Source organism: Dromiciops gliroides, chromosome 2, assembly GCF_019393635.1.
Source record: "Dromiciops gliroides isolate mDroGli1 chromosome 2, mDroGli1.pri, whole genome shotgun sequence".
Lineage (NCBI taxonomy): Eukaryota > Metazoa > Chordata > Mammalia > Microbiotheria > Microbiotheriidae > Dromiciops > Dromiciops gliroides.
In genome coordinates, this window is record NC_057862.1 from 153,802,531 (window position 1) to 154,048,053 (window position 245,523).

Genomic DNA, 245,523 nt, shown 5'->3' on the forward strand with positions numbered 1-245,523 from the left:
CCAACCTGTTTTTATGGCTTTAAAATCCCCTGATCCCTTATGTGAACAACTTACTCTACCCAAACTGGCCTACTGATGGCTCCCAAGTATTCTTTCTTTCTTTCTTTCTTTCTTTCTTTCTTTCTTTCTTTCTTTCTTTCTTTCTTTCTTTCTTTCTTTCTTTCTTTCTCTTTCTTTCTTTCTTTCTTTCTTTCTTTCTTTCTTTCTTTCTTTCTTCCTTCCTTCCTTTGTCTTTCTTTCTTTCTTTCTTTCTTTCTTTCTTTCTTTCTTTCTTTCTTTCTTTCTTTCTTTCTTCCTTTGTCTTTCTTTCTTTCTTTCTTTCTTTCTTCCTTTGTCTTTCTTTCTTTCTTTCTTCCTTCCTTTTTCTTTCTTTCTTTCCTTCTTTCTTTCTTTCTAGACTAGGTCTAAACCATCTTGCTCAGAGTGGAAATTCAGGGGTATATTTTAATGAGGCTTCTTTTGGGTATATGAGTTAGCCACTGAGGTCTCTTCTAAGATTCTATGATTCTGTGAGATATTGTGACTTGTCCTCTTTGCTGTATCCCTTGGTTTGCTTGCTCTCCTTTGGCCTCTTCCATAGGTTTCCTGGTAGAATTGTACTCTACAAATACTCCCACCTCATCCTTCACCTTGCCCTGGGCACCGAATTCCTAGTTATAGCTCCCCTTCTTCTTTCCTCTTTTACATCGTTCTTGACCTTTTTATAACAACGTGTCTTGTGTTCTCATTTGGTCCACTGAGAACAGCCTTCTCTGTGTTCGTCACTGCGCATGGTACAGGAAAAGTAGCACGTGTTCAATAAATCCTAGATGCCAGCTTAGTTGATGGTGCCTATGAGAGGTAGAAGGGGCTTGGTGATTATCTATCTCAATCCCTTCCTTTTACACATGAGAGAAGAAGCAGCCTACACACTAATAACTAGTATTTCTAGACATGCTCTGACCTTCTTGGGGGTGGTGCCTTGCGCTCTCCATGTTGTCTAAAAGTGAATGATAGACACTAGAGAGAGAAGTTAGGGAGAACTGTTCCCTGGGAACTGTGTGGGTGGCTGACTTAATGGAGGTTTCTATCTCATATTTACCTCTCAGGTGAAGGCTCACTCAGTAACCACAATATATTGACAAGGCCCTTTCACTTTAAAGAAAAGGGGGCAGGGCTTGTCAGTAGTGCCTGAGATATTCTGGGCTCTAGACCACATCTCAGGCTATCACAAATAACCTCATTATTACAAATGGACCTCATTATCACCCTGGACTTCCCAAGCCAGGAGGCCTAGGAAGGGGGCTTTGAGAGGCCTCCAGAGGGATTTCAGCCACAGGTCCATCACTGTGAAGAGCTGTGGAGAACAAATAACATTTAAATATTAAACCTTCATCCCTAGAGGGCTTCTATGGTTGCTGAGTCCTGGCAATTAGCCTGGGACCTGCTGCTACCATCTTAGTTTGCAAGGTGCAAAGTGTGTTTGCCAGTGACCCCCAGAGACTTTAACTAGGGATTCTTCCTTGGAGAAATTCTATTTTTGAGTTTGGGTATATAAAGGATAGCCTCTCTCACTATCTAACCAGCAGAAAGAACATTGGAATGTAACTGACTACTAGGCTTCCAGGGAGATGGAAGATAACCAGGATTTATCATATACCCTGCCATTGCATCCTAAAGTCTTGAGGGCCTTGCCATCGACCCTACCACTATGCCCTCCCAAAACCTGGTCACCCTAAGGAATCTTGGGCCTTCACAAATACCTTGCAATTGAATGCTTTGATATGTGTTGTCTTCCACAACAAGAGTGTGAGCTCCTTAAGAACAGAGAGTGTGTGTGTGGCTGTGTGTGTGAGTGTGTGTGAGTGTGTGTGTGTGTGTGTGTGTATGTGTGTGTTTTAAATTTATGTCCTTAGCACTTAGCACATATAGTGCTTGGCATATATAGCAAGCTCTTATAAATGCTTCTTCATGTGTACATTCATCCCCCAAGTCGAATCTCCTTTATTTCAGCCCTCATACTCTCGAGCTGTCTTTCTCTTCTATCTGTTGAGTAGCCCATAAAAAGCTACCAAACCCAGAAATCCCTCCTAGATTACCTAACCATGGGATTCTCTTCCACTCATTATTTGCCACCTTTTTCACATAGGTAATATAAATAAATAGGGCAGCTAGGTGGCACAGTAAATAGAATGCTGGGCCCAAAGTCAGGAAGACTCATCTTTCTGAGTACAAATCTGGCCTCAGACAACTTATTAGCTATGTGAACCTGGGCAAGTCACTTTATCCTGTTTGCTTCAGTTTCCTCATTTGTAAAATGAACTAGAGAAGGAAATGGCAAACCACTCTATTATCTTTGCCAAGAAAACTTCCCAACATGGGGTCACGAAGAGTCAGACATGACTGAAAATAAGTGAATAAAATATAAATAAATTCATAAAAGTTAGACTCCCTGAAGAGAGGAGAATTGTTTGTTTAAGTATAGACCAAGGTTCACGTTTGTTCTTATTTGTCAAATTAAGTGTGACCTGTCCTGTGTTTAATGTTCTGCTAGTTTGAGTGCTTGCGTAGGAGCATAAGGTCCTTTTCTTTTTTTTTTGTGGATACCTAAACATGAGCCTAATTCTTATGTTCTCATGGAAAACTCTGGGTAGGAACAAACAGATATTTTTCTGAAGGGGAATCCAGAGTGGGTGCATGAGACAAAATAGTTACTAAGACATCCCCAAGATTGAGTCCCATTCATGTAAAATCAGAGCTTTGGTCCTGGGATTCCTGACTATTAGTATTTAATCTTATCTTTCAGATCTTTATTTCAAATACCATTTCTTTCAAACCATTTTATTTGTTCACCTATTTGCCTACATTGGCATTGTCCACTTCCCCACAGCTAGCCAGGTCCATACCTAAGATTCTATATAGCTAGATGTTTCAGTGGATCAAGTTGTTGGACCAGGAGTCAAAAACACCTGAGTTTGAATTCAGCCTCAGTCACTTAATATCTGTGTCACCTTGGATGATTCAATTAACCTCTGTCTTAGTTTCTTCATCTGTAAAATGGGGATAATAATAGCACCTATCTCCCAGGGTTGTTGTGAGGATCAAATGAGATAATATTTATAAAGCTCTTTATAGACCTAAACGTGCTATAGAAATGCTTTGTTGTCATTAGTCATTTTTCAGTTGTGTTTGACTCTCTGTGACCCCATTTGGGGTTTTCTCAGCAAAGATACTGGAGTGGTTTGCCATTTCCTTCTCCAGCTCATTTGACAGATAAGGAAACTGAGGCAAATGGGGTAAAGTGACTTTCCCAGGGTCACACAGCTAGTAAGTGTCTAAGGCCAGATTTAAATTCAAGGATGAGTCTTCTTAACTTCAGGCCTGGCACTCTCTCCACTGTGTCACTTAGCTGCCCTGTAGAAATGTTAGCTGTTAGTATTCTAAACCATGAAGCAGGGATTTCACACAGAGGGCTCAATCCACTGAGGAAGAAGGAATTTCCATGTGGGGAGCCTGATATACTTTTAGGGGTCTGAACCCCAACACAGTTTGCTAAAGGCTTCAAATACATGATTTCATTTGATCATCACAATTATCCAGTTTGCCCGTGAGTTCGTTGCTATTATTATCGTTGCTTTCCAGATGATTGAACTGGGTCTCCGAGGGCTTAAATTATATTCCTAGGAAGTCAATATCTGAGGCAGGTGTCTCTCTTCATTCAAAGGGAGTAGCTTCTCTTCCTCAGCACCTGAATTTCACATCTTTGAAAATGCTCTTGAAATGTCTGAAATGTCTGAAGTACTGGGAAGCCAGTCTTTCCTGATCATTTTTTTCCCTTAAGTGATGGTTAGGTACCTTTCTGGGGTGAGTGGCCCTGATGCATTATTTAACCTACTCACCACCTTCTGGTGGTAATGGGTAAGTGGGTGGAGCTGCCTCCCAGCCCATCCATCATTTATGGGCTGTCTGGCAGCTCAGTGGGCTCCCTGCCAGAGATGGCAGGCGGATGTCAAAGGGATTCCAGGGCTTTGAAAGGTTTTGCCACAGGCCTCTTTATCTGAAGTGGTGAGTGCAGCATCTGCTGCTGATTTTGCCCGCCTCATGTTTCCTGATCGGCTGCGGCCCTTGCAAAGCTGGGGAAGCTGGGGAAAGTTTGTCTTTGGCTCAGTGACGCTTTCTTTCCTGTTTCCCTGCCCTGCTTCTCTCATCCTTATCCTTCCACGCGTTTCAGAGTTGCCAAGTCCTAGTGCTCTTTCCTCGTAGAGAGAGCTGCTCTCAGGGAAGGCCTCAGTAACGGATGGAAAGCTCCTTGAGATCAGGGCCTGGATGATGATGGTGGTGGTGGTGGTGGTGATGGTTACTCTTTTCCCATGACTGGTACCTTCCTCTAAGATGACCTCCCAACTATACTAGGGAAATCTTATTTGTACATAGTTGTTTGCTTGTTTTTTCTTTCATTTGAGTGTGAAGTCTTTGAGGGCTGGGGCAGCGCTGTTGCCTCGCTTTATATCCCCAGTTCTTAGCCAACTTCCTGATGTGTAGTAGGTGCTTTTGTTGTTGTTGAGTCATCTCAGTCGTATCCAACTCTTCATGACTCCATTTGGGGTTTTCTTGGCAAAGATATTGGAGTGGTTTGCCATTTCCTTCTCCAGCTTATTTTACAGAAGGGGAAACTGAGGCGAGCAGGGTTAAGTGACTTGCCCAGGGACACACAGCCAGATTTGAACTCAGGAAGATGAGCCTGCCTGACTCCAGGGCCAGTGTTCTATCTATTGAGTCACCTAGCCGACTTCATAGCAGGTGCTCAATAAATAAATGCTTATTGACTGACACTCTGCATTGCTTAGTGAATTGCAGACACTAAATATTTCCCTGAATGAATAATAACAATCGATAACTTTTATATAGCAATGTGCCTGGCACTGTGCTAAGCCTTTTATAACTATTATCTCCTTTGATCCTCACAACAATCTTGAGAAGTAGGTGCTATTATTATCCCTGTTTTACAGACAAGAAAACTGAGACAGACAGAGGTTAAGTGACTTGGCTCAAGATCACACAGCTGGAAAGTGTCTGAGGTCGGACTTGAATTCCAGTCTTCCTGACTCCAGGTCCAGTGCATCACCTAGTTGAATGAATCAAGATTGTAAGTCCCTGGGGGCAGCTAGGTGGTGCAGTGGATAAAGCACCAGCCCTGGATTCAGGAGGACCTGAGTTCAAATCTGACTTCAGACACTTGACACTTACTAGCTATGTGACCCTGGGCAAGTTACTTAACCCTCATTGCCCCGCAAAAAAAAAAAAGAAAAAGAAAAAGAAATAGATTGTAAGTCTCTGAATTCATATTATCATTGATCTAAAAAGGACCCTAAAGATCATCCAGTCGAACTTATTCATTTTACAGACAAGAAAATGGAAGCAGGAAGCAAAAAGCATTGTTCAGCTACTCTGATTCTCAATTCATCACTTGTTTGAGGTGCATCACATTTCTTCTTTGTCCCCAGGGGCATTTGCACTTTAAATCTCATCCCTTATTGGGGAAGGAAGGAAGGAATTTTAGACACCAGAGAAGCGTGGGTGGGGGAGGTACATACTTGAGAGCAGAGGGCACCTCCCTCCCTCCCTGACACCTGAAAAATCAGATTGAGTAGCAGGGAGTGCTCTTGGGCTGTGACTACTGGGGCCTGTGTATTGTGTCCAGTCCAGGCACCTCAGGTTTCCTGGGTTTCTGGAACCTTCCAAATGCCACGATTTTTGTTTCCTTTCTTTTTTTTTTTGGTGGGGCAATTGGGGTTAAGTGACTTGCCCGGGGTCACACAGCTAGTAAGTGTTAAGTGTCTGAGGCTGGATTTGAACTCAGGTCCCCCTGAATCCAGGGCTGGTGCTCTATCCACTGCACCACCTAGCTGCCCCTTCCTTTCTAAGCATAGACAGGGGAAGTTTGCTTGGTAACCAAAAACTGAGTTCCATTGTTTCCAAAGAAATCAGCTGTTTTGAAAATAAGCATGGTATTTAATATTGTTGATAAACATATTCTTCATAATTATATTTAGTGCAAATAAGCTCTGCCTGGCAGGGGTGGGAAGAGTGGAGCGAGGAAAGAGATTCTGAAAACTGACTCTGCCTCACATTGTAGCAGTTACTGACCCTGGATGTCCCATGTACCGGATGATCTGCCCCAGTTAGGTATGGTTAGTTGATGGGATGGAATCTGGAGGTGGTAGGGAAAGGGGAGACGACAAGGGGTTGCAGAGCCCCAGTTCACCCTGAGGCTGGCCCACCACTGATACCAGCTCTGACTTTGGGCCCCTGGCCTCTTAGCCAGGCAGTGGACGGGTGGTCTGCTGGAGTGAGGAATGTTATTTAGGGGAGGGGAGGGTGGGCCTAGGCAGAGATGTGTGCCTTTGTGTAATAATAACATAATTGGCACCCAAGCTGAGAGTGCTTACTCCCTCTCCTGCTCTAGACCCTCCCCTCCATATGGGGTTGACATGGATGGGCTAGCAAATATTTCCCATCAGGCTGGAGAGGGGGTGGAGTCAAGAATGTAGCCAGACACATTTTTAAAGTTTCATCTCTGTTATTAATGCATTCTCCCCAATTTGTGGAATTTGCCTGCTTCTCAGGGGTCAATGCTTATTCTGGAAATTTAAGTCTATAGTTGTTTTGTTTGTTGTTGTTGTGGTTCAGTTGTGTCCAACTCTTTGTGACCCCATTTGGGGTTTTCTTGGCAAAGATACTGGAGTGGTTTGCTATTTCCTTCTCCAGCTTGTTTGACAGAAGAGGAAACTGAGGCAAACAGGGTGAAGTGACTTGCCCAGGGTCACACAGCTAATAAATGTCTGAGGCCAGATTTGAACTTGGGAGGAGGAGTCTTCCTGACTCCAGGCCTGGCACTCTATGTACTGCACCACTTCTCTGCCCCAGGAGTCTATAGAGCCGGTAAGAAAAGGCTCCAGCACACCTCTGCCTGTATGCTCTCTCCTTCTATCCATCCTCCACACCATAGGGCAATGCCCCATTTGCTCTGTGCTGTAACAGTTTGTTCAGAGTCACTGGGAATATCCCTTTGTTCCTTCTCTCACCAAAATAAAGATCACCCCTATTGCACTGAAATTCTACCATTACAGAGTCACTCCTTTGGGTTAAAATGCTGAGAATTCTGTTAAAAGGTAAAAATCTACTTGGTAGGAGCAACCCATTCATACACAAGCTCAGATTTGTTCCTTAGATTAGCTTCATGGAGTGTTGAATAGATGCATAGGCTGGCCGAGCTGGATGGGGCCTTAGAGCACATTTGGTCTTGTCCTGTTGGTTTACAAATGGAAGCACTTGGGCCTAGAGTGGTGACTCGCCCAAGGTCACCCAAGTAGTTAGCAGGAACAAGAACCCAGGTCTCCCAACCCCCAGCCCAGTCTCTTTCCCTTATAATTAGCTAGCACTTATATGGGGCTTTACAAATAGTATCTCATTTGTTCTTCATGACAAACTCTTCCTCTCTTAACATGGACCTTCTACTCATCACTGGACCTAGAGACCCAAGCAACTCTTACCTGCGCATCAATGGTGGGATCAGCAGGGATGGCTGTGAGCACTGACCTTCCAATCCCATCCAATAAACATTTACTAAGCACCTACTATGTGCTGGGCACTGTGCTAAATGCCTGAGGATACAATTAGTAAAAAGAAAGATAGTTCCTGCCCTCAAGGAGCTTACACTCTAATAGAAGAAGACAACACATGAAAGTTGTCAGGAAAGTGGAGGGGAGGGGAACAGGACACCAAGGTACATCTTGTTCCATGGTATTGAAACCAGGGGTAGCAGCATATGCAGAGTGGAATGAGTTGAAAAATCCAGTTTCTGTCCTCTATAAAGGAAGGCATTGGGAGGAGTTTGGTGTTCTGGATCGCCAGCCCTTCAATCAGAGGAGAGAGGTCGAGGGAAATAATGTCAGTTAAGACTTGAGTTAGCAACATGGTGATAAGATTAGTAGGGCAGCTAGGTGATAAAGTGGATATATCTGGAGTCAGGAAGACCTGAGTTCAAATTTGGACACTGATATTTACTTAGCTGTGTGATTCTGGACAAGTCATTTAACCCTGCTTTCCTCAGTTCCTTCATCTGTAAAATGAATGGGAGAAGGAAATGACAAATATCCACAGTATCTTTGCCAAGAAAACCCCAAATTGGGTCACAAAGAGTCTGATAGGACTGAACAACAATGATAAAATTAGAGATGAACAGTTTAAACTGGAGAGGGGGCATCTTGAACAGAGGAATGGAAACCAGGCAAAGCAGCAGATGCAGAGAAGAATGCAAGGGACTAGAGATCTCTGAACCCTCTTTCCACCCCCTGCCCCACTGTCAGTCCACTGAAATTATCCCTGGTACTGAAACTCTTAGCTATAGTTTTGCTACTTCCACACTAGGACCACTGAACTATTTGCTGTCCCCTTGAAAATGCCTGATGCTTCCCCACTTCCTTACGTACCCACACACCATTTCTCCGTCATCTTTTGAAGACTGGCTCCAAAGCCACCTCCCCCATAAAGCCTATCTTGATCCTTCCCCCATTCCTGGCCCACAGGATTCATTCCTCAGTTGATCTCAAAGGACTTTGCCCATCTCTTTTACACTTTTTATATTATTTTTTTCCATTATGGTTATTTGCATATATGTCTGATTTATATATTTGTATATATGTCTTATCACGTCTATTAGGTGGCAAGCATTTTGAGAGCAAAGACCATAGCTCTTTGATGTTTGTATTATCCCCGGAACAGTCCATTACACACAGTCACCACCTAATACATGTGTGCTGAAATGAACCATCAGTCATTTATATCTCAATGGGAATGAAAGATCTCAGAGCAGGATTTGATAGTAGGAGCAAGCAAGAGAGCCAAAGGATTCTGGGTAGAGAGGGACAATGATTTCATAGCCTTTGGGGCTTGTCCTAAGCTCCAGTATCCCTTTATTATTATCAACCAGGCAAGTCATCCCTCTTACTTACTTGGGGTTTTTTGGCTAACAAGTACGTGGATTTAAAGAACACAGATGTTTTATGATATTACTTTTTTTCTTTTCCTATTTGCTGTAAACATTCTCTTCCCACATATGGGGGAGTGCTTTGAAAAGGGTAAAATATCATAAATAGATACATATGCAAGGAATCAAAGGACATAGCCTGGTCTAATAGAAAGGGCCCTAGGCTAGAAGCCAGGAGATCTGGGTTCTGGTCTGGCTTCTGCTGCATATTAGTTATGTGGCCTTGGGCAAGCTGGAGTATCTCTGAACGTTAGAGCTGGAAGGGTCCCTGGGTATCATTTAGTACAATTCTTTCATTTTTTCCAGAGGAGAATTGTTATTGTTGTTCAGTGATTTCAGTTGTGCCTGAGTCTCTATGACCCCATTTGGGGCTTTCTTGGCAAAGATACTGGAGTGGTTTGCTATTTCCTTCTCCAGCTCATTTTACAGATGATGAAATTGAGGCAACCAGGATTAAGTGACTTGCCCAAGGTCACACAGCTAGTAAGTGTCTGAAGGCAGATTTGAACTCAGGTCTTTCTCTCTCCAGTCTGGGTGTTTTATCCATTGTGCCACGTAACCTTGGCAGAGGAGGAGAAAGAGGTCTAGAAAAGTGACTTGGCCAGGGTCTCACAGCTAGTTAACAGCAATGCAGAATGAAAACTATAGGTGTCCCACATCCAAATCCAATTCCTTTTGTACTATACTCACACTGCTTTTTACTGGGCCTTTGAACCTCAGTGGGAACAATCATTCCTTCCTTCCTCTATGTCAGAGGGTTTTCTTTATAGTCAAATGAGATAATAGAGAGCAAAGACTTTGAAAAAATATGAATGTGGAAGAAAGAGACAGACAGAAAAAGAAAGAGATAATAGAGAGGCAGAAAGACAGAAAGAAGAAGAGAGACAGGGAGACAAAGAGACAGAAAGAGAGACAGAAAAAGAGACAGAGACAGAGAAAAGAATAGGGACTATTTCTATAATTTCATTAGTATTCTGCATAAGTAGTGTAGTGTGAATGGAGTGCAGGACTTAGAGTCAAGAAGACCTGAGTTCTGATCTTGATCCTGCCTCATTCATTGAGTTGTACAACTGTCTACCTTAGTTTTCTTACCTGTAAAATGGGGATAATAATCTCACCTACATCTCAGGATCATGATAAGGATAAAATGAGATGAGATCTGGAAAAGTTCTTTGTAAGCCTTAAAGCACCATATAAGCATCAGTTATTATCATCTCCCAGAATAACCAGGAGGGATGCTTGGAGCCTCCAGCTGTGGGAGCAGGACTGGCTCCATTGGATCAGAAGAACATGCTCTATGATGGGAAAGCTGGCAACAGGGAAAAGTTACATTAACAACCATTTACTGATGCCTGCTGGGCAGTTCCTGTCCCTGAACTAAGGTGGATCCTGTCGTTGATAATGTCATGAGATTCCTGGGAAGAAAAAGGAAGGGAAAGGATAGATGGGGCAGAACTAATGGAACATTTGGTGGATTCCAGGCAAGCAAATGTCCTTGAGCAATGGAGTTACAAACTGCTCATCTGGAAGCCAAAGGGCCCTGAAATACTGCAGACCTCAGCTCTTAATGCCGTCTGAACTTGGCATTCATTGAATCCAGGGTTTAGTGTCCTAATGAATAGCCAAGAGGGAAGAAACTGACTGCGGCAAGTGTGAAATTGCCATTTTCTTCCAGCCAGGGCGTCTCATTGGGAGGAGAGTGGTAACGGTCATGGACTCATGAGAGAGCGGGAGGGTGGGTGGGGGGTTTCAGTTCTAAACAGCCATTCACTGGAGGATGGGGTTCCCAGGCTGACTAAGGCTCTATGTGGCTCCCTTTCAATGCAGTTATACATAGGAATTCTGGCACCTGGAGTTAATTCAGTTGGGGCAGGCTGTATAGAGAACAGTGAGCCCTCATTTCATTAAATTTGGGGAGTGTTCGGCCTTTTCCTAAGAAAATAGATCCCTAGCCTGGCAATGACCTCTGACCTCCAACCCCAGGAGGAGGTGAAGAGGGAGAGGCAGTAGAATCCAGGGGAAACTGTTCTCTGGGAAGGGGTAAGGGCTCTAGGTATGGAACTTTATATACACACATATATACCTGTGTGTGCATATACATATGTGTGTATATACATATATGCATGTGTATCTGTGTGTATAGAAAGGTAGACAGATAAATAGATTAGATGATAGATAGACAGACAGACATAGTCCCTCTCTTGAGGGAGGGGGCAGGCTCCTTGCCTTCAAGAAGGACATATATACAGTCAATATGCAACATATAGAGAAACTGTATTTATTTATGTGTGTATGTACTTTATATAGGTAGCATATGTGTATTATATATATGTTCTGAGTATACATAGTATATGTAGCCATATATGCTATTATATATAAATATATGCATATATATAGGAATTGTACATATACATTGCATATACAGAATATGAATAGGAATTGTTTATACATATACACACACTTGGACATATACAATGTCTATACCATATATACACACATATAACTATATATGGAGGAATTGTATATATAATGGATATGTGTCGTATATACCACATATACAATTATGTGTGTATATAGGAACTGTATTATATATGCAATTGTGTATATATACACATACACACATATATGCATATACATATACACATACAAACATATCTATATAAAAAGTGACTTGACCAGGGTCTCACAACTAGTTAACAGCAGATGCAGAATGAAAACTATTGGTGTCCCACATCCAAATCCAATTACTTTTGTGCTACACTCACACAGCTTTTTACTGAACCTTTTAACCTCAGTGGTCTCGCCTGGCAAGTGGGAAAAATCATTGCTTCCTTCCTCTATGTAAAGGGAATTCACACACAGTACATATAACTATATCTACAATTGTGTATATATAGGAATTATATATGTAAATATACTATTTAAATATATATATATATATATATATATATATATATACACACACACAAACACATACATACACACACACCCATGAGTGTATGTACAGGAATTTTGTGCTACCCTAGCAATAACAAGAGAATATATAGAGTGCAAATACCTCTCTGAGGGGGGAGTGCAAAGTGAGAAACCTCCCCAGTGGCACGTGAGATCTTGCCTGGTATTTCTAAGTGCTAGTATCTTCTTCCTAAACAATTTTCTGTATTGATTTTGTATGTAGTTTGTATATACTTATTTATGTCCATTTTGTCTCCTTCATGGCATGTAAGTTCCTTGAGGGCAGGGACTATCTTTTTTTTTTTACTTTGTAGGTATAATGCCTAGCATATAATAGGCATTTAATAATATTTATGGATGAATTGATCTGGAATCCCCAAATAGAACAGTGTCTTAAATAAGTGGCTATGGTGCTGAATCCTAAACTTTTCCTTGTCAAGTTAACAAGCAAAAGAGCAAGGGCATTCCTGCCTTCAAGAAGCTTACATTTGAATGAGGGAAGATAGCATATAAAAGGAAGATGAAAAGGTGGAGAGGTGGGAAGAAGGTAGCCACATAGGGGCATAGTGAAGAAAGAAGCCTGAAGAGTTAGGAGTGGAGAGCATAGAGGAATGGTGCAAATCCAGCTGGCCTGGGCACTTTCCTTAAAATAGAGGTTTCAAGAGGAACTGACCAATCAGAAAAGGGACTTCAGGATGGGCATGATCTCCTAGGGTGAGAAGACTGCTGGGTTCTGGTAGAGAAAAAAGTTCAGATATTCACTAGCAAAGTACAGAGAGCCCTGATTTTTTCACTTCTGCTCCTCCTCTTCTTTGTCCCTCCCTTCATCCTCCATTCCTTCCCCCATCCTCTTGCTGCCTTATCCTTATTCCTCTATCTTCCTTTTCCCTTCTGTTCTTCTCCCCCTGCTTCTCCCTCTTCTTCCTCCTGCTTCTTCTTTCATCCTTTCTCTTTCTCATTCTCCTTCCTTCTTTCTCTCCTTTCTTTCCCCCTCCCTTCTCTTCTTCCTCTGCCTTCCTTCTCTCTTCCTTCCTCATCTGCTTTCTTCTTTCCCTCTCCCCTTCTCCTTTTTCTTCTCCCCTTTTCCTTTTTCTTCTTTTTTTTTTCTCCTCCCCACTCATTATTCCTCATCCTCCTTCCTTCACCCCCTTTCCAGCACACCAAATTGTCCAAGAATATGTCAGTAGGTGTTCAGTTTGCACTCAGCATCTCCATGTGTCAGTAAACAGATCTCTAAGCTTTGGAGGGCTTCTAGAGAGGAGCGGGGCTTGTCTTTCTTCAGATGAATGAAGCTCTAAGTGACTTAGTCTGGATACAGTGTTAAGCAGGGTTTTGTCAGTGACATTATTAATTTAAAGGCCTCCTTTCTTCCTACTCCCCCCTCCCCCAGCACATTGGGATGGTGTGGGAGGGAGAGCAGAGGAGAAATATAGTGAGAGGTATGCTGGGATAGAGAATTTACTTCCTCTCCTAATCTCCGGATGTGGGAATAGGTCGGCAGGCCACCATTCTGAATCATCTGTTGTGTAATAACTCAGCTGTCAGTGGTACTACTTTGCTATATTCTGCAGGGTGGAGCATTCTCCATGTCACTGTTTCCTATTGTCTCCCAGATATAATTCACCAGCCTGGTGAGCTTTCTATTAGTCAGACTAGGAAATCTTGACTTTCTCAGGCTTTGAGAGCTGGTAAATTAGGGGCAGCTAGGTGACGCAGTGGATAAAGTACCCACCCTGAATTCAGGAGGACCTAAGTTCAAATCTGGCTTCAGACACTTGACACTTACTAGCTATGGGACCCTAGGCAAGTCACTTAACCCTCATTGCCCCACCAAAAAAAAAAAAAAAAGAGCTGCTAAGTTGCTGAAAGAGGGAGAGGAAAGCTTTTTTTTGGAGTCCCTGGATAGTCAAGTATTTGGGGGGGGGGTGCTTTCTAATGCCTGTGGGGAGAGGAGAACCCCATGCTCATTAGCACCCCCTAGAATCAAAGAATTAGAGAACGTTAGTGCCAGTGGTTAGTGCATCTATTTCTATTCTCCCCACCTTCCAACCTTCACGCACTGGGGACCTAGTTCTCCCTCGAGATTAAGCTTTTTTACCCAGAGTCGCAAAACTAATGAGCAGCAGACTCATAACGAAGAGAACCAACCGTATAATTTTAGTGACAGAGCTGGAAAGTATCTTAGAGACCTTCTTATTCACCCTCTTACAGATGAGGAAACTGAGACAGAAAGTTAAATGACTCCCCTAAGGCTACAAAGGAAATAAAAAGGCAGAATCAGGACTTCAACCCAGTTCTTCTGGCTTCAGTTGAAGGGTTCTTCCACCTGTCAAACCCCTCCCTAGGTGGGCATGCACAGTACCCTGAAAATCAACCCTGGGATGCTGTAGGGGGACATGACTTCAGAGCGATAGAAAGACCAAGTACAGGGATAAGCACAGTGAATAGGAGAGAGAAAAACAAAGTACAAGGTGAGAACTTTGAATGGCAAATGGGGAACCACCCACAAAGCTACAGGACTCTAAGGAAAATCGTCCTCTCCCATCCAAGTGTCCCTAGATTTCCAACAGCTAAACCCCAGAGACTGCTAGGAATGGGATTCTTGGGTGAGATCCTTCTCTCCTTACTTGGGCTGAGATGCCCATGCCATCTCATTTGTGACTTGAAGCATTGATCATCTACATTAATCTGTAGAATTTGTCCCTTGGTTTATTTTTTTCCACTCCTTTGATGAATATATTTGCCCCTATCGGTGATTGTCTTTTATCTAACAAGTATTTTGTGAGAGGTAAATAAACTGGCCAAGAATAAGCTAACTATTACCCTCTAGGTCTGGAGTGAGACTATTTCCCACCCAGAGCAACCAGGGAGAGTGGCTTTTATCCTTGAACCTTAAATGAATGTTGTACCCCTGGACCTATATATAGTAGATAGCTTTCATTCTAGCCCAATACCCCTCTTGAGATAAGAGAGTAGAAGAGTAAGCTCCGAGCCATGGTCCTCCAACTCTGCCAAAGAGGAGAATCATAGTCTTCCATATGTGATAAAATAATGGGATTTTCTAATTTAGGGTGACTACACATTAGATTTTAAACATCACACGTAGAGACATTGAGTGGGGGCTTTCAGACCTTTTCTTTCCAAATATATCCCTGCCATAGAGAATTCCATGTATATAAATTTTCTCTATCAGTGCAGTGGGCTGCCTGGGCCACTGACAGAGTAAGTGACCTGCCCAGGGTCACCCACCCCCAGTATGTGCTCAGAGGTGGCCTTGAAACAAGGTCTTCCTGACTCCAAGGGAGGTTCTTTGTCATTATGCCTCTTATATTCTGCCGATCTGGCTCTCTAAAATGTTTCATGTGTTTCCTAGCAGGCTGTAAGCTCATTCAAAGGTGGAACAGTATTCCCCTCTCTTATGTGCCCTGCTAGTGCTTAACAGAGACCTGGGTACAGAGTAAATACTCAACAAATATATGTTAATTGGCAGTTTGGTTAAAAGAGAAAACCCTAGGGGCAGCTAGGTGGTGCAGTGGATAAAGCACTGGCCCTGGATTCAGGAGGACCTGAGTTCAAATCCAGCCTCAGACACTTGACACTTACTAGCTGTGTGACCCTGGGCAAGTAACTTAACCCTCATTGCTCCACAAAAAAACCAAAAAAGGAAACCCCTAGCCAGATTTCTGCTGGTCCTGTCTTTGTCCTCCAGTTAATCACCCCTAACACCCCAGGATATGCCTCCCTCTTTCTACACAAGGTCGATCTGGGTCCTTTCCATCAATGGTAATCTTTCCACTCCTATTTTGCCTCACAAATTTACTTTGTAAATATCCGGTATTTACTTATCGGTATACCCTTATTCTTCCCAATAAAATAGAGGCACTTTGAGAAGGTGGGATTTTTTTTTTTCGATCTTTATATGTCTAGCACCTAACACAACGCTGGCACAAAGTGATGGGGTAGATGCTGAATGAATGAATAAATGAATGAATGAAACATTTTATCTCATGCCCATCTGGGCATCTCAACAACACAACATCCAGAGTTCATTCCGTTATATGCTCTCATCCAGCTTTGCTGCTGCCCTGAATGTTTTATAGTGGCAGGGGATCAAACAGGGAGGCCCCAAAGTCTGGGGTTTTGCTGGTAAGTCTTCACATGAATTTAACTTGTTCCACAGGGTCCCCTGGGGAGGGATTGTGGAGAGAGCTGCTATGAAATCTTCCTTTAAACCTGCCTGATGAATGGCCGGCCATTCTCCAAACCACTCTCGTGGAACCCTTTGCGGCAGGATTTCCTAGGTTTAATTCTCTACCTTCCAGGCCTGTCTGCCTTCTCGCCCTCTATCTCCTTCTTCTCCTTGGCTTCTTTCATGATAATCTCATCTTTGGTTATTCCCTCAACGTAGATTTTCTGATGACTCTCCCAGTCCTCATATATAGCTCCCTTTGTAGCATCCCCACAATCTACTCCTTATACCTAAGATATGATGTCCAGCTCCCCTTCTCAACGAACCCATATCTCTCCCTTTCTTCAGTTCATATCAACGTTTATTATGCATCTGCTCTGCGGACCAATTGGTTCAGTCCCTGTCCTCAGGAGCCTACAGTCCAGTACTTAGTATAGTCTAGTGGTTAAAGATTCCTTTTTCCAGGAATTTTCTCTTCATTAAGCCCCTCTACTCTCACTATGTCCAGCTAGGTGAACAGTGGATAGAGTCCTGGCCCTGGAGTCAGGAAGACTCATCTTCCTGAATTTAAATCCAGCCTCAGACATTTACTAGCTGTGTGACCCTGGGCAAATAACCTAACCTTGTTTGCCTCAGTTTCCTCATTTGTAAAATGAGACTAGAGAAGGAAATGGCAAACTACTCCAGTATCTTCACCAAGAAAATCCCAAATGGGGTCATGAAGAGTCAGACTTGACTGAAAAACAACTAAACAATAACAAACTCTCACTATTCCTTTGTCCTTAGGCATCTAAGTACTTACTCAGATAGCACTGTATTAATTTGCTCTTTGTTAGATAACCTTGTGAACATCAATTCTCATGTATATTCCATATACCCTAAAGTTGTGGGTTTTTCTTTAATTGGACTGGATTCACACCCGAGTGTTACCATTCCAAAAAGAATGAGGGATCTTGGGGTTAAAGGAATGCATTTTCTAATTCCTTAGGCAAATGTCCTTTTCCTATATACACAGAGGCAGCAAGCACAGTGCTCAGATTTCCACACTCTGAGAATGTTCAACAAATTGTGTGACTGACTGGCTGACTGATCTTAATAAGGGTTGACATTTGGGCCGGGGAGGACGGACTCCCACCTGCTACCATCTGCCTTGGCTCCTGCAGTGGTTAGAAATGTAATTTCAAATCAGACAGAATGTACATAACAGAAAGCCACCTACATGATATCATTTGGAGGCTCCCAAATCCACCTGCCCCTGAATTTCTTTTCCACCAGTCTGAAATGATCACCAGTTAGAGTCACTAATGAGTTAGTTATCAAATACAGTCACAATTGTCCTGAGTCTAGCCCAAACCAGATTAAAAGTCCATAAGTTTATACCTTCATGTGGCAGCAGCAATGTTGATATCAATGATGACAAAGTTCCTGAAGAATTTTCTTTCTCTGAAGTGCCAGAGCATAGTGGGACCTCAACTTTTTTTTGAGTAATTGACGAATGTCAACAAAATAAATAAAATTACAATACAACCTAGATAACGTTAATTTGTGATTTTCTAAGTCCATATGGTACCCAAGGATCCATTTCTATTTGAGTTCGACATCACTGAATTATAGTTTATCCAGAGTGTCTCATAGCATCACCCCCTGTCAAATCCCTTCCTTTTTCTCCAGGACCCAGCTCAGATGGACCTTTCTCCATAAAGTCTTCCCTAATTCCACCAGCAACAAGCAATTTCTCCCTCTCAAATTCTATTTGTTGTCTCATATTCACTTGTCATTATAATTGGTTTTAGAGTTATTTTGTGTTACTGTTATTTTTCTGATCTTATTAGCCATACTGTGGTTCTCTTAAGGATTAGGTCTCTGGGTCTCATGGAATTCAGATTCCTCCCCCTGGAATCCTGGAGCCAGGCTGCCATGCTATTTCTCAGCCATCTCCAAGACAAGCTGCTATGGCCACTACCCAAACTGTCCCCCTCCCCCAACCAACACACACCTCCCCTTCCCAACTGTAACTCCCTCCGCACATGTATTGTCTGTCTTTTGAGGCAAGGAGTACTTTTTGTATTTGTGACCTGGCTGCTTAGTGCAATACTTGGAACAATGTTCGGTTGTTTACAGTTGCCGTCCAACTCTTGTGACCTCATTTGAGGTTTTCTTAACAAAGATACTGGAGTGGTTTGCCATTTCTTCTCCAGCTCTTTTGACAGAAGAGGAAACAGAGGCAAAGTGACTTGCCCAGGATCACACTGCTAGTAAGTGTCTGGGGTCAAATTTGAACTCAGGTCCTCCTAACTCCAGGGACAGTGCTCTACCCACTGAACCACCTAGCTGCCCACTTGGACCACTGTAAGTATTTAATAAATACTTTTTCATTCATTTCATTCATGTTGTTCATTCATAATTCATTCATTCATACATCGGCAGCATCTAACCACAGTTGCCATGTACATTTTAAATGCGAGTTGAAATGAATTAAAAATGGAAGATGGTGTTACTCCAGAAGCTTTGGGGCTTTCATTTCCCCCCCCAAAATTAATCTAACCTGGCTTTGATCAGGCCTAGGGGATTAACATGGACAATTCACTAAAAAGGTAGTTAATATTAAAATAAAAAGGTAGTTAATAGATCAACCAAGAAGAATTTCTTGAGTACCTACCATGTTTTCATTCCTATGCTAGCTTCTACTTTTAAAAAATCCTACCTTTCTCAAGGCTTTTAGACTTTAACTGACAGCTAATATGCTATATAAATGCTAGCTTTTAGAGGAAATTGGCACAGGCAAAGTGTAGGAGCCAGGGAAAAATGAAAGGGCATATAGTTGGGAATCATGGATTCTAGCAAGGGGGAAGGGTTCAATGGAAGGAGTAGCATGTAATGAGGCTGGGAAAAAAAGAGCTTAGGACCAAACTGTACAGGGTCTTGAATGACAAGATCAAGAATTTAGGAGGCAGCTAGATGGCACAGTGGATAGAGCACTGACCCTGAAGTCAGGAGTACCTGACTTCAAATCTGGCCTCAGACACTTAACACTTACTGGCAATGTGACCCTGGGCAAGTCCACTTAACCCCAATTGCCTCACAAAAAAACAAAAACAAAAAACAATAATTATAGAGTTTTGTCTATAGCCAAGAAGGGGGCAAGTGTTGAGTAGAAAGTGATAATGAAAGCAGAGTGTTAGGGAAAACTATGTCAGCTGTGTGAGAAACAGATTGAAGAGCATTGAGACTGAGCAAGGTACTCCTTGGGAAATTATTGCATTAGTACATGCATGAGACAATAAAAGCCTAGAATCAGGGTGATGGCAATGGGACTAGAAAGAGAGGGAAAGATTGACAGAGGTGGAGGAGAGAAAAAGAGGGTAGAGAAAGAGAAAAGAGGGAGAGGGAAGAGGAAGGGGGAGAGGGAGGGGAGAGAGAGTGAGGGGGAGGAGAGAAAGGGACAGGAGAGAGGGAGAGGGGAGGAGAAGAGAAAAAAGAGGAAAAGAGAGAGGGAGAAGGAGGAGAAAGATACAGAGGGGGAGAGTGGGAGGGAGGAATCAAGGAAGGAAGGAAAGAGGGAAGAAGGGAGGGAAGGAGGAGAAAAGAAGGAAGGGGAGGAAAGGGGAGAGACAGAGACAGAGAGAAACAGAAAGAGACAAGACAGAGAGAAACATAGAGACAGTGAGAAACCGAGGATGAGACAGAGAGAGGGAGACAGAGAGACAGAGGAGATGGGGGGAAGGAGGGAGAGAGAGAGGAAAGGAAGGAAAAGGTACAGTGAGAGGGAGGTGGAGAAAAGAATAGAGAAGAGGGAGATTGTGATTGAAAAACTGTCAAGATTTAGTGACAATGGGTATAGTGTATGTATGATGGAAAGGAAGAGAAAAAAAAAATGAATAAAATATTTAGTGCTAGGAGAATGGTGATACCATTGACAGAACAAAGATGTTCCTGTTTAGTGAGAAGATGATGACTTTTAAAAAGGAAATGTTAAAAAAAATAAAAAGGAAAATGTTGAATTTTGGAAGATGTCAAGGCATCGAGCAGGCAGTTGAAAGTGCAAGAAGGGAGCTTGGAAGCTACTTTGGGCCTCATCCTGTAGCCATCTCTCTGCCCTGGGAACAAACATGAGGGATTACAGATGAGTCGATTTTTCCCCAGCTATGTTATTCTTTGGTCCTTGGGCAAGAATACATGAATTCAAAACCACATTAATTTATGTCTTTCTTTTTCTTTTGGCTAATATTAAAAGCAGGATGGCTTAGCTCAAGCCACTGTGACCAAAAAAGGGATATCTCACATCTATCAAATCAATTAATGAATTTCCTTCAACAAAGAAGAGACAAACAGCTCTGCCTGTGTTAGGGACTTCTACAGGGTGGGCTAAAAGTCATGTTGTTTTAGTAACTTTCTGAAAATTATTTTTTCTTTGTTTTTCACCATTTACAAGATTTGATTTTTCACACATAATGTCAAATCATTTCCTATATATACTTAATATGATGCTAGGGTATTGTACATTAAAGCAAAAAGAAAGGGTTATTCAAAATTGAAACCCCTTCATGACTTCTGGCTCATGCTGTATTTCTGGAAAAGCAATCCTTTCTGCCATCCTCATTCCTTTGATGTGGCAGAAGCAGTGGTGATGGGCCGAGGTAGCAAGACACCACATGAATGACTGATGGAAAGAATCACACCAATCCTTTTTCCACACAGTCACCAAAATAATCTCCTAAATCACAAGTCTAAACATAGCCACCAGGTTTTCCACCCTGTGCTCAATAGATCTGTATTGTCTTTTAGATAAAATAAAAAGTCCAGCTTGGCATGTTAAGCCTTTCTCAACTTCACTCTAGCCTGGACTTTCTGGACCTGTTATGTCCCAGTCAAATTGCTGTACTTGTTGCTCACTGAACCCAGCATCCTTCCTCCCACCTCCAAACTTTTGCTTATATTGTCCCCATGAATGTGCTCCTTCGTCACCTGCCTCTTGCAATACCTGACTTCCTTCAGTGCTTAACTCATGCGCCAAGTTCTAAATGAAGTCTTTCCTAATTTCCCTAGTTCTTAATACTTTTTCCTTCTCAAATAATGATATACAATATTTATTTACATGGTTGTATCTCCCCCACCCAGTAGAATGTAAATTCCTTTATGTCAGGGACTGTTTTTTTGTTTGGTTTGGTATTTATATCACCAGAGCCTTGCATGTAGTAGGCAGTTAATAAGTGCATGTTGAATTGGATTAGAACGCTGGGATTTAGGAAATGTGAGTTCTAGTTCCAGTTCATTGCCTTTGTGAGACCTTGAGTAAGTCCTTTACCTGTTTGGGCTTCAGTTTCGCCATCTATGAAATGAGTAAAAGGCTGGACTAGTTCATCTTTAGGTTCTCTTTTTAGCTTCAACAATCTACTATTTATTACCTTTGAAGTTTTGGTTCTTATCCTGATTTTTGTATCTCTGGCAGCTATCATAGCACCTGGAACAGAGTAAACTCTAAATAAATGCTGATGGGCTGACTGATGGGCATGGATACTAAACTTCAGCATCCCACCCTATCCCCCCAGCCTGAGCAAGTATAAGTTGGTTGTTGTTGTTTTTGTTATTCATCCTTCCTTCTTTTTTTTGTGAGGTAATTGGGACTAAGTGACTTGCCTAAGGTCATTTTTCATCTGTCATTCTTGAAAAGGATCAATGACATCAGGAGAGTGATGTCTTGACTTGTAAGTGACTTGGATTTAAGTGACACAGGGTTGGGCAAAGTCATCAGCCCCACTATCTTCTTAGAGTTATTGGAGTCCAGTGGCAAAACATAGGTCAAGACAAACGGTCAGCGACCTCAAGATTCACTGGGATACCTTGGCCTTTTTAAGCTAAGGTCTTTCCCAGCTCTCAGTTTATCTGAGGCAACACCCATTCAACAATTAAAGGCTAGGTAAGAATTGAAACAAAAGAAGGCTTGGTGTGCCTTCATAAAAGAGTCAGTCCGGGAGGGGGAAGACCCTCAAGTGTTTCTGGGCACAACAGACACAATTGCTATCTACACTCACTCTGAGCCATCAAAACCCAAACAATGAGCAATGGGCTTGGGCTGGGACCTATTATTATTGGCCAATCAGTGAGAACCAGAGTGATTTGGGTTTAAAGGCATAGTCCTAGTAGCTCCATCTGAATCCCAATGGGCTTTATCAAGCCTGGTTTACCAGAGCTATATTTCAAAAAATCATAAATGAAAACTACATGAGGCAGAACAACATGAAATTTAACTACATCAAGAATTGTCTTAATTTTTGGGGAAAAAAGAAAAAATAAATAGGGAAGAAAAAAATCTAAGCCCCCAAATCCCAAGATACCTTGCAAAGTATAAGCAATCAAAGTTTCTATTCCTTTGGACAGTTGAGTTGGTAGGGCAGATGAGAGTCCCCTTTCTCCATCCCCAAGTTTATCACTGCCCTACTGTCATCATTTGCGTTCTTGCTTCTTGGCAGAGATAGTAAGGCTGAGCCTCCCCCTGGACCTGTTAGAGCCACCTCTTGTTGCTCCGTGGAGGGTGTTTTGTGTACAGTAAGCAGAGGGTAAGGAAAATGTACAAGATGGTGTGCCTGCCCACTCCTTGCTCCAAAAGGCCTGAGGACATCGTTCACTGCACTGCCAACTCAATGCTGGTTACCTTCCTTCTCTGTCACCAGCTTGCCAACCCCCACAGCCCAGCTGATCAGCCAAATGGTCCTTCTAGTACATGCAGGCTATGATCGGGTTTTTCCCTAGCTCATATTTCCTTTTTTTTCTGGTTGACCTTTTAATGGTACTTCTTTTTCCCATTGAAAGTGAGGTGTAGGGGGCAGTAAGAGTGGCACAGTGAATAAAGCAGTGGCCCTGGATTCAGGAGGACCTGAGTTCAAATCCAGCCTTAGACACTTGACACGTACAAGGTGTGTGACCTTGGGCAAGTTACTTAACCTCATGCCACACCAAACCCCCCCCCCCAAAACACAAAGAAAGTGAGGTGTACAGTCATTATGATCATCATTGAACACTGTGTGTTCATTTAGCCTCTGTACCTCAGTTTCTCTCGTTTGTAAAATGAGAATTGGTTTGTCATGAGGTTCAAATAATATAATACATATAAAGCGCTCTATAAATGTCAGTTATTGTTATTATTTACAATGGAATATAACTTCCTTGAGGTCATGAACTGTCTCATTTGTGTCATTGTGTCCCCTGCACCTATCATAGTGCCTAGAACATAGTTAAGCACTTAATTATAAATGCTTGTTGAATGAATGAGTTCTTCTTCATAGTTTGGTGTTACCAAAGTAACCACAGAGCCTTTTTTTTCCACATCTCCAAGACCTTGAAAGACTTGTTTACTTGGGAGTGGAGAGGAAACTTTAAAAACCTGCTCATGACTTTCCCCCTCTAAAACTACCAGATTCAAGGTCAACTGGAACTTGAGACGACTTTTAGGAATCAAATCTGAAGAGAAGCAATGAGGTGTGGTGGAAAGACCACTGGAATGGAAGACCCAAGGTTTTAATCTTTTTAAAAAAATTAATAAAGTATTTTTTCCCCATTACATGTAAAGATAGTTCTCAACTTTTGTTTATTACAAGCTTTCAATTTCAGATTTTTCTCCCTCCCTACCCCTCCCTCCCCCCTCCCCTAGACAGAGGTAATCTGATATAGGTTATTTATATATATATGTATGTATATATGTATATATATGTATATATACACACACATAATAAAATTAAACATATTTCTGCAGTTAGTCATGTTATAAGAGAAAAATCAGAGCAATGATGAAAAACCTCAAATAGAAAAACATCAGCACCAAAAACAAAGAAAAATGTATGGTTCCATTCAGCATCTACTCCACAGTTCTTTTTTTTTTCCCTGGATTTGGAGATCCTCTTCTATCATGAGTTCCCTGGAACTCTTCTGTACCATTGCTTTGGTGAGAAGAATATAGTCCATCACAGTAGATCAACACTCAATGTTGATGATACTGTGTACAATGTTCTTCTGGTTCTGCTCATCTCACTCATCATCAGCTCACGTAAGACCCTCCAGGTTTCTCTGAACTCCTCCTGCTCATCGTTTCTTACAGCACAATAGTATTCCTTGTCTTCATATACCACAACTTGTCCAGCCAATTCCCCAATTGATGGGCATCCCCTCACCTTCCAATTCCTTGCCACCACATAAAGAGCAGCTATAAATATTTTTGTACATGTGGGTCCCTTTCCCCCTTCCATGATTTCTTTGGGCAAAAGACCCAAAAGTGGTATTGCTGGGTCAAAGGGTATGCACAGCTTTATCACCCCTTTGGGGTAATTCCAAATTGCTTTCCAGAATGGTTGGACCAGTTCACAGCTCTACAACAATGCATTAGTGTTCCAATTTGTCCACAGCTTCTCCAACATTTATTATTTTCCTTTTTTTGTCATTTTAGCCAATTTGATAGGTGTCAGGTGGTAACTTCAGAGTTGTTTTGATTTGCATCTCTCTAATCATTAGAGATTTAGAGCATTTTTTCATATGGGAATAGATAGCTTTGGTTTCTTCATCAGAAAACTGCCTGTTCATATCTTTAACCATTTCTCAATTAGAGATGACTTGGATTCTTATAAATTTGATTTAATTCCCTATCTATTTAGAAATGAGGCCTTTATCAGAAGTACTGGCCATAAAAATGTTTCCCAGCTTTCTGGCTCTCCTTCCAATTTTTGGATGCATTGTTTCTGTTTGTACAAAAATTTTTAATTTAATGTAATCAAAATCATCCATTTTACATTTTATAATATACTCTGTCTCTTGTTTGGTTCATAACTGTTTTCCCTTTCCAAAGATCTGATAGGTAGACTATTCCTTTCTCTCCTAAGTTACCTATGGTATCACCTCTTATGTCTAAATCATTTATCCATTTTGACCTTATTTTAGTATAAGTGTAAGATGTTGGTCTCTGCCTAATTTCTCTGCCATACTATCTTCAGTTTCCCAGCAGTTTTTGTCAAATACGGAGTTCCTGTCCAGAGCTGGAGTCTTTGGTTTATCAAACACTACCTTACTAGTGTCATTTACTACTGCATTTCTGTGCCTAGCCTATTCCTTTTGATCCTCCACTCTATTTCTTAGCCAGTACCAGATAGTTTTGATGACTGCCGCTTTATAGTAAAGCTCCAGGTTTGGTACCGCTAACCCACCCAAGTTTTAATCTTGACCCTATCATTGAGAATACTGTGTGATCTTGGGAAGCCACTGTCTCCTCTATTGACTTCAGTATTATCATCTTCTATAAAATGAGGGAGTTGTCCTAGGCTAAGATCTCGAAAGTCTCTTCCAGCTCTATCATTCTGTGATTCCTCTGCTTAGTGGGTGACCTATCCTCACATTGGATAGTACCATGCCACCAAGAGGTACCTTGAATGCCTTCCTTTCTTTATTATGCCTAATTGTCATTGTTATGGAACAAAGCTGAGTTCAATTATGTATTGTCGGCTACTGTTCTTTAATGATTTTATGTCTTGGTTCTGTAGTTAATTGAAACCTCCTTGATAGAGCAGGAGTATCTTCCCCTTCTTCCCCCTCAACCTATTCCTGGCACCCAGCATAGGGCTAAGCATTCAGAACATCCTTGTTGATTGATTGGAGAATAGTGGGGTAATGATTACTTTGTGTACCAGGATTGTGGGGAGGGGAAAGAGGAGAACTAACTGATGACTGTCCTTGAAATGTATGTGTGGATGTAGGGAGGTTCTATTGGGGGAAGAGGTGGGGGGTAAGAAAGTGAGAGTACTTTGTTTGTATCATTCCTCTGCCTCAGGCAATGGCTAAAGAGGGAAAGGACATTGGATTGACTTAGGGTTTGAATCCCTGCTCTGCAAGTCTCTTCATATCATCTAGCCTGAGTTTTCCTCATCTGTTAAATGAGGATCAATAATATTTACGCTGCTTTGTCCATAGTAGGTACTTGATAAATGTTTTGTTGAATTGAATTGATAGACATATAACACTGTGTCCGAGACATCTTTCTGAAACAAGGAGCCCAGGTACCCATGGGAGGCGTACTTGTTTCTCTGGCTTCTTGTCCTCCACTCAGGTGGAATGTTAGGAACTTCAGAGTTGGGCAATCCTCCAGGATCATGGCCATTTTCCTTTTCAAACACAGGGCTTTGTGAGCTCAAAACCCAGAACACTAAGCCTCTATGCTTTCCTCACCTGTCTCACGCTTCCTCCAAGAGAGACTTATGAACCATCTGGTTTTGTGAGGGGGGTCAGTCCACAGAATATCTTGAATCTGAGTAGCTTTAGGGGAGGCTACACTTGGGTACCCTGGAGCTGCACAAAGCAGATGGAACAGGAGGATCGGAAGTACAACGGAGAGAAGATTGGTTTGGAGTCAGTACAACGGTGTTGCTCACCACTGGTCTGAGCTGACTTCACCATTGGGCCTCGATGAATTCATCTGGAATATGAGGAAATTGTCCTTGATCTCCAAGGCACCCATTTCCCGCTCTGATTCCAATTCTATGGTCTTCCAGTCTTCCTCCCTGACTTCCTTTGTGACCTTGGAATTCTTTGTGTCTCTCAGAACCTCCTTGTTGGTCATGGAATGACTTGGTCCACCTCACTTGAGAAATCTAAAGGGAAACGGAGAGAAAGAGAGAGAGTAAGTTGGTTTGTTTTGTTTTGTTTTGTTTTTAGTGAGGCAATTGGGGTTAAGTGACTTGCCCAGGGTCACACAGCTAGTAAGTGTTAAGTGTGAGGCCGGATTTTGAACTCAGGTACTCCTGACTCCAGGGCCAGGCTCTATCCACTGCACCACCTAGCTGCCCCAAGAGTAACGATTTTATTGTCTACCATGGGCCAGGCCCTGCACACTAAATGCTTTAAAAAAGATCTCATTTGATCGTTTGCTTGGGAGATTTGCTCTCACAAGAGAATCCTAAAGATGACTAGAATGATATGAGTTGAAAGCATCTTCTTCCCTGAGTTGAAATATGAATGATTGTTTGTTTTTTGGTTTTGGTTTTATTTTGGTGGGAATGTTGGTTAAGGGACAGACTTTGAGTTCATTGGTTAGGAAGCTTCTGTTATAGACATTCTCTCTCCCAATGCTGATCAGCAGATATTCTCCACCTTTTATGATTGTTGAGAGTTGCTGGGGCACTGAGGAGTTAAGAGCCTTGCCAGAGTCAAGACTCAGGGCTTAGGTCATGCTCATTCTGAGGTTGGTCCACCTGACCATTCTACCAAACTATCTTTCAATTCTACTTTAGCAAATCAAAATCAGATCCTCTACCCCAGTCTGAATACAACAAAAAAGATGTTGGGGCAGCTAGGTGGTACAGTGGATAGAGCACCACCCTGGAGTCAGGAGTACATGAGTTCCAAATCCGACCTCAGACACTTAACACTTACTGCTGTGTGACCCTGGACAAGTCACTTAACCCCAATTGCCTCACTAAAAAAAAAAAAAAAAGATGTTACTGGTTTCCATGAACCACTGAGTGACTCAATATCTTTCCCTTGCAATGGCAGTGAAGAGACTATGACATTACTGTGGTGGTACATCACCCTTGAAAAGACAGGGACTTTACACTGGAGCAAACGCAACTCTAGACACTTTGAAGCAACTGGAGTCAAACAGCTAGTAGAACTGAGCAACCACTGTGGGCAAAGCCTGTTACTGTTGTTGTTTAGTCATTTTTCAGTCATGTCTCATTCTCCATTACCCCATTTGGGGTTTTCTTGGCAAAGATACTGGAGTGGTTTACCATATCCCTCTCCAGGTCATTTTACAGATAAGGAAACTGAAGTAAACAGTGTTTAGTGATTTGCCCGGGGTCACACAGTTTTGTTGTGTTCAGTCTTTTTAGTCATGTGCAACTCTTTGTAACACCATTTGGGTTTTCTTTGTTCTTTTATTTCAATTTTTTTTAACATTTTTATTTAAAGTTTGAGTTGCAAATTTAACCTTCCATCCCCTCCCCCTCCCTGAGATGGTAAGCAATCAGATATAGGTTATACATATGCAATTATGTAAAACACTTCCATATTAGTCATTTTGTACAAAAAGACAAGAAGAAAAAAATGAAAGAAGTGAAAATAGCATACTTCCATCTGTATTCAATCATATCAGTTCTGTTCTTGGAGGTGGATAGTATGCTTTATCATTAGTCTTTTGGGATTGTCTTGGATCATTGTATTACTGAGAAAGCTAAATCATTCATAGTTCTTCATCAAACAATATTGATGTTACTATGTACAATGTTCTTCTGGTTCTGTTCACTATGTTAAGGGCTAAAATTCTAGCTAAACTGTCTAAAATCTAATGAGTGTTGCGCAATAAATTATAAGCTTTAGCAAGAGTTAGACTTTTAAGCATTTATTAAGGAGAATAAGAATTTGGTAAAGAGAGAGAGAAAGGCCTAGATTTCTATCTATTAAAGGGAGAGAGCATTTCTAGCTCTACTCTCCACCAGCGTCCTCAGGAAAGAGAACGAGACTGAGCACCAGTCTCTTCCTTCCTCCTCCCACTAGCCCGCGTCACTTCCTTTTCCAAAGAAAAGACTCCTGGTCTTGCCCTCAAAGACCTTCGCTTCATGGGTGGAACTCTTCTACAGTAAGTCTCCAGCAGGTGGCGTCATTCTAATCGTTACACTATGCATTAGTTCATATAAGTCTTTCTAGGTTTTTCTGAAATCATCCCGCGTGTCATTTCTTTCTTTCTTTCTTTCTTTCTTTCTTTCTTTCTTTCTTTCTTTCTTTCTTTCTGGGCAATGAGGGTTAAGTGACAGCCAGTAAGTGTCAAGTGTCTGAGGCCAAATTTGAACTCAGGTCCTCCTGAATCTAGGGCCAGTGCTTTAACCACTGTGCCACCTAGCTGCCCCCCCCCACTTGTCATTTCTTATAGCACAATATTACATTGCATTCATGTACCACAGTTTGTTTAGCCATTCCCCAATTGATGGACCCCTTTGATTTCTAATTCAGCCACCACGAAAAGAGCTGCTATAAATCTTTTGTACAAATAGACCCTTTTCCCTTTCTGTATGTCTTTGGGCATAAACCTAGCATAGAACCTATTGCTGGGTGTGTACAGTTTTATAGCTCTTTGGGCATAGTTCCAATTGCTCTCCAGAAAGGTTGGATCAGTTCACAACTCCACCAACAGTACATTAGTGTCTATTGGGGTTTGCTTGGCAGAGATACTGAGTGGTTTTGCCATTTTCTTCTCCAGTTTATTTTTACAGAGGAGAAAACTGAGACAAACAGGGTTAAATGACTTGCCCAGAGTCATGAGGCTAGTGAGTGTCTGAGGCCAGATTTGAACCTCAGAAAGTTGAGTCTTCCTGACCTCCAGTCCAAGCACTCTATTATACCACCTAGCTGCTCCAGAGCCTTGTACTAGGCCATCATGAAAAAAACCACAAAAACCCCTGCTCTCCTGAATCAACCCACTTCAGAAAATTTAATTCTCTTGTAATCATTTCTCTATAGTGAATTTGTATACTAACAGCCCACCCCCGTCTCCTCCATACATGATTTCAGCTTCCATTCCTTACTCCCAGCTCCCATCTGTGTTGTCCATGCCTTTGCCTTAATCTCTCTGCCACCCTCCTCCAACCTGCTAACCTGTCAAAGACCCACTGTGATCAGCAGCAATCTTGGCACTAAAGTAAAGATGACAGAGTCCCTATTTATGCTAAGAGAGATTCTGATCCTAAATCTGAGCAAGCCAAGCAAAGGTGGTCTATGAAACAAGGCACAGTAGAAATCAAAATGGACTCCAATATCCCCAGCTAAATATGCTGTGTAGCTTTGGAAAGGTCTGTTAACCTCTCTGGATCTTTGTCTCTTTTATAGATACTTAGACCAAGAATTTGTGGTTTCGCCAAGCAAGTAGCTCTTTCAATCAAGATAGATTGAAGCTGATAGCCCTTCTATGACTAGAGGTAAGGGATAAAGCACTGCCCTTAGAGTCAGAAAGACCTGAGTTCAAATATAGCCTCGGATACCTACTGTTTGGCCCTGGGCAATTCACTTCATTTCTTCCTGACTCAATTTTTTCATCCGTAAAATGGAAAAACAGGGCAGCTAGGTGGCACAGTGCATAGAGAGCTGGGCCTAGAGTCAGGAAGACTCATCTTCCTGAGTTCAAACCTGATCTCAGACACTTACTAGCTGTGTGACCCTGGGCAAGTCACCTAACCCTATTTACCTCAGTTTCCTCATCTGTATGAGTTAGAGAAAGAAATGGTAAACCACTTCAGTATCTCTGCCAAGAAAAATCCAAGTGGAGTCACCAAAAGTTGGACACAACTGAAAAGACAAGGAATGACAAAATGCCTCCTAGATAATATTTGTTGGTTTGGTTTGGTTTTTTGCAGGGCAATGAGGGTTAAGTAACTTGCCCAGGGTCACACAGCTAGTTAAGTGTCAAGTGTCTGAGGCCGGATTTGAATTCAGTTCCTCCTGAATCCAGGGCCAGTGCTTTATCCACTATACCACCTAGCTGCCCCCTAGATAATATTTGTAAAGAGCTTTGCAAACCTTCCTATGTAAATGCTAACTATTAGATAGCTTTTATCATTCAGTAGATAAATCCTAGAGAGATGCCTGAGGCATCTAGTTTATTTGACTTGCCTAGAGTCAAGCAGATAGTTTAGTCAGAGGTTGGATTTGAACTTCAGGCCTAGCATTCCCTCCACTAAAACCTGATGACTCTTTTGTCCAAGGGAACAGAACCATGTGTTAGCTGCCTGAAGGTCAGGTTCTAGACCAGAGGTTTTCTAAGGTCTATTTGGGCTCCACATTCTAGGATTCGATGACTCTTCTCTCCAAAGAGCTTCAGGAACAGCCAGCCCCTGGCTGACTATTTAGGGTCCTCCAGTTTACTATCAAAATTTGACTAGCCCTTAAGCTGTGCAATCAGATTTCAAGGTGCCATTAAATTGATCGGAAATAGAGCTGTCTATTACATTTTATTATATTTTAATGATCTTATGATGATACTTGCAATGAGCCAGAGGGAAAATTGTAGGGTTTCGTGCTCATCTGTAAAGGATGGAGTGTAGCTAACAGTGGAAGAGTGACCTCACCTGCTGTGCTCGACTCAGTCCTGGGGAAAAGCAAGTTCCACCCTCTGGAATGTCATTCCAAATGGGGCAGAGAGCCTGCTGTGATGCTTCTGGAAACTGTTGGGGAATACATGCATCTAAAATAGATTAAGATCCCTTCTAATAAGCCTCTCAATGGAATGGTACCATGGGGTAGAACTAACCCTGATTCTGGAGCTGTCAAGTGAGGGACACTCAGAAACATAATCCCAGGATTTAGATATGGAGAAGATTTTAGAGTTCATTCGGTCCATCCCCCTCAGGTGGCCATATTGGGGTGCAATATAGAGAGGTTAGGTGACTTTTAGAATGTAAAATCTTTAGAGGTCATCTATTCCAATTCGCCCATTTTTACAGTCAAGGAAACTCAGGTAGATGGAGGTCAGGTGGAGTTAGGTTCACACAGCAAGTGTCTGAGACTAAATTTGAACCACATCTTCCTGATTCTAGGTCTCAAACTCTATCCACTCTAACACAATGCCTTCTCAAGTTCATATAAGTAGTTAATGGCAGAAGCAGGATTCAAATGCAGGTCCCTGGACTCCCCAGAGCATGTTCTGCTGCCCCATGTTGTCTGTACATGTTAAATCATCTTGAAGATGAGGAAACTGAAGCCCAGAAAAGGGGGTGTAGACTTGCCCAGGGTCACACAAGTAATCAATGTCAGAGCAAAGATTGGGACCTAAGTGCCCTATATTAAAATCCAAGGCTCTTTCCCCTTCACCAGGATACATTCATTGCTTCCTTTAAGCCTTATAATCACCATGGTAACTGCCAACACCATCATCATTATCAGAACTGACATCATGACCACTGGAGGGGGCAGCTAGGTGGCACAGTGGATAAAGCACTGGCCCTGGATTCAGGAGGACCTGAGTTCAAATCCAGCCTCAGACACTTGACACTTAACTAGCTGTGTGACCCTGGTCAGGTCACTTAACCCTAATTGCCCTGCAAAAAACCAAAAACCAAAGCAAAACAAACAAACAACAATAACTCTCTCTCTCTCTCTCTCTCTCTGTCTCTCTGTCTGTCTGTCTGTCTGTCTGTCTGTCTGTCTCTCTCTCTCTCTCTCTCTCTCTCTCTCTATATATATATATATATATATATAAAATGACCACTGGAAAATACTATTGGTGACCAGCCAAACATGGTGCTGTGTTTTAGCTATATAGGGAGTAGACCTGGGGGCAGCTAGGTGGTGCAGTGGATAAAGCACTGGCCCTGGATTCAGGAGGACCTGAGTTCAAATCCAGCCTCAGACACTTGACACTTACTAGCTATGTGATCCTGGACAAGTTGCTTAACCCTTGTTGCCCTGAAAACAAACAAACACAAAATAAAATTAAAAAAAATTAGAGAGCAGGCCCAATTTTCTTGGTCTCTGCTCTCAAGAGACTCAGTAATCAATGGTAGATAACTATACTATTTCCCCTTGCCCCATTCCTGGGCAGGTCCTGGGTCTTATTGGACCACAGCTGTGGCTAAGTGGAGTTCCTATTGTTGACTAACCCTTCTCCTGAATGGAGAAGATCCAGATCAAGAACTCAATGCCATGAGCCAAAGTCAGGAACTGGGGAGATGAGTTGAGAACTGAAAGGGCTAGAGGCAAGAGTCTGGGTTATAACCTCCATTCTCTGGGCTTGCTTTCCTCATCAGTAAAATAAGGGGCTTGGACTGGATGGGGGGAGTTAATCTTTTTAATGACATAGACCCCCCCCCCTTTGTTAGTCTGGTAAAGCCTAGGGACCCCTTCTCAGAATGATGTTTTAAATGCATAAAATAAAATACATAAGAGTAAAAAGGAAACAAATTATATTGGAAATACAGTTGTCAAAATATTTTTTAAATCGTGATTTAGTAATACTTAGCAACAGTACTGAGAAGTAGTAATCATGTTTGCCTTGGTTGCCTCATCTGTAAAATGAGTTGGAGAATGAAATGGCAAACCACTCCAGTATCTTCACCAAGAAAATCCCAAATGGGGTCATGAAGAATTGGACATGACTGAAAAACAACTGAACAACAAAATGTCAAAGTAGTCATTTATGTAGATAATATTTCAAGATTTCCACAATTATTATATGAAAATATCTGTGATTTCTATTGATGACAAAGTCACCAATACTGTGAACAAAACTGTGCTGAAATGAAAGAAAATGCTAGATTTCAATTTGATATTAGTGAAAATAAAGATGAAAAATCTTGCCAAGTTCACAGATCTCCTGAAATGTATCCACAGACCTTTTGTTAAGAACCCCTGGCTTAGAGACCAGATGGGGAGTGAGATGAGTATACATTATAAAGTATTCATTACCAAAACCATTTGGTACTGGTTAAAAAAGAGAAAAATAGTTTTGTTGAACAGACTTGATAAGCAAGAATTAGAAGAGTCAAGCACAATAGTTCAGTGATTGATAAACCCAAGGACAGAAACCACCTGGGGAAGCTTACATTTAATAAGAATTTCCTGGAAAACTAGAAATTTGACAGAAAATATCAGGATCTTCTGATATATACCACAGTAAGCTCCAAATGGATATACCACTTCAACATAAAAGGTCACTGTGATAAATAAATAAAGGCAAGTGGAAAGAGATAACTTTTATACCTATGACTAGAGGAAAAATGTTTTAACCAAGCAAGGGATAGAGGTGATTTTTTTAAATAGACAATTTTTTTCTTGTTAAATTTTTAAAAAATTCTCAACTTAACAAATACAAATAAAATCAACATTCCTGTATACAAAGTAGAACAAAAGGTGGCACAGTGGATAAAGCACCAGCCCTGGATTCAGGAGGACCTGAGTTCAAATCTGACCTCAGACACTTGACACTTACTAGCTGTGTGACCCTGGGCAAGTCACTTAACCCTCATTGCCCTGAAAAATAAAAAAAGTTAAAAATGAAGTTATACGTGTATATTCATGCAAAACATTTCCACATTATTCAGGATGTGAAATAAAACAGACAAAAAAAACTTCAAAGTAGAACAAAAAAGGATTATAGGTGAAACTGTAAATTTCTATAAAGTATGGTTTGCTTTTCTTTTTTTTATAATAAATTTAACATGTAACTTTCAAAACTGTCTTGCTTATCTATGTTTCCTTCTGGCCACTTCTGTGTACTTTTAAAAGACGTTTCAATGATCTTTTCCTTTTTTTGGGCAACTGTTCCTTCATTCTTTTTTTCCCCAAGCCCATTTAAAAAAAAAAAAAGAAGTTAAAAACAAATCTCTAGTAACAAACATGCTTAGTCAAGCAAAACAAATTCCACATGGGTTGTATCCAAAAATGTAAGTCAGATTCTACACCTTGAGTCCATCACCTCATCGTCAGGAGGTGGATAGTATACTTCATCCTATATCCTCTGGAACAGTGGCTGGTCATTGTTTTGATCAGAGTTCTTAAGTATTTCAAAGTCGTTTGTTTATACAATGTTGCTGTTGTATAAATCATTCTCCTGGTTCTGCTCACTCTGCATCACTTTATACAAATCTTCTCAGGTTTTTCTAAAACTGCTTACTTTCATCACTTCTAGGACACAATAGAATTCCATTGCATTCATATGCTGTAATCCAGTTCAACCTTGTGTGATTTTAAAGCTCCACAGGAAACCTGACCTAGAAAACCCTTTTTCTACTGTGAAATATATCATAAGTCCTTTCCTCAGTGGTCTAAGTGGCTGTTCTCTCCTAAACTGATTCTAACTCCTGCTGTTTGCCCTCAGCTTTGCAAGCCTAAGCTCTGGAGTATTAATTTTAAAAATTACACTGCTTTTATATAATTTAGGGGAAAACATGTCATAGAAAGCCATGGGGTAGAGTGGGCCAGGAATAACTAACTACCTGGACCTAGATTATAGTTCTGGCAGCAGTGATGACTAAGTGACCTCTAACAATTTATTTTATCCCTGAACCCTGGCTTCTTAATCTGCAAATTGAAGTGACCCATCTATTTCAATAAAATCCAAGTGAGGCAATAGATGTGAAAGTGCTTGATAGTATACAATTCAAGAGAGATACAAGTTGTTATTATTATTTAAATACTCTGCCTCTTCCACTCCCATCAATTCCCTAAAGTGTAAACAATGGTATTTGGTCCAAATCCATTAGGTCATGGAGCCATTTTTTAAAATGCCAAATGTCTATGTACTCTGGTCCAAAGCAATCATGCCCTTTCACTGTCTCTGAGTCATAATGTGGGACCTGGGGAGCTCCCAGGATGTGCCCTTTAGACTTTATCGTGAACTTGCAGAAATCAGTTCTGAGAGCTGAACAACATAAGCCTTCTAATGCCATGGCGACTCAGCTGGCCTCTGGGCAGCTGCCAGGGATAACCACAGTGTGCTAAATAATGCTACATGTGAATTATTTATTGAGGAGACAAATGACTCATTATAGCTAAGTCTATCTCTCATGAAGTACAAAGGTAGGGAGGGGGACGAGAATGTAGTCAGGATCCTGAGCTAGTTAGCGGCAGCAATCATCAGGGCCTGGGATGACTTTAGAACCTAAAGATGGTTACTGAATCTTGGAATCAAACTCTAAGGAACTGGGAATGGACCTTAGAGATCATCTAGCCTAACCCTTTTGTTTTATTTTTTAAAATGTTTTATTGATCCTTTTTGCTTTTTCTATGAGTGCTTTTCCATTGTAGCTCACTCTCATTCCCCACCCCCTGAACCATTGAACCCAAACTTGTAACACAGAAAAACAATTAAGCAAAACTAAAATGGTAGTTGTATTGGAATAGCTGTGAAGAAGTAGGGAGGGCAAAGCAGGGAAATGGGAGGAACCAAAATGTGGCAGAAGGAAATGTAAGCAACCATAGCAGAGTGGGACCAAGTCAAGCTTGGAAGGTTTATAAATTGTACCTCCTATGTCTTACTGTTCATTGTAGTGTCTGAGCCTTTGTTGTAGCAGTAGTAGTAATAGTAATAGTAGTAGTAGTAGTAGTAGTAGTAGCAGTAGTAGCAGCAGCAGCAGCAGGGGTAGTAGTGGTAGTAGTAGTGGTGGTGGTGGTGGTGGTGGTGGTGGTGGCAGTGGTAGTGGTAGTAGTAGTAGTAGTAGTAGCAGCAGCAGCAGTAGCAGCCACAGTAGTGGTGGTGGTGGTGGTGGTGGTAGTAGTGGTTATTGCTGTTGTAATAGAGATAGTAGTAGTGGTAGCAGCAGTAGTAGTACTATTAGTAGTAGTGGTAGTAGGATGACTAATAGTAGTAATAGTGCTAGTAGTAGTATATAGTAGTGGTGGGAGGAGGAGGAAGAGATGTAGTTATAGCCATATTTGCCATCATAATAATGGTACTTTCTTTTCTTTTTCTTTTTTCTGGGGGCGAGGCAATGAGGGTTAAGTGACTTGCCCAGGGTCACACAGCCAGTAAGTATCAAGTGTCTGAGGCCAGTTTTGAACTTAGGTCCTGAATCCAGGGCCAGTGCTTTATCCACTGCACCACCTAGCTGCCCCCAAGATAGCACTTTAAATAGCACCTTAAAGTTTCCTTTTTTAATTTTTAATTTTTATTTTTTCCAATTACATATGAAAATAATTTTTAACATTCATTTTAAAATTTTTTGAGTTCCTATGCCCAAAAGGCTATGAGACTGTGCATATCCTTTGACCCAGTAATACCACTACTAGGTCTGTATCCCAAAGAGATCATAAAAAAGGGGAAAAGACCCACATGTACAAAAATATTTATAGTAGCACTCTTTGTGGTGGCAAAGAAATGGAAATTGAGGGGATGCCCATCAATGGGGGAATGGCTGAACAAGCTGGTATATGAATGTAATGGAATACTATTGTGCTGTAAGAAACAATGAGCAGTCAGATTTCAGAGAAACCTGGAAAGATTTAAGTGGACTGATGAAGTGAGCAGAACCAGGAGAACATTGCACACAGTAACAGCAACATTGTGTGAAGATTAACTGTGGATGGAGGGAATCAGTTATGATGGTTGATTAATGATTTATTGATGATAATGGCAAAATGTATTACCCTCCATTCTATTCCCTCCTTCTTGATATTTACTCTGTTTTCTATCTTCCTTCACCCTATCCCTCCTCAAAAGTGTTTTGCTTTTTACTGCCCCCTCCCCTAATCTGCCCTCCCTTCCTTTGCCTCTCCCCCCTTATCCCCTTCCCTTCCCACTTTCCCCCAGGGCAAAATATATTACTAAACTGTGAGATTTAAAATTGGATACAAGAGCATTAAACTCCCCTTTAACCTTTCCCTTATATATCTCCCAGACCAGTAGGTGAAAGAAGCCTCTGAGCTTTAGTTAGAGCTTTTATTGTTTGGGAATTAATTAGCCAACAAAACAAGGTGATGTTGTTTAGAGGGATAGGATCTAAGCTTAGGCTATATTCCGTATAGAACTCACCAAATTCCAAAACCACCTCTGAGGCTGAGAACTGCATCAAGCATGTGCTGCGTCTGTGTGTGCAGAGCAAGCCAGTGGGCGAGGAGAGAAAAAGACATCACTTCCGTTCTCTCCTTGCCTTTAAGCTCGCACCCCAGAAGTGGAGTGCTTAGCAGACGCACGGGCGGTTCATCACAGTCTCCTCCCCAAAAGGGTGGTCCTTCAAAAACTGGCATCCATCAGTTATTCTAACCGACTGTTAAAAACTTTCACTTTTTACCACAATACCCACTTGAGTGTGCATGTTATTCCCTCTTTGAGCCAGTTTTGATGAGAATAAGGCTCACTCACTCCCTCACTCCTTTCCCATCTTCCCCACCACTTCATTAACTTTTACTTGTTTCTTTTATGTGAGTTACTTTACCACATTCCACCTCTCCCTTTCCTTTTCTTCCAGTGCATTCCTCTTAACCTTTAACTTTATGTTAAAGATGTCATCATGGGTCAGCTAGGTGACACAGTGGACAAAGTGCTAGCCCTGGACCCAGGAGGCCTTGAGCCCAAGTCTGGACTCAGATATAAGCCACCTCAACCTGCTTGCCCCACAAAAGATAAGAATAAGCAAAAAAGAAATGCTTTACAGATATCATCCCTTCATATTCACTTCAGACCTGTGCCCTCTAAATATATTCCTTCCAGCTGCCCTAATACTGAGAAAGTTCTTATGAGTTAGAAGTATTGTCTTCTGATGTAGGAATGTAAACAGTTTAACCTTTTAATGTCCCTCATAGTTTCTTTTTCCTGTTTACCTTTTTATGCTTCTCTAGGGTCTTGTATTTGAAAGTCAAATTTTCTATTCCAGTTCAGGTATTTTCATCACAAATGCCTGAAAGTCCTCTTTTTCATTGAAGTCCCATTTTTTCCCCTGAAAGATAATACTCAGTTTTGCTGGGTAGGTGATTTTTGGTTGTAATCCCAGTTCCTTTGCTTTCTGGGATATCATAGTCCATGCTCTCCATTTCTTGAATGTAGAAGCTACTAGATCTTGTTTTATCCTGACTATAGCTCCACAATATTTGAATGCCTTTTTTCTAGCTGCTTGCAATATTTTCTCCTTGACCTGGGAGCTCTGGAATTTGGCTATAATATTCCTGGAAGTTTTCCTTTTGGGATCTCTTTCTGGAGGTGATAGGTATATTCTTTCAATTTCTATTTTACCTTCTGCTTCTAGAATATTAGGGCAATTTTCCCTCACAATTTCTTAGAAGATGATGTCTAAGCTCTTTTTTTGGTCATGGTTTTCAGGTAGTCCAATGATTTTCAAATTATCTCTCCTGAATCTATTTCCCAGGTCAGCTGTTTTTCCAAGGTGATATTTCATATTGCCCTCTATTTTTTATTCATTTGGATTTGCTTTATTGTGTCTTGGTTTTTCATAAAGTCATTAGCTTCCATTTATTTACTCCTAATTCTTAGGCAATTATTTTCCTCAGAGAGCTTTTGTATCTCCTTTTCCATTTGGCTTTTCAAGCTATTGACTTTTTCTATGACTTTCCTCCATTGTTCTCATTTCTCTTTCCTTTTTTTCCCTCTACCTCTCTAAATCTTCCCTCTATCTCTCTTACTTTCTCTTCAAAGTCCATTTTGAGTATTTCCATGGCCTGAGACCAATTCATATTTTTCTTGGAAGCTTTGCATGCAGGAGCTTTAACTTTGTTATTATCTTCTTCTGAGGGTGTATTCTGGTGTACCTTTCCCCTAAAGAAGCTTTCTATGGTCTGCTGTTTTCTCTGCCTATCATCTTGACTGCCTATTTCTTGGCTTTTAACTCCTTCTTAATGTGTGGCGCTACTTCCAAGAGGCACTGTCCTGAGCTACAGCGTGGCTTGGGGGTGATTGGGCTCATTCTCAGTCCATCTGGCCTGTAAGTAACCACGGCCCACTTTCTCTTTGACCCAGAAACAGATGTCTGATGGAAATCTGATTCTCTATGGTGTGAACCTTCACATGCCTGTGCCCTTCCCCCACCGGGTGACTGCCTCTCGAGTTTGCTTGATTGTTCAGAATGTGGGTGCCCCACTCCAGTTCCAGCAGTGACTGCAGCTATTTCCCCAACTGCTGGACCCCCTCACTGGTCCATGAGTCAGGCTTCAGAAGAAGCAGCTAAAGATTCTGAGGTTCTGGAGGTGCAGCCTACCCAGGGCTGGTTCTGTGCCTTGAACTATGCTCCTCTCTCAGCCAGACAGCAGGTGATCTCAGTCACCTTATTAAGCTGTCTTTGGCTGGAAAATAGTCTCACTCTGTTCTTTTGTGGGTATATGCTGATCCAGGAGTTGTCTTATGGCATTATTTTTGGAGTTATGTAGACAGGTTTTTTGGGAGCAGGGAGAGTCACTGCCTTTCTTCACCATCTTGTTGAGCCTCTACTTTATCATCTGTAAAATGGGAATGACAATAGCACCTATCTCACAGGATTGCTGTGCAACAAATGAAATCATTTTTGTAAAGTGCTTTGCAAACCCTAAAATATTAGCACGAATGTAATTTATTGTCAGTTTCATTTAAACTTTGTATCTCCCTCAGCAAACCTCTGCAACAAAGAGAGCACTTATAAGTAGTTTGTTGAACTTAATGAGTGTAGTGAATGAATGAATAAAATGAGGATTGGTTTAAATCTGAGTTCTTAATCTGAGTTCATAGGAAGAGGTCCATGGATAGACTTCATGGATCTTTATTTCCACTCACTTATAACAGAAATTTGGCATTTCTTTTAATTATTTAAAACTATTCTGAGGGGTGGCTAGGTGGGCACAGTGGATTGGAGCACCAGCTCTGGAGTCCAGGAGAAACCTGAGTTCAAATCCAGCCTCAGATACTTGACACTTACTAGATGTTTGACCCTGGGGCAAGTCACGTAACCCTAACTGCCTCAAAAAACCAACCAACCAAACAAACAAACCCAACACCCTATTCTGAGAAGGACTTCTTAGGCCAAATGGGTCCATGATAAAAAAAGGATAAGAACCACTGGTCTTAATCCAAGAGCCAATGAATGAATGAATGAATAAGTGAATGAATGAATGAATAAGTGAATGAATAAAGATTCCCAGACAAAGAGTAAAGAGTCAGATATACAGTACAGCATATATGGCTAACTGTAGAGGTGGAGATCAGAAACTATGATTGAAAAAAATTTGTTAAAGAAAAAGAAAATAAAAAAAAAGTCCTCCCAATTCTGTCATGAAATACTATAAGAAACAGCCTGACCTGTGTTTGGGGAATCTCTTTCACCCTTACCTAAGACATCCTAAACCTCAAACATTCTAACCAAAAGGTTATTCTGCTAATGATTTTGGAATCATACAGAAAAGAGAGCTTCCTCAGTTCATTTGCAGGGGATCCAACTCAATGGCCTCCAGTAGTTAGGACAACAATAAAAGTTACCCTTAATAATGGATGCTATAACCACTTAGATAAATTGTTTCATTGTAACCATCAATTCAGAATGGAAATAACACCCTCCTTTTTCAGGGAACTGACAGTAAGGATACTTTGAAATCCTGTGATTTATGGCTCAGTTATCTCCAAGATGGCAAGAGTCTTTATTTCTGTAGAAGATGCATGGTGTATTGGAAATAGCCATTACTTAGAGTCAGAACACCTGGGTCCAAGTCCAGATTCTAAGGCTTACTAGCTATGTAACACTGGGAAAGTCACTGTACTTCTCTGAGACTTAGCTGTAAAATGGGGGTAATTCTATACTTCCCAAGGAGAGGACAGGGCTTGGGAAACCTTAAAATACTTTGTAAATATGAGCTTTTATTATTTGTTTCCTGGGAGCTGTCCCAGGAGGCGTACCACAACACATTAAACAAAAAAGCATTAGCAAACTCAGGTTAAAATACAGTGAAAAGAACACCAATTCTGGTGTCCAAATCCCAGCTCATACACTTCCTGTCAGCACAAACCTTGAACAAGCTGCTTAACCTTTCTAGGCCCTCAGTTTCCTCATTTGTAAGATATGGTAGTTGAACCAGATGATCGCTAAGGTTCCTTCTGAATCTATGTCCATGTTCCCTTTAATTTGGTTTGAATGAGCTTGTTTGAGGGAGGTCCATGGCTGGGAAATATTTGTTTTCAGCTAAATCGCTAGGTTGTCATTCAAGCAAAAGAGGCAGTGCATTAAATATAACTCAGTCAGAATTGCCATCTGCCTTTGCCCTTGTTGCTGGAGGTGCAACATAAAGGTTAATCACAGAGAGAACCCAGGGCATTTACCCACAGTACAGCTCCTCATCACCAAGTGACAATTAGAAACTCCCTATGAATACCAATGTCCATGATGAAGCAGTGCTTTTACCAAAGCAGAAGGCCCTTTACGTGATCTCTGCCCTCCATTCATCACTGGGCTGACAGCCTACAAAGCTTTATATTGAACATTAGGATTACTCAGTGTAGTGGAAAGAGGACTGAGCGTGGAGTTAAGGGAGACCTCTGTTTGCATCCTAGCTCTGACACTTACTGACCTTGGTCAGCATCCTCATCCATAAAGCAGGGATAATCAAGCCTCAACTAGGAAATCTGGCATGCAGGGAAAATTAAGAAAGTGAGTGTGTTGAGGGACATAGAATGGAAGCAAGGCAGGAAGTTTATCAGTGCAGAGTAGTCTAACAATCCTTGTAGCAGGTGAAGGCTAGCAGAGAGATAATTGGGGGCGTAGGGAAAGGATGCTCAAAGGAAAGTCTTCCCTGGTCCTGCAATTAAATGGGCGATTCCTAGGAGAAGGTGTGATGGTACATGGCAGTAGGACCAGAGGCAGAGAGGACACTTTTGTCATAACAAGTAACACCCAGGAGGAAGCAAAGGGAAGACAGGTGTCAGCAGGGGTCTCATACCTAACAGTCCTTCTCAAGTACCTGAAGTCCCATTTGGAAACTGCTGGGAAAGAGGAAGAAAAGGAGGAAGATGGAGCACAGTAAAAGGGGCTGGAGGAGAGAGACCCTTATGGGCAAAGATAATCTCCAGAAGAGAGACAAGATCTCCCAGGGCCTCACAACACAGAACCCACAGAGAGCCATAAAATGTTTATTCCTTGAATGTGGTACCCTGATGAAAAACCACCAGTTGCTCTGTCTTCATATGCTTTGGGAATAATTGAATGAGCATTACATACTGTCGCTGACATTTACTAGCTGTGTGGAAGTAGTCAGGATCTTTTTGTCCCTCAGCCAACTCTTTAAGATTGTAAGGAGGAGATAGGACACATACGTGTAGGTGGAGAGCCTTGCTATAGCAATAATCAATGAAATCTCCAGGCTACACTCTGGACTTTCTCTACTCTGCCCCAGAAACCCCTTTAGCCTGGAAGCTCACTCCAGCCCTGATTCACACACTGAAGTACCACCCCCCACCGCCGCCGCCACCGCCCCCCCCCATACTATAAGCTCACCTCTGATAGGACGGTTCCTCTTAGAACCTGCATAGAAGGAAGGCATGATGCCAGTCATATCTTCTTTCCTCTCCAATCTATACTTAGGCTTTCTCTACCCTGCCCAACATTCGGTACTTTCCTGTCCTTTCTGATTCCTTTTATCTGTTATCTTCCCCCATTAGAATATAAGCTGTTCGGGGCAGCTAGGTGGCACAGTGGATAGAGCACCAGCCCTGGAGTCAGGAGTACCTGAGTTCAATCTGGCCTCAGGACACTTAACACTTACTAGGCCCTGGGCAAGTCACTAACCCCAATTGCCTCACTAAAATAATAATAATAATAATAATATAATAAAATAATAAATATAAGCTGTTTGAGGGAAGGGACTGTATTCATATTCATCATACTGTGCCACAGCACCTGGCCCATAGAAAACTTCATAAATTCTTGTTGAGTGAGTGAGTGGCTGTGGTCCTGGCTGTGCTGACATTAACTATTTGCCTCCTAGGGTTTACTAACATGAAAGCTTTTTCTAAACTCTTAAATTTTATGGAATTGTTACAGCTTTTTTTTTTTTTTTTAACTAGGCACTAAGCCTATGGAGGTGAAGGATGAAACAGACTTTTCTTTCGGCATACTTGGGGAGTGGCTTGAAAAATCTTTTGGGGACATGGGAAAGAAATCCACCTTGATGTAGAGACAGTGCTGGCTTACTTTTATTTCAGTAATTCTCAGAATGTGCAAGGTGGTAAATCCCAACATACACACAAGACAGATGAGGTGTAGGTAGTCAAGAGATGGGCACACACCTAATGGAGGAATAGGAAATCAAGGAGATCCTGATTTTTCAGACTCAAACTCCAAGCCCTAATGTCTCTTTAATTATTTTGTCTTGTTTAATGTTTACATTTCATTTCCGGGATTGGTGTCAGAGATCTAGGTTACTGAGGCAAAATGGTTCATTGAAAAGGTCTGTATTTGGAGTCTGAAGTTCTCTCTACCTGTGTGACCCTTGGTCAAGTCATTCACCAGTTGGGGCTTCACTTTTCTCATATGTAAAATGAAGGGACTGAACCAGATTAGGAGTTTTTAACTCTGTGTGTGTGTGTGTGTGTGTGGTGTGTATGTGTGTTCTGGACCCTTTGACAGTCTGAGAAATCCTATGTATCCCTTCTCAGAATAATGTTCTCAAGTGTATAAAATAAAATTCTAAGATTACAAAGGAAATCAAGGTTAGTGAAAATAAAGATTTTTTTTCCATCTAAACTCACAGACTGCCTGAAATCTCTTTACAGATCCATTACAGGGTACCATGGACCCCAGGATAAGAGTCCCTGAACCAAATGACCTTTCATTCTAAACTTTAGGTTTCTATACAGAGGAGTCCCATGATGTATAATTGACCTTTTATAGCCCCCAATTTTGTCCCCTGCTTCAAGTCTCTCCCCTCTATCACACATCCTCCATACCAGTGATGTTATCCTTAAGTAGAACAGAGGCCACTCAATCCATACAAAATGATCTCTGTGGGCCCCTTATTGACTAAGTTCTAGATCTAATGTTATCTGTGTTTTATTGTATTTTTATTTATTTTGTTAACTATTTCCCAATTGCGTTTTCATCTGCTTCCAGGTCTGGCTGCATGGGACCAGTGGGTGAGTATTCAATACCTCTACTCCCTCCACACAGCTGCCAAAGTGATATCCCCCAAAGCTGGGATCTGACCATTGTCATTTTGGCAATTCAACAAATTCCTCATTATCTGTCAGGTCAAATTCAAACTTCTTTCTTAGGTATTTGAATGTCTTGATAGCCTTCACTACCTTTCTAACCTTATTAACAGCTAGTTTTTATTTTTTTATTTTGTGCAGGGCAATGGGGGTTAAGTGACTTGCCCAGGGTCACACAGCTACTACGTGTCAAGTGTCTGAGGCTGGATTTGAACTCAGGTACTCCTGAATCCAGGGCCGGTGCTTTTCCACTGTGCTACCTAGCTGCCCTCCAGCTAGTTTTTATATATGTATAGCACCATAAGACTTTGCTGAATGCTTTACATATGTTATCTCATTCGATCCTCATAGCAATCCTGTGAGGAAAATGCTATTATTATCCCATTTTACAAGTGAAAGAACTGAGGCCAGGAGAGGTTAAGTGACTTACGTCAAAGTCACACAACTAATAAGTGACTCAGGTCTTTTTGACTCCAAGTCTAGCACTCTTTCCTCTGTGGTACTCAGCAGCCTCATATATACTGCCCGTCATGAATTCTTACAGTCTAGTCAAACTGGCCTTCCAATACTCTTTACATGTGATCATCCATCTCTGAACTCCAGGCCTTTGCACAAACTGTGCTCATGCCTGGAATGCATTCCCTCCTCACCTGCAGCTCAGATAGACACTTCCAGATCCCCCTTTATCAAATTACGTTGTACATATTGTTTAGTTTTGTAGAAACTCACTTGTGTAAATGTTATCTCTCTTCATAAAATGTAATGTAGGGGGGCAGCTAGGTGGCGCAGTGGATAAAGCAGGAGGACCTAAGTTCAAATTTGACTTCAGACACTTGACATTTACTAGCTGTGTGACCCTGGGCAAGTCACTTAATCCTCATTGCCTGCAAAAAAAAAAAAATGTTATGTACTTGAGTGCAAAGATGGTATTACTTGTGTCTTTATTTCCCCTGTGCCTAGCACAAGCCTGAATCATAGTAGGCATTGAATAAATGCTTATTGAATTGATTGTTTGATATATGAAGGCTTGGCTGGCCCTGGTCAAAATTGCAAAGTATGTGAATTTGTCTTTAAGCACCTAATATCCCCTTATGAACTTTCTTCTTCCCCATATGATGTCCCCCTCCTTCATAATCGAGTGCCCTTTTCCACTCCCTTATCCAGCCAGATCTGCTCTCAGGAAAGGTTCTGGCATCAGACGCCTACCATGGATGTGAAGTACAAATGATTATATTTCCGTCTCAAATATAATAAGCCAAAATCATGGTGGAATGAATGATTCCTATCTTCTAGTAAAAAGCATTTTAGGCATTGATGAACAGATAGAGGACAGATAAGGGTAGCTAGGGGGCACAGTGGATAGAGTGCCGGGCCTGGAATCAGATTCATCTTTGGGAGTTCAAATCTGGCCTCAGACACTTACTGGCTGTGTGACCCTGGGCAAGTCACTTAACCCTGTTTGCCTTAGTTCTTCATCTGTGAAATGAGCTGGAGAAGGAAATGGCAAACCACTCAGTATCTCTGCCAAGAAAACTCCCAAATGGGGTCATGGAGAGTCAGACACGACTGAATACAACTGAACAATGAACAGATAGAAGACTTTTCAGTACAAAGCAGATTCGTACACTGCAGACAGCCACTTATGAGGCTTACGTGTAAGGAGACCCCCACATTTTCCCTCAGTGCCCTCACAAAAGAAGGGATCCTGGCTATTGTGACTCACGTCTCCTGACCCAACTTGGCATTTCTGAGGTCTATACAATCCCTAGTTCATTTGGGGCTTTCTTGTTCCTGAGTGCGATGCTTAATTAAAATCAGAGCTGCTCACAATCTCTTCTAATAAAATATAGTATGCCCCATAATGATCAACCTGCAAACCATTATCCTTCACCCATAGGAAGCCAATATCTATGTATAGGGTAGAATGTAAATTTTAACAACCTCACAGCTCGTCACCTATAAAAACTCTTTTATGGATGTTTATGTAATAGGAGATTGTCTAGGGCTGAAGACTAGCATTTTAACTCTATTTCCTAGTTGTGGAGGCAAGATTCTCTTGTAGAAGGGCAGCTAGGTGGTGCAGTGGATAGAGCACCAGCTCTTGGAGTCAGAAGAACTGACTTCAAATCCGCCTCAGACACTTAACACTTACTAGCTGTGTGACCCCTGGGCAAGTCACTTAATCCCAATAGCTTCACCAAAAAAAAAAAAAAGATTCTCTTTGTATATGTTTTGTAAATGGGCTAAAAAACAGCACTTGCCTGCTGCCTCTTTCATTACAGTAGAAGTGGAATAGTTGAGGGCTGTTTGCATTTTTCTTTGTTTCATGGTTGCCATGACCAAACAAGAATTTGACAAGATAGGCAGAATTAAAGGATATTGTAGAGATTTAAAATGATAGAATCATAGATTTGGAATTGGAAGAAATTTCAGAGGCCATGTAGTCCAGTATCTTCATTTTATAGCTGAGGAAAGTTAGGTCCGGAGAGATGAAGTGATTTGCCTAAGGACACACAGGAAGAATATGGCAGAGCTAGGATTTGAACCCATGTCTTCTGATTCTAAATTGGGCTGGTCACAGGGCAAGAGGGAAAATAGCTGATGGACCACTACTCCAAAGATATCAGTGTTGTTGTTGCTGTTGAGTCATGTTTGACTCTTCATGACCCTGTGGACCATACTGTCCATGGGATTTTTCTTGGCAAAATCCTGGAGTGGTTTGTCATTTTCTTCTCCAATAGAATTAAGGCAACAGAGATAAGTGACTTGCCTAGGGTCACACAGCTAGTAAGTGTCTGAGGCTGGATTTGTAACTCAGGTTTTCCTGACTCCAGGCCCATCACTCTATCCACTGAAACCATCAAACTGCCCTATAGATATCAGTACAATTGTCAAAAGGACTGGAGATAGTATCCCAGAACACTGGGTGGTCCCCCTCTGGGAGACATAAAAGAATATGGAAAAGAGCAACCCAGGATGAAGGGACATAGATGGGTATGATCTGCATTGGAGGGTAGCACCCACTATGATGATATCACAAACCCATCAATTACCAAACTCTCCTGAGTTCCAGGGAAGGGAGATGGGAGTTAGAGCTATAACTAGGAATATTTTCACTTGGGGGGAAAGAGGGGAAGGGAGAGATGGTGGTATTAAGAACAGTATAACTGTGAAAGGGTACAGACATATCCTAATTCCTATAGGGTTGGAGAGAAAAAGTGAGTCCTATGAGAATGTTATCAAAATATAGATGACACCCTGAGGATCCGGTGGTGACCAGGGTATATTTGTCCTGAATAGCAGTTTAGACCACCGCAGAAGGCTATGCAGAGCTAGGATGGTAGAAAACAGCAATCCCCACCTTATGCTGACATCCTGGGACAAAGCCCTATTTGCCTTGTGCTACTTATGGCTCTTATGGGTAGGGGCATATGCGGAGAACACTAATGTTCCCAGGAGCCCAACTTCACAAAATGCCTTATCATAATCATTCCTCCTCAGCTCTGCCTACTGACTTTCTCTGGTTTCCTTTTGTTATTGGTATTCAGTCCCAATCCTATCTTTTACTGGAAGCCTTCCCAAGTCTTCTCATTCTGATGCCTTCCCTCGTCAATTATTTCCTATTTTTCCTATATATAGCTAGCTTTGTATATATTTGTTTGTATGTTGTCTCCCCCATTAGATTCCTGAGGCCAGGGACTATCTTCTGCCTCTTTGAATCCCTAGTGTTAGTATAGTGCCTGGCACATAGGTAGGGATTTAATAAATGTTTATTGGTTGATGATTCCTGAAGCCCTTGCTTTATGAATACAACAAACATTTAATATGCACCAGTTGTCTGTCTACAGAGAATTGCATTATATCAAGAGTTCTAACCTTGTTTGTGTCATGGAGCCCTCTAGCAGTCTAGGGATGCATATGACCCCTTTCTCAGAATAATGTTTGTTTTAAGTCATCATTGAGAAAAATGATGAATTTTGAGTTAGTTAAAATAAAGATCTACTTTTTTCCCATTCAAGTTCATGACCCTCTGAAATCATCCACATGTACGTGCAGGGAGGGGGGAGCAGTCCATTGTGTTAAAACCCTTGCACTACGTAATGAAAACTATAAAGATATAGTCTTTAGGAACAGATTAGTAGGGAGACAACAGAGATAGAACTAATATACAGTATCATATGAGAAGTATATTAGAGTATTACAATACAAAGCACTCTATAATGGCTGAGGTGGGAACATCATTACTAACATATGTTGAAAAATGCTTTACTTATGTATCATTTATTAATATTGTTTGAACCTAGCTTCATTTGGCTAGAAATTATCTAACCCAAAAGTTTTACTGTGGCAGGTTAAGTGGACCTCAGACGTCCCAGGGAAAGACAGGTGGCTTCACAGAATGCTTGGATCCCACCCAAGGTCCTGGTTCACCCAAAGCTTGTGTTTTGGGTTCCCCAATTTGAATGTCTGTGCTTACTGATAGAATTTCCATAGACCTTGCCTGGACTGTCTTCTCTACCAAATAGCTTAACTGCTGCGGTTGGTATTCTTCTCTGACACCAGTATAACATAAAACTCACAGAGACTGGGAAGAGGAGCCTTATTCTGACTTTCCTCCACTACCAAATGACCAAATAAATTGCTTTCTAAAACTATTTCAGATTGTGGGGTAGAGTTCTCATGACTAACACAGGGGAGATCAGGAAAGGCATCCCTGTAGGGATATTTGAATTAGGCCTCTAAAGGATGGCTAGGAATTCAACCTGGCCAAGATTAGGAAGAAGTCTCTCATCTTAAGGGAAGTGTAAGCTAAGTCACTAGGAGATGAAGAGCACACAGGATGTTTGTGGGTGAGAGATTAATTCAATAGTCTAACATTTCTCCCTGCATTTGCCTCTCCCCTCCAATCGACCTTCACACAGCTGCCAAAATGATATTCTAAAAGCAAACGTATGGTGATGTCAAGCCCCTGTTCAAGAAATGTCAGCATTTTTATTCCCTTAGAGATAAAATACAAACTACTTTGTTTGGCATTAAACCCTTCACAATGATCTGGTTCCAACTTATCTCTCTCCTGTGATTTCACACTACTCCTCCTCACACATTCTACATTCCAGCCAAATTGGTCCAGTGGCTGCTTGCCTTGGGCAGGACTTCTCTCCGGTCTCTGTGCCCGGCTCTCCTCCACACCTGGAATATTTTCCCTCCTCACTTTCACCTCAGAAACTCTGAGATTCCTTCAAGTACTCATTTTAGACTTTTTTTTTCTTTTCTTTTAAAAAAAATTTTTTAGTGAGGCAATTGGGTTAAATGACTTGCCCAGGGTCACACAGTAGTAATGTTAAGTGTCTGAGGCCAGATTTGACTCAGGTACTCCTGAATCCAGGCTGGTGCTCTATCCACTGTGCCACCTAGCTGCCCTCAAGTACTCATTTTAAATGCCGCCTCTCTGCCAAAAAAACCTTCCTAATCCTTCAGTCGTTAGTGATTCCTGCCCCCAAATGACTTTCATTACTTTGGTATATACTTTTTGTGTACGTGTTTCTTCTCATAGAAACGTAAGCCCCCTTATATGCTAGGATGGGGATTGCTTTTGGCATGGGTTGGACCAGACAGCCACCGAGGTCCCTTCTAACCTCTCAGTTCTATGATTCTGGGGACAGAAAGAGGTTTAATTTTGTCTTGGTCTCCCCACTTCCTAGCAATGTGCCTTGCACATAGTAAACAATTTGAAAATAGTAAAGTAAATAAGTAGTGGTAAAAATTAAAATAAAACATTGTAAAAGTTGTAAAATGTTTGTTGGATTGAACAGAATTGTTCCTCTAATTGATGCATAGTGTGTGTGGAGGGAAGTAACCTAAAGCTAGAAAGGTAGAGGAAAAGGCGTTGGATTTCAAGAAGAAGAGATTGAACTTACTCAGCAGACAACAGGGAGCCACGGAAGATTTTTAAAGAGACGTGATATGACCAGATGTTTTCATAAGAAAGATTGTTCTGGCAGCAGCATGAAAGATGGATTAGAATGGGAAAGAGAAAGGAGACAGGAAGATCTGTTTTTAAAAGGATAATTGAAACAGTTCAGCAGATGGTAATGAACACCTTTTTGGGAGGAGGGGGTAGAAATTGAAGTAGTTAGAAGGGGATAGGAAAAGTTTCACCAAAGTAGATTTAACAGGACTTGACGATGGACCTAATGGGAGAAGTGAGGGGGAAGGAAAGGGGAATAAGCTTCATCCAAGCATGATGCTCATCATAATTTACAAATAGTATCTCATTTGATCCTCATAACCCTTAAAGATAAGTGCTAGACTATCCCCATTTTATAGTTGAGGAATCTGAGGCAAGTAGAGGTAAAGTGACCTTGTCCACAGTCACACAGAGTCAGTCTGAGGCTGGATTTGAAAGTCAGGTCTTACAAACTCCAAGGACCCAGTGTTCTAACCATGGGCTCCCAGCTGCCTCTAAACAAGGTATGTGTCAAAGTTTTTTTTTTCTTTTTTCTTTCTTTCTTTCCTTTCTTTCTTTCTTCCTTTCTTTCTTTCTTTCTTTCTTTCTTTCTTTCTTTCTTTCTTCTTTCTTTCTTTCATTCTTTCTTTCTTTCTTTCTTCTTTCTTTCTTTCTTTCCTTTTTGGTGAGGCAATTGGGGTTAAGTGACTTGCCCAGGGTCACACAGCTAGTAAGTGTTAAGTGTCTGAGGCCAGATTTGAACTCAGGTCCTTCTGAATCCAGGGCCGGTACTCTATCCACTGTGCCACCTAGCTGCCCTTGCCAAAGATTTCAAACATGAGAAACTTGTCAGTGGTGGTGCCACAAACAGAAACAATGAAATAAAAAAGAGGGGGAAATCAGTTTGGGTTATGTTGAGTTCAAGATAGAGAAATTCATCCACTAAAGTCCTACTGTCATGTCTTGTTACTTCATGGAAGTAAATAGGTTCTCAAAGATTTGGTGAGAATACAGCTAGCTTTGTTAGATCCCATCAAGTGACAAAGGCTCCAAGCTTGGGCCAGGTAACAAATTATATGTCTATTCTCTGAGGACCAGTCAGGCTAAGTTCAGAGAGACTCAGCACCATGGTGGATGCGTGGTCACAAAGATGATATTCAAACATCATCTGCAATCCACACTTTTGATGAAAGTCAATACAGAAACAAAGTCAGACATCCTTAAAGTTTGGAAGAGTTTGTGGTCCTGTTGGGGAAATATTGGGTCCAGAGTTCAAAAGATAAAGCAGGCCTAGAGGCATAAATATGTGAGTTGTCTGCTTTGGAAGGCAGTATGATACAATGGGAAGAGCAATGAATTTAGAGTCCAAGGGCCTGGATTCAAATCCCAACTCTTCTACTTCCTTTTTTTTGGGGGGAAGGGGAGGCAGAACGGACGGACAAATTCTTTCATCTCTCTGGGCTTTGGTTTCTTCATCCATGAAATAAAGTTGCTTAAACTAGATGGACTTCTAAGCGTCCCTTCCTGCCCTGAATCTACAAAAATGTGTCTGTCATGATCCTACCTAGAGTTTGTAGTTGAAATAGTGAAAGTGAATGAGAACAGCCAAGTTTCTTTAGAGAAAGAAGAGAAGAGGGACAATGTCAGAGCCTTGGCGAACATACCACCTTGTAGGTTCAGAGAAAGGATAAGGAGTCAGTGAAGAAGATCACTCTGGAGGGGCAGCTAGGTGGCACAGTGGATAGAGCACCAGCCCTGAAGTCAGGAGGACCTGAGTTCAAATCCAGATTCAGACACTTGACACTTACCAGCTGTGTGAACTTGGGCAAATCACTTAACCCTCATTGCCCAACCCCCAAAAAAAGAAGAAGAAGAAGAGGAAGAAGAAGAAGAAGATCAATGGAGCAATTAAAGAGGTAAGAAAAGAGCTAGGAGACTGTGCTGTCTCTGAAACCAAGGAGATGGTAGATAATATTATAACCCTAGTGTCAGAGTATATTTCTGGACTCAGAGGACCCAGGTATAATCACCCCGTTATAGTGGAACCCAGGAACTTGAGTATCTGGCATCTGCCCAATGGTAACATCAGCTCCTCTTAATAGTCCTCAGGCTCACAAGCTTCTAACATGTACAGGTTTTGGCAATTAGGTGGCACAACAGATTTAATGTTGGACTAGGAGTGAGGAAACTGCTGTAGTTGTTGGTCATTTCAATCATGTCTGACTCTTCGTGATACCATTTTGGGTTTTCTTGGCAGAGTTACTGGAGTGGTTTGCCATTTGCTTCTCTAGCTCATTGTATAGATGAGGAAACTGAGGCAAACAGGGTGAAGTGACTTGCCCAGGGTCACATAACTGGTAAGTATCTGATGCAGATTTAAACTCAGAAAGATGAGTCTTCCTGACCCCAGGCCTTAAACCTTGGTTCTCTGACTCCAAATTCAGTGTCTTTTCCATTATTCCAGTGTTACCTTTACCTAACCTCTCTAGATCTGTTTTCTCATCTAAAAATGAAGTTTAACTAGAAGAGCTTTCTTCCAATTTTAATAGGCTAGGATTATTTAAAAGCTAGCATGTTATCCAGTCATTGCAGTTATATCTGATTCTTCATGACCCCATTTTGGGTTTTCTTGGCAAAGATACCAGAGTGGTTTGCCATTTATTTCTCTAGTTCATGATAAACTGAAGCCAAACAGGGTTAAGTGACTTGCCCAGCATCACACAGCTAGTAAGTATCTGAAGACAGATTAAGATTTACATTCAAGTTCAAATCATAACCAAGATGTGACCCTGGCCAAGTCACTTAACACTTCTCAGGCTCAGTTTCTTCATTGTAAAACAGGGATAATAACTTAACTCACAGGGTTGTTGTAAGGATAAAATGGAATAATACATGAATTTGCTTTGTAAACCTTGAAGTGATATGGAAATATTATTATTTAATGAAGGACATAGAAAGGACTCCTATCTTTGTCTAGGTATTGTAGAGAATCCCTCCTCCTTCCAGTGAGTCAGCTCTTCCTTCCCAGGGTCCTATGTAGTTCCTAGGATTTATAGTGGTTGTTATGAGGTCCTAGAAAAACAACATAATGCATATATTCAAGGAGTATACTATCTACTATCCACATAGGATATGCAGTTACCTCACTCTATATGTGGGTAAAGCTAACTCTGGGTTTATAATTAGATCTTTTACCAGAATTCATGATGGAGAGTGGCATATTTTAGATAATTGAGGGTTGAATATTTGGTGATTGATTCTGTATTATATGATCTCCCCATTTATAAAATGTATTCACTTCATTTGATTAAGAGCTTTTGGGTGGGCATTTCCACTGGAATTGGTCCTGGACCTGTTACCCTGAACCTGGTATACTTATTCTCCAGGGCCTAGCAATTGCCCTGTTTGCTCTTTCATTTTTACCACCAGATATTTCTTTTGGGGAATGACTTCCCTCAATTCAATTGTGGATCCTGAAAGTAGCCCCGATATTTACTCCATTTTTTACTACGTCCAAACAAGCACTGCTCCATCTGGCTTTCTAAAGATTTTTATTTCTATCTACAACAGTATAAAAGACATGGGGATGAACAGATGGGGAAAAATCCAAATATATATAGTATGGTTTTAACATTTCAGTTCAATTCCACAAACACTTATTAGATTCCTACTCTGAGCAAGCCACTGCCCTAAGCAATGAGGATCTCAAGACAAAAATGAAAAGGTTTCTGTCCCTAAGGAGTTTACCTTCTACTGGTTTGGGGTGGGGGGGAGGGGGAAATAGAAAATTTACAAAGAAAATATGAAGAGCAATTAGCTAAGGACTGGACTCAGAAATGGCTTTGTTTTGTTTACCTATTCCTTTTTCCATATAAGTCAAAGTTATTCTTGGGTTTTGTAGAAAATAATTGAAGAGGAGTATTGATTAGATTCTCCTATTCACATTAGTTTCTACATCTGGGCAACATTTACATTCTAAAGGAGTGATTTGTGATCAAATAACCACCACACCCAAGGGAAAAAGGAAACAGGCTATACAGACACAACTTACACATCTAAGAGGTTTATTGAAGGATATTCTTTGTAGCCTAGATAGGTCTCAGAGCTTCTGGAGATAAAATGAGATGTTCCTCAGGATTGTGTCTGAATTAGTTCAAATTTATCTTGTATAAATCTCAGTTGTACATAGATTTTTGTATGTTGTCTCCCTTTTTAGACTGTGAGCTCCTTGAGGGCAGGGACATCTTTAACCTTTCTTTTTTTCTTTCTTTTTTTTTTTTTTTAGTGAGGCAATTGGGGTTAAGTGATTTGCCCAGAGTCACACAGCTAGTTAAGTATTAAGTGTCTGAGGCCTGATTTGAACTCAGGTACTCCTGACTCCAGGGCTGGTGCTCTATCCACTGCGCCACCTAGCTGCCCCTTTAACCTTTCTTTGTACCTCCTGGTCTTAGCACAGTGACTGCCATATCATTGATATTTAATAATTATTTGTTGACTGACTCACTTTTTTTCTTTCTTTTTCTTTTTTTAAAAAGTATTTTATTATTTTCCAGTTACGTATTATATATAAGGATAGTTTTCAACATTTATTTTCACAGGATTTTTAGTTCCAATTTTTTTTCTCCCCCCCCTTCCCTCCTTCCTCCTCAAGACAGAAAACAGTGTGATATAGGTTGTATATGTACAATCACACTAAACATATTTCCACAATAGTCATCCTGTGAAAGAAGAATCAGAGCACAAAGGAAAAACCTCAAACAAGAAAGAAAAAAAAAACCAGTCCAAAAGTAGAAACTGTATGGTTCAGTCTGCATTCATAATTCACAGTTCTTTTTTCTGGATTTTGAGAACATTTTCTATCATGAGTTCTTTGAAACTGTTTTGGATCCTTGCACCACTGAGAAGAGCCAAGTCTATCCTCATTGTTCATCACACAATGTTGTTGTTACTGTGTACAGTGTTCTCCTGGTTCTGTTCCTCTCACTCAGTTCATGTCTTTCCAGGTTTCTCTGAACTCCTCCTTAATAGTATTCCATTACATTCATATACCACAATTTATTTAGCCATTCCCCTATCGATGTGTGTTCCCGACTGACTTGCTTTCATTTTCAGACTGGCTAGTGGAAGAAAAGGGGAAGGGATGGGGAAGGAAAGGGAGAATAGTGAGAGCCCCTCAATTGATTTGGGAAAGGGGTGGATGGTAACCAAGAGGAGTCTTAGGGAGGGTCATGGCACTAAAACGGCCTTGCATTAGCTATGTGGGCACAAAAAAGCCTGCCATCTTAGATCAGTTATTGGGAGAACTCAACTCAAAACCCCACCCCACCCCACCCCACTGATAGTTTATAAACTTTTCTTTTCTTATACGAAAAAGGTCTTATCTCTGATGCATATAAGAGATATCAGGGTCCCCCCCAAAAAAATTCCCAGAACTTCTAGAATAGAGACTGGCTGAAGAGAAGGGTGAGCATCTCTCCTCTGATGGATGGGGTCTCATTTATAAGAACTTGGCTACTCCAAAAACACTACTTCACTTGGGTTGAGCAAAGCAGATTACAGTTTCAGAAAGAGAAAGATCATCCCAACAATTTAAGGGTGTCAGATAAAGTACTGAAATTGCCAAGGTAAGTAAGGTTTTTGTTCTCCTCTAAATAGCTTGACCATGGCCAATAGGAGTAGCCTTGTGGTTTGCTCCTCAATGCAAAAGAAGGATTGCTTTAAGGAATTACAACTTTCTTCTACAAATGAATGCTGGCTTAGATAAAGTTGGGGTGGGGGAAGGGTGGAATGGAACTTCATCTTCATAAGGATTTAATGCTAAAGAATGAAAGGCCTCAATTTATCAATATGCATATGTTCACTGACAAACAGTAGCAATTCATTTGCATTTCATGGAAGAAGGTTGGCATTTGTTACAAAAATCCTCAGCAGCACAGACATATTTCTATACATTCTTTTTTTTTTTTTTGGTTGGGCAATGAGGGTTAAGTGACTTGTCCAGGGTCACACAGCTAGTAAGTGTTAGTGTCTGAGGCCGGATTTGAACTCAGGTACTCCTGACTCCAGGGCCGGTGCTCTATCCACTGCGCCACCTAGCTGCCCCCCTATACATCCTTAATAAGGGAATAGAACTAGAAAGGATGGACAGTATGACAAGCATTGCAGTTATTAAAGTTCTTTTGGCCCTGTCACAGACTTCCTGTAACTGAGCTGAGCCTTGAAGCTAAGGAGAGACTAAGAGGTTGAGGAGAAAAAAGAGTATATTCCAGGTACAGGTAAGCACAGAGAGTGGGGGACAGGTTGTTAAGTTCTGAGAACAACCAGTTGGCCAGTTTAGCAGGAATGGAAAGTGTTTGGAGAGCAGAAAAATTAATTGTTAGGAAATTTAAGTGGGGGGCCAGATTAAAGCCAGGCTTCAAATGCTAGACCAGGGGGGCCCAGAGGCAACAGGTAACCCTGATGTATTTATAACAGGGGATGATTTGGTCAAACTTCCATTCCAAGAATATTAATTTGGTAGTTAGGAGGAGGATAGATTGGAGAGGGAGGAGTCTAAATGGATAGAGATCAATTAGAGAAGCTATTGCAATATGCTAAAGGAGAAGTGACAAGGGCCTAAATTAAGGTGGTGGCCATGTAAGCAGAGAAAAAAAAAGATAGATATGACAACAGTTATGAAGGGAGAATCAAGGCTTACCAGCTGTTTTTTTTCTTTTGGTTTGTTTTTGAGGGTTTTGCAGGCAATGGGGGTTAAGTGACTTGCCCAGGGTCACACAGCTAGTAAGTATCAAGTGTCTGAGGTCGGATTTGAACTCAGGTACTCCTGAATTCAGGGCCAGTGCTTTAACCACTGCACCATCTAGCTGCCCCCATTACCAGCTGTTTTGATATGGGATGTGAATGAGGACAAAGAGTAAGGGATGACTGAGATTTTCAACCTATGTAACTGAAAGGGTGGAGTTCAGGAGAGAGATGAGCTCGATATATTGATTTTAGGATTCATCTGCATAGAGATGATGGATGAACACTTGGGATCTGATGAAAGCGCTAAAAGAGAAAGTAAAGAGAAGAGGCTCAAAACAAGTAAGAGTTGAGCAGTTCTGTCTCCATTATACAATTTCCACTTCCCTAATATCTCTCACATCCCTTCTCTGCTCACAAACACAGAGCCATCTCAGCTCAGGCCCTCATCTACTCTCTACCAGATTACTATCATAAGAGCCTCCTAATTGGTCTCCCTGTTTATAGTTTCTCCCCTCTCCAATCCATTCTCCCACATGGCTGCCAAAATGGTAGCAGAGGTCTAATGATAACTCAGAAATCTTCCATGACTCTTTATTGTATTTGTAACAAAAGATAAAGCCCTCTCTCTGTCCTTTGCAACCTGGTTATAGCCTATCTTTCCAAACATTTCCCATTTCTCTATCTCAAACACTATATTCTACCCAAAGTGGTGTGGACCATTCTTTTCTCTCTGTGCTATCAGGAAGCCTTCACCAAACCCTCTTACTTCTTGAGCCTTGTCACTGTTGATTATTTCCTATTTATCCTGTTAAATAGTTTGTATGCACACAGTTGTTTGCAAATGGTCTCCCTTATTAGATTTGAGATCCTCAAGGACAAGAACTATACCTGGCACATAGTAGGTGCTTATTGACTGACCAATTTTGCACAGATTATCTGTTTCTAATGACTGGAATGCTCTCCCTCCTCATGTATACTTCTTTCAATCCCAACTTCCTTCAAAACTCAGATCAACTGAAAATAATAAAATACTTTTATAATTTAAAAAACCCTCAAATCAACTGCTGTTTGCTACACAAAGCATTTCCCATTCCCCCAAATCCTAGTCCCCTCTCCTACTTCCAACTACTTAAATTACTTTGTGCTTACTTTGAATGAATTTCATATTAAATTACCTGATTACAAATCACTTCCTTCAATAGAATGGAGCCTACTTGAGTACAAAATTGTTTTCCCCTTTACAATCCCTTATATAGAAGGGTTGTACATAGTAGATACTCAGTAATTCTTTGTTGAATGAATACATGAATGCACAAGAAACACTTCTATAATAAACTAAACAAGTGGTCACACAGGCTTTCCTCAAATGTCTACAACGAGGGAAAACCCACTACCTCTCATTATTAGTGAGATTTATATCAAAAATAAATCCATCCTTCTGCAACATCTACCCTAGCTGCAATGTTTCCCTTTAAGAAATGAGCAGAACAACCTCTTTTCCTCATGAAAGCCCTTCAGATATTTGAAGACCACTATAAGATGGAAGATCACTGCAGATGGTGACTGCAGCCATGAAATTAAAAGATGTTTGCTCCTTGGAAGGAAAGCTATGGCAAATCTGGACAGCACGCTAAAAAGCAGAGACATCACCTTGCCAAGAAAGGTCCACATAGTTGAAGCTATGGTTTTCCCGGTAATAGTATATGGCTGTGAGACTTAGACTATAAGGAAAGATGAGCAATGCAGAATTTATACATTCAAATTGCGGTGCTGGAGAAGACTTTTGAGAATCCCTTAGACAGCAAGGAGATCAAATTGTTCAATAATTAAATAAATTAATTCAGGCTATTTACTGGAAGATCAAATACTGAAGCTGAAACTTAAATACTTTGTCTATATAATGAGATGAGACTCATTGGAAAAGACCCTGATGTTGGGAAAGATTGAAGGCCAAAAGAAAAGGGGACAGCAGAAGATGAGAAGGACAGATCGTGTCATGGGAACAATGAACATGAAACTGGACAGACTTTGAGAGATAGTGGAGGATAGAAGGGCCTGGTGTACTATGGTCCATGGGGTCACAAAGATTCAGACACAACAACAACAACAGATCCTTCTGTGAAACTCTTTTATGTCTTCTCTAAACTAAATATCAGTTGCCTTTCATATAACATTTTTCTAGACCTTTCACCATCCTAGATACCTTCCTCTGGATGTTCTCCAGTTTATCAGCTTGCTTCCTAAACTGAATAAAATTCTAAAGATGTATATCATCAGAGTACCAGGGATTCTCTGTTCCCTAGTTCTTAGTGCCTTTCAATGAAGCCTAAATTAGCATTACCTTTTTCTTTTTTTTTTGCTGCCTTATCACATTGTTGATATACTATGGTTGTTCACTTCCTCCTTCTCCAAGTGATTACAAAAAATACATTTAATAATCTATTCTAGGGGCAGCTAGGTGGCTCAGCGGATAGAGCACCGGCCCTGGATTCAGGAAGACCTGAGTTCAAATCCAGCCTCAGACACTTGACACTTACTAGCTGTGTGACCCTGGGCAAGTCACTTAACCCTCATTGCCCCAGAAACAAAAAAGCAAAAAAGAAATCTATTGTAGAACTTTGCTTGGGAACTCCTCAAGAAAAGTAGAAGAGTGACCTAGACTAGGCAGACAAATGAATCATGATCTAGATCAGGTGATACAAATGGATGGGGTGAATCTCAAAGAGGGTGAAGTTGCTGAGTGGTGGTGGCCAAGTGGTAGATTGAAAGTGGTAGTGAGAGGCAAAGACCGTGGCTTCTCTTCTTTAAGACCAGTTGGGGATTGGCAGGAGTGTAGCGTCTTTTGGAAACAGCCATATTTCTATTAGAACCAGAAGATGGAAGGAATATAAGGAATGGAGATCTAGGATAAAAGGGAGTTTGTTAACAATAAAATGGAACTTCTAGAGGGTACAATAAGATACAAAGTATAGTGGAAACAGTACTTATTTTATATTTCTCTTTAAAGAGGCAAGGAAGGGGGCAACTAGGTGGTACAGTGGATAAAGCACTAGCACTGGATTCAGGAAGACCTCAGTTCAAATCCAGCCTCAGACCTTTGACACTTATTAGCTGTGTGACCCCTGGCAAGTCATTTAATCCCCATTTCCCTGAAAACAAAACAAAACAAAACAAAACAAAAAGAGGCAAGGAAGCCATTTTCATTACTATATTGTCCAAGGGAATAGGGATATAAAAAGCTCAGGACATAATGGAGGCATGCTCTGGACATTTAGTAGAATTCCCACTGCCTTGCTGGTATGCTTTTCTGATCTGCATTGCCATTACTATGGCTAATTCAGAGGCAGAGAAGAGTATGGTATTATTTTATCAACTAGGAATTGTACCTTTTTAAAAAAACCTTATTTTAAGCAAAACTGGTTTTATTTCATTTTATGATCCACTAGTATTGCATTGCATTTGCATTTGAGTTCCAAAGCCAAAATACAGGACTGGTCTGAGCTCAGCTGGACCCAGAAAAGGTCAGAAGTGGATAGAGCAAGATATGGACTGTAGAAAGGTAAGGTTGACAGTTTAATGTAAACTTCCCTAGGTGCTCAGTGGGTTGCAAAGATAACTCAATTCTCCCATGGCTTACAATCAAACAACAATCTTTCCCTAAACTGATGCCCTAAAGAAAAAAGCACAAAAGAATTCTGATTGATTATGAGGCCTTCAGACTTGAGTAAAAAGGCTTGCAAAGAAAACTACAACAGGTGGTCTGTAGCAAAAATGATAATTGCCTGCCACGAAAATTTCTCTGTATAGCTTTGGCATCCTTAAATAGAGAAGAGTATTGAAGTGTATTTGCATACTCACCCAGCTATTGTATTTGAAAACCCTCTATTCTAGCAGTCCAGAAAATCTGCTTTAGAAGAAGCAAACTTAATTATCACCCCCACTAAAAAAATTCAGTGTCACTCCATTGTGGTAAAGAAAGCTCCAGATAAGGACCATCTCTGGGAAAGAGTTAAAGGTCACACCAAGTGATTCCAAATTCCTGATGAATGAAAAGGAAAAAAAAAGGGTGGGGTGGAGGGTGTGGGTAGATTTCATGTCTTCCTTTTTCTGGGCCTTGCCTTCCTCTTGGCTTGATCTTTTCTGAATTATCCATGAAGCAGTAAGCATATTATTCAAAGTAAAATTAAATGAACTACATAGTGAATGGCAACATGATCTAGGACAGTGAAACTTACAAAAGGCAAGAGACTCTTGGTTTCCAGTCTGAACTCTGACACTAACTAGCTATGCAACCCGGTGCACATATGTTCCTTAGAGTTGTGAGGGTGGTTTTATTTTGTTGCATTGTATTTTTTTCAGGATCTGTGATTTTTATCAGAGTAGAGAGCTCCTAGTGAGAAATTTTCTCTCTCAATTATGGGGGGAGAAGGGAAGTACAGACGAGGAAGGATTAAATAAGCAATTATTGAGCACCTACTATGTGCCAGGTACTGTGCTAAGCACTTTCAAGTATTATCTCATTTGATCCTCACAACAACCTTGGGAGTTAGGTGCTATCGTTATCCTTATTTTATTGTTGAGAAAACTGAGGCAGACAGAGGTTAAGTAACTTGCCCAGAGTCACACAGTTAGTAAATGCTTAAAACTGTATTTAAACTCAGGTCTTCCTGACTCCAGGTCTAGCATTCCATCCATTGTACCATTTAACAGTCCCAGAAGATTGGCACCTTCTCTGCAATGTATGCCCTTAGGGAGCTGCTTGGGGCAATGAGAAGTCAAATGACCACTTAACTTGCCCAAATCTCACAATAAAACCCAAATTTATCTTAGAAGATGAGAAGGCACCAGAAGAGGTCTCTAATGAAATATTATATTGTAATTTTTTGAAAATAAATAATCTAAGTGAAGTGTCCCTGTTCCTCTCATCTGGAAGTAAATACCAAGAAAGTTTTACCTTTACATCCTCCCTTTTGAAGATTTTAAAAGAAGCATCTTGGGATAATTGGCATAACAGGGGACAGCAGTCCCAGAGGAAGGCAGGAGATCTGAAAACCAAAAACCAAAACAAGCAAGCAAACAAACAAACAAAATGGAAAGAGAATAGGATTGCCTCTCTGAATTCTAAATGACTCAGTAGGAGGTTTGACATGAATGGAAGGCACATTGTCCTGACACTAGGGTACAGAGAAGGTAAATTGCTACAAGTTCAGTGTGGATCAACCCAGAGTCAAAAATAGAGATCCATTTAAGAGGACTGAGAAAGACGTGTTCCCACAGCCATCTGAGCAGATCCTTTGTGAGGAAAGCAGGGCTGTGGGACATGGGTGTTAAGCAGCAGCAGGTTTCAATGGGTTTGGGGCTCTTGATGTCTCAGAGGCAGGAAGGAGCTGTTAAAACATCAGCTGAGATAGCAGGGAATCAAAGGGGCAGAGGGCAGCAAAGTAAAGAAGTACAGTAGCATGGAGAGAACCCGTGATCCCCGAAGGGAAGAGAGGACAACAGTAGCTGAGTTGAAGAGAACTGAAGGGAGGAGAATTTCTGGTGAAAGAACAAGGAGAGGCAGAGAAACAAAGTGACTCACCATCCCATTGGCTGAAGTGAGAACTCCCTGAGGGCAAAGGTGATCCCAGGGAAGGGTCTGTTTTTGACTCTATGAGCTGAGATTCAAATTCTTTCTGTAATTTTTGTAGTGTAAATAAAGCAGCTCTATATTTAGAAGCCTTGTGAAACTTAGTGCTTACTAGGAAAGCTGGTGATTACCCTTGGGAGAGAGATTGCCCCTGAGTTGGGGCAAAGAGGCAGATGAGTGAGAATTGCATTCCCAAAGCCCACCTATGACCCTCATGTCGACTCAAGGGTTGTACAGGAAAGATATACATAATTCTCTATTACCTGGAATAGTCTTAACCAGAACCCCCACTCACCAACCACACTGAATAAGAGAATTTACAAATTTTAGGCAATACTTTTATCTTTCATATAACTATTCCTTTTTCTAATTCAGAAATTCTCCAAGCTTGGTGATCTCCATTTCTCATCTCATAAATGACTCTTTAGTGATATGACTGGGTATTTGTACAATGCTGGCTATGATTTGTAGCTTTAACATCGAAACCAAAGAAGTAAAAACTCCTGGGATGACTGGCTATAATGCAATACTTGGGAGCTTTTATTTCAGGGAACAAATCATATCCTAGGCATTACTAAGAAACACTTTTAGGACTTTGGGCTGTAAGTAATTGATCTTTGACTCCTTCCCCCATTAGTAATTTTTGTTTGTGCCTTTTTATATCAAAGTCATTTACAATATGTTCCTTCTTCCCACTGAACCCACATATGTGACAAAAATCTAATAAAACCCAAACAACAAAGTAAATGGTACTGAAAATACATGCATTATTCCACACCCATCATTGCCCAACTCTCCACCGTGAATATGGATGTATGCTTCTTCCCCTTTTCTCTGAGACCAGTATTGGTCATTTCAATATATTTGATTTCAGTCGTGATATGGTGGGAAATGGGGTATGGGTTGGGGTAGGAGTTGGGGTTCTTAGGAATTCCTCTTTAAAGAATTACACCCTCTTGCGCACAAAACGTAGTTAGAATAAGGTGATAGTTTATTTAGGAGCAAGAGAAGGGAAGGGTGGGGGGAGGGAAACCATGAAAGAAATCCTTAGACTTTTCATGGGGAGATTTGGCACAAAGCACATGGCTCAGAGGTACCAAATCTCTCGGAACAGGAGACTGGAAGGTACTTTTATAGAGGACTGATGGGGGTGGACCATCTGCCCGAGAAAAGTTCCTTTAGTGAGAGAGTACCATCCCCCACTGGTGGTAGCTGGGGGAATTGGGTGAGGGGTGGCTATGGATCCCTCTTCAGAACACAAAGGCCAAAGCCACACCCAAATTTATCTCCCCAGAGTAAGGGAGACCAGAATGAAGGGTAGGAATCCGAAGCTAGCTCAGTCCGGTTTGGTTCAGCTTATCTCTCTAGGTGTTATCTGTCCTCTGGTTTAGTTTCTCAAGGGGAAGATTCCTTGGTGTGCCCCAGAGAACTTCTGGGGTGCTCTGCACCCCATGACAGTCGCATTTTAAAATGATTTGTGTCTACATTATTGTAGTTACTCTACATATTTTTCTCTTTGTTCTACTTTCCTTGCTCTGTAGCATTTAACATAATTCTTCCCAAGTTTCTCTGAATTCCTCATGTTCAGCATGTCTTATAGCTTAAAAATATTCTATATTCTAATATTCTTCACATACCACAATTTTTTCTACTGCTCCTTAAGTGATAGGCACTCAATCGGTTTTCAGTTTTTTGCTACCACAAAAAGCACTGCTATATATTTAGTTATGCATGGGACTTTTATTTATGTCATTAAACAGCTTGGCATATATGCCCATTTCTGGGATGACTTAGTCAAAGGATATAAATAATCAATTAATTTTTTAACATAATTCTAAATGGCATTCCAAAAAAGTTGGTCCAATTCTCAAATCCACAGTAAATTACTAGTGTGCTTATTTCCTCGAATTACCTCTAGCATCAACTTTTGATGTCCCTTTTGTCTCTGTCAATTTAATAAGAATGAAGGAAAATTTCAGGGTTGTCTTCATTTGTATTTTTCATATTAATGATTTAGAGGAATTTTGGCAAGAAGGGCCGACTCCTTATCACAGACTGGGAGAAAGCATAAGAAAGGAGGAGGGTGTGAAGGGGTTTTGAAGTAAAAAGAAGAGAAGAAGGAACTCACCATAAAAGGTCTCCATTATCTCAAATTTTTTTTGGGGGGGGGTAATGAGGGTTAAGTGACTTGACCAGGATCACACAGCTGGTAAGTGTCAAGTGTCTGAGGCTGGATTTGAACTCAGGTCCTTTTGAATTCAGGGCCAGTGTTCTGCATACTGCACCACCTAGCTGCCTCCATTATCTCAATTTTTAAAAAGGCAAAGTTGTCAACTGAGAGAGTCAAGGGAGGGGAGTATGGCTTGAAGAGAGAACTATTTGCTATAGCTTCTATGGAGATTGAGATAACCAACTTGGTGGGAGAGGAAGGACAGATATTTACATTTTTCATGTAACTACTTAAAAATGGGACTGTTTGCTATGTCTTTTGGCCTATCAGCACCATGAAAAAGTTACTGAGACACTAAGGGACCAGTGAACTGAGAATATTTGCGAACTTCTGGCTTAGTATAAGGGAAGGTGTTGGGGAAGAGACTAATAGAATGAACCAGATGTGAATGCCTTGTGAAAGAAGGATAATAATCTAGGGACAAGTATACAACAGCTACCAGGAGCTAATTTGGAAAGAGTGAAAAATTCATTCTGTAATACTTCATAGAAGTTTTTCCATGTTTCTCTGGATTCTTCACATTTGTCATTCTTTACAATGCAATAATGTTCCATAATAGTCATATGCCATAGTTTGCTCAGTCATTCCTTAATCATTGGGTGCATGTTGAATTTCCAGTTTTTTCTTATTGCAAATAGTGTTACTATGGATATTTTTGTACATATGGGTCTTTTCTTGATGTGGTATAAACCTCCTTGTGGTATATAAACCCTGTTTGAGATCTCTGGGTCAAAAGGTATAAACAATTTTATACCTTTTTTTACATAATTACAAATTGTTTGCCAAAGCAACTTGTCAAATTATCAGTACCACCAACAGAGAATTAGTGTGATTGTCTTTCTACAGCTCCTTTTATATTGAATTTTCCTATCTTTTCCCATCTTTGATAAATTGATGGGGATGGGATGCTATGTCAGATTTGTTTAAATTTTCATTTCTCTGATTATTAGCGACTTTGAGCAATTTGCTGGGTAGTCCATAATTGTAAGGTCTTTTGAAAACTGTTCATATGTTTTGACCACATGTCTATGGAATAAAGCCCTTAGTTTTATGGGCATATCAATCATTTTGATTGCTTTTCTTGCCTAAAGTAGGCAGTCATTGAGAACAGGATACTACCTGATGATTCTCAGTGCTCTCAGATGCTTGATAATTAGTGTTTGGTTTGAATCAGAGAAATTGAAGCCAAAACCTTTAGCCAAAATAGTATAATGGAGTAGCAAAATGAGCTGGTCTAAGAGACATGCGTTCAAATCATAGCCCTAGTACTTATCAGCTGGGTGACCAGGAGACAGTCATTTAATTTCTCTAAATCTCAGTTTTCTTATCTGTTAAATGGAGATAGTTATGTTTGTATTAGCTACTTTACAAAGTAGTTGCAAGGAAAATGTATTGTAGATTGTAAAAGTGCTCTAGAAATAGGAATCATTATAATTATTATTAAGAAACAGCAAGAAATTATCCTTTTGTGGAAAATTCCTGATGACCTATTTAAAGATGTTGTTGATCTGTTTAGGAAAAGAGGAAAATGCAGTAAATAACAAATAAGACTAATAATTCTCATCAGATGAATTTAAATTAATTCCCCTCAATCACAGTTTTCTCAAAAATAGGATCAAAAATAAGTGAGGTTTTAAGGGAAGGGTGAATAATTACCCCAAGCTTTGGGCTTGGGAGATTGGATCCAGAATTTCATTAGGGAAAGGGTTCTTAATCTGAGATTCCCCATAGACCCCATCCATTTCAAAGGGACCATGAACTTGAAAAGGGGAATAATTTTTATTTTATTTTCAACAATCTCTTATTGAAATGTAGCATTTCGTTCCATTTTGAATGTAGTCATCAAATATTATTCTGAGAAGGGGTCCATAAGCTTCACGAGACTGCCCAAAGGGTCCATGACATAAAAAAAAAATAAAAACATTTAAGAACCCCTGCAGTAGGTCTTTGGTCTGGTATAATTGCAGTGACTCAGGGTCACAGTCCTCGGGAGGCTGTGAAAGGAGTGGCTCCATCACCTGATGTTAAAAGAGACCTTAGGCTCATAGTCATATTAACACCTCCTCCCCTTTCCCCATCTCCAAGGCAACAAGGACTGGAGCTTGCTGCCTGGCAACTGTGACCCCTCCTCCCTATTATACTCCTTTTCTACTCAAACCCTCCACTCTCTCCTCCACCTCTGTCCCACGGTGCTCTTTGAGGACTTATTGTCCCCTTCAAGGCTGCTCTTTGCTAATTTCACCTGTATCTAAATGCAGAGAGGCATGGGAGGGGTTGTATCTGGAGAAGAGGAATGCAGATACAATGAGATTGTCCCTAGCTGGGGATCCATACTCTCTAGGGATGACTCTAGGAGAGAAAGCCCAGAAAGGAATCTCTTAGTTCCTCTATGAGACTCTTGCCTACAGTGAAATGGCCCACCTATGAGGAAACTGTAATATGACATGTAACTCTGGGCCTAGGACTTTATGGGCTATTCCCAATAAGAAACTAATCCCTGGGAGTGAAAGTGATACCTATATGAGATTCTCTGACCTCACCAAAAGCATTGAAAATCAGACACCTCTACAGTCCCTCCACCCTAACTCTCCATCATCCAACACATCCCTTCTGAATAGGTATCCTTTTTCTTCTCCAGGGGACTTGTTCAGAGAAGAGATACTCTCGTGATAGCTGCTTTGCAAATATCTAGATGAGGGAGGAAAAATTGCATGAGGAATAATTTAGACAAAACAATGTGGATCACCATGGAAACAATCTTGAGAAGACACCAGGGAAAAGAAATCCTTGTTAACATTGTTCATGTTTTGCAGAAGTATCCAATCGCCAAATTCAATTTCGGACTTTTCAATCACATCCCCTTGAAAATTCTAGAGTTAATATAGCCATGGGGCACAACAGTTTACAATAAGCAAGTCTCTTTACCCATCTAATAATCTTTAATTAAGATAATGCTTTAATTTATGCAATTTGCTGTTTTCCCCTTTCCCTCAGTTTGAAATCAGTGAAAGGTCAAGCTACCATTAGCAGTGGGAGTTTACTGAACTATTATTATAGGAGTATTTTAAGCTGACTGGGGAAACAAAGAAATAAACAAATATTTAACTGAAACATGCAATAAGGAAAACACAACTTACTCTTTTTTACCTTATAGAAACTTTCTGGGCCTCAGTTTCCTCATATGTGAAATGTGTGAGTTGGTCTAGAAGCCTGCAGAGAGGGTCTCTTCTGCAGCTGACACTATGATTCTATCAAATTTTAAGAGAGAGAGAGAGAGAGAGAGAGAGAGAGAGAGAGAGAGAGAGGAGGGGGAGGGGGGGAGAAAATTAATCAGCTTTACTAACAATACAGTTTAATGCTTGATGAGCTCTTTGGTGCTACCTTGATTTTTTTATATAACGTATAGATTGGAATCTTCCCTAAGCAACACAGGGAGCCCAATTTTCTCAACACTCTTTTCGATTTGTCCCTGTATAGGTCATTTGTTAACTACATGTCTTGTCACCTAAGCCCAAAGACAGGTATGCTGTACAGTAAGCTGATCCTAAGTACATATTCAGGGAACAATAAATCATAGGAGGCATTAACACATGGTGCCCCTCCCAATAATTTCTGGGGGACAGTTCCCTGCTTCCTTGTTTCTCCTTTATACTGCTTTCTCCCCTCTTCCCCAACACACATAAATACTTTCAATGGGCTTGAAGGACTGGGAGCCAGATCTCAGGAGCTCTGCCCACCCCTTTTTTAATCACTTTCCTCTCCAACCCATAATGCCACATTGAGAAAATTTTGTTTGAACAGAGGACAAAGCAAATGACTTTTCTGCCAGCCCGTTTTGATGATGAGGGAAAGTAAAGAAGGAAAAAGGAAAACTGCTTCTGAAGTAGGATATCACAGGATGGAGGCAAAGAATGCAGAGAAAGGAGACCAGGGACTCCAAAGGTACCATTTATACCTCTATGAATGAATATGAAATCTGGAAGGGACCTCATCATTTAGTTTAACTATCTCATTTTATAGAAAAGGGGAAAGGAGGCACAGAGAGATTAAGCAATTTTCTTCTCAAAAGCAAGATAATAGTAGATCCAGAGCTAGAACCTAAGTCTCTTTGCTGCTAGGCCTGTGTTTTCTCCTTTTGTCAAATGCCTAGGGAGACATGGGTGTTCTGTGATGCACATTAGCAAGGAAATAATGGCATTTTGGAATTGCATGGGTAAGGTAGCATCACCAGGAGAATATTAGCATTTTTAAATGGCCTTTTAAGGCAGAACAAAGCTTGGGATCACTGAAAACTATCTACTTACTAATTGTGCTCAAAATCTCTTAGAGACAAGTCTTTGAGATATCGTGAAACTCATTCCTGTATCTTTTTTTAAATGATATGATTTCAGGAATTGATTTCTTCTGCATGTTTTTGGTCAGATCCAACCACTTTCTCCAACCTCATCTTTTTAATTGCCATTTCCACTTCCTCAACACATCAGCCAGGGGTGGAGGAATCCCATTACCATGGTTCTACCACCATCAATGATGAAGATAGATCATTATGGAAACAGTGACATATCTCCATCCTTTCATGTTTATTTGTTGCCTCTGTACCAAATATAAAATTCAAAGAAAAAGGAACACAGGGAAGTGGGCTAGAGGGTGATAAGAAGTAAGAAGTTTGGAAACCATTTATAAACAATTTTAGTTTTTAGCATTTTAAATGTAAGAATCTTGCCCAGTGAAATACTATCAGAAGTACTGGAGCACATTAACCTTAATAGCTTTGCTACATGAAACCAGAAGGTAGAAGAAAATTGTAAGTATTCAATTCAATTCAATCTAATAAATATTTATTAAGCACATACTTTGTACCAGACACAGTGCTAAGTGGTAAGGATACAAAAAGAGACAAAAGACAGTTCCTTTTCTCAAGGAGCTTATAATCTAATGGGGCAGACAATATGCAAACAAATATAAACAAAGCAAGCTATATAAAGGACAAATGGGAAATAATTACCAAAGGGAAGGCACTGGAATTAAGAGGAGTTGGGGAAGGTTTCTTGTATGAGGTAGGAAGTCAAGGAGATCAGAAGTTGGAGTGGAAGAAGGAGAGCACTCCAGGCTTTGAAGTCAGAGGACCAGTTTTCAAATTCTATGCCCTTGTCTACTTTTGGGGCTGCAGTTTCCTCATGTGTAAAATGAGGGAAGGGGTAGACAAAGTGAACTCTAAGGTCCCTTCCAGCTCTAAATATATGAAAATGTAACCTCCTTAAAGGCATAGGTTGTTGTGTTTTTGTCTTTCGAACCCTAGCACCTAGTATAGTACTTTACAAGTGTGCTTAATAAACGTTTAATTTTTTAAAAATTTAATTTAATTTTTTTATTTTTGTGGGGAAATGAGGGTTAAGTGACTTGTCCAAGGTCACACAGCTAGTAAGTGTCAAGTGTCTGAGACCAAATTTGAACTCAGGTCCTCCTGACTCCAGGGCTGGGGCTTTATCTACTGCACCACCCAGCTGCCCCAATAAATGTTTGTTTAATTGAAAAAAGCTGGCAGTCACTCCATTGAAGAAAAAACCTTGACGAAATACTGTTTTTTACCCCAAATATTAATTAGAATATTACTTTCACATAACTATAAAAAACGTGATCAGAAGAAAAAGGGAGAAGTAGAAAAGAAAAGGGCAGTATAGGGAATAATTACTTCATTGGACTTAGACTCAATAGCTGAAGTAATGTCACATTTGACCCCATGTATTTGTCACTAGTTGGTGATTAGTGTACATACAAGGCTACAGAATCATCAATTAGATCTTCCTGTGAGACTTTCCTTCAAGCTTAGAGCAAAATGTTGCCTACCTCCTCATGAATGCTAACCTTTCCATCTGTACTCAATCTCATTCCCATTCATTTCTCTACCATCTCTTCTGGGACCTTGCTTCATTAATTATCCCTTATCCTAGAGCTTTTTATAAAATAATATTGTATTGCCATATTTTGTTTATACATTACCTACATTTAAGAATGCATGCTTCCCCATTCCCCCTCTTAGAGAGTCATGCCATACAAAAACAAACAAATAAATAAATCAGGAAAACTAACCAATACAAGTCTGACATCATCCACCATGTTTCACATCCATAGTTTCTTGTCTCTGCAAAGAAGAAAAGAATATGTCTTTTCATATCTCTTCTTGGGGTCAGCCTTGTTCATTATCATTTCAGATTAACTTTCCATTATTTTGTTCTTTCTGTTTATATTCTTATAAGCATTGTATAAATTGTTTCCCCACTTCTGCTTATTTCACTTTACACTGGTTCATATAAATCTTCTCATACTTCTCTCCCTCAAGTAGTATGGATATTTTAGTAATTTTCTTTGCATAATTTCAAAATCTTTTCCAGAATGGTTGGACCACATCATAGTTCTACCAAGAATGCATTATCATGCCATTGTTGAATTGAGAAAATTCAATGCAGCACCTCCAGTTTTCACTATTGGCATCTTTTGTCAACTTTGCTAATTTGCTGGGTGTGACTTGAATGCTCAGAGTTGTTTTCATTTACATTTCTCTTATTATTAGTGATTCAGAGCATTTTTTCATATGGCTGTGAATCTAATGGGGAATGTCCTTATACTTCCTCCTGTGTCTTAAATCTATTCCTTTCCACTGATTGATTCCCCAGGCTTGAAATCAATCCCATTCCTCTGTGTTCTCCCTCCAAATCTCACCTCCAGTGCCATTCTTTTCACTAAATCTTTTTTGAATCCCCATGGGAAAGTGATCACTCTTTCTGTTTCCAGATTTTCCATTTTATTCTTTTTGGACCTCTCCTTTGTATTTCTCTCATTGCCCCTTATATTGCATTTATTAGTGTACCTCTCTTCCCTCCCTATTAGACTGCAAGCATCTTGAAGCAGGGCCTATCACATCTATTTTTGTATTGTCTGTACTAAAATTAGTACTTGCACTAGTAGGCAGTTAATATTAATATTTTAACTGAAATTTAAAACTTTTTTAGATGTTACATATGTTCCCTTTTGTCTTTTGGATGACTTAAGATTTCTTTATTTACTAAAGTCAATAGTAGTTCCTGGGTAGGTATTAAAGTCCACAAGAATGAAATCAGAACCAAGGTCAAAGAATCCTAATCATTCATGAGGTGGTGCCAATAAGAAAAGTCAGAGTGTAAATGATGTCTCAGGGGAAATGCCAGAAAGAAAGCCTGTGTAAGTCTAAAGGTCATTAATGAAAGGCTTTGAGATGAGGGTGCTTATTCCAGGTGAATAAATGGGTTTAGTGTATTAGAATCTTCTAACCAGGCTTAAGGAGAGGAACAATGAGCTTGCACTGTGCTGCTAAGGGTGAGAAGGAGGAGGGGGTGGTGGTGGTTCAGGGCCTGCTTCAGATCTTGTACTCACTTTTATCTGTATTCCCAACACACTCTCCTTTCAGCATTGCCACCTGGGCTTTGGTGCCTGCAACAGTGACAGGCACATCAGCATAAAATGTTCAGGTTGGCTGCAGAATGAAAATAAAGTATTTCAGTAGAGCATACCATGGAAAGTTTCTGCTGTTTTCTGCTTTGCTTCTGCTAACCTTGGGGGCCTCTGCTTATCTGAGGCTCCTGGGCATGTCACCTGTGTATATCTATTGGGTAATCTGACTCTGGAGTTGAGGTTAGGACTTTTTATTCTTTGGCTAAATTAACAAAGGTGGATGATGTTAGGGATGGTGTCAAGGTGGAGGATGATATTTAAGTCTGAATAATCTGGTTTCTAATTTTTTTTCAGATAGAGAACAGTACGGCAATATTGCTAACCAGAATAAAAAATGGATGCTAAAATATGACCAAAAGGCTACGAAACTGTGCATACCCTTTGGCCCAGCAATACCACTACTAGGTCTATACCCCAAAGAGATCATAAAAAAGGGGAAAAGATCCACATGTACAAAAACTTTCATAGCTGCTCTTTCTGTGGTAGCAAAGAATTGGAAATTGAGGGGATGATCATCAATTGGGGAATAGCTAAACAAGTTGTGGTATATGAATGCAATGGAATACTATTGTGCTGTAAGAAATGAGAAGCAGATGGATTTCAGAAAAACCTGGAAAGACTTGCATGAATTGACACTGAGTGGAATGAGCAGAACCAAGAGAACATTGTACACAGCATCAACAACATTAGACTTAACTCTTCTCAGCAATGCAATGATCTAAGACAATGCCAAATGGTTGAAAATGCTCTCTACATTCAGAAAAAGAACTATGGAGTCTGAATGTAGATTGAAGTATACTATTTTCACTTTTGGTTTTTTGCGTTTTTTGTTATTGTTATTGTTTATTCTTTCTCACATTTTTTCCTTTTGTTCTGATTCTTCTCTTACAACATGACTTATGTGGAAATAAGTTTAACGTGATTGTAATGTATAACCTATATCAAATTGCTTACTATCCTCAGGAAGAGGGAGGGAAGGTAGGGTGGGAGAAAAATTTGGAACTCAAAAAAAATATCTTTACATGTAATTGGAATTTTTTTTAATTACATTTAAAAAAATTTTTAAAATAAAATAAAATAATGGATATTAGCAGAATCTGTATCTATATATAGTATAAAGAATGGAAGAGGCAGCTAGGTGGCGCAGTGGATAGAGCACCGGCCCTGGAGTCAGGAGTACCTGAGTTCAAATCAGGCCTCAGACACTTAACACACACTTAGTAGCTGTATGACCCTGGGCAAGTCACTTAACCCCAATTGCCTCACTAAAAAAAAAAAAAAGGAGTTATCTTTTGTTAATGTTAGAGTTGACCTGTTTATTAGTTTGAGTTTTGATCTTTTTGAAGTATTGGAAACACATCTTGATACAATGGGGAAAGCCCTGAATCTCAAGTCAATCGATATGGGATTGAATATTGGCTCTGCAATTTAATACCTAAGTGACCTTGAGCAAATAGCTTCCCCCCCCCCAGCCCCGCCACTTCAATTTCCTCACCTGTAAAATAAGAATGTTGGATTATAAGATTTCTAGGATCCTTTCTCATTTAGAAACCTATGATCAGGGCATCTAGGTGGCACAGTGGATAGAGCACTGGCCCTGGAGTCAGGAGTACCTGAGTCCAAATCTGGCCTCAGACCCTTGACACTTACTAGCTGTGTGACCCTGGGCAAGTCACTTAACCTCAATTGCCTCACAAAACAAAAACAAAAACAAAAAACCCAAACCTATGATCCTGTGAGTAGACTTGTTTGGTATTTCCTTTATTTTTCCTTGGTGGAGAAAGGAAACTAGCTCAGTTGTTGTTGTTTGTCCTTTATTTTAGAAGAGGACCAATGATGTCATGGAGTGATGTCTTGACTCATGGGTGAACTGGATTTAAGTGAAGCAGAGTTACACAGTTGTCAAGTTCACTCTCTCTTCCAGAGTCATTAAAGTTCAGTGGCAAGACAAAAGTCAAGATGACTGGTGATGGCCTGGGATGCAGTGGATGACCTTGGCATCTTTGATGTCTGACCAAGCTCTATGTCCACAGTGCCCGCTTCAAGCCAATGGAGCATATTATTCACATCTACCCATTCTTCCTGGGAAAGTCATGTCATCCATCAGGAGGCTTCCTGATTGACTAGGAAGAACATAGTTTTAGAGGATGAACCAATTAATTCCTTCAGAAGATTGAGCTTTAAGATTTGCAGACGGTTTTACATATTAACAAATTTCACAATCACCTTGTGAATTAGGCATTTCTGTTAAGTTCAATAGTTCCCTATTACCTCCAGGATCAAATATAAAATCTCTGGCTTTTAAAGCCCCTTACAACCTATCCCCTTCCTTTCTTTCCAGTCTTTTTTATACACCCATATGACATGCCATCCCTCTGTAACCTGAGTTTCAAAGCTTATTGGTATAGGACTCTTTCCTTATTGATGGAGATCAATGCCCTCTGCCTGCATGAAGGACAGGACAGAGTTGGTGAGAGAAGAAAAGAAGGGAAGTTTGCTAACTTCAAGTTCCTAAAATCTTCCAATCCTCTTTGACTTTATGGGCTCTGAAGCTGCTTTGAGAGCTTCTGGCTTCTAGCTTCTAGCTTTGAGAGAGGAGACGGATGATGCCAGCTCTACTTCAGGTTGCTCAAAGGAAAACAAGACTATAGGAAACTGATGAGCAAGGAGTTGGCAATTATCATAATGCTGCTAACCCCAACTTGCTCTACTAGAGACTTTGGAAAACTGTCCCTTGAGTAAAATCTAGCAATCTCTCTTGATTGAGCTGAGTTATGTCATTCCCAAAGGGAGAGTTCCTTTACTCTGTATTGTCCGGTATATATTCTCCTATGAATACTTTATTTTATTTCTGTTTTTTATTGACTTGGATAAATGAGATTCTTTGCTAATTGCTATATGTGTTTATTGTGGAACTGGTGGGAAGGCAGTCAAGCCTTGAATATGAAGCTTGGGGCATTGTTTCCTCCAGTAACGAAACAGCAATCAAAAGTTGGCTTGAACCTGAAAAGCACTTCCTTTAGACTAGGAATATTTAAGGGAGCAGAGATATAAGTCTATCCCAGTACCTTCTCTCTCTAAGAGCAGAGTGGCCAAGCTACTGGTCCCGACCTCCTGCTTACCCTCCTGGCAGGAATTAAAGCTTCCGTTGGAGAAGATTGGAGGAGAAGAGACTAGAGATATTTACTGTCTCCTTTTGAGCAACACAGTGACACTCCTATGCCACATATTGGCAGACAGCCCTTGCTACGTCTCTACTCTGTGCCTTTCCCATGACTATCATCCATGTCTGAAATCCTCTATTTCCTCACTTCTGCCTCTGGGTTTCCCCAGATTACTTCAGGATAGCTCAAATCCTACCTTCTGAAGGAGGCTTTTCTTCCTTTTCCACCTTCCTTCCCCTCACTCCCCCCTACCCCATCTCTCACTAGTGTTTTCCTTCTGAGATTGCCTTCCATTTACATCATATATTAACCTTTCCTCATTGGCAGAAGTTAATGTTCCATTCTTGAGAGAGGGACAGAATTGGTGACAGGTTGGGAGAAGAGATCCTGGTCTTCTGACTTTCAGATTCTTTTCAGGTTCCTAAAGGGAAAGAAAGACTTTTCAGGAGAAGCTAGCGTGTAGAGGAGCTGGTGCCTCCATCACATTCCTATCTCTTACTGCATTAAAGTCGAGGAATTTCCCCTTTGGGAGAAATGAGAACTGGGATTCTTTCTCTCGGCTGAACTGATGTCTCTCATTCTCAGTGGGAGAGTTCATTCATTCTGTGTTTTATCTGGCATATATTCTCATCTATATGTCTTTTCTGATTTCCATTAGCTATTGACTTGGATAAATGGATTTATTTGCCACATGTGTCCTTTGCAAAAGGCATTTTGTTGAAACGAAGTAAGCCTTGTATATATAGCTTTGGGTATTCCTTCTCCATTAAGGGATAGGGATATAAGTCTAGACTGGTACCCTTTTTCTGAGGAGAACAAAGTAGTCAGCTTCTGACCTTGATCTCTTACTTCTCCTCCTGGTAGGAATCAAAGTCTTCCTTGAAAAGGGTGAATTGAAGAGCCTCTAGAGATATCTGTTCATACCTCCTTATGAGCTGTATCTAGACACATAACCTACTTAGGCAAAATACAGCATACACCACCCTTTAAACTTATAAATAGATGTGTGTGTGTGTGTGTGTGTGTGTGTGTGTGTGTGTGTGTGAGATCTCTTTCATTAGAATCTAAAGACTCGGTCTTTTGTCTTTCTTTGCAGGTAGCACAGTTCCTAACCCATAATAAGTGCTTAATAAATGTTTGTGGTCTGACTGACTGATTCTACATATTTTACCTCTCCAGGCTTCAATTTCGTCCTTTATAAAGTGAGAGGATTGAGCAAGGTAATCTCTAGGGTTCTTTTTAGCTCTAACATTCTTTATATTTCCATATCCGCTCACCTAACCTCTCTGGTGTCACCTATTTACAAAGCCGTAAGCAAGGAGTAGAGTAAAAATAACTGATTCAAACTCATAATCTAGTTTGGTTTAGCATTAATTTTGAAAACCTGAACCACTCAGCTATGTAATTTTCTGGGATCTCATAGGGGTGGAATGGGAGTGGGATTCTCCTTCAAGGTGAAACCTTCTTCCATGAAAATTATCGAGTCAGATTTGGGAGGTGACTCTTGAGAGCATTGCCTTTAGAAAAGCATACTGTAGGATGGAAAATGAATCAAGAGATGGGTATTCAAAGCTCTCACACAGAATGTGGTTGGTCAGCACACGGAACAGGCAGCAGATGGGCAAACCAGAATGCAGAGCTTGCTGATTCTGTTGGGCTCTGGGTTGGCAGAGAATAGCTACAGATGGTGAGATTGAGGCTTCGTGTAGTACCATCCCTGTGACGGGCCTCACTCCAAAGTCTCATGCTGTAACAACTAGCACCGAGTGTGAGTCAGTTGCAGTTGAGAGACGCTCAAGCTTCCCTGGCAAGGTCTCAAGACTGGGGCTTCTGTAGAGAGCCCACAGGTACCCCTAGCTCCTAGGGAGCTTTTAGAGAATGACAGCGAGGAATGAAGCTCTGTGGACCAGATGGAAAGGCTGAGAGAACTAAACTATCTTCTGGTGGGCCAGGAAATGTAACGGCATTACACAAAGGCAGATGGCACGAGGATTGGCTAAACAATGTGATCCCTTATAGCAGAACTGTCAACCTTTACTATGGATGGCAGCACCCTTTAACAGTGTTGTTTTCAAATTTTCACAACAACTTCAACATAAGGGTATGTCACACTGTCAAGCAATTATTTGACTCAGTTGTATTTAGAAGTCACATGTGGAAGTTCTGTACTTTATTACCAAGCTGAGACCTAGACGCAGATTTTTATATTTTCTCTGAAATTCAGCAAAACCTAAGTTAATGATGGGCTGATTAGTTCTTGAATTCAAAAGATGTTATAAGTTACAAAATTGGATTTTTGCTAACTCGTATTTTTAGTTCTGCCCCTACCCTGCCATGAAAAGTGAGGGCAGAGCTAAGATTATAGTATTGTTTTTAGAACATATTAGCAAACACCTCAGCATTCTGCAAAGAAACATTAAGTACCCATTGTGGGCAAAACCCCAGTTCTTTATTCATTCATCAACTACTGATTGTATATTACTAAAGGGAATATGACAATTTGGTCTATGTCACTTCCCATTTAAAATCCTTTAATGCCTCTCCATTGCCTGCAAAATAGGGAACAAATTCACCTTGGCATTCTAGGCCCCCTGCAATTAGACTCCAATCATATTTTCCCTTATTTCCTAGTGCAAACCTTTTGCTAGACTGATTTATGCATTGGCCCTGGACACAACTTGAGCATTCAAATTCTCTGTTGTTGGCCCTAGTAGGAATGCCTTTCTCCTTCTTCTACAATTGCGTATGCCCTGACGACTATCATTCAAGAGTTTGATTACTTTACATTTGAGTTGTGCTTTTACGCTCTTCAAAGTGCTTTGACATTATTCATTTGTTCCTTGGTTTACTGATTTTTCTGTTTGTGCCCTGCTTCACTTTACCATCCTTTCCTCCAATGCCTAAACCTAAATGTCCCCCAAATGTAAAAAAAAAATTAATAATAATTAGCTAATCTAACCTGGAAAAATTATATAACCAGATTTATGAACAATTATGATTATATGAAAAATTATAAGTTTAGAAAAATGATAATTGGGCCGTAAATCCCTTCGTGGTTGCCATTCAAATGTAGAAATATTTTTTGATGATTCAGGCTAATTTGGGGCCTAAACTGACTGGAGGACTAATCTGGGGACTTTTGACTGTTTGGCTATCAGACTGCTGTTAATTTAATGTGGGCCGTTTATAAAGTTCCACCACACTGCTCCACTCCCAAATTGATAAGCAAAATATTAAGAAGCCTCTTAACTAAATAATCAAAGCAGAGTTTATTTATGAGATACTATTTAAAATTAAGAATACAGGGAAATAAAATGTACAACCTGACTGCATTGTGGTGCGTTTCTTTCCACTGCATCTCTTTCCCACCTGCTGCGCCTGGACCTTCTTTAATACAATAAGGGCCTTAGCCACCTCTTGCCTTAGGGCACTCAGGTCCTTTATTCTAACTCCTAGTCACTTTCACTTTGTAAATCCTGCCCCCCCCCTTCTAACTTTCCTCTAATTACTACCACCGCTGAACCCCTGTGTTTCTCTCTCACCGACCTTCTGTCTGTCTGCTCCATCAATCTGCCCTTTGGTCTCTCTTTTGCCGCCCCTCTAATCTTGTCTGCCAGCCTTTCCTCCTTGCTCCTAGTCCTTTAGCTTTCTCCTGCATCCTTGTAGCCCCTGTCTCTTTTCTCTCTTCTCCAACCCTTCTAATCTGGTCAGCAGCCCCCAGTCCTCCCTAATCTCGTCAGCAGCCTCCTTGAGTCTAACCCCCAGATCTATATGTATCTTTTCTTCTCTCCACTCAAATCTAGGGGCTTCCTGCGCCCCCACAGACCAAGCTAATCCTCCAGCCAGGGCTGCAGCTGGTGTGTGTGGGGGGGTGCGCTCCAGCCTCATGTGCCTCAGCACAGGCTATGCCAGAGCCCGACCTGGACAAGTCCAGGATCTCTCGGATAGCTCCACTCAGGGCGGAGGGAGCTGGGGGCTTTTTCCCTCCAACTGTCTGACTTGGCATATTGTACAGCCCATGGGGTTTTTTGGCTCAGCTGAAACGGAAGGGGAGGGGCACCAGCACCTCCCACACAGAAGAGACCCTGAGGGCCTAAGGCTTTCTGATCTCAGCCTAAAGGTAGGGTCCCCAAATCAAAATAAATTTCCACACAAAGATTTGTCTTTACCCCCTTGGTTTTATGCCCTCTTCCCTGGCAATCTTATATTCTTCCATAATTTCAAATATCTCCTTGATGCACATGATTCCCAAATCTTTGTATCTAACAAAATTTTTGCTCTCACACTTCCAATAGACTGCTATATACTCTCATCTGGATTTACCTGGTACCTCAAGTTACATACTGAACTGAACTCATCACTTTGCTTCAAAAACCTGCCCCTCCACCTCAACTTATTCTTTTAATAGCATTACTGTGGTGGAGCCAAGATGGCGGAGAGGAAGCAGCAAGCTGCCTGAGCTCTCCTTCTGTTCCCTCAAAACGAACATTAAATCAAGCCTCTGGACGGATTCTGAAACTACAGAACCTGCAAAGAGACAGAGAGACACAGTCCTCCAACCAGAGATAATTTAGAAGACTTCAGGAAAAGGTCGGTCTGACTCGGGCAAAAGGGAGGCCCAGCGCAGGGCAGCAACCCAGCGCCGAGGGGGTCGGGGCAAATCAGCAGGAGCTGCGGGCCACAGCCGAACAACTGAGGCTCCCAGAACCTGGTTCAAAAATCTGGTGGCCAAGAAGGACAGTGGAAAAACTTACCTGCACCGGCCGAGAGGGCCACGAACGGCGGGATCAGACGCTGGGGTCTGGCGCCTGGCTGGCCAAGCACAATCATACAGGAAGTGCAGGGCGGGGCATCTCCACACACCATAAAGGCCTCAGAGTAAAAGCCCGGTCACACAGCACCTATACACCTGCACAAGAAGCCCAAAACAGGGACCCTGGTGCCCCCAGAGCAGACCTCAACTTAAAGAATAAATAAATAAGCTGCAATAATGAGTAAGAAGCAAAAAAGAGCCCTCTCCATTGAGAGCTTCTGTATCAATAGGGAAGAAGCCAACACAAACTCAGATGAGGACAATAGCCTCAAATTGTCTACATCTGAAGCCTCACAAGGGAAGGTGAATTGGTCGCAAGAACAAAAAGCCTTCCTGGAAGAGCTCAAAAAGGATTTTAAAAATCAATTGCAAGAGGTAGAAGAAAAAATGGGGAGAGAAATGAAAGCAAAACAAAAAAACTATGAAAAAAGAATCAGCAGCTTGGAAAAGGAAGCTGAAGAAAACAAAGCCTTAAAAAATTCACTTAGCCAAATGGAAAAAAAGGTACATAATCTCACTGAAGAAAACAATGCCTTAAAAATTAAAGTGGGACAGTTGGAAGATAAGGAATCCATGAGACACCAAGAATCAGTCAAGCAGAATAAAAAAAATGAAAAAATAGAAGAAAATGTGAAATACCTCATTGGAAAGACAACTGATCTGGAAAACAGATTGAGGAGAGACAATTTGAGAATCATTGGACTGCCTGAAAGCCATGACCAGAAAAAGAATCTAGATACCATATTCCAGGAAATTATTAAGGAGAACTGCCCTGATATCATAGAATCAGAGGATAAAATCATCATTGAAAGAATCCACCGATCACCTCCTGAAAGAGACCCCAAAAGGAAAACTCCAAGGAATATTGTAGCCAAATTCCAGAATTATCAGGTGAAGGAGAAAATACTCCAAGCAGCCAGAAAGAAGCAATTTAAATATCATGGAGCCACAGTCAGGATTGCTCAGGACCTGGCAGCTTCAACATTAAAGGACCGCAAGGCTTGGAATATGATATTCTGGAAGGCAAAGGAGATTGGATTGCAGCCGAGAATCTATTACCCAGCAAAAATGTGCATTTTCTTTCAGGGGAAAAGATGGACATTTAATGACATTGGGGACTTTCAATCTTTCCTGGTGAAAAGACCAGAACTGAATAGAAAATTTGATCTCAACATACAAGACTCAAGAGAAGTTTAAAAAGGTAAACAGAGGGGAAAAAAAAAAGTTACCCTATTAGGTTAAACTGTTTATATCCCTACACAGGAAGATAATACTCATAACTCTTAAGAACTGTAAATGTATTTGGGCAGAGAGAAGGACTTTATATAGAGGGTATAAATATAAATTGTCTTTGATGTGATGATACAAAAGAATTAAGGGGATAAAAAGGGAGTCTATGGGGAGGAGAGGAAAGGGGAGGTGGAATGGGATGAATTATATCATATGAAGAGGTGGAAAAAAACCTATTATAATAGAGGGAAAGAAAGGAGGGGGGAACATGGTTTCAACCCTATTCTCAATAGATTTGACTCAAAGAGGGAATAACATATACGTTCATTGGGATAAAGAAACTTAACTCATTCTTTAGGGAAACAAAAGGGGAAGGGAAAGGGGGGGACTGATAGAAGGGAGGACAAAAGCAAGGGAGAAAAGGGTAAAGAAAAGAGAGGGGGGGGTGATAAAAAGGGAGGGCAGATTGGGGGAGGCAGGGGTAAGAAGTAAAACGTCGGTGAGGAGGAATAGGGTGAAAGAAGGGGGGAAAAGTACAAAGGGGGTAAATAGAATGGAGGGGAATAGACAGTCAGTAATAATAACTGTGAATGTGAATGGGATGAACTCTGCTATAAAACGGAAGCGAATTGCAGAGTGGATTAAAAACCAGAACCCTACAATATGCTGTTTACAAGAAACACATTTGAAGCAGAGAGATACACACAGAGTAAAGGTAAAAGGCTGGAGCAGAATATATTATGCCTCAGCTAAAGTAAAAAAGGCAGGGGTAGCAATCCTTATCTCAGACAAAGTGCAGGCAAAAATAGATCTCATTAAAAGAGATAAGGAAGGAAATTACATCTTACTTAAAGGTACTATAGATAATGAAGTAATATCAATATTGAATATGTATGCGCCAAGTGGTATAGCATCCAAGTTCTTAGAGGAGAAGTTAAATGAGTTACAAGAGGAATTAGATAGTAATAATATACTAGTGGGGGATCTGAATCTCCCCCTCTCAGAATTAGATAAATCTAGCCAAAAAATAAATAAGAAAGAAGTGAAAGAGGTGAATAGATTACTAGAAAAGTTAGACATGATAGATGTCTGGAGAAAATTGAATGGGGATAGAAAGGAATATACCTTTTTCTCAGCAGTACATGGCACATTTTCAAAAATTGACCATGTATTAGGGCACAAAAACATAATAGTCAAATGTAGAAAGGCAGAAATAGTAAATGCATCCTTCTCAGATCATGATGCAATAAAAATTACATGTAAGAAAGAGCCAGGGAAAAGTAGAATGAAAATCAATTGGAAACTAAATAATTTCATTCTAAAGAATGAATGGGCCAAACAAGAAATCATAGAAACAATCAATAACTTTATCCAAGAGAATGACAATAATGAGACAACATACCAAAATCTATGGGATGCAGCCAAAGCAGTGCTTAGGGGAAAATTTATAGCTCTAAATGCTTACATGAATAAGAAAGAGAAAGAGGAGATTAATGAATTGGGCATGCAACTTAAAAAGCTAGAAAAAGAACAAATTAGAAATCCCCAATTAGACACTAAATTAGAGATCCTGAAAATTAAAGGAGAAATCAATAAGATTGAAAGCAAAAAAGCTATAGAATTAATCAATAAAACTAAGAGCTGGTTTTATGAAAAAACCAATAAAATAGATAAAATACTGGTTAATTTGATTAAAAAAAAGAAAGAAGAAAACCAAATTACCAGTATCAAAAATGAAAAGGGTGATGTTACCACCAATGAAGTGGAAATTAAAGCAATAATTAGGAAATATTTTGCCCAACTGTATGCCAATAAATTTGACAATCTAAATGAAATGGATGAATATTTAGAAAAATACAAACTGCCCAGGTTAACTGAAGAGGAAATAAAATCCTTAAATAAACCCATATTAGAAAAAGAAATTGAACAAGCTATTAATGAACTCCCTAAGAAAAAATCCCCAGGGCCAGATGGGTTTACGGGTGAATTTTACCAAACATTTAAAGAACAATTAATTCCAATATTATACAAATTTGGAAAAATAGGTGAAGAAGGAGTTCTACCAAATTCGTTTTATGACACAAATATGGTGGTGATACCAAAACCAGGCAAAGCAAAAACAGAGAAAGAAAATTATAGACCAATTTCCCTAATGAATATTGATGCTAAAATCTTAAATAAGATATTAGCAAGGAGATTACAGCAAGTGATCACCAGGATAATACACTATGACCAGGTGGGATTTATACCAGGAATGCAGGGCTGGTTCAACATTAGGAAAACTATTAACATAATCAACCACATCAATAAGAAAACCAACCAAAATCATATGATTATCTCAATAGATGCAGAGAAAGCTTTTGACAAAGTACAGCACCCATTCCTAATAAAAACACTAGAGAGTTTAGGAATAGGGGGAGCTTTCCTTAGAATAATAAACAGTATCTACCTAAAGCCATCAGCAAGTATTATATGCAATGGAGATAAATTAGAGGCCTTCCCAATAAGATCAGGGGTGAAACAGGGATGTCCATTATCACCCCTATTATTTAATATTGTCCTAGAAATGTTAGCTTTAGCTATCAGAGAAGAGAAAGGAATTAAATGAATTAGAATAGGCAAGGAGGAAACAAAACTATCACTCTTTGCAGATGATATGATGGTATACTTAAGGAATCCTCGAGAATCAAGTCAAAAATTACTTGAAACAATTAACAACTTTAGCAAAGTAGCAGGATATAAAATAAATCCACATAAATCATCAGCATTTCTATACATGACCAACAAAGTCCAGCAGCAAGAGATAGAAAGAGAAATTCCATTTAAAGTAACGGTAGGTAATATAAAATACTTGGGAGTCTACTTGCCAAGACAAACCCAGGAACTCTATGAACACAACTACCAAACACTCTTCACACAAATCAAATCAGATCTAAATAATTGGAAAGATATCAATTGCTCATGGATAGGCAGAGCTAATATAGTAAAAATGACAATACTGCCTAAATTAATTTACTTATTCAGTGCCATACCAATCAGGCTACCTAAAAATTATTTTATACAGCTAGAAAAAATAATAACAAAATTCATCTGGAAAAACAAAAAATCAAGAATATCCAGGGAAATAATGAAAAAAAATTCACAGGAAGGTGGGTTAGCGGTACCAAACCTGGAGCTTTACTATAAAGCGGCAGTCATCAAAACTATCTGGTACTGGCTAAAAAATAGAGTGGTAGATCAATGGAATAGGCTAGGCTCAGGAAAGGCAGTAGTAAATGACACTAGTAATGTAGTGTTTGATAAACCCAAAGACTCCAGCTTCTGGGACAGGAACTCCGTATTTGACAAAAACTGCTGGGAAAACTGGAAGATAGTATGGCAGAAATTAGGCTTAGACCAACATCTTACACCTTATACTAAAATAAGGTCAAAATGGATACATGATTTAGACATAAGAGGTGATACCATAGGTAAATTAGGAGAGAAAGGAATAGTGTACCTATCAGATCTTTGGAAAGGAGAACAGTTTTTGACCAAACATGAGATAGAGTATATTATAAAATGCAAAGTGGATGATTTTGATTATATTAAATTAAAAAATTTTTGTACAAACAGAAGCAATGCATCCAAAATTGGAAGGGAGGCAGAAAGCTGGGAAACAATTTTTGAGGCCAGTGCTTCTGATAAAGGCCTCATCTCTAAAATATATGGGGAATTAAATCAAATTTATAAGAATCCAAGTCATTCCCCAATTGAGAAATGGTCAAAGGATATGAACAGGCAGTTTTCTGATGAAGAAACCAAAGCTATCTATTCCCATATGAAAAAATGCTCTAAATCTCTAATGATTAGAGAGATGCAAATTAAAACAACTCTGAGGTACCACCTGACACCTATCAGATTGGCTAAAATGACAAAAAAGGAAGATAATAAATGTTGGAGAGGCTGTGGGAAAATTGGAACACTAATGCATTATTGGTGGAGCTGTGAGCTGATCCAACCATTCTGGAGGGCAATTTGGAATTATGCCCAAAGGGCGATAAAGCTGTACATACCCTTTGACCCAGCAATCCCACTTTTAGGTCTTTTGCCCAAAGAAATCATGGAAGGGGGAAAGGGACCCACATGTACAAAAATATTTATAGCTGCTCTTTATGTGGTAGCAAGGAATTGGAAGTTGAGGGGGTGCCCATCAATTGGGGAATGGCTGGACAAATTGTGGTATATGAATACAATGGAATACTATTGTGCTGTAAGAAATGATGAGCAGGAAGAGTTCAGAGAAACCTGGAGGGTCTTACGTGAGCTGATGATGAGTGAGATGAGCAGAACCAGAAGAACACTGTACACAGTATCATCAACATTGAGTGTTGACCTACTGTGATGGACTATATTCTTCTCACCAATGCAATGGTACAGAAAAGTTCCAGGGAACTCATGATAGAAGAGGATCTCCAAATCCAAGAAAAAAAAAGAAAGAAAGAACTGTGGAGTATAGATGCTGATTGAACCATATTATTTCTTTTGTTTTGGGTGCTGTTGTTTTTTTTTTTCTATTTTGAGGTTTTGCATCACTGCTCTGATTCTTTCTCTTGTAACAGGATTAATGCAGAAATAGGATTGATGTTATTATGTGTATATATATGTGTGTGTATATATATATCTATATGTATATGTATAGAGATATATAGATATAACCTATATCAGATTACCTGCTGTCTAGGGGAGGGGGGAGGGAGGGGAGGGAGGGAGAAAAATCTGAAATTGTAAAGCATGTATAAACAAAAGTTGAGAACTATCTTTACATGTAACGGAAAAAATAAAATATCTCATAAAAAAAATAGCATTACTGTACTTCCTATTGCGTAGTCTCAAAACATCAGTGTTTTCCTTTATTATTCCCTTCCTTCCCTTTCATCTGGTTACATGACCCCTTGTTATCTTGTCTTATCTTTATACATATTGTATCTCCCAGGATAATAGAAATTTCTTGAGGGCACATATTATTTTTCATTATTTATCTTTGTATATCTAATTTCAAGCCAAAGATTTTGTACATGGTAGGTGCTAGAAAACAATATTGTTGACTTAAATTGAATTTCCCTAAACAATCAGTTTCCAAGCTTGAATTATTCTTCTTTCACAATATTTTTCCCTTTATCCCTAATTTACAGTCTCATGGACACTCCCCCAGCTCAGAATCCTCCTTACCTCTTGCCCAAACTACTATAATAGGCTTATGATTAGTTTCCCTGACTCCAGTTTCTGCCCTCTTCAATCTCACATAGCTTCCAAAATAATCTTCATAATGTTTAGGTCTGATCACATGAATCCCCTGCTCAGAATCAGTGCCTTTGTACTGTTTGAATAATACAAGCTCCTTTTTTTTTTTTTTAGTGAGGCAATTGGGGTTAAGTGAATTGCCCACGGTCATACAGCTAGTAAGTGTTAAGTGTCTGAGGCCGCATTTGAACTCAGGTCCTCCTGACTCCAGGGCTGGTGATCTATCCACTGCGCCACCTAGCTGCCCCTAATATAAGTTCCTTAACCTGACATTTGAGACTTTACCCAGTCTGGCTCCAACCTATCTTTCTACCTTTGCTTCATGGCTTTCTTTCTTTCTTTCTTTCTTTCTTTCTTTCTTTCTTTCTTTCTTTCTTTCTTTCTTTCTTTCTTTCTTTCTTTCTTTCTTTCTTTCTTTCCTTCCTTCCTTCCTTCCTTCCTTCCTTCCTTCCTTCCTTCCTTCCTTCCTTCCTTCCTTCCTTCTTCCTTCTTTCCTTCTTCCTTTCTTCCTTTCTTTCCTTCCTTTCTTTCCTTCCTTTCCTTCCTTCCTTTCTTTCCTTCCTTTCCTTCCTTCCTTTCTTTCCTTCCTTTCTTTCCTTCCTTTCTTTCCTTCCTTTCTTTCCTTCCATTCTTTCCTTCCTTTCTTTCTTTCCTTCCTTTCTTTTCTTTCTTTCTTTCTTTTTCTTTCTTTCTTTCTCTCTCTCTCTTTCTTTCTTTTGCAAGGGCAATAAGGGTTAAGTGACTTGCCCAGGGTCACACAGCTAGTAAGTGTCGAGTGTCTAAGGTCACATTTGAACTCAGGTCCTCCTGAATCCAGGGCCGGTGCTTTATCTACTGCGCCACCTAGCTGCCCCTCTACTTTCTTTTATATACACTACCTTCCAGTCAAACTGGACTACTGTGTTGTACTCTCTTCTCATTTACCTATTTCCTGCCAATGTTTCTTTGTGCATCTTCCATATCTGGAATGAACTCATCTTCTGTGTCCCATTTGTGCCTATTAATGCCTTCTTATTCAAGTCCAACTCCCTGTGTAACATTATTTCAATGAAGCTTGTATTAACTAAAACATTTTTAGTATTAAAGGTCTCTTCCAGTTTTAACATTCTCACAGTCAATGATTTAGGAGATTTCCTTCAGAATTTTTGGTACATTATTTTGAATATCTTTTGTTATTGTTGTTGTTCAGTTGTTTTGGTCAAGTCTGATTCCTTGTGGCCCGATTTGGGGTTTTTTGGCAAAGATACTGGAGTGGTTTGCCATTTCCTTCTCTGACTCATTTTATAGATAAGGAACTGAGGCAGAGTTAAGTCACTTGCCCAGAGTTGCACAACTAATAAGTATCTGAGTACAGATTTGAACTCAGGAAGATAAATCTTCCTGACTCATTCCTGCTTCTCTACCTATTTCACCATCTAGCTGTCCTTATACCCTTTGAATATCTTCCATTTGAGTAAATTTCTGTGTTTTGAGTCTAGGTATGACTTTTTGGAAATAGCCAAAGTTGAATTACCAAATTTGATGAGTAAGGTAGGCAACCAAATTGGGGAATATCAGTTTAGCTAAACACACACACACACACACACACACACACACACACACCCCAAACAAATAGAAAATGTGTACCTAAAAAGTCCAAGGGGTAAAATTTCTTTTATGGTTCATAAACCACCTGTGAAGCCCAAAGGAGTTCTAAAAATGTTTTCAGAAATCATAGCTTCTTAAGATGAATGCTTCGAAGGGCATTTGTATATGTAAATTCTGGTCATATTTTTAGCCTCATTTTATTGGCAAGTTTTGGATAGTTCTCCTTCTTCCACTGCAGATTTTAGGCAGTTTTTCCAGATGGACGGGGCTCTGTGGCCCTAACTCCCTCAGTGTGGAAGGATAGCTGTATATTGAACAGATATCTGCAAAGGCACCATTACAACATTCTCCACCAGTGGTTTGTTTGAAGATCTCACATGAGGCTTGAAAGCTGTTTTTCACTTTTGAGTAACTAATTTCAAGGGCCTAAATTGACTTCTCTGCAATCTGTAGCTATTGCCCAGCTTCCAGTTTTGCCTTCTGGGGCCCAGTAGAACAAGTGGAATTCCCCTTCCACCTGACAATCCTTCAAAAAAATGTTTTTCAAGTATCATGTACCCTGTAGTCTTCTCGAAATTTTAACAGTTCTGTCATTCAGTTCTTACATTGTGTAGTTCCAAGCCCCTTCAACTAGCTGATGGGTTTTGCTAGGATGGATGCTGTAGCTTGTTATTGGGAGTGGAGAGGGTCTTGAGATATCATCTAGTCTAATCCTTTTATTTTGTTGATGAGGTCCAGAAAGGCACAATGAATTGCCTAAGAGTGTTCCATAAGTTTTAGAGTCAGAATTAGAATACACAGCCTCTGCCTTCCAATTCTAAGATTTTTCCATTGCAGTTATCAAAGATCTATTCAATTGAGAGAGAGTTGTAGTAAGTAGGGTAGACTGAATAAAATTTGCCTGAGGGCACCAAAATTGTGCTGAAAGTACTTATATTCCAACAGTATAGAAACAATTGAATTTAAGTCCTAGTTCATGAGAAGTGGACAAAACTTGTGTGCTGTGAATTTAGGGGAACTATCTTTTCTTCCTCTTCCGACATTTAAACTAACCTTACAGGTCAAAGACTTGGAGCTTGCAGGGTTGTTTAAATAAAGACAAACTCTTGGTCTGTATATTATTCTGATTCTATCTCAAACTGAGGCCTCTGTTATCTTACACCTCCAGTCCTACCTAGACATTCAGACGTTCTGATAAAATTAACTACTGGAAAATGCCTTTACTCAGGACAGACCTAATCTTGGGAACAGTTTTGATTTGGGCAACACCAACAACAAAGGTTTTCTCAAAGTTAAGATAGTTTCCTCCCCCACTCCCATCACCTTACATCCTGTCCCTATTACTCAATAACTCAAATAAAGTAGCGGAGCAGCCTCTCCTGATAGGTTCCTTTTGTCACCTTCTCTAAGGCTGGGTAAATGTGTGTATTTCCCTTTGTTCTGTGGAGCTGGTAGCCACCTGACAACTTCCCATCAGCTGGGACGTAAAGAAGCCATGGATACTGGTAGAAAGGAAAAAAGAGAGCTTTCCAAGCATGGGGGACAGCCAAAGAAAATGCCAGGAGCCAGAGCTAAGAGATGGAGTGTTTTGTTTGTGGAACAGCCAAGAGGCCAAAGTCATTGGAGGGAAGAAAGCCTGTAGGAGAATAAGTAGACTAGAAAGGTTGGGGGGTGGGGTGGGGTGCGGCTTGGTTAGGAAGGGCTTTGAATACCAAAGAGAGCATTGGGTATTTGATCCTGGAGGAAATAGGGAATCAATGCTCCCCCCCCACCCCGTTTTGGAATGTTTTCCCTCCCCCTCTCCCTTATGGACATCTGTGGCTTCCTTTAAGTCCCAATTAAAATCCTATCTTTTACTAAAAGCCTTCCTCAACCCATCTTCATTCTTGTGCCTTCCCTCTGTTATTTATTTCCTATTTATCCTGTCCATAGCTTGCTTTGTATATATTTGCATCTTGTCTCCCCCATTAGGTTAGAAGCTCCTTGAGGGAAAGAGCTGAATTTTGGTTCTTGTATCCCCAGTGCCTAGCATAGTGCCGAGCGCATAGTAGGCATTTCATTGTCTACTGATTAAGAGAAGATCAGCGTTTCCTAACTCCGGGGTCTGTGAACTTGTTTTTATAATAATAGCTAGCATATATAGCACTTTAAAGTTTGCAAAATACGTCTCATTTGATTCTCACAACAACCCAGTGAAATAGGTAATCCCATTTTCAGCTGAGGAAACTGAGGCCAAGAGCCATTAAGTCGCTTTTCCAAAGTCACATAGCTCTGGTGAATGTCTGTGGCAGGATTCGAGCTCAGGGCTTCCTGACTCCAAGTCTAACACACCAGCTGGTGGTGGCGGTGGTGGTGGTGATGATAGCTAACATTTATACAGCACTCACTAAATCCCAGGCGCTGTGTTAAGTGCTTTACAATGATCCTCACAACAACCCTTGGAAGGAAGTGCTCTTATTATCCTCATTTTTGCAGATAAGGAAACTGATGTAAACAGAGGTGAAGTTACTTGCCTAGGTTCATAAGTGGCAGAGACTGTATTTGAACTCATATCTTCCTGCCTCGATGTTCAGCACTCAATCAACTGCCTATTGATAATTTTATTCAATACGATCGGTTTCCTTTACAATCCTGTGTATTTTATTTCATTCATTTAAAATAATTGTTCTAAGGAGTTCATAGGCTTCACCAGATTACCAAAGGGATCCTTCACACACACACACACACACACACACACACACACACACACACACGCAAAAGGGTTAAGAACTCCTGGGGAAGATGAAAATGTAGGGTTAGAAAAAACCAGGCATCCGTTTCCTCCTCTGTCAAGTCATGGTCCTTTTCAGCTCTGACATTCCCTGATGCTGCAATCTCATCTCAAGGAAGCTCAGGGTGCAAGAAGAAGCAGAGGGGACTGACAGGGGTGGTCACGGTCTCGTAACGAAGAGCCCCAAAGGACCAAGAACGTAGAGTGAGGAGAACACGGAGAGTCATCCGAGAGCCAACCCGGGGCCGGGCTCCCCTGGGAGGCGCCCGGGCAGGGCTATGCAGGCACCCGGGTTGGGGCCAGGGAGGAGCAGAAGCCCGGCAGGTGAGGAGGAGTCTTAGAAGGGGAAGGCGGATAGACAAAGAGCGGGTCGTAGGCCGGGCGGGAAAGAACAATGGCCCCGCTTATTGGCTCCGGGATGGGGCGGGGGTCGGGGATGGGGTGTCCGGGGTAGCGCTTTGTAGAGGGAAGACGGGGGGGTGGAGGGCTGGGGGGGAGAGCAATATCTCATTTTAAGACGCAGAGAAGGCAGCTGTCAGGCTACCCTAGGACGCAGCATACCAGGAGCCTCAGGTGTGTCTACGGCGGCCGAGAAGCTCCAAACCCAAGTTCAACTACCTGACGGGTTTACCCAGCTACAATGGGGTACCTCTCTCCCGCCTCGTATTGTCAACCACCTATCCCCACCCCCTTCCATTTCACCTTCTCGCGAAACCCTATTGGAAGGCGCTGGCACCGCCTCTCCTCTTTTCCAATTGGCGGGAGGAGGTTCCGAGTCCCACCTCCCCTCGCCTCGCCCCCGGTTGGTGAACAAGCCTGTCGTTCCAATTTCCCCGCCTACTCCCGCCGTCTCTGCCCCTTCCCCAGGCCGGGATCTCGCGGGAAGAGCGGCGGCCGCGGTGGTGGCGACTGCTGGGTGGTAGGGCTCGGTCTCTAGGCTGCAGGCGGAACGGGGGAATTTTTGCTCAGCCGGGCGCTTCCTCCCGGAGAAGCCGGAGCGAGCTGCGGCAGCCGCAGGCCTGGGCCGCCCCCTCCTCCTCGCCGGGGCTCCTCGCTGTTCTCGCTCGCTCTCTGAAGAGTCTCAGGTATAGGAGGAGCGGGGGAAGCCGGGGCCGGGGGCGGGCGGAGAAAGGGAGCTGCCGGGGTGAAGGACCGCTCTGTCGCTGACAGCCCTCGAGCCTGCCCGGGCACCCGGGGGCGTGCAGCAGCGCGGGCTCCAGGCTCCGGGCTCCGGGGGCGGTTTAATGGGTCTCAGCTCGGGCTGAAGGCTCCGGGGGTTCCCGCCTGGGCTGTGGGGGAGGCGGGTGCGGAGGGTGCCTGGGCTGCTCGGGGCTGGCTCCCGGGGAAGGAGGTCGGAGGGTCGTGCGGAGCTCCGGGACTTAGGGGCATCCCGTTCCTCGTCCCGGACGGGGGCCACCCCCGCCCCAGGTAAGGGGGACTCGGGGGTCCGGTTGTCGAGGTGTTCTTTCCTCTGCCACCCCCGGGCCGGCGGGGATCCCTGTGAGAGACCCCGGGAGCAGCAGCACTTTGCAGGGGTGCACCCTCGAGGGGTTGGAGCTGAGCCTCCAGCGGGCTCCCGAGGCCAGGTGGTTGAGGCGTGGGGCGCAGCGTCCGGGGCCAAGCTAGCGAGCGCTCTGCAGGGACGGACGCGCACCCGGGCTAGCCTTTAAAATAAATGTCTGGAGGAGGGGTTAGAGAGGAAAAGTCCTGTTCTGCTGGATGATGCTGTTGCATCCCGCAGGTTAAGAGATTTTAAAAGATTTAGAGCCGGCGATCAAAAAAAATAAAGAAAGGGAAAAAAGAGGGAAAGCGTGTTTGGGGAACTTTAAGGATGACTAGAAAGCCATCACTTAAACAGGGAGATTTTCTTTCGAGGTTTTTCTTGACTAATTTAAATGGAAGGCACTCTCGGGAAATTTGCAAAGTGTTCTTTGTGGTGGCTATTCTGACTTAATGTGGAACTAAATAAAACGATTCCTTGATGTTTTCTTTTCTTTTGTTTTTGTTTATTTGGCTCGGTTTAAAGAAGAAATTGCACAGGAGGAAAAATAAGCCCCAGGGTGAAGTATGGCACAACAGAGAATAAATAAAGCATACCCCGCCTCTAATTGGGGCAAAGCTGATGTGAGACCTGCCAAGTCTTACCTGCTTTAGCATTTTTTTTTCCCCTTCGTGGCAGTCGTAAGTGTCACAATTCTGTAGCTCTGGATTTTAGGAAAACTTGAAACGACATCCCAGCTGATTCTAGTCCTTGGAAATTACTTGGTAAGATGAAAGAAATGTGGGAAATGTTTTTAAAAGTGGTCAACAGCAAAAAGCTTGCAGTAATATTCATTACTTTTAAGCCTTATATTCAGCTTTTCCTTGTTATAACCCAGCAATGTCTGAATAGTTTTTATAACTAATATTTAATACCTTTGAGCCTTATATTCAGTTTTCCATTGTTATAACCCAGCAATATCTGAATTTTTTTATAACTATGAAATAGTTATAGGCCATTTCTGCAAATGCTGGGATAACTGAATATGAAGTCAAATTACTGCTTATTCCTAATCCAAACAATGAGAGAGCCTTACTAGAATTTTTAAAAATAAAATCTGCTTTTATGAAAGCAGGAGGAATGTCCGGTAAATAAACTCAAGTAATAGAGTTGCTCAACAAAGTAACTCATGCAGCTTTCAGGTTATTATAAAGTAAACAGATTTAGCTCTTCTGTATCTACAGTACTGCATAATTAATTAATGCTTGTAAGATGCTTGAAAGCCATTAAACTCATCAAAGAAAGGTTGGACTATGTTGAGTGGAATTTATGGGGGCTGGGTTTTGTTTTTTTTTAAGAAGCAAAGTTTTAATTCTTTGAAAAATGGTCATCATAGTGTTATATGTGTGATACTTCAGTTAATGAGAACAACTTATTCCCCCAACATTTGAGAGTAATTTGGAACTTAGTGTACTGTCTTTCCACATGGTGTTGATTTTTGTTTAGTCCCATTGTTGGAATAATAGAAATCCATTAAGGCAGGAATTTAAGTTTTGGGTCTGAGGGCCTCTTAACACTCTTATAAATTATTGAGAACTTCAAAGAACTTTTGCTTTTGTGGAACATGTCTATCAATATTTACCATGTTAAAAATTAAAACATTTCAATGTTATCAGAAAAAGAGTTTTGATCTCAGGTACCCCAGAAATGGTCTTGTGAATTGTCTAAGACTGAGAACTGCTGCTTTAAGGTATCCTATAAATAGTATGAATGATTTCCAATCCATTTTGCATTGTTTTGGGGATTGGTATGTTTTCTGTAGCAACAAAAAGTGTTGTTTTAAAGCCATAAACAAACAGAAAGCTGTACGTTTAGGATCTGAATTTAACCTGAAAATTTATTGTACTGAATGTATATTTCACATTTAAGGAGAAAAATTTTAATGGCTAATTCAATGAATGCCCAATCAAGATTTTGAAATAAACTTTTTAGTTGTAAAACTAATGAGATGAGCAATATTTTAAAGTCTTAGTTAAACCCTGTTACTCCCACTTCGAGGAAAAATTGTGTTTAAAAAGTTTTCTTAAGGGGGGAAATTTCAGTTTCCCTGTTAGAGAATTAATCTTTTAAATATATACATGTGCATTTGATTACTTAGATAAATCTTAGGCCTTCCTTATTTTCTTGGATATTTTAAATTGTTAATTAACAATATTTGGGCTTGAAATGACACTCTTCCAAGAGAAAATTAGGACTTGCATCTCTATTATCTTAATAAAGCAAAGTTTACATGAATAAAATTTGTTCAGTTAAACAATATATGAATCTAACAGTTTTTTAATCTATAAATAAGATATGAAGGGTTTTTTGTTTGTTTGTTTTACTCCAGTTACTAAAGCCTAAAGAAATACCAATATCCTCTGACTCAAAAATAAATAAATAAACAGAAGTGGAGATGAGTGTGGGCTAAGATCAGACTTGAGATTTTCTTGGTAAGGGAAGCCTCATGAGGAAGCACCTTCTTCCAATGGACCTTCTCAGCAACTTAGTCCTAGAGTTGCTTGGTGGGACTGAGCTTTGCTTGGGACCCACAACTGGCATTATCAGAAATTGGGGCTTTAGCCTTAGTCTTCCATTCTTCTAAATGAAGCCTCTACACTGAGCTGCCTTTACAGTTGAACATCATAAGGTAATTCTCATGTTATAAATAGTATGCGGTCTTTATGGGTAGAAAGGTAAACATATGGCAGATGAATAACATTCCCACTTCCTTTTCGACTTGCAGCTTTTTCTTAAGATGAAATTGATTTTGTGTAATTCACTATGACTTAGTGGGAAGGGTGTTGAATTTGCCTTCAGGAAAGTCCTGAATTTGAACCCTGTCTCTGACAATTTCCCAGTTAAACAAACATGGATAAGTTAGTAGAGCCTAGGTTTCCTTATTTATAAAATGAAAATAAAACCTATAGTACTTGTCCTGGTAGGGTTGTTTTGAAGATCAGATAATAGTTTGTATGTAAAATACTTGTCTTGTAAATGTCTACTGCTCTTGTATCCCTTTAAGATTCATCAGGTACTTTCTTTCTGAGGCTAAGTGTGCAGGATTTGAGACTTGGGTGAAAAGAGGCTTGGCCCCTTAGGACCTGGGTGACCTTGGGCAAGTCCCTTCAGCTCTTTGGGCCTTACTGTCTTCATCTGTAAAGGAGGGGCATAGACTAGAGGATTGCTAAGGTCCCCTCCAGCTTTTAGTCATTGATCCTGTGACCAACCCTGGGAAGTAAATGTGATACAGGGATTTTCCCCCATTATCTATAGAACAAGAAGAAAAGACTAAGTGAATTGCTCATAGTAGCACAATTAGTAATTGTTAGACTTGTGATTTGAATCTAAATCTTTCTAACTTCAAGTTGAGTAGTATTTCCCCCCACTATACCCTGCTAACACAAAAAATTCAGTGAGGGGGTAATCTTGGAGGAAGTATGTTGAGTTTGTACTTTGAAGAGCTGTTGGGACATCTGAGTGGAAATCTGAAGGAAGTAGAGATAGGATACTGGATCTTAGAGAGGAGTATGGGGCTGGTGAGGTAGATGTGGAGTGAACTTGATAAGGGAAAGAATATAACTGGAGAGGGGAATTTAGGGGCATACCTATAATTACTGTTATTGTTAATAACATTTGTAGGATACTTTAAGGTTTATTTTTTGTTGTTGAGTCATGTCCAACTCTTAGTGACCCCTTTTTTGAGTTTTCTCGGCAGAGATACTGGAGTGGTTTGCCATTTCCTTCTCCAGCTCATTTTCGACAGATAAGGATACTGAGGCAAACCAGGGTTAAGTGACAAACAGGTCACACAGCTAGTAAGTTTCTGAGACTTCTTTTCAGTCTTCCCATCAGTTTTTGTTAAATAGTGAGTTCTTAACCCAGTATCTGGGGGGTTTGATTTGGTCAAATACTAACTAGGCTACTATGTTCTTTTGTTTCATTGCTTAACTTCTCTATTTTTTCACCATTGCAAAATCATTTTGATGATGATTGACTATCTCATAGTGAAGTTTGGTCTGCGGTACTGCTAGACTTCTTGCTCTTCCAGGTGAATTGTCATTTTTTTTAGATCTATAAAATAATCCTTCAGTAATATGATTAAGAGCAAATTAATTTAGATAGCATTGTCTTTTTTATTTACTTGGCCTATCTGTGGTCTTTTAGCCTTCTTCCAGTTACTTTTGGTCTGGATTTCCTTAAGAGAAGTTTGTACATCTTCCCTAAGTGTTGTCACAGTTAATAAGTTTGTTATCTAATTCGTTTCAGTAGTTTTAAATGCTTCATCTGTTTTGCCATGTTGTAAACTTTTCAAGTCATTGGTTAATAAAAATTAAATGAAGATGATTTTTAAAAGCCATTTGAAAGAAGTAAAGTGTATTTATGCTGTCCTAAAGTGAAAGTCACAAGGAAGAACTCCTTTCACTGGAACAAAGGTCATGTTATAGATTTAAAATGTCCAAAACATTAGCTGAGTTGTGGTAGAAAGTTCACTAACCTGCTGTGTGGGGAGAGCTGTCTCTGATATGGTATTGGACATTAGATTACAGGGCCAAAAATTAAAAAGGACCTAAAAATGATTGGTATCTGGCCAATGGCCCAGAAAGAAGAAAAGCAGGGTCTGGCAGCATTGGCAGTAATTTTCTATAAGACAAGTGGCCTTAGCTCTTTTTATTATTGAATCGATTCTTTGACAATTGCACTTCTGTTTATAATACTGATTCAACAGTGCTGCTTCAATAAGAAAAGCCAAATTTTTGAAAATGAGTACTATTTTGTGGAAACATCTGAAATATCAGAGAATGTTTAACAGCAACAGGGAGTAGGGGGTTGGGAGGTTGGGAGGGAAGAAAGTTTAAGGAAAAAGATAAAAGGTGAAAATCAAATTTTTTTTGTGCTATGTCCAAATGGCTTCAACCATCAGCTTATAGCTTCTCAGTGAAGTCATGGAAATCATACCAAAATCATTAACACAATGAAAATCTGTGCTTGAACAATCGAAAATAAAATTAAAGGGGCTTCTCCTGTCTTTCATCCTCTCCCAAATAAAAATGTGACAGTATAAGAGATGAAAACGTGACTCTTTTATGTACTGTGCCTTTGTAAAATAAATTTGTTTTTCTTTAAGGTATGGTAGATATTCAGTTCTTTTTCTTTTATATAGCCTGTTACAAAGATCTGGGTTTTTCTTTTTTCCTTCTTTTTCTGTTTTTCCCCCTTTAATAAAGGTCTTTTAGAACATGACTTGAACAGCGCTGGAATATGATGTAGATTTGAGCAACAAGGATCAGAGATTATTTATATGCTTTGGATCTTTAATACTTTTAGAAAAGTATTTTGAGTTTTCTCTTAAGCCTTTATATCATCAGAAACACCATTTTGAGGTTGCCGTAGGTTTCTTTCATCCTATTTAATATTCTTTTTCAGAATATTTTCTTGAGAGTATTGCTTATTCAGATTCATCATATGTTACTAACTTGAATATTTTTACTGCCAACAGAGATTAGGTTTTTTTGTTGTTTTTGTTATTAACCAAATTATCTGGAATATCTAGAGAAGTATTGTGACATAGTAGACAGAGCCTACCTCAAAGCCAAGAACCTTGGGCCTGTCACTTGACTACTTAGTGCTCTGGGCAGCAATCTGAGACTACTCAGAGAAGGTTGCAGAGATAGTTCTAGTCTGCGTTGGTGAGGAGAATTTCCTCACCTGGGAGTTCCCATACCAGTGAAAATCACAGATCCAAGCTTTATCCTGTTGGCAGTACAAAAACATACTGTCAGACGTCTCCATGTTTTAAGAACCATTTGGATTTCCTGAAGCTGAGAACCCTTGTCAGACTTAGATTCTCAGAGTAATTCACCAGTGGCCATTCTTTTAACCTTACTACACGTCCCTGGTGTTTGGACCTCTGACCTGGGCTCTGGCTCTTTGATTGTGGTGTGAGTCCATATTTTGATCTCAGTCTCCTTGATCAGTTTTCAGTATTAGGCTTTATCCTCATCTCACCTCTTTTTGTGTCCAGCGGCATGCTTCTGGATTTTATCAATAGTCTTTTCTTTGGCTTATCATTCCGCAGTGTTTGCAGTTGTGGCATCCTCCTGACCAGCAGCCCACCCAGAAGTCATTCTCTGCCTGGGCTCTGCTTTGATTCCCCATCCTTGGCATCACAGTGGGATCCCTAAAACCTTCACTTGAATGTTACATAGCTCATTAGCTCCCTGTATCTTTTCTTGTTTTTCAGCTGCCCTCTAGTGGCTCCATCTATCACTGCCCCACATACCACTAATGTTTAATTTAAATCACTAAAGTAACCAATTAACTCAGTATAATAGCAGCAATCCACATTTATTTAATATTTTAAATGTTGCTTGTGGGCCAGTAGCACTTGCTCCTCAGAGACTTTGGTTCCTTTTTTGTGGGGAGGGAATTTTTTTTTTTTTTTTTTGGTAAGTGTACACCTTGTGGTTTGAAACTCCGACTATGATAGTCGGAACTTTAAAATTCAACTGGGGGTCCAGATATTCAGTTACTATTTAACTAACAGAAACCTAGGTGTATAATATAATCAGAAAAAGCATTATGTGGAACAGAAATGGAATTCCCCGCCGGCCCCCCCCTCCTTCCCCGCCATTCTGAGCCACCATTCCTCCATATTAATCTATTTCCATTTTCTTCTTGTTGGGAAGAAAACATCCCCCCTGGGTCCCCCGCTCTCCAGGTTCCCACCTAGAAACTGGTATCCCAGCCATGAGCCCTGTCACTTAGAACTCTTGAAAGTCAGCCTGGTGTGTTTGCAGTTGTGGCATCCTTCTGACCACCAACCCACCCAGAAGTCATTCTGTATCTGTGTTCTACTTTTCTATCCATCCTTGCCCTGCCATCCCCTCTGTTGTGGTCCTAGGCCACTCCATGGACCTCTTGTCATTTCTGCCCTGTGGCCTTCACTATCATGGTATCCGTTCACTGATGGCATAGTATCCTGTGGGAACTTGAAGTTTTGGCCCCCTGCTTTTAGGGGAGTGGTGCCTCAAGGAAGATAAGAGTATTATCCTTGCTTGCTGTCCCATTTCTTGGGAAATAGGGGCTTCTCCTTAGACCTGGAGGTGCCCCTTTAGAGTGTGAGCTCCTTGTAGTCAGGGACTTTTTCCTTTCCTTGTACCCCCAGCCTTTAAAGGCACAGTACCTGGTACATAGTAGGCCTTTAATAACATTGACTGACCCTTTTATGTCAAGTCTACAAAAGTTTGTTGTGTTCTGGCAACAATCCATAGCAACATTCTTTTGCTGTAACTTTTTTTGTTTCTATTTCTTAGAATGTTAGAACTAGGAAGGTAACTGGGGATCTTGCTATAGTGTGGTTCTCCCTGTTTTTGCAGGTGAGGAAACTGAGGCTAAGAGAGAAAAAAGGAGTTGACTAAGGTTTCACCAACTAATAAGTAGTTTTTGAATTGGCATTAGAACTCAAACTTCCTAATATTTCCATGTTCTTTCCACCATATAATGCTGCTTTATTGGAGCTGGCCAATATAATATGTATTGTATATAGTGCAGTCCCTTGACACGAGTGGAGGTTAAAAGTGCAGAACCCCTGCGAATGTGAAAAACTGAATAACTCTAGGCCCCACTCCAAACCTTTATTTTTAATAATTCTGATCATATTTATTTAGCACACAAACCAAGTAAAACAACATACTGTACCCATCAAAAAGTTGCAGTTTCGGGGCGGCTAGGTGGCGCAGTGGATTAAGCACCGGCCCTGGATTCAGGAGGACCTGAGTTCAAATCCGGCCTCAGACACTTGACACTTACTACCTGTGTGACCCTGGGCAAGTCACTTAACCCCCATTGCCCCGCAAAACAAAACAAAACAAAAAGTTGCAGTTTTTGTGGAAGAGAGATTAATATCTCCCACACTGTGCAGAGTCTTTGCAGCCACAGGTGTAGCTGTAGCAAATGCTTCATGGATTTTGTCTCCCATGAAAAGCACAAGATACAAGGATCTCTATGGGAGAAAATCATGAGACTGAGTGGATAGTAGAGAGAAGAGGAGCCAAACCCAAAGAGAGTGCCGAGCTCATAGCTCTTTGTACACTGAAACTTTTATTTAGCAAAATTTAACTATTTATGATCTTTATGTATACTTAAGTAAATGTTAAAATAGATTAATAACATACAGTATTTATGTATTTATCACTTGCTGAATTTTGTTTACTTTACAGCTGTCCAAAAATTCCCATTTGGTTATTGATGGCCAAGCCATGAATGTGAAACCGGCAAATGTTGAAGGATGACGATAATACAGACATATGACCTGCATTATATATCCAGGAACTGAAAGGAACCTCAGAGGCCTTTTAGTTCAGCTGCCACATTTTACAAATGAGGAAGCTGAGGCCAAACAAGATGAAGGGATTTGTTCAAGGTCACATAGCAAACAGTGGAGGTAGATTTTGAACCCAGATCCTCTGACTCCAGAGTCTGTGCTTTATTCGAACCAACAAAAAACCAAGTTCACTTCTCCAAAGGAAACAGGAATTTAATTAGTTCTTGTTTTGGAAATGCCACAGACTGTATTTGGAGTCCTTCTGAAATATGATGGCATAAGTATCCTCCTTAAAGTAAAATGTTTTCCTTTCATGTGGTAGTCTCCCCCACATCTTCTAAAAAAAAAACAGTCAGTATAAAAAGATGAAACTTAAGAGGTTATTGGCTTCCAAGTGACTCGAGTGTTTAAGAATGATCAGACTGTTCTCTTCACAAAAGGATTTCAAAAGGGAGAACTGAGTACGTTCTCTGTGTGAGGGATGTCCAGTGTAGATGGACTTGGGAAAATGAAGGATGGGGACCGGCTTGGTGGTCCAGTTTCACTGAAGTATGCAAAAGTGGAATGTGAAATAAGTCTAGAAAGGTAGTTGGAGCAAGGTAGTATAGGGCCTTATATTTAAGTCAGAATAAAATGTTTGCATTTTCCCCCTAAAGGCAAATAGGGATATCTAAAGGGTTTTGAACTGAGAACTAGTCAGACCTGTGCTTTGGGAAGATGATTTTGGAAGTCATCAGAGAGGACAAATTAGAAAGTGGGAGAGACCCTACAGAGAAAATAAATTAACGTGGGCCTTAGAGGGATACTCAGACTTATATGGTGGGTGAAGGATAGTGAGCCATTTTAGGTTTCTGGGTTTAGAAAGATGATGGAAAGGAACATTAAAAAGGGGGGGAGGGAACTAATGAAATTTGCCTTAAGGAGCTTTCAGTTTTTCCATAATCTGGCATTCACCTTTCCAGAATTTTCTCATGCTAGCTTCCTATAATGCTGTTGCCATCTCTTTGTCTTGTAATCTTATACTTCACTTACCTTTCTGTTGTCTTTTTCTCAGAAAATTTCCTGTGCCTGGTATTCTTTTCCTCCTCACCTCTGCAGACTGTTACTCATCCTTAAAGAAAAAAGACCCCAAACCAAAACCTACTTCACTTATCACTTCTTCCTTGTTTTCCTGTCAGAGTTGGTAGGGACCTTAGTTACCTTGTCCAAATCCCTTGTTTTACAAACAAGAGAAGTGAGATTGAGAGACAAGGGATTTTGTCTGAAGTCCTACATCTGGGTGGTAGCAGAGTTGGGACCACAATTCAGATGTCTACCTCAGTGACTGTGGGTAAGTCACCTCACCCCCTGAGGATTAGTTTCTTCATCTGTGAAATGAACGGGTGGAACTAGATGAATTTTAAGGCCTTTTCCAGCTCTAAACCCTTATTCTCATACCCAGTCTAGTTGTTTTCTTCTTACACAGTAAGAAATCATTGTAAAGTTCCGAATAATAGAATGATGTGGTAAATGGGCACAGAAGTATCATTTTAAAAATCTACATTAAAATTTTAAATTAATTTTTTATATCATTTGCAAAGTATGACATTGAAAGTTTAGTGTATAAACAATATTGAATTTTATTTTCTTTAGCCCATGAACTATAGAGATCAATTAAACTAAATGACTTTTCAGCTATCAGAGTAATGTGGATGTGGCAAAAAGCTGTTCTTTATAGAACTCATTTAAGATTGAAGCAAACACATTTTATTACATCAAAGGCGGCCTATAGGTTTTCTAATTACATAAACTCATCTAACTTATGTGAAGACATGCCTTGAGGCAGGAGGGGGATGTATTAGATGTATTATGCTATGTACGGATGTATTACCATAATATTTAAGGATGTATCATATTATATAAGGTAACTTTAGACATTTGAATTTGATCCTATAAAGGCAAAAATATATAATATTATAGTCTTTGCCTCTACTCTTCTGTTCTTTCCTTTTTTCATCTTCACTATCGTACATTCCCCCATTAAGAATAAGGGAAACCGGGGGCGGCTAGATAGCACAATGGATAAAGCACCGGCCCTGGATTCAGGAGTACCTGAGTTCAAATCCGGCCTCAGACACTTGACACTTACTAGCTGTGTGACCCTGGGCAAATCACTTAATCCCCATTGCCCCGCAAAAACAAACAAACAAACAAACAAAAAGAATAAGGGAAACCCCCCTTCCCCCCCCCCAAAAAAAAAAGTTTTCCTTAAAACATCCTATGTCCTGCTTCATGGTATATATAGGCAATAATAGAGTTTGGGCGGTCATGGAATTTAGAGATAGAAAGCACCTTAGAAATTGTCTCATCACACCTTCTCATTTTATAGGTGCCCAGAAAAAGATCAAAGTGATATGCCAAAGGTCACCCCAGTAGTGGGGCTGAGAACAAACATGCTTCTTCTACAATATATGCTACATCCTCCCTGCCCAGCCCCTTAATTCAGGCCCCCATCCCCTCTTGCCCGGCCCATTGCAATAGCCTCCTCCCAGTTGGTCTCCTTTCCTGCCATCTTTCTCTCTAATCTGTCTTCCATCCAACTGCCAAGTTAACATTCCTGAAGAACTGACCATGTTACTCTCCTGCTCGAGAAACTCCTGTGGTTCCTCATTGCAATTTATCCAAAGATTCTAGAAAACTTTAGAATTTTGCTAAGTGACCAAGTGACCAAGATAGCCATTCCTTTGATCTAATAATCCTACTGCTAAGTAGGTTAGGTGGTCAGGGTGTGGGTGTGTGTGTGTGTGTGTGTGTGTGTGTGTGTGTGTGTGTAGATTCTCTACCCCCTTTCCCTCCTCTCTTCCCTAGCCCCTTCTCTCTCCATCCCTCTTTTCTTCCCTCCCTTCCATAACTGAAAACAACACGAGTGTTCATCAGTTGAGTAATGGCTAAACATATTGTGGTATATAAATGTTATGAACTACGAACCATTGCTGTTCTAGAAGTCTACTAGAATTGTAGGTAGAGTTATCAAAAGAAGTGCAGCAGAGCTCTCACCCATAGCTCTTCCACACAAATCTAAAAAAATGCACCAGGCTAAGTACTGATTGGAAATCTAAGAGAACATCATGATGAGTCATTTTTTCCAACCTAGAGCACCATAGGGAGACAGATAGGTCTCTGGGACCCTGGGAACCAGGTCAGCCCTAGGATTACCTGATTTAGCAACCACCTTCTTAAAGGAGCAGAGAGCTTGAAATAAAATATTACAGAAGTCAAGGCATATAGACTAACAACCAAGACTAATTTGCCCAGCCAAATTTAGTATAATCTATTGCTGGGTGAGGAGGTACTCTTTACTGAAATAGAGAATTTTAAAATAGTCTTGATGAAGAGCAGAACTGTGTAGAAACTTTGAAATTCAAACACAGGAGTCAAGAGAAACAACAAAATTAAGATGACCAAGTAATTAGGGACTAAGCAAGGATAAGCTGTTTACATTTTAATATGGGGAAATGATACAAGTGTCCCCTTAGAATTCTGCATCAGAGATCACAGGGGAGTCTAATTAACAGGACCCTGTAGGGGTTCTGCTGGTTTGATGATTTTATTGGAATGGAAAGCCAATATCTCCCACTGCATCTGGGGCCATCTCCAGTCATCCTGATCTTGCCACTGGACCCTGGACCCAGATGACTCCAGAGTTGAGAGTAAGGCTGATGACTTTGCACAGCCCTCCCTCACTTAAATCTAATTCACTGCAAGTTATGACATCTCTTGTGGTCCTCTTCAAGAATGGAGGACAAACAACAAGAAGAAGAATGGAAAGAGACAGGAAGAGGGATGCATTAGAAGGAAGGAAGGGACATGAAGGATGGGGAAAATTATCTCATAAATTATTTCATATAATTGCGGTGGGAAGTAGAAGACTAAAGGAGGAAGGGATGAAAGGAACTTTCATTCTTATCTGAATGAAGCCTTAATTGAAGAGGGAAGAATACACACAAACAGACACACACAGAGTTTGGTATAGGTGGGAAAGGGGAAAAGGGACATGTGTTAGAGGAAGGTAGATTAAGGGAAGCATTAGGGGGCAGTTAGGTGGCACAGTGGATAAAACACCAGCCCTGGATTCAGGAGAACCTGAGTTCAAATCCGGCCTCAGACACTTGATATTTGTTAACTGTGTGACCTTGGGCAAGTCACTTAACCCTTATTTCCCTGCAAAAAACCCCCAAAAAACAAAAAAAAGGGAAGCATTAGTTCTATGCAAAGCAAACTAAGGAGGGCAGGTCTTGGGGGGGGGTGAGGATTTGACCAATGTTTTTTGCTTGACTATACATTTTTGCATTAAGGAATTTTTCTTTTTTTCTCAAGTGACAAGGTGGGAGGAGAAAAGAAAAATGGCTTTTTGTTAATTGGAAAAAAAAAAAGAGCATTAATCTAGCTATAACACAGAAATCCAAAGAAGAAAGTCTTATATGTACAAAAATAAGGGTTTTTTGTGGTGACAACTGGAAATTGAAGGAATACCTATCACTTGGGGAATGATCAAACAAATTGTGATTTATGAATGTAATGAAATATAATTGTGCTGTTAAGAAATCAGGAAAAAAAGATAATTTCAAAGTGGCATGGAAAGAGTTGTATGAACTGATTCATAGCGAAGTGAGCAGAATGAGAACAATTTATACTATAACTTCAATATTATAAAAACAATTTTGAAAGCTGTAAGAACCCTGATGGCAATGACTATCCATAATTCCAGAGGATTAGTGGTGAAACATGCTATTCCCTCCAGACAGAGAGGTGATGGACTTAGAGTGAAGAATGAGATATATTTTTGGACACAGCCAATGAAGAAATTTATTTTATTTTACTATACATATTACAATAATTTGTTTTCATTTTTCTTTTTGAAATGAGATAGAGGTGGGGTAAATAAGTCAAATTTTTATTCATTTTTTAAAACTAAAATTTAATTTTAAAACTCTTGAAACTTATTTTTTAGTTATTAATATTCTCTTAAGAACCAAAATTAAAAAAAAATATTAACTGTTCCTTGATTTCCCTATACCCTTTGAACACTGTTGACTACCTTCTTTCTTGATATTTTCTCTCCCTCAACTTTCTTGACTTTGACTTTCTTCTAGTGTTCTCCCTATCTCATTGATTGCTGCTTCTTTTGTTCATCTTCTTCCCCTTCAATGTGGGCGGCCTTCCAGGCTGTCCTTGGTCTCTCTTATTTTTATGCTCCCTCCTTTGGCATATTCATCCATTCCCAAACTTTCAGTTGTAAACTCTTTACAAATGATTCTCAGATAGCATCTTCATAGCACTTTCAGGTGATGTACTTTATAAGTATATGGATAGATATAGATTAGCCATTTAATTCTCACAGCAATCTTGGTATGTGTATATGTATGTATGTATGTGCATGTGTGTCCAGCCAGCCCCTCTTCCCTCTCCAGAGCCCAGTTGTTTGCTTTATCTCTTCACTTAGCAATACTTCAGCTGTAATCTAATCCAGACTGAACTCAGTACCCTCTCCCTAATTTTCCTGAACCTGTTCATCTTCCCACCCTTCTCATCAGCCAGGCTCCAAGGCCCTGTTTGTTTCTTATCCCTATCAGCCCTGTCTCCACAGTATTGTAAAAATAGCTTCCTTGTAGTTATCTCTGCCACTCCTATTGCTACCACTCTGGGTCAGGTCATTATTACTTCTCACCTGGACTGTTATAATAGATCTTTAGTCTCCCTACTTGAAGTGTCTTTGCTCTCAGATCCATTCTTCACACTGCTACCAATTCAGTCTTCATAAAGCTCCTCACAATTTGATTCACAAACATTTATTAAACATTTGGGGGCAAAGCATTGTTCTAGCTACAGGCAGAGATACAGATTTTAGATAAGACAGACTTAGTGCATTTTGGCTACATACACAAATACTATTTTCACAAAAATGTGTTTTAAATGCCAAGTGAGGATAGAGGAAAATAAAATCATTCTCAGTTGTGGGGCTTAGGGAAGGTTTCCTGGAGAAGTGGCATTTGAGTTTGCTCTTAAAAGATAGGTCAAAATTTAACAGTGAAGGGAGAAAAATGGCATGAGCGTATTTGAGTAACAACATAAAGGGCATAGAAGAAAACATTAAATAAGGTTGGAGAGGTAGGTAGAGTAATGCCAGAAAGTGCAGGGCCTTGAATGCCAAGCAAATGAGTTTGAACTTCAATTGATGAGTAGAAAATTCATTGAATGATTTTTATCAGATAATGGACAGGGCCTGATTTGTGCATAAAGAGTATGTCTGGCAGCAGTCTAGAAGAGGGAGACAGATAGACCTTGGGCTATTTGAGTAGGACAGATAGGAACTAGGGTGGTGGTAGTAGAGTTGGAAAAGATAGCACACAGCTTACTAGAGGTTTTTTTAAAGCTTTTTGTGGGATGAAACTATGAAAGAGTTGTTTGTGGGGAAGTGATTATGTCAAAGTGAAATGTATCAAGAAAAGGCAGAAAGAGATTGCAGGAAGATCAAAAGGACTTTGGTAACTGGATATGAGAGGTGAATGAGAGAAGAATTCAGGATAATACAGTTTCAGACATGAGAGGCTAGTGCCATTGACAGATATACATACTGCAGTCCGAATGAGAAGCAGGAGTTTGGGGAAGTAGATGCATATGAAAAAGATCTGTCTCTTTTGCAATCTCACATACCACTTGGTTTGACTCTCCTCTTCACTTTATTTTATTTCAACTTGTATGATGTTTATTTATAGATTTGTTTTATCCCCACTATTGGGTTGTAAATACTTTTGTAATAGGAAACATCTTATTTTGTGTTTTTACCATAAACACTTAACACAGTACATTGTGCTAAGGAGCTGCTAGGTGCACTGGACCTGGAGTCAGGAACACCTGAGTTCAAATCAGACACATACTAGCTTTGTGACTCAGGGCAAGTCATTCCTCTATTTTCTGCTTCAGTTCCCTTATTTGTAAAATGGAGATAATAATAACACCTGATGTCCCAGGACTGTTGTGCACTTAAAATGAGTTAATTTTTCTAAAGCAGTTGGCAAACCTTAAAGCATTATACAAAAGCTCATATTATTAACTAATCATACATATACGCTTAGTGTTTGGTGCGTCAGCAATCATTTATTAAATACAGTATGTTTGGATTGAATCAAACAGCCCCTGTCCCCTTTAAGAGCCTGTACAATTGTTATGGTTTCCTAAGCAAGACATTCTTGGAAATTATATAATTTTTTTTTGGTGGGGCAATGAGGGTTAAGTGACTTGCCCAGGGTCACACAGTTAGTAAGTGTCAAGCATCTGAGGCTGGATTTGAACTCAGGTCCTCCTGAATCCAGGGCCAGTGCTTTATCCACTGCACCACCTAGCTGCCCCTGGAAATTATCTTTTAAAATAATATTTATACCACTTCCCATTCTTACAAGGCCCTTTAGGAAGCTCTTAATGCAACTGAATCTCTGTTACCCCCTGAAAAATGGAGAGAATTTAAGTACTATAATTTATTTAAAACTTTACACTTAATGAATTAGTAAAGTAGGGAATAAATAGGATTCACATAAGAAATGGGTTTAGAATCTCTGGCTGTCCATACCCATCAAGAAAAGTATTGTACTTAGACCACTTCCCAAGGGGTCTAACCTTTATCTAATCAGGCTGGTATGCTGAAAGAGAGCCAGACTTGCAGTTTGCAATAATGCTTTAGAAGAGATTTGAGAGGTTGCATTTCAACCCTTATGAAATACCTGGTCGATAAATGAAGTCCCGTTGTCACTTAGGAACTTTCCCTCATAAGACTGGTTCTTGCATCTACAAAAGGCAATGTTCCGCCATCATATTATTTATTTATTTATTGCTTTAGCAAAGTCTAAAAGATATGATGGGCCTATTTATTGCGCAGTACTTCTGGTTGCTGCTAAGAAACACATCATAATAGTCACTGTAATTTGGTTGGTATAACAGTTGATAAATGACAAATTCCTATTATAGGAAGGAGGTCAATTATTTTTAAAAGTTACGATTACTTTATATGGGCCATTATATAGAAATAAACCGGTCTTGGTTAGTATACTAAAGTGGCATTGCCCATATGGTTATAAAATGAACAAGAATTGTGAGGAACTGATGTACTTTTTAACTTTTTGTGACAAAACACTCAGAATATACTATACATGTAGTTAGTGTTTTAAGATTGATACTTGCATAAGTTGGGAAAAATTAAAAGATTTAACATTTTATATTCTATTTCTCTGGGGAATATATATAAACATTCTTGTATTTTAGAAGAAGCTTTTAGGACTATATCAGATTTATGGCATAAGTTTTTCTATTACTATTTTTAGTGTTCAAATTGTTAACATTTCAGTTTAAGTTCAAAATTTTAAAGGGATATTAGTACTATTAAAGTAGGAAGCCAGCAATAATATTATATCACTAAAGTACTGTGAAGAGTATCTGGTAATATTTTTCACCAATGCAATTAGCCCTGCGGTGTGATTAAAACAGTGGCCTTGGTAGCTACGTATAATTACTTGAGATATGCATGATAGAGAATTGCTTCATAGGATTTTAGAGTTCTGAGGGACATTAGAGATTATCTGGTCCATATCACTTTGAACTTTGGACTTCTGTAGTAATTAGAGTATATCAGTGCAATAGTCCATTTGGGTCTAAGGAGGAAAGATGGCTCACTTAGTGGAACTTATTAATTATAATGTTTTGAGGTTAAAACAAATGATACATTGAGGACATGTGCTATTTTGAAAAACATAAGGCTCCTTCAGTCAACATTGGGAATGAAAACAGCACTGTGAGATGCCTAATTAGGACCTGGTCAGACTGTAGATTAACTTGACTGGTTTCTGAACTTTGGGAATTAAAATGTATATAAAACCATAAGGTAAACAAAGGAAGCTGACATCCTTTAAAAATTCACCAATCTAGAGAAAAGAGATCCTTAGGTACTGATTGAGTAGACTAAAGATACACAGGAAATGATACAATTCTTCTGGGGCTTCATGTTTCCATCTATGGATTCATCATTTTCTCTAGTTGTTTTTATTTCTTCCCGTCCTCCATCTTCCTCTGCAGCTATAGTCTAACACACTCTAAACCTGTTATGACTTGAATCAAACACTGCTTTATAAGACACGGAGTGCTCTCCTATTAGATCGTAAACTCCTTGAAGACAGAAACAGCCTAATATTTCTTTGTATAGCTCCTTAATTTGTTAAATGAATTTAACTTTAAGTAGAATTATAGATAGTGGCATAATTCAAACTTTAAAACTAGATTTTTATTGATAATTTTTGTTTCAACGTGGTTTAAATTTCCTGCTTTATCTGTCTCCCATCCCCCACCATGCCATCCCTTATAACAAAGAATTTTGAAATAAAAGAAACAGCCAAAAAAAAGAAAAGAAAAAAAAAATTGAGTAAAACCGACAAGTACATTGAAAAAAAACCTGAAAATATATGCAATTTGTCTGTCTGTTAGGTTCCACAAATATATTGAGTTCTACTGAAGGGCACTCTCATGGGGGAAGAAATATTTCCTGTAATGGGAGATGGAGACCTTACCTTACAATGGGTCTAGACTTTAGGGAGTTGATAAAAGACCACTATCTTTTATCAATGCTGGGCCTCCATGGACAACATTATGCCTCAGGAGAAGGGACATTTGAGTTCCTGGGAGCTAGAAAACTTCTAGCAAAATGGGAAAGTATGGACCCAGAGAGATTATATGGGAAATGGAAAATAGCATAATCATGAGGATGGCACAGGGTAAAACTGGAAATATAACTGGATACCACAAAGTAGAATTGGGCTATACAATTTGGGACGTGGAAATTTCCATCATGGGGCAATTCTTCTACTTCTTAATATGGTTGTGTGCATATTAACAAGGACAGAGTATGCCAATTAAATTTATTGACTTGATATAGTTATTTTATGACTTGATAATTCAAAATTTTAAAATATATAATATGTTTTTTTACTATAACTATTTTGTTTTATATGATTTGGCATTGAATTTACAAGATCCATGTAACATATCCTCTAATTCTTCATCATGAAATGACATCGTATTAGCTATTAATTGTACCTTTATACATTATATTTTCCAAGTCTAGCCTTGATTATAGCTCATAGGTTTTCAGTCAAGGAGGCTGTCAGGTCACTACAGCTTGTTGTTGGTGTTGTTTTTAATGTTTTAGGATGTATTAAGTTACAGGGTGTGTTGTATTTGAGAATTTTTGCAATTCCAGAACAATTCTGCTTCTCAGTATATCAGTATAGTTATCAGAGTTCATCATTCTTACGATGGAGACAAGATTTCCAGACCCACTAAAAGAAAAAAAAAATCTCCAAAATGTATTTTAGGTTAGATGTTTTACGGTCTGAAGAGGCTATAATTTTACAGTCTTACCTGGATTTCTGACAATAGTTTTGGTATAACCTTGAAGGAAAATAAGTTTTATCAGTGAAAGTTACCTTTTCCTAGCCCTTTAATGTTCCAGTCTTTATATTATGTTGACAATAACAAATGTTTTTTTCTTCATAGCAATGGTTTAAAGCTCTTTTTAAAAACTAATCTTCTTGATGGTCTAACTTTTAAGAAGAAAAATGAAACTTGGATGAAATATGATAATATTAAAGGTGCCAAGGCAGTTTGTTTCACTATAGAGGAACCAATAATGAAGCTTCCATTTGATGTGACCCTTTAAGAGGGCTTATTTTCTGAGGATTAATTAGAATTTTTTCAGCAAGAGTTTGCTAGTTTTTTATGTTGGTGTTTTTTTTTTTTTTCTTGACAGCAGTTTTCTCCGTTCTTTAGGGTGACTGGTCCTTTTTCATTGTGGGCTTGAGTGATTTCATGAAACCGTTTTATTTTGCCACATCCACAGTGGCTACGATATTGTTAGGAGGCATTTAAGCATGCTTTTTCAAGAGCTACAATTTTTGCACATTTACCTGGGATAATAACCAATCTTTAAAACTGCAGAATTAAAAACACAAAAACAAAGAATATTGAAACATGTGTATATGACATGAAGTCTAGGACTCAGGTCACCGAGAACTAAAGATGCAGAAAGTAGTTCAACAGCATCATATGGTGGAGAGTGCTGGTTGTAGGACCTCAGTGGAATCCTGGCATTGCCACTTATTGTCTGTGTAACATTGGCCAAGTCATTTCATCTCTCTGGGACTCAGTTTCCTCATCTGTCAAATGCATAATATTTTTTTCCATCTCCTTAGTTTTATTTTGTGTATGTCTTTGTTTTTCAGATGTATTTCTTTTAAGCAATGGATTATGGAATTGTATTTCCTAATCTACTCTGTCATTCCTTTTTTGTTTGTTTGTTTTATTAGATTGTTTAACCTATTCACATTTAAAGTGATGAAAATATTGGACTTTTAAAAGTTATCTTGGTGCAGCTAGGTGGCGCAGTGGATAAGGCACTGGCCATGGATTCAGGAGTACCTGAGTTCAAATCTGGCCTCAGATCCTTGATACATACTAGCTGTGTGAAACACAGTACTATGTTCCTTCATTTACTTTAGCGTAATGTTTTTTAAGTTGGCTTTATATTTTTAAGGTGGTATTCGCAGTTTCTCTCCCTTCATCCCTGATCCTTCATCTCCCATTTGTTGCTCTTTTCTCTTTGGAGTTTTGCTTATTAACTAATAAGCATTTTTCTTCACTGTTTTTTTCTGCTTTTTAAATTTTTCCTCTCTTTTTTCCCTTCTCAGTAGATTTTCCTTTCCTCTTCTTCCCCTCACCTAATCCTGTCCATTACTTTTTTGGGGGGGGGGTAGGCAATGAGGGTTAAGTGACTTGCCTAGTCACAGCTAGTAAATGTCAAGTGTCCGAGGCTGGATTTGAACTTAGGTCCTCCTGAATCCAGGACTTGTGCTTTATCCACTGTGCCACCTAGCTGCTCCCCTGTCCATTACTTGTGTTGTTTGTTTGTTTTGGTTAGGCAATTGGGGTTAAGTGACTTGCCCATTGGTCACACAGCTAGTAAGTGTCAAGTGTCTGAGACTGGATTTGAACTCAGGTCCTCCTGACTCCAGAGCTGGTGCTTTATCCATTGTGCCACCTAGCTGCCCCTCCATTACTTTTTAAAACTTCATTTTTGTGTCCCTTTTCAGAGGATTTCTTCTCCTCATTCTCTTTGCTATTCATCCTCCTTTTCTCCCTACATTTAAACCCTCATTTTTCTGGCCCCTGTACTTATCTGGTCCTTCTCTATTCTTTGCATTCCTCATGGAGTCAGAACTTCCAGGGTACCCAGTCAGGGCTCTCCTCTCTAAACAGTTTCTGCCATCACCTTGTAGAACTTGCCTGCCAGCTCCCCTTTTTCCATTGTGCCTCACTCCCAGAAAAACGTCAATTCCTACAGGTGACAGAGAGAAGACTGCCCAATGGTAGCAGGATGCTCTCCTCCCCCAACACATGTCCCTAATTATGCAGTCAGCCACTGACTTATACCCTCTCCATAGTCATTTTCCTTTCCCATTTACCTCAAAATCTTAATGGATTCATGGCCCTCTTGCTGCTCCAGGCTTCCATGGCCCAGGAGCTTCAATTCTTCCCATCCCAAGATCATCTCCTTACGTGGTCTCTTCGGGCCCCAAGTCACTATGCCCAGCACAAGGTCCCTATTTCTTTTTGCATAAAACATCTCTCCACTCATGGGAACATTCATCAGTGGCACCCCTCCTACCATCAAAAACAAGGCTTCCCCCTTCTTCAAGTCTCCCCTATTCCTCCATGCCCATTCTCTTGCAGGTTCTTTTTTTGCTGAGAGACCACAGGAGTCACTTTCATCCAATTCTGTCTCTCAACTTGATCCAGCTACACTACACATACACTCTTACCTCTGTGCTCCTCCATTCTGAGCTTCCATAATACTCCCATTTAGTAATTTAGTCCATCCGAAAGAAAAAAGATTCACTTGTAGGCAAAGTGCCATTATAATAAGCCAGGCCTGCCAATGTACCATCACCTGCACCTGATTTCCCCCTTTACTCCCTGCCTCTGTGTACATTTAGAAAGAAGTCTCTTACTGGTCTTCCTGCTGTCACTCTGTAGCTTTCCTTGTCTGTTGGATTCATTCATCCCCTCTTGTATTTTTGTTGTCTGGGGTGTTTGAGAAACAATCTCTTCAGTTTTGGTTTTCTTTCTAAGAATATTTCTAACATCTTTATTATTGAACATCCATCTTTTTTCATTTATTGTCAAGCTCCTGTTTGCAAGCTCCTTGGGCTTCATTTTGAGCTCCATTGTTGTTTAAAACACATTCTCTTCTTCCTTTTCTGGTGTTTACAGAATAGTATTGTGTTATTTGAAATTTCCCTTTCCTTTAGGTATTTGAAGATCTTTCCTTTGGTCACTTGCAGAATTTATTGTTTATGAATGGAGTTGTTAAATTTAACCCACTCTTGGAATTTGTCTCTTTTTTGTGGAGATCTATGGATACTTTCAGTTGGCACTTTGTTTTCTATATTCAGAAGTTCTGGGTATTTTTCTTGTAGTCTTACATTATGGTGTTCAGGTATTTTAAGTTGTGTTCTTCTCAGAGACCCATAATACTTTAGTTATCTCTGCACCCTGTCTTCAAGATCAATATGTTTTGCTTATAGACAGAGCATGTTTTCTTAAATGTTATTGCTTTTTTACTTCTCTTCTTCCAGACTGTCTTTTGTTCTCTTTTTTACTTATTTGGTGAGACTTGCCACCATGGATTCAAGTTTTTTCTATTCTGCCAATTATTTCTGCTATTCAGGTTATAAATCCTATCCTTACAAGTCTCTTTTCTCTTTTGAACCACTCAGGAATGTGTTGTGTAGTTAAATGTTCTCAAAATCCACAGGGTCCTCTGTCTCATAAAGTGTTGAATTGTTTTCCTTTGTTTTCCAATATATATATTCATAGATGCTTGAACTTGTTTCTGGATTCAGATACCATATTTCCTTTGTCTGTTAATGTCTTCCCTGTGGGTATGCCTATGCCAGGATCTTTGAGTTTTCTTTTACCTGAGCTTTTTCTCCAGTAATGTCAGTTTTTCTCCCCCCTTTTTTCCTCTAATACTCACTTTCTGACTCTCTCCCCTCTGTTGGTGGTTTCCCCAGGGATTAAATCTCATAGTGTCTCAGCCTTCTCTCAGATTGTTCAATTCAGTTCATCAGCCTAGGTCTCAGCCCTAAGTGACTTTTGTGGGGACAGAACTCACCCCAGTTGGATGCTGAACTATTTCTCTCAAGCTTAATGGAGTGCCACACAGCCCCTTACACATAGTATCTTGTCCCATTCCTTCTGCTCTAGCGGTACAGAGTGCTACTGTGCTTGTACTTCCATAATCTCTGATGATTTCTGTCAAGGGACTAGGAGGAGAGGGGTCAGGGCAGGAACTCGAGTTCTATTACAAGTCCAGATGTGTCCTGTCCTGTTCTTTCTGTTTCTCTGTTATCCTGTAGAACTTTGTTGTAGCACAGAATTCTGCTATGGCATTGGCTACCAAAGCCTCAGCAATTTTCTGCAGTTTGGAACTTAAATCTTTTTGGTACTGGAAAGGAGGGAAGGGAAGGCTCAGAGTTTTTGTCAGCAACAAAATATGAGTTGAGTGGTTAGTGCAATCTTGTTGCTGGGAACATGGTGGGTAATAGGGAAGGAAGGACGTACTGAATAAGCACGAATTTGCCTCATGGAGTTTTTACCTTCTTTTGGAGTTTTGGTGACCTAGACCCTTCTTACACTGTGGATTGCGACCCCATATGGGATCACGTAACTGAATATGGGAGTCATGAAAAATTTGACAACAGTAAAAGGTTATGTATACCTGTTTTATACCTTGATTATATGACTGGAAATCCTTCATCTATAATATGATTGTGCTGGAATAGATAGCCTTTTAAATTCCTTCTAATTCTAGAACTATGATCCTATAATTACCTGATCAAGGTCAGATGTTCTGAGTCAGCCCGAGTCTCAATAGAAATATACACGCTTGATCGTTGCCACGACAAAATAAAATCATGTAAGATTATTGCTTTCCCCACCTGATTTGTGCACCTCTGTAGAAAATAGTGTCTTAAGTGACTTTTCCAAAATTAACTTATTGGGGGCAGCTAGGTGGCCCAGTGGATAAAGCACTGGCCCTGGACTCAGGAGGACTTGAGTTCAAATCAAGCCTCAAACACTCGACACTTACTAGCCGTTCGACCATGGGCAAGTCACTTAACTCTCATTGCCCCACAAAAAAAAACCAAAAACCAAAATTAACTTTTTGTTGATTTTTAACACATGATTGTATTAGAGTTCCATGGTATCTTCTTAATATATTTCCAAGGGTTTGGGATTTATAGCAAGATTATTTTTCACATATTTTGTGTTAAGGAGCAACTCTCCAAGACGTTATGTAGAAAAGATTATAAATTACAGTGTTTTGTATGTTTTTGAGGTGTAACAGATCATTCATTGAGATATTTTAATATTTATTGTGTTATCTCATCTATATTGCAATTTTGCCATCATGCAACGTGAATCTTTTAACTAATCCAAGTACTTTATTGAAATGTGTGCCCATGCAACATGCAAATGGAATTTTAAAATATACATGTGAGGTCAAGTGTGTAGGCTTTATTTTTTAAAATAGCAATGGGAATATTAAATTTTACTGCTGAAAACTTTGTAAAGTAAAAATCTGCATTCAGTTATTTGGAATCTAAAGAAATTGAAGGACCCTCAAAGAGTTTTATTTTTGTATTTTTAATGGATGTTTTTCATATCTTCATTCTAGTATTTGTGTTGAAGCATTCTAATTATTCTTTAATATACTATAATGGGTATTTAAAAATTGAGACCTTTTTAAGCAACCTATCCAGTGTCAGTGAAACTAGGCAAAAAGTATTTGCTATTTAAATTGATATAAAGAAAGATAACAATTTATTGCAGCAAGAATCTTTTTTCAAAGTTGGGAGTTGGATTTGGTAAGGCTGCTTAGTATAGAGGAAGGATACTAGACTGGGACTCTGGAGACCTCAGATTTTAGTCTTTGCTCTATGACTATCTACATGTGTTGTCTTAGGCAAGTCAATTAATTCTTTTGAATGTCATAGTTCAATAATAGAATGAAGACATTAGAGTGTTGTTGTTCTTCAGTCTTTTCAGTCATGTCTGACTCATCATGACCCCATTTGGGGTTTTCTTAGCAAAGATGCTTGGAGTGGTTTGCCATTTCCTTCTCTAGCTCATTTGACAGTTGAGGAAACTGAGGCAAATAGGGTTAAGTGACTTGCCCAGGGTTTCACAGCCAGCAAGTATCTGAGGCCAGATTTGAACTCAGGAAGATGAATCTTTCTGACTCCAGCTTGGCACTCTATCCACTTGGCATTCTTATCTATAGCTGCCACTATGCGTTCATATACATTCACATACATATTATTTGTATGTGTATTTGTGTATGTGTGTGCATACATATACACTACACATAATGACTGAAATTTATATTTGCAATGGCAGTTAATCAGTCGTTATTTCCTTATATTTAATTTGAATTTTGAGTTATAGTTACACCTATTGGCATCAATATCCTGAGAATACCCTAAGATAATTTGCTTTAACAGATATATTATTAAAGTACTTGCTTATTCCATTGAGAAAAATGCATATGGAATGTTTCATATAATCACAGAATTATCAGCAAGATAGCCTGAACTTTCATTGATCATCTGAAAGGAAATAAAGTTCATTATTTGGTGCTGTTCGTTCTTTCGTTAAGATGTTGATCTTGTGCTGCACCCTGCTATTTCAGGGTATTGCAATGATCCAAGAATTAAACTATCGTATTTGATGAAATTGACCAAGTAGGTTGTGTTCATTGTAAGTAAAAACATATTTTACTCTGGCATATTATACTGGGGAGGAAATTCTGAATTAAATTCTCTGTCACTTTTTGAAGCATTTTAACAGATAAGAAAAGGTAAAAGCATTTATTATAACTGTAAAAATGTTTTTAAATTACATCCCAGATGGAAACTATGCAGGCCAAGTAATGAATTCAAAGCCATAGTATTTGCCAAATTCTGGCTACTCTGTGTATTCATTTTGTAAATTGTCTTTGAATATTGCATGCTATTTTTGAGACTTTCTATGAATCCTTTAAAGCGTTTGTTTATCAGAGGCCAGTGCAGGTGGCAGCAGAAAGGCTTGCATACTTGCTGTTCTACTCTCTGACCTTCATCTATTCCAAAGGAGCCTCCAGGGATCCTGTACAACCTCCATCCCAGTCCATAACTGCCACTCAGCCCATAGGAAACAGTGGTAGACCAACAAACTGTCACCCCCCTCCCCTCCCCTCCTATGTACTTCCCTGGCCTTACTTCAGTTCTTTCCAGTACAAGGTCTGTGTGTTACCAAGGCTCAGTGCCCCTGGTCTTTGCTCTGCAACACCACCGTCTGGAGATTGTTAACACAGTTCATTTTACAATTCTGGCAAAGATGGCAGTGTGTTAATTTGTGAAAGATCCCAGCTGTTTCCTCACAAACCCAGTAAATAGCTCAAGAGAATACCAAATGAAAAAATGAAGAAAACCAAAGAGAAGCAGAAATAAGCTCCTTCACCCAGACCAGAATTGTATTAAAAAGGAGATGGGGACATAGGAAGCTTATAGGGAGAATGTTAAAGAAATCTGCTAAGGAAAATATGAGTAAACAAAAGAAAATTCTGCGATAGATAGATAGATACTATGAGTTAAGAGAAGCCCAAGCAGTAAACCTAGTCTGGAAGAGTAATTCTCAGCAAGTACAAGCAGAGATTTAAAAACAAAAGTACTTTGGTCACAAAGACTATAAGAAAACCAGAATTAAATAAATCAGCACATTAAAAAAAAAGAACTCATTAGGATTGAGATGAATGCCCTTGAGGAAAAATTTAAAACCTTAGAAATTGGAAAATGACCTTATTTATGGAGTCCCTGAAAATTTAAATTAAATTAAATTTAAATTTAAAAGACTCTCTTCTAACTCTCAGTCTTTGATTTTCTCCTGCTGTCTCATGGGATTGTGGAGGCAGCCAGGTGGCGCAGTGAATAGAGTGCTGGCCCTGAAGTTGGGAGGATCTGAGTTCAAATGCGACCTCAGACACTTACTAGCTATGTGACCCTGGGCACATCACTTAACTGCAATTGCCTTAAACATCCAGGGCCATCTTCAGTTGTCCTGATGTATATCTTGCCACTGGACCCAGATGGCTTTGGAGGAGAGAGTGAAGTTGGTGACCTTGTACAACCCTCTCTCACTTAAATTCAATTAAATCCAAAGTCATGACATCCCCTGATATCACGGTCCTCTTCAAGAAAGGACAAACAGCAACAATGACAACAATGGACTGTAGTTTGATAACTGGAGGGGACCTCAAATAATCTAGTAGTTCCATGTCCTCATTTTTTACATAAGAAAACTGAGGTCCAAAGAGGTCAGGCATCTTACCTAGAATCAAACAAGGAGATGGCAGCTGACGGAGGACTAAAAACCAGATTTCCTGACTCTCCATCTTATATATTTCTTTTGCACAACACTGCCAACAGAAGACTAAGTATCTTTCCTGTAGCAGCTGTCTGAAAGGCAAAGGCCTTGCCAGAGGGAAAATGGTCTCAAAGAATTGGAACCAAAGTCAGATCAATAGGATATCCATCCCTTTTTCTGATTCCATAATCACAAAGCTGGCTTGTGTATTAGGTTTTATTTTAGTAATAGATTAAAAAAAAATTTTCTACAGTTAAAAAAAAATCTGAAAAATTGCTGCTATTTTGTGCTGAACAAAGGCAATTTTAATCAGGCCGTGTAGCACATAGAATTTCATTAGTTTGGATTTTGTAAATGAAAGAGCCCACAGCAGCATTTCTCCCCCCTTAGCTATAAAATAGAATAAAAAATTTTTGACATTGATAATCAGGCCAGAAGAAAGTCCTCTGCAATCTATTGTAGCCTGCTCAGCTGTTGCTTTGAGTGGATAAAATTCTAATTACTGTTGAACGAACTGTATGTTAAGGTTATTTTAATATTTTAGGAAACATATTTAAATATAAAGAGACTAAGAAATAGTTCTGGGTTTAAAAAGAAAAAGCCCCTACCCTGAAAGTGAGTTAATTAGTAGCTTGGAGAGATAGTCGTTTCATAACATTCGGGGGGGGGGGGGTTTGTTCATGTTGTTACTGACTCTGTATTGCATAGAATGTGTAAAGTTACTGTTATTGGGACAGTAGGCATTCCATGATGCAAAGTTCTCATAGCATAGTATTATAATTTTTTTTTTTAATGAGGCAGTTGGGGTTAAGTGACTTGCCCAGGGTCACACAGCTAGTAAGTGTTAAGTGTCTGAGGTCAGATTTGAACTCAGGTACTCCTGAGTCCAGGGCCGGTGCTCTATCCACTGCGCCACCTAGCTGCCCCTCATAGTATTATAATTTAAAATGTTGAGCAGTTGATTGTGCGTGGATAAATGAAATATTACTTAAAGTTTTTGGTAAGATCTTCCTTGTAATGAATCTGCTTAGTTTGCCTGACATACATAGGTAAGAATTACTTTGTGTTTATATATTTATGTAAACCCTTTGAAACTCATATAGCCCTTCAAGGTCGTCTGCCCCTTCTCAAAGTCCATTTATTCTGTATCTAGTGACCAGTTTGACTCCTTTGCCTCTTTATTTCTATTTGACTTTTTCATATATACTTATAAGATTGCCTTTAAGTAAGCTCACTCTCTTCACCTTGCTGATTGATTGTAATCTACAAAGCCTAACCTTGTTTTTGATTTGTGAGCAGAATCCCCATTATTTTTTTTAAAGTCTAGGGTTCTAAAGATGATTATGTATAACTGATAGAATATTTTTAACATTGGTAATGCAGAAGTCAAGTTGAATCCATTTTTATGCCAATTTAGTTCGGTTAGATTTCAAATCATTTAGAATTTAAACTGTTAGCCCCCCAATAGTCACTAAATGTTTCAATGAGTGTATAATGTCTGTTTGGTCTCTTACTGAATTATTATTGTAAGTCATCATATTATTGTTTTCCAGTGAAACTAAAGACACACAATGCCAACTATAATAAATTTTTTTAAAATGTAGCCTATTTCATTGATTCATAGTTCTTATATCAAATGTTGGTCTGAACAAATAAAAACTGGTTTTCTTTTGAGAAGACACTCCATGGATTTTTAGCTTTAATGCTGCTTGCTCAGAGAACTTGGAGCCCTAATGTCAAGTTGGAGTGTGCTTCCTAAATATTTAATATAATTCTTGATATCCATTTAACACATTTCTTAAGAAGTCTCAGCCATTTTTACTTTTGACAAGGCCACTTTTCCTTTATATAATTGGGAGCACATTAAAAAGATATGACTCATCTGGCAGAAAATTTAAATGATGCACTTCTCAGATGAGGCTTTTCCCCTGATCATTTTGTATTCCACTCACTTCAGTTTTACAGTCATTTTTATACTTACTGGTATTTCTGTAGGTCCATCAGTTCACTGATGCGAATGCTTCCTCTACTGATGGAGATTGCAGCCCATCTGTGCAACTTTTGACCATGACCTTCCAAAAATCCCCCTTGGAGTACCTACTCTGCCTACCAGGCACCTTCCTCTCTTCCAGGAGATCTTAACCTTTTATGTCATGGAGCCCTTTGGTAGTTCAGTGAAACCTATGGACCCTTCTCAGAAAAATGTTTTAAATGCATAAAATGCAATTCAAAAGAAACCATTTATACTGAAATCCAGCTATAAAAATATTTTTTAAAAAATAAATTTACAGCCCCCCCACCCAGGTTAAGGTTAAGATCACCTGCTCTGTCTTTTTTTATATATATACTATTTTTATATATAATATACTATTTTATATATAATATACTATTTTTATATATTTTATATATATACTATTTTTTTTTTTTTTTTGGTGAGGCAGTTGGGGTTAAGTCACTTGCCCAGGGTCACACAGCTAGTAAGTGTTAAGTGTCTGAGGCCGCATTTGAACTCAGGTCCTCCTGACTCCGGGGCCAGTGTTCTATCCACTGTGCCACCTAGCTGTCCCCTGCTCTAAGTCTTTTAATATTTCAAGGGTGTCAGTGCAGTACTTACTCATCTTTTATATTTCACTCTCACTACATGATTGACTCACCTCCTTTTCTGGTCCTTGATTTTATGTATGTGTGCAAGTAATCATTATTAATATACTTCAACCTACTTATACACACCATATATGTCTGTCCATTGCCCTACCTATTCCTTTATATTTTAAATATTTGTTGATTATGTTCTTCTCCGACTTATCACCATTAACCATGAGTTATTGGTATTCAGATGTTGTACTTCAGAGACAGTGACCACCCGCAATTCCAGAGGACTCATGATGAAGGATGCACCTCCAAATAGAGAAGCGATGGACTCAGTGCAGATTGAGACATAGAGTGTTTTCTTTGGATGTGGCCAACGCAGGAATTTGTCGTTGTTGACGTTTACTATAAATGTGCCTAATGGGTTTTCTTTTTCTTGCTTTCTCAATAGGGGAAGGTGATGAGGGGAGAGATTGTGAATCCCAAAATAAAATTGATTTTTCAAAAATGTTTTGTTGCAGGAAGCAGCTTGAAATTGTTGAATGAGCTGCTAAGTTTTCTTAATGTGAAACCCACTCTTATTGACCTGTTCAGTTCTGGCCTTACTTCATCGTCCAGCTGTATGCCTAAGATTAATGGACTGATAGATTAAGTCACAAAGTTGCCCATCCATAGATCATGGTAGATTTCATTCACTTGCTTTTTTCTGTATGGATTATTTTGGCAGTCTCTCGTTTCCTTCAAGACTCAGCTGAAACACCACCTTCTACATATAGAAGAACTTATCCTCTTCAAATTGCCTTCTTGTATACATTATGAATAGACTTGTTTTTCTTCATTTTTGATTTTTGTATTCTCAGCACCTAGCAACAATGCTTGGGATGTAACAGGTCCTTAATAAATGCTTCTTAATCAGAGAACTTTCAGAATAATTTCCCATCTATTGGGAAACCAGACTCCATTTGACCTTTGCAGAGGGTACCTGTCATGACAGTGACAAACACCTTTGAATAGTGTATGCTCTCCTTATTTTATGCCTCTCTATTGATAATTGGTTGCTTTCCTTGATAAATGTTAAACAGCTACAGAAAACTTTGTTTAACAGTATAATGATGCATGCATGGAAGACATCTTGTTGGATTTTGCTCTGAGCAAATTTTAATGCACAGAAAACAAAGCAGAATCTTGTATTATCTAAGCCTTTCAGTCAGTTTTATGGTGATGAAAATTTTGCTCCAGAAAGTAATATGGCAAAACTTGCTTCCTTTTCATATGTTCATTAAGGATATCCTCATTACTTATGAGAATATTTTGATGTGGTTAATTTCTCCAACAATCTGAACATTGGGCTTCATTCTCAGATTTAGAGTATCAACAGTGATAATCTTCTATAAAAGGTTCTTTTAAACTGCATATGTAATAGCACCTTCTGCTCTCTTTTCCACCTTCACTAATTCATTGGGTTTTAGCAGATGTCACCTTTCTTGATTTCTGTTGACCACCTTCTCTTCCCAGATGCTCTCTCCTCTCTGGGCTTTTGTGATACAACTTGCTCTTATTTGTCTTCCAGCCTGTTTTTGTTAGTTTCTTTGGCCGAGTTGTCCTCTGTGTTCTGCCTTGTAACTGCATATGTATCCCAAAGCTCAATTCTGGGCCCTCTTAGTTTACAATCTCTTTCTGGGTGATCTTATCAGCTCCCATGGATTTACTTAGCTCTAGGCAGATGACTACCAGATGATTTTTTTTTTTTTTTTAGTGAGGCAATTGGGGTTAAGTGACTTGCCCAGGGTCACACAGCTAGTAAGTGTTAAGTGTCTGAGGCCGGATTTGAACACAGGTACTCCTGACTCCAGGGCCGGTGCTTTATCCACTGCGCCACCTAGCTGCCCCACTATCAGATGATTAATATTTGGCTTTTTATTTGTTGAGCTTCAATTTGACATTACAAACTGTCTTTTGGACATTTCCAGTTACGTGATCCATAGGCATTGTCTTTTCTTAAGTTCCTATCTTGCTTCCTTCTTAAATTCTTATTTCTCTCAAGGGTATCACCATTCCTCCAGTCACCCAGTTGTGTTACCTAATTATCCTTCTCCATTCCTCACTCACCTCTACCCTGCATATAAAATTAACTGTTGTCTTGTCAATTCTAGTTTTCATTACATATCTCTCATTCTTTTTGCTCACATCACTAACACTTTAACCCTAACCCTCATCTCCTCTCACCTGTACGCTTATAATAAATAGTCTCTTTGTCTCCAGTCTGATTACCCAAGCATGTGTCTGACTTAATTCACACCCCTACTCAGGAACCTCCACTGGATCACTATTTCCACTAGAATCAAATCCAAATTCTTCTCTTTGGAAGGTAGTACAGTTTGGTTCCAACCCACATTTCCAGACTTTTTGCACATTCTATAGTCCAAACTCACTTATTTGCTATTCCTCATACACAGTGTTTCTTCTTCCTTATTTGCATAGGCTATCCCCCGCTTGCCAAAGATGTATTTCTTCCTCATCTCCATATTTTAGAATTACTGATTTCCTACAAATTTCAGCCCAAGTGCTACCTGCTATGAGGCCTGTCCTAATTCCCTCATCTACTGGTACTTCTTCCACTGAAATTAACTTGTATTTACCATTCACTTACTCTGTGCATAGATGTAATTTTACTTAAATAGGTGTATGTTCCTTATCTAAAAAGAATATCAGTTTCCTGAGAGCATAGACTATTTCTTTTTTGTCTTTGTATTCCTGGTTTCTAGCAAAATGCCTGGTGCATAGTAGGCACTTAAATACTTGGTGATGGGATCCTGCCACCATCCCTGTGTAAATGATAGATGACCATATACGACTGAGGGCCATTTTGCATTTTTGTTAAATAGGTTACAAGAACCCAAAGTTTCATTTCCACTTGGGCAGTCTACCAGTAATGAGCCTATTCATATTAGTAATGATAGTTTTCATTTGTGAGACACATTTGTCACCAAGATTGAACTGTAAATCTTTGCAGCTTGCTTGAACCAATTAAAATTTTTCTCCCTGGGGGTGGTTTGGGGTTGAGAACCAAGGGTCAACACTTACATAACAGTGAGGCATCAGAGTAGGACTTATCCAGAAGAATAATTGTTATTATTCCCCTAAATTACTACATTCTATGACAAATAGTCTCAAAAACCTTCTTTAAATCACTTGATTTTTTGTTGTCAGTTTATAACATTGTTCCTGTGGAAATTCTTTAAAATTCATTTTATTTTATTTTCAGTTCTGAATTCTTCATCCTACCCCTCTTCCCTACCCATTGAAAAGGCAAGAAAAACGAACCCCATTACAAATATATACAGTCATGTGAAACAAATTCCTGCTTTATGCATGTCAAAAAGAAGAAATTATGCTACAATTTGTACTCTTGAGTCCATCAGTTTTCTTTCTTTTTTTTTTAGGGATAAATTTTTAAAAAATGTTTTTGATATTAATCGTTTCCCCTCAGATACATGTTAAAACAATTTTTAACATTTAAAAAATGTTTGAGTTCCAAATTCTATTCTTCCCTCCCTGAGATGGTACACAGTCTGATATAGGCTATGTGTGTGCAATCGTGTAAAACATTTCCATATTAATAATTTTGTACAAGAAGTCTCAAACAAAAAAAAAAAGAAAAGTGGAAAAATGGTATGCTTTAGTCTATATTCAGAAAATATTGATTCTTTCTCTGGAAGCAGATAGCATGTTTCATCATGAGTCCTTTGGAATTGTCTTGGATCATTGTATTGCTGAGAATAAGTTATTCACAGTTCTTTGTACACTAGGGATGTTACTGTGTATAGTGTTCTCCCGGTTCTGCTCTCTCACTTTGTTTCAGTTCATGTAAGTCTTTCCAGATTTTTTTGAAATCATCTTGCTTGTCATTTCTTACAGCACAACAATATTCCATCATAATCATATACTACAACTTGTTCATCCATTCCCCAGTGGATGGGCATCCCCTCAATTTCCAATTCTTAACCACTACAAAAAGAGCTGCAATAAATATTTTTGAACAAATAGGCCCTTTTCCCTTTAAAAAAAAAAATCTCTTTGCGTTGCAGACCTAGTAGTGGTACTGCTGAATCAAAGGGTATGCACAGTTTTATAGCCTTTTGGACATGGTTTCAGATTGCTTTCCAGAATGGTTGGATCAGTTTTCAACTCCACTATGTGCATTAGTGTCCCAGTTTCCCCACGTCCCCTCCAACATTTATAATTTTCCTTTTTTTTTTTTTTTAAATCCTATTAGCTGCCCCCCATGCTTGCGCATGCGCTCGCTTGCGCTCTCTCTCTCTCTCTCTCTCTCTCTCTCTCTCTCTCTCTCGACAGGGCAGTGAGGGTTAAGTGACTTGCCCAGGGTCACAGAGCTAGTGTCAAGTGTCTGAGGCCGGATTTGAACTCAAGTCCTCCTGACTCCAGGGCCAGTGCTCTATCCACTGCACCACCTAGCTGCCCCACCATAGTATCTCTTAATAATTTTTTCTATCTGGAAATGTTTCATTGTGAGTCCTTGTGATTGGTCATTGTGTTGATCAGATTTATTAACTCTTTCAAAGTTGATTATTTTTACAATTTTGCTGTTATTGTATTAGTTGTTTTCCTGGTTCTACTCACTTCACTTTGTATCACTTCATACAAGTCATCCTAGTTTTTAATAAAACCATCCTCTTTATAATTTTTTTAACAGCAAATGGTATTCTATTGCATTACTATGCCAAAACTTGTTCAACTATTCCCTGATTGATGGACTCCCCCTTAGTTTCTAATTCTTTGCCTCTATGAAAAGAGCTGCTATATATATATTTTTGTATATATGGGTCTTTTACCTCTTTCTTTAATGTCTTTGAGATATAGACCAAGTAACAATATTGCTGAATCAAAGAATGTGCACTGTTTAATAGCTTTTCAGGCATAATTCCAAATTTCTTTCCAGAATGGTTGGACTGGTTCACAGCTCCAACAATAGCGCATTAGTGTACCTCTTTTTCCACAGCCCCGCCAACATGTCCTTTTTTTTATCATCTTAGCCAATCTGATGAGTATGAGATACCTCAGAGTTGTTTTAATTTGCATTTCTCTATTAGTGATATAGCATTTCTGCTACAGTTCTTGATTGCTTTGACTTTCTGAAAACAGCTTAGTTATATCCTTTGACCATTTATCTACTGAAGAATGGCTTTTTCTTGCAAATTTGACTCAGTTCTCTATATTTCATAGAAATGAAACCTTTATCAGAGAAATTTGCTGTGAAGATTTTTCCCATTTTTACGCTCTTCTAATTTTAGCTGCATTGGTTTTGTTGGTGCAGAAACTATTTTAATTTTATAGAAACTTTGCCTCCTGTGAACTTCTCTATCTCTTATTTGATCATGAACTCTTCCCCTATCCATAAGACCTAACAGGTAATTTCTTCCATGTTCAACTGATTTGTTTATGTTGTTACTCTTTATGTCTAAATCACTTACCCATTTTGAGCTTATCTTGATGTATGGTATGAGATCTTAGTCTTTACCTTGTTTCTGACAGACTACTTTGCACTTTTCCCAAGAGTATTTGTTGCATACTGAGTTCTTGCCCCACTAGCTGGGATTGTTAATTTCTTCATATACCAGGTCACTTTGCTATCCCATATCCCTTTACCACAAATAATTAAGCATTGTTCCATATTGCTCTGTGTAGGTGCCTTTGGGAAACTATGAAGGACCTAGTACTATTCATGGAGAATAAGCTTTGTGAGAATGAGCAACTGAGGGGCAGCTAGGTGGCGCAGTGGATAGAGCACCAGCCCTGGAGTCAGGAGTACCTGAGTTCAAATCCGGCCTCAGACACTTAACACTTACTAGCTGTGTGACCCTGGGCAAGTCACTTAACCCCAATTACCTCAAAAAAAAAAAAGAAAAAGAAAATACCTTGAAATTATTATCAGGATCAAGATCCCTAATATTTATCTCAGTATTCATCACCACTTTTGGAAAATAATACAGTGTTGAGGGAAAGTGCTGGGGAAGGAAATATGAAGACAGAGTTGGTAAGGAAAGCAATTCAGGGCATACAAAAATGACTTGGAGATATTTTACTCTCCCTGGCAACTGAACCATGTTACAATGAAAATACATATTGCAGAGTGTGGAGGGAGAGGAAGAATCTACAATTGCTTTCCATTAGGAAGCTTATAATTTAGTTGTATCAGTGTATACACGGTCAAATCAAACTATGGCTACATTTTAGTGTAAAGAGAAAAGAGAGAAAAACCAAAACATAAAAGAAATCTTGCTTTCATGAAAGTGAGATACTAAAGCCAAATGGTGACAGTAAGTCTCAGATGAACCGCAGTGAACCAAAGTTAGAACAAGGTTTTTAGAAATTGCAAAGTAATACTATTTCTATCATCAGAATATTCTATTTGGCTCAATTTTAAGCTGAATTACCTGAACCAAGTAGCCAGCAAAATAAAAATTCTGTTGATAAAAGACTGCATTACTTGTAAGGGGCAAGCAGAATTTTTTTTTTTTTTAAACAAAATACAAAACCCATTCCATTAAAAAATACTAGAGGGGCAGCTAGGTGGCGCAGTGGATAGAGTTCCAGCCCTGGATTCAGGAGGACCTGAGTTCAAATCCAGCCTCAGACACTTGACACTTACTAGCTGTGTGGCCCTGGGCAAGTCACTTAACCCCAATTGTCTTACAAAAAAAAATACTAGAAAGTTTAAGAATAAATGGGTCTAGGGGGCAGCTAGGTGGCGCAGTGGATAAAGCATCAGTCCTGGATTCAGGACTCCCTGAGTTCAAATCTGGCCTCAGACATTTGACACTTAACTAGCTGTGTGACCCTGGGCAAGTCACTTAATCCTCATTGCCCTGCAAAAAAAAAAAAAAAAGAATAAATGAGTCTTTCTTAAAATAAGCAGTAACTCTCTAAAACTAAAAACAAGCATTATCTGTAATGAGGATAAGCTAGAAGCTATTCCAGTGAGATCAGAGATTAAGCAAGGATGTCTATTATCACTATTTTATTTTATTAGAAATATAATACAGCAAAATGCTTAATTATTTGTGGTGATGGGGGATGGAGTAGCATGGATAATTGAAATTTATAGATTATCAAAAATCTTATTGAATCATTAGTTTCAACCTTTTAGAGTTATCAGCAGTATCTTAATGTACTGATTTTTGCTGCCTATTTATCCAGTTGTTATTTTTAAGTTTGTTGCTTTTTTCTATGACTGACTCTTTGTGACCCTATTTGGGGGTTTTTTTTGGCAAAGTTACTGGAGTGCTTTGCCATTTCCTTCTCCAGCTCATTTTACAGACGAGAAAACTGAGGCAAATAGGGTTAAATGACTTACCCAGGGTCACACAGTAAGTTTCTGAGGCCAGATTTGAACGCTTGAAGAGGACCAAGCACTCTCTCCACTGTACTGCTGTCCAGCTAGCTGCCACCCAGTGGTAAAGAATCTAAAAAATAGTGAGATGGCCAAAGTACAGATCATGAGAAGGAAAAGAAAGGTAAGAAGCAAGTTGTCTAAAAAATCTACAGTAGAAATTATTCTCAGAACCTTGTCATGTGGCCAACAAAATGTTTGTTCCAGATCCCACTAATTCTCCAAATAAATCCTAACACCCCAAAAGAAAAATTAGGTGCCAGAGGCATATCACTTACAACTTCCCACTTCACAGGAAAGCACATATCCCAGCTAAACAGTCTTATTAATAACAGTGCAGGACAGTAATCTCTAACAAGCTCAACACCCACTAGCCTCTTCATCCCGAGAGAACCAACTGATGGGCTTGTACTTTGAGACTCAGGGATTTTCCTACAGTTATAATCCTGCCCCTGCCCTTCTCCAGCATACTGTTGCAACAAGTGGAGGACCTCAGTGCTGCTAAATCACCTAGGAGGGAAAGCTGGAAGGTGGAGGGAGGGGTGTTTCTTCCTAGATTAGGGGACCTTATAGAGGCAGAAGCTCTGACCAGAAAACTGATTTCATCCTCCCCCAACCCTGCAAAAAGGGTTAAATATTGTCTGAGCCAATTCAGAGAATTAAGAAAGGGAAAGAACTTGGGCAGGAGCCTTTGTGTGGGGCTGTATGAGGCCTGAAGGAAAGGGATTAACATCTACCTTGGCCCATTATTTGCCCCCCTAGAAATTAACTTCAGGAAGGGACAAGGATTAAAGTTGGTGAAGAGTAAATTCTTTGATGTGGGAGGATGCTGAAACAGCTTTGAGGTACAGGCCTGGGGATTAATCCCAACATCAAAATGAGGAGGAGCCAGAAAGTAAGCTGGAATAATTTTTTTAAAAAGACTAAAACAATGTAAGGTCCTAGGAATAAGAAAATTCAGGTTAAAAACCAAGAAGACAAGCAGACAAATCAACAAAGATGCAAAAATTAGGAAAATGAATAACAAAATACTCAAAAGATTACAGGTTATTCTAAATAAACATTACTTAGTTTTCATTTTTTTTCCTTATTTAAAGTAAGTTTGCAAGACAGACAGAGCCAGTTGAACTAACACCTGATAAAACAGAACTCTGTGGATTCCCAGGAGAATATAGAACTGCAGGAGGATGGTTCACAATGGTTCAGAGGAGCAATCAGTCCTGAAGGTTAGATGGGAACAAAAGGGAGAATATGCACCCTTAACAACAGAGAGCATTTAAAAGTAGAAAAATGAATCCATTGACATGAGTCTCTTTAAGGAAGCCAAAGAAAGAACAATAAAATGGGAAAACATATGTGGTCATGTGAACAACATTTTTTCCAATCCTCACAACCTCTCAAAACTCTCCAAAACAAGAATTACATGCAAGTGGTAAATTAATGGTAGCTATTTCCATAGGCCAAGAAACCAAGAAGTCTAACTAACAAGCTAATAACCTGATGAATTAAAAGTAGAGGAGGCAAATCCCTAATGCTATCACTCAGCACCCCTGGCTCACTAGCTCCCATACTATGACTGGGCAGCACAACAAGTGCTCCAGTATCTTCTTAGCAATTTCCTTGCTTCTCTTGCAATCTCAGCTCAGCCTGTTCCTGTGCTCACCCCACCATTCTGTGGTGGGAACTCAAATCAGAAATCAATCAAGAATAGAAAATCTTGAATCTGTGATGGCAAGTCTCCTTGACAAAGAGAGAATAGTTGATTGGAAATACAAATAACTTGGAAGAAGCAAAAAGTGATATTGTTAAAACATTTCAAAATGTAGTGATTTTGTAGGAGGGATGAATAGAGACAACTTAAGGATCATAGGCCTCTCAGAAGAGCACAAGTGAAAAACCGGAGCACCACAATGCGAGAAATAATACAAGAAAATTGCTAGAACCTGTGAACACAGTAAAACAGATTGCCAGGGGGCAGCTAGGTGGCGCAGTGGATAAAGCACCGGCCCTGGATTCAGGAGGACCTGAGTTCAAATCTGACCTCAGACACTTGACACTAGCTGTGTGACCCTGGGCAAGTCACTTAACCCCCATTGCCCTGCAAAACAAACAAACAAACAAACAAAAAAACAGATTGCCAGTCAAAAGAATCCTTAGATCTCCAGGGAAAAAACAAACAAACAAAAGAAACCAATCAACCAAAAAAAAATTCCATAAAACTCTGAGGTATATTAAAAATACAATTAAATTTAACAGTTGCAAATATGAAATGCTGGAAGCCAGCAGAAGAAAGACCTTCAAATGTAAAGGAAAGAAAATTCAAATAACAGAGGTTATTTTACACCCACAAAAACCAAAGAAAGGAATGGGATTATGTGTTTCAAAGAGTAAAGGAGCTCAATATACAACCTAAAGTAGCATTTGAAAGCCTAAGCCTAATCATCAGTAAAAAATGTTTGTTCATAAGGAAAGTATTTGAACCATTCCAAGGGAGTTTAAAAAAAAAAAGGAATATGAGTTGATTATTCCCAGGCAACAGAAACACAAGCAAGCTGAATATATACAGCAATAAAGGAAGGCACTGGTAATGAATTAGCCCAGAAGCAAAAAAAAAAAAAAAAGGGGCAGAAGAAATAGAGAAAAAGAAACACACATAGGGATTAATAAATATAAAATAACAGTAGAGGAACTGTTAAGAAATTTCTTTCTAAAAGTACACAAGGAGAGAAAGATGAACATGGAATTCAAATAGAAATGAAGGTGAAGGAACAGGCCCCAAACACCATGTACTAAACCCCTCAACACCCTGCCTGTGGGTGAATCAATATTTTCCATAAAACTAAGCTACAGAATGGGCAAGCTGATTTAAAAAAAAAAAAAAAGAAGGGGAAGGAAGAAAATAGGAAGATTTAATGTGCCCTATTCATCAGCAATAAACAATGAAGGGAAAATAACTGCTACAACTAATCGAGAAGGAAGAATGTATGAAGTGGCAAAGGAGACTGAAAGAAGCAGAGGGAAATATCAAGCTAGTGGTGGAAAGAGATCCCAATCAAGAATGTTTCCATGGTGGGGAGTGGGGAGAAGAGAGATCCTATAATGGGAAATGGGAATATCACATTGTATCTGTAGGGATTTGTTGGTCTGTGGGACCTTCCATACATGAATCAAAGAAAAGAAAGAGAATGAAGGAAAGAAATCCATTTTAGAAAAATATTCAGAGAATTGGGGGGTTGTGGGGGAGGAAACCCTAAGTTGATGAGAAGGAAATGAAAGCTTTTATTTGATTAACTAAAAGAAAAAAGGGAAAAAATAAATATTTAGATAAAAGGAGGAAAGAAATTAAGTAAAACTCAATTTGATTGATAGGGAAAGGCCTTAAGGATAAAGGGAAGAGAGCTTATAGAGTGACTTGCCCAGGTTCACACAGCTAGTAAGTATCTGAAACCAGATTTGACCTAATGAAGAGGAATCTTAATGATGCCAGGCCTAGCATTCTATCCACAGTGCCTCCTAGCCGCCCTTGCTTTAAAGTAGATTAAGCAAAAACTACTGAAAGAATAGAAACAACAAAAAATTCTAACTCAGAAAAATACAACTTAGGAATGGAAGAAAATATAAATCTAACTTCTAACTTGAAATATGAATGGATTAAACTCCCCCCACCAAATGAGGGAGTGACAAATTTGATCATAGTTCTTCCAAAGAACATGACAACTTTTTAAAAAGAATACTCTAATACAAGAAAACTGCTCAGAATGTCAGAATAGAAATAAAACGTTAATCAAAAGAATCCACAAATTCCCTCCTGGAAAATAAAGTCTGTGTTCCAAGTTATGTAGTGGTTAAATTTTACAATTCCAATCACAATGAACAAATTTGGAAAGCTCCCAGGAGAAAGATTTTCATATGTAAAAGATATTCAAGTACTACAAAACTACTTAGTGCCCACCAAAAATCACATAGAGAAAAGCAGTAACAGATCCTAAAAAACAAAGTTACTCAGGATACCACCTAAAATTATTTGCTCTATAAACTTAACTGAATTATGAATGAAAAAGATAGTCATTTAGTGAAACTTTTGAAGCATTACTAGAAAAGACTATCTGTGAGCAGATTATTCATCTCACAAATCCCCTTAACAACAGAAATACAAGAAAGGTAAAGAAATTCAATTACCAACAAAAACCCAAGTACTGAAATAAAACGCCCAATTTATTTAAAAGAAAAAAAAATAGAAAAGTTTTTTCTGCTCTTTAAAAAAAAAAAGAAAGAAAGAAGAGGGAACAGTAAACTATTCTTAGTAAAAGAATACCTGGGCATAAAGATGAAAGTGGAAATAAAGGAAATAGAAGTGAAGGAAAAGGTTTGAAGAATATTCCCCAGGGCTGTAGGAAGGTATAATTTGTAATGGGAAGTGAGCATCTCATAATATGTCCAGTGGGAAGAGAATTAATGAAAAGAACAAACTAAAGAAATTTTCTTAGTAGAAAAAGTATAGAAGAAACAAAAATATTTGGAAGGGATGAATGGAGGATTTTGAATTGACCATATAACAGAGGAGGGGAAAGAGGGGAAGAATTATACAGCTATATAAAGGAGAGAAAGAAAAAGAAATGGCTAAAACTCCAAAACTAAAGAAAGGAGTTAACAAACAGAATGTGGGTAGGGAGAGAATATAAAATTGAATAAATTGCTGGAGAAATTAGAGATGAAAGCATTTATGGAGTCTGTCAAATAGGGATCACTAAAGAATATATTTCTCAAAACAACATGGAAGTTTAATAAAATTTGTCTATGTCTTAGGGCATAGGGATATTGCAGATGAATGTGAAAAAGTATAAGTATTAAGCACATCCAGATTTTAACACAATAAAAAATAACAGTCTTAATCCTAAATAACATGAGTCGAAGAACAAATCATAGAAACAGTTATGGGAAAGGCAAAGAAAGTGGCAAAACAGCATACCAACATTTCTGGGATGCATCTAAAGCAATACTTGAAGAACATTGCTTCCCTAAACACATACATTGTTAAAACAGAAAAAAGATTAGATTAATTGAATATGCATTAAAAATTAGACACCCAACAAATAAAACAAAGTCAGAATAAGCACAAACATCTTCAAAATTAGAGGAAAAATAGAAAAATTGGAAAGATTGTAGAACTGAAAAAATAAAACTAAATGTTGGTTCTTTTAACACCAACAAAATTCATAAACCTTTTTTGTCAAACAATAAATAAAAAGAGGGCCAAAAAATCAGTAAAATAAAAAATGAATAAGATCAAATTGCCGAAAAAGCCCAAGACAAAACAAAAAAATCAAAGCTATCAGAACCTACCATATGCAATTATAGGCCAAGAAAACAGGAAACCCAAAAGAGGTAGAGGGTTGCCTTCACATTTGTAAACTACCCAAACTAATAGACACAACACCAAATAGATCTCTTGAGTAATCCAATTTTAGAAAAGGGAAATAAAACTAGTTGTAAAGTGACTACCAAAGTCAGGGTGGGGGTGCTCCTGATGGATTTATGAGAGAATTCTTTCCAACTTTTAAAGAATTAGTACAATATTTTAATTACATATAAGAAAAACAAAGTATAGGCATAGAGGGATCTCTTTTTAAATCATAAAAAGTATATCTCTTGATGGGGGTGAAAGAGGAGAGTTATAAAAGCTGGCTTGAAGTTTAGCATCAAAAAACCCCTAAGGTCTTGGCAAATGGTCTTATCACTTCCTGGCAAATAGAGGTATAAGAAATGGAAGCAGTGTCAGATTTTATATTCTTGAGCTCAAAGATCACTGTAGATGGTGACTGTAGCCATAAAGTTAAAAGACACTTGCTCCTTGGAAGGAAAGCTATGGTAAATTTGGACAACATACTAAAAAGCAGAGACATCACCTTGCCAACAAAGGTCCACATAGTCAAAGCTATGGTTTTTCTAGTACCAGTGTATGGCTGTGAGAGTTGGACCATAAGGAGGGTTGAGTGCCATAGAATTGATGCTTTTGAAATGTGGTTTTAGAGAAGACTTTTTAGAGTTCTTTTGGACAGCAAGGAGGTCAAATCAGTCAATGCTTGAAGAAATTAATTCAGGCTGTTCACTGGAAGGTCATATACTGAAGGTGAAGCTTAAATACTTTGGCCAGATAATGAGAAGATGAAACTCATTGGAAAAAACCCTGACGTTGGGAAAGATTGAAGGCCAAAGGAAAAGGGGACAACAGAGGATGAGATGAGTAGTGTCTTAGAAACAACAGACATGAACTTGGACAGACTTAGAGAGGTAGTGGAGGATAGAGGGGGGTTGGTGTGCTATGAATCATGAGGTCACAGAGAGTTGTACATGAATGAATGACTAACAAAAAATCTAAAACAGAGCAAGCATATGTAATTGGGATACATTAGCTTTCCCAATAAACGAGTAAAACAAGAGTATCATCCCTGCTATTACTTAATATAGTCCTTGAAACTAGCAATAGGATGAGAAAGAACTTACACCCTAATATAAAGGGAGACAAGGTTATCCCTATTTGTTGATGATATAATGATTTACTTAGAAAATCTTAGGAAATCAGTGAAGAAACGAATTGACAAAATTAATAGTTAGGGAAGCTTCTGGTTACAAAATAAACCCACAAAACCCAGCATTTCTAAATAATAGTAGCAAGATCCAAGAGACAATAACAAAAAGGGAAATCCTATTCAAAAGAACTACAAAATGCATAAAATATTTGGGAATTATCCTACTAATGAGCACTCAATTCTTGTATAGATTCAGTTACAAAATGTATCTTAAAGCGCAACTTAAAGAGCTTTGAGGAATATTTAGTACTCATATTTGGGCTAAGCCAACATAATAAAAATGACAATTCTGCCCAAGTAACTTACAAATTTAAAGCTATACTAATTAAAACACTAAGGGGTGTAAGGATACAAGATTTTGTAGAGGTCCAGACAATCCTGCCAACTGCACCAGTTGTAAGGAGACTTATCTGTTCTGCCCTGATATGCTAATTGTAGGAACACAGACCCTTCAAAGCAATATTGAAGAAAGAAGGGCCCATGCCAGCTTGGTACTAAATAGGTTCTATTAGGGTTAATTGAGCAAGCTTATTCATGAAACCCAGTCCTTCGTGTCAGGAGGACAGTGGTAGATCTGTGCATCAACCTCAAGACAGGTGAGATATTATATAGAAACAGAACAAAGAAGGCATAGACCCAGGGATGGCCCAGCATCATGTGCAAGTCAAATAGGGCTTCTTTTGCTTTTCATATTCTTCTGTGGAGTCATACATAGGTCACATTTCCACAATGACTATCATCATATAAGGGAATACTTTATGGAACTTGGGAAAATAATGACAAAATTCATTTGGAAGAACAAAAGATTTATATCAGGGGAAATAATGAAATAGGTAGGAATTAAGGGGGAATAGCACTTTCAGACCTCACATTTTTCCAGAGCTGTAATCATCAAAACTATTTGGTATTTGATTTAAAAACAAACAGAAGGGCAGTTAGATGGCGCAGTGGATAAAGCACCGGCCCTGGACTCAAGAGTACCTGAGTTCAAATCTGGCCTCAGACACATGACACTTACTAGCTGTGTGACTCTGGGCAAGTCACTTAACCCTCATTGCCCAGCAAAAAAACAAAAAAAAACCCAGAAAAGTAGCTTAGTGGAATTAGAATGGATAAGACAAGGGATAGTCTAAGATAATGGAACTCTACTGACCTAGTATTTAGATATTTTAGTGTTTTAATTTTTTCCAGTTATATATATCATACATACATACATACATAGTTTTCAACATTTGTTTTTATAAGATTGACTTCCAAATTTTTCTCCCTTCCCTCCCCTCTCCCCAAGACAGCAAGCAATCTGATATAGGTTATATATGTACAATCACATTAAGTATATTTCCACATTAGTCATGTTGTGAAAGAAGAATCAGAACAAAAGAGAAAAACCTCTAGAAAGAAAAAGAAAAGAAAAAAGTAAAAATAGTATTGTTCAATCTGCATTGAGATCCCACAGTTCTTTTCAGGATGTGGAAAGCATTTTCCATCATGAGTCCTTTGGAATTATCTTGGATCATTGTATTGATGAGAAGAGCTAAGTCTATCACAACTGATCATCACACAACCTAACATAGTATTTAATAAACCTCTAAACACAAATAACTTAGGAAAGAACTCCCTATTTCTTGACAATGTTGGGAAAACTGCAAAGCAGTGCAATAGAAATTGGCTTCAGATGAACGTTCCACAGTAAATTCTAAGTGGATATGTCATACAATAAGAAAAGCTGATCATATGCTTTTCATAGCCATGAATTGTTGAGTTCTTAACCAAAGAGTAAAGTAGAAAGCTTAGATAAAATTTGAAAAACTTTTGGACAAAATTAATGTATCTAGGATTAGAAGGGAAAGAGTAACTGGGGAAAATATTCCTATCAAATTTCTCACAAAAGAGTTTGATATTCAAGATATATAGACAACTAACAAATATATTAGACAAAAAGCCATTCCTTGATAGGTTATAAACAAGCAGTTCACAAAAGCAGGATTGCAAGGCATTAACAACATAGGAAAGAATTCTCCTAATCACTAATAACAAGAGAAAGACAAATTAGAACAAGCTTTCACATCATTCCCAGTTAATTAGCAGAGAGGACAAAAGATAGAAATAGTCAAATGTTGAAGGAATTATGGAAAGACAGGCACACTAATACATTGTTGGTGGAACTGTGAATTAGTACAACCATTTAGAAGTAACTTGGAATTAGTCAAATAAAGTGACTAACATGCTCATTCCCATTGCCCCAGAGATGCCACTGCTAGACATATACCCACAGAGTCCATTGACAAAAAGGTTTCATTTACACCAGCATTTTTGTGGCTTCAAAGAACTGGAAATAAAGTAGATACCTTTGATTGAGAAATAACTAACCAAATTGTGATATTGCACGTTACTATGCTGTAAAAAAACAATGAAGCAAATGTTAGAAGCATGGAAAGACTTTCATGAATCAATGTATAATGAAGCAATTAGAGCCAAGAAAATAGTATACATGATGACCAGAACAATGTAAATAGTAAGAAGAGGAAGCACAAAACAAAAATGATTGTTGCAGAATTACAAAAAATGAGCTTTGGCCCAAGGAACACACGTTAGAATGCAGATTTAACTGCATTACATTTAGCAAACTTTTTTGGGGGGGGGGCGGGGCAATGAGAGTTAAGCGACTTGCCCAGGGTCACACAGCTAGTAAGTGTCAAGTGTCTGAGACCAGATTTGAACTCAGGTCCTCCTGAATACAGGGCCGGTGCTTTATCCACTGTACCACCTAGCTGCCCCCAAACATTTTGTTTTTTAAAATTACAGCAAGCATGGCTTTCAAAATGTTCTTTGTAGAATTTACATTGTTTTAATGGGTCATTCATTCATGTTTAGCGTATGCATTATCTTGCATTTACTACCTTTGCAACCTTTGGCATGTTACTAAACCACTCTATTTCCATTCCTTCCCACCATAATGAGATTGTAAGGTTTGTGATGCAAATATGCCACAGATTCAAGTAAGGAAACAGACATCTATTGAGTGCCTACTATATGCCAGGCACCATGTTAAGCACTTTTATAAATATCATCTCATTTAATTGTCACAATCCTCATAGGTGCTTAGAACTATTATCTCCATTTTAAAGTTGAAGAAATTGAACCAGACAGAGGTTGTGACTTGCCAGACAGCTAGTGAGTGAGGTTAGATTTGAACTCAGTCTTCTCGACTGCAGGCTTAGCACTCTACATACTGTGCCACCTAGTTACCTCCACATTGAAAAGAATATCAGGTGAATTCTCCTGCTCTGCAGAGCCATTATGGGGGAGTAAAGGCAGAAACTTTCTGAGCTTTCCCATATTCCCCTCCAAAGAACTTTAAAATAATGCTGCAAAATGAATGCTGGAGCTGCAGAACCAGCAAAAAAACAAAAACAAAACAAACAAACAAAAAACCCAAAACAAAACAAAAGAACAGTTTTTCGGCCCAGTACAATTTAGAAAGTTGGTAGGAAAGGTCTGTTTCACTGGGGTGAGAGTGTAGCACAGGCCTTACCCCAAGCCAGCCTTGGGGGTAGCTGAATCAGTGACGGTGGTTTCTGGAAATCTTGGCCCACAGATGGTAAGGGAGTTAGAGGATCAGAAGGAAATTACAGGAGACTCTTTGCAGGATTCTGTTTCATTGCCCTTATGTGGTTCCCACTCAGTTCTAGGGCAAGAAGGAGCACGAGTATACTAGAGAGTGTGGCTACAGGGGAGCAGGGACCCTGGTCACAGTTCCAGAATGGGAAAGAGTGCTTGTGGCCACTCATAGACTAGAACATAGGCCGGGAAAGCAGTGACTTTGCCTTTCCTTAGATCATACCACCTTGAAAGAAATAAAAATGTACAGGCCCCAGAACTAGCTCAAAAAACAGTAGCATGAAAAATCTGAAACCTGGAAAAGTACCCCTCCACCTGAAAGTAGAGCTCTACTTTAACGTAAAATTAAAAGTCAAGAAATAGGCTGGAAAAAAAGCAAACAAAAACAACAACAAAAAAACAAACCTGACCATAGAAAGTTACTGTGGTGACAGGGAAGGTCAAAACACAAACTCAAAAGAAGACAACAAAGTAAAAACAGCTACTTGCAAAGCCTCAAAGAAAAAATGTGAATAATCTGCCCCTCCTCCTAGAAGAGCTCAAAAAAGAATTTAAAAATCAAATAAGAGGTAGAGTAAAATTGGTGGGGGGAATGAGTATGAAACAAGAAAATAATGAAAAAAAACCAACGGCTTGGTAAATGAGGCACAAAAAATTATTAAAGAAAAATAACACTTTAAAAAAATAGAATAGACCAAATGATAAAAGATGTATAAAAATTCACTGAAGGGAACTAATTAAAAAGCAAGTTTGACCACAAATAGGTACAAAAATTTACTGAAGAAAAGAACTCCTTAAAAAAATAAAATTGGCCGAATGAAAAAGTAGGTACAAAAGCTCAGTGAAGAAAATAATTCCTTAAAAATTAGAATTGGGCAAGTGAAAGCTAACGACTCCTTATAAACACCTCATTTTTCAAATACATAGAGAACTGAGTCAGATTTATAAGACTGTAAGTCATTTCCCAGTTGATAAATGGTCAAAGTATATGAACAGGTAGTTTTCTGATGAAATCAAAACTATGTACAGTCATATGAAAAAAAAGTTCTCACATATTGATTAGAGAAATGCAAATTAAGATACTCTGAGGTACCACCTCAGTAACTATCAGATTGAATAATATAAGAGGAAAATGGTAAATATTGGAAGAGATGTGGGAGAATTGGAACTCTAAAGCACTATTGGTGAAGTTGTGAACTGATCCAACCATTCTGGAGAGCAATTTGGAACTATGTCCAGAAGGCTATAAAACTGTGCCTTCGACTTAGCAATACCACTACTTGGTCTGTACCCCAAAGAGATAAAAGGAGAAGAACCTATATGTACAAAAATATCAATCATAGCTCCTTTATGGTGGCAAAGAATTGGACATTGAGGGGATGCATATCCATTGGGGAATGGCTGAATAAATTGTGAAATATGATTGTGATGGATTTCTGTTGTGTTAAAGAAACCACAGGCAGAATGATTTCAGAAAAACCTGGACTTAAATGAACTGATGCAAAGTGAAGTGAACAGAACCAGGAGAGCAGTATACACAGTAACAGCAATTTTGTGTGATGATCAATTATGAATCATTTAGCTATTCTCAGTAATACAGTGATCTAAGACAATTCCAAAAGACTAGTGATGGAAAATGCTATTCACATACAGAGAAAGAACTGTTGGAGTCTGAATGCAGATTGAAGCATACTTTTTTAACAGTATTGTTCTTGTTTTTTTAAAAAAATTTTGGTATGCATTTCATTTTACAACATGACGGATGTGAAAATATGTTTTGTATGACTGCACATGTATAACATCAAATTGCTTGCCTTCTCAATGAAAGGGGAGGGAAGGAAGAGTGGGAGAAATTTGGAAATCAAAATGTTTAATGAATTTAAGAATTGTTTTTACATGTAATTGGGAAAATATACCTTTAAAAAGTTATCACATGTTTTGGTTATAAATGAATTTGTAATTAGTGATATGTTGGGGAATGTGACAAAAGACAGGTATTGTATATCCGCTAAATTCCTAGTTCTGTGCTCATCTGTACAGTGAATCATACACATTTTGAGACCTGTCCCTTTCTTTGTGGAGTTTATAATATGAATGAGAATAAGCATTGGAAAACAAATTGTGTGGTATAAACCCAGGTCCCTAAAACTTTGAGAAATTAAGAAACAGAAGGCTAAAAACTTGCCTCAAGCCACATATGTGATCTAAACTTAGTTTAGCCTTCAAGTCACTCCATGTTTTGACTCCTAACAATATTTCTCACTTCCCTGCCTTCACTCTATGCTGTAGCCAAATTGGACTAATTGAGAAGGCAGCATGACGAAGTAGAGAAGGTGATTGTAGAACTTGATGTCAGGAAGACCCACGTTCAAATTCTGCTTCTGACAGTAACCGTCTGACCTTGTGCAAGCCTCAATTTCTTTAGTCTGTAAAATTAGGAGATTTAGATTGGATGGCTCCTAAAGGCCCTTCCAGCTCTAAATCTTTTGTCTTCGTTGCTGTTCTCTGAACACACGCCCTGTGACTACCCAACGTCGCTCTTGCTCTTTCTGCCTGAAGTGTGTTCTCAAACCCTGTAAACTCTTGCCTTTCTAGTACCTGCTGAAATGTGTAATGTCTGTCCTTCTTTCCTCACAAATAGCATTTCTTGTATGAGCTTCCTTACTGCCTCTCAGCCTGTATCTTATCAAATACTGTGGCAAGGTAAAGGCATTGGATTTTAAATCAGTGGCTTGTGTTTGAATCTCAGCTCTGTAAGTGTTTGTGAAAAGGAACATCTTTTTGTCTTTCCAAACTTCATTTTCCTCATTTGTAAAGTGCGGTGATAGGACTTGATCTTCAAAGGTTCTGAATTTGCTGTTCTTCTGCTACATCAGGGACCATTTCCTATTTGTCTAGGACCTAACACTGTTATGTACATAGGAAGTGCTTAAGATATAATGAATGAGGGGCAGCTAGATGGCACAGTGGATAAAGCACTGGCCCTGGAGTCAGGAGTACCTGAGTTCAAATCTGGCCTCATACACTTGACACTTACTAGCTGTGTGATCCTGGGCAAGTCACTTAACCCCAATTGCCTCACTAAAAAAAAAAAAAAAAAGATATAATGAATGAGCATAGATCTTCAGAGAACATAGGTTCAAATAGTTGGGAGTGGCTTAATGGAAGAGGAAGTGACAGGATGAAAGCTGGTCTTCTGGGATGAGTTGGATTTGATGTTAGTCACCATTCATCAAGTCCCTACTATGAGGCAGACTCTGTGCTAGGCACAGATTTGCTATATAGAAGTAAAGAAGGGGGGCAGCTAGGTGGCGCAGTGGATAAAGCACCGGCCCTGGATTCAGGAGGACCTGAGTTCAAATCCGGCCTCAGACACTTGACACTTACTAGCTGTATGGCCCTGGGCAAGTCACTTAACCCCCATTGCCCCGCAAAAAACAAACAAAAAAAACCCAAAACCAGAAGTAAAGAAGGCACACATTATAAATGGAAAAGATGGTGTCTTCAAAAGTATAGAAGCTAAAATGAGCTTGAAATAACTTTAAATGGACTTCAAAATAAGATGAAGAGTAGAAGGTTCACATTAGAGGGTAGCATGACCAAGTAATAGAGTTATGGAAGCATTTGATGATGAAACAGAATGAGTCTTGATGTGATAAGGCAAGGAGGAAGTTCTGTAATCAAATGCCTGTTATGCACAAGTCTCTGTGAGATTTTGGGAATATAAAGACAACAGTGTTTCGTTTTTGATTTGAAAGAGCTTATGTTTTATTGGAAAGAGTAACACACACAGATAAGCAAATGCCAAATATGTAGAAAACAGATATGAAATAATGTATCTTTGGATGGGGAAGGACTAGCAGGTAAGTGAAATCAGGCAAGGCCACTAGCAGGGGACCCTGGAGCAGAGCCTGGAAAGGAACCTAGGGGAAGGTGAAGAGGGGAGCACATTTCAACCAGAAGGCTGAAAAACCACAGAAAGAGGAGCTAAAATGTAGTATGTGAGGGATACCACGTAGGCCAATTTGGTTAGAACATGTTCTGTCAAGATGAAAAGTTAAGGGGGCAGCTAGGTGGTGCAGTGGATAGAGCACTAGCCCTGGATTCAGGAGGACCTGAGTTCAAATCTGACCTCAGACACTTACCACTTACTAGCTGTGTGACTCTGGGCAAGTCACTTAATTCCAATTGCCCTGCAAAAAAAAAAAAAAAAGATGAAAAGTTAGGAAATATCTATTTTGACACTCTTTGGAGGATGAATTAGAATGGGAAGAGACCACATACAGGAAAACTAGGTGGGAGGTTATTATAATAATTCAGGTATGAAGTCATGGGGGTGATTGTGTTGAGTGGAGAGAAGATAAGCGGATGCAAGGCATCTTGTGAAGGTAGAATGGACAAGGCAGAGCAACTGATTAGATATGGGGAGTGAGAGGAAAGAGTTGAGTGTGACTCTTAGCTACGGGTAACTGGAAAGGAATGATGGTGTCCTTAACATAAAAAAAGAAGTTAGAATGAGGTAGGATAAGGGGGAGTGAGTTCTGTATTAGACATGTTGATTTTTGAAATGCCTGTAGGACATCATTGTGTGTTGATTTCAGTATCATTTTCATGTTTGAAAAGCTAGTAACTGAGAAAACATCCTGTTTGTATTTAATAAATAAAATTGATTATACAGATCGGCTGGGAGGCTATTTTTAAAATCATGGAATAAAATCCTGTTGGCCACTTAATGTTGCATGATGTACTAAGAAAAACACCTTTGGCTTGCTTAATCCTTTCAAAGGTAGAAAAGAAGCTGTGGTTATTGACATTGAAAAAGCAGGAGACAGACATAAATGTATGCAAAGCTGTGGAAATACTGAAGAAATTTACTTACTATATTGCCAAAAACTTCTGACAGGCACATCACATCTTTGAAAGAAAGATTTGAATTATTAAAGCTGCCTTTGTATTTATTAAGTTGAACATCTACTGAGAGGATTATAAGGAGAAGAAATAAGCATGTAGATTTGCATGGGCATTATTTTTAATAAGTGCCCAAACTTAGCTGGCTGTAGTGAACTACCTACAAATAAATGGTTTCAATACCAGACATAGGTCATACTTTTCAAATATGTTTTTTGGGAAAATAAACACATATTCTTGGAGGTCATTTTGTTAGAAATTTGAAGTGTAATCCAAGGGGAAAAAATTGCAAAGATAAACCGTATTCCTAACAGAAGGTTCTTTGTTTTCATCTTATGTCAAGGAGCAAACATAAAATGGCAGGAAATTGTTGAGTTTGCTAATGTGCTATAAAAATCCTTTAAACTATTAAATAGATGGTAAAATAAAAATCGATTTAAAATTTTACATAGAATCGGTTTATTAATGTATTAAGTTTATATTTTATATGTAAGCAAATGAATAATAGTGTTGATTTTCATACAGAATAAATACTTAGCTCTTAGTCTTAATATTAAATATGTCTTAGTAGCTATATGACTGTAATCTACTTTGACTCACTATATATGTAAATGTACAAATTTTAAAAACTCATTTAAGATTCTCGGAACTATATATTAAATCAGTAGAGACAATGTGAGTTAAACCCAGTAGAGAAATACACAGAATTGGATTAAATTCTGAAATACTCTATTATTAGATATGTTGACCTTCCCTTCTCATCCGCCTTATTTAAATAAGGCAAATCAAGTTTTCCTCAATAATAAATATAGAAAGCAATTATTATCTTTTAGGTCATTTTCAAAATATTCCTTTATGCAGTGTGAAGTAGAGCTAATAACTTTTTACCCCATTCCCTGAAATTCTCTACTGATTTTAAATCGTAATTCTTCAGAAATGTTTTTAACGAAAGCTTTGGTGCCACTACCCACCCGTAAGGATTTACTCTTCAATTATGTGGGATTGTGGTAGATAGCAGATTATGCTTCTTTGCAGTTGATGCACTGCCTTAAAGGAACTGACATTTATGCTATTGATCCTCCAGTGATTTTGCATGTCAAGAATAGAGTAGAGAAATTTGTCATTTACTCTGTCTTAAAAGCACACAGAATTTGAATAAGAGGATTTTTTTGCAAACTATAAAATGCAGACTATAAATCTTGAGAAAAAACCTTGATGTCCTAAATGTTTTTCATTTATTTTTCTTACTCTAGGTGCTTGAAAAGGGACTGAAGATTTGATTCAAATACATTTTGAAAGTTTGAAACCAGAGATGCACTAGAATTTAGAGTGTTTCATTTGGTTAAGGTAAAATTATTTAATAAAATTTTACATGTCATACTGCATGTTTTCAAGTTTATATTTGCTGCTTATTTTAGGGGCACGGTTTAATGTTTTGGTTTAGCTTGGCATTTGCTGGTTTTGACTTATAATAATTTAAGGAATATCTTCACTTTTTAAATAGTGTTCTGTTCAACAACTTCTACCTTCAAAAGGGCATAAGACAGGATACTGAATGTGTTCTTTTTATAAACTCTACACTCAGAGAACTAAAATAGGAGCCTGTATTTCAACAGGACTAATGCCAGGTGATAAAAATGTGTGCAGTGATGGAAATATGAGGTCTGATTCTAGTTTATGCTCTATCACACATAAACCCTCATACATACGAATATGCTTGCATATCAGAAAGAGGGCTTGGTAACATCTAGGAGTAAAGGATCTTTCATTTTTGAACTAAAGAATTTGTTTTCTGAAATATTAGAAGACAAATCAGGCCAGGAAAATAAAAGTAATATTCATAATTACATGAGGGCTAAGTTTGTTCATAAAAGTTTTCAAAGTAAGACTATCAGTGGACTTGTTGCTTTTTAAAAAACCTTATTTTTCAGGTGTGATTTTTTTCATCTAATAGGTGAATAATTTGTTTATCGCATAATAATGAGGCTTTTAAAACATCTGTCATGGCAACATAAAAGGCTGAGAAAATGAGATTTTTTTAAGAGAAATCTTTTTAATGCAAAGTGTTTTGATTGTTTTATTGTTTATTGTTTCAGTCCTTGAAGTTTAAATTGAATAAATTTTTCTGTTTGTGGTAAGTGTTTGATACAAGTTTAGAGAATAATATTAAAGAAGAAATTAAAATTAGAGGCTAAAAATATTGTGCAAAATCTTAGACTCAATCTCTAGGCTGAAGAGCCTGTTTTATAATCAAGCCACATAGGGGATTTAAAAGGAATATTTTTTAAACATGATCTACATTTTTAGACATGATTTCAAAATGCTCTTTGCTTACTACCAGAGAATAATATTAATAAAACATTTAACATAGACTTTCTTGAAATTTGACTCAAATGAAGAATCCATTTGATTAAGAAAACAACCTCTTTTATCTTTAGCATACGAAATAACTTGAGGCATGGCATATTGGATTTCATAATTGACTTGTATGGTCTATTCCTTTATTTGTTTGCTTTCACATAAAGTCCATTTAAAGGAGTCCTTTCTTTGATTTAAGAAGGGGGAACCTAAAGAAATTTAACAAAAAGAAAAATAAACCAGTTTGCTTTCCAGAATGGAATATCAGGCTAGGAACTCAAATTAATCATATTGGCAACAGTAAGAAAGGGGATTAAAAAAAACCACAACGATTTTAAAGAGATCTATTTCATTACTCCCTATATTTCAGTATTCCCCATTTGTAATTTTCATGTTTGAATTCCTTAGCTTATTGATTAAAGTTTATAATATTGTATGGTTTAATTTGTCATTTCTAAAACAAGCCCAGTAGTGTTACTGACCCTTTACAAATAACAGACTGACATTTAAATTAATCATTTTCTTAAAGGTTTAGGGAAGATTAATTAAAAGACCTTTTGAGGGGAGTTTTATGCAAGATAATATAGACTAGGGCAGGAACTCTGATTTGTGTAGCTTTGTAGAATCTAATTCCTTACTTATAGTGAACATTTAATAAATATTTCAAAGAGAATGATGAATGAATGAATGAGTGAATGAATGAATGAATAAATGAATGAAGGTTGGGGGAGGTAGGGACTGAAAGGAGTTACCATAACTTGAGTAATGCAGTCGAAGAAGGTGCCCTTTGTGCCAGAAAGTTTTGCCTCTTCTTTGTGAGTAAATAATAATAGATTCATAATCTTAAGTATATTTCCTTGTTGGTGTATACTGGCATCATGAGCTTTATATTTAAATTAGAATAATCTTAGAATAAAAATGCCTGTAGATTTGAGTTGTGAGGGATAAATGAAATTAAACTACTGAAAAACTGATGGGAATCTTGAAAGCTTAACTCTATGAATGGAGTCTTGGCATCATAGCTACTGAGAAGTAACCTAGATTGGATCCCTGAGAAAAAAGTGGCGTTATTCATAGACTGATGCCTTGAAATTTATCTTTTAAGTAATGAACTATATAAAACAGTAACAGGAAGGAGCTGGTAATGATTTTTATTACTCCTAAAATCATGCCTCCAACATCGATTAAGTAGTTCTCTAAATAGCTATTTTTGTCTGTTTTTTATTTTATCATGAGTTATTAATCATTTCAAGGTTAGTATATGTTGTTGCATTTTTTTAAAAACCAGACACTGAGTCACAAGCAGTTTGAGAGAGTCATTGAAAGAATGTTGGGCATGCTTTCTTTATTTTTACTTGAACGTCCTTTCTGTCTTCTAAAGGTTCAGTTTAAATTTTTTTTTTAAGTGAGGCAATTGGGGTTAAGTGACTTGCCCAGGGTCACACAGCTAGTAAGTGTTAAGTGTCTGAGGCTGGATTTGAACTCGGGTACTCCTAACTCCAGGGCCGATGCTCTATCCACTGCACCACCTAGCTGCCCTTAAAGGTTCAGTTTAAGCCTTTAAATGTCTGGTTGGGTAAAATCATGCTCCCTACATGGGTTTATTTTTTTTCTTTTTCTTTTTTCTTTTTTTTGCTGGGCAATGAGGGTTAAATGACTTGCCCAGGGTCACACAGCTAGTAAGTGTCAAGTGTCTGAGGCTGGACCTGAACTCAGATCCTCCTGAATCCAGGGTCAGTGCTCTATCCACTGTGCCACCCATGGGTTTATTTTTAAATTCCCTTTGCTCATGACTGAAAGGTATCAGGTAAATTTCAGCCTTTTCTCGTTATGGACCCTGACCCATAGCAAAATATGTACCTCAGGCCATTAAGATCATCAGTTTGTAAGGTCCTGAATCTCCCAGTGGTTATCAACCAAGAAGATGATATTTAAAAATCCCTTTCTTTGATTCAACCATAGGAAATTTTGTTAAAAGATACACACTAGGGGCAGCTAGATGGCGCAGTGGATAGAGCACCGGCCCTGGAGTCAGGAGTAGCTGAGTTCAAATCCGGCCTCAGACACTTAACACTTACTAGCTGTGTGACCCTGGGCAAGTCACTTAACCCCGATTGCCTCACTAAAAACAAACAAACAAACAAACAAAAAGATACACACTATACCATGTATGTATTTCAGAACACATCCTGCTACTTGCTAGCAAGATTTTAGGAAGTCTGTGGCAATGTACCATCCTTTTGTGGTTGTTGAGTTGTTTCAATCGTGTACAACTTTCTATGACCCCATTTGGGGTTTTCTTGGCAAAGATAGTGGAGTGATTTGCCATTTCCTTCCCCAGCTCATTTTACAGGTGAGGAAATTGAGGCAAACAGGGTAAAGTGATTTGCCCAGAGTCATATAGCCAGTAAGTATCTGAGGCTGGATTTTGAATTCAGGTCCTCCTGACTCCAGAGCCAGAGCTCTATCCACTAGGCCACCTAGCTGATCTACCATCCTTCCTTTCTCCAAAAATAGATTTCTGGGAAGGACTTTTTTTTTAAAATGAATTTGCCTTCAAGAGAAGATATATTCATGTTAAATGTGAAATCAGGGCTCTTTTTAAAGAGTGAGAAATTGGGGTATAGAACTTATAAATATCAGGCTGCTATAACTAAATTTTAATTTTAAGGTTCCCTAGAGTAGTCTAAATGAGAACCAAAAGTAGCTTCGTGTGGAAAATTAATTCTACTCCCATTATCACCATTCTTTCCACTTTAAAACTATAAAAAGAGTCTTCTTGGAGGATAGAATATTCTGGAAGTACCCTTAGAAATCATCTAATTAGGATCACTTAATTTGAGAGTTAGGAGGGATGTCAGTGGCCATCTCATCTAAAACATACATGGGACGATGCCTTTCTACATCTTAATCAACAGTGGATAATCTACCTGGGCTGTTCATTCTCCTTTTGGACAACTTCACTTGTTATGAAGTTTGTCCTAATATTGAGCCTAAGCTCGTTTCTGCCGCTTACACCTCTTGTCCTGATTCTGCCCTCTGAGGTCAAACAGAACAAGTCTAATTTCCCTCCAGGAAGGTTAACCATCCTCACTTCCTTCACAAGTGAACCTCATATGACATGGACCTAAGTAAGGCCCTTAGCATCTGGACACACACTGGTTTATTATCAATGTCTTTCGTAAACTGTATGTCCAGAACTGAACATTCCAGTGTTCAACATTTGAACCGAACAGTGCAGATGAGTTCCTACCTGAGCAAGTGATGCAGTAGGACTATCACCTCTTTATTTCTTGGAACTATGCTTCCCAAAGCCTTTACCCTTTTCTACTTGCCTAGAAATGAGGAAAGTCTGATGCAAGAGAAATGACTTGTCCTAGGTCACATAGATAAGTAGTGACAGAATTGAGACTAAAATTTAGGGCTCCTTTTCTTCCCCAGTCAGGTATTCTTTCTATTATAATTTGCTCTATTTTTCTTATCCTCACCTTAGCTGATGGTTCAGGTTGAAAATCTTCCCCAAGTAAGAGTAATCAAGACTATTTTCAGGAGGAACAGCTCCTATTTGGACATTTTTACACATACATAGACTCATTTAATTTTGTTTGCTGATTGAATATTTCCCATTGACTTCCTCAGTGTCAAAGGCAACATCCCAGCAAACATTTCTGCAGTGACTGTAAAAGTGCCACATGACTATATTCCAGGCCTCTATGCAGGGAGCAGAGCTTTCTTTACTATAGAATTTTGTAACAGATGCTATGAAACAGACTATTGTACAGGCAACTAAAAGTTATTATATATTTGACAATGCAGTATACGTTCTGACCAAAACCATTTTGCATTGAGTGTTACGAAACAAATCAGCAGACGGAACAGAAAAGCCACATAGAAACAGCCGCAAAGGGAATTGTGGTTTTGAATTAATTTTGAAAAATAAAGGTAATTTAATTCACAGAATCACAAAAATGAAAGGGATCCCAGCACTCATCTAGTGCAATCTACACCTTAAAAAAAACCCACATTCCTAGGGGCAGCTAGGTGGCGCTGCAGTGAATAAAACACCAGCCCTGGAGTCAGGAGGACCTGAATTCAAATGTAGCCTTAGACATTTGACACTAGCTGTGTGACCCTGGGCAAGTCACTTAACCCTCATTGCACTACCCCCATGCCCCCCAAATAAATAAATAACCAAATCCCCTCGGCTCAGTGCTAACTAGTTGTCATCCAGCCTCTGCCTGAAGGCCACCAGTGAGTTACTTCCTGAGGGATCCTACTGTTTTTATATAATAGCACTAATTATTAGGAATTCTTTATATCTGCCCTTTCATTGCCTTTTGTTTGTTTGTCTTTGAGGGAAATGAGGGTTAAGTGACTTGCCCAGGGTCACATAGCTAGTAAGTGTCAAGTATCTGAGGCCAAATTTGAACTCGGGTCCTCCTGAATCCAGGGCCCATGCTTTATCCACTTCCATTGCCTTTTGGCAACTCCCACCCATTGTTTGTGGTTCTCCTGTCAGCCAGCACTTCAGGTATTTGAAGAAAGCTATCATCTCCCTTTCCAAGTGTTCCCAGCAAATACCTCCATGTCCTTTAACCATTCTTCATGTAGCCTGAACTCAGGACCCCTTTCCGTTTTGGTTGCCATCCTCTAGACACTTGCCAATTTGTGCTCTTCCTAAAATGTTTCTGGAACCAAAAAGGATCCTCCAGAGGTCTGAACTGGACTGAGTCAGTGGAACTATCATCACCTTATTCCTGGTCCCTTTGCATCTCAAGTCGTTACAAATGCTTAGATAATAGAGAGCACTGAAGGGTACTTCACAAAACATGATAATAAAATGCTAACCTGATGTTTGCTAACTTGTGACTTAATAGGTACTGTGGAACAGTTTTTCTCCCCTTTGAAAATTAGGTGGGGGAAGAAAAGGAAAATAGACCGCCAAAAATCTCTCTTTTATGAGATTTGGGGAGCTCTCATAAATGCCATATCTACATTTGAGGCTAAGAATATGACAAATATGCGGCAGCTAGGTAGTACGGTGAATAAAGCACCAGCCCTGGATTCAAGAAGACCTGAGTTCAAATCTGGCCTTAGACACTTGACACTTTCTAGCTGTGTGACCCTGGGCAAGTCACTTAACCCCTCATTGCCCCCACAAAAAAAACCAAACGAATAAAAACCCAAAGTGTTGTTTTGTTTTGTTTTTCTCTTTTATCCAAGCCTGTGATTTTATTGTTGTGTACAGATCCCTGCATCTGTAACTTCATCAAAATCATCTCTATACTCCCATCAGAATAAAACAACTGAACATCTTTGATTAATCCAAGCTTTGCTTCAGAGTCCACCAGATAAAGTACTGACCCCAAGATTCTTCTCCATTTGCTCAGTTACTGTTCAACTAGTCATGGAAATAATCATTGACCCACATACCCAGGTCCTAAAAGGAAGTTAAATGAGTTCATAGAGAGAGGGCAGCAGGTCCAAAAGAAATACAATGTGTTCTGCGTTTTTTAATCATCTTTTTGTTTTTAATTTCATGGGAATTTGTATTTCTAGGAGACTGTTATCTCTGTTTACCACAGTTTTATTATATTAGCCTACTGAAATGGGATATCGTTAAAGAAATAGAAATAGGAGGCATAAAGTGTGGTATTGATAAATGAAGAGGAGCCACTTCAGCCAGAATAGAATTTTGAAAAAAACAAAAACATTTCAAAACCAGCTGTCCTCATCCTGTACTCTTACCTTCCACCTCTACTGATTCAGGCTGGCCAAACCTTCTTGTCATTCTCTACATAGGGTTTTTCCTTGGATTTCTGACTCTTTATCCCCATATCCACAAAGGCCTTCCCGTGACACCATATCACGTCTCTCTCTTTAGTATTCTCTCCTAGTACGGGTTCTCATTACCTCTCACTTGGACTACTGCGATTGCCTCCTAATTGGCCTCTTCTGGTTCATGTCTCTCTCCAATCCAATCCATCCTCCACACAGCTGCTGACATGATTTCTATGAAGTGCAGATTTTACCATGTTATTCTCCTTCTCCATAAACACGGGGAGCTCCCCCATTAACCTCTAAGATCAAATAGAAATTCTTCAGTTTGGCCTTTATAAAGCCCATCACAACCTGGCAACCTTTATTACACATTACTTCCCTTTATATACCCTTCAATCCAATAAGAATGACCTTCTTTATATTCCTTACGTGTAGTGCTTCATTTCCAATTTCTGTCCCCCAAAGCACATCTTAGGCCCTGGAATGCACATCCCATGCTTCTGAAGCCTCTTTGAATCCCTGGTCTCTCAATACTTAGCTTATCTACCACTTTCTTTCTATATGAGACCTTTCCTGATTTTCCCCTAAAATGTGGGTGTCCCCTAAGCTTCTCTCCTGGACCATTTTCTCTTTTCTCTCCAATATCTTCGTGATTTTCCTTGGCTTTCATTATCATCTCTATGCTGATGACTCACAAATCTACATCTCTATTCCAGTATCAACAACTTACTGTGCATTTAAAAATCTTTCTTCAATTAACAATTTTCTCTTTCAATTTCCCCCTCCACACACCCACTGGAAAAAGAAAAAGTAAGCTTTTGTAACAAATATACATAGTCAAGCAAAACAGTCAGCCATGTCTAAAAACTATTTGCTTTAGTCTACACCCTGAGTCCATCACCTCTCTGGTATTGGACATTCCAAATTAGACGTCCCAGGTACATCTTAAACTTAATATGCTCATTACCCCTCCCTTTCCCTTTTGTCCAATCTATTTGGTTTTATTGGGTCTTCCACCATTCTTTCACTCTCCCAGGTATGTTACCTTGGTGTTATCCTCCGCTCTTCGCTTTCTCTTACCCAGCATAATCAATTGTCAAATCTCCTCCATGACATCTTTCATATCTGCCCTTTTCTCATTTCTCCATCACCTCTTGCCTGAACTGTTGTAATTTGTCTCCCTGCTTCAAGTCCCTTTTCTTTCCAGTCAATTCTCCACATAACTGTCAAAGTGACTTTTTAAAAAGACTTTTTTCCAATTACATGTAAAAACACTTTTTAACATTTGGAGTGTTTTTTTTTCAATTCCAAATTTTTCCCTCCTTTCCTTTTCTCTCCCCTCATTGAGAAGGCAAGCAATTTGATATAGGTTATACATGATATAGATTATATAGTCATGCAGAATATATTTCCATATTAGTCTTATTGTAATAGAAACACAGACCAAAAAAAAAAAGAAAGAAAAGAAAGAAAAAAATATGCTTTGATCTGTATTCATACTCCCATTTCTTTCTCTGGAGGTGGCTGGCATTTTTCATTATAAGCCCTTCAGAATTGTCTTGGATCCTTGTATTGCTGAGAATAGTTAAGTCATTCATGGTTGATCATTGTACAATATTGCTGTTACTGTGTACAGTGTTCTCCTGGTTCTGTTCATTTCACAAAGTAACTTTGCTTTCGTTCAGAAATGACTTTGTCATTCATTCAACTCAGTAACTTTCCATCTGAGATCAACTATGACCTCCTGATTGAAGAAGATCCTTCACAGGTTAGCACCCCCCCCCCCTGCCCCGGCCCCGCCCCCTGCACTGGTTCAGCCCTGTTATGTCTCAGACTACAGTCTAGCCAAATTGACCTTCTTGCTTTCTTTCTTTACACACTAACTCTTCCCTCCCATCACTCTGCCCTTGTACTAGCCATAGACTTCCTGCCTGGGTTCACTCCCTATGTACATATCTTCCTTGATAGAGTATACGAGAAGAGATATTTTTTTATCATTGCCTCTCCAGAACATAGACTAGTGCCTAGTACATAGTGAAAATTATTGTTTATTTATTGGAAACTAATTCTAGCAAAGTAGATTGGCACTTGTCTATAGAACCCAATTGACTTCCACATGGTTAAATAGCTAGTATGTGTCAGAGACAGGACTTGAACCCATCCCTTCCTGCCTGTCTCACTCACTCAAAACCCATAAAATCTAGTCATTATATTGGATATGTAAGGGGAAAGAAACCTCACCTGGTTGCAAGCTTGAAAAAGAAGTCCCTGAATAAGGTAACACATTTATGAAAGGTTTTAAAAGGTGACCTGGGCTTTGAGATTTTGGGGGAGAGCAATTCTATATCGAGAAAAGCACAGGAGTAAAGATTCAGAGGCAAGAGAGCATAGCTAATTAGCCAGTAGAGTTTGACTGGAATAGTGGAAAATGAGGCCATAAAGTTAGATTTAGGCTGCAGTGTGTGTTTCTGTTACAGGGGTTTTAGGGTAGTCATAGAATCTTAAATTAGGAACTCAGAGAAAACCTTGGATTAATTTGCTTTGGTTTAATGGCCAGAAGTATTTCCAGAGGGAACCATCAAAGAGAGTGTCTTTCCTGCTGTATGTGACCACAAGACAGGGTTGAGGTATAAGAAGGTCAGAGTTGGGTTGGTATGACTAGACATGTTCAGATTCAGAAGGAACCAGAATACAAGATGTCTCTGAAGAAGACCCAGACTCTATGAAGGGGAAGGAGGAGGATGTGTATTTTCTTTTGGGGCAGTAATAAATGTTAAATCTTTATTTTGATTGAATTTCAAAAGCAGGTTCACAGGCTCTTTGGAAGCTGATGTTCTAGGAATTAGGGAACTTAACATTTAAAAGAAGATTCTGGGTCACTGCTTTCAGAGAAAATAGAACTAGTTAATTGGGAAAGTCCTTTCAGTAGAATTTCTTCCATAGAAGATGTAGTAAGAGCATTTAATATCTTTTGCTTTGGGAGCTAAAATTAAAAGGTCAAAACTAGAATTTCTAATCTATTCTCCATGTGAGTCCCTACATAGTACATTTAAAAAAAAAATCATGGTTATGAGTCACTTCCTATAAACACACCTACATGAAACCTTTTCTGATTCCCTCTGCTCCCTGCCACTAGCTGCTAGTGCCTTCCTTCCCTAACCACCTATTTTGTATATAGTTTAAATACTTGTGTACCTTTTGTCTCACCTCTAAGCACAATGTAAGCACCTTGGGTAGGAACTGTTTCATTTGTGGTCTTTATTCCAACTTATCCAGTGCAGCGCCTTATGGGTTGGTTATGAGTTCAGGAATATACAGTGGATAACTAGAATAGCTTTCTAATTAGTGTTCCTTCCTCAGGGTTCTCTCCTTCAATCAATTCATCACATAACTACCAAAGTGATTTTCCTGAAGACCATGTATGATCATGTCATTTCCTTACTCAGTCAACTATACTGATTCCCTTTTATCACCAAGATCAAATATGAGCTTCTCTGTTGGCATTTAAAGCTCTTCAGTCTGACCCCAATCTACTTTGCATCTTTTCACATTACTGCCCAGTCAGACCGTCATACTTGCTTTTCCTTTTGCACAGTACCCATCTCCTACCTCTATACCTTTACTGGGTGTCCTCCTTCCTGGGAATGTAATTCTTTCTAAGTTCCCAGCTCTCAGAATACCTAGCTTCCCTGAGAACTTAGCTCACATGCCACCTACCACAGGAGGCTTTTCCTCATGCCTGTCGCTACTAACTATCCCTCAAAATTATCTTGTATCTATTTTGTATATACTAAGATATTTTCTCCCCAGCTAGATTGTAAACTCCTTGAGGGCAGGGAATGATTTTGCTTTGAATCGTTGGGAACTGACAAATAATAGGCACTTTAAAAATTCTTAATGATTTAAAATTTTTTAATGATTAATTGATAGTAGCAAAACTTTAAAAAATGTTTCAGAGCTTGTAAATCTAAAGTATTGTAGTTTCCTTTAAAATTGGTAGGAGTTCAGGGGCAGCTAGGTGGCGCAGTGGATAGAGCACCGGCCCTGGAGTCAGGAGTACCTGAGTTCAAATCCGGCCTCAGACACTTAACACTTACTAGCTGTGTGACCCTGGGCAAGTCACTTAACCCCAATCGCCTCACTAAAAAAAAAAAAAAAAATTGGTAGGAGTTCAAAGGTCCATCTTGGGAAGCTATATAAACTCGGTTTTTTTCATTGCTTAAAGCACTTTTTGGAACTTTTCTTTTGATAAATTCTCATGGTAACAGATTTTTTTTCTTTTGGGAGTAGAGAGACTTTGTATTCAAGTGAAAAGAGTAGAGTTATAAGGCCTGATTGCTGTGATCTTGGTCAGGTCAACCTTTCTTGGCTTCAGTTCTTTTATCCGTAACATAAAGCTATTGGACTAGATAATCATGAATGCCTGCATCTTGTAGAAATTGAGTCATAAGTAGAGCCTTACACTGGGAATCAGGAAACGTGAATTTAAATTCTTATTGAAGTATTACTTTGGATAAGTAAGTCTCTTGTGGCCTTAATTTCCCCATCTGTGAAATGAGCGATTAAATTACTGTTTCTCATGTCTCCTACCTTAAAAAATTAGATGGTAAATTAGACAGATAAAGCATTTTAAAGTTTGCAAAGCCCTGTATGTATGTTATTGTACTTCATCCTCACAACAACCCTGTGAAGTAGGGTCTATTATTATCCCCTCCCCGCTTTTTTTTTTTTTTTTAGTGAGGCAATTGGGGTTAAGTGACTTGCCCAGGGTCACACAGCTAGTAAGTGTTAAGTGTCTGAGGCCGGATTTGAACTCAGGTACTCCTGACTCCAGGGCCAGTGCTCTATCCACTGCGCCACCTAGCTGCCCCCCCTCCCCGCTTTTTAACAAATGAGGAAAACAAGACTGACACATGGAATGCTTTGTACGGGGACCACACAAATACTGTATGACGCAGTATTCAAAGTTAGGTCACCCTTTTTCTCCCTACTACACTCCCTAGCTACAGATTTGTGTTCTATGAGGTAAGGCCTTTCTGGACCACCCTTCAGAATGCACAGTGGAGGTCTTTGAACCTTTGTCATGTTCTCTCCTTTATTGTTTCATTGAATAAGAAATAACACTATTAATACCATTCTCTGCTTTTAGGTAGCAATCTGCCAGAAACATTTTTATTTAACATATAATGAACCTACATCCAGTCCATTTCTAGTTTAGAGGAAGTTGTTCAAACCGGCACAATCCCCTGCCCCACAACATGATTTTCTGCCCCAGGAATATGTCAGGAGACATTTATAGGAATCTCAAACAGGGAAAAGGTATCTCAAAATGTAGCCTTGGTTAATATTCCAGAACTGAGCCATCATTTTTCTTTCGCTTTCCTCAAGGAGTCAGTGAAGTTCCTTCCACAGATCTATATTGAAAATCCAAATTCAATGTGGAAGCATTTTGTATGGACGGTGAACTTGTTTCAGAATTGTATAGGAGAAGGAGAAGGGAGTTAAAGTTCATTTTTTAAAAGTTCAGGGTGCTTTTCATTATCCCAGTCTTCTCTCTGAAAGGTCCATTGTATTTTGTACTGTATAGTGACAAGTCATAAAACACTCCCATCTCAGAAGAGCAGAAGTTGTAGGTCATACAAAGAACAATGGCTCGGGGCATAGTGGGCTTGGGTAGACGACAGTGTAAAGAAAGGCAGAGGACAAATAGTGTGAAGGATAGCACATTGAAACAGAAGATTTGCTGGTCATATGGCTAAAGTAAGGGGTAACCGTTAGTGGACAGTTCTTACACTTCATTGGTGTCTACTTAGTGTCAGGATATCTAGAGGAATGCATCTCCCTCCCCCTCAGATATTTGGGTGGGACCCTCAGTGGGGAATTTATGGCCATATATAGTCTATACATGGTCATATATAGGCTAAAAAAGTGGGAATGGGTTTCAGTCTGCATGTTGGAGATAGAATCCATATTAATGAGATCACAGATCCTTTGAAGTATTATTTTTACTCATGAGAAGTCAGAGAAAGCTATCAAGTGACATTTGAGTTGAATTTTAAAGGACTGGTAGAAATAAAACTGGCAAAGTGAGGTAAGATATTACAGACAGAGGGGACAGCTTGAGCAAAAGCATGGAAGTCTGAGATAATAAGATTTATTCCATGGTCAGATAATAGTCCAGTCTGTCTACAGCATAGAATGAATGCTCAGAATAACATGGGATACAGCCAAAAAAAAAAAAAAAAGGCAAGATGATACAGTCAAAGTTGTGGAAGGCCAAGAATGCCAGTGAAAGACTGAAATGTACTTGGAATTTTTGAACAGAGGAGTGAGATAATCAGCTATAGCATAAGTAAGATTATTGTGGCAGTGATGTGAAGGATGAATTGCAGTACAGAGAGAATGGAGGCAGGTAGTCAAGGATAGTAACAAGGGCTTGTATTCATGTTTAAGAATATGAAGGAAAGAATGGAAGTGAGGTGTTGCAAAGTGGAATAGATAGGACTTGGTAACTGGCTGGATATAAGAGATCAAGAGTAAAAAAAATAATAATAATAATAACACCAAGGTGGTGCACATGGGAGATCAGTGAGTCGTTGTATCATAAATAGAAATAGTCTGAAGTTTGGAAGCAGGAGCAGATTATGCAGTGGTGTGCTGAAGACCCAAGGGCCAGTTCTTCATTTTTATTTTGTGCCATTAGACCTTGAAATTAGCAAACACTATAGATCAGGACTTGATTTGTCAGTTTGTTGATTGATTGTCTGGACTTAAAAAAGTGATGGAGAAAATGTTAATAATGCAGATTAAAGGGGCAGCTACGTGGTGCAGTGGATAGAGTACCAGCCCTGGATTCAGGAGGACCTGAGTTCAAACCTAGCCTCAGACACTTAACACTCACTAGCTGTGGGACCCTGGGCAAGTCTCTTAACCCCAATTGTCTCACCAAAATAAATAAATAAATAAATAAAATAATGCAGATTAAACTGAAAAGTGTGTTGTGCCTTCTTTTCTTCTGCCTTACCCTCCCCCCCAACCCCCATTATCCTAGCTGGATGGATGGATGGATGGATAGATAGATAGGCATTGACATTGATATGTATCTTTGTCTTAAAGGTATTTGTATAGTTACACAGTAATTCTGATGTTGGGTAAAAATATTTCCTCCTTTATGTTGTTGTTGTTTGTCCTTAATTTTGAAGAGGACCAATGACATCATGACTTGTAGTAAATTGGATTTAAGTGAGGGAGGGCTGTGCGAAGTCACCAGCCTCACTCCATCCTCTGGAGCCATCTATGTCCAGTAGCAAGATATACATCAGGATGACTGGAGATGGCCCTAGATGCAGTGGGAGACCTTGGCCTTTTTAAGCTAAGGTCTTTCCCAGGTGTCAATTTGCCTGAAGCAACACCCATTCAGTGATTGAGGCTAGGTAAGAAGTGAGGCAAAAAATGGCCTCTTTTACCTAGTTCCTCCCCTTCCCCCCAAAAAGAATCGGAGAGGGGAAGACCCTCAGGGGTTCTGGCCAAAACAGAAACAGTTGCTATTTATAGTCACTCTTGAGCCATCAAAACCCACCTCTCCCCTCTACTACCTTGGTTCCCTCTGAGAGTAGGCTCAAACATCAAGTGGTTGCTACATAGCTTTCAACTCACCAAGGTCACTTTCTCGTGCAGCATAATCAAGAAAAAAGTCATTCCCTTACTTGCGGAACAGTTTTTTGGTTGTAGATTTTTCTGTTTCTGGGCTGAGCAAACAGGTTGCTTCCTCCTCAGGGGTGTGGTGTTCAGGGCTGCTTGTTTTTCTGATCATTTAAAAATCTACGTTTAGGGCGGCTAGGTGGCGCAGTGGATAAAGCACCGGCCCTGGATTCAGGAGTGCCTGAGTTCAAATCCAGCCTCAGACACTTGACACTTACCAGCTGTATGACCCTGGGCAAGTCACTTAACCCCCATTGCCCCGCAAAAAAAAAAAATCTACGTTTAAATACATAACCTAGAACTTTCTGTCAAGTGAATGAGATCATCCTGAGTGAAATGTGATAGAAATGAATGTCGTCGTTGTTGTTGTTGAAGTGGGGTTTCTTCATGTAAATATAAGTTGACTGACAACTTTTGGTTTACTTTTTTAAAAAACCTGTAATATATTACTTCATTGGCCAAATTAATTAAACTATGGGAAATGCTTATCACCTTCATTTTTACAGCTCAAAGCCTGGTGCTAAATAATCTGTGACTTAGAAGTTAATTGAATTTTTTACCTTATCAAAATAGAGTGAAAAAATATTTAGATGTTAGTAGTTGAATTTATTCGAATCTTTTTTTTTTTAGGTTTTTGCTTACTAGGGAACTTATCTATTTTGTAAAAATGTTGGAAGATTTGAAGCTCAGGCCATTGTTCTGACCCTTCACTAGGTAACTGCCAGCAAATCACCCTGTAACTCTTGATTGTGCTCATTTGCAAAATAGGAATGATACATGTTTTACCTACTTCATAGGGTTTCTGTGAAGAAAATAATCCCGTTTTTACAAAGCATCATACAAATGTGAGATTATGGTTGTTCTTTATCTTTGTTTTAAAAAAATGTGATAGATTCTGTTTATGGTGATTCTAAGGAACCAAACGGAATACATTAAAAGGAGAGGCAAATATGAGTAAGACTTAGTGAAGGGTCGGTGTTGTTTATTTTCATAGCTTTTATTTTGTATCATGATGGTCAGTATTTTTACAAATGAAGGTCTAGGTGGAGTGATTGCCTTATTTGTTGCTAACACAAAACTGGGAGGGAAAGCTAGCATGTTGAATAAAGACAAGATTCAGAAACATTCAAGTCATGTATGATGTGCTGAATCGAATAACATTAAATTTAGTGGCAATAATGGTAAAACCCTTCACTTGAATTTTAAAAAATCAGCTTCACATGAGTAAAGTATAGCCAAACACTTCTTCTGAAGAAGATATGGGGACTTTAGTGACCTTGAAATCTCATCCATTTCCTTTCTGCAGCATTTGACCTTCTCATCTTAGGCACTGCATCCTCTCTGGGTTTTCATAACACTGTTCTCTTTGCATTCACTTCCTGCCTCTCTGGCCACACTTTTTCAGTCAGTTTTGCTGAATCATCATCCACAGAGTTCTTCCATGTACATGTACAACAAGGTTTTATACTGAGCTCTTTCTTCTCTCAGTAGATAGATAGATTGACAGAGAGAGACAGACAGGCAGACTCACTTGATAACACCGGCTCAATTTTCACGCCTATGTAGATGAGTCTCAGATCTATGTATTTTACTTGAGTCTCTGTTCTCAACTCTAGTACCATATCCACCAGGAGGACATCCAATCTCAAACTCAATATGTTCCCGATAGAACTGATCCTTCCCCTAAAACTTTTCCCGCGTCTTAACTTTCCTACTTCTTCTGAGGACATCACTATCCCTCTACTCACCCAAGTTCACAACTTCATGTGAGTCATCTCAGACTGTTCCCTCTCACTAATCCCAGTATCCTATCAGTTGTGAAGTTTTGTCAATTCTACCTCGAGATTAAATCTCCCATCTGTCCTTTTTTCTCCATCAGCCAGTCAACAAACATTTGTCAAGCATTCACTATATGCCAGGCACTGTGCTAAGAGCTAAGGATACAGTGAAAGGCAAAAATATCGCCCCTGCTCTTAGAGAGGCCACAGGAGCTGATGGAGTTAGGAATACACATAGCTATGTACATAAAGATAGACACAGTGTAAATGGGAAGTCATTATTTGTCCTCTGTTCTGGAAGAGGACCATGACATTGGGGTGATGTCATGACTTGCACTAAATCGGATTTAAGTGAGAAAGGGCTACACAAAATCACCAGCCTCACTCTCTCCTCCAGAGCCATCTGGCTCTAGTGGCAAGATATATATCAGGATGTAGGGAGATAGCCCTGGATGTCTAAAACAATTGGGGTTAAGTGACCCCGGGGTCACACAGCTAGTAAGTGTCAGAGGTGAGATTTGAACTCAGGTGCTCCAAACTTCAGGGCCAGTGTTCTATCCACTGTGCCACCTAGCTGCCAAATGAGAGGTATTCTCAGAGAGAAGGCACTTAGCAACTAGGAAGGCCTGGGTGTGGCCTCTGAAAGAAAGTGGTATTTGACAGAGTCAAAGTAAGCCAGGGGAAGGCCGAAAGGGAAACCATTAGACATGGGGGACTACCAGTAAAAGGCATGGAGCCGGGACATGGAGTGTCCTACATATGGGAGGCCAGTGCCACAGAACTAGGGAGGATGTGCAAGGGAACGGAGAGTATGAAGCCTGGGGCAAGCTGTGAAGGTCTTTAAAGGGGAGTCGTATTTAACCCCTGGAGTAATTAGGAGCCACTGGAGGGAGGATGGCTTGAGGCAGGGAGAACCCCCCACCCCCACCCCCAGGAGTAGGGCTGTGGGTCAGGCCTTCACCCTCCTCCTCCCCCTTCTCCACCTAGACTGGCCTCTTCATGATGTCCTTGCGTCTGGCCCTTTCTTTCTCTAGACTGTCCTCCACACAACGACCGGCTGATATTACTAAAGCATAGCTATGCCTGTCCCTCTACAGTTCAGGAGGCTCCGTGGATTCCCCTGTCTTTAGGACCAACTGTAACTACCTTTATTGGGCTTATAAAGCTCTTTACAATCTGACTAAAGCCTACTTTCCTAGGCTTTATTGTACATTCCTTTTTGAAATTCTATCTTCTGGCTAAACTCCCCTTTAACATACTGTCTCCTTTATTCATGCTTTTCCACAACTCTGCCTCCCCAGTCCCTCCCAGCCTTTAAAGGCACTCCCTTTTCACTTCTGCCCCCAGAATCCCTAGCTTGGATCAAAGCTCAACTCAGGTGATGCTTCTTAGAGGAAGTTTTTCCTGCTCTACACCTCCCTTCCTCCCTCCCCTAACCCCACTAGCACCACCCCTACTAGTGGCCTCTCACAAATGATTTTTATTTTATATTTAATTGTCTATGCCATGCCTAATGGAATATTTTTGTTGTTGTTCAGTCTTTTCAGTTGCGTCCAATTCTTCATGACTGCGTTTGGGGTTTTCTTGGCAGAGATACTGGAGTAGTTTGCCATTTCTTTCTCCAGCTCATTTGACAGATGAGGAACTGAGGCAAACCGGGTAAAGTGACTTGCCCAGGGTCACACAGCTAGTAAGTGTCAAGTGTCTGAGGCCAGATTTGAACTCAGGTCCTCCTGAATCCAGGGCCGGTACTCTATCCATTGTGCCACCTAGCTGCCCCAAGAGCTTACATTCTAATGGGGGAGACAACACCCAGAGCAGAGTGGTAGATGGAGAAGGGATTTGAGAGCTGGAATGTCATAGGGGGAGCCAGTTCTTTGCCAAGTAATGATCATATTGATTGCATTACTGTATTCAAAGGGGGAGTAGGAGGAGAGGGAGGTATTACACCATGATAGGATGGACAGATAATATATGAAGCAAGGTCTGGTCTGGGGGCACCTACTTACATTTGGCTAAGCGTTCCATCATTTACCAAGTAAGACAACAGAGGCCCAAGGGGTTCTCTAAGGCTGGAGCAGTTTAGTTTTTATCATTTTGTATCCCTACTACCTATAATAATGCCTGACATTTAATGCATGAATGACTCTCAACATGAGACATAAGTATCATGTCTTTATTCTCAGTGGTCCTTGAAGACAGACCTAGGAAAAAAAATCAATAAAAGTGACAGAAAGGCAGGTTTGGGCTTAGAGGTAAAGAAAAACTAATTAATATTTAGGGTTGTGGAATAGGCTGCCTTTGGCCATAGTGAACTTCCCTCACTAAAGATGTTCAAGCAAAGATCAAATAACCACATATTGGGATCTTGTAGTGGGAGATTCCTATTCAGAAATGGGTTGAACTAGTTGGTTTTTTTGTTTTTTGTTTTTGTTTTTTGTGGGGGTTTTTTGCAGGGCAATGGGGGTTAAGTGACTTGCCCAAGGTCACAGGGCTAGTAAGTGTCAAGTGTCTGAGGCCTGATTTGAACTCAGGTACTCCTGAATCCAGGGCCGGTGCTTTATCCATTGCGCCACCTAGCCGCCCCTGAACTAGTTGGTTTTTTGTAGTCCAAAACTTTTTTCTTTTTCTTTTTCTGTTTTTTGTATCATAAAAGTATTTTATTATTTTCCATTTACATGTAAAGATAGTTTTCAACATTTGTTTTCATATGATTTTTAGTTCTAAATTTTTCTCCCTCCCTCCTTTCCTTCCCCCCTCCCCAAGACAGAAAACAATCTGATATAGGTTATATATGTACAGTCACATTAAACATATTTCTGCATTGATCATGTTGTGAAAGAAGAATCAGAACACAAGGGGAAAAATCTCAAAAAAGAAAACAAAAACCACAACCAAAAAGTAGAAACAGTATGGTTTAATCTTCATTCAGAATCCACAGTTCTTTTTTCTGGATGTGGAGAACATTTTCCATCATGAGTTCTTTGGAATTGTCTTGGATCATTGCACTGCTGAGAAGAGCCAAGTCTATCACAGCTGATCATCACACAATGTTGCTGTTACTGTGTTCACTGTTCTGGTTTTGCTCACTTCACTCAGCATCAGTTCACTTAAGTCTTTCCAGATTTTTCTGAAATCCACCTGTTCATCATTTCTAACAGCACCATTACATTCATATACCACGACTTGTTCAGCCATTCCCCAATTGATGGGCATTCCCTTGATTTCTAGTTCTTTGCCACCACAAAGAGAGCTGCTATAAATATTTTTGTACATGTGGGTCTTTTTCCCTTTTCTATGATCTCTTTGGGATACAGACCTAGTAGTGGTATTACTGGGTCACAGTCCCATACCCTTTTGGGTAGTTCCAAATTGCTCTCCAGAATGGTTGGATCAGTTCACAACTCTACCAACAAAGCATTAGTGTTCCAATTTTTCTACAGCTTCTCCAACATTTATTATTTTCCTTTTATGATATATTAGCCAATCTGATAAGTGTGAGGTGGTACCTCAGAGTTGTATTAATTTGAATTTTCTAATCAATAGTGATTTAAAGCATTTTTTCATATGGCAATAGATAGCTTTAATTTCTTCACCTGAAAACTGCCTGTTCATATCCATTCAATTGGGAAATTAGTCCCAAACTTTTTATTTTTGATTCTGTTATAACAACATTATACAGATACAAGTATGGAATAGTTGTCTGTGTTGCCTTTGATTTTTTTGCATATTTCAGATGGAGGAGAAAGGGCAGAATAATGAAAGCACATTGAACATTTATATTGTATTTGCATGCTTCCTACTTTAATCAAAAAATAGTCATTTTAAGTAGAAAAAATGATTGGAAAATAACAAATTATCTTCAATGTTCCTTTAAATTTCTGAGCCTTTGGAGAGAGAAAATCCTCATTAAACAAAGATTAAAAGATCAATATGTATGTAGCATTCCCCTCAACTATAAGAACATTTCTAGAGGATCATATTCAGCAGTCTAACAACCATTTATGCTAATCACTTGGCTACCTCCCAATCAAAGTTATCTGCAAATAGGTAATTGGCAGTTGTAGTACCCTTGAAAAACAAGACATCTTTTGGTAGGGACTAATATTGCAAGTCTACATGAATATCATCATATAGCCACATGTCAGAGGTTCAACAAGCATCTTAAAGTAACTTTTTTATAGCCTTGTCTTAATTAAACTCATGGGACTAGTATTGGGTATAGTATTTGCAAAGTAAACTTGTATGGTTTCAGATAATGCTTTAACTGTTTTGCCAATAAACTCATTTCGTAGTAGATCAATAGCTTCTATTTGTAGAGTGATTTTACAGTCCTTATCCTAATAGCTCCTTACTTTGTCTGCACTAGTGTTACAATGTCAAGATTGATGACTATATAGAATCATTCACTTTCAGTTGTTTTTTAAAGTATTTCATTTAGGTTAATGATCCTCTTGTAGAGAAAATGCATATTTGTCTACAGGATAATTAGTTTTAATGTACTGTTTTTAGCAATGTAATAATCTCTCTTTTTTTTTTTTTTGCGGGGCAATGGGGGTTAAGTGACTTGCCAAGGGTCACACAACCAGTAAGTGTCAAGTGTCTGAGGCCGGATTTGAACTCAAGTACTCCTGAATCCAGGGCCAGTGCTTTATCCACTGTGCCACGTAGCTGCCCCCAATGTAATAATCTTTTAAAATCTTTTTTTTCTATATATTTTTATTCCAACTAGGTATCATCTAGATTCCTTCCAGCTCTACATTTGTAATACCTTTCATTCCTACTCTTTGTGGTTGTTTCCCATGAGATTCTAGAACATTTTCCTCTAATTGAATATTGTTATTAATCTAGTTCTATAAAGTGACCCTTAATACTAAATATATAAATTAATTTGCCATTTTTATTATATTGGCACAGCCTAACCATGAGCAATTAATATCTTTACAATTATTTAAGCTTTCCTTTATTGCGATAAGGAGTATTTTGTAATTATATTTACATAAGTATTAAGTGTGTCTTGGCTGACTGACTCCCAAGTAGTAGTGTATTTTAAATTATTTTGACTCATTTGCCATCTAGCAGACTCTGTGTTGCTCAGTCTTCCTTTTTTTCCCCACCCCTGCTCTCCACTTACAACATTTTCAACCTTTTTCCATGTGGCTAGGTAGGATCAATGTTTTCCACCTTTTGGGTTTGGGTTCAGACTGAGTCACTATTGTGAAGAGACCAACAAGAAACTACCACAGATAGGGCTTAAAACACAGGCTTGTCAGATTTCTTACAGTGGTCAGACTCAATGTGCAGGACAAACTTGGGGTACATAGAATGAGTAGTACAACTTTTCTATGTTGTAAGAAGCATCTTACCTTGTACAGTGTTTCTCTCCTCATCTTGGTGATGTCATTTTCATTAGACCTACAGACCTATAGATCTGGCATATATTGAGGGTATTAGTTTGGGGGAGTTATGCTGAAAACAATTAGTCTGCCCTCTTGCCCACCATGTGACCCGTCCCCCACCATTTGTCTAGTATGCTTTCCACTACACAAACTTCTTATCAAAAATAATGGTGGGGATTGAGGTAGAAAAGAATGCACTGAGCCTTTGAGGAAGGAGGGGAAATTCCTTGGAAGTTGGTTGATTACAGCATTCTGGAAAGGATAATAACATAACATGTTCTAGTATTCCACGTGAAAAAATCACAGGGATGATCACAGAAGCCTTCTAGTCCAATCCATAACTGAACAAGAATCTGATCTACAGTATAACTAAGAAGTGATCGTCCAATTTTTTTCTTAAACTCCCCTCCAGTAAGAGAAGACTTACTTCCTCACAAGGTAACCTGTCCCATTTTGGCTTCACTCTGATTATTTATTTATTTATTTTTAGTTTTTAGTGAGGCAATTGGGGTTAAGTGACTTGCCCAGGGTCACACAGCTAGTAAGTGTTAAGTGTCTGAGGCCGGATTTGAACTCAGGTGCTCCTGACTCCAGGGCTGGTTCTCTATCCACTGTGCCACCTAGCTTCCCCCTTTTTTTTTTTTTTTTTTTTTGGTGAGGCAATTGGGGTTAAGTGACTTGCCCAGGGTCACACAGCCAGTAAGTGGTAAGTGTCTGAGGCCGGATTTGAACTCAGGTACTCCTGACTCCAGGGCTGGTGCTCTATCCACTGCGCCATCTAGCTGCCCCCATCACTCTGATTATTAGGGAGTTTTTCCCGTCCAAAGAGTCCAACTTTGCCTATGGGACCAAGCAAAACAAATCTAATGCTTCAGTGTGATAGCCCTTCAAATTACTTGAAGTTAGCCATCATTCTTCCTGGGTCTTTTCTTCTGAGGCTGAATGACCTCAGTTGCTTCAGCCAGTCCTCCCAAGGCATGATCTCAAGGCCCTTCACCATTCTGGTTGCCTGTCATTTTATCATTATCCTTCCTTAAATGTATTACCTAGAACTGAACATTCTAATTCAAATGTGTCTAACCAGAGCAGATTATAATGAGTAAATGAGACTACCACCTCTCTAGAACTGTCTTAATACAGTCTAAAAATAGCATTAGCTTTTCTGAGACTGCCACCTCTCTAGAACTGTCTTAATACAGTCTAAAAATAGCATTAGCTTTTCTGGCTAATAAATCAACTTTTAAGTGCCTTCTGTATGCAAGACATTATGCTGGGTGCTGGAGGCACAAAGGGAAACAAACAAAAAACTACCTTCCTTCAAGGAAGTTAGGGTTCACAGCCTCAATTTTTAAGAACCTCACCTTAACTCCATCACTCTGACCCTCTTACATTGGCCAGCCATAGGTCTCAGTTCAAGCCTGTTTGGCCATTGTTTGGCCTCTTAATGGTTCAGGGTAAGTATAAATAGCAACTGCTTCTGTTTCAGCCAGAAACCCTGGGGACCTTCCCCTCCCAGATTCCCTCCCTCCCTCCCTCCCTTCCTTCCTTCCTTCCATTTATCCGTTAATTTGTTTGTTTGTTAAAAAGGCCAAGATCTCTGGGGTTATATCTAGTCATCCTGATGAATATCTTGCCACTGGAGCCCCATGGCTCTGGAGGAGAGAGTGAGGCTGGTGACTCTGCACAGCCCTCCCTCTCTTAAATCCAATTCAATGCAAGTTATAACACCACTTCCCAATGTCATTGGTCCTCTTCAAAAATGAAGGACAAATGACAACATTCATCAGATTGGTCTTTTGTTTTCTCTAGAGATTGTATGGTAAGCAATTGAATTAACAAGTTGTGATTTCTTATCGGTTTTCCACCACTTATTAGCTGTTGGCTTTTAAGTAAGTCATTGAAACCTCTCAAGAATGATTTCTTCATCTGTAAAATAAAGGGTCATATTGGATGGGTTTTAAGATTACCTTCAGATGCATAATTCCTATGCTCGTATGCGAAATGGAGATAATAATAGCACACATCTTACAGGGTTTTGTGAGGATGGAATGAGATAATAATTGTAAAGTACTTGGCACAGGAACTGGCATATAATAAGCACTATATAAATCTTAGCTATTATTATTATTATTATGCTGATGCTGTCAGCATTAAAACTTTTTCTAATTTTAATTTTTTACAATAGTCATTTCCCAGTTACGCTACCTCCAAAACAAACCGATAGTCCACATCGAAGCATGTGCAGTAATCCATACCCTATAGTATACTCCCACTCTGCTGAAAGGAGGCATGTCTGTTTCATCTTTTCTTTGGAAGCAATATTGAGCACTGTGCAGGATCTACAGTCTGGTGTCTTTTAATGTTATTTCTGTATGGTAGTCATTATGTATGTTGTTCTTATTCTACTTTCTTCTCATTACTTTTTTTTTTTTGTGAAGCAATAAGGGTTAAGTAACTTGCCCAGGGTCACACAGCTAGTAAATGTCAAGTGTCTGAGGCTGGATTTGAACTCAGGTCCTCCTGAATCCAGGACTGGTGCTTTATCCACTGCACCACCTAGCTGCCCCCTACTTTCTTCTCAATTAATTCATCTAATTCCTCCCATATCCCTCTGAATCCCTTGGATTTGGCATTTCTTATTATACATTGATACACGATAATATCTACACACCAATTGATCCATTGTGTCCCAATCAGCAGGCACCCACTTGTTTCTGGGGGCTTGTTTTTTTTTTTTCTACTGCCATAAGTGTCACTATAAATATGCTGGCATATGTAGGATCTTTTTTTCTCAATATTTATCTGTTTGGATCAAAGGTTACAAACAATTATGTGACTCTAGTTGTACAATTCCAAACTCATTTGTGGATATTAGGACCAATTCATAGCTCCAATCATAGTGATATAGTGTCCTTGACTTGTCACAGTTCCTTCAACATTCTTTGTGTCCTTTTATCATCTTTGCTAATTTGAGGGGTATGAGGCAGTACTCTAAAATTGGTTTACCTTCCACTTATCAGTGATTCAGTCCATTTTTTCATATGACCATTGTTACCACTAGATTGGGTTCTTGAAAACATTCCTCTTTCAAAGACTTACTTGCCCACACAATCCAGTAAAAAATTAAGTAAAAGTTTTTATCATTTGGCTCACAGAGGCATGGCCGGGAGAAGAAGCCTAGGCTTTAACTCCTGGGGAGGTACAGGCTTATGGCATGTTCCTTAGACAGCCATAGAGGTATGGCCGGGAGGAGAGGAGTAACTTCAATTCCCTGAACAAAGAAGAAGATCACAATTTTATAGAGGTGAGAAGAGGTTGGGGGGAGAGACTTAAGACTGAAAAGTTACAGCAGTTTGAAAATGATGATGCAGCTTATTTGCCTATATGAATAATAAAAATTCCACATTTCTAACTTGAGATTATTGTCACTACCTGAGCCCAATCACACAGCACACAGGACTGGCTCCCAACTAAGCTCATGTTGTCAATTCAAGGAGCCCAGCTTTCTGGGCGGCTGCTTTATTGTCTGTTAGACCATCCACCACCTGGTCAATCAACCACGTTGCTTCTCCAAGGAACGAGTAATCTCTGACTCCAACAAGCTGATCAACCTCATTTCTCCATGATCATAGTGTCCCCCTCAGGGCCAGAGTATCCCTAACTGGACCTAGACCTAGGCCTATCAGGCTGCTAAGACAGTCGTTAATAGTTTGCTCATCACCTTTTTCTCCTTATCTATTGGTTTATCTAATTCTAACTCTAATTATCTAATGGCTCTTTGGCTTGTTTATTTGTGTTAATTCTCTGTGGATCTTTGCATCATAGCCACTAGCATAGTACCTGCTGCTTACTGGTCACTTAATAAATGTCTGATGATTTATTGATCTTGACCTTTATTAGAGACTTCTACAAATATTCTATCCTTTTCCCCAAACCAGTTCTCCTTTTATTTCATCTGGATTTGTTTTTATTCACATACAAACTCTTATAGAATTAAAACTTTCTAGTTTTATCTTTTGTGATCTCTATTATTTGGTTGTGAGTTTTCCTCATAATTATATCTTTATTATGGTGTGATCTTTTATATTAAAGGAGTATATCCAGTTAGATTTTTATTGCCTTATGTGGTGTAGACACTAGTTTAAACCTATTTGCTTCCAAACTACTTTTCAGATTTTTCAGCAGTTCTTGCCCAATACAGTCCTTCTTCAACTAGTTTATATTCTTGGATTTGTTGACCATTAAACTGCTAAGTTTGATTGCTTTTGAACTTTGCCAATTTATTCCATATCATCTGTCAACTTGTCTACTTAGCCAGTACCAAATAGTTGTATCTATTGAATTGTGTGTCCAGGGACAAGTTGCTTCACCTCTATCGGACATAGTTTTACTCATCTATAAAATAAAGGACTGAGCTTTGTTATGGTCAAAATTTAAGTAAACTGAGCCACAAAGCCCCAAGGACATGCAGTTTATTGGTAAGGCTAGCAGTTAGCAATAAATGGGGTCTTTAGCTCCTAAGCAAACCAAAAGATCCCAAATCAGGGCAGACAGATCATTTTTACACACAAAAGTTAAGCAGTATCACAGATGGAGGAAACAGTATGATTGTTTACAAAACTTGTAGTATCATAGGTGTGTGGAACAGTTTGTCTGAAAAATGGGAATGAGGAGCTAGCAACAACCTCTCCTTTCTTCCTGTCACTGTTCATCATTTGAGTCTATCTATAGGGACAGTTTAATGATAGTGGACTTGGTTAGCAGACCAGACCTCTTGGTGTTTACCTGCATCTTTCAAGGCTAACAGATTTCTTTGACACAAGAAACAGAAAAGTGATTAGTAGGAGAGCTGAATTTCCAAACTTAACTTTGAGACAAACAAAACATGACTTTGGCAGTTACGGAAATATTGGTGGGGATATAGTATAGAATCAATAACCAAATAGAATCAGTTTGATTTTCCCAAATTTCACCTTATAATCGCTCAAGGTCCCTTTCACCTCCAAATAGTCTGACTTCCTTTATAATTTCTAGTAAATGTAAGTCTTATGATTTCATGTCTTACTTTATTTAGATAACTAGTGAATTCCCTGTTGCTTTGAATTATGCAGTGTTCCATTTTGAATAAGCAACTTAAAAAATTATGGTGATAGGGGCAGCTAGGTAGCACAGTGGATAGAGCCCCAGCCCTGGATTCAGGAGGACCTGAGTTCAAATCCGGCCTCAGACACAACAATTACTAGCTGTGTGACCCTAGGCAAGTCACTTAACCCCAATTGCCTCACCAAAAAAAAAAAAAAAAAAACCTAAAATCTGTTGTGGGTTATGTAGAACACAGGTATCAAACATGCAACCTAACAACACTCCCAAGTTTGCTACAAACCAGATTAGACTGTAGTTCCTATCTGATTTTATATGTTGATGTGTTAATTTAAAAAAAAAAAAAGAATTTGTGATTTTCTAAGTTACTATGTAGCCTACAGGCATCCTTATGTAAGGTTTAGTGGTCCCCATTTCTATTTGACATCACTCATATAGATCATATAGAAAGACTTCTAGGCAAGAATAAGTAGACACATCAGTTTGACAAATACATATTTTTAATATAAATTAAAACATTTCCCTGTTTTTTATTACTTGGCAAGGTAAGACAAAGGCCTAGATTTTATAGTACACCTCCAAAATATATTTTGACAGGGAGTAGCTAGATGGTGCAGTGGGTAGAGCACCGGCCCTGGATTCAGAAGGACCTGAGTTCAAATCTGGCCTCAGACACTTGACACTAGCCGTGTGACCCTGGGCAAGTCACTTAACCCCCATTGCCCCGCAAAAAAAACAAAAACAAAAAAATATATATTTTTTGACAAATGATGTTTAATTGCCTGTGATAGGCAGCGTGACATAGGGGCTAGAGAGCTGGCCTTAAAGGCCAAGAAGATCTATCATGTCCTGCCTCTGACATAGAAACTGGCTTTGTGACATTGGCCAAGTTCATTAACCTATCAATGCTCCAGACAACTAAGAATGTAGGTTGCAGAGAAGGTACTGATCTGCATTGGTCGATGGAATTTCCTTTATGCCATTGAAATTACAAGTCCTGTCCCTATCCCTGGGATATAGGCTTCTTGTTGATTTCTGTGAGAGTGCCCACAGTCGTCACAGTATCTAGTGAGGGTCATGATAGGAGGCTACCTTATTGTATAAGGGATGTTGGGACACTATAAAAATGCTACTTACTTTTTGTAAGCGCATATCTTTGAACCATAAAATTCCGTTTTCCATTGTGCATTTATTTTGTGATCTGTCAAGATCTTTATGTTTTGGTGAAGGCTCAAAGCCTCCTGAAAGCCCTGATATACCAAGGGTATAATTTTCAAACCCAGCCTAGGGAACACAATTGCCTGCTCCTGACTTTCATAGTACCCACTCAACGTCCTTCCATGAGTTCTCAATGATCTCTCTCCTTTCTCAACCAACACTTACATCTGTACCACAAGTAAGCTCTTAATTATATACTGCCTTATTTTTTCTCTTTGTTGCTGTCTTCCTTCTTTAGCTAGCTTTTGAGCATTTGGAAGTCAGGAACCATGCAATTCTGCATTTCTTCTATAATGTCTTATGTAGCATTATGCATATAGTAAATGCTCAATTATTATTTGTTAATTGATTTATGTAAATAAAGGTTTTGAATTTCGTAGCAGTGGTAACTTTTGGCAGATTTTATCTAGATTATTGAGAATACTTGCTTTTTTCTACTTTGCCTTTTATCTATGAAAGTTGAAGATTTTCACCTGATGTAAGACAAAATAACTCTCCTCCCTGCCCCCAACCTCAATGATTTATACTTAACATTCTGTGTAATTATATGTAATGACCATGATATATTGTGACTGCCTCTCTCCTGCCTCCCCACAGCTGCCTTGTCTTTAGGTGAATTAGGAATGAATTTGTCTACCAGAACCCTGGCAAAAATGGCATTTGTATTTTAGATGATGAAAAATAGTATTTAGATGATTTAGGCTAGGTTTCTTCTGTTGCTATTCAAAATAGTAAGGCTAGGTAGATGTTTGAATATTATTGTGCGGTAAGTAGACAATATAATCGGGATACTATTGTGACTTTTGTTTCTCTAAGGAATTCCTGAACTCTTAACTTGTAGGAGTGGGCATGTTCTCAAGCTCTGTTTGTCTTCTAGACATACAAAAGCAGAAGGAGCAAATAAGAACTTTCACAAAATTACAAAATTACCTTCTTTTGTATATATCTCATGTGCGCATGAGGCATTTTTGCCTGTTGTCTCCCCCTCTTCCCCACACACATCAAGAGCCATATTTTTGCCCTTTTTTATCAAAAGCTCTCTCTTGTAACAGAGTGTCCTGGGCATAACACAGTGCCCCATGTATTATAAGCACTTAATAAAAGCTAATTGACTCACTGACAAAAACTGCCAAATAGAAATGGAGCATGAGCCAGGTTTTATATGAAAATCCAAAGTGGTTACCTCTAACCTTCAAAAATCCACAGTACCGTAGCTGTTTCTATGGTACCAAAAGATATGCTTCTTATTTGTGTATGCTAATAACCTTAAAATCCAGGTTGTTTTTATGTTGATATAATCCTTCTAATTAGATACTCGATAGCAATAGATTACAATTTTATTTTGTAAAGGTCTATTTTATTTTATTGTATAAAGTGGCTAGCCCTGTCTCTCAGACAACGCTGCAATGCATAATAAATTTCTTAAATAATTGTATTTATATTAACTTGGAATCATTTTAAAGGTATGATTTTTCCCCCACTAGGGAATTTTTTGAAGTTAAGCTAAATGTTTCTGCTCTGTCAGAGAAGTTCTGAAAATACAACAGTTCCCGCCACCCCTTCCCCAAACACAAATGAAACCACCAAAAACATTCGTATAGATGGGAGAGTGGACATATATGTAACAGCTTTTGATGTACTTTAGGCCTCTTCTTGATTGAAATAAGATCTGAGATTTTTCCATGCCTTTTTGTTTGTTTGTTTGTTTTGTTTTGTTTTGTTTTTTTAGTGAGGCAATTGGGGTTAAGTGACTTGCCCAGGGTCACACAGCTAGTAAGTGTTAAGTGTCTGAGGCCAGATTTGAACTCAGGTACTCCTGACTCCAGGGCCGGTGCTCTATCCACTGCACCACCTAGCTGCTCCCTTTCCATGCCTTTTGATATTTTCCCCAATCTTAGATACCTGGAATAATAACCATTCCAGCTCATTTTACAGATGAGGAAGCTGGGCTAACAGAGTTGAAAGACTAGCACAGGGTCACACAGCTAGTAAGTGTCTGAGGCCAGATTTGAACTCAGGTCTTCCTGACTCCAGGCCTGGCCCTCTATCTACTGCTCAACATTTTACTGGTATTGTTGTATGGAAGCAAGACTTGGCATACCACTACTCCTGAAGAACTAAATATGAGCATTACCCAGAGGGCAATGGAAGGGTGTATCCAGTGGGAGTGAGTGGGTCACAAAATATAACCCATGAGGAATTCCTATAGGAACAGGAATAAAAGATGTCATCAAGGAAATGGATGACTAAAAAGGAAGATAGACTGGTCACATGGCAAGAGAAGGGGATGACTTGTGGCTGGCCAGAATGTTCCACTGGTCCCCTAAGATGTTGAGAGAAAGCAAGAATGGCTCCCTGTGGCAAACCTTTTGATAGGACATGCATGAGAGTTACATAGAATGAGAAAGTATAAGCTGCAATCTGCATTGTTGGAAGAAACTCTGAAATAGATGAGATTTTCATTCAAAGTACAAGGAATTTTAAATGTTTTTGGTCTGTATGTAACCTGGAAAATTGGGAAGATTTTATAAATGTTGCCAGAGTACTTAAATTTGTTCACTGATCCATAAGCAAGTTTACTTCACTTCTTATTGCCATATTGTTTTTTTGTTGTAATACTGTAAGATTTCTCATTGGAGTAATATTGATATTATCTCTTCTGTTAGGTATATTGTTGTTGTTTGTCCTTTGTTCTCAGAGAGGACTAATGACATCAGGAAGGTGATGTCATCACTTTTAAGGAGATTGAATTTAAGTGAGGGTAGGCTGTGCAAAGTCACCAACCTTACTCTCTCCTCCAGAGCCATCTGGGTCCAGTGGCAATATATAGATAGGGTGACTTGAGATAGCCCCAGATGCAGTGGAAGACCTTGGCCTTTTTAAGCTAAGGTCTTTCCCAGTTATAACATCAAAGAAAAAAGAAGTCTACTAGTGATTGCTTTTAAAAGCCATTCTTTTCATTATTCCTGGAAAAAAATGTTCCTTCATTAGTTGTCTTATCTGAAGTAAAAAAAAAAATGCATGTAGTAGTGTTTTTAAAAATCAGCTCATCATTGCTTGTTGTATTTAGCAGTAAGTAACAGGGTTTCTTCTCTAATACAGTTCCACTACTTTAGATGGATAATAGCTGTACTTTAAGACTTCGGTTATTTCTTTCCATGGACATTGTCATGCCAAGATTTATTTTTTTGCCAATAGCCTTAATAAGAAAAAGTTGGCTGTATTGCTGAAAACATTTTCCCCCACAGGAAAGAGGACAAAACATGTGGTTCTTCAATATACTTGAATTCACTGTTTGTTTTTTTTAAGCCTTTAAGTCTCCAATAAAACTGTCACTATTCACTTTTAAAACAAAATAGAGTAATGCCCACTTATTTGGAAGTCAGGCCTCTAACAGTCCCATCCATTTGGAACATTGCCCAGAATCTGGAATAAGTGAAAAAAAGGTCTCCAATAAACCAGAATAGACGTCACAAAGCCCATGCAATAATGCCAAGGCACTTACTCCTAGGAGAGGCCCTTATTCACAGACTATTCTTAATTTAGACATAATTTTAATTAGCATGGCTATCTGGTTAGGAAGAGGATTTGAGGAGGAAGAAATTGCTACTAGCATCAAGAAATGACAGCTGACAGGAAGGAGAGAAAAACTCCAAAGCAGACAAGCACCCTGTGTCTTGTAGGGGACAAGAGCTGTACCATTATCTATAATAGATTGAGCACTTCTGGAAGTAGTGATAAGGAGAGAGGAGAAGGCTACTCTAACCTCCGAGCCTGGGGTGTTGGATAGTCTGGAAGGAGGTAGGAGGACCTGGTACTTAGAGAGGGTGAGCATGGCTAGGGATACAGTATCTTCTGGAGGGAGCCAAGTTTCTAGGAGAACCAGAAGATAGATAGCATGAGATGAAGAGGACCAGGTCAAAGAGGATTCTAACTAACCACAAAGTGAAGAGTTCTAGGAAGCATGATTGCGTGAAAAGGCAGAAGAGGATGTGGGGGGCAGCTAGGTGGCACAGTGGATAAAGCCCCAGCCCTGGATTCAGGAGGACCTGAGTTCAAATCCAGCCTCAGTCACTTGACACTTACTAGCTGTGTGACCCTGGATAAGTTACTTAACCCTTATTGCCCCACAAAAAAAGGAAAAAAAAAGAAGAGGATGTGGATGATGGAAGGGGAGGTGGAGGTGGAGTGAATATGTGGAGTAGAGGTAGCAGGAGGAAGTCATTTTCATCTCTGAATCTCATGGATAAGGGGAGCAGGAGGAAGTTACCAATAAATGGGGGTTCCTCCCTCCACTAGCAGTCTATGATGACTAAGTGGTATTCACATAGTACTGGTTTTAAAGTAGTGAACAATGAACGTAAAGATCTGAAATGTTTGTTTTTGGAAATGGAAATAGCTCAGGAAGACATTTGTGCCAACATTTATATTTTTCATTGGTGACTTTCCTGAACACCTAGTGGGGGGGGGTATGGAGCATCACAACTTGGGTTGGGTTTTTGTTTTGTTTTTCTTTTACCTTTGGCACAACCGAAAGAACTGCATATTCAGACAGCATACTTCTCAAATCATTGTAATGGGGAAATAATAGCAAGTAGTCAACAGGCATTTATTTACCTTGAGGGCTGCAGGGACTGTTGGTTTTTTTTACTTTATATTACCAGTGCATAGAACATAAATGCATAACGTTTGAATTGGTGATGAAGCCTGTGCCAGGTTTGCATCATCTTTTCTATTTTGCTAACATTTTTTTTTCTGTGATCAGGTGGGAGCAAAGGCTAGGACATATGAAGGTGAGAATGGGACAAGGTTGTAACTGCCACAGAAAGTGATCTAGGAGAAGAAATATGTGAAGTACTTAAATAGGAAATGATTCGAGGATAGAAAAATGGCTATATAAATGTTACCTGCTAACCCACTTGATTTATAGAAGACTGGCAGTGTAACACTTGAGCACCTGCTCTTGAAATGATTCCAGGAAGAACAAGTTACTATTTCTTTCTAGTGTTCCATTCATTGTCAAAATTTTGCTTTACCTTCAGAGCCATGCATTATTGTTTACTGATACCTCTGCTCCCTCTGCAGAACTGCCCATGATTCCCTTCCTTTCATCAGTCTGAGAACCCTAATGTACCTAGTTTCTTTTATTTCATCCCCGTGCCCCGTGCCCCGTTCCCCCCCCCCCCGGCTATTGGAAGAATGGTAGAAAGGTTTAACCTAAAACATTCAGGTTCACTTTGGAAAACAGAAATAGAAAAGGGACATTTTCATGGAAAATTATTCCCTTGCAATCATACTTGATTTAGTATGGGCTTTGTGGAAGAACATTACTTTATGAGATAGCTAAGTAATTAACACTTGCCCCTGTAAAGTCTCTAAGTCTAAAGCTGACTGAAATATGATAAGGTCTGTGTAATATGCAGAGAAATGGTTCCATTAAAAATTAAATGGAACTTTGTAATGCTGGGGATTGACTTCTCATCTGCCCTTCTTTCTTGTTAGTTGGATAGCTCTTGTCAGAGTTTACATTCTTAACTAGGTCACTTTCTGGTGGAAATAACCCAAATATTACAAAGGACAGCCTGTTGTCAGTCTGTAATTTAGTGGAGGGATATTAAGGTACATGATAGCTTTTGATTGCATTGCTGTTTTTTAATCCATTGACTGTACCCAAGCATTTTATGTTTTTGTTTTTGTTTTTGCAGGGCTATGAGGGTTAAGTGACTTGCCCAGGGTCACACAGCTAGTAAGTGTCAAATGTCTGAGGCCAGATTTGAACTCAGGTCCTCCTGAATCCAGGGCTGGTGCTTTATTTACTGTGCCACCTAGCTGCCCCCTACCCAGGCATTTTCATCAAGCAGTGCATCTGTTTCACATCCCACTAGAAATAGATATTTCTCTAAAGGATGCAAGTAATTTTAATCTATAAAATATTTCTGAATGCCAAAATATCATTTTGACTCTATGCTATTGATTCATACTAGAAAGCTTCACTGAATAACTCTAAAACCTCTTAATTTGGCTGTAACAAATTATAAGTTATGGACCCTTGGAAATAAAGTGAGAATATTGTGGATTTGAGGAAATATTCCTAACTGTCCTTAAAAATAAATATTTTTATATAGTGTGCCCATAATAAAATTAGTTTAAATGTGTTTCATATTTTTTATCTCATTTAAATTTTTCTTGGAATTCTCTATTCTATGAAAGACACAGGATATTTAGGGATATTATTTTCAAGAAACCTCTCAGCTCTCTTCCTAGAACTGTCCTAAACTCTCCACTTCAATGCTGTTGTTTGTATCCACAGTTAGTTTGAAAAGTAAACAAGAGTTTATATTTAACTCCAATTAACATAAGTAGCCGAAGGAGGAAAAAATACCAAAAAGAATGTAATGAAAAATTACCCCCTTGGTGGAATGAAAGGGAGGGAGGGAAAAACAGCATACATTGTGTGCTTACTTTGTGCATTCCCCATGTTGTGCCATTAAGAAAAGGCAGAGGGGCATGTTAAGGGTTAAAATTCTAGCTAGTCTGTCTAAAATATCTAATGAGTGGTCGCCAATAAATTATAAGCTTTAGCAAGAGTTAGACTTTTAAGCATTTATTAAGGAGAATAAGAATTTGGTAAAGAGAGAGAGAAAGGCCTAGATTCCTATCTATTAAAGGGAGAGCACATTTCTAGCTCCGCTCTCCGCCAGAGTCCAGAGGAAAGAGAGCGAGACTGAGCGCCAGTCTCTTCCTTCCTCCTCCCACTAGCCCGCGTCACTTCCTGACTCCTGGTCTTGCCCTCAAAGACCTTCCCTTCATGGGCAGAACTCCTCTACAGTAAGTATCCAGCAGGTGGCGTTATTCCAATCGTTACAGTCCCCCCTGTTGTTCCTCAAGAAACAAAATGTTTCCCTTCCATGCAAAGAAGCAGAGTCTTGAACTATGTTGATGGTTGTCATTCTTATTCAGTTTAAGTTTTTCTTCTTTAACCCCTTTATATTGTCTGTCAGTCTTTTCACCATACAAATGCTTTATAAGATTACTAATTAAAGACAAAAGCAGGTTAGCAAAATTATGAACAAAACAAGCATATCTGGAATTTAAAGAGTTTTCTAAGATTGTCTCAAAAGCACAGCCAGGCCGGGGAAGGGCTGAGCCTGAAGCTGCAAATGCAGGTAGAAAAAGTTGAGCATGCGCATCAGATCTCTGGACTTCCCAGGCAGGGGAAGCAATGGGCTTGGCCATAGGAGGAGTAGAGGGTGGGGTCTGGAGAGGAGGGGAGGGACCAGAGCAATTTGAATCAGACTTGATTTTGAACTCAGGCCTGGATTCCTCTTCCCCCACTTTGCCTCCAGGTGCTAGGGGATTAAAAGCTTCTAGAGGGTGGGTCATTGCCTCCAGGCATGCAAAATTAGAGCAACAATTAGTGTTAGAACTGGGAAAAGCTGCGGGAATCTCTTCAGGTTTCTCTGAAAAAGCATGGTTGGGAGAGGGAGAGATATTTCCTTGTGTGAGTAAGTTGCTGGCTCTTTTAACAAAAAGAAAAAGAAAAATAGAAAATCCACAAAAACAAAGCATTAACATGATCTTATCTCCCATTTGTCTGGTTAAACAGACCAAAATCAAAAATAGGATAATTAGGGAGTTTAAAAGGTCCATTCGAAAAAATTCAAAGGAAAAACACAGCCAGTACACCAGTACTTAGCAGTTAAAGGGAGAGGGAGGGGAAATTTCTTACCCAACCAGCAGATCAGAAGAAGACTGAGGGTTAGCTTTCCTCTTCGTGGTCAGCCATCTGTTAAGGGTTAAAATTCTAGCTAGTCTGTCTAAAATATCTAATGAGTGGTCGCCAATAAATTATAAGCTTTAGCAAGAGTTAGACTTTTAAGCATTTATTAAGGAGAATAAGAATTTGGTAAAGAGAGAGAGAAAGGCCTAGATTCCTATCTATTAAAGGGAGAGCACATTTCTAGCTCCGCTCTCCGCCAGAGTCCAGAGGAAAGAGAGCGAGACTGAGCGCCAGTCTCTTCCTTCCTCCTCCCACTAGCCCGCGTCACTTCCTGACTCCTGGTCTTGCCCTCAAAGACCTTCCCTTCATGGGCAGAACTCCTCTACAGTAAGTATCCAGCAGGTGGCGTTATTCCAATCGTTACAGGCAGCTAGGTGGCACAGTGGATAGAGCACTGGCCCTGGAGTCAGGAGGACCTGAGTTCAAATCCATCCTCAGACACTTAACACTTACTAGCTGTGTGACCCTGGGCAAGTCACTTAACCCCAATTGCCTCACTAAAAAAAAAAAAAAGAAGAAGAAGGAAAGAAAAGAAAAGAAAAGAAAAGAAAAGGCAGAGACTGTAGGGAGAAAGAAAAGGAAGACTTGCATGTCGCTGTAGAGTCCAAACAATATGGACAGCGAAAATAGACCTTCCGTGCCATACAGAGAAGAGATTTGGCGGAGAGAGCTTGAGGGTTGAAAAACGTACAACAAAGAAAGAGATTTTGATTCTAAACCTGAGGCTGCCAATGAAAGGATACAGGGAGAAATGAACTTTGCATTTGTTTTTTAATTGAAAATAGAAAATTTATGGTTAAATCAAGTAATTCAGGCGATCAATAGTAAGCATTTATTAAGCTTCTTCAGGGTACCAGGGCCTGTGTAAAGTGCTAGGGATACAGACAAAGACCCAAAAAGAAAAAGAAGTCAGGGAAAACTTGGTTATGACCACACAATATGTTAGAAGATACCTAAATTACTGGATCAACTTTTTGAGAGATGAGTAAGTGCTCCTTTGTAAGCTCACAATGAAAAAACAAGCCATGAAGTGAATAAAGAAGTGTCACCTGGGGTTTGTGCTTAATTAGGCCCACAAAACTGGGGGGGGGGGGAGCAAAATGTGTAGCACAGATTTCCATAGGAACAAGATTGTGAATGAAAAATAAGTTGATATGTTGCCAGAATTTGGACCAGGAAAGCTTAAAATATGAGTTGTCTGGGCCTCAACTAGTGTATCGACGATAGACTGTCATAGAAAATGGATGGATGGATGGATGGACAGATTGTTTGATTTAAAAAACACTTGGCATTATAATTTTATATTTTATCCCTGGGTTGTTTTTTCCAGCCTCATCCTACCTCAAGTGCCCTGCTAGTGTGCTTCCTTGAAGAAACCCTTTATTGAGCTCCCCCATGTATTTACCTGGATTTATCCCACTATGATTGAACTTTGGTACAAGCTGGGAAATGAAAATTGCTCCCTTGCCTCAACTGGCTTACAATTTATAAGATGAGATTCATCCCTCTTCCCTCTAGGAATAGCATATCTTTCTCTTAGGTGGGCCCCTTGTGATTTCAATATTGTTGCTTGCACTTGCCAAGAAACCCTCTGGTTATCTGGACTCACCGATCAGGGTGGAAGGGTCCCCAAGGACAAGTGCTTCAGAGCTAGAAGGAACCAGTTCAGCTCCTCAATTTTACAGTTGAAGAAACTGAGATTAGAGAAAGTTGAAGTCCCTTGACCCAGGGCACACCATAAGTGAGCTACCATCTAGCGAGGACAGGGTTATAGCAGGGATTAAGTAGGGCCTGATGACAATAATGACATCCTTGCTAGGCTATGCCTGCATTTTAATGCTTACCATTCGCACGGCACCCTATTGCTATACTTACAAGAAAAAGGACTCCTTTAAATATGCATGTGTATGGCTGTGAACTATTCTTATATAAAGTATAAACTTGTTTTAGCCTCCCAGTATACAACCAATAAGAACTAAATAGACCCAAAACATGCTACCCCCACTTCCACATAGAAAGATGATGGGGGGCTAAAAGTACACATTGAGGCTTTTTTTTTTTACATGCCAAGTTGTGGAATTTGTTTTACTTGACTATATATGTTTATAACAGAATCCTAAAAATAAAATAGAATTGAACAGACCAGTAAGCTATGTATTTCTAGATCTGGACAGAAGGAAATAAAGGGACTCTAGAGCTATCTACAGATGTTAGAAATACAACATACCTACTAAATTTGGTTAAGTGGTAGGTCAGGCTTCAGTGTCAACAACTTTTTAAAGACTCTCTGTCTTTTTGCCGTATTCTGGTGGCGAAAGGAATATTTCAAGTACAAGTAATGAATACCTGCCCACCTTAAAAGTATTCAGTAAAATTAGTTGAGAGAGCCTGTTGATGACTAATAAAGTTTTTCTTGTAAAAAATTCTGTAGACATATACAGTTTTCAAATTTTAATGTGATTTAACATTTGTAAATTATCTTAGTGAAGTTTTGTACTATGCCGCAAATTTTGGCAACCATTTGTCATTCCTTTCCTCCTCTACTAGGGCTTATCCTTTCATTTCCTATCTGTTGTTCTTAGGTAAGCATTACATATTTAAATCACTGGGGTATTTCTATATTAAGCCTTATTTCTTATTGTGAAATGAATCTTAAAGTACTTTGAGGCTTCAGTAAGCAGTCAGGTATTTAAGGGACAGGAGAAAGATAAAGGTCCTTGAAATAACATCATAATTAGCCTTTAAGCTGGCTTGGATTTTTTTTTAATTGCACAAATATGAGATGGCAAATGACTGAATATAAGTGACATAAAATGATCTGGGACATAGCGGTATACAGGGGTCAGCAGCATTTAAAATCTTGATTGTATAATTTAAGAACAATGCTTGTGTAAGAATCTCAAGGCTTTATCCTGTTATAGACCCATATTAGAGTACTGTGTCTGATATTAATTAAAAGGAAAAAGAAAACAATTAGACCTTAAAGGCGAGCAATAAAAATGGTTTAAAGATTGGAAAAGCTATTGGTGAGTGAGTTTAATGGAATTATTTAGATTGGACACTTAAACTTCCATTCATCCAAAATAGCTAAAAAGCTAGATTTATAATGTACGTAATATTAATAGTGATGAGACACTTCTAGATCTGAACAACCTTCTGGACCATCAAAGATATCATTATGTTAAATACAGTTTAAGGGGGAAGCTAGGTGACACAGTGGATAAAGCACTGTCCCTGGATTTGGGAGGACCTGAATTCAAATCCACCCTCAGACACTTTATACTAACTGTGTGACTCTGGACAACTCACTTAACCCTTATTGCCCTGCTCCGCTCCCCTCCCCCCCCCCCATACAGTTTATACTTAATTTCTTCTCAGTCTGGTAAAATGGTAATCCATGTATGGTGTGGTTGGCAGCTCTGACTTAACCAGAATATTGTGGGGACCAATCTTTAATTGGGGAGTGCTCGCTAAGCGGCTCGCTGCAATACTGGGGCAAGGAAGGAGACCAGCAGCCTCCCTCGAAACAGAACAAGATTTATTTTAACAAGAACGAACTTAAAAAAACACACACACAAACAGGATCAGTAGGATCAAGGGAAAGGAAATAAAAATGGGGAAAGGGAACTTATAATACCTGAAAAATACCACTGCCCAGGAATCAGCTGAAAATACGCAGCAGACCGCCTGTTGCTCTCCAGCTTCCACCTCGAATGCCCAATTCTCCTCCCCCAAACCTAGAAACACCCCCACACAGTCCCAGCCAATGGGATGGCTGCTCTGACAGTCACATGACTGCCCTCACTAGACTTCCAATCATTATAATTTTGCCAGGCCCATGTAGGTGTCCCGGTGATGACGTGAGGTGCCAGAGCCCTGGCAATGGCTACAACCGTGCGGTTTGCGGAGCCCCAGGCCAGTGCTCGCCTAGGCATAAAAACCTCAAATAACAATGAATTCTTTACAATATATTCCTCTCCAAGTGTTCTGAATAGGCAGAAGTATATCATGTTAACTCCCTTTATAAAATATTATTGTATGGAGATTGTTTTATCATGGAATTAAGGTATAGAGTATTTAGGAATTTTTAGAAAAAGTTGGATCATGTTGGAAATGTTTAGTTTTCGTGTATCTCATAATTCAGGAGGTTTAACACAACCCACAAAAACCTCAAAGTGGAATGGAAAGAGCACTGTGTCTGGAGTCCTGGATTCAGATCTCACCTGATGCTTGATGCCTGTGTGACCTTGGGCTCAGCCTCCCTGGCCAATCGTTTCCTCATGAGGAAATTGCACTAGACTGCTTCTGATGTCCTATGCAGTTCCATATAATCTTTCTGCCTTGGAAGTTTTTGAAGAAACTGGAGTCAAAATCCCTTAAATTTCATAAAAGGGAAGGATAGGGTTTTTTAAAAAAACTTTCTTATCATATCATCAAACTACAAACATAAATCCACTTTAAAAACAAACTGCCAAGCAAATTAAATCTAAGGCAACAAACATATTGGTGCATTCTTTTTTTTTATTATTTTATTTTTCCCCTAAAAGAAAATTAATTTGGCGTGGTGGCTTTACAAGCAGTGCAGACAGTTAGGATCATCTCTTTTTCTAGTGTACCTGAATCCTAGAGATGACCTCTATCCTCGTTACATAAAGTCATCCTCCATAGAACTTAGTGTGAAATTCGGTTTGTAAGCTCTATTTCTGTTGTATTGGTTCAGGGAGGACAAGGACCATCTTCTGCCTCTCTTTGTATTTCCAGTACATAGCACAGGGCCTGGCACAATACAGGGACTTAATAAAGGTTTGCTGATTGATAGAAAAGGGAGGGTTTGTATCTCATTGTTATCTATTATATCTTCTTCATTTTTTAAAAATAATAAACATTTTTACTTTAAAGTCTTGAGTTCCAAATGTTGTCCCTCTTTCCCTCCCTCCCCTCTCCTCCCTGAGGCAGTGAGCAATCCGACATAGGTTATACATGTATAATTATGTAAAACATGAACATATTAGTCATTTTGTACAAGAAAATTTGAATAAAAGAAAAAATAAAAGAAAATGAAAAATAGCCTGCTTCAGTCTGTGTCCAGTCAGTATCAGTTCTTTCTCTGGGGGTGGGTAGGATGTTTCACCATGAGTCCTTTGGGATTGTCTTGGATCATTGTATTGCTGAAAATAGTTAAGTCATTCACAGTTCTTCATCCAACAAATATTGCTGTCACTGTGTACAACATTCTCCTGCTTCCTATATATACACATACACTACTTCTATACATATATATATATATACACACACACACATAAATACATACACTATGTATATACACACACTATATCTATCTATCTATCTATCTATCTATCTATCTATCTATCTATCTATCTATCTAATCTAATCTCTCTCTCTCTCTCTCTCTCTCTCTCTCTCTCTCTCTCTCTCTCTATATATATATATATATATATATATATATATATATATATATATATATATATATATATATATCTCTACTTCACTATACAGCAGTTCATACAAGTCTTTCCAGGCCTTTCTGAGATCATCCTGCTTGTCATTTCTTATAGCACAATAATATTCCATCACCATCATATACCACAGCTTGTTTAGCCATTCCCCAATTGATGGACATTCCTTTGATTTCCAATACTTAGCCACCACAAAAAAGAGCTGCTATAAACATTTTTGTATAAATAGGTCTTTTTCTCTTTTTGGGAGATGTCTTTGGGATATAAACCTAGCATTGGTATTGCTGTATTAAAGGGAATGCGCAGTTTTATAGCCCTTTGGGCATAGTTCCAAATTGCTTTCCAGAATCTATTATTTCTTAACCAGTATTTGGCACATCTTGAAACCTCACACTTGAAGGACAGAAAATAATATATAGATAACATTTCTTTTAGAATCCATTTGGAAACATGACAGTTTCTGAACCTGAAAAAGACAATCTCATCATTCTGTTTGTGGACCACCTGATATAGACTAGTTACCAAAAAAGAGTAGTATAAGGATGTGGAAAAATGGATTTTCATATCAAAAGATAAAAGACAAAATTCCTTGGGCTATTTGTAATTCAGGTTCTATTAAGAATTATACTACAGGGGCAGCTAGGTGGCGCAGTGGATAGAGCACCAGCCTTGGAGTCAGGAGGACCTGAGTTCAAATCTGGCCTCAGACACTTCATACTTACTAGCTGTGTGACCCTGGGCAAGTCACTTAACCCCAATTGCCTTACTAAAAAAAAAAAAATTAAAATTAAAAATAAAAGAATTATACTACAGGAGCAGCTAGGTGGCGCAGTGGATAGAGCACCAGCCCTGGATTCAGGAGGACCTGAGTTCAAATCCGGTCTCAGACACTTGACACTTACTAGCTGTGTGGCCCTGGGCAAGTCACTTAACCCTCATTGCCCTGCCCCCCCAAAAAGAATTATACTACCAATGTATACTTTTTACAATATCTCAAGCCTTGAAAAACATTTAGAAAGATGGAGGAAATGTGTAACTACATAGACATTTAATTTTTTAAAAATCTTTATTACATATGTAATATTAAATACAAAATATGAAGTACTGTTATTTTTAGAAATATTAAAATGACTTTTTAAAAATTTTTAATTACCAAAAATAGCTTATGGAACAAATAGCACCTGGATTCCAACCACATCATGTATTTAATTAGTTACATAGGACTATTTCTACATTTTAATTAATGTGTTTGTACTTTAAAGCTTGCAGAAAGCATCTACTGTCCTTCAGTCAGCATGTAGTGGGGTCATAAGTGGGAGGTAAATGAAAGCTCCCGCAGAGCCAAAAGTTAATTTGATTTGGTAACCCCACTGTTGGCTTTCAAATATTGTACATCTGGGAAGTCATAGATTCATGCTTACTTAATTCACAATACTGCTACTGAAGTTTAAACTCCTTGCTCATACTTTCAGTGAAAAGAAAGACTCTTTTCAGTTCTTAATTGCCGCTCCTTCCAACTTTCAATTTAGGAACAAAGTTACAGAAATTTTAATGGAAGGATTTTTTTGGCAGAAAAAGATTTTAAAATTGGTCACTGTTTTAGCTCATTCTTAAGAAAAGAAAAAAAGGAGTAGTGTCCTTAAGTAGTGGCTTCGCATAGATACTTGAAAAAACATGTTGACTTAAATTGAAATTCTACCTGTATAATAGTATATCAGAAATTGCTTCATTGACTTAGAAAAAAATTCTCTGGTAGGTTCTACAAGGATTTTTATCTTTAGTTTTTTTAGTTTTAGGTTAGAATTGCATTTTTTTTTAACCTAAAGAGAATTTTAAGTGTAGTCACCATGTATAAGCTAAAGGGCCTCTTAGTGACCAGGTGTTAGAAAATCTGAATTTTACCATGAAAATTATGAGAGTTCAGACTGAAAATGTAAAACATGTAAGATGTTACTTGTCAGATATAGGCAGTTGTATTATCTTGTACAATATGTGATAATTGTCCTTCATAATTTGTTTTTTGGCATTTGCCAGTCATCTGGCATGGTTGTGCTATAGAAAGACATAAACTATTTCAAGAAGGTAGAAATGACAAGATTGGATGGCTGATTGGATATGGCGGGGTAAGATTGTAAAGAGTCAAGGATAACACCTAGGTTGTGAGCCTGGGTAACTGGAAGATGATGCACAGTAATAGGCAAGTTAGGAAGAGAAGCAGTTTGGGGGCAGAAGAATCATGAATTAAGTTTTAGACATGTTGAGTTTAAAATGTCAGTGACTGGGCAGCTAGGTGGCGCAGTGGATAGAGCACCGGCCCTGGATTCAGGAGTACCTGAGTTCAAATCCGGCCTCAGACACTTAACACTAACTAGCTGTGTGACCCTGGGCAAGTCACTTAATCCTAGTTGCCTCACTAAAAAAAAAAAAAAAAAATGTCAGTGACTATCCAATTTGAGGTGTCAGATAGGCAAGACTAGAACTCACAAGAAAGGTTAGAGCTAGACAGATCTGAGAGTCGCCTGTAGAAATGATCATTGAAATCATGAAGTGAAATAGCATAGAGGGGAAAAAGAAGAGGACCCAGGACTGCCTTGAGGATGGCCCATGGTTAACAGGCATGACCTGGATGAGACGCAGAGAAGCAGCAGTCAGGAGAAGCAGGAGAGAGCAGTGTATGAAGACTTGGAAGAGAGTATGAAGAAGAGGGGATCAACTGTGTCTAAAGCTGCAGAGAGGTCAAGAAGAATGAGAGTGGGGGCGGGGGAGGCCATTAAGATGTGGCAACTAAGTTCATGACTTTGGAGAGAGCAATTTCATTTGAATGATGAGGTCAGAAGGCAAACTGGAGAGAACTAAGAAGAGAATGAGAGGAACAGAAGTGGAGGCACCTATTGTAGATGGCCTTCTCAAAAAAGACAATGGTTGGGGGCAGCTAGGTGGCACAGTGGATAAAGTACCGGCCCTGGATTCAGGAGTACCTGAGTTCAAATCCGGCCTCAGACACTTAACACTTACTAGCTGTGTGACCCTGGGCAAGTCACTTAACCCCCATTGCCCCGCAAAAAAACCCAAACAAACAAAAAAGACAATGGCTAGCAAGGGTGGATGGGCTAAGTGAGGCTTTCTTGAGGACAGAATAGGCATGGGCACCTGTTTACAGGCAATAGGAAAGCATCCAGGTGCAGGAAGCAACTAAAGACTAGAGATTGGGGATGATAGAGGGAGGAGTCTGGTAAAGAAGACAGGGTGAAATGAGATTACTTGTGCATGTAGAGGGATTTGTCTTGGCAAGAAGGGCCCCCTCTTTATGCGAAATAGGGGTGCAGGAGGAAATAGTGGCAGACACTTATGACTGATAAAGAACAGAGGAGAAGAAGGAACCCTCTGTGAATGGCCTCAGTTTCTTTCAGTGAAATATAAAGCTATGAAGTAAAGTTTTCATCTAAGAGGGAGGGGCTGTGGGAGATTTGGATTTGATGTGTGTACTTTTGAAATCTTTTTGTATTCAAAGTAACCAAAAGGAAGGAGTTTCGTAGGCTTTAAAACTAAGGAATCTTAGAGATCATCTGTAGGACAGCATGACAGGAAGCAAACACCTTGAGGGAATAATGATGAACAGTGCTGACAAGAAACCCAATACGAAGGTGAGTGTAGCACGATTCTAAGTATTCCGCCCTCTGTTTATACTGGTTTGTCTTATGTTCATGGTGAAGAAAACATACCTAATAATTTACCAGTCATCTGGATTTCCATGTCACCATTGATATAACAAGACCTCCATTGAAGAATTGTTTTCAGAGAATCCACAGGTAAAGTCTTAATGAATAGTTAGCAACACAAGAAATAAGGGTGAATGTGCATTTGTTTGTTGCTGTGTGGACAGGTGTCTCCCACTCCCTTGCTGCTTTCTGTGCCTCTTATACATAGATTGGTGTAGATTTTCCTGGGTGCTGGTAACCTAATACTTCTAGATAACTATAGAGGAGTTACCTGACTCATCAAATGTTTCTTAATTGGAAGAATAGAGTGGGTTTCCAGAATGAGAATTCTTCTCTTGTACATATTAACAATTAATTCTTAACTTGAGTATGTGTAGGTCAAGAGCTGTCAGTATTTGCAAGAACATAGCAAGATAAGCCAGTTGAATCCTACTGTTACAGGAAAGAAATACTCCTTTCTCCATGGCAAACACTGAGGGGAGGTGTATGTGGCACTAAAAAAGAAAGATTAAAAGAAAACATCTTGTGTTTATATTACGCCTTCAGATTTTACTATTTTAGCTGAGAAACCATGTATCTGAATAATTAAAATGCTTCATTCTCTAGAATTAAACAATATGACTTGTTTAGCCATTCACGTTGTCAAAACATACAATAGTTGGATCAGAAATGAAGCTGTTTGGCATTGTGACTTCAGGGAAGTAGTTGAGAAAGGAGGAAGGCATTATAATTACTTGGTCTTCCATCATTCTAGTATTTGCTGGTTTCTAGGTATATTGATCTGTGTGTATACAGAGATACATGAAATAAATGTGGCATACATGTTATATGTATTCTGATTTACTTGAAGGTCCCTGCCTCTTTGCAGGTAGAAAAGAATTTCTGAAAATCTGGAGCTTGGGATGTTTCCCTGTTATTGGCCTTTACTCTAGTTTCCACCTCCAACTTAGCACTACAGCTTCTATCCTTCATCACTGGACTCTAATTGATGAGAATTTACTATTTCAAATGAGTTAACATACATAAGATGGCTTTGCAAGCCTTAAAATGCTATATAAATACGGGTTGTTATTATTACTATTATAGTTACTATTATTATTATTATTATTATTTCTCACTCAAGTCAGACCCTCATGCTGCTGCTCTTTTGAGTTCATGTGTAAAATAAGGATAATGGTACCTGTACAAACTTCCTCATGAAGTTATTGTGAGAATTAAGTTAGAAAATGTTTGTGGGGGCAGCTAGGTGGAGCAGTGGATAGAGCACCAGCCCTGGAGTCAGGAGTACCTGAGTTCAAATCTGGCCTCAAACACTTAAGTCACTTAATCCCAATTGCCTCGCTTTAAAAAAAAAAAAAAGTTTGTTGAATGTTTTGCAAACCAGTGTTATTCAAGTACTATCATTGTTATTTTGTTCTCATCTGTTTCTATCAAGTTCAGACAGAACCAGTCTGAGGACAGCTCACTATCCTCCAGTATTATTTTATATTTAATGTTCTGTGGGCTCTTACTTAAATAGGTAAAATAATTGTGTTGTAATTGAGAAAAAAACACTGGAATGCAAATTCATCTTCTATAGGTGGCCTCTGAAAGCATCTCAGAACAAGTCAGATGGCAGATAGGAAAACAACGACGAAATATACTTCCTCCTGCTCCCACATAGTTTTGATGTTTTCCACTGATATAGTTGGAAAACTTTTCATTCCTTGTAGCTTAGAGATCATGTGTCTTTGGTGTGATAGCATCTTTTAAAAACATCCTTAAATTGGTATGTATTAATGTCATATTAATGCATAAATGTTATATTGATACATAAAAATTTAAGGATGTTTTTAAAAGATGCTGTCATCCTTTTTATCATCTTTGTTTAATTATGATTGATCCATTTGCTAAATACTTAATTGTTTTGAGGCTTATATTTGTAGTATAGGAATCTGGCAGCTATTGGTTTAAGAAAGAGCAAGGTTCTATTGTATAATTCTAACCACAGGCTTGCTAGGTATTTGATAAATGCTAAATTTTTGTATATTAATAGATAAAGCAATTACTATAGAGTGTTTACTGTGTGTCAAGGCACTATGCTAAGTTCTGGAAATAGAAATACAAGTAAACAAGGCAGTGCCTACCCTCAAGAGGCTTACATTCAGTGGAGAATGGCCACCTAAAAGGAATCTAGAGAGGAGGGGTGCTTGTACAGGGATCAAGGAGGTTAAAAGGTTCCTGAAACCAAGAAGAAAGAGGGCATGGTCTAGGCACCTTTTGAATGGTGGTCCAGGTTAAAGATTCACCAATTAGGAGAGTGGACTTCAGATCAAAAGCATCTCCAACTTGAGAAAGCTATTGGTGAGAAGATAGAGAATGGAGTAGAGTGGGGAGGAAAACCTAAAGTGTTGTTTTCCACAATGTCTATTGTTTCCCTTGAAAAATCATCATTAATAGATTACTCTAGGTTCCTTAAGGATAGCCCTTGTATAATTTTTCTGCCACCATAGGACCCCTCCATTTCCACAAACAGGTTCTCATTGTCTTATTCTCCCTACCCTTCCTATAAGTGTTCCACAGCAAAACAACAGCAACAAAACAGAGTTGTGTTGGTAACACCCTGTTCATCAGTAATGGTAACGATTCTGAGGTTAGCCTACAAAAACAAATGTAAACAACAAGCATTTAGCCTTAGGAAGACTTATCCCATGTTGGAAATAAGCAGCAGCACTCTACACTACTGGAATTCACCCATTGGTCTTCTACCATCCTTACAAATAGAAATCTAACTCATTACCGTTATCAATCTACCCTGAAGGTGACAAGAAAATAAATAACTTTGACAATATTATATTCGACAAAGAAGGAAAGAAATTAATAAAAAATCTTGAGTTTTCATTTACTTTGATAAAAATCCATTTCTATTTTGAAATTCTCTTCTTACAATTAATGTGTTTCTTAAACATTACTTCTAGATCTTGGGTTATCTTTTTTTGAGTGTGTGCAAAAGGATATTTTTCTAGGAGAACTTCCCCAAAAGTTAAACATTAGCTGAAGTTGTTTCAAAGCGCATTGGGAAGTAAACACTCTAGCAATGAATCTGATTACAGTTGAGCTTTGGTGTTACCAGTGATCTTCAGACCATGATGGGGGCAATGACAGAGAATCTGTAACCAGGATTATATGTTCCTGCCATAAATTAAACTAATAAAAAGGATTGGATTAGTTAGAAAAAATCTTTTCATCTTAATATAGCTACTCTCCTTAACCTTAGTCTTCCATGCTTATGTATAAACACCGCTACCTTCAGCTTTGTTGGGTATCTTTTCAAAGCCCAGAATTAATATAGACAAATTAAACTGTTAAGTTTCACTTCCATCTCTTGGGAAAGATCTTGCTTCAGCAATCTTTACATCAATAATATAAAATTTGAAGTGAAGCCTTATAATGCATTTGTAAGTAGTTGCTAGATCAGGGCGGGGGTGGGGGGCGTTGTTTGTGCCATTAGTTAGAGGTTAGTGCTCCAATCCATCTTGAGAATGAGTAGATTTATTGGACCATTTACTGAATGGATTTATAATCATGACAGCAATTTTTACTGTTTCCCAATATGTCATGTAAATGTGGTACAAAGTTTGAAAAAATGGAAAATCCAACAATTTCATTCAAAAATGTTAATAACTGTAGTAATAGCCTAATGGAAACCATATTTTCAGAATGTTTGGGCAACTTTCCAGTGATTACCTTACCCATGAGAGCTTGAGTCAGTATGAAAAATTTTGACTTTGTTTAAAAATAGCCCACTTAGTAAGGAATAATTTCTCTGGTTCCTCGCTCATTCTAGTAGCATAAATCTAAGTCCATTTAGTGGACTGCAGTTCTGAATTTGAGATCACTATGTTTTTGTAGATGTTCCTGAAGATATTTTGTACTTTCTCTGATTCTATACTAGCACAGTGTAGGTTAGGTCATTTAGGGATAATGATACTTCTGCTACTCATCTCAGGCTATTGGGAAGAACGTGTTTTAAAGTCCAGCATAAATGTAAACATTTATTTATTCATGTCATTATGGTCACCAGAAAGTGAGCTGAACAGAAATTAAAGTTATTATATTTGAGAGAGCAGCATGGAGAGGCAGCCTGGCATAGTGGATAGCGAGCCAGGAAGGCTGTGCATTCAAGTCTGCCCCCAACACATACTGTCTGTGTGACGAGAGACAAGTCACTTCACTCCTCCGTGCTTTAGGCAGTTCTAATAATAGTGCCTTAAGGTTTGCAAAAGGGCTTGTCATTCATATATGTCATTCAATTCTCACACCAACCATATGATGTATGTATTATTAATTATCATCATTAATTATGTGACTTGCCATGGTCTCACAGCTAAGCAAGTGTCTAAGGCAGGATTTAAACCTTCCTGACTCCACGTCCAGCACTCTCTCCACTGAGCCACCTAGCTGCCTAAAGAAGTTGCAGAGGAGGTGCTGACATTCATTGGTAGAAGGCCAGGAGCTCCATCTACCACTGAAGTCACCCGTGTAACCCTTATCCTATGCTTGGAGCACAGTAATGAGAAAGGAGGCCCAGGTTGTATTCACAGTATGGTCATCTCTAGAGCAGCAAATACAGTAGAACATCTGTACATGCGTTGTAATTTGGGTGGCTCAGATGATGAGTATTTTCCAAAAAGTTTTGAGCTTTTATAAAATGGTCTTTCAGTTATTACTGAAAAGGCATATCACCAAAGGAAACATCAAGAGATTTTATTTTCAATTTTGTATCTATCTTGAACAATAGAACCTTTCTTCCATATTATTTGTTGTGATTAATTATTGGATTTTATTGATGTCTAAATGTTTTAGAAAATGTCTTTTATAATCGAAATTATATGTAACTACTTTTTTAAAAAGCCTAAGACAGGCAGCTAGGTGGCACAGTGGATAAAGCACCGGCCCTGGAGTCAGGAGTACCTGAGTTCAAATCTGGCCTCAGACACTTAACACTTACTAGCTGTGTGACCCTGGGCAAGTCACTTAACCCTAATTGCCTTACCGGGGGAAAAAAAAAAGCCTAAGACATCAATACACATGTTTATACAAAAATCTCTGATTCTCCCATGGAACAAGCATTGTAGATGAATAGTTTATATAGTACTTTGATGTGCATTTATATCATGTTGGTTCTTATATTCTTAGTAGGACATCTTTAAAAGAATTGGTAGATCGTCTTTTAAGCTAGGAATGTTCAGAATATAGCTGTTTTTCCTGTATACTTGTAGGCCTGCTTGATTCCCACCCCCCAACTCCCATATAATAATAGCATATATCTAAATTTTTAATGTTATTTCAGTATTTCCCAAGCATTTCATTTTTTCTTAAATGAGGCAATTGAGGTTAAGTGACTTGCCCAGGGTCACACAGCTAGTAAGTGTTAAGTGTCTGAGGCCAGATTTGAACTCGGGTACTCCTGATTCCAGGGCCGGTGCTCTATCCACTGCGCCACCTAGCTGCCCCCCCCCAAGCATTTCATTTTAAGTGTACCTTATAAGTAGGACACATTTGTAAACTTCTACAGTTGATAAGGTATAGAAGTCCTTTGTTCTACCTATGCTCCATCTAGCTGCTAGTTAAAATTATTCACTGTTGATTCAGAATCAGCTAAGCTGTTTGTCTGTTTACTCCCTTCTGTAAATTATTTCTTTAGACCTATGAAATCCTGGCACCCTTCAAAAATACCTTACTTTGATGGTGTATCACGTATAGTATACTTTTTGGGGGGAGGCAATTGGAGTTAAGCAACTTGCCCAAAGTCACACAGCTAGTAAATATCTGAGGTCAGGGGCAGCTAGGTGGCACAGTGGATAAACACCAGCCCTGGATTCAGGAGGACCTGAGTTCAAATCCAGCCTCAGACCCTTGACACTTACTAGCTGTATGACCCTGGGCAAGTCACTTAACCCTAATTGCCTCACCCAAAAACCCCAAAACTATCTGAGGTCAGACTGAAACTTAGGGCCTCCTGACTCAAGGGCCAGTGCTTTATCCATGGCACCACCTAGTGGCCCCTACAATATACTTTTTTTCTCCGTTAATAGCATTTTATTTTATTTTTTCCAATGACTCCTACTGTATACTTTTAAAAACTACTTTAGCATTTGTCAAGCCACTTGATATTCAGAACCCCCTGGGGAGCAGTATTGCCTCTCCAGCAAAGAGCTTCTTTAAAAATCAGAGATGGGACAGTCAAGAGCAACACCTTCTTCAAGCATCTGCCAACTGATAGTCACAAAACACGATGGAACAGAATTGTGGAAAGTAGCAGTAATACCTCACAGAACATCAAAGAACCACCCAGGAGGACTGAAGCTCGTCCAAGGTTTGGTGTGAGCACTAATGATTACCCAGAGAACACTGGCAGGTGGAATCAGGAGGAGGGCAGCAGAGAGATGAATTACTAACAAGATTTTATGAAGCACAAATCATGCACTGTGCTAAGTGCAATGCAACTGACCCATGGTAGTCTGTGAGCACTGTTGTATCTGCACCCAGGCTTTACTGTGTAGCACTTCCAGAGGGCAATAAAAAGACATACACGCTGGGTTAGTAACAGTGTTAGCCATGATGACTTGCACATAAGAAATGATGTGCTGATCACAGAGCAAACATGAGACAGAAGAAAGATGGTGGGCCCAAGCAGCACCTGGATACTTTTTGCCCAAGATAATAGAAATGAGACCAATTACTTTTTAAAAAATTGTATTGGTGAAAAAAAATGTGTTAGTGTCATCACACTGATCAGAGTTTTTATACTTAGAAAATCAAGCTTCTTCAAACCTGAAAGCTCAGCGTACAGCATAATTTAACAAGAAAGCATGGAACTTCTTAGAGTGTTTGAGTTCTGGTGCATATGTCTATGTCCGTGGTTAAGTCACTTACAGGCTATGTATCTTAAGTTCATCTTTGAAATGTAAAAAGTATCACATATGCCCCCACCCGACCTCTCTGGGATGTCGTTGACTGTAAGTGAAATAATTTGCCTGTGAACCCCTTTAAGCTGCTCTTGTCCATTTGAAAAAAACAAAACAAAACAAAAAACAGATTATCAAAGTGGCCTCACATCTAGTTCTATCTCATCCTGTATGCAGCCAAGAGATAATCTACTTGATGAAGAGGTGACAGTTAACTGCAGCTTACAGGAAAGAATGGATGGTGACCTCCAGAAATATTAGGCATTTTCCACTTTGAAAACAAAACATACTTCTATCACTGGGTACTTAACTATTTTACAGAATTATTTAAATCTCAGTCTATCAAATAGTACCCAGATGGAATATTACTAACCACAGTAATTAAATCATAAATCTGTCTTAAAGAATTGGCCAGCCCACAGCATTGCAATCCACATTCTCTTTGGTTGGTTATGTTCATTTGGATTTGGATTATAGTTTCAGACCACCCAAATCATAGGAAAGTAAACAAAGTTGTCTGGCTCAAATACCTCTTCTTTAAAAAAAAAATACATTCATAAATACAGAATAATAATACTTTTTTGTTTGTTTATTTTTGTTTTTATTTTTTTTTTTGCAGAGCAGTGAGGGTTAAGTGACTTGCCCAGGGTCACACAGCTAGTAAGTGTCATGTGTCTGAGGTCGGATTTGAACTCAGGTCCTCCTGAATCCAGAGCCGGTGCTTTATCCACTGCACCACCTAGCTGCCCCCAAAAACATAGTTCTTAAAGACTTAAAACTCTAATCAAAAGTGACGAATCATGATTCCAAGGGCTGATGATGAATACTACCAACTTGAGAAAGAAATGATGGACTAAATATACAGAACAAGATACACATTTTTGGAAATGGTCAAAATGGACATGTGTTTTGATTGACTGTGCATGTTTATTACAAGGAATTTGTTTTTCTTTTTCCTTTTTCCTTTTTTTTTTTTTTTTTGCCTTATGTGGTGGTGAGGTGGGAACAGGGATAGGGGTGAGAGATTGTTAGGATAGGAGAAAGAAAAAAATTAATGCTTGATCATTAAAAAAATTTAATTTAAAAAGAAAATAAATGCTTGTTAATCAGAAAAGTAATCCAATTTAACATTTTTCAAAAAGTGGTTCCTGACAAAGAAATCTGCTTTAAGTTGGGCAAATAGAACTAACAATTTTTAAAAATAGAGAATAATTAAATATCTTCATTGTAATCCACAAGGTTCAGAAGAAATTTGGATAAGCCAAAACTTCAGGGTGGCAAGAGAAGTTAGGGTGGGCTTAATGGGAGAAACTGAACATGAATTAGATCATATGGGGATAGAAAAAATTAGAAAGGACATTTCCCACAAGGGGAATAGTGTAAGCAAAGGATAGAGTGAACATGATTAAATTGTGTAAGCAGGTGGGCCCAGAGAAAAATTTGTGCTAGGGAAATAGTAGGGGAAAAGTTAGTAAAGTAGAATAGGATTTACTTATGGAGAACCTTGAAAATCCAACTCCTGGTGGTATGTTCTTTGCAGTAAACCATTGGTTTTTAATTTCAGAGGCGAGACTTATGATTAAACACTGACCATCAACCTACATTCTGCTTATTACAGGGGTTATTCAGAATTATTTCCTGAACCAATTATTTTGGTTAACCATTATCATTCTGTTCTTTTAGTGGTATCCTTTCCAGTGTATATAAATCATGGTAAAATGTAGATTGAGCCCTTACTTTGTGCTTAGCATTATAAAAAGACATAAATGGCATAGGGTACCAGAGCTGTAGCAATCATTTGGGGTATAAACAGGAGTAAAAATACTAGATGAGCAATGAAGAAAATACTTTTAATAGAGATTACCTTGAATGAGGTGTTTTTTTAAAAAATAATAATAACTGAAGGGCTGACTGATGACTTGCATCTTCAAATTTTCAACTCCCAGGGGAAATATGCACAGTGCCAATCCTAGATTAAAAGGTCCCTGAAAGATAATGTCTTAACTATTAGTTTAACACTGGCTTTCCTGGCCCTAACTGCCTTGAAGACCAAGTAGGTTATATTTTAACCCCTCCTCCAGGGTTCTCAGGTACTCTTAAGGGGAATCGGGAGGTGTCTAGGTACTCTGCCATTGCCCCTAGCCCCCAATGATGGTGTTCCCCCAAGTATAGGGAGCATTCCTTGCACCCCAGTTCTATTTAGCCACTTAACAGATTTGCTTTTACAAAAATTAATAACAAAATGCAAAACTACTCCCTAACATGAGAGACTTAATCTTCCACCCTTGGATTACCTCAGTCTCTGGGAAGAGTAAGGGGATTAGGTTCATAGCTTAGCTCAGTTCCTATAGAGTTAGAGATACATGAAGTTTCAGAGTTGGGGTTGTTGGGGTTTTTTTTTTCCATTTTTCTTTTTATTTAAAAGCTTAGCCTTAGCCCATGGATGTCACAGAAGCTTTCAAGTAAATAGGTAGCTTATCACTGCTCAGCAGAAATCACCGGTTTTAACTTAGGATATTGACTTCATACCTATCTCCCCTTACCCTCTCCCTCCCCTCCCCCCAAAAAAAGAAATTCCAAAGAAATCTCTTCTGCCTTTTGAAATTTGAAAGTTTGTGTGGACAGGTAATGGTTTTAGTTAGAATTTTAAGTAAATTGCCTTCAAACTAAATCTCTGGCCTCCAGTGAGCTTGGGTCTCCCTAGCTAGTGCTGTATGTATTAATACCCTGTGAGGAGTTTTTTGTCCTTCCAAATGGAGCTTTCTTTGATGTTTAAATCTTTAGGTCAAGATTTGAATACTCTTTTTCATTGCTTTCCTTCCTGTGCTGCCAGCAGTGGTATTCATTTGGAATACTGTACAGCTAATCTCACCAAAGTGATAGCCCCGCTCTTTGGGTTTGTTTTCTTTTCAAACAGAATTAAGTTTTTCTGGAGGTTGGGGAGGTTCACAGAGGTGATGTGATGGTGGAGGTGGGTAAAAAGCCTTTAGAACTTGGCTTTAATGTGTGCAAATGTTCAACAGTGTTGATAGATGGTATAAATAACGGCCATATTTGTGTTAACATGCAGTTAGTTCTTAAAGAAAATGCAGTACTGTCTATATTCACCATGCCAGAATGTAATTATCCAAATGGTTTGTATTCCCAGCATTTAGCTATGTCAACTCCAAAAACATTTTCTCACAGAACCAGTGTCATAAAAGGATGGTTAGACTGCAAGACTTACCCATAAAGGGCTTTTTAACCCATATGATAACTGAATTTCAAATATTAAGTAGTTTTATTATAAGAAACAGTACTATCTCACTTTATTTCACAGGTCTAACACATTCCTTGGGGTGCCACAAGAAAAGTATTTCTAGGCATCTGGCACACTTCTACCTCTCTCTTAAGCCCCTCTTTCTTTCCCATTTCCCCCCAGGTAATCTCTACTCTCACCATAGTAATAATACACAGTACAACACCAATCAGTCAACAACCATTTATTAAATATTTACAATGTGCTAATGCATGCTTGGGGGGGTAGGGGAGAGAAGGGGGAGCAAATTAGATCTTGTGTGTCACAAGCCAGTCACTTAATTATTCCAGGAGGTTTATAAGTTGCATATGACAGAAAGTTCCTAGTTATGGCATCTTTTTTATAAACGATAATGCTGTGTGACCTTGGGCAAGTCACTTCACCTTCATTGCCCTGCCCCCCAAAAGATAATGATGGAAGGCAAATGTAAATAAATTAAACCATACGTACTTACAAGGAGCTTATGGAATTCTAATAGGAGAGACAAAGGCATGTATCAATATAAACAGAATATAAAGAGAATATATACAAAGAAATGCAAAATAGTTAAAGGTAAAAGTTTGAGGGGATGGGCACTAGCAGCTGAGAGTATCAGGAAAAGCTTCATGTAGGTGGTGCTTGGAGGAAGAAAGGGATCTTGTGAGATGGAAGCATGAGGTATAATGGTGCCTCCCAGGCATTTGGGACAGCCAATAAAAAGACAGGGGTGGAGTGTTACATGGAAGGGACACAGAGAAGGCTAATTTGATTAGTATGGAATGCTGGAGGGAGACTAATGTAAGATGCATCTGTATAGGTAAATTGTGACAAAGTTGTAAAGACCTTTAAAAGCTCGTTGGTGGAGTTTATATTTCATTCTACAGACAATAGGGAAGCCACTGGAATTCATTAGGGTGGGGGAGTGATGTGATTAGATCTGTGCTTAAGGAAAATCACTTTGGCACCAGTTTGGAAACTGGACTGAAATTGGAAGGGACTTGAAAGAGGGAGACCAATCAGGAGACTGTTGTAATACTGTAGGGGAGGGGTGATGAGGTGATACTTGAGTGAATGGGAAGAAGGGGGCTGCACAACCCACGGTGAAAACAGAATGTAACAGCAACAGAAATTGCTTCTTTCACCAATTCCCACCCCTAACCATTGACTGATGACTATAAATTATTTCCATTCCTTTTTTTTTTGAGGGGGGAGGGGGAGTGGATTATAGCAGGTATATTACAGATCTGCCATTCAATTATTCCAGGAGGTTCATAAATTGAGGATGACAGAAAGTTCCTATAGTTATAAGATCTTTTTATCGAAGATAATGGTGGAATACCCAAGTATGAATGTGAGAAAACATCTGAAATTTGATACTTAATTTTTTACTATGAAAAAGGAGTGTAGGAGTACCATTGGTATTAAGAAATGGTTGGCTTTTTTTAAAATTCCCATTATATAAATAATAGTAAGAGCTCAGTTTTATTTTGGAGTTTATAGTATTTATTCATGTAACCTTGTAAGGTGTTCAAGTATCTCTTGCTCACAGATAAGGAAACCGAGGTTTAGAAATGTTGCAACTTGGGACAGCTATGTGGCGCAGTGGTTAAAGCACTGGCCCTGGATTCAGGAGGACCTGAGTTCAGGAGGACCTGTGTGACCCTGGGCAAGTCACTTAACCCCCATTGCCCTGCAAAAAAACAAAAACAAAAGAAATGTTGCAACTTGCCAACTGCTCACAGGGATTATAAATGTCTTGAATACTGCTGTCCTAATTCCAGATCTCATGCTATTTCTAGGCATAAAGGATCTGCATTGCTCCAGCAGGGAGCAAAGCAATAATTTTGACTATAATGGGCTGCTCAGAGCAGAGCCTCAAAAAAGGTGTAAGGAATGGAACAACTTGAGGAGCTACAGTTCATCCCTCACCGTGGAATGAAGCTGTTGTGATTGGTGAATGTGAGACAAGGGAACACAAGCTCACAGTGCCCACTATGTCCAGATGGTCCCAAACCAAAGAGGCCGCACGTCAAATTCCATCCACTCCAACCATCTCTCTGTTGGCCGCCTGACGTGCTCCCTCCTACCTCTTATTCTGGGAACCATGATCAAATCAATTACAACCATTGCTTACTTCCCTGCGGCTTCACCACTATCCCTGTGACTTTTCAGACCAACGCACCCTCCTCTGACCACCACTCCCCTATTCTATGGCTCCCTCTTAGTAGAATATAAGCTTTTGAGGGCAGGCACTCCATTTTTGTGTTTGTATCCCCAATACTTAGCATACAGCTTTGTCAGGACTTAATAAGTGCTTTTCATTCATTAGAAGGTAAACAGGTGGTAACTGAAGACAGTTACCTGATTGAACAAAACCCTTATCACTATCTCCTTTTTCCTTCCTCCCCCACTTTCTCCTCTCTTGCTAGATATAACTTGTTCTCCCTGTTCCTCTCTTTTTCTTTCCTTTTCCTCATCTTTCTTTTGTTCTCTTCACTCCAGACCCCCATCTCCTATTCCCACCTTTTTTTTCTTCCTCATCTCCCCAAGGTGACCAAAATATGAATGATAACAACTTAATGTTTGTGATGCTATAAGTCGTACATTCTCTCTTGTGTATTTCTATAAGGACAAACTAATTTTTGTGTCTATAGCAATAGCAGACCTTTATGTAATGCTATAAGGTTTGTAAACTGTTTCATGTAGGGTGTCCTCAGAATCATAAACCGACTGCACTAAGACTTTGGGGACATGTTATTTACAGAATTTCTTTTGACCATTACACAGTTACCCTGTGAAGATAAGTTTCATGTTGCCTTCTATAGCTAGAAGAGACCTTCAGAATCCATCTAGTGCAACCACCTCATTTTACAAGTAAGGAAAGTAAATCAAGGGACAAAATTCAGGTCTCCTATCCATTATGCTGTCATGCCTTCTTCATTCATTTTTTTTTCCTGAGTCACGTTCCCTTTGATAGGAAAAGAAATTAATTTGCCACACCTAATTCTCTATAGCCTTTTCAGTTTATTTATGGTATTTCTAGGGGGCCTAACCTTTGAAGAGTAAGGCTGACTTAGGGAAAAAAATTAGAAAAATTTAAATTAGAAAAAATTAGGCGCAAAAATGAGGCAAATTTAGCCCCACCACCTCTTTTGGTGTCACTCTTCTCTCTGATGTGCTGCACATGGCTGTCTACTAGGATCCTCAGCCTTCTCCTGGAATGATATTAGGACTGTTCCGTTCCCCACTGTGTTCTCCTTCATATTGGTCTTGTGTTTCCTGTCCCTTGGCTTTATCCCATTGACACTATTCTGATGGATTCTTTGATATCAGTTAATGCTAATCTTACCTCTCTGGTGAAGCTGTGGACACCTCACCCAAAAGGAGAGAATCTAAAGCAGAAATTTTTCACTGGGGAGCTTGTGGCCTATGACAGTTAGCTGTTGGCTGCTGCTGCTATTGTCATCCCTTAAGTCAAAAGTCTACCTCATTCAGCCAGGGCAAAAGAACCCCTGGGCCTCCAGCTTTGAACACTTATTCCCTCTAATTTGTTTTCAGCAGATCACCATGTCCCATTAGCAGCTGTGCTGCAGCCCAGGCTTAGAGCATACCTATAAACGAATAATTTAAACAAATTAAGTTATTCCATTTAAATAGGGCCATGATTGACTTCACAATTCTGATTCCACTCCAGCTGCCAAGAAGGAAATCCTCTGCTCCCTTTGGAAATGGGCCTAGAACTAGATCTGACTTTCCCTCCAGTAATTCAACAAACATTTATTAAGGGCTCCTGGGTATAAGGCACAGACCAGGCTGCAAAGACAAGGGAGAAAGTGGAAAGCCTGAAGAGGCTTACATAATCCTAAGGAGAGCACTCCTCACTGGGGACCACTCTTCTTCGGGTTCATTATCCTCCCTAAGAAAACCTTTCAGCACACTGGGATGCAAGCTGTGCCTCTAGATTTGGGGCAGTGGCCCTCCTCCATTCTGAAGCCTCTCCTGACCCTTGCTTGTGATTATGCCTTTCCCGCTCTCAGCCCAACTAGCACTTTGTAGTGTCTCTCTCTTATTTATGCTGTTCTCATGTATGATTTCAGCTGTTTGTGGATTCTCTGAGTCTGAAATCCATGGGGACAGCTACCATGCCTTAGCTAAGTTTGTATTTCAATATTTAGTACAATTCTTTGCACACACTAAGTGCTTATTAATTATTGAATTCAAAGAGTTCTTGGGAAGGCATTACAACATTACAGGCAAGAAGTAAATGGAGGAAGGCATTCTAGTCCAGGAGAATAACGTGGAAAAAGTCAAGTAGCATAAATGAGTGAATCTGAGCAGCTTTATTAGGGCAGAGGGTGTGTGGCAAAGCAATAGCTAGAGAAGATCTAAGTTAATAGGTTTCAGGCAGTTTCTAGAAGATCTCGAGAGCCAAGCAGAGGCCATTACCTACTTTGATGAGTTAGGGCATGGGGACCATTGAACTTTTTTAAAGCAGAGGAATGACTTGATGACAAGGTGCTTAATTTAGAAAATTATCTGACAGTAATGCGTAGGATAAATCACAAGGAGTAAGAACCCTGCCTAGAGCTGGAAGGGACCTGAAAGGTCATTTGGTATGATTCCCTCATGTTCCAAGTTAAGAAACATATCCAAGGTCACTCAGGGGAGAAGGACAGTCTCCGGGTCCCAAGGTTGTTCCTCTGATCTTGAAGTCCAAGATTCTACCCGCTGATTGCACCAGTGGACAGAGAACCCTGGAGTGAGCAAGATTGTTTAAGAGGCCATTTCAGGAAACTGGGTATGAGAGAGCCTAGACTGAAATATTTCATAGGAAAAAATGGACAGGATCTGGTTATTGACTTTAGAACCCAGGTAACTGGGCAGAGTTGTTGCCGATGTTTAGAGAAGAGACAGGAAAGGTGAGAGAGGGAATGGGTTTGGGGGAAAATGTCAGGCTCTAGATCTGTAACATAATCACTTCCTTTTGGGAAAATGGGAGGATAGAATCAGAAAGGAACTTAAGGAGGTTTAACATAGCAAGAACGTGTACCAAGAATACAGTGGCACTTAGCTTCTCTGGATACATCCCCCCTTACCAAGTCAATCAAGACCTCACCTTTCTTCCAATTATATATATAGCCACCATAAATAGTCATGCTCTCACATGCCACCACTCCCATCACCTCTGTTATAACAAAGAAGGATGCCTCTCGGCAATACCACTTCTTGGTCCCCCAAGCCCTTTTCTGAAAATAATTTTCCTAAACCATTCCAAAAGAAAGAAAGGCTGCCAATTAAGGGAGACCTGAGCCACTTCTCCAGGGTATGTGGATCTCTCTAAGGATAAGAGCCTAGGCCTTACAGCAGCTCTCTTCTGGGGAGGGAATAAGGAAGGGCCAGAGAGGATCAGTCAGAATCATGTCCAAAAACTATCCATTCTTATCAGATGGAAATCACTGAACAAATTTGACCAAACAGGCTGGAATCTAGATTTTCTTAGTGTTGATTAACCAGGGCCTCTGCCATGGTGCCCTCATCTGACCAGGTCAACAGTATGTCATCAATGTAGTCTTTTTTTTTTTTTGCTGGGCAATGAGGGTTAAGTGACTTGCCCAGGGTCACACAGCTAGTAAGTGTCAAGTGTCTGAGGCCGGATCAATGTAGTCTTATACACCAGTGGCCTCAGGAAGCCTGAAAGAGGCTCTCTTCCTGAAAGGATTCAGCAAAGGACACAGAGAAGGAGCATTCAGGTTGGGGGGAATCAGGAGAGAGCGGTACCCTGAAAATGTCGAAAGGAGAGCGCATCGAGGAGGAGACAGCGATCAACAGTATCAAAAGTTGCAGAGACATCAAGGAGGAGAGTAAGGATGGAGAAAAGACCACTGGATTTGGCAACTAGGAGATCATTGGTGACTTTGGAAAGAGCACTCTGAGTGGATTGATGGGGTCAGAATTCAGACTGTAAGAAGAGAGAGGAGAGAAGGTGGAAGCACCTCTTGAGGAGTTTAGCTACAAAAGGCAGAAGAGATGTAGTAAGATAGTGGGTATGAAAAGATCAAGTGAGGGTTTTTTCAGAATAGGGGAGACACAGACATGTTTGTAGACAGTAAAGAAGGAGAGAGTGAAAATAAGTGAGCGAAGGGGCAGCTAGGTGGTGCAGTGGATAGAGCACCAGCCCTGGAGTCAGGAGGACCTGTGTTCAAATCCGGCTTCAGACACTTGCACTGGCTGTATGACCTTGGGCAAGTCACTTAACCCTCATTGCCCAACCCCCCCCCCAAAAAAAAAAAGAAGAAAAGAAGTAAGTGAAAGAGTGGGGATTATAGAAGGGACAGTGTTTTGTAGGAAATGGGATGGAACTTGAACAAGTAAAGACTCATTGCTGGGGAAACTGGAAAGCAATCCAGAAATAAAGGACCCTGGACCTAGATACATTGTAATTCCTAACTGTTCTTGAACTCCACCCTGACCTCCAATTCCTCCTTCCATTCATTGCAGGCCAACAATACCTCTGCAGCAACTAAACTATCCTTCCTTCCCTCTCAGCCTTTAAGCGAATCAGTTCAATTCTATACTAGCCTCAACAGTGGAGTCCCTTCAGTCATCTTTGCCAAACTCTGACGCTGAGTTACTTCTACCTTCTTCCAGCTTGGTTTAGATTTACTGGCTGCTGAGAACGGTGGTCCACTACAGATTTATGTTACAGAATCTCCCATATAGCCTTTTTCTCCAGTAACACAGCCGTGACCTTGGTGCAGGCTTCATTACCACATCTCTGAAGTATTACAAGAGCCCTCTAGTTGGCCTCCCTGCCTGGAGACCCTTTCCAAATCTGGTCCCTCCTTCACTCAGCTGCCAGAATGATCTTCCTAAGGTGCAGCTGTGATCACGTCACCCTTCTTACTCTGTAAACTTGGGTGGTTCCCTGTTACTGCCAGAATCAAATATGAAAATCCCATTCAGCTTTTTTTTTGTTTTTTAAGTGAGGCAATTGGGGTTAAGTGACTTGCCCAGGGTCACACAGCTAGTAAGTGTTAAGTGTCTGAGGCTGGATTTGAACTCAGGTACTCCTGACTCCAGGGCCGGTGCTCTATCCACTGTGCCACCTAGCTGCCCCCCATTCAGCTTTTAAAACTCCTCATTTTTTGGCTCCTTCCTTGCTTTTCAACCTTCTTAAAATTTCCTCCTTTCCATGGACTCTACATTCCAGTGACACTGGCCTCTTGCTATTCCTTAAACATAACATTGCTTCATCCAAATCTGCCTTTTCAATGGCTATTCTCCAGGCCTAGAATCCTCTCCTCCCTCCCCTCTGCCTCCTGGCTTTCACAAGGGGCCTCCCCCTACTCCTTCCTGCTGAATTCATAGAAGGATTCTCTTTGGCCTCTGTATCCCCAGTGCCTGCTAACTAATTGGTCTATGCTTCCAGGAAGCCCCTCCTCCAATCCACAGCCTCATCTCTTTCTTTCTTTCTTTCTTTCTTTCTTTCTTTCTTTCTTTCTTTCTTTCTTTCTTTCTTTCTTTCTTTCTTTCTTTCTTTCTTTCTTCCTTTCTTCCTTTCTTCCTTTCTTCCTTTCTTCCTTTCTTCCTTTCTTCCTTTCTTCCTTTCTTCCTTTCTTCCTTTCTTCCTTTCTTCCTTTCTTCCTTTCTTCCTTTCTTCCTTTCTTCCTTTCTTCCTTTCTTCCTTTCTTCCTTTCTTCCTTTCTTCCTTCCTTCCTTCCTTCCTTTCTTCCTTCCTTCCTTCCTTCCTTCCTTCCTTCCTTCCTTCCTTCCTTCCTTCCTTCCTTCCTTCCTTCCTTCCTTCCTTCCTTCCTTCCTTCCTTCCTGAGGGTTAAGTGACTTGCCCAGGGTCACACAGCTAGTAAGTGTCAAGTGTCTGAGACCAGATCTGAACTCGGGTCCTCCTGAATCCAGGACCCGGGCTTTATCCTTTGCACCACCTAGCTGCCCCCAGCCTCATCTCTTTCTGTAAGATGAAGTTATAATATCTAATTCCTAAGCAAACGAAACAGTCTACAAAAAGGGCTTTGTCAGTCTTAAAGGACTACATGAATGTCAGATGCCTTTATGAAGTCCACTGCTCTAACCACTATGCCAAATTCCCTATGCATATTAGAATGATTAAATTTCATATGCCACATAGAAAATATATGCCTGTCTCTAGATAGCCAAATAGGTCCTTTAACAGCAGCAGTATAGATTCATTTCCATCTTAAAATGTATGCCATTTGCATTTGTTCCAATAAACACATTAAATAAGTAGTTAACCTGGTCTTGTTTTCCACAAATCTCTTTTTTTTTAACCTTCCTAATAAAAATGCAGTACTCTATCTTAAAGAAATACCAACTAGTCAATGTATCTCATACATTAAATATTTTAGTGGAACTATTTAAATGTTTTTAATTGAATGGAGTTTATATTCGTCCCTTAAAATGGAGATGAAGCAAATGGTGTGTCAAACTGTTTTGAACACAAAGGGCTTTTTTTAATTGGCTAAAAAAACTGTAAAACTATTTTTACTGCTGTCATTCTGATGATGTCTGAAGCCAAGAAATCTTAATAATTCACACTATGAATTATAAATGACTAATCACAACTGTATGTCTTTTGTGCAAAAGAATACTCAAACTGTTTCAATTTGTCTATATTTGTTGGCACAGATGTATACTTTTCATGTTTCAGAACAGAAAAATGATTTTAAAATCTTTTGAGGATTGTGAATGACTTAGCTATTCTCAGCAATACAGTGATCCAAGACAGTTCTGAAGAACTCATGATGAAAAATGCTATCCATCTCCAGAGAAAGAAGTGACAGAGTCTGAATACAGATTTTGGGGGGGGGCTGTTTTCTTTTGCAACATGGCTAATATGGAAATGTTTTGCATGACTGCACATGTATAATCTATATCAAATTGCTTATCTTCTCAAGAAGGGAGGTGGAAAAGAGAGGGAGGAAATTTGTAACCCCAAAAAATTTTCAAATAATTTTTTCCCAATTACATGTCTTGACATGCACAATTTTAGCATTCATTTTTACAAGATTTTGAGTTCCAAATTTATCTCTCTCTCCCTCCCCTCCTCTGAAAATGGTAGACAATTAGATATTGGTCATACATAATGTTCTATCACGTAAAACATGTCTCCATATTAGTCACGTTTGTGAAAGAAGAAACAGATCAAAGGGAAAAAAAAACATGAAAAAAGAATAAAGTGAAAAAAATATGCTTCAGTCTGTATTCAGAGTCCATCTGGATGGGGATAGCATTTTCCTTCATGAGTTCTGTTGCTGAGAAGAGCTGAGTCATTTGTAGTTGATTGTCACACAGTGTTGCTAATACTGTGTACGATGTTTTCCTGGTTCTATTCATTTCACTTTGCATCATTTCCTACAAGGTTTTCCAGGTTTCTTCAGAAATCGCCCTGTTCATTGTTTCTTTAGTACAATAGTATTCCATTACATTCATTTACCACAGTTTGTTTAGCCATTCCCTAATTGATGGGCATCCCTTCAATTTCCAATTCTTAGCCGTCACAAAAAGAGCTGCTATAAATATTTTTGTACATTTGGGTCCTTTTCCCTTTTTTATAATCTCTTTGGGATACAATTCTAGTAGTAATATTGCTGGATCAAAGGGTATGCACAGTTTGGTTGCCCCCTGGGCATAGGAACTCAAATTTTTTTAATGTTAAAAATTATTTTTACATGTAATTGGAAAAATAAAATATAAAAGTTTTCTCTTGAAAAAAAATCTTTTGAGATTTATTATTGTATGCCAATAAAATGAGTCTCATTTTAACAGCATCATTTAAAACTACATACTAGTGAATATGAACATGCTATTCACTACAAAGGACTTTTTTAAGTTGTCCTCCTCCACAGGGCTTTCTAAAATGGATTTTGAGCTTCTCAGAAAAAGCCTTATGTTTCTAATAGGTCTTGACATCCAAAGATAGAAGGAGCTTTATTAACTTCAAGTCCTAGTCTCTCAGACTTTGTGGGTGCCTTAGACCACCTGAATTGCCATACCCTGAAAATTACTGACCATATATTGTTTCCAGATGGGAAAACGTGCTAAGCACCACAGTATCCTTTCTTGAATATCCTTGATGTATTAGAACAATGTAAATCTCCTCCTCTGTTAGATGCTTAGTGAGTTGGGAGAACCCAATTTGTGTCATCAGACCTGAATTAAGAAGGCCATTTGGCATACTCCTAGCAGGTTGAGATGAGAGAAAGATGGCTTTGTGTCTCTATTGATGGTTAAGTTAGAGGAAGAGCTCGACAGATATAGAGGAAGAGGGTGGCCAGATTGGATAGTGGATGAAACACTGCCGGGCACCCTGTCACCTGTGCCTGATCATGCACGGGGAGGCCTCTCTGTGGGACCAAAGGAAGCAAGAGCTGGAGGCGACTTCCTACAAGGGGAAAGAAAGTGCCAGGGTCAGTGTTCCTTGGCTGTTGTTAACTGTGCTGCATAAGTTGGACTGCCCACAAGTTAGACTCAAAGTAAACTGGACAGGGGCATTCAGACAGAGATGTCAGATTTCAGGGACTTTGCAGTGTAAGCAGAGGGCTGGCGGATGTCGCTGCTGGCAGCCCAAGTGAAGAGATGTACCCTGACAGAGTGAGAGGGGCCCCAGGCCTCTCTCTGGAGCAGAGACTCTTGTTCCTTCTGAGACAGGAGCCAAGAGATTGAAGAGTTGAATTGAGGCAGAAACTGGGGAACTCCTAGGCTCATGCTCCCCTAGGAGTGGAGGGTAGTGACTCCCTGCCCTGAGGGAACAGGCTGTGGGCAGACCCTCTCCACCCAAAACCACAGGCAGTTTCAGGAGAAGTTTAAACAGAAACCTGATGAGTACCTAGAGCAGTGGCTTCTGGGGCCATGTTCTAATACAGGTCTCCTTAAACTTTTTCCACTCACAATCCCTTTCTGCCCAAGAAATTTTTACACAAGCCTGGGTAGATAGGTATATAAAATAGGTGTACATAACCTTTACTTGTTGCCAAATTTTTGGCTACCCTCCCCATTCAGTTATGTGACCCCATATGGGGTCACAACCCACAGTGTAAGAAGATTTGGTCTAATGCAGCCAAGGCTGAAAGGTTCTCTCTGCTTTGGACTTCCATTGCCTGGAGGACCTCTCTGAGGACCTCCTTTTTCAGAGTCAGCTGTATTTGTCAGAACCTCCAAAAGAGGCATTGCTCTTTGTACCTTTTTAGGTGCCTGAGATGGGGACTTATTTGAACCTACTCTTGTAAAGATGTATTCCCTTTGGAGCCAGCTAGGTGGCACAGTAGATAGAGTGGCAGGCCTAGAGTCAGGAATACCTTCATTCAAATCCAGCCTCAGATACTTACTAATAGTGTGACCTTTGGCAAGTCATTTAGCCCTGTTTGCCTCAGTTTCTTGTCCAATGAGCTGAAAAAGGAAATGGCAAACCACTTCAGTATTTTTGCCAAGAAAACCCCAAAAGAGGTCATGAAGAGTCAGACATGACTGAAAATGAACAACAAAGGGAAGAGGGTAGAATTCCTAAAGGAAATACATTGATAGATTGGATTTCTTGCCCCCTATCTCTCCCACACCCATTCTGCTAAGACCTACCACACTATGCCCAGTCTGTTTGAAAGGCAATTCGATACTGCAAGCAACAATGATTTTTCACCCCACGCCCCCTCATAACCAATTTGTCATCAAGGCCTGTCGATTTCACCTTTGCACCATCTTTTGAATACGCTCCCTTCTCTTTGCTAACCGCCACCACTCTGGTAAAGGCTCTCATCACCTCACATCTGGCCTGCTGGTGGGTCGGCCTGCCTCAAGTCTCTCTCCACTCCCTGAGGAATTTGGTGGCATCCCCCTGTTTCCTATTTTTGGCAATATTACATATGCAGTATTGGAATTAATTGATCGTCACCTGTTTTATAGAATCGCTTGTAAATCTATCTGTATTGACGTTTCCCCTCCCTTTGGCAGTTCATTTATGGCTTGCTCAGTTTCTTTTTCTGAGATTGTTATTTTAGTTCCCTATTTCCTATTCCATAAAGTCAAGTGTTTTATATTTTTTACATCCATTACTTTTCAGAATTTTAGTTTTATTGGCATATAATTGAACAAAACGATTTCCAATAATTTGCTTTATTTCTTCATTTGTTGTCATTTCTCCTTTTTTTTTTTCTTTCTGTTTTTTAAACAAACAATCTGAGCCCTGTAGGCCTCTGAGCCCAGGTTCAGAATGAGATGAACACCAATGCAGGCTCCAGGCATTTTTAGCTAGACTCTGGGATGCATTTGACCCATCCTACAGTTTCAGGCTCTAGCCTCCCTGATTTCTCCTGTTTTCTAATCTGGAAGGCTTCTGAAAATACTCCCCAGACTGGGCTTTTCTATCCAGACTCCTTCCCTAATACTTTCAGACTTCTTTTTGTTTCTTTGTACAGACCTAGACTGGCAAAATATACTCACTGTCACTTTTACCTTGATTTTTTTTTTTTTTATCATTTTGGGGACAGTGAATTTTTCCCCTTGATCCTTTTTTTTTTTTTTTCCTTTTTAAAATCTTTTTCCCGGAAAGGCCGTCAGAGAACTGGACTTGTTCTGTGTCCATTCATCCTGACATCTTGAGGAAAGACTATCATATGCTATCTTAATTTTTTGTAATGGTTAGTATGAAAATTATTAAGTGAATAATGGCACAGTAGACATTAAATAATGGGCAGAAAAAGTAAATGATCCACTCACATATGCCACACTACAAATGTTGGGATTACTTAAGGGCAAAGGATAAGAATTTTGCCATTTCAAAATATTAGGGTTATGTTAACACCTACAACCTTCCAGGATTTAATTCTCTTAAAAAATTTTTTTTATAATAAAAGTGCCCCTGGGTCCTTGGCCTCCAAATTTAGAAATGAAATTATATCTGGGGCCTATTATACATAAAGGATAATATTTAATCATTCTTGATTAGTCATCTAGCTATAAACCTATACTGATAGTTCCCTCTACAGATGGTTTCACTAAAATGTGTTTTTATTGTTTGGACCAAAGTGAGTTGGAAATATTACTTCCCGCATATAAAAGAAGTAAAGCTTATTTGTTGAGGTCATCTTAAAAGCATAATCATTTAAAATTATATGCTGATGTAGAAAAATGGATTTATCATTTTGTTAACATTTGCATAAAATGCAATTATATAGAAATTGATATTCACTAAAAGCTTGTGGTAGGCTAGGCCTTAGAAAACAGGCTATGTACTATTTTAAAGTTCAGTTTGAGATTTTCAGATACTGCTTTAGTGTAGGAACATAAAATCAGTGAGACATAATTCATTTGAGTCCATTAGAGGTTTGTTAAAGTAACTTTGACTAAGAATGTTCAAAAAAGGTAAGAATGTCACTTATAAATGTCAGTCTACAGAAAATAAAAGTAGCCTTGGCAGAAAATTTCTGTTGGTCATAGTCAAATACTTTGGATAGGGCTTTTCAGTCTGACACTATGGGCATCATAAGTGCATTGATTCTGACAATGAGTTATCCTTTAAAATCAGTTTAAGGATCCCCTTAGTTGCCTCAAATATCACCTTTTGGGAATTCTGTCACTATTGACCTTGGTTCTTCAGATGAAAAAGCTAAGATCCCACTCTGAGCAACCAGGACCCTTGTTTGGAGCCCTCTGGCCCAGCCTCTCTTGGCCGTCCCTTCACCCCGGGCTAAATTCAAGATCCTAACGCACTGCTGTTCTAGAGTCCCTACCTTATTCACTTGCCTATGGGTCAGAATTTTGCTCTTGGGCTCAAAAAATGACCCACTGTGTTTTCTCCTTAGATTTCCTAGTCACTGCTCAGTCTAGGGTCCTTCTTAGATCTTCAGTAGAGTAGTTAGGGGGCTATACTACTTTCTCCTATTCCAACACCTAGGTTGATTTCCCCAGGAGTTTAGTTTTAGAGGGTTAGGGGTGTGTTCAGAATAATAACATACCAATATACAGTGAGAAATGTTAGTCACTAGATAAAAGATATCACAAGAGCTTTTTCCAAATTGCTTAGGTATTTTATTCCTTAATACGAAAAGGCATGGCTGCTTTATACATTCTAGAAAGTTTGTTTGCATAGCTCAATAAAATGTTGATAACATTAAGTATCCCCATAGGATATTGAATAATGTGAGCTCCTTAGGGGAAAGCATTTGTGTCATCTGCAATTAATACAATGGCTAGCATACAGTAGGCACCTAATGTTGTTGCATCATTTCAGATTCTCCATGACCCCATTTGGGATGATCTTGGCAGAGATACTGGAGTGGTTTACCATTTCTTTCTCCAGCTCATTTGACAAATGAGAAACTGAGGCAAACAGGATTAAGGGACTTGTCCAGGGTGACACAGCTAGTAAGTGTCTTAGACTGGATTTGAAATCAGATCCTGCAGACTCCAGGACCTGGCTGTCTCTCCACTGCACCACCTAACTGCCCTTCAGCATGGCACGTGATCAGTACATGTTAATTGATAGTCCTAGCTTTTCAGAGCAGGGAAACATTTTTGTTTTCCTGCAAGGTAGAGCAATGAGTTGAATCCCTTCCCTCTCACTCTTACTGCTGTCTGCTATTCTTGATTTGAACAGGAGAGAGCTAGGAAAATGTCCCTTAGGATCATAGAATTTTATTTCAGCAAGCATCTGAATGATCATTTAATTCAAGCCATGATTTTACAGATAAACTGAAAACTAGAGAGCTTGATTTACTGAAGGTAACACGACCAATTGCTGGTAGAGCCAAGACCAGACTTCCTAGTGCAGGTTTCTTTCTTCTGTGACTTCAGGCTTGTTTTGACCTATAGATTCACAAGAATGAAACCTGGGGGCAGCTAGGTGGCGCAGTGGATAAAGCACTAGCCTTGGATTCAGGAGGACCTGAGTTCTAATCCAGATTCAGACACTTGACACTTACTAGATGTGTGACCTTGGAAAAGTCACTTAACCCTCATTGCCCCGGGCGGGGGCGGGGGGAGAGAATGAAGCCTGGATATAATTCCCCATCACTTTCCCCATACAAATGTGTAATCATCTTTTTTAAAAATTTCAACCAACATTTATTTTCTCTCTCTCTCTCTCTCTCTCTCTCTCTCTCTCTCTCTCTCTCTCTCTCTCTCTCTCTCTCTCTCCCCGTGGAAGGGCAAGGGGAATAAGGGAGAAAGCAAAACTCTTGTAACAAATACATAGTCAAACAAAACAAATTCTTATGTTGGTCATGTCCAAAAAGCTTTATCTCTTTCTTCATCTCGGGTCTGTCACTTCTCTGTAAGGAGGTGCATGACATTGTAAAGTTGTCTAATAATTATAAATCTGGCCACATTATCTACTTGTAGAATATAACCAGTAGTCACTGTCGCATGAACTTTTCGTTTTTCTTCTTTCCAATAGGTATGGTCTGAATATGCGTTGCTTGGCAGCTCGGGTCAACTACAAGACTTTGATTGTCATCTGTGCGCTCTTCACATTGGTCACAGTCCTGCTGTGGAATAAGTGTTCCAGTGACAAAGCTATTCAGTTTCCCCGAAACTGGAATAATGGTCTGAGAGCAGATGGAGTAGAAAAAAGAGCTGCTGCCTCTGAGAGTGACAACAGTGTGAACCATGCAGCCAGGCAGCAGCCAGAGGAAGCATCCCCACAGGAACAGCAGAAGGCTCCCCCTGTAGTTGGAGGCTTCAACAGTCATGGGAACAAAATTCTGGGACTCAAATATGAAGAAATTGACTGTCTTATAAATGATGAACACACAATTAAAGGAAGGCGGGAGGGAAATGAGATCTTCCTCCCCTTCACTTGGGTAGAGAAGTATTTTGAAGTTTATGGGAAGATGGTCCAGCATGACGGCTATGATCGGTTTGAGTTCTCTCATAGCTATTCCAAAGTCTATGCACAGAGAGCGCCTTATCACCCTGACGGAGTGTTTATGTCTTTTGAAGGCTACAACGTGGAAGTCCGAGACAGAGTCAAGTGCATAAGTGGTGTGGAAGGTGAGTATCTCACTGGGCCTCTTAGCCAGCTCTTTTGGAAGATAGGCAGTTACAAGTTGTAACTTAAACAGGAACTATCTGATGTAAGGCCCTCCGTCTTTTCAGCAGCCATGCTTGACCGAGAAAGACTACTCTCCCCTCAGGTCAGGATAGAACCCTTAGATAGTCATCTATGTGTTAGGATTTCAGAGAGTAACAAGGCCCTCCCTCCTTGACCAAAAGATATCAATCAGAGGCAGCTAGGTGGTGCAATGGATAAGGCACCAGCCCTAGATTCAGAAGGATCTGAGTTCAAATCCAGCCTCAGACACTTGGCACTTACTAGCTGTGTGACTCTGGGCAAGTCACTTAACCCTCATTGCCTCACCAAAAAAACAAAACAAAACTATAACCTTCCCTAGAGTTGGACAAAAGATATCAATCCCCCTCCCACAGGTGCCTGAAGTTTGCACTGTATAAATTACTCCTTTGAGTTTAGGTGCTATATTTTCAGAAGGCCACTCTTAAAAGGTGGGATTTGTCTATAGGGTTAGGTTGTTGTTGCCTTGAGAGACAAGGTACATACATACACCCTTGCCAGGATGGGGAAAGGGACCTGTTTCCACTTTGACTGGAGAGGGTGGGGTGGAGAGCGTTGGAAGTACTACTGGAGGTTGTGAGAATGATGGTGGGGAGTGGGACAGAAGAAGGGTCAGAGTGAAAGGGGCTTTTTGGTACTTGACAGAATAGACTGTGTTATAATACTCTAGGTGACCTGAGCAAATATGAATTCAGCAAAAGATCAAAGAAATCAAGCTCTCTTTCAGCTAGCCCTGATCTCCCACTTCAGCATCAGTCCAGTATTCCCGAAAGAAGATATCTCGAGTTACCTGTCCCCCAGCATCACTGCAAATGTCAGAAATTGAACTATAACCTTCCCTAGAGCTGGACTTATCTTGCCACTTTCCCCCATTTTGTTCAGTAGTGTGGGCCCCTCCCTGGTCTTCCACAGCCATAGGCTTAAAACTTTAAAATCACTTACCTCTTCCTTCTGTTCCTTCACCCAGAATATGCTAGTTTCCAGGTGCTATTTTTTTTTTCCTATACCAGTGTTTTCATCCAATATAAGCAACTTCTGGCATGCCTCTATCGAAGGCAGCTGCTGCACTTTATGTTTTGAAAAGAGTTGGTTAGGGTAACTGAGATGTTAAGTGACTTACCATGGTCATATAGCTAGTATTTGTCAGAGACAAGACCCAAACCCAGGGCTTCCTGACTCCCAAGCATGCTGCTCTGTGCTAGCCCACACTGCCCAGTGTACTTAATTCTTTTGTAATGTCTCCTGAGACTTGGGCTCACCATTTGAACTTAGATAGGGTGTTCTTAACCTAGGAAATGTGAATTTGAGATTTCTTATATGTTGACAACTATATTCCAGTAGAATTGGTTTCCTTTGTAGTCCTGTGTAATTTATTTTATGCATTAAGAGACATTGTAAGAAGGATCCCATAGCATAGGCTTTACCAGCTGACCAAAGGGATGGGGAGGGGGAGGGTGATGGACACATCTTGATCAAGGAGGGTCTTGTTACTCCTTGAAATCATGACATAAAAAAGCTGCTAAAAATTCCTGGCTTGGACCCTCATTTCATTGTGCCTAAATTACTGCAGTAACGTCCTGATGCTAGCTTTGTGACTGCAGAATTAAGTCACAGAATCTCTGTGAGCCTGTTTCCACATCTGGAAAATAGATATCATGAATGGTTAGTACCTATCTCAGAGGGTTGTTGTAAAGCTTTACATGAAATAATGTATGTAAAGTGCTTTGTAAATTTTAAAGTACCATGTTATTCCTAACTGCCCTCCCTATATCTAGTGCTTCCCATCCTGCATATATCTCTGCCAGATTAATCTTCCTAAAATACTGCTTTCATTATGGCATTCCCCTATTTGACAGCCTCCAGAAAGCCTTTATTGTTTATCAGCTCAGATCTAAATTCTGGCTCATTGCAGGGCTTTCTCAAAGAGGCAGCAGGGGACAGCTAGGTGGCGCAGTGGATAAAGTACCGGCCCTGAATTCAGGAGTACCTGAGTTCAAATCCGGCCTCATACACTTGACACTTACTAGCTGTGTGACCCTGGGCAAGTAACTTAACCCCCATTGCCCCACAAAAACAAAAACAAAAAAGCAAAGAGGCAGCAGGATGTAATCAAAAGGACACCAGATTCAGAGTTAGAGATCTAGGTTCAAATCTCAGCTCCGCCAGTTCTTTTTTTAACAGTGGGTGAATCTCTGAGCCTCAGTTCCCTCATCTGGAAAATGAGGGATTTAGACAAGATTTAGAAGGTCCTTTCCATTTCAGTCTTATGAGCCCAGTGAGGGTAATGCCTGGCAAAATAGGAACCATTTTTCCCTTCCTTTTTTTCATTACCCTTCCCTCAGGTGATTAAAAATTATTATCATTTTACACAGACTTTTACTTTTACTTTTCAGCTCCACAGAACACTGCAACAGTTACATCTCACTTTGGAAATCACTTGTCCAAGCAACCTTGGCTGTCTGAATAATACCTTAGAATCCAGAAAGAACTTTTTTTTTAAGCTTCTGAATATCAATAGTAGATATCATCAAGTTAAAGCTCTAATGCTTTTATGCTTGACTTATAAGAGCTACATAGGCACTCCCTCAGAGCCTCCTGGTGCACATGTTGGGCACAGTTCTAAGAAAGTTGCTTACTCAATTTCCTATCCCTCAGAAAAATTAGACAGTTTATTAGAAGGTGGGACTGATCTTTAAAGCTAGGCACATGGCCAGCAGCGGGGAGTGACACCAAAATGACTATGGTAATGTTTTACATAATTGTACATGTATAACCCATATCTGATTGCTTACCGCCTCAGGGAAGGGGAGGGGAGGAAGAGAAGGAGGGGAAAAAATTGGAACTCCAAACTATAAATAAAAATGTGTATTACTTAAAAAAAAATAATCACAAATAAATAAAAGCAGGTGCAAAGACTCTAAAAGCCTGGTGATGTGATCTCTCTGGTGTGGGGATCACATTACTGCATATCCAAGCAGTCCATGAGTGTTTCTTTGTGGGATAGCTCAGTAATTGATCAAATAATGACTATGAATCATTGGAAAACGTTAAATTTTGTTCAATCTATTCTTTTCTAGAAGGCATGAAAGTGGTTACAGACATAAATATCTCCCTAGACCTTGTCAGCATTTCCCAGGCATAGTGAACACATTGTAGCCTAACCCTGTAGTAGATGCATTCGGCCAGTTGTCTGGTACTCAAATCTGACAGGGATGGTCAGAAAGCTTTCTCTCCCAGCAGATTAGCTAGCTGTGACCAGGTCTTGATCCCCAAGGAGTCATCTCTAGCCATCTCGCCTCCCTCCCCACTCTAGGCGTTACTTACACACTGGGAGAGTAGGGGGATAATTTAATATTTTTACTAACCAGAATCATCTCACACACCTCAAAACTACTCCTCCCTCTTCACACTTTGAATGGCATTTTTTTAGGTGAATCAACAGTATCTCTGAGAATGTCTTTCTACCATTCCATTTACAATACTTGTAATTACCATCCCATTGTTCCTAAAACAGACTTTTGCGTATCATGTTGTTTTGCCTGGCATTGTGTTTGTTTCTAGATCAGTTGATGGTAGACAGCTAACATGTAACCAGTAAGAAGACTTTAGACAATTTTAAAAGGGGAAACTAGATAACTGGGAAATACACTTATGGAAATAGATCATTCCCCAAAAGTGTCAGGAAAAATAAAAGAATAAGAATAGAAAAGCTACATTCTTTTGACTAAACCACATCCCTAAAAACAATAATTAGATTAAATTATTAGAATAGTATGAGTGAAAACTTGATAAAAGTTGAATAATTCTATTTAAAACATGTTGGCTCTTAGCAGAGATTCTTCAAAAAAACAAAAAAATAGAATGAGAGCCAGTTCATATGGTTGACCCTATTCCCCAGTGTTGTGAGAATAAAATGAGATATTTGCAAATCATTTAACCCAGTGCCTGGCACATAGTAGGCACTTAATAAATGCATGTTGATATTTTTTACATTAAATTTTGTATTTTAGATTATACAATAAAGCATCCAGTGATTTCATTATTTCTCAAAAGAGCCAAAGAGGTTATGTAATTGATGATGCAATAGAGAATGTAACGTGTCATTGGCAATTCCATGATCTTTACTTATTTCTGATCCTTATTTATGGGCTTGGAGCTCCAGGCTTAGTATGGCCATTGACTCCTGATGAGCCATGGACTAAATTTCTATCCACATGGTGACTTTTTAATTTATTTGAGTGAGCTTATAAAAATCAAGTCCTTAGTTGTATAAATACTATTTTTTCATTTTTAAAAATTGCTAAATACTGCTGCTGAACTAAATTTTCCTTAGCACTGTTTTGTGTCACTCATCTCTTCAAAAACCTTCTGTGCTTCCCCCATTTTCTGCTGTATCAAAGTGTTAAGGGTTAAAATTCTAGCTAGTCTGTCTAAAATATCTAATGAGTGGTCGCCAATAAATTATAAGCTTTAGCAAGAGTTAGGCTTTTAAGCATTTATTAAGGAAAACAAGAATTTGGTAAAGAGAGAGAGAAAGGCCTAGATTCCTATCTATTAAAGGGAGGGCACATTTCTAGCTCCGCTCTCCACCAGAGTCCAAAGGAAAGAGCCTGAGACTGAGCGCCAGTCTCTTCCTTCCTCCTCCCACTCGCCGCGTCACTTCCTTTTCCCAAAGAAAAGACTCCTGGTCTTGCCCTCAAAGACCTTCACTTCATGGGTGGAACTCTTCTACAGTAAGTCTCCAGCAGGTGGCGTCATTCCAATCGTTACAAAAGGGAACTTTCTGCCACCTTTCAAGACCCCCATGACCCGGCCTTCATCTCTTTGGCCATTCTGATGTACTAGAATTCATGCCCAGCTTTCTTGAGAGAACCAGACTGGACTCCTCATAAACATGGAATGCCTTTTCTGTCTTTATCCGTCTATCCGAAGCCTGCCCAGCCCACAGAGCCTCCATCAGTTCTGCTCTACTCCTGTTAACTCTTTCTGGTTATTCCATCCTGTTCCATTTTCTCTGAACTATCAAGTTATTTCACATACTTAGAAACAGCCTTCTATCGTCCATTATCATTTCATGGCTCTGTTGTCCCTAACAAGCTCGTGAGCCTCCTTGAACAGAAGGACCAAACCTTAAGTATTAGCACCTAGCACAAGACTGAACGTTGCTCAATCAACAGTTTTGAAATAGTGGCAGACATATAATTTCTTATTCTATTTTTACTACAGAATCAGAGTTAGTCATTTACTTTCTCTGCCTCCTGAATTGTAGTTATTGATCATCCTTATGTAGGTGAGGAGTTACTCTCTGCAAAAGTGCTGAATCTTTCCTTATTAATAAACAGAAGTAAGGGGTTGCTCAGAGGGTAAGTCTTCTCATTGATGATTTGTGAACTTCTAAAATTACTTTTCAAACCCAGTTTATTAGCCACCTTCTTTTGTAAGCAAGGTAGGTTGGGGCACTTTTTTGATTTTCTTCTGTTTCTTTAGTGGTTCACTTTTACCTTATCAGCCAAAAAATATTGAAACAAACTGAACTCCTAATAAACTGGACTTTAAAATTATATTACAAGGGGAAGGGGCAGCTAGGTGGCGCAGTGGATAAAGCACCAGCCCTGGATTCAGGAGTACCTGAGTTCAAATCTGGCCTCAGACACTTGACACTTACTAGCTATGTGACCCTGGGCAAGTCACTTACTCCCCATTGCCCTGCAAAAAAAAAAAAAAATTATATTACACAGGGATCAGTTTCATTCTTTAAATGAAGATAGATGGATTAGATGATCTCCAAGATCTCTTTCAGTTCTAAATCTAAATAGACAATAAAATATAAAGATCCTATAAGTTTAGAAAACATTTTTGACCCCTTTAGAAGACCAGCACGGACCCATTAAAGCTTGAGTGGGCTGCCACTAGATGGCACATTTGCTCATTTCAATGTCACTGATTGCTGCCATCCATTGCTTCTGGTTTTTATTGTTGAGAACCCAGACATCCATTCATTGTAATAATAATGATAATTCACATTTATATAGTGCCTTAAGGTTTACAGTGCACTTCCTTCACAGTGATCCTCTTAAGTAGGCAGTGTATTAGCCCTGTTTTACAGATGAGGCTCAGAGTAATGAAGCAAAGAATATGCAGCTAGTCTTTAATGAATTTGTAGAAACTCACATAATTAAGGTACAGACATTTAACACAGGTTCAGCTGAACTTTAAGAAAAATCTACTTTTACATATTATGATTCATTACTAATTTCCTTAAAACTAAAGTTGAGCTTGGAAGTGACACGGAAGCTCATGGCCTTGCTGCTCCCAACCAATTCCACTACCGCTTGCTATTGGAGCCTGTGCTCTAATGGCATCTTTCTGATAATAGTATTTGAGAATAATTTCTTTAAGCTTCTGACATTCACAAAGATCAAAGTCTCTTTTTAAGGCAGAGGAGTGAACCTTTATGTGTTAGTTAGCTTTCTTTTTATTTCCCCTTGGCAACTTAGAATTGGTATTGGTCCCATTTTTCCCCCCTTTATTATCAAAAAATGGATCCAAAACTATATAGAGAAAGTTGGGCAGGAACCTGAAATATGGAACACCTTTGCTATTTTGTTAACTCTAATGTCCATTCTACTTCCTTTTTCAAGCCTGAATTTGACTTCTAAGTTTAATCACTATTTAAATAATGAGAATGTTTAATCACTGACTTCTACTTTATGCTAGTACTGTCCAGCAAGTCTCATGCCCAAGATTGTCCTTCTTAGAGTAACTTCCTCATTGCTATCACGTGTGATACGTGATATCATGTGGATGGGCATACATATACCACATTTTTACCAAAGTATCGTATTTTTAAGGAATTATAATGGTGGAAGTAATAATAAAAATAGCTGACATTTACATAGCACTTCATATTATTTCATTTTATGCAGCGTATACACACACATTTAAAGGTTTAACTCAGGAAATTGGACATTAAATTTTCTTACCCATCCTCGTGTTTTAAAGATCCTTCTTATTATTAAAAAAAAAAAATTCTTTCCATGACCTTTTAAGCAAGTGCTTGTGAGCAAGGTCCACACCTTGTCTTTGCAAATGATTAACAATATTCAAGTCTTTAAATTCCTTGAACATGGCTAACTTTTTTAGCAGATATTTTAACCATCAAATGATATGTTTAATTATTAGGCCATATCTTGACATTGATAAAAGAAGAATAAGTAACTATATTGTTACATTTGGCATCCAATAAAATTTCACGTGTAAAAGTCGTGTGATAAGTATCTTTGGTAAAAAGCAGATATTTGTTTCCATACGAAAAATTTTAAGTGTAGGAAACTGAGTTATAGAAAACATAGCCTCTCTGGATGGGATTAATGGTCCCCAGGAAGAAATGATAAGTCCTTAGAAGATCACTTAATTTATAAGTAGTGCTGTGTTTCTATCAAGTTAAATATCAAAGAGAAAATAGTTTAAATAATTATAAAGACAAAATAATTTACTTTTCTAGGTCAAGGTTTTCTTCTTAATTAGAATCACTGATTAAAAGTTGGTAACACTGTAATAAAACAGTAAGGAGTAGTCGGGTTCAAAACTGGTTTTTTAAATGTTTTGACACATTTATTCATTTTATTTCTCTATTTTACAGGCGTACCACTATCCACCCAGTGGGGTCCTCAAGGCTATTTCTACCCAATCCAGATTGCGCAGTATGGTTTAAGTCATTACAGCAAGAATCTAACTGAGAAGTCCCCTCACATTGAGGTTTATGAAACAGCAGAAGACAAGGACAAACACAGTCGGCCTAATGATTGGACTGTGCCAAAGGGCTGCTTCATGGCTAATGTGGCTGATAAGTCTAGACTCACCAATGTTAAACAGTTCGTTGCTCCAGGTGAATTATTTATTATATTAGAATGTTTGCTTCTCTTAAGATAAGATTTATAGCAGATAAAGGTTTTTTTTTTAAATGATGCTTCTTTTAATGTGGATTTGACATAGGATTCCTTCCTCATTTCTTTCTCTCTACAACTATCTGATATTTGTATTTGCAGTATTTCCAACACATGATATGGTTGTATCCAGCATTCAAAGTCTGAAAAATCTTAATTTATCATAATTTACAGTAATGATATCAAATACCCTAGGTACTGGGGGCAGCTAGATGGCGCAGTGGTTAAAGCACCGGCCCTGGGTTCAGGAGTACCTGAGTTCAAATCCGGCCTCAGACACTTGACACTTACTAGCTGTGTGACCGTGGGCAAGTCACTTAACCCCCATTGCCTAAAAAAAACAAAACAAAAAAACAAATACCCTAGGTATTACAATAAGGAACTTAAGAGGGTTACCGAGCAAAATACACCAACTAATACACTAAGCAGGACTATTAAGTATATAAACACTCAAGAAACATCAAGCAAGATATTTCCTGAGGAAGCAACAGCTTTAAAATTGGGCCTTCTGAAACAGAATATTTACTCTGGGAGAGAGAGCTATAGGAGACTTTAGAGATCATTTAGTCCAACTCCCTTATTTTAAATATAATCAAACCAAGAATAAAGAAAAATGATCTTAGGAGTTTTTTTCCTAATTTTTATTTCACTATTTTCAAAATCTTTTTTTCTTAGGGAAGAAATCCCCAAATTTCCCAATAAAAGCCAGTAAAAGAATGTGGTCTGATTGACAAATCTAGCCTTTTCTAGCTAGCATTTTAATAACATTTGCTATACTTATTGTAAAGAAAGACAATTTAGCTCTATTTGGGTAGAATATAAAGCTCTTTTTAACACGAATGGATTAGTGATGTTAATACTGCATCTTTATAGCTGATTTCAAGTGCTGGATTTCTCTAATGGTCCTCCTTCTACATTTAAAAGTTAAAAATCTATATCTAACCTCACACTTTGCTCTATAAAGAAAGAATAGCTGAAAGGGGCTAGAGAGAATTATGGAACCACGCTAACTGGGGACACTACCAATTTATGTGACGATCTCACCTGGACCCTTGCTAGAAGAAGACATCCTTTTATACCTCCCTAATGGATTCACTAGCTCACTTACCATAGCAGCTTTTCCAAAGATTTTCATCCCTCTTCAAGCCTCTCATTTCACTGTCCTCCCCTTACCCACCACCCTAAGGCTAGCCACCTTGTATCATATTTTTTCATCTTTAATCTTTTTTTAATTACATGTTTTTTAAAAAAAACAATTTTTGACATTTAAAAAAAGCTTTGAGTTCCAAATTCTCCCACACCCCTTTCCACTCCTCCCTCATTGAGAAGGCAAGCATGGTTACACACATGCAGTCAACTCTTGCATCGTACTTCACTGAGAAAAGTGAGGCCTTTCTCTGAGAAGTCCCTCTTCTCCCCTCTTCCTTATCTTACAAGACTCAAAGATCTTATTCCACCCCCCCCCACCTTTCTCCTCCTTCACAACTCCATCTCATATGAAGAAGTGCCCCTTCTCCTTGCCAAGGCACACCCCTCTTGATGCACCTTTAATGCCTGTGCATCCACTCATCCTCAGCAGAGTGCCCCTTCAGTCATCTTCACTCTCCCACTAATCTTCCTTCTCACCCTTTCTACTGGCTGCTGCCATGCTGCCTACAGATATGCCCACATCTCTCCCCATCCTTAGGAAAACTCACTAGATCTAACCATCCCCACTAGCTGTCATCCTATATCTCTCCTTTCAGGGCTAGACTACTTGAAAAAGCCGTCTACACTCTGTGCCTTCGTTTCCTTTGCTCCCCCTCTCTTCGGAACCCTCTGGAGTATGGTCTCCTAGATCATCATTCAAATGAAAACGTCTCTCTCCAAAGTTACCAGTCATCTCGGCTGCCAGATCTAACGGCCTTTTCTCAATGCTCATCCTTCTTGGCTTCTCTGCAGCATACGCCACTGTCACTTTTTCTCCTGACTGCTCTTTTCTAGGCGTTTTTCCTGGCACTGCATTCTCTACATTCACCTGCCTGTCTCACCGTTTCCTCTCCTTTGCTGAATCTTCATCATGTCATGCCCTCAAGCTAGGCTCTGTCCTGGGTCATCTTTCCTGTCTACACTCCATCGATCCCTGGGTAATCTCATCAGGTCCCATGGGTTCAATTTCCATTTCTATTCTGATGATTCCTCGATCAATATGCTCAGCCCTAGTTTGTCTCCTGAGCACTAGTCCTATATCACCAGCTGGCTGCTGTCCATAGTGACCTGGGTGTTCTGGAGGCATCTCACTTCCAAAAGATCCAAAACCAGATCTTTCCCCCCAAAACCCATCCCTCTCTGTTACTGTTGAGAGTATCACCAACCTGTCAGTCTCTCAGCAGTCATCCTTGACTCTTTTCTCTCATTTACCTCACATATTTAATCTGTTGCCAAATCTTATATATGCCTCTGTGACATCAGTCATACAGGTCTCCTCTCCACCCAACTGGGTAGTGTAGTGGATCGGGCACTGGATCTGGAGTTAGGAAAATCTGAGTTTCAAACCCACCCTCTCAAACACTCACTAACTGTGCAACCCTAAACAAGTCATTTACCACTTTGCCTCAGTTTCCTCATCTATAAAATGGGGGTAATAATAGCAGTGGCTCCCTCGAAGTTATGAGGACAAAATGAGATATTAAACATAAAGTTCTTCACATACCTTAAAGCACAATAAATACTAGCTAACATTATTATATTTATCAATGTCCTCTCTAAAATATGGTGTCTAGAACTGAACACAGTACTTGAATGTAGTATGACCAAGGTACAGTACATAGTACTGGACATATGCCTTTCTTAATGTAGTATTAAGATCACATTAGCTTTCTGAGCTGTGCTGCTGCCTCCCATGCGGTTGCCATCCACTGAAACCCCCAAGTCTTCTACAGATGAGCCTCTCTCCAGCCATTTCTTTCCCCATCTTGTAGTGAAGTGGATTTTTTAAAAAACTAAATCGACTTTATATTTATCCTTGTTAAATTTAATCTTGCTAGATTCAGCCCACTGTTCTAACCTGTCAAGATCTTTTTGGGGTTTGACTCAATTATACAGTTTCAGCTATCCATCCGGATTTTGTTGCTTGCAAGTCTGATGAGCTCACCCTCTGTATATTTTTAATACACATCACTGATAAAAGTGTTAAATAGGGGGCAGCTAGGTGGTGCAGTGGATAAAGCACCAGCCCTGGATTCCAGAGTACCTGAGTTCAAATCCGGCCTCAGACACTTGACACTTACTAGCTGTGTGACCCTGGGCAAGTCACTTAACCCTCATTGCCCCGCCCCCCCCCCAAAAAAAAAGTGTTAAACGGTCCATGGCTAAGCACAGATTTCTGAGAATGTCTGCTAGACAGCTTTTTATAAGGTAACATCAGACCACTATTAAAGACTTAATAGCAGTTTGATGGTCTTTAAGCCTAGCCATTCAACCAGTTCTGAGTCTGTCTACACTATACTGACGTGTGGTCTGGTCTGTGTGTCTCCATACTTTCCACAAGAGTGGAAGGAGAAATTCTGTCAAATGCTTTGCTAAAAAAAAATCTAGGTAAACTCTACCTCTAACATTTTCTCCATCTACCAGGCTAGTAACAGTGTCAGAAAGAGATATGTGGTTAGTCTGCCATGACTTACTTTTTGGCTGTTTGTGATGACTAGTTCCTTTTCTAAATATTCATTAAGAATCCCTTTAGGGCGGCTAGGTGGCGCAGTGGATAAAGCACCGGCCCTGAATTCAGGAGTACCTGAGTTCAAATCCAGTCTCAGATACTTGACACTTACTAGCTGTGTGACCCTGGGCAAGTCACTTTACCCCCATTGCCCCGCAAAAAAAACAAAAACAAAAGAATCCCTTTAATAGGGCAGCTAGATGGTGCAGTGGATAAAGCACCGGCCCTGGATTCAGGAGGACCTGAGTTCAAATTCGGCCTCAGACACTTAACACTTACTAGCTGTGTGACCCTGGGCAAGTCACTTAACCCCAACTGCCTCACTAAAAAAAAAAAAAAGAAAAAAAAAAGAATCCCTTTAATACATGATCTAGTAGTTTGCCAAGGATTAGAGTCCCATTCTCTTCCTTTTTTGATAATAGTGACATTTGTCTGTTTCTGATCCTATAATATCACTTTCAGTCTCCACGGGCTTTCAAAGATGGCTGACAGTAGGTCAGCAATCACAAATTCCAATTCTTTCAGTATTGTAGGATAGAGTTCATCAATCCCTAGTGACTTGATTTAATCAAGGACAACTGGGTACTCCCTTCCTAAATCCATACTTCTCATGAGAATCCACTAAGGACTAGCCATTTTTGTTCTGTCCTTTCCAATCCTGTTTTCCTTGGCAGCTCTTTGTCATCAGTTATCCCATCTATCAATTCCCTTCTTCCTTTCTTTTCTTTTTCCCATTTTTTTGCTGTCCTTAGTCATTCTGAGTTTTAGCATGGGCACTGTTCTTTTAGGCATATGTCACTTTTGTAGTCATTTACCTTTTCTCTGGACTTTTTGTCCAGAGGTCCTATTAGACTATGCCCAAGGTTTCTTTCTGTGTCCATTAAGAATTTTAAGATGTTACAGGGAGGGGCAGCTAGGTGGCGCAGTGGATAAGGCACTAGCCTTGAACTCAGGAGGACCTGAGTTCAAACCCAGCCTCAGACACTTACTAGCTGTGTGACCCTGGGCAAGTCACTTAACCCCCATTGCCCTGCAAAAAAAAAAAAAAAGATGTTACAGGGGTTGTTGTTTTTTTCCCCCCCAGATTGCCAATCACTACCATTTAACCAACCAGTTCTTCCTTGCTGGTCACAAGTATAAAATAACAACCCTCCCATTACTTCCTCTACTTTAAGAGATGGAACTGTCAAAAAACAACAACAACAACAATAACCAAGTTGAAAATGCTCAGCTTACACAGCAGCTCAGTGTGGAGAGTGCAGACTGGACTCTGGAGCACTGAACTTCCACTCTCATTACAGCCTCCTGCTTATCATGTGACCCTGAGACAATTTTAGAAGACTTGCCAAACATTGCATAAAATTAGGCTGAAAGATTAGAAATTTTCCACTCCCTAGTCTAAGCAATGTTATTATGCTTGGTGAAAATACTCTCTTTGGTATCACCTCCTTCTGAAAACTTTTCCAAAGTGGTTTTTTGTTGTTGTTGGACAGTTATTCTCACCTCCTCTTATTTAATTCTAGAAAGTTTTGTTGTTTGGGGAGGGGAGTAGACTCAATGCAGGACATAGTCCAAAGAAAATTGCTATCCCTGAGTGATGCAAATGATGCAAAAAAAAAAAAAAAATCTGACAAACCAAGGCAAATTATCTAAAAATCACTCAGAAAACTTTGCCACTAGCAAAGGCTGCTTTTGTGGCAAGTTATATAGACTATAGAGCTTTACAAGAAAAAAAGTTTTAGGAACAAGATAAAAATTAAAGGTTACCCATTATTTAGACTGTAGTAAGCACTCATCAGTTCATTACTTAAGACTACAATAGTAGATTTGTATTGTAGCCTTCACAATCAGCAGATTATTCTGCCCTCACTAGAAGATGAAGAGAGAATATAAAAGAAATCCCATAAACTGCTGTCCTCTTAATAGTTATCTTCTAAAAAGACACAAGGGTGTTCTTGACGACTTTTCCCTTGGAGACAAGTCCAAGTTGCTAGTGAAAATTTCTTTATTGTCTTTTTCAAGTAATGGGCTCATTAATTCTAATGGATATTGATTAGTGGGGAAAAATACATTACATCCTTATTAATGAGTCTGTCTTAGTAAAGAAGGAAATGTTGCATAAAATTAATTTGGTTTTATTAGTGACTTTATTAATGAAAATGCTTTCATATGACATTCGAATAAATCCAGTATATTAAAAATATAATTTTAACAATTATTGGGGGGAAAAAACTAGGTGAAGGGCAAGATAATGCCTCTTCAAAGAAGAGCTGGATTAATAAAAAACTGATATGACTTGAAACCACACCAGAATAAAAACAAAAACATTACTACTAGGTCATATAGTATTTTGAAAAAGCCAAAATATAAATCCCCATGATGGTTTGAAATTTGTAATAACTTGTTGGGAATTATAAGAGAACAAACAGACACCTAAAATCCCAAGATTACTCTCTCCTTCAGTGGAAAAGAGCCTAAACTGAAAGACAAATAAATGTAGCAGAAATAGTATTCCAGACTGAGTCTGTATTTTAAATGTTTATCTGTATACCAGAATCTATTAAGCAGCTGCTAAGTGCCCAGTAGGATGCTAAGTTTTGGGGAGAGAACAGTCATGAAAACCTAGAGAGGAAAAAGGATCCAGAGGAGACGGCAGTCTGCAGTGTCAGGGGCTGTTGTTGTTGTCTTTGGTTCTCCAAGAGTACCATGATGTCAGGGTCATGTCATGAATTGGATTTAAGTGAGACAGGGCTGTGCAAGGTCACCAACCTCACTTTTTCCTCCAGAGCCATCTGGGTCCAGTAGCAGGATATAGATCAGGACAACTGGAGATGGCCCTGGATGTTTAAGGCAGTTGGGGTTAAGTGACTTGCCCAGGGTCATACAGCTAGTATGTGTCAGGGTGAGACTTGAACTCAGGTCTTCCCAACTTAAATGCCAGTGCTGTATCCACTGCACCACCTAGCTGCTCTGGCACAGACTGCAGGGAGGTCAAAAGGGTTAGGAATTGAAAAAAGGACATTAAATGTGGCCATTTAGAGACCATTGATAACTTTGGAGAGAGATGAATTAGGAAACTGGAAACCATGTTGCAGAGGGTTTAGAAAAGTGGCGGATTTTCAAGGAGTTCCACTTAGACCCAGTGAACAGAATTCTAGGAATAATCAGTAGAGACAGGAAAGAAGCAAAGTTAGGCATGATAAAAGGGAAGACATTGCTTAAAATGAGAGCTGCCCAAAAGTAGATTTCTCTCTTACTCAGAGTATTTGGTAGGAGCAGGTTCTTATTCCAGTGCGAAGTCTGTACTGGGTGACCTCCAAAGGCCCCTTTCTGTTCTTAGATTTTGTAAGCGTGCCTGCAATGGCATTCTGGGCTGCAGCCTACAAACTTCTTCCTGATTTATCAACCTTGCTCAGGCTGTAGGCCTGAGTGATATGAACATGACACCTCCTCAGAAGCTGCCTCACATTTGGTTTTTACAATATTTAATAAACAACACGATTGATCGGATATTCCCACTAATGTAGTTACTACATGTATGCATGTGTCCCAAAAATCTCAGCCCACTTTTAAGCCATTAAAGCTTTAAAGATTTTCTAGACACCCTGTATGTGCATATATGTAATAACTACTACATTAGTTGGAATATTTAATGATCATTTTACTAAATAGTTTAAAAAACTAAATGTGATACAGTTTCTGAGGAGGGATCATCTATTTCTACATAATATTCATACATGTATAAAGAAAACTAATTTTCAAAGAATGAGAACAATAAAAATACATTGAACTATAATTCTAATAAGCATAATTTAATCTGATTTTTTTTTTTTTTAGTGAGGCAGTTGGGGTTAAGTGACTTGCCCAAGGTCACACAGCTAGTAAGTGTTAAGTGTCTGAAGCTGGATTTGAACTCAGGTACTCCTGACTCCAGGGCCGGTGCTCTATCCTCTGCACCACCTAGCTGCCCCTTAATCTGATTTTTAAAAGATTGTTATGGTGAATATTATACAGAAATGCTGGTTAGTAAAGACCATCTATTGACATTAAGCTGGCTAACATTACTTTCGCTTTACCAGAAATCTGAAATATGGTGCCCCTACCAGAACTCACGCAGCTTGAGCTTGGTGCTCATGCTTAACAAGATGCAAATACATCTTTGGAGTAATTCCAGTAGCCATTTATCCCATAAAATCAGGTGACCTTTAGTTCTCAAAATCTATACCCGCAGAACTTAAACTCTGCTGCTAGGCTTCTAAACAGATTTATCATTAGAAAATTAGCCAGGGGGCCGGCTAGATAGCACAATGGATAAAGCACCGGCCCTGGATTCAGGAGTACCTGAGTTCAAATCCGGCCTCAGACACTTGACACTTACTAGCTGTGTGACCCTGGGCAAGTCACTTAACCCCCATTGCCCCGCAAAACAAAACAAAACAAAAGAAAAAAAAAAGAAAATTAGCCAGGAGGTAATTAAAGTTTCTGGCCATATCCCTTGACAAAACCACTAGGGATGAAAGGGTTACAATCTGTACCTACGGATAAAGTATCCCGATCGGTGAAATCATGGTTCTCTTGAGGTGTATTCTAGGCAAAACAGAAGACGGGACATATCTATTAGCTATTCTGTTGTTGCTACTGCCAGACACACACAAACCATAGATCAGGCAGCATTAGGTTATAGAAAAAGTTTAGCCTAACACCTGAGAAACTTATTCTGAATCCTCTGCAGCAAAATAGGACTAGTCCCATTTAGCTGCAGGGAGAGGAGACTTGGGGGTGGGGGGGGAGATAAGAGGTTTTTGTTTTAATATTTTAAAAAGCCACTCTGGATTCACTAATTTCATCATTTATTTATGCTCAATTTAGCTGTAAGAAACAATGAACTGACACCTAAATTGAAATGTTAATTTCAATTTAATGGCCAAATTGAAATGTTAATTTTAATTTAGGTGTCAGTTTGTTATACTGAATACCCTTGAAGCAGGCAGATTTACCTTTTATCTGGTGGTGTTTTTCCAGTGTAGTTTTCAGGAAGAATTTCATTAAAATGTTGTTGAAATTGAGTGGTTTTTTTTTTCTAATCAGCCTTCTGTTGGTACCTGTGTTTGTGTGTCCTCCCTCCAGAAACCAGTGAGGGCGTCTCTCTACAGCTTGGAAACACAAAAGACTTCATTATTTCTTTTGACCTCAAGTTACTGACAAATGGGAGTGTATCTGTGGTTTTGGAAACCACAGAGAAAAACCAGCTCTTCACAGTGCATTATGTTTCAAATACTCAGCTGATTGCTTTTAAAGAAAGAGACATTTACTATGGCATTGGGCCCAGAACTAGTTGGAGCACTGTCACTAGAGACCTGGTCACTGATCTCAGGAAAGGAGTGGGTCTCTCCAACACAAAAGCTGTCAAGCAGACCAAAATAATGCCTAAGAAAGTCGTTAGGTTAATTGCAAAAGGGAAAGGCTTCCTCGACAACATCACCATCTCTACCACAGCCCACATGGCTGCTTTCTTTGCCGCGAGCCACTGGCTGGTCAAAAACCAGGATGAGAAAGGTGGCTGGCCCATCATGGTGACGCGAAAGTTAGGGGAAGGGTTCAGATCTTTAGAGCCCGGCTGGTATTCTGCCATGGCCCAAGGACAAGCAATTTCCACCTTAGTAAGAGCCTATCTCTTAACAAAGGACCACGTGTTCCTTGACTCGGCTTTACGGGCAACGGCACCTTACAAGTTCTTGTCAGAGCAGCACGGAGTGAAAGCTGTCTTCATGAACAAGTACGATTGGTATGAAGAGTATCCAACCACCCCTAGCTCATTTGTTTTAAATGGCTTCATGTATTCTTTAATTGGACTCTATGACTTAAAAGAAACTGCAGGGGAGAAGCTAGGGAGAGAAGCAAAGCTGTTGTATGAGCGTGGCATGGAGTCCCTGAAAGCCATGCTCCCCTTGTATGATACCGGCTCAGGCACAATCTATGACCTGCGGCACTTCATGCTGGGCATCGCTCCCAACCTGGCCCGCTGGGACTATCACACCACGCATATCAACCAGCTCCAGCTGCTGAGCACCATCGATGAGTCCCCTGTCTTCAGAGAGTTCGTCAAGAGGTGGAAAAGTTACCTTAAAGGCAGCAGAGCAAAGCACAACTAGAGCTTGAGACCAAAATCGCATTTCCGCCATCTGCTGTCCATAGGGACGATCCAGAAAAAAAACGCGCGTTTTAAAAGGTCGCATACTAAGTTTTCACAGACAACTTTAAAGAAGTGATCCTTAAAGCTAATCAGAAATAATTGCATTCCATGATGTGGATGTTAAGAAGCCTAAGTGACATTTCTAGCATGAGGGCTGAATAAAGGCTATACTCCCTTTACCTTGCTTACCCATAATCCAATTTGATTAGACATGCCTTAAAAAAATTCACACTGTTTGGGGAACATCATTTTCTTCTTCTATGAAAATGGTTAAATAGCCATATAGTCCTTCTGTCTAGCCCTTGCGTGAAAATCTAGTATGTGGCCTCTTTTAAAATGAAATTATTTATGTGTGTGTTGGGAGCAGAGTACAGAAAAATCATGTGCTGTAATGAGGTAAATGTCTACTTGTTGACTGGATAGTGGACTGTGTACATCTTTTTTAAAAGATGTTTCTTTTCTACAGAATAATTTGGGGGGGCATTTGTTAAATTTGGTATATATGGAGAAATATTTTGAGCTCTTGGTTTTCTTGAAATGTATAAATTAAAAACATACAGCCAGTTTTCTGGCTTCAGAGTTACATTCTGTAAGCACAAATAAGAGTGAAAATCGTTGACTGCACAATTGCAAAACTACCATTCATTTTTGATGAAACTTGATCTCCAATCAGTTAGTTGAAAGTTTGATCATCAATCAGTCCCCCCCTGCCATAGCATTGGGTTCTTTTTGTCACTGTTGGGAATTTTGTATTGTATTTCAGGTTATATTTAAGAATTCTGTTCATTTTGATACCACAATTCTTTGTGAAACTTTGTCATCAGCCTAGATTTGTTAAGGATCTAATTTTCATAGCCTGCAGAAAAACTTGACTTAAACTTGTAATAGGACTGAGTAGCTTCTTTTCTTGAGTAATTCACCTTAAGGGCTTTTTGAATCAGTGTCTATTGTTAGAATCATTCCCCACCCCCATATGTGCTCTAAAGGGGGAACAATGTAGTATAAGCATTAAATTCAAGACACATGCTTTTTTCATACTATAAGCTATTGTTGTAATGCACATTAAATATTTTTTCTGGCATTAGAGAAAATTATTTCAGCAGTTGGACAAAAGAGAAGCTGCTTCTACATGTAGGCAGGTTTCATAGCCCTTCACATCCACATGGGTATTATCTGGATGGCTAAAGGCCTTCAGAGTCATTGATCAGGTCATTGGGCTAGTGGGGGTGGGGTGACTATAATTTGCCACTGGCCTTTGTCTTAATTCCATTAGTAACTGGTTGGTTACAGGCAATTAGATTAATGCCTTATAGCAATACTGTGACTTATAAACATAAGGCCCCACAATTCCCAAGAAATAAGCCTGTCGAGTACAACATGGCTTAGCTACTCATACCAAATGGTTACCAGAAACCAAATATATGCCCTATCAATCTGCAAAATTGATTTTACTTGTGGATCAAGAAAGGGAAATGAAATTTTGAAGAGAGGCTTCATGAGCCAAGGAAAAGATACCTGTCAGCACTGAGATAAAATAAATCTGATCATAGAAGATGCAGGCTTGAAGCAACCAATGTGGTTAACCATTAGTTTTTTAATTTTGCAGTCTGAAAATTCTCGACTCAGAAAGCTTTTTTTTTTTCTTCCTCAGTGCTAGAGTCCGGAAAGTCTATGTGTAATCACCCCATTTGATTCTTTGTGATAACTAGGCTATTCTAGAAATATGAATGGTCCGGCCTTTTCCCGGATGTGTTTGCACACCCCTCAAGGAGCTCAGATTAGGAGGATTCACAAGAGTGTTATGGTACTGTTTTGGAGACAAATATCAGTCAGTGCCTTAGCAATTCGGCTGTCTTCCTCGCAGGATAGGAATGCAGTGATTTTCACCCAGAAATGTTAGAAATGAATGGCATTGGTGTGTCTGTGCTGTTGGTCTGACCTTATATTCTTTACTGCAGCAGCTGCAGCGTGATTTCCTTGGTCCTAAGAGAGTTCCCTGAACCCGTGGCACCATTGTTGGGAAAAACATATGGAGACAGCATCATTATTTTCCCCCTAAACCATCCGTTCTTTGCATTTGTAATTGTCTCCATAGATACCCTCAGTGAGAGCTGCTTATATTTAAACCCTTTGACCTGTGCACTCTTGTTCTGAGCTTGGCCAGGGGTGAGGCTGGGTATCAGGAAGAGGAGAGGGAATGGGACTAGTGTGTAGAATTGCATTGGTCTTGCCTTTAGTTGACTCTGATTTGAACCTAAACCTCTTTTGGCATTTCACATGGAAAATCAAATCATCCAAGAGTGAAGGGACTCGGGTTCCACTTGACCTTTGGATCGGGAGTATTGTACATAGGTTTCATCTAAGAAACATGATGCATGTGAGTATATGCAACAGTGACACACAAGCACAACTCCGCAAGCGTGGCAGTCTTCTTTTCTTGACCAGTGTATGAAAGCTGTGCACTGGGAGCTGCTATTTTCATCCACTTCTCGTCTCTTTTCTCTTGTTTCTTCTTTGTTGTACATGTGGGTTATACACCATGTGTTAAATATGCAATAAAGTGTTTACTGGATGCCCTTGTGAAGGGTAGTCCTTTGTAAAGCTGTACAGACTTTGCAGTTCAAGCACAATGTGCACATGTTAGTTTTATATACAGCGAAACTTGATTTTTTTGCAGACGGAAAGGTATTATGTTTCTATACAAAGTAAATGGATTGTTTGTGCTTAATGTAAAGCTGCTTTATAAAATTGTAAAATAAAGTTTTTATCTTGAGCGCTATGCCTGAGTGCTTCCATTTGGCCCCTCATATTCCAGGAAAGTGTGGAGGAAACAGGCCAGGGTCAAGTGAGTGACCGCTCCAGCCCATTACTTCCACAGCCATTCTGAAAATAGAACTTCCTGTCAGACCCATGCTACTTAATGTGCTCTTCTAGCCTTAAACTACCTGCTGAGGGCCTAGGGAGGATCCAAGAATTGTGAGGGCCAGCCCTCAAACTTGCACAAAACTAACATGGGAAACTCATGGGGAAATAGGTGCATGGGCGGGGAGGGTGACCACCTGACTATGGAAAGTTCCCCTTGGGGTGGGGAAAGCTTTCTGAGAGTCAGGGGGATAGTCCTGACCTCTGGAGTTATCTCTGTCTCCTAGCTCAGGTAGTAGCCACGCCTAACAGATTTTCTTGTTATAGAATTTAATCTTTCCCTACTTAGGTGTGTCCATCCTGATAGTTAGTTGGCCCAACCCCCCAGTCAGAAACCATTTTGGAACAGGGCTAAATAATGCCTGACTAAACTTGGGTGCTGAGAGGTTTGCAAAGTGCTCTCTTAGTAGTTTGACACATGTCATGACATCACATGTGACCTAAATAAGTACCAGAATTCAGAGAAGGGAGAAGTAAATCATGGTGGGTTGGAGACTTCACAATGGTATCTGATTCTGGTCCTTGAGGGAGAGGGCAGAATTTGGATATGCAGAATAGAAGGGGAGGATGTTTAAGGCCAAGGATAAAATCTTCAGAAACAGCATCACAGCAGGAACAAGGATACCCTTTTCTTTCCTGTTTGGATAACCCTATTAACTCAGTGAATCCTTTCTCACACCTGTTTGTACTTGCCCATCTTCCACAACACCAAGTACTGGCCATCTTCTTTTTAAAAACAGGGGTGGAGGGAGCAGTTAGGTGGCACAGTGGATAAAGCATCAGCTCTGGATTCAGGAGGACCTGAGTTTAAATTCCAGCCTCAGACACTTGACACTTACTAGCTGTGTGACCCTGGGCAAGTCACTTAACCCTCACTGCCCTGCAAAACACAAAAACAAAAAAAAAGACTCCTCGGACCATTGGGATCTGATTCATGGATATGTACAAAAGTGTAATCCTGTATCTGACTAAACACAGTGTTCTTTCCCAAAACTCGGCAGGGTGGAATGTAACTCATAAAGCCAGAGGTCCACATACAAACTCCCATGCCCCCACTACTCATTACCCTCAGAGATCTCATCCGTGGTTGCTGCAGCTTTCCTTGCCCCCATCATCATGGCAAGATCTCAAGCTCCCCCAGACATCATGGAGTCTATCCATGTCTTTTGGCAAGTCAATTTCACCTTGGTTGAACAAAATAATTTGCTTCCCTTCTAAAATTTTCTAAGATATATATTTAGATATGATGTAGCCTTTCATACATACATATATATATAAATTCTATAATATATGTGTATGTTATTTGTCTATAAATATATTTACAATCTTCCTGGAATGATTGATTCCTTGCATATGTGTGCTATATGCGACGTATATATGTATACATATATACATACATGTATGTATACATGTATGTATGTAAATTGTGTATTTTCAGATTCAGCCTCGGACATTCACTAGCTGTGTGACCCTGGACAAGTCACTTAACCTCTGTTTGCCTTAACCTACTGGAGAAGGAAATGACAAACCACTCAAGTAGCTTTGCCGAGAAAACCCCATGAACAGTATGGTCCACAGGATCAGGAAGTGTCAGACACCACTGAATGACTGAACAACAATGATACATGTATATATCCACAGGTGTATGTACCTGTAGTCACCAACAAGTTATCTGCTCATAGTTATTCTGCAGGACTTTTCTCAACCTGTATTTGAAACTGAACTGTTTTGATATATTGAATACCTTTGATACCTTGTCCACATAGGAGCACTTGAGCATTAAACTTCACCCACATACAACAGTCCTAGCCTTACAGTACCTATAAGTAAGTCGCTATTGTATTCTAGACCAGCTTAACATTCATCTATTCATTGTCTTCTGTCTTTAAAATGCCCTGAAATAATAGCCAAATGGCCCAGGGTTACCATTCAATAAGATAGGTTAGGAAGCAGGGGATCTGGATCCCTTAGCTTTGTCAAGGATTTAACTGTAGCATTATAAATCTGCCCCCCTTCTTTGGTCTGTGCTTTCTTCATAATGTCTGCTCCAGAATTTTCCAAGAATGAGAATTTTAAATTGAGGTTTGGGGCCTTAGGGTATCTGTAGGCACGGGTGATAGGTCGTGGAATGAGCGAGCTCTGGATTTGGGGTCCAAAGAACCATCTTGTCACCTTGTACAATTAATTTCCCTTTTCCAGACTTGTATCCTTACAAAATAAGGAGGTAAGGAAAGATGATCGATCTCTGAGGATCCTTCCAGCTTTGAAATCTTAGGATCCTAGGAATTTAAAACTACAGAGCGCTGTAATAATCACCATTAATAAATGCTAGCTAGTCAGTTTTTGTTTAGATGTATGAAGTCATCCTACATACGAGTCTTGAAGTCGTTCTGGGTTTAACGGCAGGATATAAAATCTAGATTGCAGACAAAATCTAGACTTTCATTACTCCCATTCGCTAAGAGTGGGAAATTGAAAATAGAAGTGAATTTAAATGTTGTCATGGTGATTAATTTGAATGTTTGCTGCCCAATTTGTGGTGAAAGGAGATACATTTACCATCTGCCTAGGGTGATTGATACCTTGTGCACACGTGCTACATCTCCTGCATGTTAAACGGCAATTCTAAATTGTTCCACTAATTCTTTTCCAGAAAGAGAAAGAAATGTAGAGCTAGCATTGCTGTGATGCCCTCTTTCTGTAGAGTGGCAGAGGGAAGGGAGTGAAGGGGGAGGGGGCATGCTGTTGACAATTGAAATACCCTGCATCTGGGGCACTAAGCAAGCAGTTTAGCTCAGTTGCCATTAGGTAAAACCTCTGCTATACCTGAGGCTTAACATCGGTGAAAATCTAGGGTTTTACCCCATAATCTGCTGTACTCCCATCTGTGCCCTGAAATCTCTGATTGCATTTTGAGGTGAGAATGGCTGCTTTATTCCAGTTGAGGAAAATCTAGTCAAGAAAGGAAATGAATCCCATTGGAAGCTCTGTTTGTATGTAAACACTTGGCAAAATGGCTCCTTTTTAATGGGTCGACCTCCTTTTTAACACCTGTGAAGTGAAATCTGGGCCACCCATCTTAATAGAGCAGCACTTGCTTCTTGAGGTGAATGCTTAAATTCCATCACCTGAAAAACAATCGCTAGCTCTTCTTTAGAAAGGTGGGATTTTAGAGGGCAGCTAGGTGGCACAGTGGATAAAGCACCAGCCCTGGATTCAGGAGGATCTGAGTTCAAATTTGACCTCAGACACTTACTAGCTGTGTGACCCCGGGTAAGTCACTTAACCCTCATTGTCCTGACCAAAAAAGAAAAGAAAAGAAAAAGAAAGGTGGGATTTTAGAGCTGGAAAGGACCTTAGAAATCCAGACCAGCTCCTTCAGATGAAAAGAACTCAGGCCTTGATTTGCCAGCAGACAGTAAGATATAGAGTTGGTGTCCTGTGACTCCAGATTCAGGGCTCTTTCCATCACACCAGAATGCCCTCCTGCTTTCTCCAACCTCTAGCCATAGGCACCTTTGCTTCCCAGAAATGCACCCTAGGCATTAGGGGTGGAGTTCTTATCTTGCTGGCATTGGACTTGGAAACAAGACCTAGGTTCAAAACTGGACTCAGTTCTGACACTCCCAAGTGCTACCAGACCAAATTAAAATGTCATTAGGAAATATTTAACAAAATTAAAATACAGTAGAAGATAGGTCATTTTAATATGTGGTTTTCTAAGTCAATATGCAGTCTGCAGTAAGGTATAATAATGTCACCTTCCTCTCCACCTGCACTGATACCTTACAACAGTGAAATCACAGGTCTAGGCAAAACATTTTTCATTCCTGTGACCTTAGGATATAGATTTAAAGAACTTTCGTGATGGAGTCCAACGCCTTTATTTTACAGATGAAGAAGCTGTCATAGAGAGGTAACAACACTTGCCCATTCATGGTCACAAAGTTATGTCATCTTGAACAAGTTGAGTCCTCTGTAAAAAGGTTAACAATCCTTGCATTACTCACCTACTGGGGTCATTGTGAGGAAAGTGCTATGTAAACCTTAAATTAGTCTAGGAACATAAGTCATTATTACTGCGTGAACTTAAGCTGCCATTATTTTAGTATTATTCATGCCCTGGCACTGACAGTAGCTTCTCAGTCCCACAGAAGGTTTACAGGCTAATATAAGGGTCATTTGTTGCTTAATGCATGTGTTGCTTTATCTTCGGGAAACACTGTTATAGATAAGAGCCCATTTCCCCTTTCTGTTATTTACCAACTACACCAAGAGGTGTCGGAAACAGTGAGCAGCCTTTCCACTCTCTCACCAATAGTCTTTCTAGGACTATGTATGATTGGGGGAGGGAGGTCTTCCTCCACCAGCCTTTAAAGCTCCCCATGTTACTCAGTTTTCACTAAAAACTAATGAATGCATTATTTTCCACTATCGTTAATTCCCAACTTGTAAAAGAAATTTGATCAACTTACCCATGAATTACCAGTGTAGTCCATTACATAGAGTTGTAGAATATATTGAAATAAATGCAATCTTAGCGATTATGATTCCTATCAATGATTATGATTCACATTAATATGAATGAACTTTCATGATGTTAATATGAATATTTGTGAATATCAATGAGTTACTTTTAAATAATGTACCTATCGAACTAGGATATTAGCATCTGCTTTGCCACTGAATCCTGAGGACCATGGGGCCTTTCCTTTTGACTCCCAACTGAAATTTCTATGTGTTCTCTTTGCCTGTTAAATGTGAGCTCCTAAAGAATTGGAACTGTCTTGCTTTTATGTTTATTTTCCCAGCACTTTGTGCAGAGAAAACATCAATGTGCTTTTTTGCATATTCATAAATGGGGGTTATTAAATAAAGTATGGCTTAAGGTCATCAAACACTTGATATAATACATCATTCATTCATTCTGCATTTACTGAACACCCACAATGTATGAAGGACTATGCTTTTAGATCCACATTATATTCATTGTTGTTGTTGTTTGTCCTTTGTTCTTGAAGAGGGCCATGACATTGGGGTAATGTCATGACTTGCAGCAAACTGGATTTAAGTGAGGGAAGGCTGTACACAGTTACCAAACCTCACTCTCTCCTCCAGAGCCATCTGGCTCCAGTGGCAAGATATATATTAGGGCATAGGGAGATAGCCCTGGATGTTTAAGGCAATTGGGGTTAAGTAACTTGCCCAGAGTCACACAGCTAGTAAGTGTCTGAGGTGAGATTTGAATTCAGGTCCTCCCAACTTCAGGGCCAGTGCTCTATTCACTGAGACACCTAGCTGCCAGATCCACATAGTCAATAAATCTAGGAGCCCAGACTCAAATCCATTTCTTTCCACCATGGCATCTTAGCTGTTGCAACCAGGCCTATGCATGAGAAGGAGGCAACACAGCATTCAAATACAATGGAAGGGGGGCAGCTAGGTGGCACAGTGGATAAAAGCATCAGCACTGGATTCAGGAGGACCTGAGTTCAAATCTGACATCAGAAACTTGACACTTACTAGCTATGTGACCCCGGGCAAATCACTTAACCCTCATTGCCCTGCCAAAACAAAACAAACAAAAATACCAGGGGAAAAAATTAATCAGAAGACCTGGATTTGAATCCTGGTCTGCCACCCATGCGACATTGGACCAGTCACTTATACCTCTCCAGGGCTGTTTCCTCATTCATAAAGTCATCTCTAAGATCCCTTGAAACTCCCAAGCTATGATTCTCATCCCCTTTTCTACAGTAAGAGACATTCAGGGTCTAATTTGTTATACGTTGTTCATCTACTTCAGGTTTTTTTTAGTTTTCAACATTTGTTTTTATAAGATTTCTAGTTCCAAATTTTTCTCCCTCCCTCCCTCCCCAAGACAGCAAGCAATCTGATATAGGTTATATATGTACAACCACATTAAACACATTTCTACATTAGTCATGCTATGAAAGAAGAATCAGAACAAAAGGGAAAAACAAACAAAAAAAAAAGTAGAAACAGTATGGTTCAATCTGCATCCAGATTCCACAGTTCTTTTTTCTGGATTTGGAGAACATTCTCCATCATGAGTCCTTTGGAACAATCTTGGACCATTGTATTGCTGAGAAGAGTTAAATATATCACAGTTGATCATCACACAATGCTGTTGATACTGTATACAATGTTCTCCTGGTTCTGCTCATCTCACTCAGCATCAGTTCATGTAAGTCCATCTAGGTTTCTCTGAAATCCACCTGCTCATTGTTTCTTACAGCACAATAGTATTCCATTATATACCACAGCTTGTTTAGTCATTCCCCAATTGATGGGCAGCCCCTCAATTTCCAATTCCTTGCCACCACAAACAGAGCAACCATAAATATATTCGTATATGTGGGTCTAAAGGAAACATTGTTAGTAAATGCAAAATGCTACATTTTAAGGCGCTCTTAGAATTGCTGTTATAGAAAACCCCAGAAGTACAGCTCCCTCTAGAAATAGCCACCATTTTACTTTCCTATCATTGGTTCTTTTTTGGGGGGGTAAAAATCCATTTATTCCAAACTCCATAGAGCATCCAAAGTCATTTCATTGTCATGTAATGTTGTTAAATGGAGCTCACTGATAAAAAGCACCTTTCTTGGCTATTAGGATGTTTGTTCTCTTTTGATCTTTACAACACAGGTAGAAAAAGCCATGGATTTTAAGTCAAGAAACCTGAGTTCTTAATCCAAGCTCTGCCACTTAACTACCCTGGGACCTAAAAATAAAAAAGTTATTTTATCTCTCTGGATCCCAATTTCCTTCCCTGTAGAATAAGAGGTCTGGTGGCACAGTGGATAAAGCACCTGCCCTTGATTCAGGATGACCTGAGTTCAAATCTGACCTCAGACACTTGACACTTACTAGCTGTGTGACCCTGGGCAAGTCACTTAACCCTCATTGTCCTACCAAA

The 245,523-nt window shown here is 39.4% G+C and overlaps 1 protein-coding gene across 2 annotated transcripts; it reads left to right on the plus strand.

Annotated features, from left to right (window-relative positions):
• Positions 1-91,724: 91,724 nt before the first annotated feature.
• On the plus strand, positions 91,725-238,434 carry GLCE (glucuronic acid epimerase). 2 transcript variants are annotated; one of them, XM_043984621.1, is made up of 5 exons: positions 91,725-92,008; positions 146,445-146,538; positions 217,151-217,746; positions 225,468-225,713; positions 234,596-238,434. In XM_043984621.1, the coding sequence occupies exons 3-5, from the start codon at positions 217,164-217,166 to the stop codon at positions 235,618-235,620; spliced, it is 1,854 nt and encodes a 617-aa protein (XP_043840556.1). In that variant the 5' UTR covers positions 91,725-92,008; positions 146,445-146,538; positions 217,151-217,163; the 3' UTR covers positions 235,621-238,434. The 2 variants fall into 2 exon arrangements, with proteins under 2 accessions (XP_043840556.1, XP_043840555.1); XM_043984620.1 differs by lacking the exon at positions 91,725-92,008 and adding an exon at positions 92,537-92,769.
• The last annotated feature ends 7,089 nt before the right edge of the window (positions 238,435-245,523 follow it).

Coding starts and splice junctions, on each gene's coding strand:
- GLCE (XM_043984621.1), top strand. CDS start 217,164: ATGCGTTGCTTGGCAGCTCGGGTCAACTACAAGACTTTGATTGTCATC. Junction 217,747..225,467: donor GTGCATAAGTGGTGTGGAAG/GTGAGTATCTCA, acceptor TCTATTTTACAG/GCGTACCACTATCCACCCAG. Junction 225,714..234,595: donor TAAACAGTTCGTTGCTCCAG/GTGAATTATTTA, acceptor TCCTCCCTCCAG/AAACCAGTGAGGGCGTCTCT.